Below are 246,293 nucleotides of genomic sequence, written 5' to 3' on the forward strand. Positions count from 1 at the left end.
TAATGGGACCAACACCACATCCACAGTGCACTTTGAGTCCAGTAACAATGACAAATCAATCACTGTGTACCTGGTATGTGCAGGGACAGGTGCAGCCACAGGGAGGCACTGCAATCAAAGGAAACGAGACCAGCACCACTACAGATTACTGCTCATGATGGAAACCAAATTACTGAGATAACTCTAATGGTCAGACTCTGGTCTCATTTAAATAAGAATGTCAGATAAACTTGGTGAATATGTTTTATTACTCAATGCTTTAGAGATTTAGATAATTTTCTAAAAATGGCAGAAAGTTACATGCCATACATTTGCACAAAATCATCAAAAAATAGGTAAAACATCATTACTACGATGGTACGACGGAGTGTTAAACAATACCCTGGATATGTGTGGGTCTTTATTCTGGCTTGGATTTATTATATAAAACGGACCAGGAGGATTTAACTGTGACATAAACAAAAGGGCCCATGGATGGAAACCCTTCCTAATAAGAGCTACAAATTAATACTTCTAATAAGAATAACTTTTAAATATGTCACACATGTTCTCCAAGGGGTGTGTTTAGATGTTTTCAGTAAAAGGCTAATCGGAGACTCTAGAACCATCCATTATATATGGAATACCTACTTATTTACATATATTACATCATATCCTTCACGGTGCACAGGGAGGGAGTGAATCATCTTGATGCACTAAAATCTTTGTTTATGTACTTTTTGACATTAAGCCCATAAAGCTGGAATATAATTACAGATTATATTCAAATCTTTAATAAATATTACAAAGACCATGAGAAGACACTGTATTTCTCAGTAATAGCTCAGATCAGGGCCATGAATATCTGCTACAGGTCACACGTGACAACAATATGAGGGAATGGTGGTTCCACTGTTGCCTTGTGAAAACTATTGTGCTTGTTATGAATGCTCACATAAGTTTCCCACTAGACAGATGATTCATAATACTCACTGGGGTGTTCTATAATTATTGTTTTTATGTTTCAATAGCAGCTATGTTTTTGTCCACTATCGTTTATGCTTGTGTTGTGAAATATGGTGCATGTTCTTTTCCTATTCATTTCCATCTGTCTTATCTACCATACCTCCATTTGAGTCTGGTCCTGTTCAAAGGTTCTTCAAGGTTAGACTTGAGCCTCTGTGAAGGCTCAAGAGACAAGTTGTAATGATATAATAAAGCATTTTTGCAGACATCACTGCAGTCAAGTTAAGTTAAAAGTCCCCTGAATGCATTGTGTGAAATTTGGTCTTAATTAGCATTGGGGTCAAATGTGTAGTTGTCACAGTGACCTTTGAGATTTCACTACCAAAACGTAATCACTTCATCCAAGTAATGTTAAGACTATGTCTGACTACTCACTGCATAGCGCTATATAAAGTGTGTAGCCCTGTACATACACCCCTAAAAGGAACTCCCGATGGAGTGAGTGGGTGACTTCGGTCGTAGCCTGTATGAATATTTATGCAAAATTTGTTGCACTCGTGGTGATGTTCCCTTCAAGCTCTCTTAACTAATGGAATATGTTTACAAGAATCTAACAAATGTGAGGCCACAGTGACCCTCAACCCGCTCAGTGATTGGATAAACCATCAGTCTATCAAAAGGTAAATTCAACAAATCAGACAAGAAAACGCAACAATCTGAGGAGTAGGAGTACGAGTAGGAGCTAGTAGCATTTAGCATGTCAGTATAGGAAAATATGGAAGTTAATTATCAAAGGAAGAGGCAGGTTGTAGCATAACACAGTAAAAAGTGAAGCTCTGTGGTCAGAATGTTTGTTCGCTGCCCTGCTGTTAGAGGGCATTTAGTCCGTCGGTTTTGTTCAGGGGAAATGGATAACAAGGCAGCCATTGTCTCATTGTTGGTTTAGTAGAAGTGTAAAAATAAACTCCAGCATCAGTTGTTGAGATTTGAACCACAAACCTTCAACCGGCACGGCAGGGCTCATTGTGAAACCAAATCCAGAGATGCAGCCTTCAATTAGCCCGGCCATATTCATCATCATGAACCCAGACCCACTTCTAACAGGGCCACACTCAAATCACAGGCCTAACCTCAAATAATGGCACCTTGTAAAGACAGACACAAGAGAGCAGATGTGGGTGGCGGAGAAGCCGCTGAGTTCTTAAAATAGCTGCGTGGACCTGGATCAATAAAGACATCATTAGAGAGATGCTGCCATTAGCTGCTGCAAAACCTGCTATTACTGTAAGATCCCTGATGATGAGACGCTGTCATGTGGCCTGAGGCAAGACCCCTGGGGGCCTGCTGGTACCACATAGTAACACTCTCTCTCACACACACACACACATACACAAACACACACACACAAGGTGGTGGTTCTGAGTGAGGGGAACACATCTGTAATTCTTGGAACATTGCAGCACCAGTACTGGAAGAACACTATATAGTTTTGAGGTGAGCTGTCCCTTTAACATACAGATATTGCAGGCTGCCTTCTAGAGAGTACATACAGAGTAAATCTGCATTGTTTGTAATATCTAAATAACATCATAATTTCCCCAGGGAAATCAGTAGCAGTGACAGAGAAAGGCTGTCAGGTTCTCATTCTGGATTTATGTCCCAGTCGAAGAACCATATTTCCCACAGTTGAAAATCACCCCCTTCATATGGAATTGATAAAAATATCAGCAATATTTATGTGCTGTGCTGTGGGAGGACATTTATGCCCAGTGTCATCCCTCTACTGCTTCCTGCTTCCATGATTTAAGATGCCATTCTTCTTCCTGTCCTCTGTCTGTCTTGTCTCTGAACATGTCCTCTTATCCGTGTCAGCTGTATTGCCTTCGGTGTAAGTGGCGATGTTTCATTGTGTGGAAGCTCTGACTGTGGTCTCCATTTCCTGATGTCTGCTCTGGATTCAGCTCTGTGATGGTTCTTCATTGTGAGTCCTTTCCTCTCTGTCACCACTTCATTCATGTTCCATGGTTTTGTCATTGTTGATGTTTTGATGGTGTTTGGCACTGAGGCCTGGATGTGGTTTCAATCAGCACCCACATGCTCTGGGTTCCTCACCACCAGAGTTTTAGCATGAGGAAAAACTGTGTCATTATTCAGTCACCTGTTGCTATACCAACTAATATCAATTACAGCATGTTCAGGAAGAGTCAGAAGGATGTGTTGCTTGTGGTGGTTTATCCATTTTTGTGAGATTTTTCAGTGATTCTTCACGTTAACTTTGTCTCTATTTGCAGTTTACGTTGGCACAAACAACAGAACACATTATACTAATTAAATCTTATCAAATAAAGAGGGATATAGTGATTATTATGGTTCATTGCAGGCAGTGCTCCACTGTGTCCTGACGTCCATCACATGTGTTTTATTCTTGCTGATAAGAATAGGAGCAGGTGGCTGTGCACTGACAAGGCGAGGCTGAAGCTAGCAGGCTGACAGGAGCTAACCTGGCCTCATTATAATATGGGTTCATGCTGAAAACAACTCTAACTCTCCGTGTCTTTGTTGGGAATCTCCTCATGTCCATTGTGTGTGGGGAGGGAGCAGAAAAGACAACAACATGTCGCCAGACAAATAAAACCGTCTACTGTAACTGAAAGTAAACAGCAGCTTCCTCCCAACTTTTCTAAGTTGATTTAACATCATGGATTTCAGCGGTGAGGTTATTCTCTTATGAACTGTAGGCTTTGTTAAATCGGAAGGTTTAAAAATGAATCTTAAAGGTACAGGCTCCTCATGAGCCCAAACCGGAAGCTGGGTCTACAGGAGAGGTGCTTAAAAGCTAAAGGCCTGTCCTGCTTTTTTATTTTGAGAGATTCAGAGAACCACAAGCAAACATGCTGAGACTAGAGCGTTCTATTAGAACATATGGCACTATAAGGTCCTGCAGACGGAGCTGGGCCTCTTAACGCCTTAAACTTTACATCTTTGGGTTAGTATTGCTTTGTAGGACCCCTATTTATTCTCCTGAGCACCCTCTGCCAGTGTCAATGACCTTATTGGGTCGACTGTAGGGGATGTGCTACCTTTGTATGTGAGCAATAGCAGTAAAGTATTTTTTTCTGGACAAGACACCAAATACATCCAGTTACACACTACGGCCTGGTAACTTTTAGTTGCAGATTTTTATTTCTGTGAAACTCCCAGTGTCACTGCAGTTAGCTTGTGGTTTGCATGCTTGTTCCCAACATGTAGCATGTTTGTTGTGCAACAGTACCTTATCAGATTACAGATTGAAAGTAGCTGAAAATTCACATATCTCATACTCCTTTCTGCTTTACCACATCTGTCTAACACCTGCACGGTGGTGTAACTTTTATATGTAAACATGTAGTCACTTCATAAAACTCGTGCATTTTTCAGCCAGCTTTAAGCAATTACAGATTGCTAGATGGACCACTGACAACTCCAGCTGAGTCCAAAGAGGTTAATATGTTTGTAAGAGCCTCGCAGCAGAACGTTGTAAACAGAAACATGAGGCAGAATGAGCTGTAATTGAGCTGCTGGCCCTGACCCTCCTCTTTCTCATTGCCTCTGTACAGGCCTGCTACCTGAATATCACTAAGAACAGCAGCCATCAGGTCTTACACCTTGGGGCAGATGTATTACTCAGAACAGAGCCAGATGGTACACAGCACCGTATGGGAAGTCACCCTTGGAATGTCTATCATGGGCTAATTTCAGCCAATGAGTTCACTTCTCACTGTCATCACCAGACTTTAAAACACACATGCAACTGCAAGGAGCTGGGAGTCTTACTGTCCTTACAGGTTTTTTCCATTCAGCAATGAGGGATGCATGTGTAGGCTGCAGGGTGTGTTGATAGACTGTTTGGCGTGTTGTGACATTGTGGCAAAATCAGCTTTGCCAGTTCTTGGGCAATTGCATGTATCATCTGAATGACACAAGAGCAGGTTGCTGTCATGAAGCAACACCTCTTCGATGACGCATCATCCCGTCGCCTTGAATGTCCTTTGGGGTTTCTTCTGCAAATATTTGATAATACCACTGTGCCAAATTTTATCCATATTTCTGAAATGTCTCCAGTGAAAAGGCCAAACACAAAGCTCCTGCACTGTCAGACCCCTGCACAGAGTCTCAGGTTCCCCCGTCTCACCTCCTCCAGTTCCTACAACAATATACACACATTTTGCACATTTTGTGTGCCACCTTACTTTAATCAGCTCATTTCTGTGGTTCTGTCAGTTCTGTACATTTTTTTTCATTAAAATATAGGTTTTAATTCTAGTAGGTTTAGAATAAGCAGCAATTGCAAGTAGCAATGCTCTAAGCCGGACAACTGACATCCACACAAACAGCATATACAGCACATATCACGTCAAGTATGCTCACACATGTACAGTACGGTTAAAGACGACACACACAATACCCCACTTTTTGTGTGGAATGTGAGTCAGCAAGAGAAAAGGATGTCATCAGTCTGAGGCACTGAGGCCAGCTGTGTTTGAGGCTGTGAGGACACCACAGTGGACACGCTGCAGGCCACAGTGTAGGCTAAAGGTGAGGGGTCACTGTTATAGATAACCAGGAATAATAACACCTAAAGTAAACATTTCAAATGCAGTCATGTTTCAGTTCACATCAAAGCCTACAGTGAGACGCCAACAATAGCATGGATTACTGAACTCATTGCCAGACCTGCTGGTGTGAACAGATGCTTTCTGAAGTTGCACAAGTCATATTAGAGAGCTCATATGAAGAAACGTCAGGAGCTTGTCAAACATGTCAGATTGTCTGCTCTGTTTAATTCCCTCTGCAAGAAAGAAGCAACATCTGTTCACTGTATCACTGATGATTGCTGAGGTCTGGTGTCCAAAAACTTGGTCATGGAGTTTCTTGCATTACTTTTGAAATAATTTGGATATGGTCATAAGTATTTGTGCAGCACAACGGTTTTCAACTATTTGCACAGAGAACAGAGGCACAGCCTGCAGCACACTGAGGACTTAGATTCAGTCATTTTGTCACAGTCGCCTCGCTGCAACAATTATTGCACCTGATATGGCCTTTCAGCTAGGAAGTGTGTGGGCTGGTCTGCCATCAGAGGACCATACATAATCAGACAGTAGGACAGTGACAGAGCCTCTAAGGCTCTCTTTCAGACACTGCTCTGTGCTGCTAAACAAACAAAACATGCAGTATTGCTGCTGGCTAAATAATTACTTAGAACAATGCATGATGGTTTATAATGCTCCTGTGGTGACCATTGGTTGCACACTACTTCACATTGAAATGCATTGCATTGTGGGTTACACAACGTGGAGTCCACTATATAGGGTTAAGTAATCATTACACTACACATTTGAACAGCAAAGCACACTGTGAAGTGCACTATAAAGGGAGGAGGACATGTTACATGGACAGCTGCGAGTGCTACCAATAGGTACGTTTGTTTGAACTTCATTGTGACATTATCAGGTGTTTTCTTACTGCTGAATGACACACGAGGAATCACTGACTGTATCTGATTAGTATAACTGAGAACATTCTGTTTGTGTGTGCATGCACGTTTCTGTACACAGGTGTCTCTTTGGAAGTTTTCCTGAGGGGAGAGGTGCTTGGACCAAGCCCTGAGGAGATGCATCTTTCAAACCATGCTGACTTTCCAGATTTACCAACCCTGGCTTTAAAGGGGCCAGACAGAGAGATGTTGAGGCAGCACGGGCACTGTGGCTGTCAAAACAAATCAAACCAAATCTGTAACTTTACTAAGAATACACACTTAAATGAGAATTACAAAAGCATTTCAGCATGGACTGCAGCGACATGTTACTGCATGTTGTTTCAACATCTGCTGAGTCACCTGCAGGCTCAGCACTGTTTAATCTTCACTACAGAAAATAGTCATCAGCCTGTACCACACACTCATACCTCTCGGTAAAAATACTTATCTAAAAAATATTATTTATTCAAGTCCGAAATATAAATATATAGATGTTTTATAAATATAAATGTTTGTAATAATGGTAATAGTAATGAAAATTGCTCTTAATAAACAAAGTAGATTTTGAAAATATGGTAAAAGAGAGCTTAACAACTATTAATAATAATAGTTATATTAATTCATATATATATATTAATCATATTTTTTTAAAAGAAGGAAAAAGAGTGATAAATTCTGACGAGCCTCTGGCTCATGTTTCAGTGAGTGACGAGGTAACAAAGCCCTCTGAGAGCCCACGTGCTTAAGACTGGACTGCCTTTGTAAATGTTTATGTTTGCTCTGGTGTCTGGGCTGCTGCCAAAGGCCACAGCCCCGGAATGATTAAGGAATGCTCACACAGTAGAAAGAGAATTCTGCTTCTAGGGATGAAAAGGCTCATTTTAATCGTCAGTAATCAATATTTAAAAAATCAGTGTGTACAGTAGGACATGCACTCTGCACTTTTATGTTAAGTGGACACCTGCATTCTAAATACAGTGATAAAAATGTTTAGGGAGGGCTGAGCAATTTCTAAGACACGGACAACATGGACAGTTGTTGACAAATCAGCTGGACATCATATAAAAATGTATGTGTGCTTTTGAGGTATCACAATCACCATTGTATTAAGTATTCATCTGGCTGGGGCCTTACTGTGTTGCACCTTTTTTTCCGGGTACTTCAACTTTCTCCTACATATCAAGATGTGCATGATCGGTCCCTCTAAATTGGTTGTAGGTTGTATGGTTGTTTGTTTTGTCTATGTTAGCCCAGCATTAGACTAGCGACCTGTCCAAGGTGTACCCCACCTCTCGCCCACTGATGGTTGGAAAGGGCTCCAGCCCCATGTGACCCCGTAGCGTAAGACAACACAGGTTAAGACATAGATGGATGGATAATGCTGTGTTTCTTAAGAGCTTTGTGTTATTTTGTAGCACTTATTAGTCAAAAGACACAAACCTCAGTCCCCTTCTGTGGATTTGTGGCAGCCTTGTGTACGTCACTCCCATGGCCAGACTACGTCAGCCGTGCGGCCAGATGTTTCATCCAGGACATCCACTAAAAACCTGACTGACTGACATGAATGTGTGTTATCATGCAGTGACCCCTAGTGATCTACTGATGTTAGTGTTTCATTATGTTAGTGAGTCCGACTTTACGTGTGTACCTGCACTGCCCCTTTAAGACTGTCCTCTAATGTGGTTAGACTACTTAATGGGCCGTATTGCTGCTGATGGCACGTGGCAGACGATGTATGTGTGTCCACATCTGTGTGTATGAAGTGTGACATGTTGGCGCCACTCCAGTATACTTGTGGTTTCACCCCTGCACTGTTGAGTGTGTGTTTTGCACACAGATTGAAGTGTGTCTGTGTGTTTAGCTGTGAGACAATACAGCAGCTTGAGTCAGCAAAGGGCCCGTGGAACTGTGGAACATGTACTTACGGTGCATGTGCAGAACACACACAGATATATAAAAGAATACATAAACGTCTGCTCTGCATGCATTCTCACTTGGAGAGGAGGGGAGAGGGGCGTATTTAGTAGCTCAAATTAAAGACCTCCCATGAGGTTTTTCAGTTGAAGGACCCCTCTTTAAACAGTAAGCTACCAATTACCAGCAGCCGCCAGCCCTACCCATCTATTACCACATCCAGAGGAGAAGTGGGGACCTCAGCTGTCTTCCTTTCCTTCCTTTCATGTTCCCTCGCTCCAAAGCCATGTAGGAAACCAGTGGCGGTGTTTGATGGTCACAGGACAGGCAGTTAAAGACGTGGTTTGGGGAGGGGGAGAGCACAGTCCATTCATTGTCTGCCACTATGCTACAATTAGGAATACACTACCAGACTGCTGCTATAGACCAGTTGGCTACATTGTGGCAGCAGCAGGTACATCAAGCAGTTCCAGGTTGTGCTTTGCATTTGCAGCACAGTCTACTGAAGAATGGCCGTCTGACTTTGCCTTTAGAGAGACATAGAACCCCACAGAAAGATGGAATGGCCCAGTTCTTTTCAGTAGAGAGACTCCAGCACATCCCCTATTCTTCATAAGGGCCCCTTTAACATAGCCTGCTGTGTAGAGAAGGGGCAGACATAATAACAATGTGGCACTGGAGTGTGTATTTTGTTGCTTCCCTGAGCCAAAAGGGAGGTAGTCATGTAGTCAGAGCATTATACTAGTTTGTTTGTTTTACGTGAATGATTAAAGGTGAGTATAGTTTTTTTTTACAATTTACCAGAAACTGACAACTAGCTGGTTTAAAATGGATCTGCTGCCTAAATGTTAGTGCTGTATGTGGTGATTGATTGACTGGTGGTTGAACGTTTGTGAAACTTTACTATATATATATATATATATATATATATATATATATATATATATATATATATATATATATATATATATATATATATATATATATATATATATATATATATATATATATATATACTGTTAGAAAACCACTGCAACCACAGTGCAAGGAGAAAGAACTCTTCTACCTGTATGCACTTCGCTAAAGATCTTGAGGACAAACCAGAGGGGCTGCTGGGAAAACATTTATTATAAATGACCAGAATAGAATTGTTTGGTTTAAATACGTTGTGTTATGTTTGGAGAAAGAATAACACAGCATTCCAGCACAGACATGTGAAACATCATGGTGGTAGTAGTGTCATGGTTTGACCGTGTTTTGCTGCACCCAGGCATTCCACAGGTTAGAGACATATAAATGATGATGATATAAACAATCTTCCAAACCTCTGTACTGCACAGCACCATAGTATTTGCTACAAGCTGCTGTTTATGCCCACTGTGAAGACTACTAATCTATATTACCTGCATTAATGTCAGGTAGAAACTATTGTATTTAGAGGTCTGTGGTGGCTCCAAAAGCATCATGTACTGTAGAAAGGTTTTACAGTTTGCATCTCAGCCTAACTGTATTATTCCTTGTTTTCACTTAACAATCATGAAGGGATGTGCAGTGTGCATCTTGTACTGTAACATCAGTCCAGCAGGGGAACTTCCTGTGGTGCCCCGGTTGTGGATCCCATTGGGATAGGATGGCATAGGATGTTACTTAGAGGGCAATCCTATCCTCTGTGTGCTGACGGGTCCTGCTCAAGACCTACCAGCACCTGAGGACTACTACAGCAGATGTCTGTCTGAAGACGCCGTAAAGCAAACATGACAGCAAGATGCAACTTGCTGTCATGTTTGCTCTGTACTGTATCATGTTTGTATCATGTTTGCTCCGCTCTCTCTCTCTCTCTCTCTCTCTCCTTCATCCTCTCTCTCTCCTCTCTCTCTCTCTCTCCCTCATCCTCTCTGACTAGCAGCAGGACTGGTTCCCCCTTAAGTTGACGGGTCCTGCTCAAGGTTTCTTCCTCTTAAAGGGAGTTTTTCCTTGCCACGTTGCTCTTAGGGGGGTTCCTGTGAAGCGCTTTGAGACAATGTCTGATTGTAATATGCGCTATATAAATAAAACTGAACTGAATTGAATTTTGTGTGTGTGTGTGTGTGTGATTCTGTATTTCTAACATTAATGTGATGATCACACTCTTTGACATTGCATAACATTTGTATAACAAACTTTCTCTTTGGAAGCTGTGGAACAGTAAACTAAACTTGTGTAGCAGTTGTTTTGTGTGTAAAAGCCAAGTCCATTATGTGGTTTTTATTTTTTCTTTCCTCAAGCTTTTTAGTCTCTCTGTAGGTTTTTTCTTTCTTTTTTTCTCCTGTGTGTGTGTGTGTGTGTGTGTGTGTGTGTGCATGTGTAGCAACAACATGTGGTATCTGGCATTAAACATCCCACGCTTAACAGAATTTGGCAGGTAATTTCTGTAAACTCACTTTCACATGTTTGCAGAATTAGAGATAGGCCAGCACATTTTACTACAGCTGTGCTATTGTTTCCAGAGGACCCCTGGTTGGCCCTAGCAACCCTCAGAAACATGGGGCTGCGATGGGCTTTGGCTCTAATTGCTCTTAAAACAGATCTGATTTAAGGCAAATGAAATCCAGATATGCTGGCCTTACAGAGCGAACAGTTTCACCACTCCCGTGCCTAACCTTAAGCACACACAACAGTGTTTCCATAACAAAAGCCATGTGTGAGTGTGTGTGTGTGTGTGTGTGTGTTATCATTACAGAAATCATAGCTTGTGTTCTTAAGACGGCTGAGAGCAGCTTTAGAAATGTTTCCATGAGGAGGCCATTCTGATCTAAAGCCTGGAAACCTATATCTGTATTGTGAACACCTGTGTGTGTGTGTGTCTGTGTGTGTGTGTGTGTGAAGACTGGATATCAAGATGGCCATTAATTAAATAGCCAGTCAGGTGGTGACCAAGGTAACAAAGCCACACACACCACAAGAATACAGAGAAACACACATAATGTGTTTGTGTGTACATGCCTGTGTGTGTTGTTGTTTAATTGTTTGTTCAATTCAAAGAGCTTGGCAAGGCTGAACAATGTAACACTTGAAATATTGTATATATACATTTATTTATATATCTTAATCAATCAATAAATACTGTCTTCAGGCTTTAAATAATTTGTTCAGTTGTCTCCCAGTAAAGGACAGGTTTAACTTAGCTCATTGTCTCTATATGACATCATAAAGAAAGTGACAAATGAATGAACCAATCACATTTTGGACTAAACATTATTATTGTAGGCCCTTCTGGAGGCTAGTGCTATTGACAATAGCTAAAGCTCTCTCTCTCTTGCTGCAGGTCTCTCTCTCTGTCCGTCCAGATCAGCATGCTGAACTACATCCGGCCCTCTGACAAACCCAGTGTCTACTGTCAACACCTGCCTATGTCATTTTCCATGCAGTGCTAGTATAATGAAGTTGAATAACATATCAGCAGATGATGGAGATTATCATATGTCTGTTCTTGTTATTCTACTTCATAACAAATCTTACTTTATCATCATTTTTTACGTTATCTCTTAGTGTGGTGTTTGTTGTCCTTTACGGGATCCAACATTTACAAACTCAAACCCTACAGGGGCTGTGGATGAAAGTGGATCTTATACCGAGAAGTCCAAAGATACTGCAGCTAAAACACATTCAAACAAGATTGAAATAGTTTTTATTCCCAGTTCTTATCTCTTCCTTTGATTTACAAGAAGAAACACTAACATGCTTTGATGTTCCTTGGTGGCTTCTCATTGGCTGCTGCTGCTTACTTGTGGTGGCCACATACATCTCCTCAAGAGTCATTTCTAAAAGTAGAAAATATTGTGTTAAGAGTTCCTCGAGGTCAGCTTTGCTATTAGAAGTGACATTGTTTCCCAGAATGAATGGATTTAGCCACAATGTCATTCAGATACAATCACATCCCCATGGGTCCTTCTATTAGTAACACAACAATGATTCCACCTGCTCCAGTGTTTACGTTTGAAATAACAAACCCGGGAGGATGCAGCATTTTACTGCTTTACCGCATCTGTTGATTGTATGATCACAGGTTTAAACTACAGCCGAGTGGGATTGTGTAAATGTGTGCTACCAGACATAACACAGGAAAATGACAGCAGTGTTGCAGGGGGCTTACATACTGACCACTCTCTTTTGGTCGTGTGAATAGCGCTTGTAAAATCTGCTGGTCCTAGCAAAAGGAATGCAGCCAAGCAAATGGCCCTAGAAACACAAATTTGCCTCATAAAATGTGTTTAATGATGTGAAAGAGTGTTTTAATCCCAAGACTGTTTGGCTGCTCTTTGGTCAGATTTGAGATTTACTATGATTGTTTAAATGCCTTCTAAGTAAATAAGTTAGAGCTCCTTGAGTTTTGAGTCATAAGTGTTTGATATTGATTGCAGCCCTTGACGTAATTCCTGCAACAGCCATGGACAGGACACGCACCTTTACAGCTCACAGAACACAACACAACCTGAGCCAGATTGAGATACAGAATTATTGATACAATATAAATGCATTTGTAATATCTCATGCAAGATATAGGAAGGAAATGGGCGGGCAGATGTTGTGGCAACAGTGGCACTGCCACAGGTGAGGCAATGGGCTGATGCTAACAAAGTAGCAGCATGTAATAACCTCCAGGTTGCTCTGCAGAGTGTATTAATCTGTGTATCTCATGTATATGCATTTTTTCCTCTCTTATTGTTTTGTATGTGATAACTGAAGGCACTGCTAGGACAGCCAGCTGATGATGCTGGAGGCCCTACATATTCACACATGACCCATGTCACGTTTGAAATGAAGCTGTCACCTGCAGTAGGCTGTCTGATGTTGTCTAGTGTGTGCACCCAGGGGATTATAAGTCTCTTGTGTGTGGTGTACCACATTATTCTGATCATTCTGATAGCACTTAAAGGTAGGGTAGGAGATTTTGAAAACTCAGTGAGAGTCAGCCAGATTTTGAAGTAAACACACGCCCCTTTCTCTTGGAGCTCACCCCAAAGCCACGCCTCCCAACCAGTCTGTGACTTCGGCCATCATGCACGTACCTCTCTGGTGCGCACAGAGCAGGAAGAGAGTGACAACCAGCCAATCCTCCGTGCATGGGCGCCTCATAGGATTGGCTGATGTTTTTAGAGTTTTATAGCTTCCACAGATGATTCATATTCTTCTTTTTAATGCAAAACTGCCGAACTAATCAGTTGCTATCAGATTGTAAAGAGAAGTTACACTAATTTAACAAAAAGTGCATCAGAATGAAATCTCCTACCCTACCTTTAAGTGCACTGGCAACCTGTGGTTCTGAAGCCCTCCAATCACCCTGCTAAGGTTCAGTAATACATGCAAAGTTTTAATAATTTTGTTTTCTCCCTTTGTTTCCTGACATTTGACTATTGAATAAAAGCTTATTTTATAGGTCCTTCTGTTGTTTTACTGCATTTTCCCCTATTAACCTACATAATCAAAGTCCAAAGACAAACAAACAGATTCCTTCTAGAAAAAAAAAAACAACAACAGTCATTATCTCTAGATAACAGAAGATCATGATTTTTGGTAAGATAAATTAAAACTTTCTCATTCTTGGTTTCTACAATAAGGAAGTTACAGACAGGAACAATAGTGTGCCTGACCTCCTTGTTAACACAGATGTATGCTGAAGGCTGCTGTTTGTACTGTGTTTCATAAGGAACAATTTAATGATGTGTTTCTCCATTTCAGAAACATAAATGATTAACTAAACCTAGAAAACATTTGCACACATCAGCTCATCCTAAGTTCACTCTCTTGTACAAGTCTGTGTGTTTACCTGAACTAAAACCATTTTACTAGCAGCTATAACATCCAAACAGTCTGTCTGTCTGTCTGTCTGTGTCCTTCAATCCATTCTCAATTTTCACATCACAGCAGCAACACAATTATCTTAATCCTCTGAAAAATGTTCCATCACGCTATTATACACCTAATAGCAGAAAGCAGATGGCGTGTGAGCGTTAAAGATTCTGTCCTTGTTCTTAGTTGTGACTGTACTGTGAGGACATGTCAGGGCTCATCAGCCGGCAGCCGGTACACCATGCAGTCTTCACGGTGACAGCTTAATTGCTGATGCCTTTATGTGGTTTCATTACGCACAGGTAACACTGTTACTGTCACTGCTATGGCAGCTGACACTCTACATGACTTTTGTTCAACAAGTGTAGGTTACCTAGCAACACACACACACACACACACATGCATGCATGCACGTGCTCACACACACACACAGAGGAAACCGTTTACACGTGGGAGCTAACGCAGTGACTTCCAATAGTACATACCTTTACACACCTACTTTTTTATTCCTCCTTGTTCTGGTACATGCAGACCGAACAGGGCAGGGCCATCATCTATTAATACTCACATGTACTATGAAGACTAGATTTGTATCAGCTAGATGAATCAAAACTGACATTCATACGCACATAAATTTAAATACTCACACACAGACTTCTTCCTTCTGTATCGATTTACCCATCATTTATGTATTTGCCAAACAATTTCCTTATTTATGTTTTTTTCCATTGACCTTATACATTATATTTATTATACATTTATTATTATTTCCATTTGATTTGATTTTTTCTGTTTCATTAAGCTAATCATGGGACTTTAAAGTGACAATGATCCTGTGGCTTGCCTCCCCCAAACATGACAATTAACCTAGAATAAATGTATTGGATTATGGGGGTGTTACTGCATTATTAATATATATATATATATTATTACTTTTAGCACAAAACATATGATCCAGTGTTGGCATATTTACCACTTATTAATGTACTGATGTTCTTCCCATTGGATTTTGCATCCCTAAAAGCATCATAAATAGTAGAAAATCTGTCTTCCATCTAATCAGCAGTCATCTCTCTCTTTATCTCTTTCTTGTCAGTAGGGAATTAGAAGCATATGTTCTGTATTTCAGGGTTTTGGGCATGACAAGGGGAGGTGGGTTTGGTTGGAAGGGGGAGTACTTGTGATCTGTTACCATTCATTAACCACATGATGGAGGGGGAAGAGAGTCAATCTATTTACACTGAGTTGTTATGATTAGGCAAAAGCCAACATGCGACATACAGATGATTCCCCCCTTCCAAAATAAGAGGGTAGGCCTGCTGCTGGAGACAAGTCTTCAGAGGCCTCAGTGGGAGAGAGAGAGGGGCATAAAAGAGGGCTTTGGTGGAACAGAGAAAGTAAAAATAGAAAGCCCGCACCACATAATGATGGCTGCAAAATGACGAAAATACACTGAAACACACACAGTCCTAGAAGGAGACGAGGACCCCACATGTGGCGCAAAAAGTACAAATTTTTCAGTTATTTACTTAGTGGTGTGTAGTCAAAAACCCCACTCGAAACCCTCATATGATTCTTATTCTTATTCAATGCCACGGGTAAGACAGGATGACTGAAACTGAAGTATTTAGTTAAATAATCAAAGCTAAGTTTTGACAAGATACACACTTTATCCATCACTTTATGAAAAGAGGTAAAACATATTTTATTCCAACTTTATGAGCAACAGTGTGTTTTGCTCGTAAATGTCCTGATCATGACTGAAAAATAAAAGAATCAAGGTTTTGGAATGGTCCAGTCAACGTCCAGACTTTAGCACAATTGAAGTGTGAATTGAAGTGGTGGGACTTTAAGAGGTTTGTGCATAAGTGAATGTCCAAAGACCTCAATGAACTAAATCAAAGTTAAAGAAGAATGGACCAAAATTTCCTTCACAATGTTGTGAGGAAACCATTACTTCATTTTATTCATAGTTATTGCTGCTAAAGGTGGATCTAAAAGCTATTGAACATGGGGGGTACTTAGTCATTTCTAGGTTTTTTTACCTCTTTTTTTGCTAAATAGAAAACAATGACAGTGAATGACAGAAAAAGTTACATGTTGTTGTTTACCTGAGGTTGTATGAGACCCACTATGATCAGATGATTTGTAGTATAAAGAACGTAAAACTAGAGGGGGTACTAACTTTTAAACATGGCTGGATCCAATGTACCAGGTGCGTTTGTGTCCCTCAGGCTAACTTTTAATTCCTATCACAGCTCTTCACTCTTCATGCATCTGCTTCTGAGATGGTGCTTTATCGGCCTTTTTGTCAGCTCACAATACTTAAAACAATATTGTCATTACTCAAACATATTCTAAAAGAAAAACTCAAGCTGCTTCAATAGAGAGAGAGAACTGTTCTCTTTCATTTACATTGTTTGCCTTGATAATAAACCTGGGATAACCTCCTCCTCCTCCTGTCATTCAGAAGTACACTGCCCCGCCCACCTGGAATGTGACTGCTCCACCTGACACACAAAGCAGGTATTTGTTTGGGTGTGCAGTTGGAATGAAAATCTGTCTGTGTCCAATTTACAGTGGATCAAAAACATCAAAGTGAACAAGAGATCATCTGCCATTAAGTGAGTTGTCATAATTACACCACTCAAAAGGCTAGAAGCAATGCACATCCAACAACAACAGAAACAGGTCAGGACACTTTCCAGGGTCCCCTCTAACACATGCAGCTCACATCAGAGACTAATACTTGCACTGTCGTAAGGCCCTAGCCCTTGATTTTGAACTTGATGTGTATCCAGTTCAAGCTGACATAAAGGCTGATGTTAAAGTACCATCTCAGAAGCAGATGCATGAAGAGTGAAGAGCTGTGATAGGAATTGAACCTACTAAGAGAAGTTAGCCTGAGGGACACAAACGCACCTGGTACATTGGATCCAGCCATGTTTAAGAGTTAGTACCCCCTCTAGTTTTACGTTCTTTATACTACAAATCATCTGACCTCAGGTAAACAACAACATGTAACTTTCTCTGTCATTCACTGTCATTTTTTTTCTATTTAGCAAAAAAGAAGTAAAAAAAAACCCCCTGCAGAGCAGCAAACTGCCAAAGCGTCTGTTGTTATAGAGGTCTATACACCTGCTGATGATCAGTTCATCAGGGACTGATCATCAGCAGCACCTGCTGCAGCTCAACTAATTAAATCCTATGCAAGCTGTAAGGAGGTACATTGTATTACCCACGTTTGTTTGTTTGTTTGTTTGTTTTTTTGGCTTCATTTTTGCAGATAAAAAAAATAAAAACATTACATGTTCTGTTTGTCTGAGGTTGTATTTACCTAATACTAAGACATAAATGTCAAAAAAGGGGTACAAAGTTTAGAACATAACTGTACATCTTGCAGTGAGTATTGACACAGCATATAAAGATAAACATGGTGGTGATTACCATGGATGCAATGCAAACCTAAGAAGTACCAAAGAAGTTTAGTTAAGAAATGCAGGAAGTTATCTCTGAACAGGAGACCGGGACAAGGTGCATCAGAGAGCCTAAAACATACAGACATTTATTAGTGGAAACAACTTATACTTATATATATATATATAAGTATTTATTCATATTTCTTATGCTGCCTATGAATTGATGAACTGCAGGTGTGTTCAAGCAAGTATCAAGTATTTGGTGCATTTAAAGGCCCAAAGCTTTGTGGGACAACATTATGCCATCACCCTGCTACTGGAACCTGATTCCCACTACTGCTACTACTACTACTGTTCCTAAATAATTCTTAGAATTGGAACATTTTCATTATCCTAGTAAAAATAAATGATTCACTTCTTTAATTATCTTTAGAGCGAAAACCACCTAAACAGAGGGAAAAATGGGGGAAGGACAAATACGTTGGAGAATTTATCTCAAACACTAAAAATATGTGTTCATTAAAGTTTATATTTGTTTCTGTTTTAGTTTGAATTTTCTCTGGATTTGTTTGTTTCTGTTTAGTTTTTGCCTTTTTAAAGTGTTGAGTTTCAGTTTTAATTAGTTTTTAATATGACAAATATGTGCATGGTGTATTTGTTTAATCCAAGTTCACAAATGAATCAATGTGGGCTCCCAGGTAAAAATACATGTCTTTGTGCTAATGCTAACCCTGAGAAATGAAGCCCATGTTGAAGTTTCTAAAACTGCAGTTCCCCTTGTGGCCACTGGGGTGGGAGGGCTTCCTGTAAACTCCCAAGTTAAAAAGTTTTTATTTTTAGTGAAAATTTTACAGCAGAAACAATAAAGCAGCCTCAAAATCTTTCAAAAACTTAAAACAGCTCGTGTGTAACTATAGGTCGTGTAGATACTTCATCCATAGTTGCATACAGTCTGTGGAGAAATGAAACCCTTGAGGAAATGTCCAAAACCTGCAGTTTTCTCTGTGGCCTCTAGAGGGCTGTGTCCAAAAATGAGTTGATCCCCTTAGATAATCATGTTTACATCCTGATACCAAAAAACTGCTTTGGTCTCTTTTGATAAGTCCTCTTATTGTGATAACTTTTCTGTCATTTTAGTTTTTTTTATTGAGCCTAATATTTCACATAATGATGAGTGAGACTGGTTTGATTGACAGTTGGGGTTTGACTCACAGCGCATGTGACCTCATATGATGACGATGATACTAAAAGCATAAACAAACTAGTCTTTAGTGAGGACTTGTCATTCTTGAGACAGATATGGTGCATTTGTGGTTCATGTTAATACCTTTTAGCTCAAACTCTAGCAGAAGTAAGCACCTATTTAACATCAATATTATTTCACTGGTTGTCTGACTGTCATATTAATTTGCGTGTGTGTGTGCGCGCAAATGATTGATTGAGTATTTGTGTGTGTTATGAGTCATGCCACACACCAGACAGCAAGAGTGGGCTGGTAGTTGGCAATAATGCCAAAGCAGACATACACAAAGAGAGAAGTCAGACACACACATATCCTGTAATGGGAGTTTAAGCTCTTCCACACCACAGAGTGGGCAGTGTTTAGACCGGTGGCACCCGCGTACATTCCTCAGCAGTGATGCTGTAATATACACGTCTGGGTGAGACGTGCAGTGCACAAGCTAAGCAAATAATCCTTCTGTTATTCTGGGGCTGAGGATGCAACAGAGTGATGAGAATTAACTCTTGCTGTTACCTTTAAATAGAAATCACAGAGCAATGGGAGGATCTGTGGGAGTGTACTAAACTGACAACATATTAATTGTGTTCACCTTTTTGTTTAAAAAAGCTTCAGGCATTTCAAAATAAAGGCCCGTAGCATCCATCCATCCATCCATCCATCCATCATCTGAACCTGCTTTGTCCTGCAGTGCAGGGTCATTCATGGCTGGACCCTATCCCAGCTCTCTATGGGTGAGAGGCGGGGTACACCCTGGACAGATCGAAATGCACATCATATGTAACATAGTGTTACAGCTAACAGGGTTTATTTTTATATATATATATATATATATATATATATATATATATATATATATATATATATATATATATATATATATATATATATATATATATATATATATGTCAAACCTATTTGAAAACAGATCAACCAATCAACTTGTTCATGATGTGCAAAGTGCAAGTTTGCAGAAATGGTTTAGGTATGTAAATTATTTGATTATGGTTGTTTTTTGTTTGTTTATTTATTTTGAGTTCTTTTTCCACTTAGATATAATGGATATAATTAATAATGTGGTTCACAGCACAGAAAAAAACTATATTGTAACTATATTATAATAATATTGTGTCAGCATTTCGACGTATGTTTTTAAATTTCTCCAACAACAGAAAACATTGTAATTATAGCATAAAAGCCATTTTCTATTTCAATTGTATATGAATGGTGCCTTTCACACACCCACAGCCTGATCCTGAGCAAGCACTAGTGGCAAGGAAAAGTTCCCCTTCAACCAGAAACAAACCAGGAGCAGGGTCCAACTCATATGAAGGGATCGTCCTGCTGATGGCTGGCAGTTAAAAGGAGAAGAGGAGGGAGATAGCATACATATGTCACACATTGCTGGGGATAAAAACATAGCAGGGTTCAGGACATTGTTGTGAATCAGTGAGCTGAAAGTTAGTTAAGTGGATGAGCAGATAAACAGCATAGAGATGCCAGCAGAAATATACTGAGAGAGCAACATGCACAAAAGTACAAGAATACACACTTAATGACATGAAGTACTAGATTAGAAATGTTAGAGTTGGCGTTCAGTGGATAGGAAGAGAAAGAGCTGGAAACAAAGGCCAATGGACTCATCAGAGTTACTTTAAGATGTTTGCTTACATACCTTAAGGAGCAGAGAAAGCTGAACAGCTACAAATCAAACATTAAAAACTTCAATGTCACTCTGAAGGCACTCCATCACCAGCTCCCAAGGTGTGCACATCTGTGTGTAAATCACAGCTTACATAATAATTCTGTCTTATTGTGTCAAAGTTGTAAACCACATGACTCAAACTGAAATGTTTTGCAGGTTTATGGCCCATTTAGGACGAGGATTCTGTGAACATCATGTTGACTGATCACTGAGAGGTGGGATGGCGCTGGGATCAAAGAGCTGATGTCTCCTGTTCGGTCACAGTCTGATGGAAAATACACAAGCTGCTGGTTTGTAGGTTGTAGTACTGCTGTGGAACCTCTGGCCTTTCTACCAAGCTACCAGTAGATGCACACACCTGTTACAACTGCACAGGAATGTGTTTGTTTTCACTGCACTTCAAGTGGCTGCCCACTGAGCAGTAGAACAATGTTGAGAAAGCATCACTGACTGGAGTGTTCCCCCATTACCTGTGTCTGTGGTGTCTTCAAAATCACACTGAAGCTAATTTTTAGAACATTATTTAACCTTATACAACACTTTCCAATCACATACTACATATACCCTAGGTACACACAGTGGAAAAAAACATGTGATCCATTCTGGGTGCCCAGAACCAGGACCTGACAAAAGATACATGCCTGAGAGACACTAAGCTCTGGACTGTCCTTTGCTGTCCATATTCTACTGTTTTGTGCAGTGTCTACATTATCTCTTTCTGTCTTGTGGGCTATGCAATGAAGTGTTTTGTCTGATGGTAATGTTTTTCAATCCCTCCACTCATGCACAAGGTGATTCCCCAAAACACTTGTTTTGTGTGGTCCCAGGTGAGCTGCATGTTTAGGATTCTTGAGTCCTTCCTCATAACCACATTCCATCAGACGTAGATTCCCACGAGCTGGAGCATATTTTTGTCACAGGGCATTACAAATCATCTGCTGTCCACATAGCAGACGTACCTGTGGCTTAACCAGTAATGCTCTCATAATGTCTGCCACTGAGACCACGTAAATGTCATCAGCTCATTGTGTGCACTCCCATAATGCCACAGGACCATGTAAACAACAAGAACCTGCTCCTGCAGCAGGGTTATGTAAGGGTGTGATCAGGGTGTTGTGATATTGCACACATCTTTTAATGGTTAAATCAAAGCTCAGTGCTTGTCAGTAATTTATTATAAAAATTGGCTGCTGGTATACAGTATATTACACCAAGAGAAATGAATGGACCTGATGACTTCAAATGGGCATACTGAGTCTACATCACAGTCCACACCTTGTGCATCATTGTCAGACTGCTGACCACAGGCAGTCGCAGAAGCAGGTGATGTGATTGCTGCTCTGTTTGATAGTATCAGTTTATCAGTTGTAGGACCAATATAGGACCAATATCTCTTGCTGGCTGGCTTTTACCGACCTGCAGTCAACCATGTGTGGTGTCAGCTGATACACTTGATTGCGTAAGACAGGTTAAACAAGCTGTCTGAATATGAAAGAGAAATTGTTACTAGCTCGGTGTCAGATATTCATCAAACCGTATCTGGCATGAAGCAAACTCACTTTTCCCTCCTCGTCCTGCAAAGCCTGGAGAGGTAATGCAACAGTACAGACACACTGTAATACCTAATCTATACTGATGCTTTCTGAAATATGAAACACAGTACTCAGGACAGGCGTGGGGCAAGTTACTTTAAAACAGTAACTAGGTAAGTTACTAGTTACTTCTACCAAAAAGTACCTGAATTAGTGAGTTAATTAATGTTAATTGACTCATAGTTACATCATTCTTAAAGTAACTATGTTTGTCAGCAGAGTTATCACCTTGTTGAAGCTGTGACGATGAGAGGTCTTCATGAGATTCGAACTGCTTGCTGAGGTGAAAACGCATGCTGTTCCTGGACATAATGCACACATTATACATCTCAATGAGGGAAAAGTAATGTTTGATGTACCTTCAGTTTATATACAAATAAATAAAATAATAAAATATATTTGACTTCTTAAAACTTTATGGCATTCAGTGTGAGCATGTCATTTTACAGGGAAACCTGTTTCTGTACTGTGCATATGACAATAAATGCTTTTAATCTTGGTGTGTGCGACTGTATGTGTGTGTCCCACTCTGCTTCTGATTGGTTTACCATGAAATTGTCCTCTACCACAGTCATCCATTACTTCATCAAAAAACTAATGATATGACCTCTCATCAAAGAAACAACTTCACAGCTCCAACACATCTTGCTCTGATGAGCTCAGTGAGCTCAATAGTAATGCTGCTATTTATTGTCAGTAACTGGAACGCCTTTGTAACGTTGGAAACAGTAATTCATTTGATTACTCATTACTGAAAAAAGTAACGCTGTTTTAATGCAGTTTATAACTCGATATTCCCATCACTGCTCAAGACATACAGCATATACAGCACATGTCAGTAAATTATTCTATTGTGTGGTACCTTAAACCTTTATGGTATTCAGTATGAGCAGCAAAGTAAGAATTTCATTGTACAAATAAAAGTTTCCTTACATATGACAATAAACGCTTTGAATCTTGCGGGATAACTGGAAAGTGTTTTGTGCATTTGTGTGACTTTTAAAACCATGTCCCTGCAACCAGAACACAAAGTATTTATGTCCTCAAGCTTATACATCTATGATCGAGACATAAAATAGAGAAAACTATAGACAATATCCAAACATGCAAGATGAGACCTTTGTCTTACAAAACAGGGTCTCATCCAGCCATCTACCACTGCTTCTCAGAACAGCTCCTCAGCATCTGGAATCACTGCTACAGAGCAAATGTTTTGTTACCTTTCCACAGTGCTCCCTGGGGCTTAGAACTCTGGGAATGATCCATCGTCACCAGAGACAAATAGGATTTTTTAACAGAACCGGGCTGGAGGAAACCCTGAGAGAACACAGAGCAATAATAAATATCTGGTTGTTGAATATCTGCTGGACACTGAGGCAAACACTGGGAGTAATACGAAAGTAATTGAGCACGGTGCAGCATTTGCTAAAACAGCCATCATGGTCCAGTTCCAGCCAACGAATAACTGTGACCTGGGTTGTGGAAGTCCCCCCATTAAGACATTCTTTCTGTCCTCATCTATCTCTAGAATGTGATCATCTCAACTGTGGGGAAGTGCTGCAATAAAACTTCTTCAAAAGTATGGAAATCTCAGCCATATGTGGATAGGCACTACTCCTTTGGATGTTGGCAGTGTGTTCAATAAGTTCAGCAATGATACCCCATAAACAAAGAGCCGAGGAAGATAGAAACAAGCTTGCATTTTAGACTGAATTATCTTTCTGCATGCAACCAGTTCATCCTGGTCAGATTGGCGGCCTTTTCAGCCAACCTGGGTGTGATGGGGATGATAGGAGCCTATTGTGCACTGTACAACAGCTGCTACTTGCAACTGGTAGGCTAATAGTACTAGCACTGTCCGAGTGACTGTAACACAAAGAGAAATGTATTTATATTTTTGATGTATTCACTACTTGTATTATTATTATTTAATGCATCAAATATGATGCGCCTGCATTCTCACTGATAAAGCCACGTGCTTGTACAGAATGTTGTGGCATGTTCTGCTGATAATAATCAATACAGGGTAAAGTTTTGCAAAAAATTTCATTCACTTTGCAGAGTGATAGAGTTGCTGTAAAATGTTTCACTGCTCACAGACTTTAGAATTCCTTTAGAATACTCTAGTATGATTCAGAATTCTTTGTTTTATCTCTGCAGGACATCCATCTACGTAAAACTGCAAATTATAGCCAAGTCCCGAACTGACGCCGGTCCCATTTACAGGCCCGGTCCGATTATGGATTTGGACATATAAATGCCGGCCTCAATTATAAGCCTGGTCTGATTTTTTAGATTTTAGCTGTATAAACTCTCCTAAAGCCCAACCGATCGCCTGTTTAAGCCAGCTCTACCCTGCACAAAAAGGTACTGCTTGCTTGACATCCCTTCAGAATTCATTTGTTTTTTTCTATTAATATATTCTTTTGTTACGCTGTCGGCAACAACAGACGAAAAGTTCATGACCGGTTCATCTGCCCTGGATTCAAAAAGGTCCATGTCCTTACTGATGTCCACAATCACATTTATGTCTCTGAAGATTCTTGGAACACTGTGAAAACTAAAGACAGACGAACAGCGAGCAACTGTGTTTTTAATTGATCCAACTGCTGAATACACAAATGGAAGCTTCTTTTGAAAAGCCTTTTGTTGCAATGTCCCCACAGCCTGCCAGGAGGTGCACAGTGCCTGATAAGGTCCAGTTTGGGCGTGGGGCTAGGCGCTTTGTTGAAAACCCTGACGTACCTACTGAGTTTGAAATGGACATTTCCTCAGAACCCAAGAGCACGGAGCTAAAGGTTCAACCATGGCCTGCTGTGGACCCCGCCCTACTGAAACTTGTACCACGGCCTGTTGCCATGCGTCAAACCATCTCGAAACACAAGCAGATGGACCAGAAGCCTGCTGTCAAGCCCAGTGTGGTCCCTTCCAACCAACCCAAACAGATGGACCAAATATCAGCACTGGAGACTGAAAAAGAAGCTTTAATCCCAGAGATACAACAGGTCAAAACAATGTTGGAGACTGAAAAACTAGAGGCAGAGAAATGAACAGCTACAGAAAGCTCTCACAGATGAAGAAGACAGGAGGAAAAAGGCAGACAGAGGGAGGAAGCTACCAAAGTTAAAGCTGTGCTGGCCCAGGAACAGAAGCAGCTTGAAGAGCAAAGATGCCAGTGGGAAGAGGAGAGGTCTCGTCTTCTTGCTTCTTGTTACATTGCCTTTTGAATTTCTCATCACTTAAGTTGTGCGGCTACAGGTCTCTCAAAGCCTCACCCATTCAGAGTGAGAGAGAGCATTTCAACAATTTCTAACGTGGAGAAATGTTCAACTTCACTGCACAGAAATGCCTACAGTGGGTAAGGAAATTATCCAGACCCCCCCTAAATTTGTCACTCTTTGTTATATTGCAGCCATTTGCTGAAATCATTTAAGTTCATTTTTTCCTTATTATTTTTCCTCCTCATTTGTACAGACAGCACCCCATATTAAGAAAAACACAGAATTTATGACATTTTTGCGGATTTATTAAAAAAGAAAAAGTGCTTCACTGTTGGGACTGTATTGGACAGGTGAGGAGCAGTGCCTGGTTTTCTCCAAACATACCTCTTAGAATTAAGGCCAAAAAGTTCTATCTTGGGCTCATCAGACCATCTTATTTCTCACCATCTTGGAGTCCTTCAGGGTTTTTTTTTTTTTTTTTTTAGCAAACACCATGCAGGCTTTTATGTGCCTTGCACTGAGGAGAGGCTTCCGTCGGGCCACTCTGCCATAAATCCCTGACTAGTGGAGGGCTTCCATAATGGTTGACTCTCTACAACTTTCTCCCATTTCCTGACTGCATCTCTGGAGCTCAGCCACAGTGATCTTTGGGTTCTTCTTTACCTCTCTCACCAAGGCTCTTGTCCCCCGATTTGGCTGGACGGCCAGCTCTAGGAAGGGTTCCGATCGTCCCAAACATCTTCCATTTAAGAATTATGGAGGCCACTCTGCTCTTAGGAACCTTAAGTGCAGCAGAAATTTTTTGTAATCTTGGCCAGATCTGTGCCACAATTCTGTTGCTCAGCTCTTCAGGCAGGTCCTTTGACCTGATCATTCTCATTGGCTCTAACATGCACTGTGAGCTGTAAAATCTTATACAGACTATACTAATAATAATATAATAATATAATCTTATATATCCTAATCAAGTCCAATCAAAGACAGCTGGACTCAAATGAAGGTGTAGAACCATCAAGGATGATCAGAAGAAATGGACGCACCTGAGTTCAATATATGAGAGTCACAGCAAAGGCTCTGAATACTTAGGACCATTTCACTGCTTGCCGCTCTCCACTTCTGAAAAACATGATTTAAAGATAAGCATGGTATGTTGATGAAGATTCATCAGTCATCCAGGTCAGAATTCATAGAGCAATCTGCAATCTGAAACAAAGCGCTTTGCTTCAATCTTCTCTACGATAAGCACGGTATCTTGTGAAGAGAGGACCTTATGTTGTACTTGTGCAGAATTAATAATTCTGCGGAGGTATATCTATATGTATCTATATGCATAAATCTTGACCCAGGTGGGACTTGAACCCACAATCCCCAGCTCCGGAGGCTGATGCCTTATCCATTAGGCCACTGGGCCTCTCTGCTACCAACCAATCTATTAATCTGAATGCAAAATGTGAATATGTGTCTTTATGATAATGCTTTAAAAGAGTACCTGGCTAACAGCAGTTAGCTGTTAGCTCCTCTGACATATAGTCAGCCAGGGGGTCCTGACATTTACATACTTTGTGCCAATATTATGTATTTTATACATTTTGTAATATATAACCCCCACCCTCACCCCGTCGTGACGTCTGTGTTGCAGGAATCCCCCCTTGGCTCTCATTTATGTCTTTAGCCAGCCGTTAGCTGTGGTCTGGCAGCAGAGCCCTGTGACATTTCTTCCTTGTCAGAGCTGTTGCACCATAACAAGCTGAGCAGTGGATTTACTGCCAGAACCTCTTTGTAGGCCAGCCAGGCTAATGGAGAGGAGGCAAGTTCTGGAAAATACCCCGAGTTCTGCTGGAAAAGCCTCCTTGGACACGCCTTCATCTCTCCAGGGACCAGAGAAGCCGAGAGGGCGCCCGGCCTGGCTGGCGTTATGCACTGGTGTATGTGTAGAATGTGTGGTTGAGTGTATGCATCCTATGAATGTGTGTGTGGTTGCTGAGGAAAGGATGTGAGTTTGGGAGAGAAATTAAGTGTGTGTCAAACTCCCCTCACTGTGTTTGGGCTTTGTTCCCCTTGGCAACAGTGAAAACATGCATACTTTTTTTTAGTCTTGAAGCACATTGGGCAGGAGAACTGTGAGTGAGTGGATAGGTGCAGTGGGTTTATAGTATGATAGTCCGTGCTGCGTTTCACGTGTAGGCACAGCCGTGAGCTCATGTGGAGTTGATTTGATGGTTCTCCCTCAGGAATGCTGACAGGAATGGCGATGACGAAGAGAATGAAATGATGATGGCTTAACAGTCCCACGGTCAGTGAAGTCATTTAGTGCCTCGGCTGAAGTGATGAGCAGCAGTGGTTAACACCCTTCAGCTGTGACTCTGTCCTCCTGGCTGGGTGTCCACAGGATGTCCTGCCTGTGCCTTTGCACCACACAGAAGACACATGCTGGTACTGTTCCCCTCATTCATTGTGATTGGAGAAACTGAAATAAACAAATGAAACAACTTTCCATTAAAGCTTCCAAAACCACTAAAGGCCTGTAGCTGCTCATTATGATGTATTGTGAAGATTAATGGCAGACTGAGAGTGATAGTGGCAGTTTTGTAAAAACAAACAAACAAAAAAACGGCAATGTTATTGTATGAAAACACACAATACACATTTATGTTATGTCATTCATCATACAATGACTCCAACAAAGACGCCAATAAAGTACTGCATCGTTTCACTACCTTCTCTGGTCCTAGTGCATCAATTCTTCACCTTTCTGGCTTTCTGTGAGGATTTTTATACGATGATTTTGGGCTTTTTTTGTTCATTACTGTACCATCCCACCAGCTTCATCTGCTCCATGATCTTGGAGTTCCATAGATGAGCACAGACACTCTAGTCATCAGATGCGCTGAAGCAATTCAAGCAGGCAGGAAGTAAGACACAATAGAATAGAAATATTTACAATATAATCATAGGAGTAGGTGCACAGTCCTGAAGATATAAATATGGTGTATATACAGTATTCAAGTATGAAAAATATTGCACATATATGTTGTGAAGTATAAATATATTATATATATATATTGCACATATCGTATATTGTCCATCTGGATATAGAATATTGCAGATTACATGATCTTCTGAATAAAACACCATGGACCACCTCCAGCTTGAACATCACATTGCTACATTAAACTTACATCACAAGCAGTGGAGGAAGGACACAGGTAAACCATGAGATGAGATGAGCAGCGGTTGGAACCAAACTCAGGCTGCACCAAACCTGTAGACCCCCTTGTAGTTACATAAAGATTAGATGCATCTGCAAGTGCTCCTTTTATCACAGACGATAAAGTACCAATCATGAGTAGAAAAAGTTACATGTTAAGAGTCACAGCCCCCACTATCTATTTATTGTTGCTGTGTTCTAAAGACATTCTCTTCTGTATCCACAGCTTAATATCAAGTGCATTACTAAGAACTAAGTCACTAACTGCACCATCACTTGCAGCTGACAGCTCTGTGAAAACATGTGAAACACCATGCTGTTGCACTGTAACAGTACCGTGTTCCTATCACTGTAGGTCTGCATGTGCACTGACCATCTACAACATTCTGAGCACTACAAGTGAATCACAGTGATTTTCTTGTTACCATGGCACCTGTCCAAAGAAGTTCCAGGGAAGAGCCATGAACCAGTGACATGGTCAGATGCAACAGGTGAGTTACTGTGACTGAAAACATTTATGCTGCTTCTTATAGAAAGGTCTATCAAGCAGTGCAGCAGGTCAGGGTCAGGGCCTCAGCTCTTCTGAGGAAGTGAAGCAAAAAACCGGGTCCTCAGAACAGTTAAGGCCTGTATTTTGCCCTATAAATATAAAATGTCAACATATGTATGGATAAAGAAGTAACTGGATGAATTTAGATTAGGATAAATGGATAGATGGATGGATGGAATAACATACGTCCACTTCTAATATTCAGACAATACTTTGTGATTAGTGGACAAAACCTCCTCCACCACCTGAGCTACAGCCACCCATGTACTACAGCAGTGTGTTTTCTCCAGCTGCTATAATGACTGACCTGGTGACTTAGTGGGAAATTCAAACCCTGAGTATAAAAACATTCTGCATTCAGTTCACTAATGTGATTTAAGAGCTCTGCCCAGCTCTGCAGTCTCAAACGGGCTTGCATGCATTCCTTTGCGGCTCTGTGGCACTCTTCCTGCTCTTTTAAAGTTCTTTAGGCGCCCTGGTCTATTACCTTCAAACTCACAGTCACGCTACAGCAGACCACCTCCATGATAAATACCTCAACCTAATCCCAAAATCCTCCACACAATACTTAGGTCCAGTTTTTTATGGTCCCTGTATCGCATTTCGAGTTGGACCTGAACTATTGGCATGCATCAGAAGTTTTGGATTTGTCTGGGAGGCTGTGCTGTTGGATGGTGTGTCAAACAAACTGAACAAACTGGAATGTGGAGTCTTGTGTGGCTAATTTTAATAACCTTATATGTGTTTTGGCAAAAACTGTATCTCAGTCACTCAGTCTCAACATTTGATTTTGAAATTACCCATCATAGTAATTCTGCAACCAGCCTCACATTTGAATGGCAAATCATCTGGTCACTCACTGCATACTTTTCTCTTTTCTGGGAAATTGTGTGCAGGTTTTTAGGCCTGAGTAAAAAAACACAAACCTGACAAAAGTCTAATCAAATGATATGCTATAAATTGTGGTACTGATGTGAAAAATACTGCACTGCTTTGGCCCTGACTGAGCAAAACCTGAGCATGAACTCAGATCAAAAGGTTCACTCTTTGACAAACAATGTGTTTGAGCCCAACCCAAACCCAACTAATTATGTGTAAAATGTATCTTCCCTAATCCTGGACCATCTAATCCATTCAGGTATTATCAAGTTGGGGCTAAATATTAGCGTCTTGCTCAGGCAGCCTGCTGCTTGCCCTGAGGCTGCTCCCTTTCTCTCCCATCTTAACTTGGACCAGGTCTGAGGTTGGTTGATTTCTCCTGCTCTGTCTTCCAGGCCTCTAAGCCAAATATTTTCCTCTCCACGGGTTTCCACTGACAGGCTGTGGGAACCAGGTGAACTAGCAGCAGCAGCAGCAGTTGGACTGTTAGTGAACGTGTGCATGTCCATAGCCATGTTTCACATGTAGATTTTCTGTTGACTCACACACACACAACCGTGTGCAGCTATTTTGGAGAGGACATGCATTGACATAATGCATTAGCCCCTTATTCAACAACAAAGTCCCTCAGATAACTCTAATTCTAAACCCTCAAATAGCCATTTGAAACTGTTAAAAAAGAGAGGACCAGCCAAAATGTCCTTACACTGGTCTAACACTCGAACTGGTTCTCACAAAGATAGCTGTATGAGAGCACACACACAGCAGCAGCAGGAGCGGCATGAAAGGCTCTTTCAAGCTGTTCCCCTGTTGGTCTTTCAATGTGCGGTAATAAAAACACAAACAAAAAAGACTACTGAAAGGACTGTTCACATGCCTTTTAACCTGGCTGGATGGATGCTGTCAGACGTTCTCCGGGCTTCAAAAAGCATCTCTACAGTAAACAAAGATGATGTAGTGATGTGGAACACTGAGATGAATATTCGCCTTCTTTTTTGTTCCCGATGAGCACAGTGAGAAACATGAAAACTGAACTAGCAGTTAAAGAAACAAGCCAAACACCATGCCACAATTGTACAGTGCTGGAGTCGATGCATGATTTAGCACAAGTAATGTGTGCGGTTGCATGCATTGTAGCACATTTTTTCCTGACACTGGATGACATGTCATTGGCAGCCCTCCGTCTGCGTATTTAGATGCCTGCAGCTGTTCTACCTGCTTGTACTGTGTTTTTTATTATCTAGGACAAAATAATTGACATGGCACCTTGACAAGATCACTGTGTTCTTCCTGCACTGGATTCTTCCTCAGGTGCAAATAGGTGCGTGATTACTTATCACACAATCACTTTTTTGTAGGTCAAAGATGTGAGACAATTTACCCGACAGCAGTGACTCAGTGTTAAGAATGTTTCCCTGCTAAGGCTGCTCGGTGATCACGCACGTGTAGCAAAAAGCATTGCTCACTGTTGGGATGGTACTGTGAGTTGTACCTGTTGTTCATGCTTGTACATTGTTAATTTTTTTGTAATAGCGGGGCTAAGAATATTTGCTCTAATGTTGCAGTTAGAATAGAATAGAATATACTTTATTATTTTATTCTCAGTTTGATCCATTACTCAAAAGTATGTGGACAGTTTTTGGATTTTAGTTTAAACTCCTGACACACAATGTGAACCTGGGATCTTTCTAACCCATCCAATCCAAACCTTTCAGCCTGCCGTTTGGGTTAAATTCTGGGCACTTAAACCAACCATGATGTGTTTGACCACACATTGCCAGTCAGTTTTTATTAAGACTTTTTATTTTTTCTATTTAGATTATTTCACCTCAAACGCCTGCTTTTTCTGTTTAGGTTGGTTTCTGTGTAACCGACCTGTATCCTTTTTCTGTTGTGATTAGACTAGCATATAATATGGACAAAGCCATGTAAGCAGGGAGCTTGTTAAGTGAGTCAGTCATGCTAAGTTTTAAGTTTAAGAAATAATCACATCATGGGCTTCTTTTCATATGCAAATATGCAATTTCCCCATTGTGGGACTAATAAAGGTTTCTTAATCTTCTTAATTTTCAGCTCGGGAGGTTGCCACTCGGCTTATGTTCATCTGTACAGGATTGGCTTTTTTCCTTTGCAGAAATTACAGGATGAAAAAAGAACGGTCCCCTAATTCTTGTCTCTGTCATTATACTGGTTGTTGTAGTATGCACAGCCTAGCCTGCCATTATCAGGAAAATGTAACATGGGCAGCAACATAAGGTAACACAAAACATAACACCTACCAACACATAACCTTCACAGGTAGTTAATATCTAACCCCAACTGTGAGTGTAAATGAAACAGAAGTAACGTCACAGTGTTCACATAAAGTAACGGTGCCAGTGGAAACACAAACCCCACACTGCTGGGTGAAAGTCCACTGCAGGGTGGGTGCCATCAACTACCCCTCCAACCTCCTTGCACAGACTTCTGGGGCTAAATTGGTCGAGTGATCAGATGATGTCACTCCTTATTCAGTTCAATTCAATTTTATTTATACAGCGCATTTTTCAATCAGAATGGTCTCAAAGCGCTTCACAGAGACCCAGAGCCTGAACTAGACTATGTCTATATGTTCCCTGTCATGTATGATGTAATGTATGATGTAATGATGTAATGTATGATGTGTGTTCCCCTCTCTCTCTCTCTCTCTCTCTCTCTCTCTCTCTCTCTCTCCTTCATCCTCTCTGTCCTGTCTCCCTCTTCTTCTCCTCCTCTACCCGGCCGACTGTCAGCAGGAAGGTTCTCCTTATGAGTTGGGTCCTGTTCAAGGTTTCTTCCTGTTAAAGGGAGTTTTTACTTGCTACTGTCTGCTTGTTCAGGGGTTTAGGCTCTGGGTCTCTGTGAAGCACCTAGAGACAATGTTGATTATAAAAGGTGCTAAATAAATAAAATAGAATATGTTCTATACAGCCATCCAGCATAAACATAACCATGTGCCAGTTCTGGGAGGTGTAATTGTGGGTCAAATGTGATGTTTAAATATGAGGATGAGTTGAGTTTGAAAGTCACTAAAAACAAAATCACATTTTATGAGAAATCCTTTGACAACCATGTGGGAAAGAAGTGCATCTACAGACAGACTACCAAAGCCTAAAATTCTTCTGATGTTACAACGAGTATTTTTAAAATATGAATGTGACATTCACTTTAAACCACTCAGTCTAAACTAGTATCAGCAAAGGTGCATAAAAGTCATGCATCTGTACTGACCCTGCGACACAGCCTCCTAACCATGGCACATCCTTTAATTATTCTAAATACCCCTGTTTCAGTGGCCTGCATATAAACACACAAACTAACCATGACCTCTGCTTCCCCTTCCTGTAGATATTCAAGAGGTTTACCTCAGACTGTCAGTGTCTGGAATCTGGAATCCCTGTAGCGCCTGCAGCAGTAGAGAGAGAGAAAGAAAGAAAGAGAACACGACTAGCTGACAGCGCTAAAACATCATTTAGACCAGAGCCTGGAAAATACCTACAAATCCATCTTACACAGACAAAAACACAGAGAGACCCACTACTCTGCTTCTGTCTGAGCGCAGCGTCTGAGAGGCTGCCCCGAGTTAACTACCTCTTTCTCACAACGACAGCAGAGTCCCTCTGCATCAGCACTTTGCTGAGGCCTAACACACACAGCAACACACATGCAAAGTTAAGGAGACTTTTAAAATGTTTAAAAAGCTGCAGAGTAGAAATATGTTCTTATAGTTTTAAGCCTGGGAATCTTAATGCTGTATGTTTGATGCACTATGTTTCAGAAATATTGAAGAAGTCAGTGCTGTAAGCTTAGTAGAAAGGACACCTTCAAAGCATGGTGGCAGGTGATTGGATTATTAATTACTGTCTATCTACTATGCCTGTATTACTACAGACCAGCAGTGTTGTACGGTGCACCTCCTCTTCTGCACCTTTGGCTGCCTATGAAGACCAATCTACAACCTCCAAGGCTGAGAAATGACTCCTGTGACAGTGTCAATAACTGCAATTCCCCACAAAGCCTCTAGGGACTGTCTCAAAAAATGAGTCAATCCCCACAGACCTCCATGGTAAAATGTCCAACTACAGCCTGGTACAAAATTATTATTAATAATTGAATGATTGAGTCATTAGTGTGCTATGAACAGAGATGATCTATAAAACAATAAAGGTAACTTCTGAGGTGAGAGTGTGTCCTTGGGCAAGGCACTTTACCCACACTGCCTCCTTGCTGGCCATTGTATGACACTGCTTGGCAGCAACCTTAAGCAATTTCCCTCTGGGATTATGAAATTATCTAAAATAAAAAAAAATAATGATGTGAAGCTGGAATACTGACAGAACACACATCTGAAAATGTTCTGCTGATTCTGTCTTTGCCTGTTAGGACCTCACCTGGCTAACAGCTAATATACACTGTGTGTTTCTACACATGGCTTCAGGCTTCAGAACTGTCTGACGTTACAGGGAGCTGGTCCTGACTCCCTCTTCCTCTCTTTCTGTGTGTGTGTGTGTGTTGTTTCCACTTCTCTTTCATCTGCTTTTATTGTTATTTAGAAGGAAGAAGAAGCATACTTTACTTTCAGCCTCTGGAAGCTAACCTCCCCCTCCTCACACACACGCATGCACACACACACATCACATGCGTTACTCCAGACACAATTGTCTATATGTTGGCACACACACACACACACACACACACACACAGCGCAAACAAACATTTGGTCACACTTAAAAGGTAGCACATTAGGGGAGGCCGACGAGCTCATGCAGCAATTATCTGTCTACACCTGAAATAGGAAGAAAGGAAAGGAGGAGGAGGAGGAAGAAAGACAAGCAGGGGTAAAGCACAGTTTCCACAGCCCACCTAGGTTGAAGCAGAAAGCGGGTTCCAAACAGGAAAAAGAGAGAGAGAGACAGGGAGAGAGAGCACAAAGGTGAGCAGCGAGATTATGAAAGACTTGAAAAAGCCCCTTCAGATTAAACCAACCTGACAGCGTCTTTACTTATTTTACTTACAGACAGGTCTGTGGGAAAATGTTTTGTTTCAGCTGTCAGCTCCAACCATAACAGCTCCTTGTAATACATCACCATAATCACCCTGCATGCAGCCATCACATTCACTTACTGCAGCACACAGCAACCTGCAGGAAGGGCTGCACTCATTTATTTACGGTCTGTAGACGTTCCCATAATTCAGTATAGCAGAATAACAGTCATGTCATAGACAAGTGATCACACAGACTCAGCAGTCACCAGGTGAGCATCCAATCCGCCACCGACTGCAGCTTTATACATTCTGTCGCAGCCCTCTCTTTGCACTGAGTATCTGCTGTCAGGCCTTTGGTAATGTGTGTGGGCTGATCTGTGCTGGATAGTATGGGCTGACTGGCTTTTGGAGGCAGCCTCCAGTACACTGGACACTGGAGGAACTGCATTTAAAAACTGCAAATTTCAGAATCATTTCACATTTAGTTTATGCTCTATAACTATACAACAAAAACTGTCCTCACAAATGTGAACATAACAGAACATATGATTGTATTGCCTGTGTCATCCTGGACCAAAAGTTCATGTTGGAAGGTATGTTAGGGATGGAGAGGGCACATGAAGTGTTGGACCTTTATCTAGGAGTCCGGGGTTCCAGTCCCTCTGACACTGTGAGCTGTTGTGTTTTCACCAGCTGTTAAGTGCTGTCCACTGTTTCCTTTTTAATCATAGTTGGATTTTGCATTGAGGTTAAGCATTAAGACAGGGTAAGGGTAAAGGTAAGGATCATTAATACACATGAAATGATAACTTTAGACACCAGGACCTGTTACCTGAGAAATATCGACCACATGGTGCCTTTCTCTGATGAGGACAGGCTAAATAATATGAGATGTATTCAAAAAGAATAGTGGTGGTTTGAATCCATGTATATTCACTTGAATGTGTATTATTCATTGTGAGGCTGCTTCAAGTCAACAAACAGTGTTGCTTCTTTAGACTGTATCAGTCTAAACACCTTAAATTACTGCTCCTAATTCCAGACTTTTGTAACTTTTTCCAAGAAAAGTACATTTCAAGGGTCATTAAGAGGTTGTGTAGTTTGGAGTGTTGGTTTGGATATATTTAGTTGCTTGTGCATTATGTATTGTGTGTGAGCTTTAAAAGTCCGTGCAGAATTACTCAGGCTGTGTCAGTACAGTGCTTGAGTAAATGGATAATGCCTACAAACACACTGGGTCTAAGGTGAAGAAGATGGGTTACACAAATGTTTGCTAAAGCTCAATGAATCATGTTACAGTCATTTAGCATACATCACACACACATTCACACTCTACACCATCTTATCTCACATTCTTTACAGTTATTAATGCTTGGTGCCTTGGCTCTGTATTTATAGTGGATTTAAAGCATGTAGAGTGAAAAGTGAACACATTCACCTGTGATTAGGCAGCATAGTATTATTTAAACAACTCATTGCAGCTTTACTAAGCTCTTATAAACTGTTGTGTGCTGATTTTTAGAGTGCCAGACATTATAAAAGAGAGTCACCTACCTTTATAATGTTAAGTTGATGCATAGACTGTACTTACGGGATTGTTTCTCATGTGCACAGGATAGCATTGCGTGAGAAACGGAGATGGCGGTGTACCAGAAATGTCTCTCACACATGGAACAAGAACGTCACGTTAGAACATGTTAGGTGTTTTATCTTAAAATGTGATAACATAAGAAAAGTATGTTAAAATATCTCATTACAACTTGCAAAAAGAATCTTTTCACATTATAACGTAAAATGAACCCATGTTTTTCACTCCAGTGTGGCAGCTCAATCAACTGGTCTGTCTGTTTTATAGAAATCTATTGGAATACAAATATCAAATAGATCTTGTCATACAATATAATTTTGTATAATATATTTCAATTAAATATATTAAAATATTTTAAAAAGTATGCTATATTGAACTTTGAATGTTTTCCTAAAACGATTGCACTTTTCAATTAACCTCATTTTCTCTTTGTTATTGCTGAGGTGAGGCTGTCCTTCAATTAACTGTAAGAGCTTTTAAGAGAGGCTCCACTCTTCCCCTGTTAAAGTGAGAGATGAATGGCCAAGAGGATGAATGAATAAACTCACTTCAGTTCGCAACACTGCAGGTTCCTCAAAATTGGTGTGTTGGTGGTAGACAGAGCAGCAGCTAAACTGTAATTTCAGCCCTTAAAATAATGTTTAGGGCCATGTCTGACGTTGGCCTGCAGACTCGCTGTTTGCATTTGCAATCTTTTACACTCCATTAAAGGCAATTTAGCCTCTCATCTGAGTGATTTGGCCTGTTTTGGGCTTTGTTGTTTATGACACTTAAACACTTAAATACACCACAGTCACACAGTGCATGTAAACTGACCCTCTCTGCCTGTCTGTGAGCGTGTGTGTCTGCGTGTGTGTCTCTGTGTGTGTGTAGCAATGATGCATCATCATGCTTGTGGTCCTGTCATTAAGGTACTGTAAATAAGGCTTAGGAGGGTAAATGATGCCACCAGGCAAAAACACTCGCAGACAGAGAGAGATGCACACACACACACACACACACAGTGAATCTTTTACCCCCTGTCTGTCTGGAGACTTGCTGTGTCAGACAACAAAATCCAGGCTGTAGTGATCCAGTAAATCCTGTCACCCACTCAAACCACCAGACCTGAAAAATCCAACCCACATTAAAATATCTGCTGATTGGTTGCCCAACTTCTCAGCCACTGCGTGGGACTGTCATTCCAGTTGCAACACATGCCATTCCTGTTTTTCATTACACTTTAATACTTTGCAAAACACAAACAGATGGATAATGACGGCAAAAAGAGGAGTAAAATTAAATGAGGAAAAATGAGTGATACAGGGATCATTTCTGATATCAGCATGACAGAAGGATATATAGAACTGAGCTGGAGATTGTAGGGAGAGTAAAACATGGAGGAAGATAATGATGGGAGACAAAGAGGAAATACACAACAGTCCAAGTTAAAGAGAGCCTGCTTTAATAGAGGAAAAGATTGTAAACATTCATATATCATGTCTTCCTCCAAATGTTTTGATGGGAACAGATGGATTATGACATCCTTAGTCAATTATGTCTCCATGGATACACTTTTGGCTTTGGGAATGCTGCAAACTGCTGGAAAACACATGGGACACACACACACACACACACACACACACACGGTGACGTTATGTAATGCACGAGCATGGAGTTTCAGACCACAGTCAGACAGCCATAACACAGACACGAGGAGCCAGGGAGACACACGACGCTCTCCTCATGATAAGAAACAGAAGGAGTGCTACAATACATCCCCGACATGGGAAACGACTCTCTCTGTTCGTTTTAGCAGTGGACTAGCAGGAGAAAAGGTTCAGTTTAAAGACACAATTAACCAGAAGAAATATTTGATGAAGAAATGTCGAGGTTTTAGGGTTTTTCTGAGGAGACTCCGTGGCCTCCATCTGCTGATGGTGAGCCCATAGGGTGGTATGGTTAAGCTGTGACATATCTGGTGTCTGATGATTCTATGAAACTGTGAAAGGAAAGGGATTCCAGACCCATTTCACTGACAGCTTTTGTAGAGTGAATGGGTATGGCTGGCCAGGCTTGGTTCAAAAAAATGCAATTATAATTTGTAGTTTAAGTCAGATGATACATTTTCCATCATACATTTTACATCATCCAGATTTTTTAGCTGGTAAATAACATTGTTCTCTTACTTACTTAAAAAAAACTTTCTTGGAAGGTTCCTTTTAAATGACACAGTTACAGACACATTTATTCAGCATACTTCTCACCTGCTTTATCTCATATAACTATGATTCACTGTGCTGATTCTTAATGTTATGTCTGATACTGTAATTCAAGCCCTGGAAGTTTGCTTTCATTTATAAAGTCTGTGACAAGCATACAGAAATACAAAGGTGCAATTAATAGGCAGCAGCTAAACACCAGACACATATTTAATAATAAAATCTCCTCTTGCAGTATATAAAGGCAAGCTTTTACCTCGACTCTTCATTCCTGTGTGACAGCTATATGCTTTAGGGCAGGGGAGGGCAACTATTAGGGGCCACATCAACTTTCATAAACAAAGGATGGTACCAAAATGGCAGGAGGATGGGTCTCACCTGCATCTAGGAACAGTCTGATGCGTTCCGGTCTGCCTGCCACACACAAATCACACTTGTGTGATCAGTATCAGGTGAGTTGGGCCATTACAATGAGACTGCAAAGGGGTTATGTCTATATATATATATATATATATATATATATATATATATATATAAGGGGTGAGGACCCCAGTGGGTTTGCCACAGCAGTGACAATGACAAACAGCCTGCTGGTTATCTGTTGTTTTTTAAGCAGCTGGCAGGAGATCTCTTCAGAGAATCATCCAAACTGCTCTCTTTCCTTGCACTGTGTCCTCTGCAGAGACATAGACATCTGTTTGACCTGCTGACCTCTAGCAGGTGTCCTACTCCCACCAGAATCAAAGACTCTCTCTGGACCACTTGCACATTGAATTCCAACAGACGGTAACTGACTCATAGGTTTAGACCAGTGAAATAGTTGCATTAATTCCAGTGCAATAATTTACTATACAGAATTTATGGTGAAACCATTTTTTTATTTGACTAACAAGGAGTAGTGCGCCTAGAGTCCTAGCCAAAGGTTTATCTGTTTCCTTTGCTGTGCCCAGGCAGCTCTTATCTTCCTAGTAAAATGTTGCTCAACACTGACAGAGAGGCCTCAGTCAGATTTTTCATCATGCATGATGCAACACAGAAAGCTACTTTGTGTTATTTCTCATGCAGATTATCATCTCTGACTCTAATATGGATGGTGCGAAGTGGTGAGGATTGTTTAGAGAAGCAGTTTCCATCAAGCCCAGATATATAAGCAGACCGAGGAGCTGTGTGTGTACATTCCTGGGGAACCTCGCTGCAGACGGAGGAAGCTGTGTTGTTACAGGATGCAAATAACCTGTGTGAGCATTACTGTGGCCTGAGATCACAGTTCCCTTCCAAACACAATGACACCGACTCACACCGTCACACTGAACCAGTGTGAGAACTGTGAGTTTGTATGTGTGTGTGTGCGTTTTTGGTGTTTCTATGAATGGTGCGTTCCTGTATTGTTGGCCCAGTTTTATGAGAGTGTGAACAATAAGAAATAGCTGACAGGAAGTCTGGTCATCACCATGAGACAACAGCACATGCACATGATATCATTAGGCATCATTCAGTGCTGCATATACAAATGTTACACTATGGTAATTTTCCAAATAGTAACACCTATTAACATTGTGAGTGTGAGCATAGTGCACAGAAGGTGAACTCCTGCATTACGTGTTGGGGAGCAACAGAACATACAGTACTTTCAGGGACCTTCAGGAGGAGGCTGGCAAAACCAGACAGTCAAGCCCTGCCAGCCAGAATACACTGTAATATATTTTAATGTTTCATTTTCTTACCTGTTGGCGCACACGGCACAGAGTGGCAGTGAGTTATCTTGAGGCAGTGAAATCTTTGTTGTCACTTTGAATGAAGCCTAAACCTGCATGTCCATGTGATATGCAGGTTACATGATTCACAACTCATCAGTAGAGTAGATTAAGAGCTTTAATCTATCAAATCAGCATCAGTGTTGAAAGTCGTGTATTCTTGCTGCTGCAGTCTTTGCCAGTTGTGGTGAAGATGGTGAATGTTTGAAGACCAATACAGGTGTTCTCCATGAGTGTATGTTTTTCTTGGTGCATCTCTGTGTTTTCCCGGGGACCTGTCATCACTGGCAGTCAACGATGGCAACCGTGGAAAGGAACAGTTTTCTCTGTAAATTGGATTTTGGATTATTGTGGAATTTAAGCTCTGTTAGACAAATGTATGTGATACTTTTTACATTTTGTTCAGCTGGATGATGTTCACCAGTCTCCACCACTTATTGATTTGAAGCCAATAAAAAAGATCATTTCAGACTATAAAAAACCACCATGATCACATGTCTAAGGTTACCAGTCTGCACTCCTTGACAGTTGTCATGCTTTAATTCATAGTTTCATTAGTTCACTTGTTAGCAACGGATATTTTTAAGAAACATAAAAAGTGTTAAAACAGTTTACCACTGTTGACTTCAAGTCAACATGTGCTCTGTTTTGTTTGAAAGTGTTTTGGTTTAAATAATTTACCTGATTTTAATAGCTTAAATCCGACAAAATGGTGGTTCAATATCTAGCTATCTAAAGTTACCTTTCTCCAACCAGATATCTGTGTAGATGTGCAGATAATCTGTGCAGATTATTTGTTGTAATGTTTTTACCTTTTTACCCATTTTAATCCCTGTATTTAATAATGAATCTGATTATGTACTGCTTTTCCTGTAGGTGGTTTGAGTGCAGGTAGCTGTTCTGCATCCTGATTACATATCCCCTTTCCATGTATTCTGTTTAGTCCTCAAAGCTGTATGAAGAATGTGTGTGTGTCCGAGTCATTATTTCCCATCCTGCTGATGTCAGAAAGTTCAGGAAAGACAATGGTTCAAGGCTTCCTGAACTGTGTGTGTGTGCACACGTGCTGCTGAGTGACGCTCATGAAGTTGTTTTGGTTTGGAGGAGAGAGTTGAGTATAAGTACAGTGAAACCACAAGAGGCCAAGAAGAGTTCACTATGACCTGCGTGAAATACAGTCTGTGCTTTATACTGTGTGATGAAAAGAGACAAAGAGAGCGAGTGTGTGTGTTAAATCTGACTGTTTGTGAATAATTGTTTATTTACTTATCGTGTGCATACTGGTCCTCTGCAGGGCTGTGTTGTGGGACACATTTAGTACAAAGAGTGACAAATGTAAGGAAGCTGTTACCAAGGTAAAGCAATGAAGCATCTAACACCTCTCACCTGTCTCATTTACATGTTGCATCTTGCACAGTTTAGTGCTTTGAGCATTTGTTCGCACCAGTGCAGTGCCACTGATTGATGTTTCCTGTGCAGACACTGTGCTTTGATTACACAAAAAGTAAAGACCTGGTCTGAATGACTTCTAGTGATAATACTCCAAAGGGTCCAGTCATATATACAGAGTTATCAGTCAGTGAACTACTGAATGCTTATGTTTCAGCATATTATTTGATATCTATCAGCTAAATTAGGTATAATACAGCAAATACAGCTCACCACATCTCTTATAATCTTTGTTATCACTAATCATCAAAAGTCCACATATTATATAACTCACAGTATGCTAATCCCTAGTATGTACTGTGTGATCACTGACTATTAACTCCAGCTAAAGGCATTGAGATAATCTGGGTGCATTCAGATTAAGCCATCCTTTATAGCATGATGGCAGTGGTCCAGTGAACAAATTGTCTTTTTTTGGCTTTTTATTTACACAGAGGCCAGCGTCAGAGTCACTATGGGACAGTGAGACGTGCTGGACTACCCATTACTTCTCTGTTTACTTTCTGACAACACACACACACCAGCGCGGCGACACTGCTACTACCGTCAGCACTTCCCAAGTTGTACACCGCACAACATAGCCAACACACCACAGTCACACTTGTACTTCAGGGACATGCACACATGACACTGACAATCAGCCGCTCAGCCTCCCTACTTTTATACCTGCCCCTAAAATAAGAGCTTTCTGATTGGAGGAGACACGGTCTTCACTGAATCACACCCACCCAATTAGAGTAGCTCTTCCTGTTCTGTAAAAGATGTTTCCTGTTGATAGTCGTGTTGTACTCTGTGTGTGTGTGTACTTTTGAAAAAATGATTTATTTATTCCATTCAATGTCACATGTGGTCCAAAAAAAAAAAAAAAAAAACTTATTGGGACAGTATGTTGTTTTTCTGTCTTAGCAGGTGCCACTGCTGGTACACACAAACCATTCCAACAGCTCCATTTAATGTTGTACTATGTGTGTGCACAGTATATATAATATATAACTGCACATTAGATCTTTTACAGTTGGGAACATATATTAGTGTACTCTGTGTACAATACAAAGTGACATCAAAGTGAATTAATGTGGCCTGATATACAGAAATGATTCCTAAACATGAGGTCTTCAGTGTTTCTCTTAAAGAGGCAGACCTTTAAATCGTTTATCTGTATGGTGCTGTATGTAAAGTTATAACAGAATCGAAGGCAAACAATAATATAAAATTCAGATTTAAAAAAAAATATATATATAAAATGTACATGTTGCCAAATACATTTTTAAAGGATTATTATTATATTTCTTGAGTCATGGACTCAAATAGATGGACAAAGTATTCAAATCACAGTAAAAATTTATATTTAGATATATTTAGATTTCTGTGTATTTTTATATTAGATATAGTTATTGTCATAACCACCACTTTTCAAAAAACATTTGTTTTCTGTTTTTCAGAGAGGATGGAAATAGATTCTGACACAGGCTTATCAGTGAACAGCCTGGATATTAAAGACAGAGTTAGCAGCTGGCAACTAGTGGCTAACAGGTAACCACATTCACAAATGACAAGCGAAGCCAGCATATTTCCACCTCAGTGTGTGATTTCAGGTGTGCTGGTGTTGTAATAAATTAACGTGTACATGTTTCATAAAAAGATGCTTTGAGCCTCTTGTGTATTTGCTGTGAGACTCAGACGGGCTGGCAACCCTGCAGTTATTGTTATGTATGAGGACCATAAATGCAGGGCTTAGCATTCAAAGTGGTCACAGCAGCTGTTTGTTTGTTTACTGTTATAGACTGGACCATGTATCTGTGCCACCTAATGGATGCTGGTGTGGACTGCAGCTTCACCACCACAGTGCGTCAGTATCAAGTTATGATATCTTGCTAAATCTGACAATGCGACTTTTAGGACTAGCTGCCTGTGTTACACGGTAAGAAATGTCTGACTGTAAACAAGCTGTGTTCTCTGTGAAAAAGAAACCCTTTGTAACTTTTTAAATGAAATAAAAATCAATAAAGAAATAAAATCCAAATTATATATATGATAAGGTCTCTTAAATGAGCAACACTTTATCTTTCAGCACAACCGTTCAGCAGCTTTTACACTGGTGTCCTGGAAATCACACAATGACAACAAAGCTCAAGGAAGTCTGTGACCCTGCCAAGACAAATTTCCAGCACATACCTCCCCATGAAACCACTTTTTTTCTTGCCTGTGTACAGATTCAACAAATCATAAATGGTTCGCCGCATATATGTACTTTGTAAACTTTGTAAAGATTGAGCTTGCAGTATTGTATCCAGATTTATATCACTACTTTTCACAGTAGAAATGGTCCCTGTGAAAATAGCTTTTAAGAATAAGTGGCCTCTGGAAGGAGACCTTTCCATTCAATATGTTCATTCTGAATACACAAATGTTCTCCAGTGTGAACATAGAAGCAGTGCATCTGAGAAAACAAGTACTTACAGTGCAGATGTCTTAGGTTGCTCTGCTGACTGTCTGTTGTGCTTTCACTCAGTGCATCTTTATCTTCAGTAATATATATATATGACTATACGCCAGTTGTGAATGTTATTTGTGGTCTCTATTACATGTTGCGCTGTGTTCTGCCAAAGCAACCACCTCATAAAGTGAAAATAAAGTGATAACTGAACTGCACACCCCGTCATAACCAGCTAAAGAGAGGAGAGACCTCTGCAAATCCACCATCTCCTTGGTCAACATGTGGCTGTTTTTATGGCTACAGTCACAGAAGGCCTCGCTCTCCTCTCCATCCCTGATACATCACAATAGTAGCATCATGAGTATTTCCGGATGTAACATGGCTTAGTGTTAGGTCAGAAGTCTTCCGTGTCTTCAACATAAACATGATTTTAACTAGAAGATTCTTCACCATATGACATTAAAATGAAGATTTATTCACATGTTTTTGGCGCAGCCTCCGTAAACAGTGTGACCGAGGCTGTGCAGATCCCGGCAGAGCGCTCTACAGGACAGCATCAGAGGCTGGTGAGAAGTCTTGAGTCTGGTGGAAGGTGTAGTTGGGGTGGCGGTGTCTGTCTGAGGAAAGCAAGAGAGACAATGAGGAAGAGCACAGATTTTTCAATGGGAGGTGACAAAACGAGTCGTCAGAAGGCATGCTGTGATTGAATGAATGAATGATAGACAGTGAAAGAGAGGAGAGGCAGGGTCAGGAAGGGGTGTGAGAGAAAAAGGCTCAGTCTCCTTGTTGAACTACGGCTAACTTTCAATAGAGCTAAAACAGGGACTCAACACTAAAAGATGCTATATTTGGTCAATACATCTTCCAGATATAACACATAGTTACACAAATCCAAGATGGGTGTAGAGGCAGCATGGCAGACCTTCACTAAGTCTCTGTTTCTGTGGTCTCTCTGTTAGGTAGCCAATCCAGAACCCAAAGGAGGATGCACATGAAAAAAACACATAATTCTCACATAACCCCTATTACTCTTACCTAGATCATGCTGATTCAAGTAAGTATAGGCCTTACACAGTGGGGAAATTGCTTAAGGCAGCCCAGCAAAGAGCACCATACACCCGTGTCAACTGAGTCATTAACATATTGGGGTCCCCTTCTTTTGTGTACTTTAAAGAGGCAGGATGTGTTCTACACAAAGGTATATGTTTGTGTTTGCTGCCGTCACCATTCAGATTGCACACGAGTAAATACAACTACATTAAGCTGCAAATTTATCCAAGCCAATCCCCATACACCTTCATGTTAAAATGACCAACTTTACAGCAGAAATAGACACGTTTACACTCTGGTACAAAACCTGCTCATAAATATAGGTGTGAGCGCTCCACCTTTGCCTGTATTTGGATTAACCCCATATTTAGTTGGACTCTGGATGCTGCCAACATTGCACTGGAGCCTTCCACACACACTCAAAACAGCTCTTCAGATGGTCCATCCAGTCTATGATTTAAACATCAAATGTTATACAAATTCCAGCTTTATTGTCCAAACAAACATATTGTGGACACTCACTGCACTTATCCGGCTGTTATGGGATCGAGATGTCTGTGAAATATTTATTCTAAACTTAATCATCAAATATGACAGCAGTTTTTGTTTGCGCAACTTTTAATGACCAATGTTTACACTGAGTGCCAAAGCAGGAAGTATAGTGATGTGGAGTCAGAGGGTGGAGGTCAGGGTGTTGGATGGGCAGACTGTCCCAATGGGTGTGCAAATAGTGAGGTCACACAGTGCTTCATTCAGCAACAGCCCAGCAGCAGGTAGTTTGATGCAAAAATAAGTCTCAGAGAATGTTCCTTTCTATATGTCAAGTGTCAGTTACTCCCATCCTCCACAGGCTGGCATGTGTATCAACCATGATCAGAAAACTTGACTTGTAGATTTTTCTTAAAGAAAGAAGAAAACTCTGTAAGTCCAGATGCCTTCGCTTCAACCTTCTAAAATGACCTGGATGACTGAGAATCTTTATCAACATAATTATAATACAGTTACATTGTTGAAACAGTGGATTACACAACAGTACTTTTACATGTTTATTCACCCTGGTGGATGAAACATGTAAAAACCATTGTCTTCATTGCAACAAAGATCTTGTTGACAGCAGATGTCTGACTCTCCTGATCGCTTGTCTCATTGTGTGGTTATGTACGTGTGTATGACGGTGAATAGTCATTGGAGTGAGAACTCTTACCATCAATACAACATCTTTGATCAAAGCTAAAGTTTTTGGGCCATGTCAGGGACAGAGAGGACAGTGGACAGTGCAGGTTGGGTTAGGTTTAAAAACATGATTTAAAATAAATTAAAATGATGAAGAGGTCTGATGGAAAACTGGTCGCACATGTAATATTAATTCATTTTTACATGTAAAATAGGATCTAACATGTGACATGTGATGATGATGAATGATGATGGAAGCTAACAGTGACCGACTGGCCACTGGTATGTCTCCTTTTTTCCTAAGATATTCTCATGAAACATGATTTGCTGTAATTTTGTAATTCTCTTCCACCAGGATTTACTAACTCTGATCCCATGTGTTGATGACATTATGAATATTTAACATTACCCTTAGGTGAGTTATGGTTTTCATTCTCTTTTGGATGTGTGTTTGTGTGTGTGTGGTTGTTGAATGTTGGCCGGCCTGATGTAATCTAGCAAATACAATGAGAGCTGATGGGATGGGATGGAATCCAGCCATGCTTGGCTCTGTTTCAGGAGCGTTAAAAGCTACAGGCGTCACAGTGGAGCGTCGCTCCACACACGTCTCTCATCAGCCAACTCCACTGTGATTACTCGTCTGCTTGCAGTCAGTGGGTGATGCTCAGAAATCACTGCAGGTCCCAGGCAAACACAATTATAGACGGGGGAAATCCAGAAACTCTGGTGCCAGCAGTGCATGCAATACTCACTGTGTGTGTGTGTGTGTGTGTGTGTGTGTGTGTGTGCTTAAAATTTATTACATAGTTTCTGCCAGTCTGCTTCCTTTTTGTGCAATCTAGGTTCTAAGTTAGAAAAAGCACCTCTGGGTGCTGCCAGAAGTACCAGGGAGTTTAAGGGTGTTATAGAACGCTGTGACGCACATCATGTAGTAAAAACTTAAAACACACACAAACACACCAATGCAGAAAGAGACAGATGGTTCTCACTACTCACTAACTACATTAAATTGACAAAAAGTCAAACAATGCTAGAAGGAAAAGTGTGTGTGCGTTTTTAGAAAATAAATGTCTTTCTGACAAGAACGAAGAAGAGGAGTGAAGACAGGACAGCAGAGGACAGAGGAAGAGGAGAGGCAGCGTCTGAGCCAAAACAAAGATAAAACCATCCAATGGGAGAATGATAAACAGTGTTAAAAAAGAGGGGCCTAGGTCTAATTTGTGTAATTAGACACTGTTTGATTTATTGTGTATGTTCGAGCCTTGACTGTTTGGCTTTGTTGGGGTATGTTTTCACAGATGACTGATGACTTATGGGCGGAGGGCTTTGCAGGATTTTTTCCATGTTTGTTACAGCCTGGACCAGGCTGTTGTCTGTCAAAAAAAGAACTGGCGTTTGGAAAATGAAATTCTCTACAGGAGTTCCTTCTCTCACACATATCTCTCTCCCTTCTTATCTCCCACTGTTGTTTCTAAAAACTCAGGGAATATTCACAAATTGCTATTAAAGGATCTTTAGTGTAATATCATAGTGTTAAGATGTTTATGAGCAGTGCCAAAATCCTCCACATGATGTGTTTACAGGCACCATGCACCACCATAAAACCTTGTGAGATTAAAATGAATGTATTTTTTCACATGGAGGAAATGCCAAAGATAACGTGAAGGTGAGGCCTTACAGTCCTACAATGGACCAATTTCCTGCTATTTCAATCATGTTTTTTGGCTCAAATCTTGAAAAACCTGCTCTGTATAAAATCCAGTTATATGGGCACACAGGGAGATGTTCTTATTGTATGGCATGGGACCAGCAATGTGTAGGAGAGCTGAGGAATGTGTGTGTGTGTGTGTGTGTGTGTGTGTGTGTGTGTGCTGGCTTGGCCAGTGGAAAGCATTGCAGATCATCAGGTGTCTGTGTGACACTTTATAGAGCTCCACCTGGCCAGCAGGAATTTTAACAGTTTGACTAATTCTTACCAACTTTGCTCTCCCCTTTTGTGGTCCTGACACGTGCAACATTCAACAGACACTGTGTGTGTGTGTGTCGGGGGGGGGGGGGGGGGGGGGGGGCACATATGTACACTAATGCTTTAATTTCCCACATATATATGACATGAGCAGGTTTCTTACACAAGTCCTATAAGAAGACAGAGAGAACTACAAGTATTATTACTTTATGATCATTTTTTATTTAGGAAAATGGTCCAAAATTACATATAAGTAGAAGTTCATTTAACCGAGCAGCTAAAGAGGTATTAACAAGGTGGTGGTGTCATGGTTTGGGTCTGTATCGCTGCATCTGTTTCTGAGTTGGTTCTTCTAGCTGTATAAGCTGCTGTTTTGGGTCATATTTATCCAGAAATATTTAAAAGTGTAACATATCTAGCACCACTGTACATTATTGTGATGAAATCTCCATCTGTGTGTATTTGTGACACTGTCTTCTTCTGAAAATGTATTTACACTACCCAAAACTACCTGCATCCACATACAGACACGTTGATATCTCTAGTATGAGCTATTATTATTAAAGGATGTGTGATTTGTGGTCACATACTGTGGTTTAGTCTTTGTTAATATATAAAATTGTTTGTGGTACTGTCTGTATCCACAACAAAACATGAGGCATTTACTACAAGAAACATGCGTCACCATGAGGCAAAGATGAGTTCACAGACCCATCATACCACTGCTCTTTGTGCTCTATGTATGATGTAATGTTAAAGACTTACAGGAGGTTCAATGGGATCCATGGATGTAATATTGATCATTGTAAGGAACTAATGTTTTTAAAAGATCAGTACAATGTCAAAATAAAGTAAGCTGCCTTCTCATGGTCATTTTTCCATGCTGTACAGTATATACTGTTCTATCCAGTGTGGTTTCAGTGCATGTTCACTCATGTGGACATTTAGGCTCTGCTCCATGAAACAGACCTGCCAGCTCTTCCAGCAACAATCCTCTCCACCATCACCCGTCATCACAGGCAGGACGCCACGGTGTGTCTGACAGAGTGTGCAGAGGTAATGGGGCGGGGGTGGAGAGTCTTTGGTATGTTCCATGAGGCTTTATATGGCACCTGTTGGAGCAGCAAAGGTGGGAGTTTGGAAAAACAAAAAAGTAAAGGAGTAGGAGGAGGGAGGTCAATAACATTGGACTTCATGTGGAAAATGTTACACAGTAAAAGTAAAAACATATATTTAAAAACAAAATCTGCTCCTCATATGGAGATACAAATATGACTGTGTATTTGGTATATTCTTTTTTTTTGTATGTCACCCTTTTAAAAATGTCAAGCCAAAGACATAATTTGCCATATATTCCAATTGATTAAACTCTAAAACAGCCATGTAAATGAAGAGAGAGTTTGTCTTCTCCTCAGCACACCTGACTGATAGAGGGCTGCTTCAAATTAGAAGTCTTGTGTTTGTGAAACATGGTGGTATCATGTTTTGGTTGTTTGTTTTTTCTGTTGCAAGTATGGTTTGCCATTATTATTTAATTGAATATAGTGTCTCATTTTAACACATTATTTGTATTGCAAAGGTCAAAGATCATTTTTACTGTGACAGCATTGTGCAAAAACACTGTTTCACAAATATAACTCTGTACAATTATTCATGTAGTGTGTATCTGGATAGTGGAGCCCTGCTAGGTGGTAACTGTAGTTTTCAGCAAGAACTCATTGTGTCACTTCCCTTATCCCTTACCCTCAGTTGGTTCATTCATTCATGATATTTATATATATATATATATATATATATATATATATATATATATATATATATATATATATACTTTGTCTTATAGCATAGGAGCAACATGTCTTGGTTTATATGCACTTCATTTTCCATGTGAGCAAATAAGTAAGGGATAATGTGCCACTGACTGATAACTGAGTTTAGGGTTAAGCAATGAAACCTACATGGGGGGTACCTTGTTAAAACTTCCCTTTGTCTCAGAATCACTTATTAATTGAGACAAAAAGGGAGGAAGACAGAGGTAATGATTGTGGACCTTGTTAACTTCATGCGTCATATATCTCAAAGCTTCCATATAGATTTTAAGAGCAGCATATGCCTTCATTTTCATGCTTGAGCATTTTGGGTTACAGTTACATTCCTTCACCTTTTGGTCAGTGGAAACACATGATCAAAACAAAGAGCTTCACTTCATGTGTTGCTGATTAGTCATCATCTGCACACTGTAAACACACTCTATGAGTGCATTACCATTTTATGCAACATTTGCTTTTGAGTCTGTGTTGGAATTGGATGACTGTATTTCCATGACTGCTTATAGCCATAGCACATTTAAAGCTGTCCCTGTCCAGCTGTACTTAATGCTTGTTGCAATAGCTAATTAATGCCATAAAGCCAACACGGTTTTCAAATTAAAACCAAGGCTTAATCTTAGCTGTTGCCATCCATCACATCATTAGCACGCCTTCTTGCTTGTTATTATAGGATCATGCACCTAGCATGGAGCCCTGCAGCTTCAACAGTGACGTCACACCTATCGTATACATATGGTATATGGTCAACTATGTTACACACATATACTGTGCTGCCAAAAATGCTTTTATAGTCTTGGTTGTACTCTTTAAATTAAGTGAACACATATTTCCTTAAATACAAAACAGTAGTCAAAAAAGACAGAACGTAAAAGCCATCCACATACACACTGTGGAGACAACACAGCATGTACAGAGGGCGTCTCTGTCACTGAAAGCTTGGCCTGGAGTTCAAGCAGCTGCCTGATTTGCCTGTTGTCTTCTATGCATGTATATGTCTAATCAGGCACTGCAGCACTATCATCTGTGACCTTTGACCTATATACACTACATCATTTTATCCAGTGTCACATTTTGTCAGAATCTATTTTATATAATATATTCTGTGTTTTGTGAAGTCAATGTGACCTTTGACCTTTGTACAGCAACATTTAGTCATCTCATCCTTGGCTATGTTGGCGGCATCTGAATCAGTGTACTATTGGTCAACCACAAGCACAGACTCAAGCTTCAGTGTGAGTGGATGCTGTACACTGAGAATGGACACCTGCCTGTCACTCAAAGTTATGACAAGCTTGAAATGAGTGACAAAACACACACCAGTAGAGTTTAAAAAACGAACTTATCAACACATTTGCACCATACTGTTTATTTCTGCTGTAAGGTGGGACATCTTAACATTGTCTTTTGGAGTCAACTCCCAAAGGCTGTTTTGAACTTCTGCATTGGTTTCAGTTCTCAGCCCTGGAGGTTGCAGCTGTGGTTGACAAGTCAAAACCAGGACCTGTAGACTTTTTCATCATTGTTATGGTATCTAACAATGGATCTACAACAGCAGGAATTGATGTGCCATAGCATAAAAACTGCACTTTTTCAACTTTGATATTCAACTGGACCGTCCTGTTCAGCACTACAGCACATTTATTTTGTTATTCAGTCCTGAACAGAGAGTAACACCATGAGGAGGAAGTGGTGTTATCTTGCCCACAGTTTTATGTGAAAACTCTGTACCATCATAACCAAAACTCGTGCCACTGAGAGGTGACTGTGTGTGCGCTGTTTGTGTGATTAGGGTGCAATTTGAGGTCATCTTCGTTTTTAGCAGGAAGACTGTACCACAAGTGATTTGAAAAACAACACAGTGTTACATTTAAATGAATAGTTGCACTTTCCAAGTAATTCAGTTTCATCTTTGTTTTAAAGTCTTTCAAAGGTCATTCGAGTTTTGCAGGTGTGACCCATTTATGCATTTTACAAAATCTACCTATACTTTTTATTTCCAGCACATTTTCCATAAAATGAAAGTTTATTGTTGAATTTATAGTGTAACGCTTTTCATGTCGTCTCACTATGTGTGTTTTTAAATAAATGATTTGTAACCACTGCTTTATAGCACATGTTTTATTGCAGCATCTTTATCTGTAGATTTTAGCTCCAGATGCATGCATTTATCACTGCCATGCACAGGTTCATGACCCCATTTCTAGACCACAGGAAGACTTCAATACAAGGGCACCAGGCTTGTCACAGCCATGTAGCAGGTGTGGCCTACCATTGTGGTCACATGCAGCTGGGGCTTGAGCGTACGCCACATTCAAAACACATAAATATGTACAATACAAATACATGCAGACCTCTAAAGTGAAGTTGCTCTATTAGTGTTCACTGCTGGCTTTGGTTGTTATCTCAGTACTTGCACATTACTACTCCTACCATTCTTGCTGTGAATATCTGTGCAGAGTGAGTTTGTGGTGACAGGTTTGTGGTCAAACGTTTGAAGAAGTGAATTGACCAGCTGTCTTTACATGCATGTGCAGTTGTGTCAGAGAAACTCCTAAAACTGATGAAATCATCAACATGGGCATTTGTACAAAACATGACATTATTCATGTATCATAAATAAAATCTTATTAGAAGGCGTGCACACAGCCTGGCTTTGTCAAAGGTACCAAGGTTTGATCATCTCCAGTAGGGATGCCAGTGAAGGTAGGAGCAGTTAATATGTTTTTTTGTTTCTATTTGTACAAGGAGAGAACATGCACTTTGGCCCTTAGACCACATCGTGATGTCATCATGTCTGGGCACAGTGGGCAGAGGGAGGTGAGGCAGTGCAAAGAACAGGAAACCACCCGCAGTCTAGATTGATTTTGAGGAGGAGCTTGGCCTTGGAGTTGATGAAGCCTGGTGAAACTGAAATTTAGGCAGGATCTGAGAAGATAAACAGGAAGTTCCACAGTCAGCTGATTAGAAGATCAGGAAAAGAGAGAGAGAATGGTGAGAGTGAAACATGTTGTATACTGTGCAGTCTGTCCTCACCAGGAGTACAGAACATGAGGTTGATATTTCAGTTCATGTGTGGAGCTCCATGTGTTCTTACATCCATAGCAGGATGTGTCAAATGTGTCTAATTACAAGTTTGTGTGTTTTAAGATGATCTCTACCTAACCCCTTACCCTGTTTGAATGCCAAATCCAACCACATTAAAAGCAAAACTGCAAGTGAAAACAAAAAAAAGCTTGTGATATTAGGAGTCAAACCATTTGTTGCATATACCTCCACCACCCCCAAGCTAAATGTCATTTTATTATGAGGACCAGCTGATAATGTTACTGAAAGATAATCAGAATCAGAATCAGAAATACTTTATTGATCCCAGGGGGAAATTGCTTTCATTCCAGGTGCTCCATGTATACTAAAAAACAGGTTAGAAATATAAAGTAAAGTAGTAAGAGTAAAATAAAAATAAAACCTAATAAATTCTAAACATTAATAAACATTCAGTAAAATCCAGGCAAGTGAAGACTGAAGTCATATATAATACAACTTGTATTTTGTGCAGTAAAATCTTGTCTACAATAAATCCAATATGGATATAATTACAAGACAGTGTGTGAGATTGTCTGATCTCAGAGGGAGGAGTTGTACAGTTTGATGGCCACAGGAAGGAATGACCTCCTGTGGCGCTCAGTGGTGCATTTAGGAGGGATCAGTCTAGCACTGAAAGTACTCCTGCACCTCAGCAGCACGTTGTAGAGAGGATGGAAGCAGTTCTCCAGGATCCCCTGCAGCTTAGACATCCTTCTGTCTGACACTGCTGTCAGGGAGTCCAGCTCCACCCCCACAACATCACCGGCCCTTCTGATCAGTTTTTTGAGTCTGTTTGTGTCCGCTCCTTTCAGTCTGCTGCCCCAGCACATGACAGCAAACAACAACAAAATGGCACTGGCAACCACAGACTCATAAAAAATCCTCAGCATAGTCCGACAGATGTTAAAGGACCAGAGCCTCCTCAGAAAATAGGGCTCTGGTCCTTCCTGTAGAGGGCTTCAGTGTTTTTAGTCCAGTCAAGTTTATTGTCCAACACCACTCCCAGGTATTTGTAATCCTCAAATAATCTTACAGCTTGAACTTTTGCTGTCTTAATCTATTTTACTCATGACTTACAAGTCCTTCAGGGTTTTTGCATCACTGTAAATGACTACAATCATGCATTTTTAACATTTATTCAGAAGCTTGAAGAGAGGCATCTGGACATGAGGAAACCTCTTCAATCTTCTGAAAGAAAATGATCTAGATGACTGAGAACATTCATCAACAGCACAGAACATTATACTCACTTTTTATATAATTTTATCCTGATGAACATTAGATATCCTAACACAGGTACTTTAGTCAAAAAAGAAAGCTAGTCAGGGCTGACTGTTGCTGTTATCAAGGACTTGACAGTAAAGTGGCTTGAGAACATATACGGTAACATAAAATGATGTGTGTAACTGGGGGTGCTACACTACTCATAACCCCAACTTTCCTATTGCCATTATTTGCAGTGTCTTCACACTTCTATCAAGCAGCTGTCACTGAGCAGAAATACATATTTTTTTGCTGTACTAAATTACACTTCATTAACGACAGTGACCAAATGTGGTCCAGAGAGAGAATGAGCTAAGACCCAGCTGTGTGAATGTAATGATAAAATTGCGATTGCACTGACCTCAGTGAGAGCGTCAGACTGAAGGCAGAAATGATGTAACACAGCACACAAAGAGTGCAAGACACAGGCAGAGCCAGGCAACACAGAGTGTGGGAAAGAAGGACTGAGAGGAAAAGGTAATGAAAGCTGAGCTAATAAGATGAATAGGACACAGCCACATGTCTGTATTACATTCCAGTAAACGCAAAACTTCTTGACAATTCTGTCGTACAGATGTAGCTAATTTAATATATAGTATAGTAAAAAAATAAGGTACAACACAAAATATTTTAATTAGAAAAGGAGAAAAAGAGAAAATGAGGCTCACAGAAATCTAGGATGAGGAGCTCAGGACATGTGTGTGAAGTCGCTACTGCTTTACTTTAGAGGAACCTGTTAAGTTAGGACGCCCCTGGGCGCTTTCTGAGTGAAGTGTTCAACCTGGAGGAGACCTGCCCAGGATGCAGTGGAGGGATTATATCTCTTGGCGAGCCTGGGAATGTCTCCATATCTTATGGATGAGCTGGAAAAAGACTAGGTTTTCCTGCCCCCATGACCCTGCCCCAGATAAGCAGAACAACATCGATGGATGGAGGTTAGACTTGGGTTTGTTAGAGTTAGGGTTGAGATGAGGGTTAGGGTGAGGGAGTTGTAATGGTCAAGGTTGGGGTCATAGGTCGTAGGTGTGCCAGCCTACATTTGTCATTGATTTGCTAAGACCACTCCCCCGCTACCTATCAACCCATTGCATTGTGATGTCAGATAAACTGCCAACATGGCTGGATGGCAACCTGCTGATAAAATTAGCATAGTGGTTGATTTAGCCAACAAAATGGACACCAACAGTGTGTAGACTGTGTGTGAAGTCGAGTGTGTGTGTGTGTGATCGTTGTCAGTGGAGCGACAGGAGAACCAAGGCCGCTGCAGTGAGGATCACATCTCTTCCAGATGAGCTATCAGGACATCTGAAGAGTGATTTTGGTCAATATGAGACACCCTTGCGATCACCATGTTGGTAGCACCTGAAATGATGTTAATTACAGTTTAAAAACTGCATAATTAAGGCTGTAGCCTCAAAATCACTCCTCAGTAAACCTATGAGTGATGTCATAGAAAGTTTTTATTGATTTGTGTTGCAATAAAACAGTTTGACATCCTACTAGCACACCAAAGCATGACTTTATGACTACTGATGCATGTCTTGTTAGCATTTACTTTGCCTGGGGAACTACCTGGGATCATTAACAACTGTATACACCTTAGCAACAAATTACAACAACAAGTATTGAATGATATAAGGGCAATCGTTCCTTTTGAAAACCTTTAATAAAGTTTGAGGGCCATGCAAATTAGAAACATTCCTGAAAGAAAAACAAAATAGGAGTCCTCCAGGAGAAGGCCTTCAAATCATGAAAAAAGTGTTGGCAAGTTTACTTTAACAATCTGTATTCATTTATTCATGAAGTGCATAAGGAATGAGATGTGAAGCAGACACAGAGAGAGGGAGAGGGAACTAGTCAGGGGTGGGCAGCGAGTGTGGGGGTGGGCTGTATTCTGTGCAGTGAGACTTTAGGTGTGACGCAAGATCCAGCAGAGGGAAAACAAGAAAGAAAAAAGTGAACCAGTTTGTTATTGTGAAGGGCTCTGGTTGCCAAGGCGATAGAGGGGGAAACCCACACAGCTGTTGTCTAGCTAATGCTGCTTTTACGTCATGTACAATATGAGCTGTATAAGCTGTTCAAGACTGTGCATTTAAAAACATGCTTCAAGTCAGCACATCTTGCTTCTATTACACTGTTTAGAATTCTTTGCGATTTTTTTAAAGGGATTTTCATGGTTTCTTGAACAGATTAAGTTCCACTGTGTTCACTGCAGAAAAAGATGAACCAAAAATCCCAGAAGATCCTCAGTATCACTCTGTGTCATGAATCCTGTTTTATTAAGATGTAGATCTAGACATAAAGGTAAACCGAGGTATGGACGGCCGGAGGAGGGTGGTTTGCAGAGTTAGTGTAGCGTCTCCACAGCGTCTGCTGCCTCCTGATTGGCTAGACGGGAGGAGGAGGAGAGACCAATGACAGTATCTTCCTGTGCTGTGGAGAGCCAGGCTGGATTTCATCATGTGAGAGGCCCACTGTACTCTAACACAAAGCAGATGTCCTCATGCTCACCGGTGCCACTTACACTCACACTGTACTGATAGCAATCCACCATTGCATCTACCTCATCCTCCACTATGTCTCCCTTTACTTCAACACAGTGGAAATATATATTTTAAGCTTTCTACAAGCATCAAAAACAAACCTTTACTAGTGTAGAGCACGATTTCCTAAGCACAGAAGGCAGACCACTGAGCACATCAGCTGTGTGGATTCCAATTCACCCACTATTTGTGTGTGCACAGAGTCCTCACTGTTTTAATGTGATGTGCATGTGTGATGAAGATCTATCCATTCTTAACCCACATGTCCTGTCAATAGACAAGAGGCAGATACACCATGGACAGGTTGCCAGTCAATCACAGAGCTAGTCACAGTAACACTTGTACCTTTGGTCTATAGAGTCTCCAGTTAACCCTGTCCTAAAGCTTACGTCTTTGTGATGTTGGAGGAAGCTGGGGTACCAGGGAAAAACACAGGCATAGGGAGAAGCGGGGTTTGAACCAGGAACCCTCAGCAGATCACACTGCAAAAGGCCACATCTGCTATGTTCAGGGACCGTAGTCTTGCTACTTGGTCCTACCAGCCACCTTTGCACCATGATCCAGTTGTTGTAGTTGATCAGGAAATGGTCGTAGTAAGTCAGTTTACTACTGTAACTTTGTAGGATTAAAGAGGATCTGGTAGGAATGTGTACTCTTTAAAATCAAAAGAAAATGAAATGACAGCCTGGAATCTATTAAAGCTTGGAAAAATAATGACATCAGAGGGTTCATCATTCTGTCTCCATGCTTGATATAAATGAAAAAAACATGAAAAATTAAATGACCTGGATGACTGAGAATCTTTAATTTTATTTAAAATTAAATCCAATTACCACCTCAGTGTGAAGTCTGTATAGTTCATGTGTGCCATGACTCTCTCTCTCTCACACACACACACACACACACACACCCTCTCCCCCTCTTGCTTTCAGATGTTTAGCTCCAGATGCTTTTCCTCTCATATCTAAACATGTTTCTGGGTTTCATGCGGCCATGAAGGTTTGAGCTTGTATGTTTACACAATAAACAGACTGATATACTCACATAGCACATACACTCCGAGGGCTTATGTGTCTAATGGATAAGAAACACCTGTGGTGGTACTGTGAAGTGGTTCACATCGTGTGTTTGAACATACAGCCTCCACAAAAACACACAGACAAAGTTACTTCACTGTACTGAAATGGGTACTTCTTTGTCTCAGCCTAACGTTACAACTTCACAGAGGCAGTGATTCTATACAATCAGAATCACACATAACAGAAATATTTCACTTTGGCATTTATTTATTCAGCAAAATAATCCATTGCATATATGTGAGCAATTAACTAAAGTATGCAACTAAAAAAACAAAATTCCCTTTTAGACAGTGGTTCCCAAACAGCAGGTGTTAAAGTTCCAACACAAACCAAAGTCCACAACAAAAGCAGAGAAATGATTTTGTGTAGCAACATGGTTGAGGGTCAGTCAGACAGAAATTGTTTTCCTGCGTGTCTGTGGACAGATGCTTGGCCACATGGCTTGCTGTCTCTCCTTTTCTGAGTCAGGGCATTTGAGGCTACACCGACTGCATTCCTCTGCACTGCAAACAACCTCAGCAGAGGCCTAAAGGACCTGAACCTGAAAGATACACCAACCTTTTCTGATCCATGTAGCCCTAGTCATTTTATGGTACATGCTAATGGTGCTAAACAGCTCTTTCATGCAAATTCTTGCCGTCTTGTGTGTGGAGGGATTATCTCTTCCTCTGTGAAACACTGCTGTTTTGTTTGTCTTCCTGTCATCATAGGCATTTCAAATAAAAATACGAATTGATATTCACTGTTCACTCAAGCTGCAGTGGTGAAAAGTTGTGCGGGTTTAGAGCATCAGCAGCTATTCATCATGCAGCGATGTCACTGCAGCTCATGAGGTTTTTTGGGTTTTGCTGGTGAGAGGTTTGGTTGGCCTAAGCAACTAACACAATACATTCAGCAAAACAGATTCACACACACACACACACACACACACACCTTGAGCACATTCTCGCTGGTAGGCACAGCTTGTGTGCATGCACAGTTGAGTAAGTGCAGTTTGAAGGATGTGGTTTTACGAGCTGTGTAGAGGAAAACACCTCTGATGTTTGTTATTCACCTCGAGGAGTTTGAAAGAAAACAGCAGTTGAGCATCATAGAGCTGCCGCCTTACGCTGCATCAACCATGTAGGTGAGAAGTTACTACATGTGACAAAATAAAGAGTGACACAAAAATCCATGTTTGGGAAGCACTGTGCTCCCAGTGTGGGGCGTAATCTCACATGGTCTCCCTTGAACAATTTAGAAGTTGTAATACTGTCATATCATCTATTACCACTGAGCAGGCTGAGCTCCTGTCCTCTAAGGTGTTTGGCTGTTGCTTCACTATAACATGGCTGGCATCTTCCTATTACTGTCTTTATATCACATCATTGTTCTACAAACTATATTTTTGCATGCATGAATACATTGTATAGATCAGGGGTCTCAAACTCAACTTACCTGGGGGGCCGCTGGGGGTAGAGTCTGGGTGAGGCTTCAAGTATTCCCCAAGAAAGGGTTTCAAATATTCCAAAAAAAAAGTACATCTTCTCAATCTTTATTAATAACAGGTCAGAACATGAACAGTTCTTCAGAACACAGAACCTCAGAACCTCTTAGCTGATCACGTTCCAACCACGTGACCAAGTTGGCTAACTTGTCAACAAACGCCACCAGAAGCTGTCATGTGCCTCAGCTATGGTAGCCATATTTGCCATATTTTACGTTTTTGGTTGTTATGAGCATCAAAGGAATCCCCAAAGCCTTCACCTTTTCTATGGAAGCATATTTATACATGTATGTCTAAAATATACAGCATCAAATGAAAAAAAGTTCATGCTTTATACAGTAGAAGGATCCATACAGTGTAAGTCCTCAAAAAGAGAGAATCATTAACAAATATCTAGAAACATACATAAAATGCAAAGCAATGGTCTTATAATGCGGTTGAGTCATGTTACATTTAGCTCATGTTTTAAAATGATGGCTGACATAATTATTTAACAATGATTTATTTATCAGCACTTGTTACTTTATCTGGTACAGTGTATTTGTGTTTCTCATCATAATGGCTGTGTAGTTCAAAGACTGCATCAGTACCCTTTCAACAGACATCGAGTCAGAACTGTGGTTTCAATCACACAGACACCTTAATTTCTTTCAGTGTACTCTATGCCTACAATAGCAGGGAGCTGATGTTAGAGGCAGACAGAAGTCAGGAAATGGAAGAAACCGTTGATGATGATGATGATGATGATGATGATGATGGCAATGGGATGCAAATAAAAGAGCCTCCTGAACATTGTTTGATGTGTAAGCGTCAAGCTGATCTTGTGATGAGTGGGTTAATATGAGGCTGGAGCTTTCTTCCTCTGTAGTTCAGAGGGTGCTGCCATGTGCCAACCCCCATGTAGACAACACTGCCTAATTACAAGCACTATCAAAGTGTGCCTGTGTGCGTCTGTACATGACAATTCTTTCTGTGTGTGTGTGGCGTGTGCTGGTAATTACCCCCCCAATAAAACAGCTCGTCTACAACCTTTATGAAAGGAGAGGAGCAGCCTAATGGAGTGCTGTGAGGAACACCCACCACTTTAAACAAGGGCTGCTGTTGTAGCCTCCACACTGTGTCTGCATCTCATGGCATCCTAAGTCTGATCACATTTATTATCTATTTCTAGTTTCACAAAGATGTTAAGACAGTACAAGAATGTATGTTATGAAAACTAAAATGCTGTGCGCAAAAATAATAAGCTCTGTGTATAGGTGGACCATGCAGGATCGACTTTTTTATGTAGCCTAGAAGTTAGCATCTGTTGGGATTTTTATATATATATACATTTCTTTGTCTTTATAATCCACCATGTTTTCAAAGCCTAGCATCCAACTATGGGTGAGAGGCAGGATACACCCTGGACAGGTCACCAGCCCATCACAGGACAACAGACAAACAACCATTCACACTCACACCTACGGGAAATTGACAGTGACCAATTAACCTTTAGAATGGAGGAAGCCAGAGTACCCAGACAAAACCCACTGCAGGCACAGGGAGAATGTGCACACAGAAAGGTCTAGTCAGAATCGATGCTGTGAAGTGCTCACCACTGCACCACCAAGCCTAAACATGATCACCACAAGTAAAACGGCTAATGTTGGGTTTTAAAGGAACAACAGCACAGTTGCATGGCTGCAATGTTAACACCAATTTTACTGCTTATTTCTGGGATGTAGGACTTATTCCAGCAGCACTCCATCATGTATAACTTTACTCTCACGCTGCTTAAACTCCAAACCTGTATTCACTATGTTGTTGTGTACTTCACAGCTAAATGTGAAACTTGAGGCTTAAGGCTTCATGTACAGAAGTACAGAGTAAGTAAGGCGGAAGCCAAGAGTCATGTACTGCCGGCTATTGACAGTAATAAATATGGTTTAACCATCTGTGACGTCACTCATTGGTTTCTGATGAGCTGTTTGTGTCTGTGTCACCATGTTGGTCACAATCCATCTCCCTGTTCTTCTAAATACATGCAAGAAGGTTAAAACGCAAGTTGAGCTGAGGTGGGTGGGAAGCCCGTGGTCTGAGTCAACACCCACCTGTCAATCAAAGTGATCACACCCTTAATTATGTGAAATGTTAAGTCTCAATGTCATTAAAAGGAGGGGGTCGAGTTTGACATTTTAACATGAAGGTCTAAGGGGATTGACTCACAGAACCCAGGCCTTCATTTCTCAGTCTGGAAGGCTGCTGCTTGTTGTAGATGGCCCACTGAAGTAGGTGGAGACCATTAAATGTGGAACCTAATGTAAGATGCACATTAGGTTCCACATTTAATGAACTAAAATATATATTTTTTGAAATATATTTCAATATATAATAATATATTAAAATATGGTGGGGTTTTCTGTACAGCAGTTAAAGGTTAACAGTGTTAGAAAGTACCTTGCTTAGTAGGAGGTTAAAATGTATTATAGCATATTTCCAGGTTTGGTCACCCAGTAGATTTCCAGATATCATGCCACAATGTGCCCTGCAATCATAAATCCCAGAATAAAAACACCACCACAAACACACTAGTCAGTTTGTATATATGCAGACAGTTACATGGAGGCTGCAAGACACCGAGGCACCATAAAACCACAGTATTCCCTCACCTTCCTTTTCTTATTTCTCTGCAAATCAAACAAACACAGACATACAGCCACCTCATGCCACTAAGACACAATCATGTGTTGCTTCTGAGACACACAAACATCGCAGCCCTCCATGCTTTCCTTTTTGTCCCAGCTTAGACAAACAAAGATGGACCCAACTGGTATTTTCCAGCGTCTGGAGACTTACCATGCAGCAGTGGCCTGCTACCCACCATTATGCCCCTCAGAAGGTCTAAATGTTCCGAAAATATACACTTACTGTAATGCGCAAGGGCCAAATGTATATACTTTGTGTATGTGCAACATTAGCATATGTGTGTGCATGCTCAGAGCCAACCAGCTGCAGTTGGTATGATTTTAACCGATTCCTTCTTATGTGTTTGGACTGTAGGGGAGAAGACCACCCTGGAAAAATACATATTGAAGCCCCCCCCCCCTCCTAACCACTATAATATTGGAGGTTTCCTAACCTGTGCCCTTGAGTTACACTTTTGGATCCATCAAACACTCAATTACATTTTAATTATCTGTTAGAGGAATGTCGGAGCTCACAGTGTGTATTTCTTTCAGCATGCTGAATGAGAAGCAGATCTTGTTCTGGTTTTACTGCGGCTTCCAGCTGCTCCACAGACACTGCAATGATTCATTCAACGCAGAGAAATATCTCAAAAAAGATTCACCTCAATTTAGTGACACGCAAAAAAGGGTATTGTAGTATATGCATTCAAATGGAGTCAGCAATGGAGGGCCAGTTGGGCCACAGCCATTCTTGAAACCTCGTTTGCCATGACCAATATGACTTTCACACAAGTCCTGAAAGTAAACAGAGAGAACTCAATCAAACAAATGAACTCACATGAACTGATAGTCTCAGGCTATTCTACAACATTGTAGTTGGATCTTCTTTAAACATTACTTTATAGACACAGGGGTCTGTTGCTTCTTGCTGTACTTTCACTTGAGATCCATCTGACAGACAGATATCCTGACATTTTTCTTTATAATTCACTGGTATTATTCAGAATATATTGTATTATTATTGTATCAATGATGGCAGTCCTGGTCCAGGTGCAGCAAAACAGGCTTAAACCATGGTACTACCACCACCATACTGCACAGATGGGATCAGGTTCATAAACTGGAACGCACTGGTTATCTTTTTCCAAACACAACACTCCTCCTTTAAAATATATATTTCTATTTTGAAATCTCATATGCCACACTAGATATGATATGATAGTGCTGCTCCACACAAAGTGTAATTTTAACCCCATATAAAGTTGTTGTAAGAAAAATATTAATAATACCTTAAAAGACATTCAATCATAGAGGAATGAAAATACATTTAAATGTACTGCCTCTGTGGGCGGCATGGCGGTGCAGTGGTTGGCACTGCTGCCTCAAGAAGGTTTCTGGTTCTAACCTTGAGGGAGTTTTGCAGTTTTCCCCCACGCTTACATGGGGTTTTCTCTAGGTACTTCTTCTGCTTCCTCTCACAGACCATGTGAGAGGTTAGTATCTTAGGTTAAGTGAGGACTCTAAATTAGACCCTAGCTGGTAGATAGGTTTGGATAGACACCTAATGTGTCTATGTAGTATGGTTGCAAAGCTGAAACTTAAAGGAATTGACCAAAGGGCACCACCAGAAGTGGAGCCTGTGGCTTAATTTGACTGAACACGGGAAACCTCACCCAGCTCTTTCTCGATTCTGTGGGTGGTGGTGCCTGGCAGTTCTTAGTTAGTGGAGCGATTTGTCTGGTTAATTCCGATAATGAACGATGCATGCTAACTAGTTACGTGGCCCCGTGCAGTCGACGTCCAACATCTTAGAGGGACAAGTGGCGTTCAGCCACACGAGATTCAGCAATAACAGGTCTGTGATGCCCTTAGATATCCGGGGCTGCACGCGTGCCGCACTGAGTGGGTCATAAGCGCAGGTCATAAGCTTGCATTGATTAGGTCCCTGCCCTTTGTACACACTGCCTGTCGTTACTACCGATTGGATGGTTTAGTGAGGTCCTCGGATCGAAGAGGGAAGAGCTCCCCTGTCCGGTGGGCGGACGTGGGAAATGTGGCGTATGGAAGACCGCTTGCACAGTGTCGAGCCTGAGTCCTTCTGATCGAGGCTCAGCCCGTGGACGGTGTGAGGCCAGTAACGGGCCCCGTCACGCCGGGTCCGGTCTTCTTGGAGTTGGGTTGTTTGTGAATGCAGCCCAAGGACGGAAACAACATACACACACAGGAAGAAACAGGAGGGAGGGAGACGCAAATAAACGAGAAAGAGAGAATGACATCAGATCTTTTTCTCAATTGATTTGAGTATTGGTTTTGTACTTCAAAATGTATTTTTTGTAGTACTGTTTTTAGTAATAAGCCATACAAATAATACACTTTGATACTTGTTTTGTACACTACTAATTTGTCATCTTAGGAGATTAATTAATTAAGGTGTTTTGTGCTTCCACAGCTCATACGTTTCTTAAAACAGCACCAGCATTATGCCTTCTGGATTATTATCTCTCTGTCCTCATTTTTCCTTGAAGTAAACTTTTGTACATCTTTGGCTCTGTATAGGCACAAAAACTACTTGCTTATAATCAACAGTTAATTCATCTTTACACTATGGTGGATATTACCTCTGCACACATACATTTAAATGCTGTATGATGTCAGATAGTAAAGGCTCCTATCTGCTTGAGAGTTATGTGACCAGCATGTATGCACGGTGTGTTGCAGAGCATAGGTGTCAACCAGAATTAACTGAGCAAAGCGAAGTGTGTGATAAACCTCCTCTGTGGTTTGTAGACCACACATCCTGCTGCAGCTATGCTAATTAAACCTACCATGGTCTCACACACACACACACCGCACTCATACACTCTGATTCTCTGAAATGTGTGCAGAAATGTGCACTGTAATAACCGAGCCCGTATGTGCACCAAGTCATGGCCTTCCTCTGTTTCTCCTAAAACAAAATCATAACCAGCCATACCGAGAAGCTTGAGACTTGGGTGTGATCCACCACAAACTCACCACCAGTCAAAGTGAAAAACACAGCTTAGAGCTGGAAACTAATCAACATCGACATCTGCCATATAACAGACAGCAACACGTTCTGATAAAAAGATGGGTTTCCTACTTTAAGTATGAATTAGAGTGGGCTAAAATCCACTCCACCCTTTATTTTTCTGGTTAAATAGTAAAAATGATCACTATAGATAACATCCTGCAAACAGAAGACACAAATGTTCTGATAACAAACAGTAAACAGTAAACATGTAAGAAGACAGTGCACACATTTCCACCACCATGCTTCACAGTCACTTCTGTATCACCACTATGGCTGCAAAACACATTTGACCACCAATAGACCTGCTTATGGGCAACATTTCTCTCTGATGCTGTTTTTGGACAGCTTGGGAAGTTTTCCTGCCACTCCCCCCATGCAGTGTTTTCTTTGAATGTACAGGTGCATGCTCCAGATGGTTGGTTACACAGAACCATCTGGGAAGTCACTAGTATGGGCACTTTCAAAAGCAAACTTCAGAATAAGAATGTATGGCTGAAGAGGATGCCACTGAGTTTCTTTAAAAGCTAGCAAGTAGTGGTTGTGTGTCTGTCTTACATTTTTGGCATTGTTATACAAAGACACACATAATTGTAATTTAGATAATTTACTCCTTTATTTATATATTCATAGAAAGTTTAAATAAAGGCCACGCTATTGGGACAAAGACTATAAACCATCAACTATAAATCACTAAATGTTCCTACTACACAGAAATTTGTAATTATACAGATACAAAAGCACAAATGCAAATTCTATAAAACCACTTGTACTTGAAAACCACTGAGGCATGTGTTTAACAGAAGCGGTGGTGGCTTTTAAAAGTTTATATGGGGAAAAAAGAGCGCACCTTGTGAGTGTACTGTGTGTGGCCTTTAAAACTGTTTAACACAGGAAAACACAGGAAAAAAGAACACACTGATGATCCCAGAAAGATAACGTTTGCAAAACAGACAGATTTTTCCTTTCAGGAAACTTTGACTGTGGTCTGACAACACACAAACACCGATGACTGGACTCACTTTTTAAGTCAGCGGAACATATCACCCAAAAATCACAAAATCCCTGCTACAGTGAAACGACATACTGACTATTATGTTTATACATATACAAAGAGAGTATATATATATATTCGGAACAGAATGGTTTTTACAGTTATAGCCTTTTCAGATTAATACATTAGGATAGGCTGATATCAGTCTGGACTAAGGAGCACGCAGTCAACACAGCAGTCAAAGATTATGACAACATTGAACCTGTTCAGACTTGTGTAATCGATTAATTTTTTCCAATCTGAACAGCACAAAATCCTGTTAAAACCAGATTAGAAGCAATCTGGCTAGAAGAAGAAACACAGCCCTGCTTTTAAACACTATGGACGTAAATGGATGATACTATTGTTGATATGTTTCTCACTATTCGTATTGGTGGGGACTCCAGTGTTACCATGTGTTTCCTGTGGGTTAGGGTGTTGGAAAACAAAATACTATCTACAGGTAAAAGTACCCAGAACCTAAACTGTGCATTACCAATTGCAAAATGGTAATAATAGTGGAAAATCCATTTTCACTAGTGAGATGGTCAGATTAGTCCATGCCTACAGATTGACAGATGGGCAAGGACTAATCTGACCTACACACTATGTGTCCAGAACTAGACCTAGAAATAATCTGGGACAGTGGTGGCAGTGTTCAGAGATTTTGCACACAAAGAAATCTTTTTGACTCTTGCACCTTGTATGTTCTTAAATGCAGCAGATTGCATTGCCTGATATGTCTGGGGAGTCATTTGCATACTGATCTTTTGGTAGCAATCAAGATAAGAACATTTATGATGTTAATATCTGGATTGCAGATCTACATGGAAAACTGCACATGTATACCATTTGAATTAATGAGCTGATGTCAAATGTATCTACATTATAAGTCAGGTCCAGTAAAACTGGCAGCTTTCTTAAAATAATCATGAAAAATGGAAACATCTCAGAGTCATAAATGTTGCCATGTCTGACCTTCTATAGGGCCCTGGCTGAACAGGAATGTTTCAGTAATTTGTGGTTGGGGAACCTTGGTATTCTGGGTCTGAAAATGCTGCTGAGCAGTAAGAGTAGTGTCGGTACAACAGGGAGTTCAGAGTCAGATTACAGTGGAGAACCTGTTCTGCAGCCAGGGCAGACTATTTGGACAGCTGACACAGTTTAAGGAGATGTTATGGGGAGATGTTAGTGTGACTGAGTTTGTGGTTAAGAGTTGCGCATGAAAATCCTGTGGGCCTCACAATCTCTGCCTGTCTCTGTCTTGATCTGTCTGATAGCTCCTCGTTCTGTCTCCGCTCCCTGCTCTCTCTGTCTCCCTCTCTTTTGTCTTCTTTTCCCTGCACTTTTTTTCCTCTCTTTGCCAAAAAGTCTGCCCTACATTGTAAGCATTCACTCTGCAATTCTTATCCTTCAGTAAAGAGGGAGCCTGGGTTTCTGGCAGGCCATTTTAACAGCAATCCTGTGGCTTTGGCATCCTCAGAAAGACAGAGGGAAAGGACGTGGTGGGAGAAAGGAAGAGAGGGAGAAAGACAGAGAGAGAGACAAAGAGGCAGAGAGGGTGTCTAGGATGTCAGAGTTTACCTAAATGCTTCCAACTGAGTTTCAGCTCCAGAACATTTCAACTCAGCCTTATAATCTCCTCTTACTAACAGCCTCTGGACACTCTGACCTGCTGCTCTCCAACTCCCCTGCTCCTCCTGGTACAATTAAAACCAGGCTCACAGACTCTGTGTATACAGCTCTGTATGTGTGTATACTGCCTGCCAGCCTCCAGCTTTCTGTAGCATCCGTCTTAATGATGGTGAAACAACGTACAGACAGAACTATAGCATCATAGCACCTTGTATTGTTTTTAGGTTGGGAAGGACTGTATAGAACCCTACACAGAGGGTTTAACAGTGTCAGTGTGCTTCTAGGAAATATTGGACTTTTAATGTTTTTCCACTGCAGGAACTAACAGGCTGGTTTGGGGTATATTGATGTGTAACTAGACACTGCAGGAGTTTCCTCTGTAGCACTGCTGCTACAGGATAGGTACCTCACAACCACCATGAAAACCTGAAAAGTGACACTGATTGGTCAAATTTACTATTGTGATTATCCAAACATTATCAAACACACACAGCCACAAAAGTCCATGTTGGGAGGTAGGTTGGGGATGCTTCACTCATGAGCCTGAAATCCAAGTCCCCTTAACACCGTGAGCTGTTTTGTTTTCACCTGCTGTTAAGTTCTGTTGTTGCCCATGGTAACATCTTAAAAACAGGCTAAGGGGTTAGGTAAAGATCATAGTTTGCCTTAAAACACACACATTCATAACATTTAACACATTACCACTCACTTCTGCAGTTAACATTTTGGGCTACCCCTGCGATAATTCCCCACCCACATTAACACAAACATATGTGGCCAGAGAAATTCGCACACATGGTAATGGTTGGATCCAAATAAAATAAGTAGCATTTAAAAACAATTAACAATAACTCACCTAGTTTATATATATTAAACTTACATTTTGGCATAGGTAAAGGTGTGACCATTTACTGTTTACTTTACATTAACTCTTTATGACAACTGTGTTGATAACTCACGTTATATTAAGACTCAATTAAGAGTGACAGAAAAAACCTGCCTTCTTCCATGACTGCTATGGCCGGCTGTGACATTGACCACATGGCCAGTTGGAGCTGCTCACAGAGACTCAAAACAGCTCTTCAGAAACCTATGGGTGACATCAGGGAAGCTTTGTCCATAGCTGTACACTGTCTATGGATAAAAGCCAGATCTTGGTACAATGTAACCTGATGTACCAGATGGTTTGTTCCACAAAGGGACCAACACTTTTGAAAGAATAATTAATGTGTCAAAGGAACATTTGATGATTTTTGCCATCCTAGTAGGGAAAACATGCACAAACAAGGCACTATATTTTCCGTCATCAAATACCAAGTACTACCATATATCCTGACAAGATGCTGATTGGTCCAAACAAAGTATGTAGGTTTATATATAGGTTTAAATCTGGGAAAAAGGATATCAGTTACAAATCTCACTACCTTGCAAATTAATGCATGATGTGCACTGAATATGGTCTCTAGTGTCCATAACACAATCCTGCTCTGTCCAGCTGTTTCATCAGAGAACATCCTTTGTTCTGTTTTTTTGTCCACCAACTGGGTGTCAGCAGCTACTGGCTAATGGGCTAATGGGAGAAGCTCTTACCTGCACAGTATGTACTAAGTAAACCGCATGGACCTTAGTGCTGACAAATGTATGCCCACACACAGATGTCCACTATATCCCAGTCTGTCAGTGTCCACATTTCTCATGGTAATCATGTGTGTCGCAGCACGCTAACAGCAAACCAAACAAACAGACCTTTTCAGCATTTTCCCAAGTTAGGGGTGACTCTGCCATTGATTAATGGACATACATGATGCAAAAATAGATTTTAATGTTCAAAACTGAACTTGATTAACTCAGGTCATTATCCATTTAGTGTGTAACTTACACAAGCCACCTAGTCAAGGTGTGCTGTGATGTGGGGTTAGAGATAACTGTGACCATTTCCTCCACAGTGTGGTCCAGCTCTGTTTTAGTTGCAACCACTGTTGACAGGCAACTAAAAACACAGGAGGAAACAAGACAAAGAGTGAAAAGGACTCCAAGTTAGATGAAGCCAGAAGAAAGTTGTTACTCCTCACCTTTAACTAAAGAATGAAAACAGTCCGTTTTTTTGAGCGTGTGTCTGTGAGTGTGTGTTTGGGGTTTGTGAGCATGTATGTGGCTGTGTAATGTTACTGTGGGAGTGTTAACAGCTAATAAATTGCTCTTTTTCTCTCCGGTGTATAACTCACCCAATAGGATCCACATGCAGCTATTAAAATCTGCCAGTCAACACACATGTATGCATGTACTGTATGCGCATGTGCACGTTAGCAGGGTTCTGGGCTGTGTGTGTAGAGAAAAGAGTTATATGGTATATGAACTATGTTTTATAGTGGACATACTTGGGGTCTTTGGGGGCTTGAGAGGCCAGCTGTACATGCATGTGCACACACACACACAAATATACATATAGTTAAAACAGCAGTGATGAAGATAGCCAGAAACTCCCCTGCTGCTTACACACACACACACACACACACACACGCACACACACACATATGAAGCATCCACTTGCTGAGTAGCAGTGACCTCATAGCTCTTCCCTGCCCTGAACGCTTTACTTAATTCCCTTGTAAAAAAAAAACTTTTAACTGAATAATATTGTAAAACTCCCCTTTGACATGACCACCAACTGCTACAAGTGATGTTTTATGTATTTTCTTTTCTTAATGACGTCAAATACAAAAAAACAAAACATAGACCAGAGTGGTCAGATGTTCCAAAACAACAAATAGCACAACAAAAACTTAAGCATATTACTACTTTGAACCTGTGGTCACTATCAGGTATCCTTCTTCTTACTCCATCCATTACCATATAGTGATTATATACCTCAGGTACCTTCAGTTTTGCTTTAACTACACCAGCACTAGGAGTGAAGTACTAAACAATGGTAAAGCCAGGTATTGTCATCATGGCAGGACTGTGTTTGTAAATCATGTACATGCTCTGCCCATACCAAGATGTGTCCCTTGTAAACCTCAAAGGTTGCATCACTTGTATCTTGTGATCCGTGGAAAACTCCATGGTTATCACAATGGGTTACTCCTGTCACCTAGCAACACGCTGCTGATTTTAACATTCAAAAGTGTTTTTCTTTAGCCGCTAGAGATCAATTTGTGGAGTCTGCTGTACTTGTCAACACGGTCCACATGTGGTATCCTTTACTAGCCTTCCAAATGGAATGGATTTGTCATGAAGCTGTGATGCAATCAGTTTGCAAATGTTAAAGGATGCAGCTCTTGAACTGGGACCATTAGGCGAGTTACCATGGTAACACGTGGTAACATGGATTCATTTACAGTTACAGCACATTTCAGAACTTATAACCTGTTGGCATGTTGAATTATTGAACTACAGTTCCATCAAAAACCCACTTAAAGTTGACAGAGTTAAGTGTAAAACTCAGAGTTTCCCATCACAGTGTTCATCGCCTCAGAGAAAATCAGGGTTACAGTTGGTGTCTGTGTAATGGAGTAAATGTTCAGGACCCATGATGCATGTTATTGCAGTAGATGTTGCTAAGATGAGTAGATAATAGGATCCAAAAGCTCAGACTCTGATCCTGATTTATAGAGGTGCAGAGGCCTCGTCTATTGTCTGACTAACACTAATGTTTACATGCATCTCTTTGCAAAATGCAAATGACATCACATAAAGTTGTATGAGTAACAGCATAGGTAAATAATACAGCCTCAACCCAGAACCTGTATATAGTCCATATATATTATAGTGGAAAAATCTGGTCATTTCAAACTCCAGCATGTCTCCTTCCCTCTTTGTTTTTACCTAAAGTGTACTGTACTTTCCAGTGTCCGTATGAGCTCCAGCTCTCCGCTGTAACACAAGTGTGGCTTGGTCCAACTCGGCCCACAGCTATGCATGGAATCCTCCCCCTCCTTTTCGTACCAAGTTTTCTCTGATTTCTGTTTTCTTCTTCTTTCCCATTTCAACTGTGGAGTTCCCACTCACACATTCACTACAGTCTGCTCACAGACTGTGGTGCAGTCCTGTCTATGAGCATATTGTACATACTGTATATTAAATGCTCATGCATCTGTGGTGTATTCAGGTCTTTTGGATTCAAGTACGTTCAAGTATAAGTAGATGTGATATAGCACTTTCTCTATTCTGTTTGTAAAAACTGTAGTGACACCTTGTTTCGCACTAAGGAAACAGACATATCCTGTACAGTGCAGTCAGAGGGTTGGAAAGACAGACATGTAGCAATAAAGAGAAACTATGAAGCAGCGCTGCAAGTCTGAGCACAGGGTTTGGTGATCCCATGCAACCTAAGACCATTGTTTGACTGGGCAGCTATCTCAGTTGCCCATGTTATTGTATGAGTATGCATGCTTAAAACAGAAGCTATGTCATTACATTCCAGAGATAATCAATACACCCTCATAAGTAAACAACACATGTAATTGTTAATTGTATTTCCAAGATATGGCATTGGACTTATGTCAATCATGATTCCATGATTATGGAACCAACATAGACAAAGTTAAGATTGCATGGGTGTTTCTTCTTTGCCACTGTCTCCTCAACTGCTTGCTTGGTGGTCAGGCTCTGGGTATCTGTAAAGCACCTTGGGACAATTGTAAAATAAACTTGAGTGGAATTATTTTACAGGGCAAAACATTCCCTGCCTTTAGGTCCCGCCCCCAACCACACATGTGAAAGCAAATACGTACACAGAGGCCTCATATTTCATTTTCCCTGTGTGTAACTATACTGTACATTTCAAACACACTGTGACTTATGAACCACTTTGATCCATATTCTGTGTTAATCAAAGTACACACAGAAAAGGTGCAGTTAGTGTGCAGGACTGAGTCAACCACATGGCATTAAAGGTATATATCATGTTTATGCAGTGATGTGGTCGATCATTGTGTTTTAATAGGTCTGTGATACAGAGGAATAGGACATGTTCTATTTATGGGATGAATGATAACGATCATCCTGGTGTTAATCATAATATACTGTCATGTTTAAGGTATGTTAACTGTGCTATAAATCAGTTGTGTTTCATTTATGTGCCTGCTTCACATCTCTCTCAGACCTGACTAATGTCTGTCTCATTGTCTTTATGTCCAGTGCGCTCTCTCTCTCTCGCTGTCTCTCTTCAGAGGGACACTATAACAAGTGCTGGAAGAGGCCCAGGCCTTCGCATGTCAAGCTCTGAACAAGTGCCAGCTCCCCCCACCCCCCTTCCCTCTCTATCCTTCTCCCCCCTACCCCTCTCTCTCTTTCTATGGCTCTCACCCCAGAGCCTGGCTCTCTCAGCGCTATCGCTCCCTCGATTCCCTCGGAGTCGGCACGGCGTGCCGGCAGGAAACTTGGCCAAGTGGGCTTCCTGAGAGAGCGGGAGAGGAAGTGCAGTAATAAGGAATAAGGAAGGGGGTGTTGGTTTAAAAATAACCCGCCTATATAAGCTGAGGCAGGAGCCCACTCTCAGTCTCAAACTCTCACTCTCTGCTCCAACAGCGCTCTGCCTCGGCCAGAGGCTTGCACACACACACACACACACACACACACAGGACAGCAAGGCTTTCCTGCCGTGCAGAGGAAAGTGGAGAAGTCAAAGCAGGTGTTTCCAAGAAGTTTAACAAAGACATAAAGTATGTGTGCTGAGGAGAGCCACTTTATCCCCAAACAGGCCGCGATGACTTTGACAGAGAAACGGTCCCCTCTGTTTCTAATAACAAATCAAATCATGTAGGATTTCACTGATACGCCTCAGACAACTGATACTTTCCCTCAGCTCATCGTAAGCCGGGCTCAGCTGCCTGACTTTTAGGGGTTTGTGTCAAGCTAGAGCACACAGATTTCAGAATGTTGTGCAGTCCTTGAATGAGCCTACGTGAATGAATTTGTCTGTTTTAGACATAAACGCACCATTTCCTTTCAGTTGATATAATTGTTTTGAGTTTTATGGTTTAAAATGACTGAACTGTTGAACCATATATCTGTACAAGCTCTCAAAAATCATTAAAGTAAGCCAGGTGCAGGAGTGAACGAGTGAACTTTAAAGTGTTAGTCGTGCAGGCTTTGTGAGGGAGTTAAGGTTTAGATAGCTCTAAAGGTCATGTGTTTGCAGTCAGGCCCATCAGCCTTGTTGCAGCATGATGTAAGTCTGTCTAAATGATGACACAGAGCCAGATGAGCACATGTGAAAACCTCTGAGACTTTCACAGAGAAAATATCCAGCCAGCCTGCCAGGACTCACTTCCACATGGAAATCATACGCTGCTCCGTCAAGGTGAGACAGCAGGCCAACACGGACACACCGCACGCACAAGAAGGACAAATGTAATATTTACAGCATGCTGAATGCAGCTGGCAAACACACAAACAAACTGTTAATGTGTCGATTAAAGAATCAGATAGCACACAATGCAGTGTGGAAAAAGTAACTGGGAGCGACAGAATAAACAGTGCAGCCGTGCTGTGTGTGTGTGTTCGTTACAGTTAGAGCTTCATCAATATGGAGGCAGGTGAGCAGTGTGTGGAGACAGGAGGACAAGAGGGGAAATACAGAATGACTAAAGAATTGGAAACATCAGATAAGACAACAACACAAACGATCAGCTGAGACTTTCAGATTGGTTGTGGTACGAACTCATACCAACTGTCAGCTTTGCATGATGTCAAAATTGCTTCAGGATAATGTGAGTTGAAGTGAAAGCAGTTGTGTTTATCTGTTGGGAAGCAAACAATTCAAGGGATGCACTTTGTACTCTTGTTGAAGGTGGACGAACCTGCTGTGCCGTCTCTCACAGGTTCCTCCAGTACACTGTGTGCTCATACAGGTTAGTGTGGTCTCAAATCATCGCAAATCAAAGATGTGCACTCAATTTGACATGAAGTGAAGATAGCAGCAGGCTACTCTGCTAAGCTAACACTAGTTGCCACATTTTGTGGAAGTAAATCATTTAAAAACAAAATGATTCCAACAACTCTACATGATTACAAACACAAACATAGTTTCACACACATCAATTAAATGCACAAGAAAGAAAGACGTGTAATTACATAATCTGAGAACACAGTGACGCCACCGGCTGTCTTTCTTACTCCAAGTTAATCCAAGTATGTGCATAGAGGTGGAGTTGGAGTGGACTTGAGGTTATGTAAGGAGGAGGCTGAGATCTGAGGTAATCTGTCACTCAAAGCAGCCACACCCTTATTAGCATCAGGAACAAAAAAGCTGTAAAGATGGACATTTAAGGGGATTGACTCACTTTTGGAGCCACCCTCAAGTGGCCACTGGAGGAACTGCAATTTTTTGGCTTATGATTTCTCACCTCTGTAGATGGCCTGTTTGACTCCACATTCATAAGCCACTGGAGTTTTATGTTTCCATGGAGACACACTGTTATGACTGAATGAGGCAGGAGGTGGTTTTTCCAACGTTCTGGGAAAATATGACAGTGATGTTTGCTGAAAGCTTATCACACGGATATCAGAACATGAACAACTGTTACCGGAATGTTTGACTGTAAAGGTCCTTCTTCAGATAACACATACTGGGTCACTGAATCCTCTGAATCATCCTGCGCATTGATCAATGATTATTACTGTACTGGAAATCTAACCTCTGTCTCTGTGACTTGTATGGGGGAGTACTTCATTCACTCAGTTCCCATATAGTGAAGGGTGGCTTGCAGCGCGGTCTGATCACAGCCACCTGAAAATGAAACCACAGAACAAGGAGTCTCACACTGACTGCATTTAGCGGTTATTAGCACACATCAGAAGTATTCAGAAACCTCACACAGTATCATCCTGGAGAACAATACTACTCAGTCAGCATGAGGAAGCTGGCTGAGAGTTGTCAGTTTTTGTGTGCTTTACATTCACATTTACACAGCTTTAGAAGACATGTTACAGATTAACATAACTGTAATGTAGAGAGATGATTTAGATTAAATATAAAAACAGAGCAGAGAGAGGTGAGTTCTACAGCTAACATTAAATATGCAAGCTGTTGACTCTGCAAGTCAACACTGGCTGAGAAAATGGACTGGATCCATGCTGTTGGCTGTTACATGCTGTTCATCCACTCTGACTAACTACAGTGGAATGTCACCAAAACACCAATGGTTGTCAGGCCTCCAAAAATACCTTCAGTATTAAGACAAACCAGCCTTTAAATCAAATCAGTGTTCACCTGAGAGTGAAGCACTGTTAGAGTGTGAAACACGACGCACCCCTTGTCTCTGTGCCTGCTATAAAACACACAAACACAGAGTTAGATTTGATTTGTTTCCTCATGAGTCATTAAAGTGTTTGATGAGGAGACATGCTGCATGTCAGCAGGAAGAAAAGATTATGTTTACTTCTGAAGGAAAGAGACATAACGATCCGCAGGTTAGCTGAGGTGAAAGTTGTAGCGCCTGCAGCATTATTTCTGGTATGTAAACTGGAATGATGATCAATGAGTCAGTGGCGCCCATGATAAGCACATAAAAGCATGGCAGCAGTGTTCCTCCCTTTGTAAACCTCATGAAACAGAAAGCAGACAGGTCTGATTGAGTGCAAATTTTAAAGGGTAGCAGAGTGTGCTGCAATGTTGTGATCTAAGCCTTCAGTACAGCACAATATGTGTTATTTCTGTGTTTACATGTTACCCATGCAAAGGAAATGTCAGCTGGATAGGTCCAGCCCTCCACACCCCTGACAGCACGAAACAGATTATGAGAATAGATGGATAGAATGGATGTGTGGAAGGATGAATAACTCTACGTACTTCGCTTTTTATCATCTAAATGGAGAAACTTTTAAAGAGTTGTAAAGGCTGAGGCTGAAACCTGCAGCCGAAAATACAGCCACAGAGCTGCTGCCCAGGCTCAGCATGACGCAGTCATGAGCTCACTGTATCTGCTCATGCTCTGACAGACACGAAACACCCCTCTCTGACAGGCATTTTTATTTAATAAAAATATTTGGAAGTTACATTCACAGCCAAATACGCATCAGAACGCAGTAATTTTGCGTGCGTAAAAGCGCACCATGCCCAAACGCACAGTGGCACCTGCAGCCTCGCTTGGTACCGTTTTCGTCTCTCGTTTTTCAACAACGTGTTAATTGCTTGTTGTGTATTTTAGAACTGTTGAAGGGGCGGTCTTTCTCTTTCTCTCACTGAACTGCCAGTTGTTGGACAGGTTTGATAGAAGGGGCGGGCTCTTTTCCTCACTGCGAAGGTTAAGTAGCTGCCCGCAGCGGAGCGGAGAGAGCATTCCTCACCAGTTCTCCTCCGACTCTCTCACCGCCTCTTTGTGTCTTTCTCGCAAGAAAACCCGAGCTTTTATACCGAGGCTAAATTTAGGGGGCTGGTCGGTGCGCAGCGTCCCCATCCTGGACGCGCTTCCTTCCCCCAGCCTCGCATTGGTCTGATTTGTGCGGCGATATTTATAAGAAAAGCGGTTCCTTCCAGACACACAGCGCACATGAGTGCAGAGCTCACCGGACAGGCAGAAGAAGCGACTCGCTCTGTAGCTTTTTCTGGAAACTCAGCGGACTTTTGTGACTTTCTTTAATCCATAAGAAAAACTTTATTCTTCTCAACGATTAAGGATTTTTTCTATTTTTTATAAAAAGGCATTGAAATGGCCTTGAGCGGGACCATTTTACCATCAATCTCTACCTTTGCTAACCAGAAAGAAAAATGCTGGGAAGATGTAAGTTGCTCTTTGTTTACTCTTGCTCTGAGTACAGATGTGCGCTGTGGTAACTTCAACGCACAGCTTCATGCACTTGCTTCTCCTGTGTCAGTCTGATTTACCAGAACCTGTAGGATTTGGACTATAGTTCATGAAATGTTTTTTAAACCTTTAAGCATGTTTCATAATGTTATTGGCAATGTGCCTGTGTATTTTTGTACCATTTCATTTCTATGAAATATCTTGCTTGTCTGGCACAAAATAATTGCGCTCTCTCATCCGTGCTCCAGAGGTGGAAGGGCGACATGGACAGCAGCTGCCTGGGCAGAAAAGACGAAGAGGACCTGGATAAGTTCTTGGATCTTGAGTTTATTCTCGCGAACACCGCCGACTCCGACAGTGCGTCAACAGCCGGGACAGTAGCAGAGTCCTACCGGCTTCAGGAGTCCGATGCGTCCGTCTATCACCAGCAGCAGCAGCAGCACAACGGGATCCCCCCGGTTAATTACACCTCTGTCCCAGACATGAACAGCCCTCCACCGCCCTACAACAGCCTGATGGCGGAGCTCCTTCGCTCCGATGTGGATACCTTCCTTCCCGGGACCAGTGTCCAGGGGAGATTCTTGATCAGCTCCACACCTTTCCAGACCACTCAGGATGCATTCCCCGAGCACCCGAGCATTAAAGTTGAGCCCGCTACAATGGACACGTACGGACCTGTCATGGGTCTGGTGCCTCAGAGCTGCACAAAGATCAAACACGAAGGCAACGTGTCCTGCATGATGTCGTACGAGCAGCAGCCGCGGCTGGCCAACTCTCCGCAGGCCGCGATGGGCAGCATGACTCCGCCACTCAGTCCGAACGACCTGATGACCTCTGACTGCCAGCAGCCACAGATGTGCAACTCCACTTCGCTGACGTTCCCACAGAGCTTCCACCAGCAGCGCAGCGCGCGCGGGGAGTTTCCCCACCAGCACGCCGGGATGCGACTCCCTTTCCCCGCCACACACCACCATCACCAGTTCCCAGGCATGTTCGGAGAGGACGTGTCCATGGCCATGCAGCAGCACCCTGCGGCCGGCCAGCGAGTGCTGCTCACCCCGCCGTCCTCGCCACTGGAGATGATGGACACGAAGCCGAAGAGGGGTCGTCGCTCCTGGCCGAGAAAACGGACAGCGACACACACCTGCACTTTTACGGGCTGTGGGAAGATGTACACAAAGAGCTCCCACCTGAAGGCGCATCTCAGGACGCACACAGGTAAGACCTGCACGTGGGTTTATTTATCCACCTGTTCACCCCGCCTTCAAACAATGACGTCACTCATGCTTTTCTTATTTTATTTTTAGGAGAGAAACCATACCACTGCAGCTGGGAGGGTTGCGGTTGGAAGTTCGCTCGTTCTGACGAGCTCACACGTCACTTCCGGAAGCACACCGGCCACCGGCCGTTCCAGTGTCACCTGTGTGAACGCGCCTTCTCCAGGTCTGACCACCTCGCACTTCACATGAAGAGGCACATGTGAGGAAGGACAAAAAAAATGGAACCGACAAGGACATTTATGCACCGCATCGACCTGATAAAAAGAGCTATAATAATCCTGTGATCAGCTATGCACATATTTACATACAAATTCCTATATAGTGGTACCATGCAGGGTTAACTGCCACATAGTATGATGAGGGCCACTATTGACTACACTGTAATATCTGTATGTATATTATAGGAATATTCTAGTGATTTTTCATTGGGGATAAATTAGGCTTCATTTTGTTTTTGTTCTAAAAAAAAGAGAAGAAAAATATATTTAAATGTTATTTTTGACAAGCAATCCACAAGCAAACAGCCATACGTGACAGAAAGTTTCTTCTTTTCGAACTATGTAGCTGGTACTACGTTTTTGTATAGAACATTCCACCTCAGGCACACGCCACCGAAGTAAACTGGACGCAGACAATCTCTCTGAAAAGTGATGTTCCTCTTTGTATTTGTCACCATTAGTGCCTTTTATATATAGCATTATTACACAATCTACGAGCGCCATATTTTCTACTGGCTAAAAAGACAAAGTTTTATTCTGTATGTTATAATGTAAAGAGGGAACAGCACATGAGATAAGCTTTCAGACAATGTTTTGCTCTAAAAACTGCCTTTCAGCCTGTCCTCCTCCTCCTCCTCTCATCCTGTCCTCCTCCAAGGCTTGAAGTGTATGTCTGTGTGTCTGTTCAGAAATCAGGGTCTTACAGTCTCACGGAAGTGCTCGCCATCTCACCTGATTGACAAAGGGCTATGCAGTCTTTGGCAATAAAATGTTGTTTGTGACATGAAGAAATGTACTGCCTTTGTAAATAGAATCTTTTTATATAATGTAAATAGTTTATTTTAATGTACATATTAAACTAAATGGACAACATGATTTCTGAGTCTTGAGTCTGCCTTTCTAGACAACCTTTCTAGTCTAAAATTTGACACACACACACGTGCAAACAATCTGATGGGCAAACACAATACTGATTGAACTGCTAAGACGCAGAGTAATTTGTAAGAATTCCTTACCACTACTTAATAACATCTTGCCTGACCACACATATTTTTATGTTATGTCCAGAACAACGTATTCTACTGTTAGACAGTGAGAGCTGAATGATTTTGGTCCAATCCCATTTTGCCCCTTGCACCTGCTGGGGGCTGAATGACAGTGTAAAATGAGACACCTCAAATGTGGTCTCAGTTAATAACAGTAAATTATAGTCCAGCAAATCAATGCGGGTTGGTCAACATGATCTAAGCCTGATCGCATCACATAAACTGATGGTTGCACTTTGTGGACAACAAAGCAATAGCCTCCTTTTATGTATCTAGCTGTGTAAAGCTACTTTTAACCTTATCATCCTTTGTTCCCTTCCCTTAAAGTTCATTTTTTCTGTGGATGAAGTGGTAAAGTAGCCTAGTAGATAACTGTTTATTCAAACTAATAAACTGAGGTTTGCCTATCTTTATTTCCCATGATTACATGGTTTTCCATGATGATGCCTGTTGGCAAGTAACAGACACACAGAACTGTATAAACCTGATATTTAAAAAAAAAAACTTGGGATCTAATGTTAAGTGTATCCAGTATATTTTCCAGTGACGGGCTTTATTGCAATCACACACAATTAGAAAAAAAAAACCTTTTCCTGTCTACACTTAAACACCATATTACTCTTAAATCTGGTGTTACTGGTACTGGCACTATGTCCTTATCATCAGTTGTGTTGTCTGAAAAACAAGTGATTCTCAGCAGATGACCACAAAAGCTAAAAGCTAAAGTCAACCTTTCAAATTCTTGAAGGATAGGTGAGAAGTGGGACTGGGGCTTACATGTCCAAGGATGTAAAAGTAGTTTTACAGAATTATAATGCATAATACAATGTTAGCTGTGGGTCATGTCATCTGCAGCGATATATAAAATGTGTTCATATATTTTAGAAAATGTACATGTGCCACATGCAGGTGAATATTTCAGCTTTCACTCTGGTTTAGCAGCAGGTGAGACATCCACCAAAGTCAGACGTGTGCAGGGCAAAGCCCTGTGTGCCTTTCCTGCAGCATCAGAGTGATGCTTCCCAGCTGGGATGCAGCGGCTGCCAGAGTGCTGTGGCAGCTGCCTATAAATACAAACATTACATTGACATAATTATAGAGGCTGGATATAGATGGAGGCTGCGTCGGGGCATGGGGGCAAACCACAACGAGTGGGAGGGAGGGATGGTGGTGAAAAGACAGACAAACACTGTCTCAAATAAACTCAAAAAGACCCACTGGGATAAAAGAAAGTTCAGGAGGAATGTGGAGAAAAACCTGCTTGATGGACAAGCAGGGTGCTGGGATAAGGGACCGTGGAGTCCTTAATTCTTGTACCTTAAACAGTCACGGTCCAATAAGTTGTTTGTGGTTTGAACCATTAGTGTGTTACAACAGGAGTTAGCGATAAGACGACACTGTATTTATATGAAAATGACAGTTACCTCAAGATCCAGCGAAGCATGACGGAGCAGACTGAGGGTGGGGGGACGTCAGAGTGCAAAGGCAGCACAATCTGTTGTATGTCGCCCTGCATTTTGTGTAAGAAAGACTGAGCACACACACACACAAACCCACATCAATCACTTTTCAGTGGTTGAATTTCTATAGAAATATCTATTTTTACATTTAATTACAAGCAGAAAAGATAAAATCTTCGAGCGTAGTGTGATCAGAGGTGCCCCTAAGGGAAATCAGCAGGGATGATGTATTCTTGTACGCTAATGCGGAAGTGAGCATCTCTTGTTTCAACAAAATGGGAATGGGATTTTTCCATTAAAAAGGTTTATTATACTTACACTTTTGAGCAGATCATCTTTAAAAATGATGCACCCTTCAACTTTGAATCCAAAATGTTCTTCCATCTTTGACAACAAATGCAACACATGCTCTTGAAAAGAAAAAAACACCATAAACCCACTGATATGACACATACGGTAGTTACATTCATGCTAACGGAACAAAGACATATGACATCATGCTACAGTAATAAAACATATGATTGTATTGGAAGACGTCATCTGATCATGGGACAGACACAGCTAAAGTCCAAGTAAGGAGGCAGGTTCAGGGCAGTTGGGGTACATGCAACGTGGCAGACTTTCACTCTGGAGTCTGAGGTTCAAGCCCCCCTGACACTACTAGTTGTTTTCTTTTCACCTACTATCAAGTTTCTTTTTTGCTCACAGTTAAGTTTACTGAATATTTGCGGAATAGTTCAGTGTGGACTGAACTGGTGTTTCAGGAGTGCGAAACCAATCGTTTGTAAACTCATACAACTACTTACACTTACTACTTACACCCAATACTCAACTTTTTTTGAAACAATGACACCACAGCTCCACCTCCCTCTTACCCCGCATGCCAAAATCTTCAGGCTATAAAAATAGTCCCATTTAGCCACTTGTTAACAGTTTTTTGAAGAAATGTAGGAACATAAGAATTGTTTAGTGAAGAACTTGGTGTACTGTGTTTTGTGTCAAAGAATAAAATGTGAAAATCTTGTGAAATCACATATCTTGGTTTTAAAACTCTCCAGTAGAGAAGTAGATTCCAGATTTTGGTTTTATATATGGGTGTTTTGTACGTGTTTCTGCCACCTTATTTCAGGTTGAGCTGAATCTTACTGTACTTTGTATACATGAACAGCCATGGCTCTTTCAGGCGTCTCTATTTCACACTTACACTGGTACAGTAGTGAGAAAGCCTGTGTCTGTTGTGAAGGCCACGTGTCCTTTCTGTGCCATCACCGAGGACAAAAAAGGAACCCCTGTCTCTAATATTAGAGCATTTACTCATGTGAAAAATCAACCATTTTCATTTCACTTTTTCAGCTGGGTGCTGGAGGGTGTGGAGTGTGGGAACCTCTGGCTTAAGGGGGTCAGCTGCTTTACATGTTGGTTTCTGTGTGTGCTCACATATGCAGCCATGTGTGTATGAAACAACTGAGCTGATGGATCCGAGGAGGTCAGAGGAGGGTACAGAAGTGAGAGAGAACAAGCTCCTGGTGCCTGTACTGAAGCCTGCTAAAGTCTCTCAGATATCTACCACCGCTCTGTTAGCTTTACCTGTGCAGAGTTCCTACAGACTCTGTGTATGGCACTATGTATGTACCAGGAATACATAACATCAGGTTGATGTTTTAGTCATTAAAAATGGAATGTGTGCATATTTCTCTTTGTGGTAATGGGGCGGGGACTTGTGATGGCAACAGAAAATGGCGACTGCAGAAGGAAACGATTTTTCTTTGTAAGTGAATTTATGTACTCTTGAAAAAACATGTTTAATAATACACACGCCAGATACAACATGTGGCTATGTTTATGCTAACAGAACAAATGATTGTACTGCTCAGCATCATCTGATTATGGGTCCGATACAGCTACAACAGTTCAAGAGATGATGGTTGGGGATGGTGGGGGTGCAGGCAGGTCACTGGACATTCACTCAGAAGTCTGAGGTTTGAAATCCCCACACACACCACAAGCTCACAAGCTCTTTTGTTTTTTACCCTGTGTTAAATTTGGCCACAAAGATTTTTTTAGTGTGTTTTACAAATACAGTAAGAATTTAGCTGAAGACTGAAGTTCAGTCACCATCAGGATGAGTCCCCGCCCACATGAACACGTAGAGATGTGGCCAGAAAAAATGTACATGCTCCATTTTCCAGGACTGAAATATCGACTTTGTGTTATGTTTTCCTGGTGAAGACAGAAGAAAAGCCATTCTAATACTGATGAGAAAGACTCCAGCACACCTCCTGCTTCCGATAGTGGACATTATGGTGATCTTTCAGCGACCTTTCTTAGGTATTAATCACACACAAGTGTTGCGTCCAGTTTAAGGATATTGTCACTCTCTTTGTATTGGTTGAATCCTATAATACTTAACGCATTCTGATTCTGCCTAGACATAGACATACAATGGACTCCAAGGCCATCAGGTGATAGCTGATTGGTCCCCAGACTGCACAGCTGAGGTCCCCTCTTTCCCTCGTCTCCGCTCATCCTCTGTTTTACAGCTGAATTCACTTGAGGTAGAATAAAGAGGGTTTCTATTTAGTTCCTTGATGGCACATGATCCACAGACCCACACTGCTGCTCAGCTCATCACCTCCTCCAGCCCGTATCTATAAATCTGAGCAGTAAAACATACATTTGTGACATTCCTGCACTGCTGCATTCTTCCCTGTTCTGATGCAAGAAATGATTTTCACTTTTCCCTGATTTAGTCCACGGCTGTGTTCCAGCACAAGGCTGTAAACATGCTCACAGCCTCTTGCACAACAGTTTATCTCAGAGGAACTCCCCTCAGAGTGTTTTAACAGCAAACTCTCGTCCAATTCCAACAAAACGCACTCATAAAATGATACAGAGCTGATACAGGAGACAGAAATGTTCCTCCTGAGAGTCATCCCGTCAGAGGGTTCAACAAGCCACCAGAGATTAACACATTCCAACATTTACATTTTTAAACCTGAAGTATAATAGCCTAAGTCTGTCTTCTTTTACTTTGTGTTACATTAAATTGCTTGTTTGTGTAATGCTGAAAGACTGAGGTCATACTGAAACATGTTTCTGCTGAAATTCAAGTGAAGCAATTTTATCAACTGTTTGGGAAACATTAGACTTAAGTGGAAAAGTCTTATCTTAAAAACAATCCCAGAGCCACAGGTGCTTTCTAAGAAAAAAACAGGAATTCCATTAATGGGAAAATGTTGCCCTCTACTGGGACAGCAGCACCGCTGTGGAGACTTGTGCTGGAATCCAGTCCCTGAAGCCGCATCACATGTTTACAGATACATCTGTTAGCTCAGCTGTATGAAGCACATCCTCAGATCACGTCCTTCTGCTTCTCTCAAGGCTGAAAAATAAAGATGACCATGATTTTGCCATCAGGGCCCGTTTACTTTGGAATGTCCTGCCCAAGGAGACTCACTGTCTCCTTTGAAATCACTTCATATAAGTAATTTCATCCTTTCATCCATTTATTTTTCCTTTAATCTGACCACTTTTGTCAAAGTATTCTCCTTTGATGTTAATTATATTAATTAACAAAATTAATTAAAGCTATTAAGTCATTATTAACATTATTATCATGGTATTGAAATTAAATTGTATTAAAATTGTTTAGTGTTGTATTTGTGAACATGATCTTGCATTTTAAATCTCTTTCTAAAACAATCTACAAGTCAGGCAGGGTGCTGATAATCACTGTGGAACCAGCTTCCAGTCTGGGTTCATGAGGCGGACACCACCAGACGTAAAACCTCTCTGTTTAACAAAGCCTGATATAATCTATGCTGCATTCTGTAGGTATGACTACAGCCAGAGCCGGAGTAGGTCTGACTAACACTTAGCATCATAGCTATGCTGCTATATGTGATTGAGCATTGCATGTTATTAACTGTGTGTCCTGTCTTCCCCTCTCTCTCTCTGCATGCTGACCTGCAGTCCGGCCCAATATTTATTGTCCATGTTGGTCACTTTGTTGTACCAGTAAGCTTAACAAAATATCAGATTTATCATAAATATACACTTAGTTTTACAGCTTGTCTTATAACAATAGCCTGCCATGTCTGTCCTCTGTGATGAGGTATGCTCCATGCTCTCCTCTCTCTCTTCTTTCAGGTCTTTCCTTATTGCCACTGTTTTCCTTCCAGTGCTTGCTCAGAGGTCAGGCTCTGTAAAGCCCCTTGAGACAATTCTGATTGTATAAGACACTATACCAATAAGATGGAATTGAATGAAGGAAGATGATGGGAGTGGATAGTAAAGTTGGCTGGGAGAGAAACATAACCTGGTGAAGAGGGCACAGAGAGGACACAAAGGTCAAACGCACTTCTTCTGGCCCTACCTAACCAACAAAACAGCCCAGAAGAAGCTTGCAGGGTTTTCCTTTAGCACAGCATGAAGGCGCACACTCACATTCATGTCCCTCTGGCTGTAAAGGATATTTTAAATATTCACCCTCTTCAAAATATGTGTGTTTTCAGCACAGATGAGGCTGAAAGTGAAAGCACGTGTTCACCAGAGGAGACACACTGAAATGGGAGAACACCAACCCATAATTCTCTCTGACCCACATTTCCAGGTAGAGGCATTTCATTTCCTCTTCTCCATTACCATAGGCTAACACAAACCTAGCAAGGAATTTCCTGTTATTTCATATGGAGACGGTTAGCATTTAGCTAACATAGCAGATTGCTTGGGTTTCAGCTAATACAGCCACAGTATTCATTTCACACTACGAGCTGTATCCTTGAAATGTCTGAGCGTAATTCACTGCACATTGTGTGTGTCTGGGGTTACAGCAGGTTGTGTAAGGCCTCCTGTTCAGGCACCAGCGCTGAGGTACACAGATTGTTTCTGGCTTTGTTCTTTTTGTCAGCACCTGTGACAATGCGGCAACGGACTGTGACTGCATGTGTGTTTCTGAAAACCTTTCACACAAGTCCTGTGAAAAACAAACAAAAACATACTTTCTATTTATTTAGTCAGGAAATCCAATATTTAATAGCTGTTAATGGTAAAAATACAAGAAACCATCTCTGACCTCTTGCACAGCAATAACAACAACTAAAGGCTTCCAGTAGCTGTTGATCTTTGGGGGAATTTGGTGGAATTTTAGCCCATTCCTCACTACAGAACAGTTTGGGGGTTTCCCTGTGTCTGTTTGCCACTGGTCCATATGGCGTCCATGTCTTGCTGCACTTTGTCTGGACATTAAGCACACAGACAGCTATATTTCAGAATCCATTGTTGTACTATGAAGTCAACACACCCTGGCCCAGATGCAGCAAAAGAAGTCCCCAACCATCATACCACCACGTTTCAGAGGCGGGATAAGGTTCTTATACTGGAATGCAGTGCGCTCCTTTCTCTAAACATGCACATATCTGTGCAGAAATATAACTACAAGGGTCACTAAACTTACAAGCACCACTGTATTTTTAAATACAAACATCAAAATTTCATAACATTTTTCCCCTATAATAAAAGAGTAAACACATCATATTGCATTAAATTGAAATGTTTATTCTAGTAAACAGTACAGATCACTGTTCAAAGTAAAACATCTGTCCTCTCCTCAGCTCTTAGTGTATCTGTAGCCAATGGGTTTCTTTACAAGTTTACTTTTTCTTCTTCATCTTCACTCTTTATAGGACAAATATAACAGACATTATACTATATAGACACTGTATACACGTTGTATGCATCCTAATAGAGACAGCTTAGGTCATTTTCGTCTACATGGGAGGAAGGGCAGTTGAAGGCAGTAAAACAAGAGTCCAATTTAGTTATGGCTGCTCACTATAAGCATCAGGCTGTCAGTGAAGACTGGGTTCAAAGGCTTCATACCAAAATGAAATGATTTAAATGTTTATTAAACGTAAATTTAAACGTTAAAACAAAGTGATTATTAATGTGTATAAATGACACCTGTCATCTTAGTCTATCTATAAATATTTAACTGTTAACTGTTTCCTTTTACTTCCCCAAAATTAAAAAAAAAATCTTTGAAAGGTTTGTAGATTCTGCAGGTAGTGGAAGTCAAAACTTTACAAAGTCAGGACAGAGGAGAGACTGGCTGTAGACGCGTTAAATAATCATATTAAAAACATAATTCTACATATAAAAAAACACATCAGACAAAATGATACATAAAACAACAACAAAAATAAACTCTATCTATTGCACAGTGGAGGTATCAAATGAATACAGTATGAGCAACAGTGCCGGTCTGTAAGCAGTACACAGCAGACAGGCTGATCTCATATGGGGTCAAAGGTCAGAGCAGGGCTGAGTAAGCACACATGTGGTTTTAACCCTGAAGAAAAATGGTTAGAGTCAGTATCAAATGTGCAGTTAGATGCAATACTGTCCCTGGCTGGGGCTCTTCCTTTCTGTTCTATTAATAGTTGCCTTCTAATAGTGACAAAACCACGTCTGAACTATGGAGTATATGATAAGATCCGAAGATTGTTGGCATGCTGCAGGCTGGTTGGATGGTAGCATGTAGACACTCTTCTACAGTGTGAGACTCAGGCGTCACTGTCAGCTGTGTACAGCTTAGAGGGAGAAGATCACTATGTACCAATGACACTGCTCTCATACAGGAAAACACTTTGTAACAGCTACAGCACATAATCTTGATATGTAAACACAAAAAAATGGCAGTTCACATTTCCATCTGACAGAATCCAAGTTTCACTCAAGCATCTTTGTTCAGTTTGGGTGAATTCACATTAGGAGGATTGTAGAGTCCCCACTCTACATTTCAGTCATGCTGTGAATTCTCTTCAGTACCATCATCAGTGAGGCGACTGGAGAGACAAACGTAACACTAAATAATATCCTGTATTTACCCGGTGCGAAGGTGGTAACGGATTACTTCAAGAGACCAAGCTCTAATTGAGAACCATCATGTTACAATGCGGGTTGGCTGACAGATTAATTTCACACAGAAATATTTGTGCTCCATCCAGAATTGTGTTGCCAAGTTTGCTTTTGAGTGTGCCAACTTGTAAGCAGTTGTTCCTTAGAGATGACATATTCTCAGAGCAGGGTCCAACTGGACGGCGAAACACACGTCCGTGTGTGACCGTTTGGTCACACACGGAGTAAATCATCACATACTGTATATATATATAGAACACAACGTAACACCTGCAGCAGAGCGGGCTCGACAAAAAACAAAACGTTCAGCAGAATCTGTGAGGAAATCAGTCGCCCTCAAACCGCTTCAAGTAAAGGGACAACTTATTGTCAAATATGAGGTTAAGTCCACTTTTTCACATTTTCCCCAGTTTAACGCCAATTTCTCAAGCCTGAGCTCACTGATATCAGCAGGGCAGGAGGACTGACTAAAACTCTGCTACAAAGTTCAGAACGGAGTAACTACATCAATGAAACATGTAACAATATCCAGCTGATTAAAAAAACGTGTTAAAATGTTCACTTTATAAAAAAACAAAAAAACAAAAACAGGTGAAATGAAAAATAATCCCTCATCTTGCCTTCCATTTGTGGTCTGACATCACAGCATTGGGATCAAGAGGCATAGTCATTACCTCTGTCTATATACACTGCAGGTACAACCTCACACTCATGGACAAGCAAAAATATATAAATATAATGTGTACAATATGTCACTGCAAAGGTTATGCTGACATCTGATGACTGGTTTTCATTCAGCAGGTAGTTGTCACATTAAAGGGGAGACCAAGGTCACGTATCTTTAACTGTGTGTGTGTTTTAGGAGTGGTTTGCAGTTCCAGGAGTCAAAGGTGAACACACCAGATGTCTTTTAAAATCCATCCATGAGCTGAGCTTCCCTATTTATTAGTTAGTGGTTAGTTTGTGGTAATTAAGCACAGTTATTAAAGAATACACATGATGTAAACACAATGTAAGACATGTATCTATTTTACAAATAATGTTTTTTCACATTAAGGTCAGAGGTTCAGACCTCCAGAGACCCCTCCTGGTGATGTCATGGTGACCTTATTTCTGCTCAGAACAGAAATCCTGTGTTACTATTGTGGACTGGAATATAATCAGATAATAATACTGAGGGTCTTGGTTTAGATTGTGCTATAGTGGCATATTCCTAAAGGATGAATATGCAATGAAATAAATTACCACAAACTAAGTGTTTGTCCAAGTCAGGTGAATGTCTCTCATCTCACAGTAGACACTGGTGTAGTATAAAATTAAAATGAAACCTGATATTTGGGGAAACATGCTCACCCAGACACTATTGAGACCAGGACACATCCAATACAGCCTTCAGCAGAAGTGAAATAACTCAACTAATATCGTCTTTCTCACTTCTCATATGAGTCTGGGCGAGTGACAGTATTAAAATGAATTGAGAACTCTCAGTCCTGAGCCGTCCCAGTCTAACAAACACATGTGTAACACCGCATTTTGTAGCATTTTCCTACCTAGCCAAACAACTCCACACTGATTGCTGACACAGGCTGTAGCATCATACCCGTATCAGCACTAACTGTCACTACCATTCCCTTCTGTAGCACTCTGGCAGTTTGAATGCTCTGCTTTTCTCTGCTGCTCTCTTGCTACTGATGGCAAGATTTGTTAGCATGACGTTTTTCCCATATTGTGACTTTAGCTGCAGAATAAAAGCGGCATACTGAATGCAAACTGTCCAGGTGTCCTGCTAGTCTGTCCAGTGAATGGACCTGTCCAGCCACTATAGTGCATAAACACAGTGCATCCACTTGTTTGCATCAAGCATTCCTTCTTCTCCCGTCCTCCATTATACTTCAGCAGGAGAGTTTTGCAGTGATGAGTTTCAGGCCAGAGCTTCATGTAGTTTTTTTTAATGCAGACTTGTCTGAAAGTTAGTCCTGTTTCAGTACTATTCATTGAGTCTTTACATGTGTGGAGGGGCAGGTCCTACTGTGTGTGTGTGTGTGTTAGTCCAGTAATGTGCTTCATGTCTGATTATTTAGATGTCAGTCACATTTGTCTGCATGTTAGCCTGTCTATGGCTACGTATGTATTTTCTCAGAGGGGGAAGGGGGGTGTATGTGATCCAGGTCATGCGTTGGACATCTCCGCCTTGCTGAGGGCGATGGCCAGCTCTAGGTCCTCCTGCTCCTGCTGTCGGAGCCTCTTCAGGCGCTCACGCTCTGCTCGCTCACTTTCCCTCTTGGCCCACTCCAACTGCTGGGCCTCGTTGCCAAACTGGAGAGAAAGACACAGAAAGACAGAGAGACACTGAGTTTGTACCACTGATGGCTCATTCTATATCAAGAGTACCACAGTGTATTAGGGCCGTTTATCAACCCAGTCATCACAGCCACTGATAATGTGGAATGAGAGTGATGTTCAAAGGTTCCTCTTTTAATTCAGAGGTCAGAAGTCTGCACACCTGCTGAGCATCAACTCATCAGGGACTTTAGGGGTTTTTATTTTTGCCTTGAATGCATAATGGCACAATGAAAATAAATACAATTTTAACATACATTTTTGACATAGGGGGCTCTATTACATGCTTTTTTTTTCTTTTAGATACCACCTCATGAGAGGAAGTCTTCCCTTCTTCTGTCTGACAATGGTAACGATTCAGGAGCACAGCCCTATATGTTTCAATCATGCAGTTGTTTAAGCTGTCGATTATTCATTGTAACGCAAATCATCCACTATTTTTTTTTACAATTTAATGGTAGTTTGAAGTCCAAGAGTCACAAATCTGACTCCAAACTAGAACTCTAATAACGTCATTGTTCAAACCTGTGAGACAAAGCTCTCAACATTTAGGACCAAAAACTTGAAGGTGTCAGGAGTCACTGGACAGGTGCCATGTAAATGTCATGTGAGCTCAATCAAATAACACAATCCTTTTTGATTTCACATGCATCCAACTAACTTCTAAATGTTGAGCACTATGTTCAAATTTCAGTTTTGTTCTATGTGGACCAGAAATGTATTTTTTGGTGTCTTTAATTAGTTTATAAAGACATAAAAAGCAGAAGGAATAACTTTAAGATGTTTTTCTATACATTGTTAAAAAAGGCAGAGATCATCATTCGTCACAAAGTCAACATTGCATTTCACTGCTTAGTACATCTGTAAAGTACATATGAGACGTCCCAACTTGAAGGTCATTAACAGCATATTTAATAGCACTGTCAAATGGTGCAGGTATTCATTGTGTGTTGAGTCTCTTACCTTTACTTTGTCGGGTCCTGTCAGAGAAATGGATTACAGAACAGAGGCGTTATAAACCAAAACAACCTAAACCCAGTGGATCTAAGCTACTGTACATCACAGCGCAACACACTGATGCTGTAAAGGGACACCTGCAGTCCGACTAAACAACTGATGTTAGATCTACTTTTATTGATTTTCAACTAGCTTCACTTATAAGCTAGTTGTTGGGTCAATAAAAGAAATTCAGTTAAGGATAAAAATACACTGGGTGCTACAGTGAAGTTGGACAATGGACTGAGGTCAGTGAATCCCTTCAAGCAGAAACAAAAACACAAAACTAAAAGAAAGAGAATCTGCACATAACATCTACAAAAGGGGACGTGACATGCAGAGAGTCAGAGGAAAGTGTCGGAGTGATCTGAAATCGGGGATGAGTGCAGATGGTCTTGCCTACCTGCTTTATGACTTCATCACATAACTGATGAATGGCCTGTCTTTCTGAGAGCAACTGCAGTAGGATAGTTTGTGGGCTGTAGTGCTGGCAGTAAGTTATAAGAGGAAGGAAAATGTCTGAGAACTCACCTTGCCAGGCTTCATGCCCAGCAATTATCCTCCTCTGAGAATTATGGGTGTGTTCTAGGTGTAATAATGGATACTGGTGTTGCCTGTGAGAGGCACATTTGTGTTTTTACTCACGGTGCCTTTCGTGTGTATTTTTTTTTTGCTACATGCTGACTGCTACTTGACAGCAGTGTTCAGCTGTTGTGTCTGGTTGCAGACAGATAAGGGGATGGACACTTTGGAGAGAAAAGATGCCTGACAAGAGCAAACACACAAAGTGCTAATTAACTAACTACACAGTACACGGCGAAGATAACAGTACACACACACAAAGCGAGGTCATGCAGGGTAGACTCAGGAGCTGAGAGTTGAGTGGTGATACTGCTGTGCCCCATGTTAGATGGATAGCTCTGACAAATGTTAGAACTGAGTGGAAGCAGTCAGCCAATCATTCATAAGAATTTGTCCAGGCTAAGAACAAAAATGTGATTATTGTTATTGTCAGAGGAATTAGTTTTAGATTGAGTTAATCTGTGATGAGAACGTTGGAAAGCTTGTCTCTATTATCCTTCAATGGACTGGTGACCTGAGGGCTGTCCTCACAGTAAGGTTCTGATGAACTTGAAGAGTTCCGGCTCTTTTAACCCGACTCATTTTTCACTAACTTTAAACCACAAAGTTGTGCTTGAAGGTACACACAACTTTGAAATATTTTTGCGTTTGTCCTGATTTACTGACTTGGACGTGGAATATAATTTTTCAAAAATGGCAATATGCAGAGCCTTAAGCAAAAGCTGTTATGGTATATTATGTAGAGATACGTCTGACCTTCTGTCTACCCTGTTCACACACTGAAAGCTCCGTACAGCCTCCAGGCACATGACACATCTCTGCCTGTTTAGATGGTGAACATCCTGTAACACACTGCTAACAGCTGCCTTTATCAAACTCTGATAAATATAATACACTATTGGTGTCAAAACAAACCACAGAACCCTTTCCCGCACTATAAAAAGAGTCCCAGTGTAGCTCTATAACTTCTCACACAAAGGAGAAGCAGAAGACGCTTTTGCTGAAGGAGGCTTCGAGGTGACCATAATCAATCTACTTTAAATGATCGGCTCCTCTATGATATACTGAGTGATCAGGTTCTATTCATAATCGAAGTCATAAGCTCCTTTGACTAATCACAATCACCACATTTCCACCCGGTACAAAAATCAGGTAATAAATAATTGTTTTGGTTTAACAGTATCGCCCAACTCAACTTACAGAACTGCAGTCTGTAAAACCCGAGGGAGAGTCTTTAGGTGAATTACTTGATGCTGAGGATGGGGCGAAAGGGTCCTTGCCACTGAACGGGTCTCCCAGTCCCTTTTTGCTTTGAAAAGGGTCGATGATGTCGCTGCTGAATGGCTGGAAGGGGTCACATGGTTTGGAGGAGTCAGCTGTGCCACTCACTGGGGTAGTCTTACCTGAAGACACAGAAACATTTTTAAATCACCTCCATCACTCCAATAACAAGCATACACAACTGAACCACAGCCCTGACGTATAGAAAGTATTACTTATTAAATGCTAAGACACTGAGTCAGGAAAAAACCTTCAAAGGTCTATCTATGCATCTATCTGGTTTATCTAAGCCTACAACAGTCACACCTTCACACCCAGCAGTTCACATGAGAGGATTACTTTGTTTGTCAACCACACAGGTACAGGGCTCATAAAGTGACCGAATCCTCTGCTAAAGCTCTATACAGCTCTGCTTGTCAGTGAGGAGCTGCAGTGTGATCATGGTCTTCATGAAGACTCTTGCCTTCCTAAGCACTCTAAGACAAGTTTTAGATGAACGTCTTACCTTTACTTAAATCTAACAGTGGGAGGGGTCAGAATAAAAACTGTTTGTGTTGAATTCTAGCTAATTCTCTAGAAATTAGGGGGATGGGCTGTGTTTTACATCGTTTTCATAAACATTTGATTGAAGCATGAACATGATTTAGTAAATATAAAAAACAGATTCAGTATAAATACCAAATACTGGACTAACACACACACACAGACCTGCACCTCATGCACACATGTATTTGTTAATCAATTTCTATATTTCTAATATATCTAGATTTATTTCTGAACATGAAAACAAAGGATTTACTGTATGGGTTGTGGACAGACTCATAATGAAGGAAATAATAAATATAGCATGTAAAATTATATAAGTGCTGCAAATCTGATTTAATCTCTTATATTAATAATGAAACACACATTGATCTATCTTTGATGATCTCTAAATCCTCTTCACAGCAAGCCTGGGATCTCACATATCTCTCGAAGAAGGTGTAAATAAACCAGATACCATGACTCATGGCTGCTCAACAGCTCCGTTCCCACCATACTGAACTATGCTGACATGATCTGCATTAAAAATACGCAAACACTAATTTCTCTGCTATGCATACATGTGCCCACGCCCTGCTTCACCTCCATTATTACTTCAAAGATACCTACAAGCTTTTGAAAGCCGCACGAGTTTCACATCCACACACAGCACATGAAATAATTCAAATCAGGTCCCAACGCTGATCTCTTTAAATGTTATCATGCAAGTGCTACATCCTCCTGAGAAAAGAGACACACATAAACAGCTGGCAGAGGAAAAAACACGCAGCAAAAGGACAACACCCAAAAGACTAAAAGTGATACCCACACATACTAACCAAGACAGTTAGTTAGAGGTGTTCAACGGTTTCCTGGAAAATCACTCACTTGGGGTTTTTGCCACATTACCAAATGTTGGTACACCAGTTTTACCAGTTTAACCAGATCAACCAAACAATGTTGTTCATGTTTTTGCAGATTCATGTTCATGGCAAGACTAGAAAACCTGCATGAGAGACCTCAAAACAATAATCATATAGAAAACTATAAGCTCTCTGCAGGCTTTGGACTATTAAATATTATATATGTAAGCAAATAAATAAAGTCGAGCTTGTTAACTCCTACATAAGTTAAATACAAGCATATATAACCTTCTGTAAAGTCAATGGAAAAGTCGTATAGTTTGTAATAGAAGCCACACAGATGGTTGGAGACTACTTGTTACTAAAATATTTGTAGCATTATTTCAAGTTCTCTGAACTATACATTGCAGATACTGAGTCAACAACAGACAACATGTCACATTTCTTCTAAAAACCAACTGTCGCATTCTAAGAACTGAATGCTGTCAGCATAATTTATGACTTGAGAAAATATAAAACACTACTATCCCTTAAGGTTCAAAAAAACTGCCCAACTATTGAAACATAAAAATAACCGGTCTAAAGTTTTGTCTTCGTTTAAAATTGTTTGTGATATCAAACCAAATATTGCTTTTAACTACAGTTAGACATGAGCATGTATGAGCAGAAATGTGGCAGAACTAGCAGCATTTCTCATGGGGAGCAGAAGCTGTGCCTGGCAGAGGATCGTGGGAACGTTAAGACTACATTATTCTGCTTGTATAGGTGTTAAAACCACAGGATCAGTCAAGCTGTCATTCAACGTGCACATACGCTTTAAGTCCTGTTACCCAGATAACCAGACTGATTGGAGAGAGCTGTTAAGGTCACACTCCACGCTGAGCAAAACTGCATGCCTGGCAATCAGTTTTTTCCTCTTTCAGTGAACTGTGCAGATGAGTGCACACACACGAGCACCCACACCCATACACACACACACACACACTCAAACCCGAGAAACCACAATCATGAGCTCCACCCTGTCTTAAAATAATTCACTACACATTAGTGGCATCTAATTTTAATGTTGAACACAGGATTGTACATGCACTGTTAGATCTAATCTAAAGAAATAATACAGGTACAGCAGGAACACTCTGTTCACCCAATTCATACCTCATGAAGTGATGAGAAAAAAGTGACGGACAGGTGTGTGACCAAGTCAAAGCATTAGATGTTAAATTCAATTTCTGACAGCTGTAACGGTCGTAGTGAAAATACTAGCAAACATGTGCCCCCATGTGTACTCACATACACACACATTTCACACACACATAAAGGAAAGAGAGAGGAAGCAAGTCAGGGTGTGTCTGCAAACAACAGGCCAAGCAAACCACACAGCATCGCTCTTACAACATCACCTTCACATGTAAATGCATACAAACAACAGTGCAGCCGGTGGTACACAATGTGAAATGTTTTTTAAAAAACTCATGACAGCATTTATGGATGTCACGGCATAATTTATAAAGATGGATCTGACTGATGGCTACTTCAGTGCCATTTTGTTTTTCTAACATACAAACTAGCGACCCAGTTATAACAGACTAAGTTAAGTTCCCTTGCAGAGGCACTGAGTCAGCAAGCATGTGAGAAAGTTTAATAGTATGTGTGGCCACAGTAAGGCTGAACACAATGTTCTCACAATGCACACGTCCCAAGGGACAGCACTACACTTCGTCCTCATCTAAACATATTTTTTATATTTTTTGTTTGGTCATAACAACAATTCATAAGGACATTTTCAAACATTACATAAAAAGTGTATTTTAGTTATCTCTTATTATTTTTAAGAATTATTTCTTATATTTTAGCATTTGGCCGGTTGAAGTTACAGAAAGTCAGCTTACATCAAAGAGTGCATCACACTGATTTCTTGGAAGAGCAAAAAGTAAAATATGATAAAGTATATTGCACAAATTAAGCAATCTTTTACTAAATGAAATGTCTTCTGACCACAAGGGGGGCATACTGGTAGGTGTGAGGCATGTGCACAGCATGGTTTGTAAACCTGCATGGACACAGACTCGCTGTTGGAGTAAACATAATATAAGCAGTGGCACATTCTTCCCAGCACTGCTAAATAAGTGTTTGAAGTGAGAAAAAAAACCGTGTGTGATAGCAGGGCAAACATGAGATGGCTTTTATCTTCTCTTTACCCACAGTGACATTCTTTCCTGTTGACAGATCAGTGTAGATTAACACTGTACTTTCTACACTGGAGGGAAAAGAAACTCTTCTCCAGTGACAAATTAATAAATGTTAGACATCACAATATTTGAATCTATGTTTTTCAGTAATTGTTTCAAGTTATTTGCTTTAGTTTGTGAAACATGTTTTAGAACACTGCGTTCTGTAACTGCTGTATGCTGACAATACTTCTTCATGAAAGGGTCAAGTACTGGCTTGACCATGGTCTATGTAACTACTAGAACTACTGCACGAACTGTTGTTGAGTTTTTGGGATTTTTTTTATTTAAATGGGACAATGCACATTAATTAACATAGGCACTTTGTGTCCATCATGTAAACATGCTAGATTTAGTCATACAGGACTTTTTTTTAATTATTTTTTTAACATGCATGAGCACAGCTCAAAGTCTATGGTTGAGAGCATGTTTGGTCGGCCACTGTTTTCTAAATTTTGAAAGAGCACTGTCACCACAGTGCATCATTGTATGGTGTGTGAAAAAAGCACCAATCACAAGAAAAGTGACTGAACCTCTGTTAATGTAGTAAGAAGAAAAGATAATGTAGCATGAAGCAACTGATTTGTTTTCATTTCTCAGCAGAAGGATGGCGAGTATGGGCATAGTGGTGATGTGGTAAATCATACTAGAAAAACTATGTATCTTGGCTTTTGACATTCAAAAAGCTAAAGACTTCCTTTTTAAGTGGTTCCTCCAGCCTCGGCCAGTTCTTATACAGACTTTTTCCATCTGTCCTTTTTAAAAGATCAAATCATCCCATGTTTGGGTATCATTTCTACATCATCAATAATTAGGTATTTATAGTCGTAGTATACACCCCCACTCAAAATAATAAGCCCATTAAAGTCTAATAAGGCCGTTAATGAACAAATGGCGAGGGATGAACAAGAACGAAAGAGATGACTGTCTGTATGTGTGTACATAGTTATGGGAACTTATGTATTTACAGTGTATGCACAATGATTAGGCAAGTGAGTACTTTGACCATATCACATTTTAGGGGGATTCAGCACTCTTGAAATAGCAAAGATATTGGGAAATGATCAGAAAACCATTAAAAAATTTTTGCAAACAGTCACAAGAAACGTGTAGCCGCCCCAAAAAACAGACGCCAATTAACTGCGTAAGATTTGAGAAGAATCTGAAGCTACCAGGAACCCATTATACTCCAGTGCTGTCATGTTCCAGAACTGCCCCCAGAAATACAAGGTGTTCAGGGCTCTGAGACATGGCCAAGCTGAGGAAGGCTGAACTCTGACCACCACTGAGCAAGACATAAGTTGAAACATCAAGACCTATCCAAGAACTATCTGAAGACAGATTGTTTGAAGGTTGTATGGACTGATGAAATGAGGTTTGCTCTCGACCACAGATGGACCTATGGCTGGATCACCTGACCTAAACCCTATTGAGAACTTGAGGGTCCTTCTTAAATGGGAGATTTGAAGACCCAGACTTATTGAGAAACTGACTTATAACTGTTCTAATGGTCACTCATTGCTTTGGGTTAAAGTTAAAAATGTTTGATTTTTTTATTATTCTACACTTATATACACTTAGTGACATGGGCAAAAATTCATTTTTCATACAGTTACATGATAATTCTGCACACCAGTAGTTGCCCAATAATTGTGCAGACACAAGATATTCTACTAAGAAAGCCAAAAACATAACTTATACTTTCTTAAAAATTCAGGTTTGAGGTTTATTAATATTTTGGATTGACCAAGAGCACTGTGGGGGTTCAACTTTAACCTTAACCCCACCCGCTCCCCCACCTGGTTTGACACTTACCGCTGGGTGGTTTGGGTCTTGGGGGAATGCTTTTCTTGGGAGGCAGAGCTGGCGTGTCATTTTTCCTGCTGAATGGGTCGTCCACAAACACTGGCTGGATACAAAGCATGAGGCAGGTTTAATACTCGATAATCTGACTGGCTGTGAGACAATACAGAGTTCTCAAGCTGTGTATTTTTATAGGCACATAACATGAGCTCATCAGCAGGACTTCAGTACAGGAAAGAGACCTGGTCTTTACATTATTACTAACTTGGTCAAATGTACACTCTCTAAAAAGGTGAAATGTTCAGTTATATTCAGTTTTTCTTTTTTAACAAATCTGCAAAATATATCAACAATTCTGCATTTTTCTGTCAATATGGGGTGCTGTGTGTACATTAATGAGGACAAAAATGAACTTTAGCAAATGGCTGCAATATAACAAAGGGTGAAAAATGTAAGGGGGTCTGAATACGTTCCGTACGCACTGTAGGTACAGGTGAGCACTAAGCTGATATCTTCAAATGTGAAGAAGGTCAAGACAAATAATAAATAATAATACATAGAATAAAAATAAATAGATGTACATGCTCTCTATTAGTAATTGTTCCATACTGGCCAAAACATGATACAATATGTATCAGGATGAAGTTTAACCACCGATACCTTCTGGTAGTCTGGCAGCCAGCTGGCCCTTCCTTCAAAAGGGTCCCTGGGCTTGGACATGTGGCTGAAGTCTGCAAATCCAGCGGAGCTGTTACTGCTAGTGCTGAATGAACTGCTGCCAAAGGGATCCAACGTACCAAAGAGGTCTGAAAATGACAATCACAGTTCATTTACAACAAGGCTACATTAATAGCTCTTAAATTTGTCACTGCATTGAAACAGTCCATGGATGGATAAGGTCTGTAGTAGTAGGGCTGTCACTTGGGAAGCTAACTTAGAGCTCTGAGAAAACAAATATGAAACCTTTCCTGTCGGCCATTACTTTAATAGGCAAACCAACATGGTGATCTCAGTCTGAGCAAACAGTCCAAAGGCTCAGGTTTATCCAATCACTGAGGCATACACACTGACCTGCAGTGCGAGTTTGTTTTTATGGACTACTCTCATATCCTGGAGAAAAAATACAGGCCACAGAACAGCTAATTGGAAAAGGTTCAATGTATTGTGTAACAGAGTAATGGCACCTAAAACACAAACCATCACTGAGACAGAAAGAAGATTGTAATATGACCTATAAATAGGATTGGTAATCAGAATCAGCAAAACTTTTCAATCCCAGGGGGAAATTGTAAAACTGCAGGAAAAACAGATATTGACTTTGGTATACCCATTGGAACACAGACCGCCGGGGTGCTTTGAATTTTCATATTACAATTATTCAGGGCCTTGTGGAGGAATAAACAATTAATCATACCTGGTCCTTTGGGTTTCGAGTGGCTGGAGGAAAACGGGTCACTACTCGTGAAGTGACTGGCTTGCTGCAGGGAGCATAAAATATTCACTTAAACTGTCACATGTCTTGAGCCATTCTATCATAATATGGATTAAAACTCTGGAATGAAGAGGTACCTTGGAAGGTAAAGTGGCACTTTTACTGAAGGGGTCTGGTGTGGAGAAGGGATCCATCTTTGTCGTCTTCTTGAAGAAATCTTCTGATGATGCTTTGAATGGATCTGTTTCTTTGAAGGGGTCGCCTCCGAAAGGATCTGTAGCAGAAATGATGGCCAACTATATGTACTGCAGCTCTCAACACTTCATTACTCACACAACCTAACCAGGGGATGCTCAGTGAGATCAAACATGCATGAATACTTAGCTTTGTCTATGGCACTAACAGATAATAAAGGGAGGCACACTGCAGGTGAGGGTCTACGTGGGTGTGAGGTTTGCTGCTGTGTGAAAAGGTCGATTACAGTCACTGATCCAGTAGAGAACTGAAACTCCACAATATCATTTCAGAGGGAAGTGTAAAGAAAAGTCACAGCTCACACGAGGAGCAATGCATTGAGTGGAGGTTGCCACCACAAGCACAGGGCAGTTTTAGGTTCATGTATGACCGTTTTTTAGGGTTATGAAACTGCAGTTTGTTTGGTTTTTGCTTTGTTTTATTGGGTGGGGCAGGTTCTTTGTGTAAAATAAGAAGTCTGATGATTAGAGCTGTAATATTTTACCATATGTATTCCACTCATACACTTGAATTGAGATTTAAACACTTAACCCTCTAGAACTGAACATAAATGTGTCCAACATAATCCCAGTGTTGTGGGATTAGGGATGGGATGGGATCTGGTTCTGAGTTCTCACTATTTGTAGCCTTGACTGTGCCGTTTCCACAGAGGTGCATGTTTTTTTATGTTGCAGTGAACAATGAGCCACAGTTACTAAAAATGTCACGATACTGAAAAACGCCCAGAAACTGCTTGGGGTTCAGAAGGTTAGCAGACAGTATATTGCTGCACCTCCTGTGTTAAATTACGGTCAATCCCCTCTGAATAATGATAAACATTATTCGGCCTAGCCTTCTTTTAAAATCTACTGAATAACCCAGCCACCAACATGTCCCCACTAAATACCTGTGGATGCTGATGGCTGCTTTGCAAAAGGGTCATTTTGAAAAGGGTCACCTACAAGAGAGGAATCAGAGGGAAAAGCAGGAAGAAAACAAAGAGGACACAAACCAGAGTCAGAGAGCAACTCAAGCTACAAAATAGAAACTGCTTGGAGGAAGGAAACTGAACGCACAGTGTAGTGAAGAGAGAGGAGAGAACGTGCATATTGTGCAAAAATGAATGCAGAAGGAAAACTGCAAGGTTAGAAAAATGAATGACAGAAGAAACTTCAGAGAGAACAGAACAGAACACTGAGGAAAAGAAAGGGGATTATAACCTTTGAATGGATCGGTTTTGAAGGGGTCTTCAGAGTGGAAGGGGTCAGTGTGAAGCTCCTGAGGCTGACTGTTGAATACTGAGGGCTTCACTTTAAATGGATCCTCCTGTGGAAAGACAGGCATTTACAGTGTTATTATATTTTTTTTTCCAACTAACCAGCTGACTAACACACATCATCTCCTTTACATTACTTTACAATACATTAAGTGATTAGAGCTTTGGTCCTTTTTTGGTTTTATTTTTATTAGTAATGACAAAACTGTGTAAGCAAGCACCGAAACACATTCATACAACACTCCATGACTGATGGAGAGAGACAACAGCGACACTGGGAGGTAGAATTAAAGAGTTAATGCATATCCTGACCTGTGGTGCTCTCACCATGGCTGGGAATCCTCCGTTCTCTCTGTCGCTAAAACCCTCGCTCATGTCAGCCAGGTTGGTCATGCTGCCTCCATGGGTTCCATTCAGGGTGCTGTTGTACTGTTCGATGCTTTTAGACACTTCCTGTTGACTGTCCTGGATCTGGGACAGTTTACTACGAGCCTGCAGGAGGACAAGCCATGTACTGATGATTACTGGTGCAGTTTTGAAAGCAATGGCGCTTCTATGGAGACGATAGAAGGTAGGAATAGATGTGAACCAATAACACATCAATCATTTTTTCTTTGTGTAAAGAAGATACTCAGTCATTCAGGGCATGCTACATTAAAGCGTTAAAGGCAAGGCAACTTCAACTTTCTTGCAAAACATCATTAGGCTGGCTGGCTTTTCTGAGTTGTTTGTTAAAAGCCTGTAGATCCAAGATAAGGAACACAGTGAAATGTGCTTGTACTTTAATGTAACTTTCACTTGATTTTGTTTCTTAATTCTTTATCTAAAAGATTGCCCACTGTTTGTTCCCTCTGCACTACTCCTCTAGGTTAAAAACTGTAAAAAGTATATCACAAAATATTGCATTATAAACCAGTGCAAATGATTTCAAACTCATTACAAACATCATCATGTTTCTTTTAATGTGGTGAAAGCTAGGAAGATTAGAACAGTTTCTATTGATGTCCTCAAACAGATGTCACACCTGAAAGTAACAAATGTGTAATACAGATGCTGTAATATGGTAGTAGATCATACAGTGCAGTGGTGCCCCCTGCTGACAAGAAGCAGGACCTGTGACCTACCTGGTTGATCTCGTCCTGTGTGGCCTTCAGAGACTTGATGATGGTTTCTAGTTGGATCTTGCCAGCAGCTAGGCTCTGCTCCAGCTGATTCTCCTCCTGCTGCAACCGGTTGAGGTCAGCCTTTGCCCGGCTCAGCTCCTCTTCCTGGCTCTGCATGTCGGACTCCTGGGAGTGGATTTGACTTTGCAGGGTTGAAATCTGAAGACAGAGTAAAAGTATGAGGCAGCAATTCGCTGGTAGCTCTGTTTAACTCTTTGCTTCCAATCGGCATCATTTTTATCTTCCTCACCATGTGAGACTCTTCCTGGCACTTTATACGGACTTCATTTAGCATGTCCTCTAATTTATGTTTCTGCTGATCCATTTCCTCCAGGCGGTCCTGGGCATCTTGTTTCTGAGCCTCTAGCTCCTGGAGGCTGGACGTCTCTCTGTCCAAATCATTCTGCATCTCCTTGTAATGCAGAGAAAAAAAATATGTCATTCAAGGTGCTGCTGTAAGATAAAGCCAGGCTTTAAGTGCTTTACATACACACTGCACCTGGTTCCTGTATGGAGGTGTGCAGAAAACACCAGACGATGTATTAATGTTAGGGCTGAGTGACAAACAAAGGTCCTCACCTGCACCTCAGCACTCTTGTGCCTGATGGCCTCCTCTGTCTCTCTGATGTCCTGCTCAAGAGTGTACTTCTCCCTGACACACAAAGACAACCATTCAACACACACACAAGTGTACACAAACACACAAACACATCAAAAGAGAAAAGTTCAGTGTCTCACATCTTTCTATCAAAACCACACGTGAGATACAAATGTGTCAATGTAATTTATTTGATCCTTTTTTTATTGAATGAATTCATTATTAATTACAACTGCAATGCCCTTTAAAAGAGGAAGAAGTCCAGTTAGACAAGAGCAGCCTAATTATTTGCTGGCAAGACTCACTGAGGTGAGCTAAGCTCTCTCTATTCTAGGGGAGCCCTACACAGCATCCCAGAAGCTCCAAAGCTCAAACCCCCTTTTTATTCTGTTTTTGTGTTAAAACATAATAAAATGATCCGACTGCCGTGAGTCTCAGTATTAGTCAAATACGACCTCAGACAAGAACTTTACCATTAGATATTTGGTAAAAAATGGAGCCAATAAGAAAAAAAGGGATCTAGATGAAACGCTGTGCTTTGGATCATTGTTCTGTTGTATGACCCAGTTTCCACCAAGCTTCAACTGTCAGACAGATGGACTCACATTTGTCTCTAGAACACTCTGGTGGACAGAGGAGTTCATGGTCCACTCAGTGACTGCAAGGTGTCCAAATCTTGATCTTGGTCCTCTTGGTTAGCATGAAAGTGTTGTGGTTTGTTCAGATGAAGTTTTGTGAACCTCAGTCTTCTTGTGTTTTTAGACAGAAGAGTTCTCTCCTTCAAACTCTTTCAAGCAGTTTTTGCATGTTTTCATCAAGGACTGATGATCAGCAGCACCTGCTGCAGCTCCCCTAATTAAATCCTGTGGAAGATGTAAGGGGGGGGGGGCGTAGTATTATACACCTTTTTTTCCTTTTTGGCTTTATTTTTGATCAATAAATCAATGAGAAAAAAACATTTTGTCTGAGGTTGTATTTGGCTAATACATTGTTTTTTCTTTTTGGCTTCATTTTGACACAGTGGAAAATGTTGTTTGCCTGAGGTTGTATGTTCCTACCCACTAATACCCACTACAATTTTTATATTAAACTTAAGACTGCAAGTGTATGTGAAGTAAAGTCTGAGAAGCATCCCCCCAAAACAGTAGAAAGCAGACACACTGCTCACTTATTGTGTGTCTCAATAAATCTCACAGAATGCCAGTACATGGTTAGTCAGTGGCTGGTGTGTTTACCTGAGAGTATTCCACTGGGTAAAGGCAAGAGTGCTGACGCAGCATGGAGAATAAGTGGTGAACAAACAAAAATTGGATAAAATACATACATCAAAAGAAGCGTGGATGGCTGGCTGGGGGGTTGAATTGGTGGATACATACATGGATGGTAGAAGAACCGTGGGATGACACTGAACGACAATGTTCATCCACATCTGATAGTGTATCATCAAGCGTCCATTTTTTATGGGAGGTAACGTGCCTGTAATGCTGCAGCTTTTAAGGGAACTGCTGCTGCTCTGCCCCCTCCCGAACTAATTGTTTATTTATTTAGTTTGTCAGATGATCAGAGGCTGATGATGATGATCACGGCCTCTACAAACCAGCAAACCATCAACTACAGACAGTTTGCAGATCAGCCTAACGGTTGATCAGCTTACGTGACTGCTGGTCACAAGTGAATCATTTATAGCTCCCTAGCTGTTCTGCTCTACCAAAGAAATGAATTTGTGTTTTTATTGTAAGTAGTACATTTGGACTTAAACACACTTGTGGATGTGGATATGTGGTGATGTGGATGATGACGATGGATTTGTGACACAGCTTAATGCAAGTGTGATGGTTGGAAAACATTTGGCACATCACCAAGTACATTTATCAGAGTGAATTGCAACAAACGGTAACAAACTCCATGCTGGGTCTTGTAATTGACTGCATTTACTACTGGCAAAATAAGGTGTGTTGGTCTTTTAAAAAGGGAATGTAACAAGAAGCTCTGTTGTTACCTCTGTAATTGGGCTATCTCCTGGCTGATGTCATCCAACTCCTTGATGCCAGTGAACTCTCCTGAACCCACAGAACTGGAGCTGTCCTGTAAAGACATAATGGGGAAAAGGGAGAAAACACTGGTTAGTCAAGTACATTTAGTTTGTATGAAGTGGCACCAAATTAGCCACGGTAGACCAGGCCAACAGCAGGAGAAAGAGGTAAAGAGAGGATAGGAGAAAAACCAAGTAGAGGAGCAGCACAGAGGTTCAATAAGGAGGAAGGGGCTTGGGCAGTCACCAACATGTGGGGGAGTGTCATTACCACTGACAAACTGCCACAGATAGGAAAGATTCCGCTATTTTATGAGTAACATTCAGTCAGCATATAGTTAAAAAGTTTCCAGAACTCTGTTTGCTGGCATTTAAGGGTGGACACACACAGCATGATTCATCACACGGTCACAGAATACTGATACTATAAAGTTGCAGCTGCTTAATCAAAACAACCTGATTTGTTTTTGTCTATTGATCTTGAATCTTCCCTAGATCGGCTGACAGTTGACTGCGGCACTGTCACTGTACTGAAATGAAGAAAATCTTTAAAAATGCTTTCTCTGAAAGCATTTACAGGTTAATACACTGTAGGTCCATGTTACCTACCCACAGCTTGAACATTATAGCCTAAGAGAGAAGGAAGAGGGCAGAGGGAAAAATAAAATAAGCAGCACAACAGTTAGTATGCGATTTACCTCTGCTCAAATGTTCAATATCATGTGGCTGAAGGATATATCCGGATTATGCAGAAATAGGTAGAGACGGGTGAAAACAGAAGTGTGTACATCTGTCCAAAAAGTTACATGTTGTAGTTGGGCTGAGGTTGCATTTACCCAACACTAACCCATTAAGATCAGATTGTTTTTATTATGTTTTTATTAGAATTAACCAAGGGGTACTAACAACATGAATGCAGGTAGGAGCAGAGAAAAGAAGAGGAATTCACTAACCCGTCTCATTTCTGACAGAGCAGCCATCTCTGACCCCACTGGAGTCATGTATCCTGACATACCCTGTGGACAAAGAAATGACTTTATTACTTACCGGTACTTTTTTATTGTCTTGATGGGATGTACAAATGTGTACAAAATTACAGACCCAAATCCCACTGCTGAGAAGTACAGTGAAATGTGAGTTTTTAAAGATGGCCATGCCTTCAAATTAACACTTATTTCAGAACAAGAAAATGTGTAAAATAATAATAATAATAATAATAGCTTAAATTATAACTTAATAACTTAATTTGCCCTTTGTTCTCTATAATCACTGAGGGTCACTAGGTGCTCGACTCCAAGTGAAAAAAGTTCAATATAAGGTCATTAGTTGAAATGTGCTTGTTTTAAGTAGTGTTCTGGTGTTTCACACGACTTGTCTGGAATGACTGACGAGGCATTATTTGCACAGTTTGATATTCAGTAGCTTGTTTAACGCATGTAATTTATGAGTGTCCATGTCAAGTTACAGCTGAATAAATGTTTACATTTTCAATATATGCATTCTGCCCCAATTAGACACATTCTAAACAAATACAGCATTTACACATTTGTCTTTTGTTAAAGTTATATATAGAAATCAAGCTTTCTTTACTTCCACATGTTGGCAGGAAAAGCTGCACTGTGGTATCACTACACTCTAACAACAGTCTCTGTTTGTGTGTGAGACCTACTGGTACAGGAGTGCCTCTTTCAGAAGGAGGGATCATGTCAGCAGTCAGTGTTTGTGGAGGGTCAATGCCCTTGCTGACTTTCTGCTGGATGAGATGCATAGCAAGGGCAAACTGCTCTCTGGTCAGCTTGCCTATCTGCCTTGTGTCTGCCAGAGCCCTGGGGTAAGCAGCAGACAGTCATGTTCGGTTAATTCAATTTCACAGTAGTTACAGCAGTCAGGAAGCCTCCACAGTGTATCATTTCCACAACAATTAAGTTTGTAATCTATGGCTGTAATATTTTACAAAAGAATCAACATAGTCATTGGAATTTTGTAATTTAAAATGACATTAACAGATCAACAGATTGGACACAATTCTCCATGGTAATCAATACTGTGTCCATAGCAACATTCACCTTTGGGAGGAAACCATCTGTAACCCTAGCAAAGTCCATACCATATATGAGCGAGGACATTCTGAGAAAGCCCAGACTGCATGAAGATGTCCTTCACTTCATGTCCGCTGACAAAACCATCCATATCAGCATCTGTCTTCAGGAATATGTCATCATAGCGACCACGTTCTGACACTGGCACCACCCAGTTTACTGAATGCTGAGGCAGAGAGAGAGGGTTGCATTGTTTATACTTTTTTCTATAGTTAAAAGAAAACCGATTCATTTGTACAGTGTGCAGTGACCGTTACCTGTCCAGATTTGAGTGTGTGTTTTGGCGACAGGCTGCCGGTGCTGTTGAGTGAGTTCATGCTGCCGTGAGAAGGCGTGGAGCGCAGGGAGTCTTTTGGTGGTGGAGGGCTCGCGGGCAGTCCAGGCACAGCAACTGAGCCAAGACTCTTCTTCCTCTTAGATGGAGGAATGAGAGAAGAGGGGAGGAGTGCAGGGACAGGCTCCTTCTCCAAAGCCCGATAAACCAGGTGCATTGCCTGGAAAAAGCACAAGTCTCATGTTAAAGCACTGTACAGGGAGGTTTTTCTTTTTGCCTTCATTTTTACTAAATAAATGATGGCATGATGAAAAAAAGTTGCTGTTTGTCTTAAGTTGTATTTGCCTAAATTTAGGACCCACTGCAATTAGATGATTTTTATATTTTTACACAAAAACAAAGACTTAAAAGAGGGGGTACTAACTTGTAAACATCAGTGTCTACAGGGAACACTGAGGAGGTTTCATTTTTATATGTTTATTCAACAATCACATGCCATTTCTGTCCAGTGTAATATTGCCAAATGGGCTAGCTGGAAGCTCATGCTAATCTACCAGAAATTAGATCTTTTTTGTCGATCACTAAATACCATGGCAGCACAGTGCAACTTCCTGTACATGCTATTGCTTATTTCTTCCCAAAACAGCATGGGAGTCCATCAGGGTCAAGAAGGTTTTAGACTGGTCATTGTCAATCTCTGTACTTAAAACCTATAGAGCATGCATATCACCTGCTAGAGAGCACACTGAAGGGAGTAACCCCTGAAAATTAACAACAGAGGCTGAAAGTGAAAGCCTGGAAAAGCATCACAAAAGAAGAATGCAAACATTTGGGGGTCAGTGGGTCCCAGGCTGGATGCAGTTATTGCAAGCAAAGGATTTACAACTAAATATTATTTCTTATTCACCTTAATCTACTTTAAGTCTGTCTGGTCCAATACTTTTGCTCACATGTAAACTGGGGTGGGTGCAAAGTCCAGATGTAAATCTCTGGAAAAAAAGCTGAAATGATCATCTTTTGTCTCATATTCATCTTTTGATGTCAAACCCAAATGCATTCAGTCTATAGCAAAACTAAAGGAATCGGCCTCACTGTTCCAATACTTTTGGAGGGGACAATTTAGATCATAATGGAAGATTTATGTCGTTTAGTCTAAGTATCACATCCATACATAGAAGTAGACAGCTAGAACTATAATGCTTTTTACAAGCCCTGGTGTCAGATTGGCGGGAGCTTAGAAATCAGGTATCAGAATCAGTATCAGGAAAGACAACATGGTATCAGAACATCTCTACCCACCACTGCAAACTCGTCTCTGTCCAGGTGGCCATCCTTATCTATGTCGCTCAGGTCCCAAACCTAACACCAAGAGATAAGCATGATAAGGACCAATGATAACATTCAGCTCAATTCAAAGGCTCTCTGATCCATTACAGATTCAAATTCATTGGTATGAACTCACAATGGAACATACATGCTACAAATAATCAAGCTCTACTTGTGCTTTGGAAAGAGCACATATGTACGTTCTAAATGACAGAAACAACAAGCTCAATTGAAATAAACTGAATACCTTCCCAAGGACATCCAGAGGTAGTTTGGAGTTGATCAGGACCGGTTTGACCTTCTCACCAGACAGCAGACCATTCACAGGGACCAAGCTTTCAAATATTCCATCAAATTTATTCTTCTCCTCAGGCTACAAAGAAAAACATGCACTGTTCATCAAACAGTCCTGATCTGTTTGGTTCTACGGTGCAAAAAGCAAAATGCAGTTAAACTGCAATTTTAGATCTTAAACAACAACAGATACCAGAAAGAGGTAGACCCCTAGGACATTTGTGGGAAATCAAAATCAATGTATGCATTCCTTGCTTATGGCCAGAGACCTGTTGTCATAGTGACATTTATGCTCCCTGGACTTCAGGTGCATACATACATGGAGAGCATAAGGCTGGAGGAGACCATGACAGAGGCATAACGTATCCTCCAGAAATTAAAATAACTATCATTAAATAACAACTACCTGCTGTGTTTACTGATGGCTTCATTCTTACGGTAACTGTGTGTGGTGGTGTCTGAGTGTGTGTTTCAACGCACCCTGACAGCCCAGTGTGATTCGCCAGGGGCAGACGCTGTGCTGCTTAGTGAAGGACTGCTGGTGTCCTTCTGAAAGCAGATGTATTAAAAAATGTCACTTTTGTGATTCATTTCATTATAAGGTTTAGGCATATCATGAAAATGACAAATTACACAGTATATGAGGAGTAGAAGACACAGGGCTTGAATAGGAAGATTTAAGCTGCAAAGATTTCATACTCACAAATTTGGGAGGAGGGAATGTAAGGTTGAGGCTGGACAGACTGACTTCCTGACCGCTCTGAGCACAGGCCACCAGCCGCAGCGCTACATAAAAACCCTGCGTCACAAAGCACATCATTAATAAAGAATGATATTTTTATGCAAAGATGAACACTTGTCATCAACATTATTATTGTTTTGTGTAAATAAGTCACCTGTTTGTCCAGGTAACCTTTCCCATCAGGATCAGCTAAATCCCAGATCTGAAACACCATGAAAACACAACAGTAAAAAAAACGGAGGAAAACACTTCTAACCAGGCGGGCTTTCTCTATCATCATCATCATTTCTTTAGCGATCATTTGTTATAATTATATGTTAATATTATCTTGAAATTTTAGATCCTCGCTGCAATAATCGTTAACCTGTGTGTCGCTGGCAGGGAAGCATCACAATAAATAAACATGTCTGAGCTTCAGCAGTAACCGGGTAATACTTTACAGACTATACACTTTCCCACTCCAGACTAAAGGCAGAGTTTGGTGGATATTTTTTGTCCAGTGTGCAAAAGTCAACAGAAATCTTCTGCTCAGTGTTCTGTGCCACACTGGAGAGAAAAGATCTGATTCCCTTTACGCTTGGCGAGTAGAATGCAGTGTATTGTTTTCTGTTACACTTGTCAACAGCACATTTCTGTCCTGTGGTTCAGCTATCATATTTCTTCCAACAACTGAAAGGGGTCTGGGTGCAGGCCTCCACTGTGGGGACACTTTCAGGGCAGGCTGCAGTCTCATGACACATCCACTGTCAGTGAAGGAAATTACAAATGTCTGCCATAAAGTAAGAAGAAGAAAGAGAAGAGTACCGTATTTTCGCGACCATAAGGCGCACCGCATTATAAGGCGCAGTGTCAGTTACACGGTCTATTTCTGTCCTCAGCGCATACACAAGGCGCACCTACTACAAGGCGCAGGTTACGCTAAAACATACCAGTACGTAAATTCAGTAAAAACCGGCTGGATATCAGTGAGGAGCCGGTGCAGCCTCTCTCTCAACGGTGGCAGCGACAGAGAAACAGCGTGTGTGTTTCTATGGGCAGAGCAGTGGCTGCTGCTGAATGCTTGTTGTGATTCCAACTTTATCTTTACACTTTATTAACAAATAAAGACTATCTTTGGATATAAATTGCACCACAGTGATTCCTAATTCATTATTGCTCTGAAATTATGCCGGCTTTCACAAAAGCTCGGACAACAGTCACTGAGACGCTAAGACGCATGCTACGCTAAAACATACCAGTACGTAAATAAAAAGGTAACGGGACAAAAACATAGAGTTAAGTCGAACTTTATTACAGCTATGTACAATACACTCACATTTTAATCAATCCTCTCCCGCAAACCCATCAAAGTCCTCATCTTCAGCGTCAGAATAAAACAACTGTGCCAGTGCTTGCATACCAGCTTCCCTCTCATCGCTGTCAGAGTCACTGTCGTTGCCGGCTGGCTGTTCTGAAATTACGCTGGCTTTCACAAAAGCTCGAACAACAGTCAATGCAGAAACATGAGCCCATGTGTCCACAATCCACTCACATATGGTGGCGTAACTCGCCCGGCGCTGCCTCCCATTCTTGGTAAAACTGTGCTCGCCGTCTGCCATCCATCGCTCCCACACCGCTCGCAGCTTAGCTTTAAACGCCCTGTTTACTCCGATATCCAGCGGTTGAAGTTCTTTGGTTAACCCTCCCGGGATAACGGCAAGCTCCGAATTCGTCTGCTTCACCTGGTTTTTTACTCCAGCGGTGAGATGGGAGCGCATGGAGTCACAGATCAGCAGCGAGGGTGATACGTGGAAAAAAACCACCCGGTCTCTTTACGTAAACTTCCCTGAGCAACTCTCCTGCGATCGGACCCTCGCATCTCAGCTTTAAGACAGAGAGTTACGTTGCGCTGCAGAAGCGAAAACCCAGGAAACATCCTCCGCAAGCCGCTCACATCTCTATCAGCAGCGATTCAGAAAAAACCGGCTGGATATCAGCGAGGAGCCGGTGCAGCCGCTCTCTCAACGGTGGCAGCGACAGAGAAACAGCGTGTGTGTTTCTATGGGCAGAGCAGTGGCTGCCGCTGAATGCCTGTTGTGATTCCAACTTTATCTTTACACTTTATTAATAAATAAAGACCATCTTCGGATATACGTTGTCCCGCATTTTAATCAGATGCACCACAGTGATTCCTAATTCATCCTTACCAGTGGCTGACTGTACAGAACATTTATTACAACAATAAACAGGAAACAACTGCGCGAGTTCAAACCTGCCAGCTTCCCTCTCGTTGCTGTCAGAGTCACAGCCACACACGTTGCCGGCTGGCTGTTCGGAAATTATTATTATTATTGTTCGGAAATTATGCCAGCTTTCACAAAAGCTCGGGCAACAGTCACTGCAGAAACATGAGCCCATGTGTCCACAATCCATTCACATAACTGACGTAACTCGCCCGGCGCTGCCTCCCAGTAAAGCTGTGCTCGCTGTCCGCCATCCATCGCTCCCACACCGCTCGCAATTTTACTTTGAACGCCCTGTTTACGCCGATGTCCAGCGGTTGGAGTTCTTTGTTAACCCTCCCGGGATTACGGCAAGCTATGAGTTCATCTGCTTCGCCTGTATTTTTACACCAGCGGTGAGACGGGCGTACGCAGAGTCGCGGATCAGCAGCGAGGGTGATGCGTGGAAAAAAACCACCCGGTCTCTTTACATAAACTTCCCTGAGCCACTCCTCGTCTCCTCATTTCTCCTTAACAAAGACTCCTGCTGGAAACATTTCTTTAGGCAGAGTCTTTCTCTTCCATAGGCGGAAGTTTCTGTCCATTACCATCCAGTCCACCACTACAGTCCGTATTGATACCGTGCTGGTCCCCATTCTCTCCACAGTTTGGTTCACGGGGATGTCGAAAGTGAGGTGGACTTCATCCATGTTGGTGATGTGGCTGGGCTGGATGTTTTTGCTGGCAATGTTGTCACTGCATAACGCGGAAGCTGTAATCCGCTGGAAGTTGCTGCGCCAGTACCGTAGCATTCAGCTGATTGGTGAATTGCTGCCAGCCTAAGTAGTGTACGCTGGCAGCAATTCACCAATCAGCTGAACCGGTGTGTTATGTAGTATCCATCTGATTGGTTCATCGCTGCTAGTGTACGTAGTGTACGTATGACGTACTGTTCAGCTGATTGGTGAATTGCTGCCAGCGTACGTAGTTTACGTACCACGTCCCCGTGTCTGGTACTCAACCCATACACAAGGCGCACCGTATTATAAGGCGCAGGGCCGACTTTTGAAAAAAATTTAGACTTTTAGGTGCGCCTTATAGTCGTGAAAATACGGTACTTGTAGGAAACTGACTATTGTCCAAAAACAGCCCCTGTAAACACTGTGTCATATAGGAAATAGTTCTAACTCAATGTAAGATTAAGTCCTATAAAAATGTATAACATTCATGGCTTCTGATTGAAATGGATGCTCTCTTTGTGTAATCTGATTTCAGATAATAATGATGCTATTAAGACACATTTCCGTAGGTGGAGGTGATACTCCACTCCAAGATGGGGACAAGGAACTGCCACTCTGGACTAATAACATTTAATAATCTTATGACAAAACTAAAGACTCTATGTTGGAGTCATTTAAATTTGTATTTCAGAATCAAAAGAGAAGGTGTGGAGGTTCTGTGAAGAAATCATAGATGGCAGAGCAAACTGGCCTACTGTGAAGGTCATACAGACATTTAATCATACCTCACTTCTATTCTGTTGGTGATTAATGGGAAAAGAATGATTCTCAGTTTGTGTGTGTTTAAAATAAGCACAATATCAAACCACAGAGAACAAACTGGTTAAAAACGTCAAAATAAAAACATGGCAGCAAAACTGACAAAAGGGTCAAACTATATGAACATTTAGATAACTAAGTTTTTAATGAACAACTCAAAAATAATAAAGAAACAGCAAAGCATCTGAAAGACTTCAAGTGTACACGCCATAAAAATAAGACTAATAATCTGGAACTGGACTTGTCCGGAAACATCAGATTTCAGAGGTGTGTACATGACCTTTAGTTTGTAGTTTCTGTTTGCAAAATCATCACTAAGAACAACATAACTTTATGTTCTGGGGTTGTCTATGCTTCGCATGTATTTATTGCTGTCTATTATTTGCTTTGCAGCCAGACCGTCTAGCAACAACCTGCAATCAGCCAGGTCTAAGTGTCACTCTGAACAGACACTCCACTAACAAGTACAAATAAACTAGAACAATGAAGCCTCTTAGGATATCTCTTGTAATTCGGAGTTTCAATAATCTACATTTCCAAGAATAATCAATTGATCAAGTAAAACGATGTCTTTACAGTCATCCTCTCCACACATTGATTCTCTTTTTTAGTAATGTAAACAGCACCAATTAGCCACGCATTCAATACCACCTATAAACATAAATATTCATAGAAACGATCTTCTGTCAGCTTTAAACTAAACAGGCCATATGGACCTGAATCTGAAGGTACGCCACTCCTGACCAGCTGCATCCTTCAACAATAACGTCAGAGGACAAAATGTTGACCTGGACAGTGTATTATTTCAACCAGCATTATAATATGTGTGAAAGCTCTGCCAACCAACGTACTGTAACTCAATATGCAGACTAGAAAAGGGCATGTCCTGAAGAAATTGTAAGTTTGATTGCTGCAGCTGAAGCATTGCTCTGAATGCTGATGTGAAGGATTGATGCTCTGAATTGCTGGAGAATCAGAGCAATTCAGAGCTTTGTGTGCCTCTGTGTGTCAGCCTGTCACCATGGTAACAGCAGATGAGACCTCAAAAATCACTCCAACTTTGAGAGCCTGGCGTGCGGAAACGATTCAGAATTAGAAAATTCTGAATACAAGTTTGATAGAGCAGCATCTAATGAGTGTTTTAACACTAAAACGGAGTCTGTAGCTTGAAATGTGTAGGAGATACATTTGGCAGATGACCCTCGTTGAAGGGCTCTCTCATAGACTCCCATGTTAAAAATGACACCGAAATTGTCTAATATTTGAAAAACTATAATTTGTTGAAAAAACTTGAAGTTGACCCGGAATGTCCTCTGGGAGATGAACATTGCCTAGCAACGACAATCAAACTAACGAAGGGTGTGTAGAGCAACTTTAGCTACCTACCTTGCCCAATGTCATATCAGGGAGTCCGGATTTCTTTAAGAACAGCGCCGCTTCTGTGGGTCCTACTTTTCCTGTATTGCCAGGATCCACCTTGAAGCACAGGGAAAGTGTGTTTTCATTTTTCCATTCCACTGAGAATGCTCTCAGACAAGTTAATAACAGTCCTACCTGTCTGTAGAAGTTCTCATAAACAGGGTTCCCACTTGACAGCTGTGCCAGAGAGAATATCATTGTTTTATTAAAAAAGAAAAAGAAAAATAAGCAAACAGAAAACTACCAGTGACACAAATCACACATTTGTTGCAATCTGCACATCCATCGTATGACACAACTGAGGAAGGCAGAGGGGGGACGTTTTCCTTGACGGACAAACGTGCGATGTAACAGACGTACTTGATGGAAAATGCAATTGCTCATTCACATGCTAATTTAAAGCTAGTTTCAGTTCTCCTGGAAAGCTCACAAGCCACAACAACAATACCACACCAAACCGAGTACCACGTTACACAACTAATGTGCAACCACAGCAAGCAAAGACAGTCAACAAAACCCCATGAGCTCATCAGAAGCTAGTCACAGCAGCATCATGAATCAAACACGGTCCACTGTATAGTCAGCCTTTATACGCGCTATCATCATCCATACAGTCCGGCATCAAGGCTAGGCTAGCTAAGGTTTGCTAGCTTAAGGAGTGATCGCTATTAAAGTTTACTGTGCTTGCGTAAGTATACGTGCGCGTACACACACGCACTGCATCTATGTTTTTACACAGTGTGCAGTATGAACGTTATTTCTATGTTTGTAGTCAGCAGGTTAGTTATTTGGTATGTCGTAGGTGCATAGCTCGACGGCTAGTTAGTGCCAGCTGATGCTAACAAGCCCGCTACCTAACGGTACTGCAATAGGCCTTACTCGGCCAGCTGAGTGCTTGTTTTCTAGTTGTATTACAAACTGAGTTCGTGTTTCGTTCAAACGGAGTGGATGACACACACTGTCTCACACAACTAAATGCCTTGGCCCTTAGTTGAAGTATGTAGAAATAAATTGCTGCATCTTTACCTGGGTGAGAGATGTGAGGGCTGCCATCTTCCCTGTTGCTGCGGGAACGCACCCACCCTCCCTCCTTCTCCAAGGCAACACGCCCCCTAGTGGACAAAAATACCGCAGCCGAATTCCAATTGAACATCTGCTGATTTTAATTGCTGCAGGATTGTCTGCAAAATAATGAGCTTCTTTAAATTAAAATAAGATGTTTTACTTTTTTAAGGTAAACTCTTGAATTCGGCATATGTCTTAAAATTTGTTCACTCTTATTCATGTTGTACTGGAGGTATGTCATCTCATGTCTCTGTTCTACAAATCCTTTTTTTTAGAATTAAGAAAGATTAAGAAACCTTTATTAGTCCCACAATGGGGAAATTGCACAACAATGTACCTTTTGGTTACTTGTGACTGTGCTTACATGACTTTGCAACAAGTTTCAACAAGATAATTCATGATAAAAGTATCACACTGCTTTCCCAATTTTGTAAAAGCCATTTATTTTACACAATGTTTAAACAAAAAAAAACATCATAACTGCTCCTCAACCTGTGAATTTAGAGTTCTAAGTAATTCATATAAACCCAAAACTAAAACAAAACATTGACAATATGGATGAACTGAGATAAGATCATCACCACTGGTGGTTTCATCGTTCCTTAATCCACTGCCATGCTATAAATAACAATCTCATGCAACCAGCTTCTCATCACAGCTCAAAAGCAGCATTTTTCACAGTAAAGTACTTTTTTTCTTTAGTTTGCTTACCCCATTTATAACATAATACAAAAACTCCTAGTCTTTTCCAATTCAAAACACAATAAACGGAGAAACAGCAAAGCACATGCTGAAAAAATAGGTGTATTCTGTTTAGGATTTAGAATTGGTTCAAATTCCCTTTAGTCCAACCTTTGAAAGGATTCATTTTCCATATTTAAATAACTTCTGATCATCACCAATTACAGGATTATCAGCACTTTAAACCATATTATGATCTACAAGACGTTTTGTAAAATTGTTCAAGTCTTTAACCATAAGGCAAGAAGGAGCGTCACTTCGACCTCTTACAGTTATAAGATGCATAGAAGATGTGATATGAACAAACTGAACAGAAGATGATTGTCTTAGAGGAAGAATTATGGGTGACCAGTGCAGCTAAGGAAATATTGCAAAGGAACAGCACTTTTCCTTAAAAAGGCTTACAATACATGCATGTGGCACTTTATAATCAAGCTGCAAAATAACAACAGCCAAAAACCGATAACGAGTGATCATAACATCAATATACTGCAAAACCATTTTAGTTTTGTCACTCGTCTGGTAACTGCTTACTTATGTTTCCCAAACCTCTAAACAGCTACATTTAATGATGAAAAGGTAAGAATAATAACATAAAATCTAAACTTGAATAACCAAAATAAAAACCATACTGAAATTAATCACATGGTTAGTGGAAATATGATTTTTAAAGTCAAATAACATTTCATCTCTTTGGGTAACTTCATTTTGCAGCGTTTATTTTCCATGGACAGAATACCATCTGCATGGTCAATAAAAGCTCAAACAGCACCTGAAAATACATTTGTGCTATTTGAATGTAATTTGGGGAAAAAAAGGTGCAGAAAAAAAAAAGAATCAAACCTGAACTTTAATATAAAGCATTGTTAGCTCAGTGGAGTCGACAGCTTGCATCACTCTGCTCATCACAGTGGTGCAGACTGTTGCCATGACTTCTCTCAGTGTGATGACTCGGAACAAGCAGCAGCAATAGTGACATAGCAGCAGTGAGGCGACGTTCAGCGTGAGCTTCTATGATGATCATCACAGCTGAATGGAGAATAGGCAGCGCAGCAAACTTTGAACAGCATGTCATCATCAAGTCCATCCTCTCCTGCTCGGTGCTCCTCCCTGGTGGCCCGGTGCAGTGCTATCACACGCTCTGTGGCTCTGTGTCGGGTGGTATCGGGTTACTCGTCGTCCCATGTTTGCTGCAGCAGGAAGTTAGCAGCTAGATTCTCGTTTTTCTCACATGCAAAGTAGGCCTGGATTACTAGACCTTCAGGGAAGCCCAGCGCTTTTAACTGCAACATAACACACATTTGTTAGTTATACAAACACACACACACGAGTCTGCAGCATTGTTCATGCCACACAGGCTTATAAATATGTAGGAATTGAACATTACAGTTAAATCTTAGTTATGTTTAAAGGTTAGCACCTGTTTTTGTGTAAAAACAAAATAAAAATCCTCTGATTGTAGTGGGTCTAAGGACATTTAACTTTTCTCATTGTAACATTATTTATTTAGTAAAAATGAAGCCAAAAAGACAAAAAACTTTAGCAGCAATACCCTGATGTAATGGTATGCACAGATTTCTTAAAGCCCCACCACAGTATTTCAATTGTGTTGACTATGACTGCACCATGATTCTTGATTCTTTTATTTTTCAGTCATCCTGATGTAGATTAGCTGCTGTGCTTTGGATCATTGTCCTGTTGTATGACCCAGTTTCCACCAAGCTTTAACTGTCAGACAGATGGACTCACACTTGTCTCTAGAACACTCTGGTGGACAGAGGAGTTCATGGTCCACTCAGTGACTGCAAGGTGTCCAGGTCCTGTGACTACAAAACAAGCCCAAACCATCAGTCCTCCACCACCGTGCTGACAGTGTGTATGAGGAGTTTCTGCTGAAATGCTGTGTTTGGTTTTCAGCAGACATGGTGGTCAGCATTAAGACCAAACAGCTCCACTTTGGTCTCATGTGTCCAGAGGACATTGTTCCACAAGTGTTTTTCTTTGTTCAGATGCAGTTTAGTGAACCTCAGTCCTGTTATAGTGGTCTGTACACCTGCTGATGATCAATTCATCAAGGACTGAGGATCAGCAGCACATTCTGCAGCTCATCTACTCAAATCCTATGCGAGCAGTAAGTGGGGATGCAGCATTGAACTCATGTTTTTTTGTTCTTTTTGGCTTCATCGTATAAACATGTTGTCTGAGGTTGTATTTGGCTAACACTAAGAACAAAGAAACATAGAATTAAAAGAGCAAATACTAACGTTTGAACACGACTGTACTTTAACAGTTCAATGACACTTGTAATGTGAGAGAAATAAACTGACCCTCTCGATGGCCTCTTTCTCCTGTGGAGTGACCTGGATGTAGTTGGTATGTGGTGACCCCTGGGCCTCAGCTCCCTCTCCTTCTGTATCTCCGCTTCGTGGCTCATTCAGCATCTGCACAAAACTCTCCTGGTGCTGCGTGATTTGCTGCAGGTAACAAAATCAGTCTGAATATGACCAAACAGCAAGTCACAGTGGCTAATTCAAACACAATGCAACAGATATGGTGACTGACTGAATGACTGTCAGATATATTTGTGTACCGTACATCTTTGGAATCCAAATCACAAATTTTTGATACATTTAGAGCAAATTATTTGTTTTGTGTTTTAACATCCCTCTTGTTGCAGTGTCACAAAGCCCTCTGTAGCATGCTGTGGTACCTGCAGCAGCTGTGGGTTGTCTCTGCCCAGCTGTTGCAGCAGGGCTGGTAGGAGACCCGGGTTCTGCTGGATGATCTGTCTCATCTGTTGAAACTGAGGCTGGTTCCTCAGGAACTCCAGAGGGTTCCCTGTGGAGTCGGAGCCTCCTCCAGCAGGGGGCTGGCTGCCAGACACTGGTCCTGCTGAGGAAGGAACAGCGTGGTTTACTCAGAGTAAGAAAAATTATATTAAGACAACATAACCAGACCAGAAAGTCTATGTCTAGGAAGCTCAGTGACCTCATCAAGCAAGGTACTTTGTTATATTGATGCTACAATCGAATGAAGTACACTGGTGCCATGGCACATTTCAGCTCACATCATCATAGGCAATCCCTGGAATGATGTTATCTCCTCAACATCAGGAGGTCAAGGAAGGATGAGAGAGCGACATTATTATGTGGAGGATGTTCTTCACTTGGGTCTGTCAGGATAAAACTACAATGCTCTGAAAAAGGACTACAAAAACACACCCCACTACCATACTATCTTAATTTATTCTAATTGTATTGAATGAAGGATAGCCCCTCTCATTTTCAGGGGGGTCATTAATACTATGCCCTATGCTTGCTTAGCATCTTGATTCATGCAAGGCAAATATGAGCATTAAGGTATCCATAAAACAAACTCATCTTTGGTTAGTGTAGTTTAATTTCCTTTTTAGTGTCTATTGGTCCGTTTTGTAGCCTGTCATGTTCTTCCTGTTTATTCTGTTAGTCTTCTTTTCCTGTGTGTTGATTTTACATCCTATCCTTTGCAAGACACCCCAAGTTGCTCACAAGGTACACAGCTTTGAGTACGTTTGAATGGGTTGAAAAAGGCGCTATATACGTAAGTATACAAAATTGTGTTTTTTTTTCTTTGTACATGGCCGCACCACCCTTACTGTTTTCACCTGTGTCTTGTTACCTTTACCTGTGTATTTAATCCTTGTGTTGTTGTCATTTTGATTGTTTTACTATTTACTTATTACTTACTATTTCAGGGCCATTTTCAAGTACTTGATAAACTAAGGTGGGCCTGACTGAAAGATAAGCTGAGGCGAACAGAGGGGGCAGTTCCTGTAACATCTCACATGCCAGACCCTAGTTCTCCAGGACCTAATGTCACTAAGTTTTAAGGATCGACTGTGATTTTACATCATAGTTCCACCAGGTAAGACATGCCGTTAAAAAGGTTCCTAGAGACATTCCTATGGTGTAGGTGCTCTGTGGTGTGCTTGATACTTTGAGATAAACACAGGCATACGTAAAACATTTGTTACTTACTGCTGGCGGCTGCTGGGGGCTGTTGTTGTGTTGCAGGGGTAGAGGGGATGGGTGGAACACTGTGTCTAACAGGCTCTCGAGGGGGCAGATCACTGGCCTCAGCAGGAATACCCTGCAGTACACAAACATTTACTAGAACCCAGTAGTTAGTGGTGCCAAGAGCATAGCACAAAGGCTGGTTTAATCCTCACCATGAGGAGATACTCCACTGCTCGGTCTGGGTTGTTATAACTGGCTCTGAGTGCAGCAACAACCTGCTCCCGCTCGTAGCCCATAGACATAATCTCTGTCACCAGGTTTTCATAGGCTGGACCTGTCACTGTGGAAACACAAAAGGACAGCTTTGTTATTTCAAGTTTGGCTGATCAGAAAGCTCACACATCTTTGTGTGCCACAGGTATAAGACGGAGACTGCTATTCTTTTTATTTCAAACTACATTTCCAATCAAGATTTTGGATGCAAATTATTATCTCTACCTGAGCCCTGCTTGTTTAGCCTAATTAATCAAATATTTGTGACGTACCAATGAACACTCAAGTTGTTAGCAGACCTTACAGTCACCAGCGGCTTATCCTGTCTGAGCTAGGCAGACCACTTTTCTGTTTAGTAAAGCGTATAGTCAGCCTTAAAAATAGAGTGCAGGGCTGATAGGTATAGTTACAGGCACTTCGACACGTCGACATGGCCTCAGCCACAGGTATCATAGGGCCGATAAAACCTTAACTTTTAGCACAGCTATGCTGCTATAGGCCTACGCTGTCAGGGGACAAACATGATCCACTGAGCAGTTTCCCTCAAATCCCCCTCTCACCCTCTGACCTCTCCTCTACTCTCATTAGTCTGGTTCATACTGGTAATATCCTCTCATAATCTGTGTTCACTGTCTTCCTCATTTGCAGGTCTCCAGACCTGCATGCTGACCTGCAGTCCGGCCCCTGAATTCTCCAGTGCTCATTGACTTCACTAGTCCCTGCTGCTCATCTTTGTTTTGATTACTATCAAATTACTATCACTACTTATGGACTGACGATATATATAGATATCCATTATAATATAATCACTGTTTCATCCTGCTTGTCATGTATGATGTTTGCTGCATACTGTTCCTCTCTCTCTCTCTCTCTCTCTCTCTCTCCTGTCTAGTATTTCTCCTCCTCTACCCGGCTGAGGTTCTTCCTTATGAGCCGGGTCCTGCTCAAGGTTTCTTTCTGTTAAAAGGTTAAAAGGAGTTTTTCCTTGCCACAGTGCTCTTAAGGGGGTTCAGGCTCTGGGTCTCTCTCTGTGAAGCGCTTTGAGACAATTTCTAATTGTAAAATGCGCTGTATAAATACAACTGAATTGAAATGAATTGAATTGAACCTCAAAGGAAAAGAGCCCAGGAGGTATCAAGTGTCACAACAGGCTCCTCTTAATGTGAAGTAGCAGCAGATCCACCACTGCTGTCTTTGCCCTCTCTTCATTCAGTTATTACCTACAGTTAAGGACAATAGGTGAGGGTAAGGCTATGATATATATGCACCCAGCCTACTGTTTCCTCAGATCTCAGATCTGATCCAACTGCATCACACTTAACCAAAAACCTGGCTGCCCAGCAATGGCATTTGAAGGACAACATCATCTGCACAAAAGTGACCTTACAACCACTAATGCAAACATTATCACAATTCAATGTCCATAACCATGGGGTATGGACAAAGTGTCTGTGACATCCCCCATAGATCTGTCCTGAGTCTTTGTGGGAGTGTCCAACTGTCACCATATTGGCAGCACCACGGTCTGCTGAAACTCCAAATACAGGTGGAGCATGACTGGAGCTGAGGCAGGCGTGCAGCCACAAGTGTAGACCTCACCACCTTCCTGTCACTCAACATGGTCATGCCTTAAATGCTAAATAATTAACAAATAAAATAAATAAATCAACAAAATCCTTGATGCAAAGTGTATTACTGACATTAAAGTACAAAAGACTATATTCATTTTTTTCATTTGTGAATTTGTGAATGAATGAATGAATGAATTACCCAATATTGATGCTGCTTCTTCGAGGAGACCCAGTTCATCAACAAGGCTGGGAGAAATAAAGATACTGTTTAAAGAAACAAAACCAGAAGTATGGGCTAAGTATATAGGCTATACTGAGGTACTGTCAATGTTTGCGCTAATAACAATGTTATTGTTTTCATGTTTTATTTAATGTAAGATGTAACCAAACATATTTCAAGCAGATAATAAACAGTCAGAGTACATAATGGTTTCAAACCTGGAAGCAGAGGAGTGGACTGGTGCAGTGGCAGATGGCTCATTCTCAGGCTCTTCCCTTGGTTTATCCTCTGGCTGGGCACCAGGAGTTGGGGGGTCGCCCGGAGAAGAAGCTGGAGCTGCCTGAGCAGCATCAGCAACAGGAGCTGAGGCTGTGGCTTCGCTGGCAGAGCCAGAGGCTGAGTCCGAGTCTGTGACACAGTGTAAGTCCAGAGCTGCTGCTGCTGCTTCAACTGAAGCCGGCAGGGTGTTTTCTGAAACAGGAGGCGGAGGTTCAGAGGGAGGTACTGTCTGTGGGGCAGGTGCAGGAGCAGACGCCGCATGTGTTGGTGTAGAAAGCGCATGTGTTGGGCCAGAGGCTGGTGCTGGAGCTGCAGCTGGTTGGAGAGCTGGCTGAGATGCAGCTTGCGGAGGAGGGGCCGTTTTGGGCTAAAAGGAAATTTGAGAATCGATTGTTAGTAGTGAACCACTGCCCTTACAGAGGCCAGGTAAAAAAACACAGGGGAGCAACTTATTAAACTATCAACTTTATCAAAAACTAGACTTCCTTATCTTAAGCTCCTCCCCCTCCTCTACAGTTACAGCTACTTCAATATGTCCACATTGCTAGTAACAGGTTGCACTTTTGCTTCAGAAATGCCTTCATTCTTGGTGCCATAGATTAAACTAGATGCTTGAAACATTCTTCAAAGATACTGATGATTATTCATTTTGCTCCATTCTGACATGACAGCATCACACAGTTGCTGCAGATTTGTCAACTGCACATCTGTGAATTTCCCGTTCCACTGCACCCCCAAAGGATCTCTCTGTTGAATCTGCTGACTGTGGAGGCCACTGGAGTAAAATCAGAAATGGTCTGAACTTTGTGTGCACTATCCTGCAGGAAGTATTCATCAGGATATGCTACACTGTTCTCACAAAAGGATGGACACCACATGCACTGAGTTGCTGCCATCTGATTGGATAAATAGATTTGAATAGGCGGGCCCAGTAAAGTGGCCAGTACTGCAAAGATTTTGGCTGGCAGAGCTGTGAGTGTAAACATGCAATCTGAAGAGTGTCTTACCTTGGTAACCATGACCACCACGAAGTTTTTCTCATCAATGTTGTACTCCTTCAGTGGGGTGTCATCATGTAAGATTTTGCCTGTGACATTGATAGAGAAACAGCAAATAGAACTGCATTTAATTTATATACTACAGCCTAGGAACAACCTGGACACAATAATCAAAAATATCACTGACTTCACTGACTTTAGGTGATATTGTGACATACACATTACCATCTGAAATGTTTAACAACTTTTGCATGCAAGTGAGTCACACAAACCCTTCCTTCAGGGGGTATAGTTTCATTTTATACAGAGACTTTTGGGACTCATGGTGTTATATAAATGCTTGCTTGCTTGCTGATACGTGAGTGTGTACAGGGTTAACCAGTGTTGTGCATCACAACTTGTTGAATGTAAACTTTACAAATCATTTGCAGTTGATGAAGAGAGCCATGTGTGGATTAATGACACTCCCGCATGGTGCTGAGACACCAGAACGCTTCAATAAATGCCAAATCCAACAGCATGGCTAGTATCAAGAAGTGGTAATTAAACATTGTCTCTGAAATGTTGTCATTTTATGCCAGTTTTCAACCCTGGTGTTCCGAAGGCCTCCAAAAAAGATCATCACTTCATCACTGTGTACATAAAGAATTGTGCTAATGCAAATTAAATACATTTCCAGTTCCAGTCACTATACTGGGGAAACAATGTGGTGTGGAGGTCATAGTATAACACTCATACCATTATCATGACCTATCAGTGTTTTCTCAGGCATCTAATTAGCCAGCATATAATCCAGATTAGGGGGTTACCGCTAGATGTGCACACAAATAGACAAAAGAAACGCAAACCCCTGATTACACTGTGAATTATCACTTCTGTTGCTATGGTTACAATTAAACGTCTGGACAATGATTTACATGTGTAGAGTAGATTGAAAATACGACTTGCGTTTGCCTGTTGCACACAGACCAGAGATTTCATGTGTAACTCGGTCTCAGTGATCCTCGGGCTCACCTGCATAGATGAGCTTCTGTCCCACAGAAGGAAATGCATCTGTTCCTTTCTCCTCCTCTATTTTCTCCTTCAGGGCTTTCACCTGAAAACATCAACATCAGGACACTGACTGACATTACAACTGATAGTATGTTTACAGATTATTATTATCTTTTCTAAAATTTCGTAAAAAAATAAAAAACAAAAAAAACAACATATACTTGAAGTAAAGAACACATTTGTTTCAGATTAGACCAAAAACTAATTTTTAGTGTCACTAAAACCACTAAAATAATAATATCTCTATATTCACTTACCTTGTTTGTTTTTGTACATTTATTAGTATTTATTATTTATACTGTATTTCTTTATTTCAGTTTTACTTCCAACAGAACTATACTCTAATAGTTTAATGGTACTGTTATTTGCATACACGCGAAGGACACATTAACTTGATGTATCTCTGGAAGTAAATAAAAATATAAATAAAGGTTGGTCTAACAATGGTTTATTATCAGTTTTACGGACATGAGCGTTAAAATATTGCACAGTCATTCATGGTGCGATTCTGGAGTAAGTCAAAGACAATCGAGCTAGCAGCGCATCAAACATCACTTCCGGTCGGTGTTTTCAGTGTAAATCTGAGGCAGCTTATCTCACGGTAAAACGACCACTACTGAATCCAGACGACACGTTTCATGCTATACTTTAGCGAATGAAACCATTTGGTTGTAATAGCATGTTTACTGAGCGCAGGTGTGCTGAACTAAAATGTCGTTGATACGGTTTTAATTTGAAGAGGGGGTCCGGTCTTACATGTGCTAACCCCAGGCACATTGCCTCATTATGAACACAGTAAACTGAGTGATTCTGCAGAATTGCTAACTTGTCTGAGCCGCACAGTTGTCACATTTATGTAACGTTATTGTTAAGAATAACAAAAATAGCTAGCATATCGCCTTCAAACACGCAGCATCCACCGCGGCCACACACGGCCGAACATTCCCGTATGCTTCATGCCAGCCCTCCCGGCCTGACCATGTTTACTTCAGCCCCGTTAACTTCTACTTACCGTCAATTCTGGGTCTATTTCTACTTTGAAAGTCTGCTGTTGGAGGGTCTTCAGGGTTATCGTGAGCATCTTTCCACGCACTGTTACGAGCAGTTAGTTGAGACGAACCTCGCGGTCAGTGTAATTTGTCGCCTTTTTTCCTACAGTATTTATCTGGGTCTAGATGTATGTGTGACTCAGCTGTCTCAGTGCTGGAGAGCAGGCTGGACACGGGCGCCATCTACTGCTGGTGGCGATGTATAACACGCTGCTGCCTTCACGGCCTGCTGGAAATATCTAGTGCGCAGATGAATTGGCCAATAAAGCCCCGTTATCGCTTTATCCGACCGTTTCCTATCATTCTAATCGATAATGACCCAGTTCTATTAATCAATGTGGTAAGATGTTTTTTAAAGTACCTTAATTGGAGATTTTCACATTTTCTGACAACTAAAAATGATTTTTGGAAAATACTACCCCTATTTGCAACTAAGGGGGAAATATTTTTCAAGTGAGTATTTTTAGAGGTTACTTTGATTATACATGCAGAAAAAGCTTAAAAGATCTTGTCCTTGCATTAACCATTTACATTCAACACTGACGTGAAACGGACAAAACTGGTACCAAAGTGCGATGAGAGAAGCTTCAATTTATTGACTAACTCAAACAGTGTGTATCCTTAGCAGTCACTCATGAAGAACAATGAGAAAATGAGTTTGTATAAAAAAAAAAAAAAATCACAGTCTAACGCAGTCTCTCTCAGACACACATGATGGAAGAAGGACTTCTGAGCTTAACCTAAAGGATGGAGGGAGAAGGATGTTATGATTGAATAAATTATGAAGGGGTCGCTTCAGAAACAAACAGTACAACATAACATGAGAGGGAGAAAAGTGCATAAACCAGACATCACAAACCATCCTCTAACTGAATATTCAACCCAAAGGAAAATAATAAAAATCAATTGGCTCCGAGAAGCTGCACAACAATCAGGTGACCAGCAGCGTTTAGTAAATCACATTAAATTAGAAAAGTTGCATTCAAAGCGGAAACAAAGACAAACATGTAAACCCTTCTCCTTCTACTGAAGTTTAAAAAAAAAAAGCAACACGGGAATTGATAAAAAATAAATCTGACCTGAACCCACTTTCCACCCCTCCCCCACCCCCCACCTGAATAAAAGGCTGCTATATGAAAGGCCAGAGTCCATAGGGCTGTCATTTTGAACCTGAAGGGGAATGCACAGCAGTCCACTATCCAGCCCCACTCCTCTACAATTCGTCCTTTAGTTTGGCATCACTGTCCTCATCTGTTCCGGCGTCCTCGTCTGTCTCGTCGTCGTGCTCGCCCTCTGCCTCCTCATCCTCCTCTCCATCCTCCTCCTCCTCATCATCATCATCTTCAGTGTCCTTATTCTTGCTCTTCTCCTCCTCCTCCCTCAGTTTCCTCTCAATATCTTCTTGCTCATCCTTCATCTTCTTCTCTGGTCCCTGAGGTAGAAATGTTTTGAGTTAATGTTTTGAAAAACTAGTTACCACGTGATGTTCTCAATTACAGTGTCTGAGTTTATATTAAGTATTTCTATGTCCTACCTTAGTAGCTCCCCAGGTTTCATTGCCAAACTCCTCTGCTTCTTTGACATCGTCAGTTATCAAGAAGTTGTCAAAGATGGTTCCAGATTTAACCTGACAAAGACACCAAACATGTTCTTGAATGTATACTTTGTATCCTCCACAATAATAATAAAAGGGGCAGCAGTAATACTGACCTGCCACAGATCCAGACCAAGAACTCCGATGTTGTCGAACTTGTACATGGCAGCATCTTGAGTGTATTCTGGGTTGTCTATCTCAGGGTGCACCCAGGCTCCCTTGTAGTCAGGGTTGTCGATCTGCTTGGGTTTCCACTCGCCCTGCAGCGACAGCACAATACAGTTAGCAAGTGAATGCTATCACATTAACCTATTATCAAGACAGGGATAATACAGTACATACATTCCTTCCCTTTAAGATAAGTATTCATCATACAGCCTCAAATATGGAGTATGTACCTTATACTCTGGGTTAGTGATCATGGGGGGTTCCCATTCTCCGTCCATGTCCTCATCCCAGTCATCAGGCTTCTTAGCATCGGGGTCAGGGATGGTCTCTGGCTGGTCGAAGTCCTGAAAGACAGCAGCAGTGGAGTTATCAGTTGTGTCTTAGAAATACTACAGCATGGTGTAATATGTGGCCTGTGTCTAAGTTGTATTGCTATAACTGATGACTAAACGACAAGAGGCCCTGTCTGTATAAAATGTTATATTTAAAGACGTACATCCTGAAAATCAAACTGGCAAAAAACAAAAACTGTAAATAAACTGGAATCAGTATTAGAACACTTTTTTTCACTGGTGCAAATCATGTACGTTTGTCCAATTTTTGATTTAGACATCATGTGAAGTGGTAAAATAATCATTTTAATTTTGGATTTGCTTATAATGCTTTCAGAGAATGTTCCTGTTTTTACCGATTTAATGGTGTGTTTTTTTCTGTGGTGGTTTATGGTGTTTTTTAGAGTCAGATTAGACCCACGTTATGATATTTGAGTACTGAGGTCACTTGAGATTTTTATAAGAAGATTTCCATACAATGTACCCTGTAACTACAATCTAGCTAAACTGATTTCTACCTCTGGCTTGGTGTCATTGGGATCGTCAATCTTGGCCCTGTCGTCCCAATCACTAGGCTTCTTGGCCTCGGGGTCCTTGATCTTCTTAGGGGGCAGCATGTCCCAGTCTTCCTCCAAGGAGCCAGACTCCACCTTCTCATTGTTGATCTTTACCTCGTATGTCTGGTCTGGATTCAGGATGAGTGTGTACAGGTGGGTCAACTCATCATCCTGCAAAGAGGAGATGAAGAACATTTAGCCTGAAAACCTTTAAATTCATGTTCACAAAAAATACAACAGGGTTGATGCATACTATAGATACCTTGCATTTGATGTCTTTCTTGATGAGGTGGTTCTTGCCCTTGTAGTTGATGATGACGTGAACCTTCTTTGTGCTGTATCCACAAATGTCAGGCCCTGAAGACAAAGGTGATATTCTGTTATTTCCTTTACCATTACAGAAGAAACAACAACATCTGTCCCAGCTGCTCTGTCTTCATAGTGCTGCGTGCTGTGGTGAGGTCTATGTTCCTCTACAGGAAAAACAGGACTTACCGAACATTATGTAATACTGCGATTCTCCATGCATGTCACTCTGGTCAAGGTCAGCAGGGAAGACTTTGACATATCCGCCTCCGCAGTCGATCTTCTGCTCATGTTTGACAGTGAACTGGACGACCAGGGGCTTTCCCTCATTGCTAAAGGGCTCAAAGCGGGCAGACAGAGCGTAAAAGCGGGCGTCCTGGCTGGTCTGGAGACCTGATGTAGGTGTAGATGAAAAGGGAAATAAAGAGTGAACACTTGTTAGCAAGTGGTTTAAGTATTTGCATTTTACAGCTTTTTTTCGGGATCACCTGTAAAGACACTGCAGATCAAAAGCTCGCAGATTTTATGTGACTGCTGGCCATGCATGAGTTATTTATATATTCATATAATTTCTTTATATCACAATTTAGCTTATATTTTATCAGATTTTTTTATAGAAACCAAATTTCAAACACTAGGTTTTGGGGAATTGTTGCATCATAGGTCAAACCAAGGACTACAAGGAATGTAAACTCGTTTGTAGCAGGTTTTGCATCTATGTTAATCACAAATGTTTGCATATGCGCATTGGCAACTTTCTGTGTTCTCCCATAGGCTGCAAATGAAACGGTTTCAGAAATGAGAATTTAGTGTCTGAATTACCTTTATCAGCCTCAGCATCCCCATAGAACTTCCCAGCGCTCAGCTTCCACTGACCATAGTCTGACTTGTGCTTCGACTCCGTCCACCGGGTCTTCCATGCATCTGAAAACACAACAGAACAGCCGCTGACTCACTGACCTTCACCTTTAATGCAATATCACCAAACTACATGAAACAGCCATCATAACGACTTCTGCACAAAAATACCGTAATACACCTACGCAGAGAGCACTTACACTGTGCACCAGCTATTATGTTGTAGTTGGTCAGTAGGTCGAATCGTCTGATAGTTAACTAACAGATTAATAGCATATGTTGACTGCTTATGTGCATTAAGAACTTAAAGTACGTCGTTTTATTGACGGAAAACCTGGGCGGTGAGCTGGATTTTACAAGGAAAGTCCCATGATGTCCCTAACGCCGTTCAGCATATCAAAAGTGAAAGAACATATTTATTTTGAAATAATATCTATCCATTCACACGACAACATTCTGCTAAATTTGATTACACAATAACATCAGCTAACTCCTTTTAACGGCTCTATTGCCTTACTTTTTAGCTAACAGTCCTACCTTGACTAACAACGAGGCCTTGTGCTATAATAATTAAAACTGATGGTGAAAGGTTATTACGAAAGTTCTACTAAAAAGATCAAATAACCATAAAAGCACCGAATATTAGGCCGACTGTACATGCCAGTGAAGGCAGTGACTTGCACACAACCATTCATACAGGACAGGAAGACATTAAATAGGTTATACTGCACCTCCATCCAGAAACTGTTCTTTGAAGTAGACGCTAGCGTCAATAGTGACAGCTATCGATGCAAAAACTGTGAGAATGGCTGCTGGAAGCTTCATGGTGGCGGCTGCAGTCCGGTGCAGGAGAGGTAAAGGCGAATATTTGAGGTGGAAGCAGCTAATAAAGCTTGGAGGAAATGTAACCTGAGTGTTTCAACAGCGCCGAGACCTGCACAGATGGCCGCGGCTCATTGGACGAGCGTCCACCAATAAGATTAGACCACGAGTTACTTTTCGGAAACGATCGTGTCGCGTCGGGCTTAGATCGGAGGGGACAGAAACTGGTCTGTTTTCCTGATGAATTCAAGGAGGACGGGAAAGGAAAGCTCTGATTTTATCTGGGGAGAGGAACCTGCTGCTCCTGCCAATATCCGATAACATCAAAAAAAGTCAGTCAACATAGCGAAAAGTGAATGAGTTATGGATACCATGTTTATTTTATTATCCTATTTTTACTATATCCGTGCTGTTGCAATAACTCAATTTCCCCATTGTCGGACAAAGCAAGGTTTTATTAATCTTAATAACGCCAAAGAAGCACTTGCGTATTGCAAAAACGAATTTTTGCTTGTTTTTAATATTTAATGCCCTTCAGGTCTGTGATCACTTTATTTTTAGTTTGACCACGTATTATGGTTCATTCATGATTGGCTGTATTTAAAACGCCATTTTCTTTAACAGCTATTCTGTCTTTACTCAGGCAACGACTACACTGCGACTGTCAAACATCTCTGTTGTTTTCGTCTTGAGCACGTTTTCTTTATGACCTAAACGTTTTTTATAGACTGTTATACCACAATTTAAATTATTAAGTGTTAAGTGTTTTTTTTCACAGAAGATTTCAGAATGTCGTCTTGATTTTAGTTGATTCTGTTTGTCACACTTGGAATCGTTCACCGTCCCGCAGGACAGCTCGCCGTGATCGTATAGTGGTTAGTACTCTGCGTTGTGGCCGCAGCAACCCCGGTTCGAATCCGGGTCACGGCAGATTTTGAAAACTTTATTAGTGAGACCACAGCTTTACAGGAAAAAAAATCAATTGTTATTGTGCAAAAAGGAAAAATATACTTTACTGTGGCAGAGTAACACATGTACGCACAAAAGCCATCAAGCCAGATGTTACCGCTTATAACATTAAAATTACTGCCTGCTGACCTTATGACGTCTCTCTCAGGTTCTAGTGATGGGAATTTCAAGTCTTTCATGAGAGCCAGCTCTTATGGATCAGCTCCCAAGTGGCACCTCAGATGCTTAAATTAATTTATCAAAAATGATATAAAATATTTTAAGAAGTGAATTACTAGTGCAGACATGATGATGAGACAAACATACATGATTCTATGACTCTTCTTTTTATACGTAGAGAAGATTGAAGCAAGGCGTCTGGACTTGTAGAGTTTTCTTGAAGACGTTTCGCTGCTCATCCAAGCAGCTTCATCAGTTCTAACTGTTTGGTGGGGAAACATGGTTTATATGTGGTTACAGACCTATGTGGGTGGGTCTGGGTAAAACTTAAAAAAAAATAACACTAAATGTTTCCATACTTACCTGTGATGTTCTGGCTGACTGGGCCAGGTGTGACTAACGACTGGCTAACAACTATGAAACTGCTGGAGGGGGACTGGTTGACAGCCCTTTGTTCTTACTGTGAGTATGTGCAAACTTCCTGGGAATGGATGGAATCACTGCATTGTATGTGGTAGAAAGATGAGGTCTGAGGCCACCAGACATCTTTTTATACTCAACAGTGCTACAAAAAATACATCTTAAAGTACAAAAACAATTATCAAAGTCAATTTGACAAAACAATCCAAGTCTGATAGTATGTAGCCTGTTACCAATACAATTTAAACTATTCACCAACAGAGATGCTCAGAGATTCACTGCACTGATTAATTAAGATTAAGATTAAGAAACCTTTATTAGTCCCACAATGGGGAAATTGCATTTTTGCAACGGCATACAGACAGCAAGGGATAAGTTAGGAAAAAGATATATACAATATAAAATAGGCTACCAATAAAAGATATATACATTATAAACAGTTTACCTATTTAACAGTTATTGCACAGGTGAGTGGAGGTAGAAATGGTATATAAACTGTACATAGTGCAACTAAATAAATAACAGTAAAATAAAAGCACACTGTGGTGTGTAAGTATTGCTCCTATCAGAAGTGTTTATTATAGAGTCTGACAGCAGCAGGAAGGAAAGACCTTCTGTATCTCTCCTTCACACACCGAGGGTGGAGCAGTCTGCCACTGAAGCTGCTCTGCAGGGCTGACAGGGTGTCCTGCAGGGGGTGGGACTCATTGTCCAGCATGGATGTTAGTTTTGCCAGGACCCTCCTGTCACCCACCTCCTGCACTGAGTCCAGAGAGCAGCCCAGGACAGAGCTGGACTTCCTGATGACTCTGTCCAGCTTCTTCCTCTCCCTCTCAGTGATGCTGCTGTTCCAGCAGACCACACCGTACATGATGACTAATGCCACCACAGAGTCATAAAAGGTCTTCAGGAGTGCCCCTTTCACTCCAAAAGACCGCAGTCTCCTCAGCAGGTAGAGCCTGCTCTGGCCCTTCCTGTACAGTGCGTCTGTGTTGTGAGTCCAGTCCAGTTTGTTGTTGAGGTGAACACCCAGGTATTTGTAAGAGTCCACCTGCTCAATGTCCATTCCCTGGATGTTCACCGGTAAGGGGGGGGCTGAGTGTCGTCTGCGAAAGTCCACCACCATCTCCTTGGTTTTCCCTGCATTGATCAGGAGGTGGTTTCGCTGACACCACTGTCCACAAAGTTCTGCGTCAGTCCTCTGTACTCCGCGTCATCGTCATCTCTGATGAGACCAACAATCGCAGAGTCATCAGAGAACTTCTGCAGCACACAGCCGTCAGTGTTGTGTCTGAAGTCCGACGTGTAGAGGGTGAAGAGAAAGGGGGCCAGGACGGTCCCCTGAGGGGCACCCGTGTTACAGGTGAGCAGGTCAGACACACAGTTCTGGGCTCTCACAAACTGTGGTCGGTTTGTGAGGTAGTCCCTGATCCACTCTGACAGCAGGTGGTCCACCCCTGTCTGCTCCAGTTTGTCCTTCAGGATCGCCGGCTGGATGGTGTTGAAAGCACTGGAAAAATCAAAGAAGGTGATTCTCACAGTGCTGCCGGGCTTCTCCAGGTGAGAAAGAGCTCGGTGTAGCAAGAAGGTGACAGCGTCCTCCACTCCAACATTAGGCCTGTAGGCGAACTGCAGCGGATCCATGGAGGAGCCCACTGTGGAGCGGAGGTGTCTTCATGAGGTGAGGACCAGTCTCTCCAGTGTCTTCATGAGGTGAAAGTGTACAGCTCTAATGTGCCAGTGCTGCCTGATGAGATTTTAACCTTTCAAACGCCACAAACACACCAGAGGTGGGACATGGGACCAAGTCACTGTTTTGCAAGTCACAGGTCTTTGTCCTGAAGTCCCAAGTCAAGTCCCGAGTCCAGTCCTGTGTCAAGATTCAAGAGAGACCCAAGTCAATATTGACAAGTCCAAGTCAGGTGAATTTTGAATCATTTTAAGTCATTTTAACAGGGTAATAATATGTTGAATTTAAATGACAGATCATACTTTTTAAATCTGGACCTATGAGTCACACATTTGATAAAATGAAATGACAAATGAAGTCACCAAATGTACAAAACAGTGTAAAGGTCCAAATGAAATTGAAACTTGACATTTGTAAGAGATGTGCTGACATTTAATTTCTATAGCACTATAATGAGTGCCACACTATCAAGTTTGGTCAGGACACTTTTTAACATGAGATATTTAATCTTTATAAATAGTGTTATACATGTGTGCAGTGAGTGCCCTCTACAGGTAGAAAGGCAGCTACCACAGCAGCAGTTTGGCTGGTCTCACGGTCTGTTTGATCAGGTTGAGGCAGCAAAACTACTTGGGTCGGTTTAAAAAATTATCCTGGTTCATGTTTAATTCTTCTCTTTCACATCAATGTCCTCCATGTTTTTGGGTTAGCAGTGTGATCAGTCCTACCAGAGGTGACAATGTGCAGTGACAACACACATTAGCTGTTGTGTGTTGTCACTGCACACGTTTAACACTATTTATAAAGATTACGGTAAATATCTCATATTAAAAAGTGTCCCGATTGAGACCTGAATCAACATTTGTAAATGCTGTAAGTATATATAATATATATAATTGTGTATATATATATAATATATATATAGAAATGTCCTCTAACTTTATCTGTTTTAAAAATACATCAGATAAATATTTTTTTTACTTAACTTCAGCACTGATCAAAAGTAGATGGAAAAAAACACACAAAATGGCTCATTTTTAAGATAAGATAAGATAAAACTTTATTAATCCTGAAGGAAATTCTTGTGCCAGAGGTATCAAGTTATATTAAATGCAGTTAAGTACAGAGTATAAGTGTCACTATCATCCAAATCAGAGTACAGTACACAGTATGAGCACAATATATGATGCATGGATACAAATATGGAGATATAAGGTGCTAAGTAATATAAATATAGACCAGTGGAGGGAATGACAGTGATGCCTGATATGATTATCTAGCTCTTCTCCTACAGAAAAGGGAGGAGTTATACAGTCTGGTGGCCACTGGCAGGAAGGACCTCCTGTTCTGTGCTGCTCCTCGGTAGCCTCAGTCTACCGCTGAATGTGCTCCTGTAGGACAGCAGTGTGTCGTGCAGGGGGTGAGACGTGTTGTTACGAATACTGAGGAGTTTCCTCAGTACTCTTCTCTCCGTCACCTCCACCACAGACTCCAGCTCCACTCCCTGTACCGAGCCAGCCTTCCTAATGAGCTCGTTGAGTCTGTTGGTGTCGGCCGTCTTCATCCTGCTGCCCCAGCACACTACAGCGTAAAAGATGACGCTGGAGACCACCGAGTGGTAAAACATCTGCAGCATGGTCTGGCAGACATTAAGGACCTAAGTCTCCTTAGGAGATACAGGCGACTCTGTCCCTTCTTGTATATTGCCTCTGCGTTTGTGGACCAGTCCAGTTTGCGGTCAATGTGGACACCCAGGTATTTGTAGCTGTCCACAATGTCCACGTTGGTACCTTTGATGCTGACCGGGTCTGGGAGTGTCTGGTGCTTCCTGAAGTCCACCACCAGCTCTTTTGTCTTAGTGACATTCAGCTGCAGGTGGTTTTGTCCGCACCCCTCCACGAAGCTGTCCACCACACTGGTACAGCCCACAATGACGTCCGAGAACGTCTGCAGGTGGCAGGACTGTGAGCAGTGTCTGAAGTCCGATGTATAGAGTGTGAACAGGAATGGAGACAGTACTGTGCCCTGGGGTGCCCCCGTGCTGCTCACTATCGTGTCCGAGACAGTGTTCCTCAGCCGCACAAATTGTGGTCGACCTGTGAGATAGTTAGTGATCCAGGTGACCAGTGGGGTCTCCACCTGCATGTCCAGGAGCTTCCTATTCAAAAGGGTAGGCTGCACGGTGTTAAACGCACTGGAAAAATCAAAGAACATGATTCTAACAGTGTTGCCTGCTTCCTCCAAGTAGGTGTGTGCTCTGTGATGGCGTCCTCCACTCCAATACGGGGCTGGTAAGCAAACTGCAGGGGGTCCAGCAATGATTCCACAACAGCACGCAAGTGTTTCAGGACCAGCCTCTCCAGAGACTTCAACACATGTGAAGTCAGAGCAACTGGTCTGTAGTCGCTGTGTGTGCTTGGATGTTTGGTCTTGGGCACAGGAACAAGGCATGTTGTCTTCCACAGGGCAGGGACAGTCATCAGGCTCAGACTCAGGGAGAAGATGTGCTGGAAGACCCCACACAGCTGTGTGGCACAGTCCTTGATTAGTCTGGGGCTAAGTCCATCCGGTCCTGCAGCTTTTCCCGGTCGTAGACGACTGAACTCGCTCCTCACATCTTCTGTGGTGGTAACTGTGGACACAGAAGAGCAGAGAGAAAGATCTGATGGGGGAGGGGGGCAGGGAGGCTGGGGGGTTGTGAATGGAAGGTGGGGTAAGGCAGGGTGATGTTATTGATGGGGAGGTGAGACTGGTTAGTATGGTTAGGGGGAGGGGGAGGAGGTACATTGTTATTATAGACAGGTGTTAATGGTGCATCACAGGAGGGGTGAGGGGGAGGGTGGTCAGGGAGTGGACTATCAAACCTGTCAAACCTGTTGAAAACAGCTTCAGCTGGTTGGCCTCCTGCAGATCTCCATGCCCCCTCCGATCTTCTCCTTCACCTCTGCCTGGGCCCTCTTCATCTCCTCTCTTTCTCCACTCCTGAATGATGATGAACATATTCTGTGATACAGTCTGTGAGTGTGTCTACATCCTCACTGTGAGCGTCACAGAACACATCCCAGTCAGTCACCTCAAAACATCCCTGCAGGGTCTCCAGAGCTTCCGGTGTCCACCTCTGTACAGTTGATGTTTTGAGGTGACTGACTGGGATTTTTTTTAACCTTTATTACAGTCTTGGTCATGTCAAACATTAGTAACAACATTGACTCACACACAACAAGGTCAGTGTGCAAATGGCTCTCTTTCTCTCTACATACACACAGTTATGTGCTATAATACTCCCTATAACTCCATATACAAGCCAGAAACTACACTTCATAAGCACACAAATCACAAATTTTACCTCCTACCAACAGGGTAAACCACCAACAATCAGGAATGCATGATTATGTAGTGCCATGGCTGTGCAGTCAAAAATGTGGTTATAATGGAAGTCTATGGGACAAAAATGTCCATGAACAATAAAGGAGAAAAAAATGAAAATCCAGTGCTGTGCAAAAACTAATAATGCATTAAAGTCAATGTTGTTACTGATGTTTGACATGACCAAGACTGTGATAAAGGTTAAAGAAAATCCAGTCCACAGTCACCTTCTCAATGAAAAAAAGAGCAATTTTGTGTGTTTTTTTTCCATTTATCAGCACCACCCCTTATGAAATTGGTGATTAAAGGGTTGAAAACTTGGGGGAAAATTATTTTTTTACTACTTTTGATCAGAACTGAAATTAATTTAAAGGTCTATGCAAAAAAATATGATATATTGCTGATATATTTTTAAAACCGTTAGAGGACGTTTTTGTCCTGAACAACACGAAAGGGGGTAAAATTTGCCCACAGTGTATTATTGACTGATGAAAATTTTTTAAATCATAATAACAAAATGTATGTAAAATTAAGCTTATTGAGCAATTTGCTCACTTATAGACAAAGTTATGGCCAAATTAACAGAAAAAATTACTCTCAGAGGACAAAAATGTCCCAAACAGTGCATAAGGGATGTCTAAATAAATTCTCTCAAGACATCCTAAAACAGACAAAAATACAACATAATTCCCTCCACCACAGCTGTCAGCAGCACTTAAGTATAACAATTTAAATGCAGTAGAAATAATATTTTGTCTACAAACCAATCAGATAACAGATAAAAGAATTGTCATTCATATAGATGACAGCGTGATGCAGAATGAGAGAGAGTCTTGTTCTAAATGTGTTGTGTTGAATTGACACCTTTGTGAAAGGGCGTATTACAACTGTAATGTGCAGGCATTGGTAGGCCTGGATGACTGGTATGCATTGCACTGGACTGTAATGCTCAAAAATCAATGATCATGTCTTTAGTCTTCAATAGGTATCAATAGGTAGAAATCTTTGCACTAAACAGACTGTGATCAACCTCATCATTTTTAGAAGCCACTTTCATGAGAAGCCTCCGATCATAAGTACTCCTACAGTCACTAGTGTTTAAAAAAATTAAGGTAAGAGGACACAGCTCTGTGGGAAACCACTTAACATGCCGAGACCTGATGTGAAATCCAGCCAATCAGATTTTACTTCAAAATAAAAATGAAGATTCTCAGTTCATTTGTAGGGCTGAATGTGACAAGTCATTAAACAGAAGCCTACCATGCGTTTTTGAGGCCTCTACATTAGAGGTGGACGGATGAATCAAACAAGTTATTGGTAATTTTAAAAAAAATAATTTGCATTGGTCAACAAGCTGTGGTTGTCACAAAGAAAGGTTTTCAATGCCGTGACCCGGATTCGAACCGGGGTTGCTGCGGCCACAACGCAGAGTACTAACCACTATACGATCACGGCGAGCTGTCCTGCAAGACAATAAAAGGATCCTGCTGTAACAATCAGAAGGAGAAATAACAAGATGCTGCCATTCCAAAATGGTCTTTGTGACATAATTCATCCATACTAAACCAGTCTGTGGATGCTCTCGATAATCCAGGTCAAAAAAGCCTTGAGTCCAGTTGGTTCAATTTAAACTCTTGGACAAAGACACAGAGTGTCTGAGTAAATGTACTCAGATTGACCACTTAGGCCCCGTTCACACTGGGGAAAAAATGTGGCTTAAGCAGGATTTGGCCGCATCCAGATCAATCCAGATGTGTTTTTTTCCGAGTGTGAACACCTCCAATCCAGCTGAATCCAGTTTGATTTCAATCCTGCTAGATCCCCCCTCGAGAGGTGGATCTAGCAGGATTGGCTCAAATGTGGCTCAGGTGTGAACGCAAATGTGGCTAGCGAATCCGGCTTGCCACATTATTAGCCATATTACGAGGCGCCACCTAGTGGTTTGGAGAGCAGCAAACACACTGGATGAAGCCGGATTGAGTGCGGACACAACTGTGTGCTAGCCAGATTTGAAAATAGGTCTGAACGCATCCAGCTTAAAGGCTGTCTGGGCTCAATCCTACTCTAGCTGGAATGACTTTCTTCAGTGTGAACGGGGCCTTAGCTGCTGTGTGTTGTCACCTCTGGTGGCACTGATCACACCACTCTCATTGATCTTTCATTGTCCCACAGGACAGCTCGCCGTGATGCCGTCACGGCAGATTTTGAAAACCTTCATAGTGAAAATAAAGACTTTACAGGAAATAGCATGCTAGTGTGCAAATAAGTAAACTGTGTGTCACTGTATGTCTCTAGAGTTACAGTGCTGCACAATTGCTCACAAAAGCCAAAGTAAACGAAACCATTAAAGCTGCTCTTCTTCACCTCATGCAAGTGAGATGTTAATTACACAGTTAATTAGCTACTGTCCTTATGGAGTCTGGAGCTTTATCACAACTGATTGAGTAGTTATGTTCATTGTTTCAAAAACTCTAATCTGTACACAGCACACACACAACAGGTAAGTGGCTACAATCTCTGAGACACTGATCACACATAGTAGATTGTACATTTACTCAGACACTCAGTGTCTTTGTTACTTTGTCTTGAGCACATTTAGTCTCATGAGCTAAAACATTTGTTATGATGTTGTTTATAAAGTTATTATTAAATGGTTTACTAATGTGATGGATGAATTGTGTTTTAAAGTAAATTTTAGGATATCTTCATTTTAGCGTTCTGTTTGTTACACCAGGATTCCCTTTCTGTCCCACAAGACAGCTCGCTGTGATCGTATAGTGGTTAGTACTCTGCGTTGTGGCCGCAGCAACCCCGGTTCGAATCCGGGTCACGGCAGATTTTGAAAACCTTTCTTAGTGACACCACAACTTTACACTAGAATAAGCCAACATGTTAGCTGAGTTTGCAAAGACGTATAAAAGTAGTTTACTTTGGGACTCTAACTTTAAAGAGAAGCAGTGTTGCTCATTTAGTCATGAAAGCCAGACAGGTCAGATGTCACAGTCACAGTTTATTAGCTACATCACACACACATCCTAAAAACATATATATATATATATATATAATTATATATATATATTATATATACTTACAGCCTTTACAAATATTGATTCAGGTCTCAATCAGGACACTTTTTAATATGAGATATTTAATCTTTATACTGTAAATAGTATTATACATGTGTGCAGTGATTACCCTCTACAGGTTGAAAGGCAATGACAGCAGCAGCATTTTGGGTGGTCTCATGGTCTGTTTGATCAGGTTGAGGCAGCAAAACTTGGGTAGGTTTAAGAAATGATCCTGCTTTATGTTTAATTTTTCTCTTTCACATCAATGTCCTCCATGTTTTTGGGTTAGCAGTGTGATCAGTGCAGTGACAACACACAACAGGTAAGTGGCTACAATCTCAGACAATCTCAGTGTCTTTGTCCAAGAGTTTAAATTTAACCAACTGGACTCAAGGATGTTTTGACCTGGATTATTGAGAGCATCCACAGACTTATTACTGATTGGTTTAGTATGGATGAAATGTGTCACAAAGACCATTTTGGAATCTTGTTATTTCTCCTTCTGATTGTTACAGCAGGACTGTTTCATCATCTTGCAGGACAGCTCGCTGTGATCGTATAGTGGTTAGTACTCTGCGTTGTGGCCGCAGCAACCCCGGTTCGAATCCGGGTCACGGCAGATTTTGAAAACTTTATTAGTGACACCACAGCTTTACACTAGAATAAGCTAGCATTTCCAAGAGTTTAAATCGAGGCAACTGGACTCAAGGATTGTTTTTTGAAGATGTCTCTCCACTCCCCCAATTGGCTTCTTCAGTTCTGCTACTATTCTGGTTGGGAATCTGAGTTTTATGTGTTCAGGACCTCTGTGGGTGGATCTTGCAGGAGCTCACATGACTAAGATCCCTATAGTTGGTTGATGGCCAGTTAACGATCACAAACTGTGGGACGTAGGGACAGGGCTGTGAACGGGTGAGAGCTGTTGCCTCACTAGTTGCTAGTTGACGGCCCATCGTTAGAGTTTGAGTGGGAGTGAAGTCTGCTCGGAAGGGATGAAAGGACAGAGTTGTAAACAGGTGAGAGCTGATTCCTCGCCCTCCCCCTCTGTTTAGAGAGGGTTTTTTCAACTTAACATAGATGGCTTCCTTGACTCCTCTTTCATACCATCTGTCCTCCCTGTCTAGGATTTGGACATTATTATCCTCAAACGAATGACCACTGTCTTTGAGGTGGAGGTGAACTGCTGAGTCTTGGAGGTGGCTCTCCTGTGCTGTGCCATCCTTCTGTGTAGTGGTTGTTTGGTTTCACCAATATAGAGATCAGAGCATTCCTCACTGCACTGAACTGCATAGATTACACTGCTCTGTCTGTCCCTGGGAGTTTTGTCCTTGGGGTGGACCAGTTTTTGTCTCAGTGTAGAGCTGGGTTTAAAGTGTACTGGGATCTGATGTGCATTGAAAATCCTTCTGAGTTTCTCAGGAACTCCTGATATATATGGGATGACAATGTTTTTCCGGCGTGACTGGTCCTGTTCTGGTTGGGCTGTCTGCTGTTCTTTCCTTTTGCCAGCTTTCACCAGTTTGGGTAGCCACAAGTTCTGAGCGCTGTGTTTACTTGTTTTGCTCCTTAGTTCTACCTTCTGTCTTAGTGGGTATTGTTTGTGCCCGGTGATGTAGGGTCCTGATGACCCCCAGCTTATGCTCCAGTGGGTGGTGTGAGTCAAAAAGTTGATATTGGTCTGTGTGGGTTGGTTTCCTACACAGCTGTTTGGCCCATAGACCGAAACCACAGTGAGAGCCCTCTGCCCAACCTGAAGGCGCAGGGAGGCGACCCTATCACATACTGGGGAAAACTACAACACATGGCAGCTAAGTTGTGGGGCGATAAGCAAGCCCACAGCAGCCTGCCGCCTCTCACTGTGAGCAACTCCAGAATAGAAGAGAGTCCAGCCCCTTTCAGGGAGTTGGGTTCCGGAGCCCAAGCTGTGCGTGGAGGCGAGCCCGACTATATCTAGTCGGTACCGCTCGGCCTCCTGCACAAACTCAGGCTCCTTCCCCCCCAGCGAGGTGACATTCCATGTCCCCAGAGCCGGTTTCTGTGTCCAGTGATCAGGTCGCCGAGGCCCCCGCCTTCGACCGCCACCCAATCCACTATTCACCGTCCCCTTACTGTTCCTCCCGCAGGTGGTGAGCCCATGGGATATAAAAATGGGAAAATTGTAGGTCCTGTACCTTAACTCTGTGTTTTTGTCTGTAAGTGTGTGTGAGAGAGAGATTTGTGATTCTGCTCCTGTCATTCCCACACAAGTTTGTGACATTGCTGTCTGCTTTCACATTTGACCCTCTGTCTTGTGGGAACCAGTCTTTTTTTGCGCATTCTCTATCCCAGCTGCAAACACAATAACTATAGCTTTGCTACAATTGATCAAGATGGCCAAGATGGTGCCGTTCAGAGGGCCTTGCAATTAATTTTAGAAGTGAGAGAGACTTTTGATGATGAAGGGGCATAGGTGCATCTTGTTAATTTTTCCTTCTGATTGTTACAACAGGACCTTTTCATTGTCTTGCCAGGCAGCTCGCCGTGATCGTATAGTGGTTAGTACTCTGCGTTGTGGCCGCAGCAACCCCGGTTCGAATCCGGGTCACGGCAGCTTTTAAAATCCTTTCTTAGTGACACCACAACTTTACAGGAAAAAAACTAAAGTACTAGCATGTGAAAAGAAAAAATATACTTTACTGTGACCGTGCAACTTTAAAGAGACAGAGTGGTCAAGCCCAAGTCAAGACAGGTGAGTCTCAGGTCAATATTGAAAAGTCCAAGTCAAGTTTAAAGTCTTAAACTTTGAATTTTGAATCATTTCAAATCACTTTAACAGATAAATGAATGAATGAATTTAAATGACAGATCGTACTTTTAAATCTGGACCTATATGTCACACATTTCATAAAACAAAGACAAATGAAGTCACAAAATGTACAAAACAGTTGTCCTTCTGATTGTTACAGCAGTATTGATCCACTGTCCCACTGGGCAGCTCGCCGTGATCGTATAGTGGTTAGTACTCTGTGTTGTGGCCGCAGCAACCCCGGTTCGAATCCGGGTCACGGCAGATTTTGAAAACCTTTCTTAGTGACACCACAGCTTTACACTAGAATAAGCCAACATGTTAGCTGAGTGTGCAAAGACGTATAAAAATAGTTTACTATAGTAAACTATTTTTTTCTTACTATAGTAAACTATAGTAAGACTTTACAGGAAATAGCATGCTAGTGTGCAAATAAGTAAACTGTGTGTCACTGTATGTCTCTAGAGTTACAGTGCTGCACAATTGCTCACAAAAGCCAAAGTAAAGGAAACCATTAAAGCTGCTGTTCTTCACCTCATGCAAGTGAGATGTCACAGTCACAGTTTATTAGCTACTGTCCTTATGGAGTCTGGAGCTTTATCACAACTGATTGAGTAGTTATGTTCATTGTTTCAAAAACTCTAATCTGTACACAGCACATATTCATAGCACCTATAGCACTAAGTAGCCTTTAACACCATCTATATCATGTAATTAGAGCCTTGACAATGTAGCAATGTTGATTCAGGTCCCTGTCATACCAGGACCTTTTCATCATCTTGCAGGACAGCTCGCCGTGATCGTATAGTGGTTAGTACTCTGCGTTGTGGCCGCAGCAACCCAGGTTCAAATCCGGGTCACGGCAGATTTTGAAAACCTTTCTTAGTGACACCACAGATTTACACTAGAATATGAGTGTGCAAAAACATATAAAAATAGTTTAGCTTGGGACTCATATAGGCATAAAAGCCACAAAGGTCCGATGTCACAGTCACACTTTATTAGCACACAGCTAGAGTTAGAGTTATTATATATATATATATATATATATATGATTTCCATGATCATATAGTCATCATATATTTCAATATTATCAAAACAGTATATCTCCAGTGCCTCATATTTATGCATTAAAGCCATCACAGCAGTGAACAGACGGGAAGCGGTCACACAGTGTCAAAATACATGGAGGGCTCTAGTGGAAGTGATGTAATGTTAAACGGTTCCCTCATTGCAAAAACATGAAACAATTGCTAAACATGTGAATGCATTCCAGAGGACTCCACTAGATGGCACTCTTGCAGCAAAGTAATGTGTTGTGTGAACTAAAATCAGATAAAAAAAAACTCACATTATAGTTCATTGCATGTTTGAATGTGCACAATACTAATGTAAAAATCCTGACTACAAGTAAGTAAAAAAAAAACAGGCATCATCATTAATAATGCTGAACTCTGACAACAAATATTTCATTCTGATGGGCTTGGTGGGTGTTATGGAGGTTTTCCAACATTATATTGTAAAGAAAAGGTGCATACAGATGATTGTGGTGTAGCAGGGAGCTGCATCTTGATGGGGGAATAATCTTATTTAAAGATAATTTGTCAGAGGAAAACACTTTAGTGTGCAATGTCTTGGTGCAGTAATTGAATTATAGTTAAACAAGTTTAACTGTGTATGTGACCCTAAATCATAGTGTCTTTTCTTCTTATGCTTCTAGGCTTTTAATGAGAACAATATAAACTCATTTAAATACTGTATTATTACCAGGCACTGTAAACATTGTACTGTACGTGAGCAGCAGAGGGAGATGAGCACCAATCAAACAGTAGAAAATGAAGTATTTTACACTGCACATGACACTGCACAGGAGGTAGTATCATTGTTTTCTAAATATATATATGTGTGTATGCATGGTGTTCTGGAAGAAGCACCAATTTTAGAGTTATGCATCTATACAGTTGCTTTTATGGACAAGAAAAAATAGACACGAGGAGCTCCCCATTTGTGTAGTATTATGTGGGGATAAAGTCTGCTGTCCTCTTGGGTGTGCAAACAGAACACACACACAGATACTTATAAAAAAGCTCAACTTGTCAGGACACTAAATACACACACTCACACTCACAGGTTGAAAGGACTGCTCTTAAAAGCAATAAAATGTAATGATATTCATATTCATAGCATTTATATTCCTAACATGCTTAACTTGAAGTGCATTAAAAATATATTGTTCTGCACTTTAACCTAGGATAAATCATACATGCACATGCATGCTACCTTCTTTTTTTTTTTACTCAAAACATATTTATGTCACGTAGCCGACCATTTAGTTTTACTTTGTGTGCGTGCATGAATAATTCACATTTTTCTGGGCTAAAAATATGTACGTCATTTATGCTTTAATGTGGACTATAATGTATTTATGAATGATAATGAACATAAGCCTTAAATCAGAAAAGATGATGTTTGAAGCATATGTATTTTACATTTATATGTTAAATCAGCACAACTAATAAATAATATTTGAGTGAGTGTATTTGTTTTTGCAAATTCTATTTCCGACAATCTTTTCTCCATTATGTATTATTTAAGATCAAATATGATTAAAAAGCTATTTAATAATCAAAAGATGACACACCAGGTTAATGCTCAGAGGTTGTTTAGTGCATGGTCCAGTGTGACTGACAGCTTCATTCCCCAGTCTCACGGGTGGGTGTCTCCATCCTCAGGTAGGGTGTCAGCAGGCGGCTCTGTGATGCATTGGAGACCTGATCTACTATAACATCCAACCCACACCCTGATAAGAGAAATAAACATGTTAAGAAAAAAAAACCCTGTGGTGATCAGTAGCCTATATCACAAACAAGAATTTAACGCATCCCCATCAGAAGTGCTGGGTCCTCTTTGTGTAACGGCAGCGAAAATGACCTCTTACCGGAAGTTACTGAAAATGAAATTCTTCACGTGATGTATGTTTGCCGGTTAGTTCATTGGACTTTTCAATGCGCGTTTTTACGAGAACAATGCAGAATGCTTTATTGAGAACTTCTTTTACACACTTTAACGTATTATGTAAAAATCAATCATGTAAACGTGTGTTCTTTGCACGTGGAAAAATGTCAAGATAATCCATAAAATGCTCTAATGTATTTTTGAGATTCATATGAATCTTAATAGAACTGATTTTTTTTAATGATAGCCATTGTGATCGCGTGACATGAACCCAGTTTATCTGACGAAAGGCTTTTATTGTGAAAGTTCTAACCGGATATAGTGTTTGTATTCATGCTCACTTGACGCCAGTCTGGAAGGAGTGACTCGGTGACTGCGGCGACCATAATTTGGGCAACATGGGAGACGTTTTGGGATTTATTGGCAAGGGATTTTAAGAAGCGTTGGGAAAATGGCAGAGCGGTGAGTCTAACAACACACACGTGTTATTTTGTCCATATCGCTGCTTCATTCGGTCTAAAACAGGAGCTAAGGGAGGCAGCCAGCGCAGCGACGAGGCTAGCCGCGGTCCGTTCGCTCGCCGTGCTCCCGAGCTAACTCGCCACTTCTTCGCTCACACGATTCAACAATTTTCATACAGAAAAACATGTCAGTGAGTCCGGGCTTGCTCTGCGTGTCTGTCTGGGCTGGCGGTTGTCGGCCGGAGTCTTTTTTCTCTCAGTGTATGTGTCAAGGTGGAAGGAGCGGTGGATGGAGGCTGGGTATGGGCGGCGGAGGATGCTGTTGCACCTGTCGGTCCAAATTGCAGTCTCTTAGCTGGAATGCAGCTAACCTGCTTTTCTAGTTGGATGCTAGCAGCAAATCCACCTATGAAGCCCTCATCAGGTTTGGGATGAAGCTCGGTCAGCCAGATTATCCAAATCCTCCCTTGCAGCATCTCTCATCCTCATGATGGATGGAGGCGCCTCCCATGAGGAGGCACTGGGAATTTAACAGTGTACCACCATGCTGTTACCTTTCTAACACCATCTTATTCAGCCTTGTGCATGTCATGAAAATACCTTTCATTCAATTAGTGTCTGTCAAGAGGATGTATTAATGTAGTAAACCAGCAACTTCAAATCATCAAAGGATGAATAGATGTGGAGAGCCGACTTGGACAGGAGTATGAGCGGCTATTTGATCCTCTCTGCAATAATAGTTATTAATGATGCTTCATTTTGATCAAGAAACAAAACAGACTTAGGGCTGAAGTGTTGAGACTGTAGCAGAGGGATCAGAATAAACCCTGCAACCTTACATCGACGTCATGAGCCAAAAAATGGAAAGCTCCAAAGTTATCTGGACACAATTTCTTTGATGTACTATATGCTCAGTGGAAATATCAAGAAAGGGGAAACTGATAGTGGCATTGTATTTCTTAAACTAATTTAGAGCCATCACCTGCTCAGCAATGATAAAACATGTCCTCACAAATACACCATACATTAGTTTGATGATTACCAACCCAGCAAAGATACATTCATATAGGAGGAAGGTGGCTATAATTTGGATTTTAACATAGAGGTATATGGGGATTGAAACACATTGGGAGCCGGCTCCCCAGAGGGCAGCATGGATGAACTGCAGTTGTTGACATTTTCACATGGGCTTCATTTCTCAGCTGTGGATGGGTCGTTTTCACTGGTGGTCGGGGTTTGTAAAGTCTCCTGGTAAAGATCAGACATTCAAGAACTTAAGAATTAGGTTTAAGTAAGGATCAAGGTTTAAGTTGAAACATATGCGTTCATCACATTTAAAGCATTTTAGGACACTTTTCCATCTCTTGCTGCCTTTTTCAGGTGCTACGCTGAAAAGTACTGCAGCATGTATGACTTGGGCACCAGATATTTGTATAGAGGTAGTTTTCCAATGCTTGTCTTTTCCAAAAAAATGTATTGTTTTTTTAACTGAGGACATAGCCTGCATCTTGAAAATGAAACAATTGCAGCTTCCAACAACCTACAAACCCACCGTCCTGAGTTAATAATTGATAGTTGTTAAATGTATGCCACGGGGGTCACTTGGCCTCATGTAAATCAGGACTGCAGGTCTGCCCTGTGGGCTGTGGAGCTTTACTCTGATCCAGACATGTTGCTCAGCCCACACACTTATTGATTTTGTTCAAAATGCATCATCATTCCCGAGTGCGCTAATAATTGATGACTGATGAGATAACAGTTGATGTAGTGGGTCAAGGCAGCAGCAGCAGCTTAGAGATGAGATAATGTATGAGATGATGCATGTCTGGACTCGCAGCTGTGTTCAAGAGGAAAAACACACAACTTCACACCACCTGCTTCTTGCTGCCCTACATTTGTCATTTTGTTTGTGTGGTAATGTATCACTTGTTCTTAGACTCAAAAGGAAAAAAAGCCCACAGGAACATGAGCACCTAATTTCTTTCTGACACCTGGACATCGTTGTATTGACACGTGATGGCTTAGTTTAAGAGCCAAAGTCAAGAGACAGGTCTAAATGGTTTATAAAAAGAAATAAACAAAGAAGTTTGATAGATTAGATATTTTAGTAATATATCAGTCATCAGTCTTAAACATTTTCTAAGGTTTAGGTTCACCAATAGACAGTGGCTGACAGATGGTTCATCCAATCACTTGCCAGGTATTCTTTTGAAAGCTTTCTAGTTTTCTATCTGCCAACTTCCCAGGTGGTTCTGGGTAACAAACCATCTGCTTAATTGAGCCCTCTTCGTGGTCAGAAACATTGGCCATGCCTTCCTGGGAGAGTTTCAGCAGTGTAAAAGTAAAATAATACTTTGAGAAGTAGCGTTATATGCAACTTTTAGATTAGCCACAAATCTGTTTTTTTCGCTTTTGAACCAGCTATCACAGTGAGATTGTGTTTCCTCTGACAATTAATTGGTGCACTAACTGGTCAGTCTGATTCTTTGATGACATTTTGCAGGACTAAATTATGTTGTCCCATTTATTTCCATGCAGCAGTAATGAGCTTTTTACTGCCAGTGTTGTCAAGGTGACCACAGAATGCTTTGTTATCTTTTTCATTGGTCTTTAGGGACACTTGGTAGTTTTTTGAATTGATTGTTTAGATTTTGCGAAACAAGATATTTTTGAAGGATCTTGCACACAACTAAAAAAATAAGCAGCAGATATAATTGTTAGTTGCAGCCCTACACTCTGACATAAGCAGTGTAGGTTGACCAGTGCCTGACAGCAGCTGTCCAAACTCAAATCTCAGCATGTGTTTCATTGCTCTGCAGTCTGTTGAGAGAAATTCTGTGGACGTCTTCTGGTTTTGTCTCATGATTTAATGATGCATCTAATACATTGTCAAATGAACAGGAAGTTTTGGTTAGAGTAAAAAAAAGTGGTAAAAAACTAGGCAGTTCTAACGTCTACTGATCAGCGCTGAGAGCATCATAAAGAAACCTGTTGATAAAACACATATTAACCCTCACATAAGAGCTTCCCCTGCACACGCCCATATGTCTGGCAGCCAGCTTGACATTTGATCCAGCCGTTGGGTGGGGCATTGAGTGTATCTGCCAGCAGCATGTGGTTGAAATATTCATATTGCTGTGGTTGCACCGTGTACACTGCTGTCATATCCGTCACACACTCTTGTTGTCTCTGGCATCTCCTGACTGGAAACATAAAGACACCAGGTATTCCACATGATGAGGTGTGCCCTGGGGGTAGGATTGGTGAAATCTAGCTTGCATCAAGCCTCTGGCAGAAGATTGTTCTTCCTTTTGCCTGTAGTCTGTAAATCGCTGATTCACATCATTTCAGTGACTAATGCAATCTGCTGTAACTAAAGAGCCATTACTATCACATGGGCAGGGAGAAGGATGGATGAATGATTTATAATCCTCATATCTCTTGCAAAGAATGTATGTTTTATGGAACATACATCCTTTTAATAGGAAAGATGCAGCTCCTAAATTGAGATATTGCTTGCATCTGAATAAAGCGTTTGTTCTTAATGTCGCTAAAATGCAGTGATGTGCTGATATAAGCATAAATACAGTACATGTTTGTGCAAGTAACACTGCAGTATCTCCAACTTCATAGCAATTCCATTCATATGGTCACAGATTGATCCGAATCTTATGTACTTTTGGCAACTTTTGAATGATGCATAAATTTGTACTCTCATCTAATCTCATGGCTTAAACAAAAATCCATAATTGTGAACTCCAAGTTAACATGAAGAAAAACAATAGGCTGACACAGGCTGCCTCCTAATAAGTAAGGGATTCTATATTAACATGAGGTTATCAGCCTTATTTACCAACCCAGATTATCACTTAATGTTATTATGTTATCAGATTTGCTGTAGTGTACTGTCAATAGAGAAGTTTGAAGGGCATCTGTTCTGCTGTAAATGTATTGACTTGCAGACATTGACTTTTTGTTTTCGCGGGCAGAAGTGCAACACAACCGTGATAATAATGAATGGAAATCAATTCGGATACATTGTAAATTTTAAGAACAATGATGACAGCAGGACTATTGTTGTCCAGCCTGGTTCTGTGTGTGTGATTCACGGAGGAAAATACATTAACCAGAGGCCAACACTACGGAGCAGAATTTGTGGTTCATGAGGTAACTTCAGGTTACATCCAGCATTTTCAGTGCAATGAAGGTGTTTTTTTCACTCCAGGAGATCGCTGTGGTGAGTTTGCTGCTCATGGTGCTTGTGTTGTTGTCAGTGTTCACAGCTTAGTGAATAAGAGATCTTGGACTGCACAAGGAGCTGCAGCAGATCCCTCTCTATGTGGCTGTGACTAGCTTATTCTGGGTTTTGAGAGTGGAAGACAGTCGATCAAGTCAGTCAGCCTCTTCCACCTTCAGTTAGTCAGACCATTACCATTTTAGCAAAATCTCATTTCATAGGTTGATATGTTATAAAGGCAGGTGGTGCCTGAGCTATATAGACTTACTTTTAGGCACCCTGGGTGGGTGGGGCCCAGCTGGGAGTGCATCCACTAATGGCTCTTGATACCAGCTCTCACCAGTAGCAATCCATATGTGGCATCCTTTGCAGCTGCATTATATTTGTTTTTTAATGCTCCAAACGCTTCCTCTTGCTCTTCTGATTGATAGGTAATAAGACGAAAAGAGGAATTGAACTTACATGTCGATAAAAGTAAATATTAAGCAAAAGATCTGTGTAGGACTGGAACCTCCAGTGCATTTTTATCTTTGGAGAAACTTTGTACATTACTCTCAAACGTACTGTATATTGTTTATGGGCTAGTTATTCTTCTTCTATGAATTATCTATAAAATAAAAAAGGGGCTCAATTTTAATGTAACTATTTTAATTAAGTTGCGCTTGCTGAAATGTTGATCTATTTTGCTTTTACACATCCACCTCACAGGAAACTCCAGAATATGATGGAAAGATGATACGCAGCATGTGGCTTGGGATCCCTCAGGAGTGGAGTGATATCTCTGGACCCCTTTGCTTAGACTACCTCCACCACAACCCAACCTCAGACCATGTGGTTCTAAATTGCACATTTCTCTAAGCAATGGTCAGGCTTGGTTGTGCTAAAGAGGGCACTTAATGTAGGACAGAAGGACAGGTTTTACCACTGCCGCTCAACGACTGCTTCATTTCATTTATGGGTGATAGATGACCTTGAGTACCCGATGCCTATAAATGTTGATATAGTGAAACCCCTGCATTGGCAGGCTGTGTCATATGTAGAATTATTAGATGACGAGGCACAGCTCTAATCTGCAGCTCTTAGAGGGCTGAGAAGAGGGGGTGGGGCGGACAGGGGATGGAAAGAAGGATAGAGGGAGGAGCAGAGACAGTGAAACAGACAAAGGTATAAGGAAAATATTGACAGACTGCACAGTGGAAAAGTAGCCGCAGTGCCGAGTGAACAGGAGTGCAGTGAGAACAGCATGTCGCTTCCATCACTTTATGGTCCCAAGATGAATCTGACACATTGTTGAGCTATTGAGCTCTCTGCAGCTATTGTTGGACACTGATTGCTCATGGCTGCAGCTAAGCCTATTTGAATTCGAATTTGAAAGTGAGCAGAGATAGCACTGTATTGACTGACATTGACAGTGGATGGAGGAAGAAGGGTAGGGGCTGACAAGGTAGCGGGAGTATTGACGGATGAAGAGAGCACTTTCTCTCTCTAATAGGATTATTGTGTAAATGTGTTTGAAGGGCCGCCCCTAGAGGCTTCTAAAACTGTGTGTGTGTGTGTGCGCACGCCAGGCAAGTGCAGGTGCAACTGGGCTATTGAGATCATAAGTCAGAATATCATGTTTTCCTGAAATAATTAATAAAAGCAACCCTAACAATAGTCAGTAAAGGTTGACAGGTACAATTCATATGTGGAGTTGCAGTGATACCTACAGGGGGCAGATTTTATTATTGCTGCTTTAGCAGTGTCAGTGCATGCAGACATGGACATGGAGGCTGATTCAACAATTAGGACTTGGTATATTCTTTTGTTTTTAATCCAATCACTAATGGAACCAGCCAGGAAATCATAAATAAGCAGAAGACATCTAAGAAATATGTCGCTTTCCGTAGTACTCATTTTCTGCTCCAAGATACTGCACACACTGCTTTTGGCACATAAATACAGCAGCTTCTTGCACATGTTGTAAAGATTTGTTCTTTGCATGTATTGGTGCATTACTCTTGATCTTGTGCAGTACTCTAAAATCTGGCATCTAGTAGGAGCTATGCTAGCTGTTTAATGAATGTTATTAACCTGAACCTGAAACCTGAAACACTGGGCAATGCACTCTTGCCAACCTGAGACCTGGTTATGGCAGCCTATTACTGCAGCCCCTTGTTTCAATGGAACAGTGTTGGTTTTAAATTTGTGGGCTTTCTGTATCAGCAGAATAATCAGCAATTTTTTGACATTGTGGTAAACTGTTGTTCTACCAGGACGTTAGTTCATTTCCTAATGCTCTTTTATCATCCCAGGCCTCGTGTCAGTGCTGCTGCTCACAGAATGCTCTGCCTGTCAGCCTGTCTGTTCCCATTTGCCACTATCCACTCACACAGATGGAAAAACAAAAAGCACTGCAAATATGCCATCCCTCATATTCCAAGTGGAATTACTGCACTTTCTACCGATGACTGAGTCTTACATGTGCCTAGTGCTTGTTTACAGTACATGGTTGGGATGCAATGCCATTTTCACAGCAGACGTTCAGACTTCAGCAAGAGGAGTACATGAGAATAATGGTCCAATTCTAGAGCATGGCTAATTGGATTTTTTTGGACAGATATCTATATTTCAGTTGGGCCCTACCAGTTTCCGGTGACTTTGTATTAGCATGAACAGGGCCACCAGTGAATAGAATGTGGCACTCCAAAGATTTTGGGATCAGAGTCATGGCATCACATTTATGACTATAAGAAGTATGATTGACGCATTCTTGGATCTTGCAGTCTTTCAGGGTTTTTTTTTTCTGTTGTGTCGCATTTAACATCACAGATGACAGTCAAATGGAAGCCACAGACTATGGAACTTACACTGAAAATGACTTTCCATTGCCATTGATTGCAGCTTGAGCCAGGATTTGACCCAAGAATGAACACATCTCTACCCTTCACCGCTCAAGACAAAAGCGTTGGCAGTTTCTCCCACACATATTTTTCTGGTCTCAGTAAATATACATTAAGCAGTGATAAATGAGGTGTTGTAGGCTAAAGCTATTAGAGGCAGAAATGACACATTGACAAAGCTCAGTTTTTATTTTTTTTAACCACCGCAGGCGTCTCTTATTGACGTTGGATGGATATTGATCAGTTTTGTTGGTGGGGTGATGTGTGGCAGAATGGGTGAATGAATGTGACCTCAGCTGCAGCCATTATGATTACAAAGTGTGAGACATTGTTAAGTTGTTAAATACTTACCTGTGTGTATGACAGAAAAACAGAAAGAGAATAGAGATATTTCATGTTATGAGAGGTGTTAAAGCTTTCTTGGTGTATTATGAAATTGTGGTGGGATAAATTATACTGTTGTGGGGCAGCACAGTCAAGGTAAATAACAGAATCACGGCATACACACAATCAAAATGGGTTGCTGACACCCTGTGTTAATGAAACTTCCCTGTTAGGCAGTGTTGTTTTCGGATGTGTGGGTGGATGGATTGTGGAGAGCAGGGTAGCACTGGGGTTAAAGGCAACAGATAGGGACAGGAAGCTGGACTGACACTTTGATTTGTTACACAAAGATTTTCTATTTAGCTCTCAACCCCTCTGCATTATATTGCCCCCCCCTTTTCATAGGGCGCTGCGTGTAAACCAAACTCTGGCCAAAGTTACTTAATGGTGTAGCTGTGTGTGCATGTGAATGGATCAGCACAGCACCAGGATCTATGTATTGTGGTTTAGTCTAAATAAATAAAATCATAATTTGTTTCTGCTTGTCATTTACAACCTTACCGCTGCATTGCTTCCTGGTTTCCCAAACTACAGGGGGGCCTAGGGCCATAATTACAGAACATGCAGGCATTAATTATACGTCAAAAAAATAATAGTTTTAAAAAGAAACATGTGTGAACACACTAACATTGTGTTTACTTTGACAGGCCTACATAAATTAATTTCTTTTTTAAAAAGAAGAAAGCAAGACATAATCATTGTGATGTATTATACATTATATAAAAAAACATGCACAACTGATTATAGCATTTTTTATTAATGCCAAATTATGGATGGATACATTAAAATTAATATATGTATCACCACAGCTGCCTGGAGTGGACGCAAAGCTTTGTGCCACACATGGACAAGAGAGGGTTTTATACAAATGTCATGATCCCCAACTGGAAAAACAACTAAAGCTTGCCTGCTAGCCTTTGGCTCTTAACATCAAATATCTAAATGTTTTCACCTTTCTAGGCACAAGTTTTTTCTAAGCAAGGCCTCTTGGTGAGAACAACCTAAAAACTGACAGCAGTGACATCTCTCTGCAGGTATTTCCTCCTGCCTGGCCTTTAATGTCTAAGGTTTTGGTCCTATTTCCTCCCACTAATGACTGTGATTGGCCCACAGGATGTAGGCAGAGAGGTCACTAGGGTCAAACACACAGACACAAGTGTTCTGTTTAGTATTCAAGCAGTACAAAGCCACTTTACATCAACCCCCACAATCAATAGTGTGAAGAGGAAAAGTAGCTCATGATTACTGTGCAGTCACTGTGTGAGTTGCTTGCTGTATTTTGTTAGAGCTTCTCCATTAGGCTACATTACCTTAGAGAGTTCAAAATAAAATCATATTAAAAATATTATTAATGTAGCACTGGTTCCTGACCAAAGCTTCAGCATGCTTCTTTTGCTTACCACACACAACTTATCCATCAGGCCTTCAGAGTGCAGCTTGTCTTCGTGTTATGCCAGAATTTCCAAGCATGAAGAACAGCTGACTCTCAGGTATCAGCCCCCATTTCCATATGCACATAGATCAAGTTGTCCCTCCTCCAGACAGCCCTGTCTTCAGACAAATGTTGTTACTTCATGCCAAGCAGCTTGGTTAGTATTAGCTTAAAAAGAGTAGCCTTAACTAGCAGCTCTCTCATTTTCACATGCAGCTGTGTGTGCGTTGTGTGACTGACAGTTTGAACAGATACTGTTTATGGCAGGTATTCAATTACTAGTCACACATGTGCAACAACACCGAGGGTCATGGAATTGCGAAGGACGTGGTTGCTAGGAAACGCTCTCCCCACGCTTTTGTGCTCAAGGGCCTCCAGCACCACATCCCTGCTATGGATGCACACAGATCTTCAAATACCACAAATGCTAAATTTAATGTCTATTTTACTGACACAGAGAAACACAGCTGGGTGTGTGTCAACAGACACCAGATGATGGTAAATAAGCTAAGGTTATGATGTATGTATGAGACGCTTAATATTTAAACAATAAACAAGATACCTTTTTTAAAAAAAAATCGTTTTCCAATTTACATTTATATTTATATTTTTTGGAATATTGAATTAATTGTTGAGATGATTAAATGGCAAAAACGTCATGCATAAACCAATTAATGGAGTGTGTGTGTGGAGGACAACTACAGGGGTCACAGTTGTGTGACTGAAGACACGACAGAGTTTAGCATAACACATGCATACCTTGGAATGCTACAGGCTAAAATCTGTTTCCCAGAGCTGCTGCTGTTGGGAGGCTGTCTGTCTCCAGTATGTGAACACGCTGCTGTTCCTTCTGCCGCGTTGCTATTTTTAGTGTGTGGGTGTTGAGAGGTCCAGACCAGCCTACCAGATCATGGAAGCTCTGCTGAGACTCTACCACCACTGTTGGTGCAGGAGCGTACGCACACACACCACTGTATGGGTGGGGTTAGAGATGAAGAGTAGAATCAGATGAAATGAGACAGAGTAATGGAAAGTCCTCAACATGCAGAAGATATCTGGTCCTTTCATCAGTAAGAAGGGAGGTTGTGGAGCCCTGCAGAACATCAGGTCTGAATGGGTGAATGAGAAACATTGTAAAGTGGTTTCTAGAACTACACACTATAATTGTTGAAAACGTGCCATTATGGTGGCATTCAACAGACAGTGGTGGCGTCTAAAGATCTTTTCCAAGTCACCCTTCTGTTATTGCCTCACTCCTTACAAAGTACATTTGATAGCTCAAATCAGGTTGTGCATAAACCCTAACAAAACACTTCATAGTAATTTTACCCAGCCCCCAAATCTTTATTTGTCTATTTATTTGGCTACGGTTAAGTTTTGTTCTTTCTTGTGGTTGAAGTTAGGCAAGAAAATCTACTGGTTAAGGTTAGGCTTTAAAAAACAGGGTAAGGGTCACTCTGGTTTTTAAGGTGGTTTGTCTCAAAATACATGAATTCATGTCATTAAAACTTGCAGTCACCTACGAACACATACTGATGCGTCCGAAGAAATATGGACACATTTTCAAGGAGTGAAATATCAACCTCATATTATGTTGATGAAGATTCTCAGTCATCCAAGAGAAGTTTGAAGCGAGGCGTCTGGACTTGTAGAGTTTTCTTGAAGACGTTTCGCTACTCATTCAAGCAGCTCCATCATTTCAGTCCTCATATTATGTTTTCCTGGTGAGAATGGGCTGTATGTCTACAGCTAAATGTTTGTCACAAAGAGGAGACGTCATTTATTGATCTTTGAAGGAAGGAAATGGGACTGGGTGTGAAGGCACAGCCTCTGTGTGTGCAGGATGAGATAGATATATATATATACAAACATATTGCTGACTGGCTGAAGCAGACTGTTAATGAGAAAGACTAGTGCCACTGTTGTACAGACGGACCAGACTGAAATGAGCCTCTATAGCTGGACTTATGGAGTATCAAGTTGTTCTTGCTTCTAGCTACCACAGCCTCTGTGCCAATTTTGCAGATTTGATGAATATCATTACTGGCCTAGTATATCTAGCAGCAGAGGGTTGAATGTGTGCAGACTAGAGAGATCTCGTGCCATGACGTCTGGCAAAAAATGTAAAGATATTGCTTGTTAAGGTGGAAAGCTGAAAAATAAACAGTGACAGACAACACTTAAAAACATATGTAAGTACCGTACTTAAGAAAATAGTGCTGTTGTACCTTGTCCTCTCTTCTCTCTGCTTGGTGGTGAAACTACACTTTCACCACCTATAATTTTTGAATGCAACATTTTTGTACAGTATGGTACTAAAACGTGGTACATTTGGGTACCATCACAACTGTCTACTAAAATCAGCTATGATCCCTATTAATAGTAATGTAACCAGCCTTTTATAATGGGAAATCTTTCCATCTCTTGTAACTGATAAATCCTAGTCAGCGTTATGCACCATCCCATCCGTGAGTTAAATGAGTTGTCCTTGTGTCATGTTGAGATTTCTGGGTCATTTGTTATGCATGTGATGCAAATAAGCATATCCAATCAGGTTTTACTGTGTCTCTTCTGTGTGTCCTCTAAGGAGGACATTAGTGGTGGGCTACTTAATGATGTTGTCATGTGTGACCCGAAGTAATTACAGTGTCACAGTAACAGGAAGCCCCAGAGACATTCACACTCTTCACTGCCTGTCCTCCTGGGACTTGCCCACTGTGCTTGTTTTAATTCATTGGATTTTCACAGCTGGCAGCAACAGGGAGTACTTAGCAGGGTAATATGATGGGTAATATGATGATAAAGGGACAGAAGAGTTCACTTGACTTTAGAGAACAGATAGCCAGGCAAGCATGTGCTAGCATGCAACACATAGACACAGGATGTCTGCAAGCTGCTGGTGTCAGCAAGGACAGCTGCTAGCCTCAGCGTCACACATGTGAATGTAAGAGCTGAGCAATGTGTGTTCTTCATATCATCATCTTCATGTCAATAACCCAGGCTCCTCCATGTTAGAAGCAGGAACACAGACCTAACCCATTTTTTCAGACATGGTTTATGAATGGTGGCTTGGACTTTGTATTGACCATCTTAAATCGTATTTTGAACTGCAGCTGTTGACTCCTCACCACTCTCCATGCTCTGCTCCACCGCTCTGACTGCCAGTATCTGCCAGGTCTTTGACCACCTGCTCCTTCTCGAGACAAAATCAATCCAGCCAGTTCCCACTGGATTTATGTCAGGACCCGCAAATCTCGTGGAATCTACTTGCAGCAGCACCCCCTCCTGCAGGTGGCAGCCTAGGTGACAGCCTATGTCGCCTATGCCAAGAGCTGGCTCTGCACCTAAATAATATAATGGAAATTATGAGTTATTTTCAAAGCTGTTTATTAATTTTCACTCAGACAGAAATAGAGACATGACATCATTTCTTAAGCTGCTGAGTCACTGTCAGTGTTTAGAAAATTTAAAGGCAGCATGTGGTAGTACCTAATATTTGAGAATATTTGAGGATCAGAAGGAGATGGTGCATCTGGCTGATAATTCTACCCCAACAATTACATAGGTCAGTGTTAGGTCACTACATCAGCTGTGATTGCTAATATTATGATAAGTGACTGGGTGTGCGTGTGTGTGGAAAGTGAAAGCGCATGCCATGCATTTAACATGAGGCAGGTTTGAACTGGACAGAGTGGCCATGAATGATTTATTAGATCCACAGAGTTTATTAGCCTGTGTGTGTGTGGGAGAAAGGGAACTGTGGGGCGTGGTGGCAGCTTTACCAATGTAATGATAAAGTACTGTGATGTTGTAGCATGCCCTGTGATCACGTTACATTCTAGCATGCGCTATCCATGAGACTTTTATCTTCCTGTTCCCACGTCTCACTGACTGTGGTGGTGTTGACAAAGCTGAGGAAAACATGTCACTGACAGAAAACATGGCTGGTGTTGGAATAATATTCAGCACTAGTTCTAGCAAACATCTTTGCAGTCATGTCTGTAAGTTGCAAGCTTAGGGTGGTCCATGTAGTTTAGTTCAGTAATAGATTCATTACTTTGCCTCAGTATAATCACAAATATGTATTATTAGGTAGAGACAAACTTATCAGCCTCCCTATGAAGATGTAACAGTTTTTCAATTATTCCCCATGTTCTGTTAAATAGAACAACTGTTAATGTTTGAACATGGTATTTTTATAGCCTTATTTATTTTAATTTGCACAGAGTTTTTTTTAAATAGAAACCTAGTACATGTCACTGTTATGCAGTAATACGATGTAGTCTATGCTTTAACTGAGTGACTGAGTTTTGCTTTGATACTTGTGAAAGCATCATGGCATAATGATGCCTACAAAGCACTTAAAGGATGTGCAAGTTCAAAGTGCTTCCAAGTTTCAAGTGCTGGTGTGAGAGGTGTTATATAAGATGTTCAACAAAAGTAAAATGGTACAGAACAAGACTGGCAGAAGTAAGAAGAGAAAAACACAGTCAAGCATGGTGGTGGCAGTTTAATGCTGTGGGAATGCTTCAGTGCATCCTAGTCCTGCAGCCATCACAATCTGGACCCTGTCAAAGTTGCTCACATTCTAATACTGCTCATTCTTCCTGCTTCTAACATCACCTTGGAGAACAAAATGTTCACTTGATGCCTGCTGTTCCTCCCACATAGATGTACCATGGTGAGAAGATAATCAGTGTGTTTTACCTGTCAAAGCTTGTATCAATTCAGAATTTTCCAATTCAGCTAATTCCAGTCTGTTACTGGATATGTGTTTTGACAGGCTTCAAGCAACTTTTTAAATTAAATTCTAGTCATAATAACAACCATATTCTGAATAGGGCATTTTTGTTGAGATATACCAGTTTTAACCAAGTTTCATTTACATATCTTAGGAAGGAGTCTTTCAAAATGGATTTTAGACAGTGATTCTTTAGGCATGATCTTCTAGATAGAATGTTTTAAAACTGATGGGCCCTGATTGCAAAAAGGCGATCAGTCATCTTTATATTTGAGCCTCAGTGTTTGAACTAAGGCTACAGGCTGGTTCATAAAGGGTCAGCAGACTTTGTGCCTCCTCAGGACAAATGTAGGCTAGAAACTCCAAATTATGTTCTGCCACTCCATAGATGCAGAATTTCTGCATCTGTGCATCATAGAAATTTCCACACCTCCAGTGCCATGAGCACATCTGGACAAACATCCAAAACTGATGATCTGTTCATTTTATTCAGTGGGTTAATTTAACTGTATGATACAGAAGACACATCTGCCAACAGTCTTTAGTAAGACACATGGAATAATTGATTAACATAAAATGTTTCTGAGAGTATTCAGTGAATGTAAACAGTGTGTCAGACAGTGTGCTGTGTCTTCAGCTACGCTGCTTTCTACAGCGACCATCTGGTTGAATGAGGGAGCAGGTGGTCTTAAAGGAAGGGAATCACACTCCTAGAACCCTGGGGTGGTGTGGAAGGAGTGCTGACAGGCGACATTACAAATGTGAATTCTGGATTGTGTACTCATGCCTGTATACTTCTCACGGTTTCTGTTTTTTTTAGGGCACATTGCGGCAGTTGAGGAGGAGGGTACTTTCTGTTTCATATAATATTTATAACATCTCACTCATTCTGCTAATCATAGGCATGTCAGTTGTGTGACATTAGTGCTGAGCAGATGTTTCTCAAAAGTGTTGAGTAATCACTGTTTTGTGTGTCTTCTTGTACATTTGAATATGCTGCGTAATGCTTGTGAGTTTTGGAAGGTCCAATCATACTCACACACAATAGGGACACCTAACATACAACATTTAAACATTTCATAAGTCCATCATTATGTCAGACCACAAGGAGCTTAATGAGTGTAGTGTGTGTGTCTACACTTTACATTTCCATATTCAGAATCAGATTAAAAAAGATTTGACAAAAAACTACATATGTGCACATATCAGTGCACTCACAATCAGACTGAGCAGGATCTGTATGAACTGCCACAAAAGCAGGAATTTAAGGCATTCACTGGTGAAATTCCTCTGTTTGTCGATGGCAACAATGTGATGGGAATTCTGTTGTGTGTTGGAACAGAGCAGACTGAGGGGGAGGGATGTCTCATTGGAAATCTAGTTTCCAAGGCAGATCTCTTCTCCTCTCCTCTGCTCCTTTTTGTCTCCTCTCCCCTTCCTCCATCCAGCATCAGGCTACTGGCCCTCACAGGGACACAGATTAAGCCAGTTGAGGGTAGATAAAGCAAAATAAAAGACTGTGAGTGAAAAGAGAGGCTAGAGCCCTACTGGTGTGCGGCCAAGGGGGAATAATGACACCCGTGGAGTCTGGATGAGGCCTGCACCCAGTACTCCTGTTCCATGTGGCTGAAAGCTCCATCTGTTGAATTCCATCAAAGAGCCCGTTCTCGTTAATTTGGCTTCTCTTAACATGTGCACTTATCGGTGGAGTGGGTGCACAGTGGATGTTTAATGATTATGGTATTTCAGAGTCATTGCATGTTCCAATTTGTCAGCCTACTTATGGAACCCTAAAAAACCCCACCATCATAACACTGTTCATTCAGACGTTTTACTCTGGCCTCTGTTTTTGGGATGCATTGTGTGTGATGTATGTCTGGTAATAGTACCAAATTTTAGCTTTAGAAACAAGGAACGAGGAAGATTTTTTCAGACTTTTGGTAACATTTTATAACTTTATTAAGAAATTGTGTGAAATGTTTGTTTGAACTTTAACTTTTATCCATCCATAGTTGTCACAACTCTCACAGCACCTACACAACACACAAATGGTGCATATGGCTGCAGATGCCTGAGGCCCATAAACATTATTCTTTCTTTGCCTTTTGTTTACCTCTTGCCTTTCTTTCCATTATCCTGTTAACTCCTTCATTCAGCTGAAATCACCAGTTGCCTTCCCACCCCCATCCTCCATTCAAATCCTCTAATGCCCTCTTCTATCTGTCCCTTCCTTGTTGCCTCCATTTCTACCTGACTCTCTGTAGCAAAATCTCACCTATTTCCTCTATACACGGGCTGATTGGTCTGACTGTGCCACTTGCTCATATTCAGGCAAAAAATAAATTAATATTAATATGCAGGGCGAGACTCATTACTGAGGAACCCATGAATATTAAGGAGAAGTTTCCCTTCGAACATCTGGTTAATGTTGTGATGTAGCAGTGGAAAACAGTGCAAGCAAAGGACAGTAAATATAATTTAAGTCTAAAAAGTAAATAATGGTGTAGAATAGTGGCCCTGCAATAGACTGGTGACCTCCCAAGTATGCAACCCCCCCCCCCCTTTTGCCCATTGAGAGCTGAGATAGGCTTCAGCATCTTGTGAACCTGTAGCATAGGACAAAGTAGGTTAAGAAAATGGATTGATGGATGTTGTATCAAATTGTTGGTTCAGATGCACTCAGTGTAGGCATGCCACTGATAAAATTTTTTTCTAAATTGTGAAAAGCTGGTAATGCTGCTAACAAACAACACACCTGCACAAATAAACGACACATACATTCACTAATTCCATCCCCATTATGTTTATAATGGATGGCCTGGCATATAGACACATCAGCTGATCATGGAACTCATGTAGCCATAAAAGTCTGTATTCCAAGGTCAGAGGGCTGGTGGTTGGCACTAACCCTGCAGCGGTCTTCCCAACATGACTGTTAAGTTTGTAGTCCTCTTGTTGTTGCTTTACTTTTGTTAAGTGCTTCATAACTGGCGCTCATGGTTATATTTCCTCTTCACTCACAGTAAGAGTGAGACATTAAAAACAACTGGTTAATGTTAGGTGTTAGAAAACAGTGTTAGGTTTAGATAAAGGTTAAACACATGCATTCATAACATTAAAAACACAACACAAGGCATAATGTTCCCATTTGCCATGAGCAACATTTTTGTTCACCATGTTGACGAGTCCAACCCTTAACAAGCATTTGACATGGGAACAGCAAATAGTAGTTCATGTTACGTTTTCCTGTTGATGATGGGCTGCAAACAGAAGGGAGAGTCAGTTTTCAGTATATCGAAGAAAACTTCAATGACTGCCATGTTCAGCAGACAGTAGAGCTGATGTAGGTCAATAGTAATAGATACTTGTGGCTTACATCTGTAGAGGATGTTTGCTAAGCTGAAGGTGTGTCGTCCACAGAGTCAGGGGATCTGATCTGACAACAGATCCCATCAGGGTGATCTGTCTTCAGTCTTTGTGCTGCCAAGACGGAAATACCTTAAACTGTCCCTGAGAGAGGCAGAACTGTGCTGAAAGCTCCTGGCTGCTGATAAGCTGCAGAGTGGACAGGCAGCTGAAGGGCAGCACTGCTGCAGAGAGGGGAGCCGTTACCAGAGGGCCATTAAGATTTGGAGACAGAAAAAAAAGGAATTTTATTTCATGCTATGACTTTTCTCTGGCTTGACAGAAATTATTTAATTTATTTTTTGTATTTTATTTTATTTGAGCAAGTGTTGGAGAGAATGATGCAACCTTCATACAGACTACTGTTTGTTTTTTCACTCACACACATTAAATTGAAAAAGAGGATGTGGTGACCTCTGCGGGTCAGAGGAGGCGTTTCCGTCATTCTCCACAGAATAACCAGGACTCCCCACACCCCACTCCTAGTTACCACCTCCTCACAGGGGCAGCAGGGTCAGAGGCTGCTGCAGCCCCAGATTAAGAGATGAGTGTGTGAAAGAGAGAACAGCAAGTGTGACTGAAAGCCTTCTGAATGGAGAGAAGGTAGGGGAAACAGGACAGATGAGGAACAACAAAGGCAGAGACACGGAGGGGACATCTGATAGGGTAGCAGATGCTCGATCAGCCGTCTGCCTTGTAAAAGCATTGATTGTGGCTGGGTGTGTTGTAAAGGCCAGCAGTATGTCTGTCAGTGGAGCATCACTGTAGAGAGGAGGCTAAAGCAGCATCTCTCCAGTGTAGTTTTCAGAATCATTGGTGTGATACAAAATGGCATTTCTTCTGTCTCCTCATTAGGCCTTTTCCCCTTTCCACAGAAGCTCTCCAAAGACGTTTGTTTTTTACTCATTTTTGCTAGCTTGTGGGCTTAATTTTTGGGGTGCCGTATCACATGACCAAGATAAACATCTTGACAGGACGTGCTTAAAGGCACAAGCGGATGTATCTGTTCAATTTCAGACTCTGATAATTTATTGCATTTTTTTTGTTCAGTCTTTCCCTGTGGCCCAGAACCAAATGACCAACGGACTGGTACTGGTCCGCGGCCCGGTAGTTAGGGACCACTGCTCTAGAGGACCTGGTGTGAACAGAAACAGGGACTGAGGCCCCAACAAAGTTGAACTGGACCATAAAGAGAACCTCTTTGTAATAAACTCACAGTGAACACAAAAAGAACTGAGTTCTTTTTCTGTTGGTCCAATTTTTGGTCCACTTGAAGAGGACTGAGTTTTATTCTTTTTAACGATACCAAATGTGAGAACACCCTTAGGCCCTGTTCACACTGGAGAAAGTCAATCCAGCTAGAGTAGGGCTGAATCCGGATAGCCTTTAAGCTGGATACGTTCAGACCTATTTTCAAATCTGGCGTCCTCCAAACCGCTAGGTGGCACCTCGTAAAATACAGAATCAGTTCAGGCCGCTGTAGGGCCATGTGCGTGCATGCACCGTGCATTTTTTTTGTCCCATGTCATTCATTCTTTTGTTTTTTTTCAGTTCAACAAGCAGTTTATTCCTTTGTAGCCCTGTCGAAAAATAAACTCAGGGCAAATAGAAATCAATCTGGATATATCCAGATTCATGTTGTTAAGATGTATCCGGAGGCCCGAATCCAGCTCTAGCCGGATTGATTTCCCCAGTGTGAGCGAGGTCTTAGTCTAGCATCATAAAGCATATAGACATTGACTGAGCTCCTTCTTTGTCTTGGGGAGGAAATAGTTGTCTTAGGGGCCTATTGAAGTGAACAGGATAGGTGTTGGATGATGGCAGCAATGTGAATGTGGCAGGAGCATTTTCCTGGCTGCAGAGTGCATCCTCTTACTGATTGTCTCCCCAAGCTGTCTCAGAGGTAGGCGTAAACAGGCTCCTGTAATGTGTGACCTTTTTGTGGCAGTCCACCAGCAATACTCCCTTTGCAGGCCAGAAAATGGATGCCATCACCTTCTCTGCAGACATTAATTTGGCTTTTTGGGAGAAAGTGATTGATTGTTCGGGTCTGGTTTGAAAGTGGTGGACCCAAGTCTGGTCTATGCTTACAAACATGCATAAATATAGAATTATAAAGATCCACTGCAACAATGGCAGATTGTCTCGTGATGAGTGTTGAATTTGAGAACCGTTAGGGCCAAGCCAGTTGACACTTTGGTCATTTGGAGGTTGCTATGGATAATTGCTTTGACACATTTCAGGGAGAGACCCCGTTCTGTGCCAAAATGCTGTTGTGTTATTAGATCATGTTATAATTTGTTGTCGGTGGTGTCCCTTCCAGGGGTCATCTTCATCTTACTGTCAATTCATGTCTTCCTCTCTAAGGCCACAAACCTATCAATCACTTATTCCTCATTAATCCATTGTTTATATTAAAATATTGATTATAGCAGTTTCCCCCCAAAGATTAAGCCATCCGACGTGTTCAGGAAGACATTCCTCTACATGTGCAGTGATTGACTATAAAAAGGACACACAGGGGACATGTGTTCAGGTTAATCCAACCTCCCCTGTGCACATCTACTGTATAAGCTTTGCTCCTTTCTCTTCTTCACTGTGTGTGTCGCCTCTGAGGGCGCACACAGTCTCACACAGATTACACTATTTAATCTTGATTAGAATCACAGAGTCCTGCACTGCTGCATGCTGCTTAGCAGAGCAGAAAAGAGAAATGAAGAGAAGGGGAACAAGGGCAAAGAAGACAAACCCATCCAGCACAACAAAAAAGACTGCAGGGACTCAGATGGAACAGAGGGATTAATGTGGAGAAATCAAATATAAGTGTTTTAACAGGGGGAGAGAAACTCAGCAGTGTATTATTGTCATAATGTATTTGTTCTAAAGACTGAATATCATCCGAATCAGTGTCTTGTAAAACAGTGCTGGATTGTAACTTCCACAAAAGTCTTGTCTAAGACCCTCTGTGTTTAGTTACACAACTAAAGGCTTTTAACACCATGAGACTCACAAATGAAGGTATGAATAGTGGTGATGCTTCCTAAGGAGGAAGGTTAGGACTGCATTGTGGAAGTGGTTTTTCAGGGCACGCCCTCTGTTTAGAGATGGGTTTTTTCCCCTAAAGATGGCTTTATTCACCTCTGGTAATCCACCTGACTGTCTTCAAATGGTGTGCCTTGTCCTTTATGTCTAGATAAACTGCTTATTTCTATCTTCAGAAGCTGTTTATGTAGGCAATTGTAGCTGTTTTCTCCCAATGTAAAGTCTGTTATAGTGTGCAGATCAGGGTTTTTTAAATAACTGCACCCGTTGGCTAAATAGGACCACAGTAAAGGTAATTTTTACATCAAAAAGGAAGGGAAATGAGCTTGACATTTTTGTTACGTGACCATGCTGTAGTTTATATACGTTTTTAACTTATATTGACAAGCTGTGTTTGCTGAAGGGACACAATGAAACTGATCATATTGGCTGATTTAATCTGTTCCATAGATTGTAAAGAAAGATGAACAAACTTTATGACATCACCCATGGTTTCTAAATAGCAGTTTATTGGGAGGCAGCACCTAAGTCCACCATCCTGGTTAATCCAAATATAGCCAAAGAAGGGAAGCTGGGCTTTAAAATGAGTGAGTTCTATAAAAAGTAACCACCATAGTTGTCATGAATTGGGCAATTATCAACAGTCCAAAACAATAGGACAAAAAACAAACAAAAAACACGTTTGTTTCTGCTGTAAAATGTGACTTTTTAACACATGTATGAGGATTGATGCACTTGTTTAGGCAGCATCAAGTGGCCATACAGGGAACTGTTATTTTTCATTTTCTCTTTCCCTTTTATAAAAACCATGTTTACTGTTGAACATCTTCCTGTAAAATAATTTGATTGTGTAAGAGAATGGACAGCACATTGTTGAATTATATAAGGGCTTTGCTGACTGCGTCTATCTGGAAGTGTATTATCAGCAGCTGGGAATGCTGTGACATCCTTAATTTCTCTGTGTGCCAGATGCCAGATGTGTCAGTGTGTGAGACTACAGTATCTGTCCTGGCAGGAGATGAGATGAGGAACCGGAGCCTCCGGCACAGTCCACAGCTAATCAGATAGAGTTAGAGAAATCTTATCAGGGACACGGATTACTGTTAGACTCGTACTGTATTTGCTGTTACTGGCACTGGGATAGAATATGATTTAGCTTACGGTTTCAGTGGTCCAGTATAGTCCATATGTTCAGACTCCTTAAGGTTAGAAATGAGGAACCCTGATGTAGAATATTCAACAAATACAACCTACAAGCTGCCTTAAGATTTCAGAGGCGCCTGTAGACATGCCTGTGATATGTGATATGTGCATGATGCCGATCCACTCCCATCCATCATGTACAGTAGACCGACTCCACCGTCTGACAGGATCATCACTAACATAATCAGAGACTGGCAGAAGCAGGAGGCATCTAAAGAGACTGCTCTTTTTCAAAAAGGTCTCAGGTTGGCTGTAAGAGCACATGTGTACTGAACTGTACAGGCTGGGCAGCAACAACTAAATTACAAATGCCCCTTCCATCTAAAGAGAGGGAGTGCTTCTATAAGAGAAATGCAGTTCTTTTGTTCTTGTTTTTCCCCTCATATGATAGTCATAGGAAAGAAAAGCATATGTAGGATAAGTGTGTAAGTGTGTGTGTGTGTGTGTTGTCCCAGGGGACCTACTGTTGCTTATCTTCTTTGGTCTGAACAAGGTAGATGTGTTCCCCGGCTGATTATTCCTTCTCATTTGCATAATAAATGGTTATTCATTTCTTCCTTTGCAGCAGTGCTGTTGTTTATCTGGAATCTAAATGAGAGGTGAAGGTTGCCTGTATGAGTGCGGAACAGGGAGGTGAGCGTTGTCAGACAAGAGGCGCGCACACTGTTCAAAGAGGTCGTTTCGTGGGTGATGTTTTTTTTTTCTGTGACTTCTGTAGCATAATGACATTTTTTCCCTGCTTTGAGGGATAGCAATATATAAAATAATTGTATTAATTGGTCTTTAATGTGTCTTTAGTGAATCTGGACTTAAATCTGACAGAGGGGATGTGCATGCTTGCTCTGGAGTGCACTGCCTCAGTGACAGTCATATGTTGAATAACACAGATGTGCTGCACGCTACCTACCGTAATCTAGCACAATATATCCGAACTCACAAGGTCAAACTATGCTTCCTTGTTGTTTGCAGATTACTCTATCAAGTAATGTTACAAAATCATTAATGGTATATGAATGCTAGAATTACAGCTAACTGGATACAGGTTAGCTCATTTAGCAAACTTCTTTCTGAGCATAAAATGGCAGCTCCTGGAGCTGACCTTGCTGCTAAATTGTAAAGTTTATTCATTGTTTTATTGCTTAATGGTAAACAACAGCAAATTGATACAGCTAGTAAATTAATGTATCTTTATCACTCAGTAATTTTATTACTAGCAAAATGCTGTTTGAATAGATATGACATTACTTTTGGCTGATTTGACTAAGGTTCTTGTGATCATACATTTCTCCTCACACCTAGGTTTAAATTGAGATAAATGTTTACAAGCCTTCAAGGAGAGACAAAATATATATTGATTAATTTATTACCATTTTCCAAATTATTTCCTGTCTTCTCCCTTGTTTTGATTAGTTTTTTGCACCGTTTTGAGTCTTTTTTTCTTTACATTTTGAATAATTCTTTCCACATTTCATTAATTATACACTACAAAACCAAAAGTGTGAAAGTTGCTGCAAGTTTCTGTTCTCAATGAGTTTCTTAAAAAAAAAAGTATAAATTCTATGGATTTTGGGATGCATGTACTTCATGATCAGACTTTGCTTTTTAATGATATGCCCCATTTCCCGCCATTTAAAGGTAGGGTGGGAGATTTAGAAAGCTCAGTGAGTCAGCCAGATTTTGAAAGTAAACACACGCCCCTTTCTGTTGGAGCTCACCCTGAAGCCACGCCTCCCAACACATGGAAACACATCACCTGAAGATGAGCTGTGGTCTGTGATTTCGGCCATCATGCACGTACCTCTCTGGTGCGTAGAGCAGGAAGAGAGTGACAACCAGCCAATACTCTGCACAGGGTCCACCCGGAGGATTGGCTGATGTTTTTAGTGTTTTATAGCTTCCACAGATGATTCATATTCTTCGTTTTAAAGTGAAACTGCCGAATCAGATTGTAAAGAGAAGTTACACTAATTTAACAAAAAGTGCATCAGAGTGAAATCTCCTACCCTACCTTTAACCTTTAAATATGCATTGATGTTACCAGACCATTTAGCATCACAGTTTACAGTATTCACTTTAGCTCTTCGGCTTTTGAGAGTTTGCATATAAAAAAATCCCAAGAAATACATAAGTCCATACAGTATCTCTGACAAACTAACACAGAAACGGCTAGAAATAAACAGCTGAGTCAACATTGAGGAAGAGGTACATTGAGGAAATAAGGAAATAAGGATACACTGAAAGAGAAATTACAAAATGTCTTAACGTGTCCAACAAAGCAGTTCACCACACCCTGAAGAGACTGGAAGAAACTGGAAGTTACGATGATAGGAAAAAGTTCTGGAAGAAAGAAGCTTGCTAGCTGAGGATAAATGTCATTGTCACCAGTATGAGAGATTGGCAACAAAGGGAAGAATTTAACATGACAAGCATTTTTTTTAAATCTATCTGATTGTTATCACCAATTTAAATGATTGAAACATTTTTGTGAGCATAAAATAAATGCACAGGAAGCCAGCACAACATCGTAAGTCTCGGCCGTGCTCTTCTGTTGTCTTGATGACCATTGCGTGGCTCCATAAGTGAAAGAAAATCAAATTACCCTGACTTCAGATTTTCTTCAGGCATAGTGGGTAGTCCATCACTGTGAACTCTGCCCTCACTTCATTTTGTTGCACATACTGTATTGATTTGTCTGCTGTCTTGTGGCGCACTCAGATTCTACTGTGGAGCTGGAACATCTGGGTCAATCAGGCCACCCGTCAGTCAGCAGTGTGTGTTAATGAAGTGCACAATACAATAAACAAGCATGGAAAATGTTAGATTCTTAACATTTCTTTAAAAAAAAACATCCTGAATGCTTGGGAGAAAATGTATTCAATCCACTGAGAGTTGCTCAAGGCAGTGATACAGAGTGTAATATTATTACTGAATATATATATAACCTAAATGACATTCTGTTTAGTTTTACAGCACCTGTGGCAGTAATGTGACATATTGTATGTCATTAAAATAATAAATTAAGCAGCAGTTTTAACAGTGTTAGTGCAGCTTCTCTCAGCTTTTTGAATGTATACACCATTACAGCATATTTATATTGCATTAGTACCAAAAGCCTTCCTGCTAAAATACTGTAGGCAGAGGATTGGCCAGAATTAGATGATAGAATGGTCCAACTAAAAATAGATTTCACTGAGCTCATGCCAGAGACAGTTGTTTAACTGTGACAGTCTGTGTAGCATCATGTAAGTGATCATGTTGGCATGCACATGTGCACGATACTGTGTGTGCCTTGAAGTGTGTGACTTGTAGTGTGTAGATTTAATCACGCTAACAGCTGGTGTATCCTGCAAAACTAATTCATATCCCCACTATCAAAGGCTGCTTGCTGCAAACCCTGCTGAGCTGTGGTGAAGGAGTGTGTGAGTGTGGGGCTCTGCTTTTAGGGAGGAAAAGAAACAGGATATACGAGAGATGGACAGAAGGTGTCTTTAAATATATTGTGACTACTACTCCAATAGCTTAGTTCCATATCAAAACATGATCAAGGATAGAACTAAACTTTCTGAATTATTTTTTAATTAAGGATTGTTAATATAAATGCAAAACTAGGGATGCACCGATCTGATCTGTTTCAGTCCTAATAACCATGCTGGCACATTTCTTTGCTGTTATTAAAATATCTAAAACAAAGTATGTATTTGAATGCACTGAGCCCACACTATAACAGCTGTAATATTGACTAAATAGCTTGATCACATAACAGGACTCATCTATAAGGTCAAGCGTCAATCTGTTCACATTTTGTGCTACGTCATGCTTCAGTAGCAAGCACAGCATGCTGGTAGATTTCATTCACAACACACAGGGCAACAGCATGGAGCCAAAGAGCCAGCTACATGGATGAGACAGATGTTGATATCAGATCAATACTAGAGATTACTTGATACAGTGTCTAATAAAACGTATTTGCTGATATCGAAAACCTTTTTCCTTTTTGTCACTTCTTTGAATAGGTGAGTTGTTTCTAACCCTTTGTTTAACATGTTCAGCCAAAGAAATAATAAAGCAAATATTCTACTCTAATAAAATAAAAGTAAATATAGAGTTTTCTGAAGTGAGGTGCTGGAGCTGTAGCAGGGAAATAAGGCACTTTTTTTACAAAAAGTTGTTGAAATAACTAAATGTGATTTACCTTATAGAACCAGTATTATTTAAAAGAAAGCTAGACTAAAATGCTAATGAAGTAGAGAATATGACAAGAAACAGACTTTTAGAGAGAATAAACTTCAAAGCCGTCCATCACTGTCTGTCTCTTTCCTCCGCTGCTGCTGTTCAGCCTGCAGGTGACAGTTGTCTGTGGTCAGGATCGAGTTAAAATAATTGTAATGTGACAAACCTAACTGTTACGGAGAGCTTTTACTCCATTGTTAACTGTCTGCTGTAACACACCAGAGATGCTGCACCAGGACAACACCAAAACACAACATAAGAGCAGCACAGTTTCTTCTGTTCACATGTGTCATCTGATGCTAGATCAGCCTTACAGTGAAAATAAAGTGGCAAATAAAGTTAAAGTTCCTCAACATGCTTTGTGAAGTCTGTGCTTCTGCTGCTCGTGTGATGCTGTCAGCAGGTGTTCATTTTGGACTGTGACAGAATGATCAGAGCAGATGGATTATATTTTGGTTTTCCAATAATTTTGCTTAGTTATAGTAGTTATAGCCTGATACTGATACAGAGTATGAGATCAGCGCATCGCTAATCGATGTGGCCCAGGTATCATTTTTGGGACTGTATCTCCGGTCAGTGTACAGCTCACATTTAAATGCTAATTCATCGTTATGCAACTGAACGACCTTAATCCAGGCAGAATACTTTAGTTAGTTCATATTTTATAAAATACAGTATGTATACTGTATTTTATAAAATATGAACTAATAACACTTCAGGTTGTCTGATAGGACATGTTTAGCCTAGCTTTCAGAGGATATGCTAACAGTTGTACATAGGCGGTCTGCAGTGCGGGCAGAGGAGAGTAGCCACCTAAACTGGGTCATCTGGAACACCAACACATCAACCAATTATGGCCAATTAATCCTACTATCTCCGCTCTGGATCTCTCTATTTAACTGGGCTGTTCTGCTCCATTTGACAAGCATTCACTGTGACAGGGGATGTACCATTTCTTTCTCTATTCTCTCTCTCTCTCACACACACAAGCACACTTGGAAGCTAGCAATAACTGTGGCTGCTCCAATGCTCAACCATGCTCTGCCCAGAGAGCAGAGGTGATGCAGTCCGACAGAGAACTCCACGGGATGATGGAAACGTCTGGAATCATCATGCCTACAAATCTAACAAAACAATATGGTTGTCACATAAGGGATGCATCCTTCTTTATTATTTGGGTATTGCTTTAATTGTAGCAAAATAATAGTGTTATGGAAGCAGTTGCATCATGGGTAAACATAGGGACTTATTTGGCTGTGTTTGCACTGTAGTCCCTCTGTGATACATCAGCTGTCAGAACTGTGGTCGATGCAGGATCCCTCCCTCATCCAGAGGAAGAGGGGATGATGTAGCTGTTAAGCTACACTGTCAATACTGCTCAGGCTGCAGTGGATCATGAGATTCAGATGCACTTGAGCAGGACCTCCATCACTGATTTGCTCACTAAAATTAGGAGGATTTTTAGCAGTAATTCCTTTTGTGTTTTGTAGGTATGGTAGATGTCAAATATACTGCCTTCTCCCAGATTAGACCCAGGTCAGCCCCACACTCAGTAGCAGCCTGGTATTGATTTGAGTGGAGTCAGTCAGGGTGCTAGTAGGCTCGCAAAGATGGTAAAACATGGCTTTATTTTTGATGCTATGTAACATCACCTACTGAAATGCTACATAGCAGTTTTCCATTCGAAAAGTTGCCTAATTTTTGCCATTTGACCACAGCAACGTAATGTTATGGCTTCCAGATTGTGCTGCAGCATGTAGTTTTTGTTCTATTTTTTATTGAATGCTAATCATTGTTTTATGGCACTTTCTAATGTAACATGAATATTAAAATTGATTTTGATGAAATTTTAGCTTAGAATTTTCACCAGGAATTTAATTGCTTAACTTAATTGAATTTTCTAACGTCAGGTCAAGTTACACAGGAAGTTACACGTTGAAAAGCACAAAGTCTTTAGATTCATGCTGTTACAGTTTCTTTCCGTGGTGTTTTGGCAGTGTTGACCCTAACCCTGAATCTATCATGTATAGAGCGGAGAACATGTCAGTGTAAAGGTACATTCTAAAAAGAAAAAAAGCCAGTCTCACTGGGTCACAAGCACCTTCATCTGATAAACTGTATTTTGGTAGCTTATGACCCCAAACATGAAGACTGCCCTTACATCTCTAAGTTATTTTTTTTCAGACTGCAAAAATGTTATATTTAACTGCAGTTACTTTCCATAACAACAAAGCCTGAACCTGTCTCTGTTGCTTTAAATTACAGGGATATTTCACCATATGAACCCTGCACAGTGTTGTGTGAGTAAAACTCACTCTGGCTTTTTGTTTGATTTTTTTTGTGCACTGAGAAAATCCCCCAAGACCAGATTTGGATAGCATTTTGGAAGTCCCCTCATGGGTTCCCTGCACTTCTAGTATCAGCTTGCAGAGACTTGAAATCTGAGCTCAGTAATCCATCGCAGACAACATCAAGCTGTCCTGTTAAGTGGCATGGTGTCTTCATTTGCTAATGCATTACAGGATAATTATTGTTTTTAAAGGTTATTACAATACAAAACAACCTCCTCTGAGCCATTAACTGATTCATAATTTTGGGTTATTATTTGATTGTCTGATGACACAGCTTCTTAATGCGGGGTTTGTTGGTACCTGTCGCTGCCTTGGTGTGGCACAGTGACAGTGTGTTTTATTGGTTTTGGTATATACTGGTACTTCAGATTTATGGCACAGGCATAATATCTCTCTATTTGTTGTTGGTGCACTGAAAATAAAACCTGCTAATTGAGTTTGGATTCTGTTCTTTCTATATACGTTTGGGATCCCCTCCCCTCCTGCTAGTGTTATCGGTTCATTGGTGACCTTTGATCTGAACAACTTTGTCTAAAGGAGCACACAGCAACAAAATGCCAACAAGTATGTAGGTGGTGTGTTTGGAAAATGCTTTGAGAAGGGTCATTTACAAACTGTTTGTGTGCGTGTCTTCTATACTTGCCACATGGATGCGTCTATGTTTTGCTGTGTAGGTGTGTGTGAGTCATCGCTCTTCCTCTCCGCCTTCTTTATTACTAACAAATACATTAAAACTAAAGTGTGTGTGTGTGTGTGTGTGTGTGTGTAGGCATATGCAGGAGCAGACAGCTATGTGAGTGGCCTGCCATTTTCTTTTTCACAATATGCAATCTCTCTGTAAAGCTCTTTGCATTCCATATTAACTTTGAATAGCCTAATTTGCAGGACAATATTTTATTTGTTACGTGTTTGTAGTCATGAGGATGGATGGATGGATGGATGGATGGATGGATGTTCCTTTGGTATTCCCTGAGAGAAATTAGGCTATGAGAGTTCTGAGATTAAAAATAAACAAACAAAATCATAACAATTAGTCATAGCCTCGCCTCCCTCTCCTGACCTGATGTCCCACTTTTACCAGCATAGACCAGACCTCTGTTACAGCAACAAGCAAAATCCAGCCCTCTGCCTTGTAACACGTCAGTAGCTTGGACTTTGTATTGACCATCTTAATTCCCCATTGCAGCTGTTGACTCCTCACCTCTCTGCTTTGCTGCTCTGACTCAGGTTTAATTATGGGACCTGGTATTTTTTTACTTGACCACCTGCAGGATTTGCGTCAGGACCTGCAAATCTCGCGGGAACCGGCAGGATTGATTTGGCCTCAAACGGGAGCAGGTAGTCAAGGAAAAAAAATCTCTACTCTCTACCTGCAGCAGGAGGGAAAAATACAAGAAAATACAATAGGCTCTGCTTCAGAAATCAGCAGAATGTGTGCATGCCTTTAAATATGAGTCTCAGTTGTTGGTGTAGTGTAGATTATTTCACTTTGCTAATAGTCTCCTTGTGAACTGTGTCCATGCAGGTTGGAATGGGTGGAGATTATTGAGCCACGTACGCGGGAGCGCATGTACGCTAACCTGCTGACAGGCGAGTGCGTGTGGGATCCTCCGCAGGGTGTTCGCATCAAGCGCACCGGTGACAACCAGTGGTGGGAGCTGTTTGACCCCAACACCTCGCGCTTCTACTACTACAATGCCTCCACCCAGCGTACAGTTTGGCACCGGCCTCAGGGCTGTGACATCATCCCCCTGGCCAAACTGCAGACTCTGAAGCAGCACACAGATGCCACCAACCCTCGTCCTGCAAGCGGGGGAGGAGGAGGAGGAGGAGGGGGGAGAGCGTCTGCTGACAATAGCCCAGGACGCAACAGCGGGGTCAGTCGAGAGGGAAGCACATCCTCCTCACTCGACCAGGAGCTTTCTGAAAAACAGGGCAACAGAGAAGAGGCGGACAGGTAAGACTGCTGGCACCACAACATACCTCTGTAACAGGAGGCAGCACTTCATCCAAGTTTATGCTTAACCAATGTTTCACACTCACTGTGTTGTGATGTCAGAGCACTAGTTCAAGTACTTCTGTCTACAGGACGAGTGTACACACTTGACATTATTACACAAAGGTGGTGCGACTATGGGCATTGTGGAGTGATTTAAAGACATAGTGTCACTGTCACCCCAACAATTGGAAAATATACATTTATAAAAACCTCTGCTGATGTCATCAGGGAATGTTGATCCAGCAAAACACAAAAGGAATGGACTGGGTTATGGTGAAGTATGGGCAATTATTATCATAAACTTAAAAAGCAAAGGACAGCAGATTTTTTTATAAGATATATTTGAAACTAAATAACATGAGTAAACCTTTTTTTTTTCATTGTACGAGTCATTTGATGTCATTTACTCTTTACTCCTCTGTGCTCTCCTCTCCCTACCATGTGCGTAGGTTTGAAAACAACAAACCTAAAACTCTAGTAGTTTCAATAGCAGTAGTATGTGGGAGTATGTGTTTTTTGCAGTGTTGGACAGGGGTTCACACATTTTACTGTCTTACCTTCCTGCCCTTCCTCTCTGTTTCTGTCACTGATGGTTTATTTCATTTCTCTCTCACCTTCAGCACCTCTCACCTCTTTTTACTCTCAGTTTGTCTCCCGTCACACCCCCTCCTCTCCTCTGTCTAACCACTGTTGGTTTGCTGTAATCTGCTGCAGTCTGCAGTGATTGGTGGTTATAGCTGGCTGGCTGGGGTCACAGTGTCCTGTAAATGTCTCTACTTCAGAGGGCACACACGCACAGAGCGCAGCATGCGAGCATGGTAGCATTTGGGCCAGTTATTCACACTGTAGATACTGAAAGGAACAGCAAATCACTGCTCTTATGGACAATTACAGGCTCCACAGCTCAAGGAGAATCTGTACAGTTGCACGGATTTTTCAAGGCAGCCATTTTTTACTGTTCTCTGAATCACTAAGCAGGTTTTTCTATGCATTTTAATAATGCCACTGACCCTTCACGCCTTCTACAATCAGATATGATATGTTCATAATACATTTTTTTCTGTCATAGTGTTTCACCTATATGACGCTTTAGCAGTTGGGCAGTCTATTTAGAGTGGAGGCCCAGTGTGAGGCAGAAGATGGTCTCTGGAGAGAGTGAACGCTAAGAAGAGCAGGACAGGCAGTTTGTCATAGACCACACAGCTTCCTCCCTGACAGATGCGAGCTATTGACCTCTACACATCTCCACCTCTACACACACACAGGAAGGAAGCTATTAAAGGCGGGAGGGACCAATGGAGAGAAAAGGGCAGAGAGAGAGGAGGATGAGAGAAGGACAGTAAGCATGACAGTAACTGAACAGTGCCACATATTTGATTGATCACAGATGACGTTGCGTTACATTCCAGCTAAAGGTTAGGTAGGTTTTTTTTCCGTCAGAGCCTCCTGTGTCTTAGAGTAGTCCCATTCTAATAAATGATAGGCTGCGAGGGATGGCTGTCCATAAGATATGAAATATACTGTCCACTTTTCTTCTTAATGTTCAAGAGTACCTACTAGACAGTGGCTAAAATGTGCACAGAAAAAAAGCATAGAATATAAAAAGCCCTTGCTCTAAAAGAGAATTATTCATGGATAGTCCAAGAAAGTTGGCCTTGAACATGTTTGTGCTCAATTCTTTGATCCTGTGTGTCCATGCTTGTCTGTGTGCTTGTGTGTGGATGCACAGCTGCAGACTGTCAGCTCAGACAGCAAGGAGACCTGTTCTCCATCCTTTAGAAGATCTGGTTTTATGTCTGCTAACTCTACTACTGCTACTAGTAGCTGCTGCTATTTTTACTTTTAGCTACCATGATTTTTTTGTATCTTCCTTCTGTGATTGGTGGTTCGTGGTTAGACTCAGTCTCTGCTTGATATACAGTATATGACAGTGATGAGAATATGCACCACCAGCTGCTCGATGTATGTAAGGTTGACCGCAGGTCCAACAAGATAGGTTTGAGATTTCATTGGATGGTTATATTTGTTCTTCTATATTCTGGGGGGAAAACATAATATTAGTTTTCCTCATATTTACTGCCAGAGCTTTGGGATGACAGTGGTTTTCTGCCCAGTTGATGCTGTACTCTCTGTTCAGCTGGAGACAGTTGAACAAGGTCAGCATCATTATACAGAGACTTCACCTCCCAAAAACAGAGGGGCAGCACTTCTAGCTGAACAGCAAGTCCATTGATATACATGCAGAATAAATCAGGCTGTAATTGCAACCTTGATAAAAATCTCTCCTCTGACTGGAGAATATTGAACAATCACATGCATCCATTTAAATAAATGATACGCAGTACATTATGTATATATGTGTATATAAGTTTTATGAATGTATGTATGCATGTAGAAGAAGTGGGAGGAAGTACAAACTGCCCTTACAACTTATTTAGGTGTGTGCATATATGTTTTGTTTTTATTAATCAATTAAGGCTCATGTAATCAATGAACTGTGGTCATTGGACTCAGTTTGATAACCTCAGTAAAGTAATGTAAACCATCTCTCCGGTTGGAGACACACGAGAATAAACGTGAGGATTATACTGTGCATCTTGAATGTATAGTTGAATGTATACTGCAAAGACGACTCGGAGCAGCGACCACATCAGATAACCACAAGTGATTTATTGAGTATTAGATGGAGCTGATGTTGGTATTTATATTGTGGCTGCGCTGAGATGTGATATGTGGGTCCACAGCGGTTAAGACGTTTATTTTCGGTTCATTTCATTCCTACTCCTTGTCTTTTTTTTAGTTTAGCCTGAAAACAACATGCAACATGCTGAGGAAAACAAAATCTGTAAAACCATGTCAATATTTTATTTTAGAGATATTCTTAAATCACTAATATATCAAGTTCCTGCTTACTGATATACTGTTCATACGCACAACGTGTGATGCCATGGTCTCCACACCTGCCACATCCTATATCACTGACTTTGTTAAGACATCCTGGTGTGTGTGACCTCCAGCATCAAATATGTGATGAGGTGGGTCACACATCGTACATTGTGTATGTAAGCTATAATATACTGTACTATCCTTAAAACAACAATAAGAAGAATATTTTTAGAGTGCAGTTTGTGGTGTTTGTTTCAAATCTCTCTTCAAGAGACAGGAATATGGTCGGGAACTACTTCAGTATTCCTTTCTTTTTGCATTAAAAGGAAACGTTATCATATCAGCAAGCTGCTGTTATAAGCTGTCACTGTTCATGTCCTTACTAATTTATGAAAAAATAACTTGACAGTAATGGGACATTGGAAGCAGAAAAACTGACAAAATAGGCAGCGTTTCTTTAGAATTGAAATAGAATAGCATTGAAAGGAAAATGAAGCCTGATAAAGGAACTGGTGACATTAACGATGTCTATTCTGGGACAGCATCCATTGTCCTTCATAAACCTGAAGGTGTGTCTCCATAGATGGAGGTAGTCTTGTGTAAACCACTAGTGTCACGATGCACTGCTGCTGCTGTCGCCTGGCAACCTTTACTGCTGCAAAAATGTAGTGTTGTCGTTTGTGGAGTCTGCTGTTTCAACTGTCACGAATACACAATGAATCCTGGAATGGGTTGATCCAACCATTGCATCCTTCGTTACCAAGAAGGACACATTGCCATGCTTGTGTGACGGATGCAGCCCCTGAACCCATGAGACACAGCTGTAGCTTGTAGCTTTTAGTGCATTACTATTATGTCATTTACAAACACATGTTTCTACTGGAACAGGATGATTGTGAATTGTTTAGGATAGGGATCAAAAGGACAACATTTACTTTGCAGTAAGGAGCAAGGGATGGATGAGGGTATGGAAGAAGTGAAAGGAGAGCTCAGAGTATGCAAGAATACATGCTAGCACAGCTCTGTAATGCATAATTCTGCCCCCTTTGTTTCCCTTTCACACACACACACACACACAAAACACAAAACACACACACATGCATATTGACATAGACACACTGCCACTATTGAGCACAGGCCCTGGATCGGTGTGTGGAAGCATTTAAAACGGAGGGTGGCCAATGCTGAAATCAATTTCACACCTCCCTCCCTTTCACCCAGTTCACCTCTTCTTCCTCTTCATCCCACACTGCTCTCCCTCCTCCTCCTCCTCCTCCTCGTCTCTGTTGTTCAATAAGCAGAATGGGAGGGCCCTGCTCACTGAGAGGAATCACTGAGTGCATTTGAGCTGATGAAGTAAAGGTCTGTTGTTACCAGAGGCTGCTGTTTGCTGGATAATTGTCTCTAAAACCTCCTCCGGTACTTTTGATTCAGCTGAATCAAAACAGAATTTATCGCACACGTTTTTTTTTCAGTTTTGGTTCTCGAAACGCTTCACTGCTGACGTGCATTCTGAGTTTATGAGCTGTAGTTTATAATAGCACAGAGAAAGTAATTTGCCAAAAGATATTTACAAATGTCACAAAGTATTCAAGTGTATTCCCTGAAATCATATATTCATTTTCTCATCTATGTATTTGGCTGTTTTTGATGTGCCTCTGTGGCCTCTGGGGGGCTGGTTCCAAAAATGAGTCAATCCTCATAGACCTCTATGTAAAAATGTCCAAATTTACGGGAGAAATAAACACGTTTATACAATTAAGGGCATGACCACTTTGAGTTGCGGCAGACCCACAGCCTAAGCATCCTGCTTCTGTGCTGCACCTCAGCTCCACTTGGATAATCTTGACATTAAATGCATCATATTAACTCTGCAAGAGCCACAAAATCTACAAGCTTTGAAAAGCATTTTTTAATCAGCAGAATTACATCAATGAAATAACAGGCAGACTGTTCTGATCAATTGAATTGAATTGATCCTGCACCATGTGTGACATTGTTCCATAACAAAAACGTTTTTTATTCTACATGTTTCAAATCAACATCCACACATAGAAATGGTCGTGGTTTGTAGAACGTTTTTAAATTCCTGTGCAGCACTTGATCTATTTTACAAATTAATCTCATGCTCTCCTGCTCTCTCTCAGGACTTCTCCTTTTAGGTGGAACACTGGTACAAAGGAACGAATGCTGATCAAGGTGACAGACAGAGAGCCCAGCTTCTTGGCCCATCAGGGAAATGGGTACTCTCCCTGTGACCCCCCCACCCCTGGTGCACTTTCAGGAGGCGGCACCACCTCAAGAGCTCATCGTTCCTCCGGAGGGAACCAGCCATCGGAACCTGACGGCTCTCCCGTTCTCTACACCGACCGCCGGCAGTCTCCCTTCCTGAAACGGGCAGAGCTCGGAGGCACCGGCACTCATCGCAGGTCCTCAGCAGACTCTCAGCCACCCTCACCCCGCTACGCCTACGAACCCCCACTGTATGAGGAGCCGCCATCAGAATACCAGCCCCCTCCCATCTATGAAGAGCCTCCTACTGACATGCACCTCTCTGACTCCTCCTCCTTTTATGGTACTGGCAAGTCACCTGCCCGCAAGTCTTCAGCCCCCCTCTACCACTCCCCCAAGCAGGGCCAGTCTCCCTACGGCCAGCTGGTTCTGACCCGGCAGAAGTGTCCAGAAAAGACCCAAAGTCTGGAGTACAGTCCTGTAGGGAAGGAATATGTCAAGCAGCTGGTGTACGTTGAGCAGTCATCTTCCAGCCCTCGTTTCAAGACTGCTGACCGCCTGCTGCGTTATGGCACCACAGGGGGCTACGGTGCTTCGTATGGGGGGTCCTATACTCTGCAGCATAGCCAGTCTCTGATCAGGGACCCCCGCCTACTGCTGGACTACAGTGGGGAGGGGGGGGAGGGAGGCCAGAGGTTGCTATATGAGGACTCTATATCCTGGACATCAAGCCAAACCCACTCGCTCTCCTCCTCCTCCTCTACAGCCGGCCCTGGCACCTTTTCTCCCAGTGGTAACCGCAAACGTAAGAGCCGCAAGCCATCCCTCCCACAGGAGCTAGCACGCTGTGGGGAGGGGGAGCTGGCTGGCACGGCATCTGAAGCGATGCTGGCCCAGGCTAGACTGGCGTGGGAGGCGCAACAGGTGATGAAACAGAGGAGCAGTTGGGACTCTGGGCAAGGAGGGGTGGGCGCTCAGGGTGGCGGTTCTAAAGATGGCTACGAAAGCGACGGGGCGGTGCCAGCACCATTACCAGGACCAGTGGTGAGAGCGTTCAGTGAGGACGAGGCATTGGCGCAGAGCGACGGCCACCACTGGAAACGCAGTACCTTTGATCGATTGGGCTTCCCTCAGGCGCTGCTGGAGAAAAGCCTCTCTGTTCAGACCAATCTGGCGTCCCCCGAGCCTTACCTCCACCCTTCACAGGTACCGCTGCATGCTCTGTCAGCATCAAAGAGAATGAATGTATTTATTAGTATTAAGCCTTGTTTTTAGTCCAGTTTGCACCCAGGTTACACATGGTCCTTGACTTGGAGCAAGAGAAGAAACTATCTCTCATAAATGTGAACACTTGATCGTCTAGACCACCAGAGAGCTGAGATCTTGCGTAGAATTGGAGCCATCATTCACATGGAAGCACACCCCTACGCATGCGCACACACACACACACACACACACACACACTAATCAGCAAATCCATCAGGTCTGATATTGTCCTGTGTTACAGCCCCACCCTGATGGAAGCCATGGATGTTTGTGATAAGCCTGCTGAGCCTTAGATTGGTTTATATAACGGTCACGCTGCTGCCAGGTTCAGTTATCACTGCACCTACAGTAGCACCATGCTCAGGGGAACGCACACACACCTAAAATAGATAGAGCCAGAAAGGTGGGGTAGGTTAATCATAGAAAACACTCAGAATTTCTAAAATTGTAGTGTTGAAATTTTTAAGAAACTACTGAGATATATAAGTTTATATAGGTACTACATTCAATTTTTTTGAAGAAAAATAGTTAGAAAAGTTCATTTTTTCCCCCTGTATATAATAATTTCTCTGTTTTAATAGAGTGTTTTACTTTCAATCTCACCTAAGAGCCAAAATGGAAATTTGACACAACAAACTTCTTTAACTTCCTCCTCTATTATGTGATATGGTAACTAGTGTTTGTGAAGCTTAAACAGAAACTTTGCATGAACAGGAACTTTTATGGCTGTAAAGCAGTTAAAGCAGTTTACCCAAATTTCCCTGAGGGACCTTCCCAAAGGGATTAATAAAGTATATTCTATTGTATTCTCTAAAAGATAAAATTAGGCTGACATGTGTAGTACAAACTAGAGACCAGGAGAGAAACTAAGCTCCTAAGCACTAACTCTTGATGAAAGTTTAGGAGTGATAGAAAAAGGCAGACATGAAATGATGGCAACAGCACTGGTTGCTATGACATATGTCTCTACCCTCAGAGGCTGTGTGAAGATAAGAGCGCTGAAAGCACTTAGCTGAAAGGAAAATAGGCTGTGGCTCCCTTCTCTGCTCCCCACTGTTTTTCCTCTCACGTTCTCCCTCTTTTTAAATGCAGCAATGCAACGCTTCAGTTTAAAACCGAGAGCATGAAGAGAGGAATCTGCTGAGCAGACTTTGAATGGCACCTCAAAAAATGGCAGTGGATAAAGTGGATGGAGAAGAGGATGGAGGGAACAGAGGATGAAAGGAGCAGGGATAGAGGGGGTATTATTCAGCAGCAGAAAAGGATTCAGAATACCACAATACTAAAATGATGTAAACTATAAGCAAGTGCAGAGAAATGTGAAGTCACTCTTTTTCTAACACATCTTAAAAAGGAAAACAGCAATAAATAATTCACAAGTCAAATCACAATGAAGTTCACCTACCAGTCACAGGACAGTCCTGAATGCTGTGGTAGACTGGTGGTGGTGTTATATTCATTCACAAAAAGTACTGTCTGGACCATAATGTATTGGAAAATACATGCAAAAACACATGAATACACAGAAACACACTGCAGGTAGGTACCCTAGACAGTGACGGACCTGATGATTTAACGCTGTGTGACTTTGTAAGTTAAGTCATTGACATGTCGTGGTGTTTGTTTGCATGTGTTATCAACTGAATGATGTCCTCTGCATTTGCTGCTGTTTTATCTACTTACATGGGTTTTCCTCAGCTTCAGAGCACTGAGCCCACTTTTAATGATGATGATGTCCAGGGGACTGTCCATCAGTTCAAACATCAGTCTGACACTTTGTCCCAGAGCAACATCTGTCAGAACTGCTATTGGCCACAACATCATGGTATTTGTTAGCCTAGTTTTTTTGGACCCTGGTTTTATGGAGACATGTTGCCAGTATTCACACCAGCTAATAGTTTGCTTTCAGTGACCCTGTGTCCTTTGCTCCAGTCTGAAAAATGTAGCCATGACTAGGGTTGGGCGATATGGGAAAAAGTGTATCTCGATTTATTTTATTTTAATTTTACGGTAACAATAATCTGGCGATATCCTTTAAAATGTTTTTTTTTATTTTTTATTTTTTTATACAAAAACTGCTGTAAAACTTGCTTACCAGGACATTTATGGATAGACACATCATTTAAAAACAGCTCTTTTTTATTTTGCAGAGATATTTTCTGGCTAGTTTTGCCAGCCTGAGGAAATTCACCTCACATCACTGTCCACCTCAGGGATCATCAGGTAGCTCTTGAGCTCATTTTCAGTGGCATTGGCAACTGACTCGTCTTCTCTTGTGTCTTATTTTTTTAAGTAACATCCAAATGATTTTTTAGCCTTTTTGGGTGGCTCCCTGCTGTCATCGCCCCTTGCTGCACTTTCTGCTGTGGTGCCCTGAGCTGCTGTGGTTGAGGGGCCTGGGGAAAATGGCCTTCCTCTGTTGCCATAGCCAGCAGCTCAGTGGTGATAGCTGATAAAACTGCTTCAACCTGGTCATCATTATTGTAGCGGTTTTTAAAGCGGAGGTCCAGTGTGGATGGCAAACAAGAGGTCCATGTCATCTTTGTATTTTGTGTTAAGGTAGTCCAGAATGTTTTCTTTCATTGTTTGCATTGTCGAGGTAGGTCTTTAGTTCCTCCAGGGTTGCACGCTTCTTAGGATTTTTAGCCAGACACATGCTTAACAAATGTTTGCAGCCTGTAAAATAAGAGACAAAGAGGAGACCCGATGTTTAAGGAATCAGCTACCTAAAAAATGAACAGATTTGCTACCTTTCAGGAAAAAAATCATTGTAATGGAAAACTGTTTCATACTTGTTGACAGTTTAGGATCAATCCTGATCTTGTCAAGGGTGAAGTCCAGGGTACTAAAGATCTGATGTTCTTTGAACAAGGAGTAAAAAATGGCTCCTATCTGCCAGACGGTGGTGGGATGGGCCTGATACAATCCCTCTTCAAACCATTCTGGAGATGCGTATTGTGATGTTCCTGGTACACGCAGTAGTAGCAGAGAAAAGAGAGACAAATGATGGAGATAAAAGACAGAACAAAGATCAGGTGGAGGTTTGTTTACATGCGAAGACCCTTATCTTTAGAGTTCACAAATGCAGGCGGGTAACAAACCACAGAAGGTCTTGAAGGTGTTTTCATTTGAGAACGTTGCACAGCCGAAATCGATGATGAGCACTCTATTATGCTCAATGTCCATGAGCAGGTTTTCAGGCTTGAGGTCCCGGTGAAAGATCCCTTTTGAATGCATGTCGATGGATGCGTCCACCAGCTGCTTCAGGACCGACTGAGACACAGATAAACACAGACAAAGACACCATCTGATTAGGTGTCACAGGAAACATGAGCATTGTTTCCACATTAGAGCTATGTGGCACAGCTAGTGTGGCCTACATAGGTGGTTACATGTCCAGATGAGTTAAAGGTAATTCCATACTTGGTGTTCCAGAGTAAGATTCACCACTCTTCAGTTTTGTTTACCACTATTATTTAGCCAAATGGCTTAGAAAATATCAACACAGAATCATACACAGTATGTTTCATACCATTGCTTGGTGTTCCTGCAGGTATCCACCTTTTATAGTGTGAAGGTAGTCATAAAAGTCCATGGCAAACGGCGGTCGTTCCATCACAAGAACTAGTTTATTATCCAGATAGTACCAGTCCAGAAGGGACACCGTGGCTGACCTCCTGACTTCTCCTGGTACACCTCCTGTTTTCAACATGAAGGCCACCTCCAAGGCGATGCAGTAGGTTTTGCCGTTGCAGTGCTGCAGAAAATAAACACACTTTAAAAATGAGCTCCTACACACACAGCTGATGAATGGTTGTCAGGAAAGGAGCTTTTCCCTCACCACTCTTTCAAATCTGATCATCTCCAAAGGAATGTACTTGATTGCCACCTGCTCAAGACAAAAAAAATGCTTTGTTGTTCTCACTGTACATCAGTGTATATTGCAATGTGTGCGATGTGTCTTGAAGACTTACCTTTAGGTTGTCTTCATTACGGATGCCTGCAAACACGGAACCAAATCCTCCTTTGCCGATTAGTCTAAGCCGAGTGTAGGTGTTTTCAAAATGATCTGAAAACACACACAGAGATGTGTTTTGTTGAGATGTTTCTACTACTGCTCATCACAGAAATGCTTCTTTGTTTTTCAGATCTTTCATTTAGACGTGTGAACACGTCCCTGTGTTATTGTTTCGCACTTACCTCGCTGTGTGTTTGCTGCAGAAGACAGCTGGTAAATCTCTTCAGGAGACTGATTATCGACAACACAGTCGGATTCCCTGTTGTCCTCTTCCACCTCCTCATGCTCCTCAGCATTTGGAATTATATAGCAGGAAAGTGAACTAAGTCTGCTGCTGATAACAATGACCTCTTGTGCAGCTATGACAGGTTGTTCAGGGCTTCTGCTTCTTATTCTTTTTGCCGGGGTCTCCTCTTTGTGGCTTTCAGCCTTCCTTTTTTCAGAGTGCTGACAGTTGTTGGGGTTTGATTCTGGGCTGCGTCCCCGACTGTGTTTGGTGGTCTTGTTGGGGTCGCAACTTTTTCTCCTTTTGGGTTCAGGATCTTCAAAATCACCCTCTGCCTTTCTTTTTTTATTACGGGTGTTGTCTGGCTCATTGTTGTAGGCGCCTGAGGAGTGGCTCATGTGTCGTGTTGACATGTTTTTTCCTGCAATGAGGAAAACAATGTGCACTTAAATTCTATTTTTTGTAATGCATAACTACAGCTTTGATACCTTATCATTACGTTTCTGGCCCACACATGGTCTCACAACGGGAGGTGTGAAGGAAAGATGGATGCAGGCCATGTAACATGAACTACAAACATACACCTGTGACTGTCTCATCAATGAAATCAGTTGCTTTAAGTGCAGATTAAATCAAGTATTTACAATGTCGGTGTACATCATATCACCATATCATTTACAACAGGTGCACAGTACAGCTCTTTGAAGCCAGAAATTTCATTAGATTCAAAGCAGTAGACTATGAAGATATCCAATTCCTAAAGTCACAGCATAAATATAATATTTAAACACAAAAAATGGTAGAAATTACAGACATTGCAGATCAGTTGAAGAAAGTGTGTAAAAACATGCTTCTTTACGTTACTTACCTGCATGCAATTCAAAGGACGCTCCCATAAACTCTTCGAAAATGTAGAATTAGTAAATAAATAAATGTAAACTCTGCAAGCTCTGAGTGTAAAGTGCTGCTCTGACAGTGAAGACTGAAGGGTTTATAATGCACTGACAAGATCAAAGCAACGTTATACACAACATTCCGTTACTATAGTAACGGACCTAACATTATATGCATTTGTCCATATAACATTATATGCTGATGATACACTGATGATTATATGTTATTGAATTATTAGTTTGGTTGCCCAGCAACCAAACTCTTGTTTATTTTCATATCTTGACTATAAATATAACATTACAAATATTTAAAAAACATTTTGACTCAAAGTGCTCACAACATTGCAGAACAACATTGTGAAATGCATCTTTTAAGTGTTGTGCATAATCAGTGGTGAAAAGTATTTGTACTTTATTACTGTTTTAAGTTATTTGTATGTATTTCTACAGTACTTTACTTAAGTAAAAATAATAGTGCATACTTTATACTTTGACTCCATGCTGCAGCTGTTACCTGTACCTTCTCCTCCACTACATTTCTCCAGTGTCTGTAGTTCCTTGTTCCATGTGATGAACACAGTGCTGGACTGATGTGAGGTCAGACTCTGCATGGAGCTGGTGTCACGCTGCCAGCTGTGTTTCTATAATGAGCCTCAGTCATGATGCCGGTGCTCTGGCTCAGTTAGCTAACTAGTTAGCTGCTGTCTGCTAACACAGGTCCATCCATTAATGTCTGATTAACATGAATCATAACATAAATCTAAAGCAGGAATCTACACAGTAAAAATGGTGAATGCCTGTTTGTTATCAGCAGCCTCTCTGTTCACTTGATGCCCACAGCCTGCCTCATGACACACAGACCTGTCCATAGCTGCTTCTGGACTGAAAATGTACATTAACTACACATGGTCCATTTTAATTTGAAGATGATTTCTTTCTCCCTGTGCCTGTGTGGGTTCTCTCTGCGTACTCCGGCTTTCTCCCACATTCTAAAGACATGCTTGTGAGGTTAATTGATTACTCTAAATTGCCTGTAGGTGTGAGTGTGAATGGTTGTCTTGTCTCCCTGTGTGTTGCCCTGCAATGGACTGGTGACCTGTCCAGGGTGTACCCCGCCTCTCACCCAAAGCTAGTTGGGATAGGAATGTGAGCTTTATTAACTTTTTTAATTAAGGCTGATAAAAATGTAACCATTAGGGACCACTATCAGGACTGAAGACATTTGGCCCTTATTTAACACTTAACCCTCAGAGCCCCCAAGTGGTTTCTGGGTATTTTTTTCACTTTGGAACATTATTTATTATTCACACCAGCTAATAGTTTGCTTTCAGTGACCCTGTGTCCTTTGCTCCAGTCTGAAAAATGTAGCCATGACTAGGGTTGGGCGATATGGGAAAAAGTGTATCTCGATTTATTTTATTTTAATTTTACGGTAACAATAATCTGGCGATATCCTTTAAAATGTTTTTTTTTATTTTTTATTTTTTTATACAAAAACTGCTGTAAAACTTGCTTACCAGGACATTTATGGATAGACACATCATTTAAAAACAGCTCTTTTTTATTTTGCAGAGATATTTTCTGGCTAGTTTTGCCAGCCTGAGGAAATTCACCTCACATCACTGTCCACCTCAGGGATCATCAGGTAGCTCTTGAGCTCATTTTCAGTGGCATTGGCAACTGACTCGTCTTCTCTTGTGTCTTATTTTTTTAAGTAACATCCAAATGATTTTTTAGCCTTTTTGGGTGGCTCCCTGCTGTCATCGCCCCTTGCTGCACTTTCTGCTGTGGTGCCCTGAGCTGCTGTGGTTGAGGGGCCTGGGGAAAATGGCCTTCCTCTGTTGCCATAGCCAGCAGCTCAGTGGTGATAGCTGATAAAACTGCTTCAACCTGGTCATCATTATTGTAGCGGTTTTTAAAGCGGAGGTCCAGTGTGGATGGCAAACAAGAGGTCCATGTCATCTTTGTATTTTGTGTTAAGGTAGTCCAGAATGTTTTCTTTCATTGTTTGCATTGTCGAGGTAGGTCTTTAGTTCCTCCAGGGTTGCACGCTTCTTAGGATTTTTAGCCAGACACATGCTTAACAAATGTTTGCAGCCTGTAAAATAAGAGACAAAGAGGAGACCCGATGTTTAAGGAATCAGCTACCTAAAAAATGAACAGATTTGCTACCTTTCAGGAAAAAAATCATTGTAATGGAAAACTGTTTCATACTTGTTGACAGTTTAGGATCAATCCTGATCTTGTCAAGGGTGAAGTCCAGGGTACTAAAGATCTGATGTTCTTTGAACAAGGAGTAAAAAATGGCTCCTATCTGCCAGACGGTGGTGGGATGGGCCTGATACAATCCCTCTTCAAACCATTCTGGAGATGCGTATTGTGATGTTCCTGGTACACGCAGTAGTAGCAGAGAAAAGAGAGACAAATGATGGAGATAAAAGACAGAACAAAGATCAGGTGGAGGTTTGTTTACATGCGAAGACCCTTATCTTTAGAGTTCACAAATGCAGGCGGGTAACAAACCACAGAAGGTCTTGAAGGTGTTTTCATTTGAGAACGTTGCACAGCCGAAATCGATGATGAGCACTCTATTATGCTCAATGTCCATGAGCAGGTTTTCAGGCTTGAGGTCCCGGTGAAAGATCCCTTTTGAATGCATGTCGATGGATGCGTCCACCAGCTGCTTCAGGACCGACTGAGACACAGATAAACACAGACAAAGACACCATCTGATTAGGTGTCACAGGAAACATGAGCATTGTTTCCACATTAGAGCTATGTGGCACAGCTAGTGTGGCCTACATAGGTGGTTACATGTCCAGATGAGTTAAAGGTAATTCCATACTTGGTGTTCCAGAGTAAGATTCACCACTCTTCAGTTTTGTTTACCACTATTATTTAGCCAAATGGCTTAGAAAATATCAACACAGAATCATACACAGTATGTTTCATACCATTGCTTGGTGTTCCTGCAGGTATCCACCTTTTATAGTGTGAAGGTAGTCATAAAAGTCCATGGCAAACGGCGGTCGTTCCATCACAAGAACTAGTTTATTATCCAGATAGTACCAGTCCAGAAGGGACACCGTGGCTGACCTCCTGACTTCTCCTGGTACACCTCCTGTTTTCAACATGAAGGCCACCTCCAAGGCGATGCAGTAGGTTTTGCCTTTGCAGTGCTGCAGAAAATAAACACACTTTAAAAATGAGCTCCTACACACACAGCTGATGAATGGTTGTCAGGAAAGGAGCTTTTCCCTCACCACTCTTTCAAATCTGATCATCTCCAAAGGAATGTACTTGATTGCCACCTGCTCAAGACAAAAAAAATGCTTTGTTGTTCTCACTGTACATCAGTGTATATTGCAATGTGTGCGATGTGTCTTGAAGACTTACCTTTAGGTTGTCTTCATTACGGATGCCTGCAAACACGGAACCAAATCCTCCTTTGCCGATTAGTCTAAGCCGAGTGTAGGTGTTTTCAAAATGATCTGAAAACACACAGAGATGTGTTTTGTTGAGATGTTTCTACTACTGCTCATCACAGAAATGCTTCTTTGTTTTTCAGATCTTTCATTTAGACGTGTGAACACGTCCCTGTGTTATTGTTTCGCACTTACCTCGCTGTGTGTTTGCTGCAGAAGACAGCTGGTAAATCTCTTCAGGAGACTGATTATCGACAACACAGTCGGATTCCCTGTTGTCCTCTTCCACCTCCTCATGCTCCTCAGCATTTGGAATTATATAGCAGGAAAGTGAACTAAGTCTGCTGCTGATAACAATGACCTCTTGTGCAGCTATGACAGGTTGTTCAGGGCTTCTGCTTCTTATTCTTTTTGCCGGGGTCTCCTCTTTGTGGCTTTCAGCCTTCCTTTTTTCAGAGTGCTGACAGTTGTTGGGGTTTGATTCTGGGCTGCGTCCCCGACTGTGTTTGGTGGTCTTGTTGGGGTCGCAACTTTTTCTCCTTTTGGGTTCAGGATCTTCAAAATCACCCTCTGCCTTTCTTTTTTTATTACGGGTGTTGTCTGGCTCATTGTTGTAGGCGCCTGAGGAGTGGCTCATGTGTCGTGTTGACATGTTTTTTCCTGCAATGAGGAAAACAATGTGCACTTAAATTCTATTTTTTGTAATGCATAACTACAGCTTTGATACCTTATCATTACGTTTCTGGCCCACACATGGTCTCACAACGGGAGGTGTGAAGGAAAGATGGATGCAGGCCATGTAACATGAACTACAAACATACACCTGTGACTGTCTCATCAATGAAATCAGTTGCTTTAAGTGCAGATTAAATCAAGTATTTACAATGTCGGTGTACATCATATCACCATATCATTTACAACAGGTGCACAGTACAGCTCTTTGAAGCCAGAAATTTCATTAGATTCAAAGCAGTAGACTATGAAGATATCCAATTCCTAAAGTCACAGCATAAATATAATATTTAAACACAAAAAATGGTAGAAATTACAGACATTGCAGATCAGTTGAAGAAAGTGTGTAAAAACATGCTTCTTTACGTTACTTACCTGCATGCAATTCAAAGGACGCTCCCATAAACTCTTCGAAAATGTAGAATTAGTAAATAAATAAATGTAAACTCTGCAAGCTCTGAGTGTAAAGTGCTGCTCTGACAGTGAAGACTGAAGGGTTTATAATGCACTGACAAGATCAAAGCAACGTTATACACAACATTCCGTTACTATAGTAACGGACCTAACATTATATGCATTTGTCCATATAACATTATATGCTGATGATACACTGATGATTATATGTTATTGAATTATTAGTTTGGTTGCCCAGCAACCAAACTCTTGTTTATTTTCATATCTTGACTATAAATATAACATTACAAATATTTAAAAAACATTTTGACTCAAAGTGCTCACAACATTGCAGAACAACATTGTGAAATGCATCTTTTAAGTGTTGTGCATAATCAGTGGTGAAAAGTATTTGTACTTTATTACTGTTTTAAGTTATTTGTATGTATTTCTACAGTACTTTACTTAAGTAAAAATAATAGTGCATACTTTATACTTTGACTCCATGCTGCAGCTGTTACCTGTACTTTCTCCTCCACTACATTTCTCCAGTGTCCGTAGTTCCTTGTTCCATGTGATGAACACAGTGCTGGACTGATGTGAGGTCAGACTCTGCATGGAGCTGGTGTCACGCTGCCAGCTGTGTTTCTATAATGAGCCTCAGTCATGATGCCGGTGCTCTGGCTCAGTTAGCTAACTAGTTAGCTGCTGTCTGCTAACACAGGTCCATCCATTAATGTCTGATTAACATGAATCATAACATAAATCTAAAGCAGGAATCTACACAGTAAAAATGGTGAATGCCTGTTTGTTATCAGCAGCCTCTCTGTTCACTTGATGCCCACAGCCTGCCTCATGACACACAGACCTGTCCATAGCTGCTTCTGGACTGAAAATGTACATTAACTACACATGGTCCATTTTAATTTGAAGATGATTTCTTTCTCCCTGTGCCTGTGTGGGTTCTCTCTGCGTACTCCGGCTTTCTCCCACATTCTAAAGACATGCTTGTGAGGTTAATTGATTACTCTAAATTGCCTGTAGGTGTGAGTGTGAATGGTTGTCTTGTCTCCCTGTGTGTTGCCCTGCAATGGACTGGTGACCTGTCCAGGGTGTACCCCGCCTCTCACCCAAAGCTAGTTGGGATAGGAATGTGAGCTTTATTAACTTTTTTAATTAAGGCTGATAAAAATGTAACCATTAGGGACCACTATCAGGACTGAAGACATTTGGCCCTTATTTAACACTTAACCCTCAGAGCCCCCAAGTGGTTTCTGGGTATTTTTTTCACTTTGGAACATTATTTATTATTCACACCAGCTAATAGTTTGCTTTCAGTGACCCTGTGTCCTTTGCTCCAGTCTGAAAAATGTAGCCATGACTAGGGTTGGGCGATATGGGAAAAAGTGTATCTCGATTTATTTTATTTTAATTTTACGGTAACAATAATCTGGCGATATCCTTTAAAATGTTTTTTTTTATTTTTTATTTTTTTTACAAAAACTGCTGTAAAACTTGCTTACCAGGACATTTATGGATAGACACATCATTTAAAAACAGCTCTTTTTTATTTTGCAGAGATATTTTCTGGCAGCCTGAGGAAATTCACCTCACATCACTGTCCACCTCAGGGATCATCAGGTAGCTCTTGAGCTCATTTTCAGTGGCATTGGCAACTGACTCGTCTTCTCTTGTGTCTTATTTTTTTAAGTAACATCCAAATGATTTTTTAGCCTTTTTGGGTGGCTCCCTGCTGTCATCGCCCCTTGCTGCACTTTCTGCTGTGGTGCCCTGAGCTGCTGTGGTTGAGGGGCCTGGGGAAAATGGCCTTCCTCTGTTGCCATAGCCAGCAGCTCAGTGGTGATAGCTGATAAAACTGCTTCAACCTGGTCATCATTATTGTAGCGGTTTTTAAAGCGGAGGTCCAGTGTGGATGGCAAACAAGAGGTCCATGTCATCTTTGTATTTTGTGTTAAGGTAGTCCAGAATGTTTTCTTTCATTGTTTGCATTGTCGAGGTAGGTCTTTAGTTCCTCCAGGGTTGCACGCTTCTTAGGATTTTTAGCCAGACACATGCTTAACAAATGTTTGCAGCCTGTAAAATAAGAGACAAAGAGGAGACCCGATGTTTAAGGAATCAGCTACCTAAAAAATGAACAGATTTGCTACCTTTCAGGAAAAAAATCATTGTAATGGAAAACTGTTTCATACTTGTTGACAGTTTAGGATCAATCCTGATCTTGTCAAGGGTGAAGTCCAGGGTACTAAAGATCTGATGTTCTTTGAACAAGGAGTAAAAAATGGCTCCTATCTGCCAGACGGTGGTGGGATGGGCCTGATACAATCCCTCTTCAAACCATTCTGGAGATGCGTATTGTGATGTTCCTGGTACACGCAGTAGTAGCAGAGAAAAGAGAGACAAATGATGGAGATAAAAGACAGAACAAAGATCAGGTGGAGGTTTGTTTACATGCGAAGACCCTTATCTTTAGAGTTCACAAATGCAGGCGGGTAACAAACCACAGAAGGTCTTGAAGGTGTTTTCATTTGAGAACGTTGCACAGCCGAAATCGATGATGAGCACTCTATTATGCTCAATGTCCATGAGCAGGTTTTCAGGCTTGAGGTCCCGGTGAAAGATCCCTTTTGAATGCATGTCGATGGATGCGTCCACCAGCTGCTTCAGGACCGACTGAGACACAGATAAACACAGACAAAGACACCATCTGATTAGGTGTCACAGGAAACATGAGCATTGTTTCCACATTAGAGCTATGTGGCACAGCTAGTGTGGCCTACATAGGTGGTTACATGTCCAGATGAGTTAAAGGTAATTCCATACTTGGTGTTCCAGAGTAAGATTCACCACTCTTCAGTTTTGTTTACCACTATTATTTAGCCAAATGGCTTAGAAAATATCAACACAGAATCATACACAGTATGTTTCATACCATTGCTTGGTGTTCCTGCAGGTATCCACCTTTTATAGTGTGAAGGTAGTCATAAAAGTCCATGGCAAACGGCGGTCGTTCCATCACAAGAACTAGTTTATTATCCAGATAGTACCAGTCCAGAAGGGACACCGTGGCTGACCTCCTGACTTCTCCTGGTACACCTCCTGTTTTCAACATGAAGGCCACCTCCAAGGCGATGCAGTAGGTTTTGCCGTTGCAGTGCTGCAGAAAATAAACACACTTTAAAAATGAGCTCCTACACACACAGCTGATGAATGGTTGTCAGGAAAGGAGCTTTTCCCTCACCACTCTTTCAAATCTGATCATCTCCAAAGGAATGTACTTGATTGCCACCTGCTCAAGACAAAAAAAATGCTTTGTTGTTCTCACTGTACATCAGTGTATATTGCAATGTGTGCGATGTGTCTTGAAGACTTACCTTTAGGTTGTCTTCATTACGGATGCCTGCAAACACGGAACCAAATCCTCCTTTGCCGATTAGTCTAAGCCGAGTGTAGGTGTTTTCAAAATGATCTGAAAGCACACACAGAGATGTGTTTTGTTGAGATGTTTCTACTACTGCTCATCACAGAAATGCTTCTTTGTTTTTCAGATCTTTCATTTAGACGTGTGAACACGTCCCTGTGTTATTGTTTCGCACTTACCTCGCTGTGTGTTTGCTGCAGAAGACAGCTGGTAAATCTCTTCAGGAGACTGATTATCGACAACACAGTCGGATTCCCTGTTGTCCTCTTCCACCTCCTCATGCTCCTCAGCATTTGGAATTATATAGCAGGAAAGTGAACTAAGTCTGCTGCTGATAACAATGACCTCTTGTGCAGCTATGACAGGTTGTTCAGGGCTTCTGCTTCTTATTCTTTTTGCCGGGGTCTCCTCTTTGTGGCTTTCAGCCTTCCTTTTTTCAGAGTGCTGACAGTTGTTGGGGTTTGATTCTGGGCTGCGTCCCCGACTGTGTTTGGTGGTCTTGTTGGGGTCGCAACTTTTTCTCCTTTTGGGTTCAGGATCTTCAAAATCACCCTCTGCCTTTCTTTTTTTATTACGGGTGTTGTCTGGCTCATTGTTGTAGGCGCCTGAGGAGTGGCTCATGTGTCGTGTTGACATGTTTTTTCCTGCAATGAGGAAAACAATGTGCACTTAAATTCTATTTTTTGTAATGCATAACTACAGCTTTGATACCTTATCATTACGTTTCTGGCCCACACATGGTCTCACAACGGGAGGTGTGAAGGAAAGATGGATGCAGGCCATGTAACATGAACTACAAACATACACCTGTGACTGTCTCATCAATGAAATCAGTTGCTTTAAGTGCAGATTAAATCAAGTATTTACAATGTCGGTGTACATCATATCACCATATCATTTACAACAGGTGCACAGTACAGCTCTTTGAAGCCAGAAATTTCATTAGATTCAAAGCAGTAGACTATGAAGATATCCAATTCCTAAAGTCACAGCATAAATATAATATTTAAACACAAAAAATGGTAGAAATTACAGACATTGCAGATCAGTTGAAGAAAGTGTGTAAAAACATGCTTCTTTACGTTACTTACCTGCATGCAATTCAAAGGACGCTCCCATAAACTCTTCGAAAATGTAGAATTAGTAAATAAATAAATGTAAACTCTGCAAGCTCTGAGTGTAAAGTGCTGCTCTGACAGTGAAGACTGAAGGGTTTATAATGCACTGACAAGATCAAAGCAACGTTATACACAACATTCCGTTACTATAGTAACGGACCTAACATTATATGCATTTGTCCATATAACATTATATGCTGATGATACACTGATGATTATATGTTATTGAATTATTAGTTTGGTTGCCCAGCAACCAAACTCTTGTTTATTTTCATATCTTGACTATAAATATAACATTACAAATATTTAAAAAACATTTTGACTCAAAGTGCTCACAACATTGCAGAACAACATTGTGAAATGCATCTTTTAAGTGTTGTGCATAATCAGTGGTGAAAAGTATTTGTACTTTATTACTGTTTTAAGTTATTTGTATGTATTTCTACAGTACTTTACTTAAGTAAAAATAATAGTGCATACTTTATACTTTGACTCCATGCTGCAGCTGTTACCTGTACTTTCTCCTCCACTACATTTCTCCAGTGTCCGTAGTTCCTTGTTCCATGTGATGAACACAGTGCTGGACTGATGTGAGGTCAGACTCTGCATGGAGCTGGTGTCACGCTGCCAGCTGTGTTTCTATAATGAGCCTCAGTCATGATGCCGGTGCTCTGGCTCAGTTAGCTAACTAGTTAGCTGCTGTCTGCTAACACAGGTCCATCCATTAATGTCTGATTAACATGAATCATAACATAAATCTAAAGCAGGAATCTACACAGTAAAAATGGTGAATGCCTGTTTGTTATCAGCAGCCTCTCTGTTCACTTGATGCCCACAGCCTGCCTCATGACACACAGACCTGTCCATAGCTGCTTCTGGACTGAAAATGTACATTAACTACACATGGTCCATTTTAATTTGAAGATGATTTCTTTCTCCCTGTGCCTGTGTGGGTTCTCTCTGCGTACTCCGGCTTTCTCCCACATTCTAAAGACATGCTTGTGAGGTTAATTGATTACTCTAAATTGCCTGTAGGTGTGAGTGTGAATGGTTGTCTTGTCTCCCTGTGTGTTGCCCTGCAATGGACTGGTGACCTGTCCAGGGTGTACCCCGCCTCTCACCCAAAGCTAGTTGGGATAGGAATGTGAGCTTTATTAACTTTTTTAATTAAGGCTGATAAAAATGTAACCATTAGGGACCACTATCAGGACTGAAGACATTTGGCCCTTATTTAACACTTAACCCTCAGAGCCCCCAAGTGGTTTCTGGGTATTTTTTTCACTTTGGAACATTATTTATTATTCACACCAGCTAATAGTTTGCTTTCAGTGACCCTGTGTCCTTTGCTCCAGTCTGAAAAATGTAGCCATGACTAGGGTTGGGCGATATGGGAAAAAGTGTATCTCGATTTATTTTATTTTAATTTTACGGTAACAATAATCTGGCGATATCCTTTAAAATGTTTTTTTTTATTTTTTATTTTTTTTACAAAAACTGCTGTAAAACTTGCTTACCAGGACATTTATGGATAGACACATCATTTAAAAACAGCTCTTTTTTATTTTGCAGAGATATTTTCTGGCTAGTTTTGCCAGCCTGAGGAAATTCACCTCACATCACTGTCCACCTCAGGGATCATCAGGTAGCTCTTGAGCTCATTTTCAGTGGCATTGGCAACTGACTCGTCTTCTCTTGTGTCTTATTTTTTTAAGTAACATCCAAATGATTTTTTAGCCTTTTTGGGTGGCTCCCTGCTGTCATCGCCCCTTGCTGCACTTTCTGCTGTGGTGCCCTGAGCTGCTGTGGTTGAGGGGCCTGGGGAAAATGGCCTTCCTCTGTTGCCATAGCCAGCAGCTCAGTGGTGATAGCTGATAAAACTGCTTCAACCTGGTCATCATTATTGTAGCGGTTTTTAAAGCGGAGGTCCAGTGTGGATGGCAAACAAGAGGTCCATGTCATCTTTGTATTTTGTGTTAAGGTAGTCCAGAATGTTTTCTTTCATTGTTTGCATTGTCGAGGTAGGTCTTTAGTTCCTCCAGGGTTGCACGCTTCTTAGGATTTTTAGCCAGACACATGCTTAACAAATGTTTGCAGCCTGTAAAATAAGAGACAAAGAGGAGACCCGATGTTTAAGGAATCAGCTACCTAAAAAATGAACAGATTTGCTACCTTTCAGGAAAAAAATCATTGTAATGGAAAACTGTTTCATACTTGTTGACAGTTTAGGATCAATCCTGATCTTGTCAAGGGTGAAGTCCAGGGTACTAAAGATCTGATGTTCTTTGAACAAGGAGTAAAAAATGGCTCCTATCTGCCAGACGGTGGTGGGATGGGCCTGATACAATCCCTCTTCAAACCATTCTGGAGATGCGTATTGTGATGTTCCTGGTACACGCAGTAGTAGCAGAGAAAAGAGAGACAAATGATGGAGATAAAAGACAGAACAAAGATCAGGTGGAGGTTTGTTTACATGCGAAGACCCTTATCTTTAGAGTTCACAAATGCAGGCGGGTAACAAACCACAGAAGGTCTTGAAGGTGTTTTCATTTGAGAACGTTGCACAGCCGAAATCGATGATGAGCACTCTATTATGCTCAATGTCCATGAGCAGGTTTTCAGGCTTGAGGTCCCGGTGAAAGATCCCTTTTGAATGCATGTCGATGGATGCGTCCACCAGCTGCTTCAGGACCGACTGAGACACAGATAAACACAGACAAAGACACCATCTGATTAGGTGTCACAGGAAACATGAGCATTGTTTCCACATTAGAGCTATGTGGCACAGCTAGTGTGGCCTACATAGGTGGTTACATGTCCAGATGAGTTAAAGGTAATTCCATACTTGGTGTTCCAGAGTAAGATTCACCACTCTTCAGTTTTGTTTACCACTATTATTTAGCCAAATGGCTTAGAAAATATCAACACAGAATCATACACAGTATGTTTCATACCATTGCTTGGTGTTCCTGCAGGTATCCACCTTTTATAGTGTGAAGGTAGTCATAAAAGTCCATGGCAAACGGCGGTCGTTCCATCACAAGAACTAGTTTATTATCCAGATAGTACCAGTCCAGAAGGGACACCGTGGCTGACCTCCTGACTTCTCCTGGTACACCTCCTGTTTTCAACATGAAGGCCACCTCCAAGGCGATGCAGTAGGTTTTGCCGTTGCAGTGCTGCAGAAAATAAACACACTTTAAAAATGAGCTCCTACACACACAGCTGATGAATGGTTGTCAGGAAAGGAGCTTTTCCCTCACCACTCTTTCAAATCTGATCATCTCCAAAGGAATGTACTTGATTGCCACCTGCTCAAGACAAAAAAAATGCTTTGTTGTTCTCACTGTACATCAGTGTATATTGCAATGTGTGCGATGTGTCTTGAAGACTTACCTTTAGGTTGTCTTCATTACGGATGCCTGCAAACACGGAACCAAATCCTCCTTTGCCGATTAGTCTAAGCCGAGTGTAGGTGTTTTCAAAATGATCTGAAAGCACACACAGAGATGTGTTTTGTTGAGATGTTTCTACTACTGCTCATCACAGAAATGCTTCTTTGTTTTTCAGATCTTTCATTTAGACGTGTGAACACGTCCCTGTGTTATTGTTTCGCACTTACCTCGCTGTGTGTTTGCTGCAGAAGACAGCTGGTAAATCTCTTCAGGAGACTGATTATCGACAACACAGTCGGATTCCCTGTTGTCCTCTTCCACCTCCTCATGCTCCTCAGCATTTGGAATTATATAGCAGGAAAGTGAACTAAGTCTGCTGCTGATAACAATGACCTCTTGTGCAGCTATGACAGGTTGTTCAGGGCTTCTGCTTCTTATTCTTTTTGCCGGGGTCTCCTCTTTGTGGCTTTCAGCCTTCCTTTTTTCAGAGTGCTGACAGTTGTTGGGGTTTGATTCTGGGCTGCGTCCCCGACTGTGTTTGGTGGTCTTGTTGGGGTCGCAACTTTTTCTCCTTTTGGGTTCAGGATCTTCAAAATCACCCTCTGCCTTTCTTTTTTTATTACGGGTGTTGTCTGGCTCATTGTTGTAGGCGCCTGAGGAGTGGCTCATGTGTCGTGTTGACATGTTTTTTCCTGCAATGAGGAAAACAATGTGCACTTAAATTCTATTTTTTGTAATGCATAACTACAGCTTTGATACCTTATCATTACGTTTCTGGCCCACACATGGTCTCACAACGGGAGGTGTGAAGGAAAGATGGATGCAGGCCATGTAACATGAACTACAAACATACACCTGTGACTGTCTCATCAATGAAATCAGTTGCTTTAAGTGCAGATTAAATCAAGTATTTACAATGTCGGTGTACATCATATCACCATATCATTTACAACAGGTGCACAGTACAGCTCTTTGAAGCCAGAAATTTCATTAGATTCAAAGCAGTAGACTATGAAGATATCCAATTCCTAAAGTCACAGCATAAATATAATATTTAAACACAAAAAATGGTAGAAATTACAGACATTGCAGATCAGTTGAAGAAAGTGTGTAAAAACATGCTTCTTTACGTTACTTACCTGCATGCAATTCAAAGGACGCTCCCATAAACTCTTCGAAAATGTAGAATTAGTAAATAAATAAATGTAAACTCTGCAAGCTCTGAGTGTAAAGTGCTGCTCTGACAGTGAAGACTGAAGGGTTTATAATGCACTGACAAGATCAAAGCAACGTTATACACAACATTCCGTTACTATAGTAACGGACCTAACATTATATGCATTTGTCCATATAACATTATATGCTGATGATACACTGATGATTATATGTTATTGAATTATTAGTTTGGTTGCCCAGCAACCAAACTCTTGTTTATTTTCATATCTTGACTATAAATATAACATTACAAATATTTAAAAAACATTTTGACTCAAAGTGCTCACAACATTGCAGAACAACATTGTGAAATGCATCTTTTAAGTGTTGTGCATAATCAGTGGTGAAAAGTATTTGTACTTTATTACTGTTTTAAGTTATTTGTATGTATTTCTACAGTACTTTACTTAAGTAAAAATAATAGTGCATACTTTATACTTTGACTCCATGCTGCAGCTGTTACCTGTACTTTCTCCTCCACTACATTTCTCCAGTGTCTGTAGTTCCTTGTTCCATGTGATGAACACAGTGCTGGACTGATGTGAGGTCAGACTCTGCATGGAGCTGGTGTCACGCTGCCAGCTGTGTTTCTATAATGAGCCTCAGTCATGATGCCGGTGCTCTGGCTCAGTTAGCTAACTAGTTAGCTGCTGTCTGCTAACACAGGTCCATCCATTAATGTCTGATTAACATGAATCATAACATAAATCTAAAGCAGGAATCTACACAGTAAAAATGGTGAATGCCTGTTTGTTATCAGCAGCCTCTCTGTTCACTTGATGCCCACAGCCTGCCTCATGACACACAGACCTGTCCATAGCTGCTTCTGGACTGAAAATGTACATTAACTACACATGGTCCATTTTAATTTGAAGATGATTTCTTTCTCCCTGTGCCTGTGTGGGTTCTCTCTGCGTACTCCGGCTTTCTCCCACATTCTAAAGACATGCTTGTGAGGTTAATTGATTACTCTAAATTGCCTGTAGGTGTGAGTGTGAATGGTTGTCTTGTCTCCCTGTGTGTTGCCCTGCAATGGACTGGTGACCTGTCCAGGGTGTACCCCGCCTCTCACCCAAAGCTAGTTGGGATAGGAATGTGAGCTTTATTAACTTTTTTAATTAAGGCTGATAAAAATGTAACCATTAGGGACCACTATCAGGACTGAAGACATTTGGCCCTTATTTAACACTTAACCCTCAGAGCCCCCAAGTGGTTTCTGGGTATTTTTTTCACTTTGGAACATTTTTAGGCAGTGTGGGCTCAGTGTTCACTGCTGTTTGAAGTCCAACACCTTTATGGAACCAACACAATCATGGCTAGATTGTGTCAGTATAACAAATCATAAAGCCATAAATCATAAATGAATGGACTTCTGTTATTTATTTTTAAATCAATTAAAAAATACCATTACAGTGCTGCTCAGAAATGTACTACTACACTACGTACTGCTTGCTTCAGGTGCTTCATGTCTTCTATAACATTTTAGGTGGAATAATGTCCGAAGTTTGACTTTGGCCATTTCAGAACATTAACGTTGTTCTTCTACAACGACTTGTGTGGTTGTTGTTGTCTTGCTGCATGAGCCACTTTGTCTTGAGGACAGGTGTTCGACCTTGTTGAATTCATTGGTATAATTCAAAGTTCATTTTGCCATCAGTGCTGGCAATTCATCCTGTTTTACATGCAGCAAAACAAACCAAAACAATGATACTACCACCACCATGTTTCACATATTTTATAGCTTCATATACTGAAATGTATCATCATCGTTTTTTTCCATGTGAATCTTCATAAACATCTTGTGGAGGTTATCCTGAGTTCTGAGTAATCTTTGTTGAAAGAGCACCTCTGAACCTATGGATTTTAATTTGACTTGTAAATAAACAAAATTACAAACTGAAAATTCTTTTCTTGCTCAGCTGGTAAATATAAAATAAAATCTTAAACAGCTGCATAATGAAAACATTGAATAGTCAGACAGAACTGCTATCACTTAGGCAACAAACACAAGCTTTAACAGAAGGCTCCATTGTCAAAATGATATCTGAATTTAATGTTCATGTTATCCTCTCCTGTCTCTTGCAGTCACTGTTAAAGCTCCTGGTAATGTTCCTGGCTGTCTTCGAACACCTCTTATGCGTCACCTTTTGTTGATCCACAGCTGCTACTTTAAACTGTTATTTCAATCAACACTGAGAAATAAATGGGCTCTTTGTTGCTCTGAAATAACCTTGTGGGTATTGACGTATTAACGCGTCAGTATTAATCCTAGTCAGCTCCCTGAAGAAACTGCTGCTGAAGAAACTTTCTGCTCTCAAGCGGAAGGTTCTCCAGCAGCAGCAGCCACAGCAGCTCAGACATGAATGACGTTCTCTCCGTCTGTCCGTCTCTCTCTGCTTTTTCACTCATTAGTCGGAAGACCTTGGAGCCTGTGCGCAGTTTGAAGCCAGTCGAAATGCAAGGAATATGATGCCAAGCGCCAGCTGCGGCATTTTCCCAGAATTCACCCTGAGGAAGCCCTCCTCAGAGACCGACATCGAGAACTGGGCATCCAAGCACTTCAACAAACACACGCAGGTACTCAAACACCTTGTTTCAGTATGATTCTGTACCATCTATACAGACATGGTCTCTGTGTTCCTCCTATAGATTGTTCTCGAGTCATAAGACAGTCATAGCATCTTTCATGGCACAGGTCATGCCTCATACACTGTCATTTATCAGTCAGTGTAAGGAAAGACAAAAACACATGTGTGACCTCACCAATACTTTTCTGATGAAATGCTTTAAAGCTTAGTGTGGAGGAGCCTGTTCCATCTTAGCAATGCCTGAGTCCATTTTTCAGGACAGGTGGCTGAAAAATTGAGGCTGTGTACATTTAACACAGAGGTCTATGGGGATTGAGTGTGTGTACACCTCTGATTTGAAAGAAAAAGGAAGGGAAAGGCAATGAGATGAAAGGAGAAGGAAGGAGGAAACATAGAAAGGATGAATGAAGGGAAGGGGTTAAAAAGAAAAAGGAGGAATGAAGGAACAAACGGTGAGAAGGAGGAAAGAAAAAGATTTAAAACAAATGGAAAATCATGAAAAGTGAAAAAGATAAAGTCCATTTTTACTGACCACCTAAATACATGCCAGTGTTGATGTTTCCAGTGATTAGCTGCACTTTCACCAGGTTAAATTGTTTTAAAAGAAATTCATTGGTTGACCTTGAATTCTCATTCTTTGCTTCAGAAAAACATTCTCTACTCCAGGTTACACAGCAGGAAGGATGCACCAAAACACGCTTATGAATTATGCATTTACACACACACACAGAAAGTCTCAAGAAAGCCCAGTTCTGACAGGACTACCAGAAACGGCCAGGGTTAGCCTGTTTACTGCGTACATCGGTGTTGTCATTGCGTTGTCGTGGCATTTCAAAACATTCAATGGAATGAAGGAACTCAAACCTGTCTCCCCACCCAGGGTCTCTTTAGGAGAAAGGTGTCTATTGCTAACATGCTTGCCTGGAGCAGAGAGCCCATAAAGAAGCCCATGATCGTGACCTCAGACCGCTCTGTAAAGAAGGAGGCGGTGGACATCTTTAAGCTCATCCAGACCTACATGGGGGACCGTCGCTCCAAGACCGACCCCCTCGCTGTGGCTCTGGAGGTGTGTCAATCACCGCTCATTCAGCCATACACAGAAGCTATGCCTCATCTCAGTAGTGATTTCACCTCTCCCGTCTCCTTCAGGTGGTGGTGAGGGGGTGGAGTAACCAGGGTCTGCGTGATGAGCTCTACATCCAGCTGTGTCGTCAGACCACGGAGAACTTTCGCTATGACAGCTTGGAGCGAGGCTGGGAGCTGATGGCCATCTGTTTGGCCTTCTTTCCCCCAACACCTCGCTTCCACAACTACCTGGAGGGCTACATCTACCGACACATGGACCCCCTCAACGACACCAAGGGTGAGGGAGCACAAAATAAAATACAGCACCTTCTGCTCATTGTATTTAGTTAGTATATGGCGCTCTCTCTCTCTCTCTTGTCAATGGCACCGGCGTATTTCAATCCAACCAAACCAAGATTTTATCATTAATGGTGTCACAACAACTTCTTTAATTCATCACAACATCAAACATATTTCCATTTGTACTCATAAGCAAAGAAAATCCTATCAGAAGTTTGTTAGTTTGTTAGTTTGTTAGTTTGTTGCTATTTTTCCATGTAAGCTTGGGTCTTAGATTTGTTCGACCCTTGAAGCAGGAGCTGGACCTTTCATTTTTATAAGATTCTTAAATGGAGCCTTGCACAGGATCTCTCAGTACGCATGACACCCACATTTACTCTTAACATCCCACATAAATGATGCTTTTTGATCAAAAATGAGTCCTTGTATGTTTCCACATAACGACTCAGGTATTGTGTGTTTGAAATGAATGGGCTTGGGTTATTATAATGGATGATATTGCTCTGCACTGGGAGACTCTTTGGGGACCTCCAGGATGAAATAAGATAAGAGAGATATACAATCCAAGAAATATCTTCAGACTGGTTACTGCTCTTAGTCTAAAGAGAAAATCAATAACCTGCGAACCCAAATCCCACGTAGAGTATCACTTGCTACAGAAAGCTTTATATTGAAGGCCCGGTCAGCTGCAAAGGAACCATTGTTCGTGAGCAGCAGACACAGTGAGAGACATTAAATATAGTATCTTTATTCAATTTGCTGTGTGACAGTGGGTCTCTGCTCCCCCCTGCAGGAGGACAGGGGGAATTAACTCCCATCGTTTACCACCACTAAAAAGAATTGTTTTTAGTTTTTAGTTCCTGATGTTTGCACTAACTATAGCCGATAACAGAATCATGTTACCAGGCAGGATTTATGGACGCACCATGTTTTACTAAAGTAACCTGATGCTGGTCAGGCTGCTTTTCTTCATGTTCAGTCAGGAGGAAAACATTCACATGGTATTCAGTCATAAACATTTGTAAAGCTGCTTTGTGAAAATGAGTTTGTATTAACTAGTAATCTGTCTTAATCCTCTCTGAGTGATCAGCACAGCTCCTGTGCAGCATTTCACCCTTTCACTGTTGACCTGCAAAGTACTGTATGTGTCCACTAACAGTGTTAATATGTCATCCTTTTTCCTTGCTTCAGGAGTGGCCATTAGCAGCTATGCTAAATACTGCCACAGAAAGTTGACAAAGGCTGCTCTGACCGGAGCCAAGAAGGTAAGCAGCTCTGGCTCCGCCTGCCTTAATGTTGCTGCTGTGACTCAGACCCAGACCTCATTGTGCTCAGCGTGAAACAGCGCGCAGAGTGCTGTTTGTTTGTGTATAATGTGTTTCTGCTCTGATTGCTCAGCACCAGCAGCTTGAACAGAAACAGCGAAACTCCAGTGAATGGAGAGACAGGGGAATTAAAGTAAAGAGCGTTTAGATGGACCCAAAATGAGCGTAGAGACAAAGGTGTCCACCCACACAAGAGACATTCTGACGATTTATGGTTGATGTAAAACATATTTTTCATTTCAATCATCTTTACCTAGCTAGATATTTTCTAGCATTTTAGAGCTTCCGATGAGTTTATTATTCTCGTCTGTCACCACATGCCCCTGTTGTTGAGTCATCAACATTTTTATCCCTTTCCAGGAAATGAAATCTTCAAACGGGGAGCACATTTATGATTTCATGGGGACCTTGGGGTGGACTTGTTGTTTCATATACAAGGCTGTGATACCACTAAAAACATAGGGCTGTCTTATATTCAGGGTCTAGACAGAGTCCTTTCTGTCATGTGGCACAGTCAGAGGGGTTTGGGTTTAGTGGTCCACAGAGAAAAGTTTTCACAATGAGAGGTTTTAGCATCTGTTGGGACGCCCATCGTTGCCAATGACATTACATATGAGACATGACTGTGTGTGTGTGGTTGTGTTGGCAGCCGGCAGCTTGGCTCAGAGCCTGTGTGACATGTCTTGCCAGACCCTCAGCGGGTCATTAACAGAGATCATTTGTCACCTCAGGTCTCCACAGTGTTTGACTGCTGTTAACATGCTCATTAATGAGGCGCGCGGCTCCAAATGGATAAATGCTGTTCTCACAAGATGTTTGACTCCTCCCACCGTGTTCTGACCCACAGTTATTACAGGCTGCCCTTCATACTAACGTTTCTGTGTGTACATGTTCAGGGCTTACAGAAGCCATGTGTCGAAGAGATCAGGCACGCCCAGAACGCCATCTTCAGTCCCTCCATGTTTGGCTCCTCCCTGGAGGAGGTAATGGCGCACCAGAAGGAGAGGTATCCGGACCGCCAGCTGCCATGGACACAGACTCGCCTCTCTGAAGAGGTTCTGGGTCTCAACGGAGACCAGACGGAAGGCATCTTCAGGTGAGAGAGATATGTGGTTATGAAGCTAGTGGGAAAGACATGAGTGTGTCAATCCATAGGACAGAGGGAGTGTAACCGCTCTGTGACCTTTGACCTCCAGGGTACCAGGGGACATTGATGAAGTCAATGCCCTCAAGATTCAGGTGGATCAGTGGAAAATCCCCACAGGACTTGAGGACCCACATGTCCCAGGTAACACATACAAAAAGAAGTTATATGTGACTGCATCATGTGATTGTTAAACAGCCCTGCACTCTGTGTCCTCCTGTGTGTCCACAGCCTCTCTGCTGAAACTCTGGTACAGGGAGCTGGAAGAGCCGCTGATCCCTCATGAGTTTTATGAGGAGTGTATCAGTCACTATGACAACCCAGAGGCAGCTGTCAACGTGGTGCTGGGCCTGCCACACATCAACAAACTGGTGCTCTGCTACCTCATCCGCTTCCTACAGGTAACACACTGTCCGGCCAATTAAGCATTTGGGCTGATGAAGGGCGAGGAGACCATGCTTCTATGACAGGGACAGCTGTGACTGGAGGCCCTGCTTCCGTCTGATCAACCCGCTCATGTGAATGTATTTATGGAGGCCTTGATTTCTTATTATGACAAACCTCGCCATTAATGCTTTTAGAAAATAAAATGTGATTTAAAGGTGATGACATCTTATATCTAGAAGGTCAAAGGTTGGCTTCACTGTGATCACTCCAATACAAGGTCAATAGAACATTGTGGACTCAATGAAGTCACTCATGGATCACTGTTATTATTGTAGGAACAATGGGGTCCCTGGATACTGGTGCAGACATGCTCCCACTGTCCTGTATCACTCCACACAAAACCACAAAACCTGCTTCAGCTGCAGCATCAGGATTATCTTTGACGGAGACACTGGCCCCCTCTGGAGCCGTTTGGCTCTTTTTGTCTTTAGTGGCATGTTGTAGGTAGTATAAGTCTGTATGAAAAAGAGAAATCCTACATTTATAAATTTTTGTTTTGGACATCAGGTGTGGGACTAATAGAGGGGCAGTGGGCCGGATGTGACCCAGGGGCCTTGACTTTGACATCTGTGTATTCTAATAACTAGTATCCATAGATACTATCTATCTGTGTGTGCTTCTTTTTTTCCTGAAGGCGTTAAACAAAATGCTCTTTGTTGCCTGTTTAGATTTTTGCCCAGCCTGCCAACGTGGCCATCACCAAGATGGATGTAAACAACCTGGCCATGGTCATGGCTCCCAACTGTCTGCGCTGCCAGTCCGATGACCCCCGGGTGATCTTTGAGAACACCAGGAAGGAGATGTCCTTCATCCGGGTGCTCATCCAGAGGCTAGACACCAGCTTCATGGATGGAATCCTATAGCCCCTCCCCACCCCTCGTCTACTACCCACCGCACATACACAGCCCCCACCCCCGCCCCGCCGCGCTCGCTTTTACCTCCTCCATGCCAGCACCGGAACATCACACACACATCACATTACTGCTGCTGGCTGATACTCAACATGTTTACTAACAGAAACTGCCTTCATTTGAGTTGCCACTCTGCTGTTCTTTTGCTGTAATCCTTCAGCTAATATTAGACAGTACAGTGTGTGCCTTCACATACATGAATATACAGTATACACATATGAAGGAATTAGCAGGGATTTCATTGGATTCATGCATTCATTTCAGAGGCACACTCCAGACCTCAAAGGTTCATTTTAAATCCATGTATGGAATTATCTCCCCTGCTTAAACACACACGTATGCACTGCCACACACACCTTCCACCTTCTGCAGTGTACAGTACCATCTAACGCAAGGCAACACTGAGATGATGGAGCATACAGTATGTAGAAGAGTCTCACACATACTCACAGGCTAAGCAAAGCATCCCCACACAAGATAAAGCCTGCACCGTTCCATTAGTGTTTTTAATGTCAGACTGATCCCAGGCTGGGTGCAAATCTGTTCAACTGCCGTGACCTGACAGAGCTCCAACCAACTTCACCAGATAAAACATGGTCTCACCCTGTTAGCAGCAAGCTAACACTTTAAACTAGCTGGTAATGCTCTAAGGCGACAGCTCTGTCGGCTGCTTAGGTGTTAGGTGAGCAGAACGTGGACAGCAACTCCTAGCTCTGCTCCTTAAAGGGACAGTTCACCCAAAATATCAATCAGATGTGCTGTGCCAGCTCGTTTTGGAGTTCTCTACCATACCTGTAATGTAATGAAACTAAATGGCACTCTCTGATTGTAGTGCTCATACTGGACTACTGTCCGTTTAAGGTTAGAATCTTTAATTCTGTACATTCAAGTGAACACATTCTGAACCTGCTATATTGTTATATGACAGAGTATCTCGCAGTTGAAGGACCAGTGCTGCAGGGATGATACATTTCTGTAGGCTAACCAAATCATCACATAAGTTCTATATAATAGCTAACAGGATTTATTCCATTTTGTTCAGAAAGATGAGTCCTAAATCCTATAAATCACCAGAATCAATTAGAAAAGAGCAGCGATTTTCTGCATCACATGGGCTTTTTCCACTGCCACACCCCTTTAAGGGACAAGAGTGGGTCCTAAATCTATTGATTCCCACAGGGGAAGTGGACAAGATCTCTGATTCTGAGTGATTCTGTCGACAAACTAAAAACAAAATGCCTGGTGCTAACAAAGGAAGTGAAACCTGGTCCATCCTTCAGTATGTGGTGCTGTCCTGGCCCTCCTGAACCCATAAGAATCAGATGACAGCAGCACTGCCAATAAGGTCCTACACATGCACATTTACTTCCTGGAAGGGAATTGGGACAACCATTCCAGACATCCCACCCCAGTGCCATCCTCCCACCCAACTCATCCCACAGAGCTACAGTGCACCGCCAACATCTCCACCACAGAGCCCCAACAGGCCTTTCTGCTCACTAATGATTTGTGAATGTGTCTAGCTGTCTGCGTGCTCGTCCGTCTTCCTGTCCGTCATCGTTTACAAAATGTACCGTCCTCTTGCAGCCACGCCATCTTTGTCTATGAGCAAGCACTGTTGTTTATTGCATTCATTTGAGATTTTTTGCTATATTTAACAGAATTTCTATGTTTTTTAACCCATTCTTTTTATATGATTTAATTTATTTATATTTATTTGAGGAATCGTCCTTAATGCCTTCTCGAGATGTTGTATTGTAGGCTCCAGTGTGTGTTTTTGTTATTGCACGAGTGCGTGTATGACTGGATGAGAGGAGTGTGTAGTTTTTCAATATGCCAGGGCACATACGACTGTGTGAACCTCGCTGTACCAGGCTGACTCATCCTCCTGTGACACGGCTGAAAGGCTGATTGTGAAGTGCACACACTTCCTGGAAAACACTGAGGTCCGCCTTTTAAAGGTCTGGGCGGCCCTCAGGCTCACAGCGAACGGAGCTTCTCTGCCAAGAGGCTGGGACGAACGTCCATGTGTGTGTGTGTGTGTGTGATATGCACTCAGACATTCACCCTCCACATACATGTACATTGACACTGTACAGACTGTAAAAATAAGTATATATAGAAAGGAAATGGATGTGAAAGGAAAAAGGGTGGGAGGAGTGTTTTTTTTTAAGTCTTGGTGAAGTGTAAATTTTCCTCACACCGATGAAGTCATCTTCTAAAACGACCCATTTTAAATCCATTAAAGTACCACAAAGTCTTTTTGAAGCCTGTTACAGATCCGATTCATACTCCATACAGGAGTCAGATGTGAGGGGAAAATGTTGCTGGTATATCAATATGCAGTAGCTGCATTACTGTCTGTCACACATTCTGGGCTAAGAGACGCCTCGGTGGACTCAAGCACTCGTTGTAGTCATATTAGGATTTGCTCATAAAAGCAAGAATCACATCATGTTAGCATCCTACTGGTCACCTGATCTAGCTGTGACCTATCATAGCTGATTTATGCAGTATCAAAACTAAACTCTAAAGTAGACAGAAGTGTTCAAGTGGGGATGTACTGTGACTAGCTTACGACCTTAATATATTTAATCCACCACAGGAAAGGTTTAACATTCTTTTCAATAACATGGGAAAATAATATATACAAATAAATATATAGATGTATGCACACGTACGTGTACTGACAGTGGGTCGAAATGATATCAGGGATGTGTGAAAATTTAAGTGTTGTGCATCCCTGTGTTTCAGTCCATGCTGTCATTACCATATCTGGATCTGGACAGTAATGCCTGCCATTATATAGAGATGCACTACGTTACATTGTGTGATATATTAAGATTATTTAAAGGCACAGCTCACCTAAAATCAAACATTTGTCCTGTGCCCTGCAGTATGGTCTATCAGTTCTTTCCTATGGAACTACATTCTAAAAAGTGGCAGCTAGACTAGAAAAGTAGCCATCCTACCACAGTGAAACATTGGGTCCAAACCTATTTGTGTTGTGGGTATACCTTGGCTGCTGGCACCTTGGTCCACCTGACCCCTTCTTGTGGTAGGCTACAGTGTCTGGTTATATAGCCGCTGTAGCAACGTCAGTATCCAGGCCAAGGACCTGTGGTGTTGGAGCTACTGATAACACATGCTGCTTATCGTGTTGAGTTTTAATGACAACCATCTTTTTAAAGTCCAGCACAGAGGTGTCCGACAGCCAGTAAGGGGACCGTGCCACAGGCCAGATCTCTGCCCTAGATTTAGTGTCAAATTGACCAACCAGGGTGTCAAGAGATATAAAACGTCCCATCAGAACAAACGTGTTCCTCCTCTGACTTCTTTATACAGTATGAATATCTAAAATGACTTTATTTCATGTGAAACAGTAAATGAGATGCCTCTGAGAGGGCCAGGCTGAAAAGCTGTGGCAGTGTGTGTGTGTGTGTGTGCAGTGTGTTTGTGAGATTGTCTGTTTTATGTAAGAGATGGTTGTAGATAGACCCAGCAAATCAACAAATTAGCATGCAGAAATAGGGTCTTCACTATCTTCAACTTGAATTTACTAAAACATGAAAAACAAGCTGAATTTACAGTAAAGATGTGTTTCAGTATTTAGCTTTAAAAATCCACTAAGAAAAAAAGGAAAGCTGTTTTTAATCCATTTTTCTGATTGTTTTTTCTACTTGGTTCCTACTAATGATGAATTGGTAGTCGGTGTCGATGCTGTTCGTCTAATGTAAGAAAGTGGTGATAAAGGGAAGGTGAGGGACAGCTGCGGTCAAACTGCTCTTCACCTTCACGTCAATCTTCCAGTTTTTTCAGTTGTATGTATGTCCACTGTCACTCACACTCTGTCTGAGAGAAGACTCCGAAAGTGTAACAGACGTTGGTTTAATAAATTATTCAAATGTCAAACAAACACTGGATGCTCTTATTTTCCTGTGCCTGTCAGAAGGTCAAACCTTCTTGTTTTTATGTCAACAGTGAAAACAGTCAGTAATGTTAAATGTTGTACAGTTACTTGGAGGTGTGTCTGGTCCTCGGCTGCATTCACATGTTGCTCAGGTGGTCGACCATTGTGTCTGTGGATTTCCATCCTTCCACCAGTAGAACAGTGAACGGGCGCAGCATGTCCAGTGCAGCGCACCATGTGTCTGGGTCTCGGTCCCCTGGGTTTCTCCTGAGGTCGAGGGTCAGTCTGTGTTTTGGGGGATGTGTCTTTATTCTGGTAGCGAACTCCAGCAGCTCAGCGGGCTGAATGAAGTTGGAGCTGTTCAAGAAAACAGGCAGAGGCAGAAAAATAATACAAACGTTAAAAAACACCTCGAAATTTGCCTTAAAAAACGGGCCCAGCTGAACACACATGTGAAGCACAGTGGTTGTAGTATCATTGATTGAAATCTTAAACACTCATTTTCCTCACGGTGATTTAGATTATGGAGCAAGCCTTTGTTTGTCTCTTCTTCACATCTTTGCATGATGACACCACATGCAAAGCGTATGTAAAAGGACACCCCGCCCTACATCAGGTGGACACTGAAGTTATGGATGTTAGGCTGTGCTTACATTTTACATGCGATTCATTTTTGTTTAGTCAAATTACAAAGCGACTTACAAATTTTAACAAATGAATCATTTGTTTGAATCTGATTTATCTGTAGTTAAATGATAATTGGAAACTTGCTGAGGCTTGTGATTGGATCCTAGCTTGAACAGAAGTGGGCGGAGTTGAGCTCTCACCGGATGTCGAGGCATTTCACCGAGCTTGTAGAAGATCCTGTAAACAGGTCTGCCAGCACGCACACACTCCTGGCTGTGGACAGAGGAAGAGAGTTAAGATGCAAACTGTTCACTGCTGACACTGATAAGGACCCCACGATTTAAATTTATAGAGAAACATGCGACAAGGCCTGGACTCTTTTAAAGCTGGCATGGCAAACAGGTACCAAATCAGACACCATGCATTCATGGTGACAAAAGAAAAATCACCTTTCCTGTCATTAGCTGCATGCATCCCTGTCCTATTGAATGACTTCAATACAAAAACTTAAAAAAGAGAGTGGTGCATTAATGTTGCTTGGCTCCTGTGTGGCTGCTGTTAGAGGAAAAACGTGCTGATTGTGCATACCTATCCTATTCTGAGCCAGGCCGAGCGTGTGCAGAGAAGGCACTGTCTTCACAGCAGCCACCAGCAGCTGCAGATTCTCCTCTTTGTCCAAACATTTCTCAAGAAGACGGCAGTCATGAAACCGCAACTCTGACACAGAGAGAGAGAGAGAGAGAGCAAATTATTAAACATTTTCCCCAAATAAACATGTTTATCCAGTACATAAAGGTAGTAAACAGTATATCAATGTGGGAAGAAACAGTCCACATTCTTGTAGAACGGAAGCTTTGACTGTCAGATGGACTCACATCTGTCTACTCTGGTATAGACGAGTGCCAGAAAATGTTAATGCAGCTAAAAGCTATAATAAAGGGATAATCATGCTTGTAGATGCATATAGGAAAACCACAGAACCATAGATTACCTTCTAATCTGCTGTGCCTCAGCAATTTCAGGATGTCAGGAAAACAATCCGACAGCTTCGTGTCCTCCAAGAAGAGACTCCTCAAGCAGGGATTTGACTCTGAAAGGTAACATGTTAGTACTGATGCCACTGCAGAGTTAGACAGACAGGTGAGTCAGGCAAGTCTGTGCTCAACAGTGCAGCCATTACACAGAAAAGTAACTGTCAAACGGAGAAAAGAGTGTATGTACGTGACGTCACTGCAGTTCCACCCACTGAGTGGATGAAAGCTTGATCAGAAACACATCTCAACAGGTGGAGAGCTGTTGACGGACCACTTAAACTGAGGATACCCTCTAACACTGATGTAACACATTACCTGAGAGAGTGGTGAGGAGGTGGCTCTGAGAGGAGCTTGTGTGTAATCTCATCCCAGCTACATGAAATGAAGTGAGACGTGGAGAGCGTCTCAGCACAGATGTCACGATGAGCACGTCTGTCTGGAGCTCAGTGACTTTGACCGTCAGCTTTTCCAGGGCCAGCTGTACTGGTAGAAAGTCTGGCTCAGCAGCTCTGGAGTACGGCGGTAAGGGGCGCACCCCCCACATCAACTCCTGGATCTCTACTTGCAGGGATGTCACACTTGGGCATGAATCCAACAGGAACTCCATGGACATGATGTTCGGCAGGATACTGATCTTCAGATCGGCGAGGGAGCTGCGGGAGCTGTCCGACAGCTGCTTCAGGGCGCCAGCCAGGTCCATCACTTCTGGGTCCCGGAGGGTCACTGCACAGACACAGAAATGAATCATTCCTGCACAGCACAACAGAGCCCCAATCCAGTTTCCATCACGTCCTCATACATACATCAACTGATCTCAAGTCTTCAGACATATTAAGTATAATTAAATATTTGCCCGGTGACCATGAAACATGGACGCATCATACTTACTAATGCTGTGAAGCGTTAGAGAGTGAAGGCAGAAGAATGTCGGCAGAACGGAACTGAGGAGTCTGAATGACCCTGGCCCACACTCCCTGATCTCCAAACAATGGATTTGGCCCCATGGACAAGCCCCTGCTGAAGGACCCTCGAATGGAGTGAAAGCCCGGCACAGACACTGCGGGTCCACATTGATGTCTTCTTTCCCAGATTCTTCCTCCTCCTTAAAGTCCAGCTTTGAGCGTTTACATGGTGTGGCCTGATCATCCTGATCATCGGCTTGTAAAGTACAGGCTGCCTTTCCCTTGTCCAGTAGATCCTTCAGCTTCGGGTCTACATACTGAGACCCCCTTCCATGTAGGAGCCAGGCCAGTATCATGGGACACTGCATATGTATGGTAAGTTTTCTGGCCTTTCCGTGGTCAAAGAGGCGATGGAATACATACAGCCCGAGCTGCGTCTTCCTCTGTGACAGATCAAGGGAATGTGAAAGAGTAACACTCCTGATACGCTCCTCAAAGAGGTTCAGAAGAGGCCAATTCTCAGCGGTTAAACTTTGGAGGGGTTTTGGCAGGTTGGTGCTGATTAAAAAATGGTGGATGCATTTAGCTGCAGCCCACAGGAAGGAGGGAGTGTTTAAATTGGTGCTGTTTCTGGTGGTATAGTTATTCCTGAAGCCATAGAAAACCAGTGGAAAAAGACATTTCATAACTTCATGTTTGGCCTCTTCCTCAGTGTGGACGTCGATTACCTGTAATATAACAGAATACATATCAGAGCAGGGATCTATGTGATTATACTAATGAAACTAAAACAAGAATATGCCATCTACATGGTTAGGGCCCCAAATGTCTCGTATGATCCCAACCCATCCTGAGTAAGTGGATATTTCTGAAAGAACAAAACACATGACATTATAAGAGGAACTTTCAATCAAACAAAGGTGTGTCCCATATGAAGGAAAGATGTGCATACCTCTCTGGTTTAGAGCTGGCTGGAGCTGATCCAGCTGACATACAGTCAGATGAGGAAGTACATCTTTAATGAGAGCCACTGGGAGATCTACAGTATGACAGAGATTGGGACATTTTAACAGACGACAACAAAACCTTTAATACAACAGTTCTACTACTAATAAAATACAGGGGGGCAGGCCAGGCCAACACACAGCAGAGCTAGCCTCTATGTTGTTTTAAGGTGTATATAAGGTATTATGTAAAAATGAAACTTCCAATGAATATGTCACATCCATGGATTCACTGTGTCAATCTGTCACATAATAAAGAGAAACACATTTAACATTATAGAACAGTGTTTGATCACTGTGGTAGAGATTTCAAAACAAAAACCCAGATGAATTTAAATTAATATAATGTTGAAATAACAAGAAACCCCGTTTAGACTATATACATTTACTCTGTCACTCACTCTATAGGGGGTTAGGGTTTGATTATGAATTCCAAAGTAAAAGACTTTTGACCCCCAGGTATAACATGGCTATATAGCAGAAAGCATTATTAATTATACGTCTGTTTCTTGTTCTTTTCATTAATTCATTACTGCACTGACAAACTAACATGAGTGAGTGTGGTAAAGTCTTTTATTGTGGAATCAGTTGCACCCTCCTTCCGTAACTCCCAATACAGTAATAACAGGAGGGAAACATTATAAAACACGCAAGTTAATACAAGACAAAAGAAAGGCGTGTTTACCCTCAACCTTATACCTTGTAACCTGAGTGTGTGTCCGACAAGTATACAGTTGTGCGGCCATCAGCATTACAGAATCAAAACAAACACGTACTTACCGAGTATAGCCTTAATGCCCAGCGCGGTAAAATGCTTCCTGGCAGCTTGTAAACAGATTTCTTTTAGACTCCTGTCTTTGGAGTCGGTTGTTGTACTTCTATAGCGCTTAACTGAGAAGTTAAATTCACGAATATCCATTCTGTTAGCATCAGACCAACTGAACTTAACGTGCAATCAGGCTAGTTGTCTTCTTCGGTGGTTTTTCCTTGTTTTTCTTCTTCTTTTGTGTTTTTTAGCGTTTAATACAGTAGCTTATCGCCACCCACTGGACTGGCGGGTTTGAAGAAAAACACTTCCAAACTGGGGTCCACGTGTTTTGTTTCATTTAAAGTGAAAGTATATGACATTATAGTTTGATTTACTTTTAAAATCATGTTAAGCAAATGTTTGGGGATCAGATTAAGAACATTAGAACATTAGGACAGAGCTGTTGAGGTAATTTGTTCTGGCTTACATCTCTGCTAGTGTACTGAGCAGGGTGTAAGTTCCTGTTGCTACTATGGTACACCCAAGTAAGGAACAGGACTGATGATTTATGTGCATTATACTATTAAAACATGTGAACCAGCCCTTCAGATGGGTTAAATGTCTATAACATTATTTTCACATGACTGAGGGGTGAGGCTCTGCAACCAGCTGCCCCTGGACCACAGTACATGTAGTGTAGTGGTAAATCCAGCACTAGTTTTAATATATGGTGTAGGTGCAGTTAGATTATGAATGCATGATATAAACATCGTTCTCCTTTATTTTCTCCTGTTTTAATATAAAAATAACAGAAAGAAAGTCAAATACAAATAAATATAAGTATTTACAGCACTAAGCCTGTGTTACTCCTGCTATACTATGCCCCTCTGGTCTTCATGAGAGCGCTGGTGGAAGACAAAGGAGACGGCAGCATCCCATGAGGCTTTCAGCACCTGGTCCCTCAGACCCTTCTTGTCAAAGCAGTGGTTCCACTGAGAGAGGTCACTGGTGCAGTCGGCGTCATCAGCAGGAGGCCGAACCTCTCTGCCATTCACACAGCGACGACAGCGAAACCTACCCGCCACAAGACGGAGAAAGAATCAATACATGACTTGCAATACTAACACACCTAGTATGATAAAATCTGCTTCAGCAGCAGCTTCAGGTGTATGTGCAGCTATGCTATCAGCAACTCAGAAATGTGTTTAAAAATATTCCTGTGTAAGCACTGACTCAGCAGAGTCAGCAGCATAAATGGATTGTAAGAAAAGTCAGTGTCTTACCTGTCATGTGTGTCACTAGTGGTCTCCACATTAAGAGTAAAGAGTTCTCGGAGTTCTCCCAGAGAGAAATGTCGCTCCACATCCTGTTCCTCATCCACCACACAGCTGCTCAGGGCTTTTTTATGGGCCTGCCTCTGTAGGATTTTCTCCTCAATCGTCCCGGCCTGTCAGCAAATAAACAGTCGAATTTGAGACCTCTCCAGACCAGCTGTTTTGTTAGCCAGAAACACACTTCTATAAAAAAAACAAAATTAAACAGCAGAGATGACGTCTGTGAACTGACAGAGAGCAGTCTGTAGATGTAGCAGGTCTTCTTCTGGCCGTCTCTCCATACGCGAGCCATCGCTTGCTCGTCATTGGCCGGGTTCCAGTCAGGATCAAACATCACCAAGCGATTAGCCCCGATCAGATTGAGGCCACATCCGCCAGCCTTGCTGCTCAGCATGAAGATGAACTCTGGGTTCTGAACACAGACGGATTCAGAGCTGCTCACATGTTTGCCAAAGCTTTCAGTAGTGTGTAAAAAAGTTGAGTTTGTAACTAACTCACAGATGGATCATTGAATCTTTCCACAATCTTGGCCCTTTTTTTGATGGACATTGTTCCATCCAGTCGAACATACAGGTACCTGACAAAAACAAGAGAAAGAATGCTGCTGACTTTGACTTTATATATAGAAATAACACATTTGGACAGACTATAGTTTCCCACACCGCACCTTCTAGATCTGCAGAGCTTTTCAAAGAGGTCCAGGGTCTGAGTGTAGTTGGAGACAAGCACCACCTTGTCACTAGTTGTAGTCCTTGTCATTGCCAGAATGTAGTCCAGAACCAGCATCTTTCCTGCAACAAAGGACACAATAATTCAGTTGTATGTATTGAATTTATTGCAATTTAGTTTATGTAAACACTGAGAATGTTATGATAAGCTTGTGTGTCCATGGGGCTGGTGGTTTGTAGTCTTGGGGAAGCATGAAGATTCATTTGTGACAAGCTTGATTTATAGTCATTCATACACCTGAGTAAGTCCAGTTTGTGGATACCGTAGTGTAGCGAAGAATATAGGGGAGAAGCTTGCTCTGCTGAGCATGTTAACTTTCAGCAGTAGACTGACATTTTCTTAACCCACTTTATTCTACACAGGGTTGTGGAAGGGCTGCGGTATCTCCCTGCTGTCAGTGGTAAGAGGCTGGGTACAGTTTCCAGTCTACTGCAGGGCCAGAGAGACAAACAACCACACTGGTAGTCACACACATAGACCATTTAGAGTTTCCAATTAACCTTGCATGGACATGTGGGAAGAAGCCAGAGAAAACCCTTGCAGGCAGAGGGGGGCCATGCACCACCTGCTCCATCCTGCTGGCCAGCAGGTTTAAACCAGTGACCTCCTTGCTGCGAGGCTACAGTGGTAACTACTGCAGCACCTTTTTATTAGACAATAATGCTATACAGGCACACATTGTAACTCAGGGTCCCCAACAATACTAAAGAAAAAGGCTGACTGCTGATGTGTAAAATGAGAGTAATGGCATATATAAAGACAGCACTCTCACCTGCAAATGGCAAGAGATGAAATGCCAGTAAATTCAAGCACGTAAATTCCTTTGTCTGTCAGAGCCAGGATAGCTATAAGAGAAAGTGCCTCTAAATCAGCACACTGTAAGAGCTCAAAAGCTCTGAGTGACACTAAAAGATGATTTGTCCCAGTTCAGCTCTGCGTATGGGTATTTACACACACAATGGAATAAACACCTTTAAATCATTCTGACAGAATGAACAGTGTAGAGTACTGTCACTGTGATTAGTCATTTTTTAATATCATATAGAGTGCACTGACATGTATTGTACATGTTCTTACCAGAAAGCTGAGGTTCCACAGCTTTAGTGCTGTAGCCAGGAGGGAACAGTTCCAGTGCCCCTTCAAAGCCCTCCTCTCCCTCCACACACTTCTCATAGATGAGAGCTGGATCTGGGACAAAGGACAGTGGACAGTATTTATACCATGCAGGAGATCATTAAAAAAAACGAGAGCAATCATAGGTCTGATCCTATAAAAACATCCTCAGCATTGGATTGGAAGTAACAAATACTTCAGTAAACTGTGCTAACAAGTGGGAAAGGACAGTCATTCTGCACTTACGATTACACAGTTTCTTAAGTGAAGTGATGGAGGACAGGGAGGAGACACTTATTTTGCCCTCCTGTAGAGTCTCAATGGGTTTGGCCTGCTTCAGGAAGCGCTTGTAGAGCTCTGTCTGCAGAGGAGTCAGCCTGCAGAGGAACAAATCATAGCCAGGTCATGCCAAAGCTATTTCAGATATCGTTTTAAAAATGTGCATCTTTGGCATTATATGCCCAGACTTAATTTAAATACTTCTTTGCATGTTTCATTATGGGAGAATATGATGAACACCACGTGACCCAACCTACCTGCAACACACAACCTGCTCAATTTTCACAGGAAGATACTTGGACAAGATATCAGATGTTCTTCTTATTAAACACCTGTTGAAGCAGAACATGGTCAGTATAACAGGGGGATATTAAACATACAGCACATTTTAAATGTCTGAAGAAACATATGCTATGCAACAGATGTACTCAAGAATGTAATGGTATTTCAATGGCTATATCTGTGTGTTGTTTGTTGTTGTTGTTGGGAGAGACATCACGCGTTATTTTTATTATTTTTAGAACACTGCATGGTCATGCCCTTTTACTACTTAATGAATGAACAGCAATGCACTATTACAGTTGTGACAAGTGATCAGTAAACAAGAACTTCACATCACTGTGCACAAAGCTTAATTTGGAACTGGTGTAAGGAAGTGAAAATGCAACACAATTCGAACAACTCATCATAAGTTCTAATATCTTAGGTGTTAAATCATGGCTACAAGAGAAACAACACTGCTGCCCAGCCTTTAGAGCACCACTCTAAATACACCTCTATTTTTCATAGATTGCATTTTAAGACCTGTCTCATATTTGCACCTGTATTATTTTTTTACAGTATGTTGCAGTTGCAACCAGCTGATGATGATAACAAATTATAAAAACATAAAATAGTATTTTAAAAGTAAAACAGAATAAAACAAAGAGTATGTGTTGTATGACTTCACCTGTTGACAATGCTGATCAGCTCTTTGAGTTTTTCTTCTCCAGTCCCTCTGTCTTTATCATTGGCATCTGCGTCCCGGCCCTTGAGGATGGGAAGTTCAAATCTCTTTTTAAACTCCTGGGCTGTGCCTGCCATCAAGGTAGGAAAAAGAAAATCAGAAATGAGGCCAATGAGTTACAGCTAGGTTGTATATGTGTGGCATGTGCGTGTGTGCTTACCAAGGATTCCAGCATTAACAAAGTGAACCAGGCTGAAATACTCCAGCAGGTCATTTTGAATGGGAGTGCCTGATATTAGCACTCTCCTCCGGGCACTCATGGCATTTAAAGCCTGGTATGTCTGGTTGTCGGAGTTCTTCAGTCGATGGCCCTAAAGCAAAAACAACTATTAATTTTACATCATTACTTGAACAGTCCTTGATTTTTCAGGTTGAGGTTGAGTGAAATACCTCATCACAGATGACAAGTCCAACTTTACCCTTGTGCAGAACTTCAGCATGCAGGCGAAACGTCTCATATGAAATGATCAGGATCGGCGTCGGTACTCTCAAACCGTGCTGAGAGGTGAAATTCACTAATAAACACAAAACAAAGTACGTAAATATTTTGATTTCCATCCATCATCCATTAACCTGCTTTTTCACATGTGGTTCCAAAACTTTGGAACCACATGTGTCAACAGGTATGGCAGCTTTTCAGAGACACAAAAGGCAAGCAAGGGCACTATTAGGGCAGGTATTATACATGTAGATCAGAATCCATTTTTTCTGTGGCATTTAAATTGTGGAGCGTTGAGATTTTTTTCTATTGTCAGTTTCCAATTTGCAACAATTAAGTCAAATATCCTGTCAAGCAACACATGTGCATGACAGTGTGTTCTGCAGAGACAGAAGGGGAGGGTTAGCTACCTAGCTTCCTATCGATTTCATCCTTTGAACCTCCGTCGATGGCCACTGGTGTAATGCGTCCTCCAAGCCACTTTCCTACTTCATTATACCAGTTACGAACCAGACTGGATGGTGACACCACAATGGCCTTGTCTATCTCTGGCTTAGCATCAGGGCTTTGGCGTAGCAGAGTCCACATGAGGGTGATACACTGTAAAGTCTTCCCCAGGCCCATCTCATCTGCCATGATGCAACCGTATGAGCCTGGGATGCGTCGGCCCGTCACACAGTCCCAAAGGAACTTCACCCCCTTTAAGATAAAAAACAGCAACCATTTAAAATATAAATTTAAAAAAAACAACAACAAAAAAAACGATAAATTAACAAAAAAGAAAATGTGGTATTTTTGGATTTCAACTTATTAAGTGCAGGGCAGGGACAGAAATATCTGTGTTACCTCTCTCTGATGAGGTCTGAGAATTTTTCCCAGTACTGGATCCACTACAACATGGACAGGTAGTTTTTCTCTGGACAAAATAAAGCACACCTTTGTCACACATTCTGCTTACAGTTGCAAAACAGGTTGTGTCTGCAAGTGCATCTGGTCATAAATCATTTGCCATGCACCCACACAGGAAGTGAGCTACCAAAAAGATGACACATAAAAGATTATAGCAATGGAAAAATCCAAATGTTTTGAACCTACTTGTCAGCTTTGATGAGGTCATGAGCGCCCAGAGTTGGGGGCTCATAAAGAACCAAAGCATCTTCTGCAAAGGGATCATGAAGGGCCTTCCTCACTCCTGCACGCTTCAGACCAAGTGCTCTGATTCCCATCGAGCCTGTAGGACATTAATCATAACAGCACTGAAGGAATTTCTAACCACACGTGAAAGATCCATGGTGACAAGAAGAATGTTACCTGTGTAATTTGGAATAGGGATTTTAAAAGGCTTGGAGAGGATACTTCGAATAAACGCCTCCTGTAGAAGGAAACATATAAATTACAGGAATGATCACATTTACTACATATCAGGATGGACAATATATATATATATATATATATATATATATATATATATATATAATTATATCTAAATAATAATAATACTAATAATAATAATAATATAATACATACTATATTTATAATTCACATGTAACATGTGCAATATTTTTTTCTTCCATACATGAAATTTATTTATATTATTATATTTATATTCTCAGGACTGTGCACTAACTTCTATGTTTATATTGTAAATATTTTTCTTAATATCTTTTTTATATTGCTTGTTTTTTGCACTGAAACTGGATGAAAGCTGGATCAATAAAAGGCATTCTGTTCTATTTACACACCAGAATTATGCAAAGATATGACCTAAGAGTTGCTCACATGTTTGTCTCCATCCATACATGTAGGCCGGTTGTTGAGCTGGGTGAGGGGCTTCCTGAAGGGAGAGATGTGGCTTTCTCTCACTTCAGTTTCACTTTTTCTTCTTTTTTCCTGTAACAAAGCATTAAGCACATTTCACTTCTAACCACATGTTTACCAACACTGATTATCTGATTATTATCATATTTTTGCTTTCTCTTTTTGTTTCCAAATAACTGGCATAAGAGAGGAGGGCCTGGTTTATATAACTAACGCTGTGAGTAGCAGGTGATATGGCTATGGCCTATGGCTCTGTAGCTGTCATGCAGGTGTACTTACAGTTCTACATGTCCACTCATCGTCCTCACAGGAATCTCCTTGCTTCCGTTTAGCAACCTGACTCGGAGCAAGACTCCTTCTCTAAGGTTAGAGTTTGGATATTAGCATTAGCTTAAATTGTTCGTCAGCACCTAAATAGTATGAGTATTACCATGATAATACAAAAACATGTCAATAATTAGGCTAGCTTACCATTTTCCCGGTTTAGTTACGTGGCTGTTGGTACCCGGGGTTGCTAGTGTTTACTCCTGGTTACCTCGAACCACATAATAGCTCTGTCCGTCTTTAACAGAAGTCGTACTCATGTCTGTGTGCTGTACTGCTGCTTTATAAAACACTAGCTACACACATTGCATAAGTTCTGAGCGGCACTGGCTGTATTAAACCGTACATTTGCATTAAATGCGGCAGTACTTACCACTATGTTTATCAAATATTCGCGCTAAATATCGCACAACACTACGGCAAGCGAGAAGGGTAAAATTAGTGTGGCCGCCCCTTGGAACAGATTACGGAAGCCGTGAAAGTCAGTCCGTTTCTTAACGCCGTTATTCCGAAATTGTAAGTAGGTTTTCTGCCTTCACGCGATTCAACTTTTCAAAAAAACAAGAGAAAATACGACATGTCTGCAGGCTTAGGTTTGCTTAATTTCATTACGCTTCTAAAATGAGCAAATACCTACAATTCATTAATATCTGCCTCTTTTTTGTTCTATTTTTCAGCTGTATTTTGATTTTAATACTCACAGAATTTCATGATTGTCTGGATTAGTGCTTAGAGTTTTTCATCTATTGGGGAAAAAGTATATTTCATGTTTTTTTACTATACATTGATAGCTATAGTTCAGTGATCCTGCAAGGGGAAATTGTTACATTGATCCTGAAGTTGCTGATCTCATTTCAAAGACACACACACACACACACACACACTGTGATGGAAATTTTAATATCTGTATATGCAGTCACTCCTTAATATTTGTTATATTATGATATATTATCCTAAACTGTATCCCACACTCCAGGGGGTCAGCCTCAAGGTGTGATCAGGAGACAAATGGCTCCGTGACCTACGGGACTCCAGGAAAATATCATTAAGGTGTGAATTAGCATCTCACACTCCAGGAAGCCAACTTAAAACTTCAAAGTATAACCAGGAGACAGATGGGTCTGTGACCAGCTAGAAGAGGGTGTGACTTGATTAGGGGGGGGGGGGCGGCTGCAGGTATAACTGTGAGATGTTCCCCATGTTCGGGGTCTTTCATTCATTCTGACCGCTAGAGTGTTTTTGATTGACCTTCTTTGCAAAGAATAAATCCTTGTCGGCCGGCAGAAGTCTCTATTTCATTTTTCACCAGAGCAGAAAAGTTTCACAACAATTTGGGGGCTTGTCTAGTCGTGCAGCCGTCTGGGACGGAACGCGGACAGTGATAGGCTATCCTGGAAGGAAAAAGTTTCCAGCCTCCAACCTCAAAATCTTTTCTGAGAAGGGAGGACTGACCGCAGACGCCCCAGACCTCTGCCGCTGGGATTGAAAGGACGCAATTCAGCGAGACGCAATTCAGAGAAACTCATCTGGTGAGCACTGAACTATTGACATTTACATCGTGTCCTTAAAAATTTGGGTTTTAATTGGGTATAAAATTATTTTCCTTTCTCATATTATCCACAGTTGATATAGCTTTTGTTCAGTTGTGCTATAGAAACGAACTGAATCGGGCTTTGATTCCGATTGTGCCAAAACAAAGGAAGTATCTCTTGCCATTTGTAGTGTAAACAAGTGGTCCTTACAGAGACGTCTGTATTATATTGTAGTCGTGCACGGCCTCCACATTGGGAATGGGGAGTAAGGTTTCGGTTGAGGTTGGACCTCCGGAAGGACCGATTGTGGATATTATGAGCAGGAAATATGGGGATAAAAGCTTAAAATATTTAAATGTCTGGACAGCTGAGTTTGGATTTCCAGTAGGGGGGTCTCTCAGTTCAAAAAATATATCAATGTTAGAGGGTAAACTGAAACAAAAAGAAGAAGAAATGAAAAGGAAAAAGAAAATTTCTGTTAAAAAATTAGAAATTGTGGAAAGTCAAAAAGAATGTTTATTGATGTGGAAAGGAGAATCTGAAATGCGCAATAGGAAAATAATGCAGAAACAACTACCCTTTTCAAGTGAAAAGACTGAAACCAATGAAAATCTGACTTCACAAACACAAAGAACACCAGACTCGCAGGTTTCGTCTTCTTTGTTTCCACAGTTGGCTGCTTTGAAGCTGGATCCAGACCTTGACGGCAACCCACCTCTCCACCTTTCAGCTCCTCCACCATACAACTCTGCAATACCTGAGAGACAAAGAGGCCCCACCGCTCCACAGCAACACACAAATCCAGGAGCTCACCCTGATGTGCCTGTCTCACCACAACCTTTTGCAACCACTCCATCTCCTCCAATTGCACACAGGCTGCGCCACCCTAATCAAAATGCAGCCTTCAACATACCCATGGTGGAAGTATCTCTACCAGAAGGGGCAACTTTAGTTTTTCGTCCATGGACTTCTGCTGATATCACAGCAGCCTCACAACACCTACCCAACCCTACAATATCAGGTAAAATGTTTGCTGAACAATTTCTCACATTTTGCCAAGAGTTCAAGCCCACCATGAATGAACTAAAAAGACTTCTGATCACCAAGATGAAACCCACAGACTGGCAAAAGATAGCTGGCAAATTTCCAACTGCTGACCTCCGTTGCAAACACATCGACTGGGAGGATGAGTCTAATGCCCAGTATAGAGATGCTGTCCGCCATCTATGTAATGCTTTCACCCAAGTTTTTCCTGTAAAGGTTAACATGGAGAAAATCACTGCCTGTAGACAAAAGGATGATGAAAACCCTGATGAGTATCTCACTCGCCTGACAGAAACATTCAATGCCCACAGTGGACTTCAACCACCTCAAGAGTTAGGCAACACCCCAGATGTATGGGAAATTCACCTCTGTAATTGTTTCTTAAGTGGATTACAACCGGACATTGCCTCAGCTGTTAAGAGCTCCTGCATTGGCTGGAATGATGCACGCCTCTCTGAACTTCGCAGACACGCCACACATGCCCATAACCAAACAGCCTCAAAAAAGAAGAAAAAAGAAGAGACAACACAAAAAGAGCTCCACATGGCAGCAATGACCATGTATAACACAATCAGAGATCAGGAACGATCACATCATGCACATAGAGAGAAAAGACGCAACAAAGGAATCGTGACAGAAGAACCTCATCTGACATCTGTTACCGCTGTGGCCAACATGGACATTGGAGCCGTGATTGTCGCAAAAAGGCCCCAATAAACCCAGAAGACACAGAATACATCCCATGAACAAATGCTCTCTTCAAAAAAAAAAAAAAAAAAAGAGAGAGGAAAGAGACAATACAGAAGGAGCTTCAGGGGGTTGTTGGAGAGGGATGGACTCCTGCTGACAAGCCAAACCAACTTGTGAGGCCAGAAGAAGGTACTGCATCACACACACAGACACACACACACACACACACTGAGCAGATGAATACACAATCCTTTGAGAGCTCAGACAATAGATATATGTCCAGTACACATCTGATCATTCAGAAGTTTTGACCATTACAGAGCAAATGTTGTTGACTCAGGAGTCACACATTCTGTGATAGAAGTTTTAGAATTCACAAGAGCATGAACTAAGTGAAGTTTATGTGTACTCTGTTGGCGCATTAGGTCAAACAATGAAAACATGCATTCTTGCTCTTTAAAGTCTGCCGCATTGATCCTGGGCAGGGACTTTATGTGCAAATTAGGCCTTTGTTTGAACTCAAACCCAGAAGGTGTCAAAGCTCACTGACTACCAGGGACCAAATTTCTTTCACACTCCTTTGTCCATCACACCTCAAACCTGAGGGATACACCAATGGAAATTGCAATCATCAAAAACCCAATCTGAGCTTATCACAGCAGCTAGAAAATTAATTCCAACAGCTGCAACAGATTTCTTGGCACCAGAGGATCTGCATTGTACCTCTCATGTGTCAATAGGACCTGATGTGCCATATGAGGAAGGTTGGCTGAAAGAGAGATCTGACAGGCTCACATTGACACGTGCCATATCAGTCTCTCTCACACCAGCTCAATGTAACATGTACACCATGGACCATTCGGTCCTACACATCGCACTCACCAAACACACATCATATAATTGGGAAGATTTGGGCCCATTTATGAATTCATGTCAGCGCGCAACAAATTGGCAAGAAACATCTGATCGATCAAGTCTATTTTTTACCAACACTCCAGTGCTATTCTAGATGCTTAACATCTGCTGTGTACACTCAAAGAGAAATCCAGCTGGTACCTCAAAGCACTTCTAAATCCTTTTTGTTTTTGTTGTCTGATATAACTAGATGTACCCATCACAGCCCTACAGGAGGTCCCTAAGACAATGGGCTGTCAGTAAATATGATGAAGGCCACATCAAAGATTGAACCTGTTGTCATTACTCCAAAATCTGACTACAGACCTTGCAAGACTCAATATCCACCTAACAAGAAGCCATTGATGGTATAACACCAGTCTTTGAGTCTTAAAGCAGCAGGGGCAATTGCTCCCTGTGATGACTCACCAGTGCGAACACCTTTGTTCCCTAGTAAGAAAATCAGAGATACAGCTCAACCAACAGAATGGTGATTTGCTCAAAATCTGCAAGCACAAAATGCAGCAGTTCTTTTCAGCGATGGACCTCAAATGCTTTCTTTTTAGTCCTCCAGTTCGTCCAGAGAGCCAACTCTGGCTTTCCTTTTCATTTTTTCTTCCAGTGCCAAGGACACTGTAAGAGCTCCACCACTTACAATAGGTCTCTCAGATAAGGTCTTGAATCATCTCTGTTCTGGCTCCCGGCACCTCTTTGTTGCAGCATGCTGATGACATTATTATGACCTGCAGCCCGGCCAGGGAGCAGTGTGAAACCAACACAGACAAACTCTTGCAACATCTGGCTCATGGTGGTCACAAAGCCATCTTTTCCAGACTTCACTTTGCCCAGGAAAAGATTGTTTTCCTGGGTCATGTCATTTACTTCTGAAGGAAACACTCTTTCACCACAAAGAGTAGCTGCAATTCAGAATCTCCCAAAACCAAACACAAAAACCAGGTGCTGTCCTTTCTAGAAATGTGCTTTTCTTGTAGACAACTCATCTCCAACTATGCCATTCTTGAGGCTCCACTCGCCTCCTTCATTCATGACAAGGGTCTACAAACACACAAAAGACCACATGGAATCCTGAAGCAGAACACTGCTTCCCTGCACTAAAGCTTGCCTTACAGGCCGCTCCAATCTTGGGCCTACCTGACCCTACCAGGCCTTACACTCAGATTACAGATGAGAAGAATGAGTGTATGACTTCTGTTTTGTGTTGCAGGCTTATGGGAAAAGATGTCTCAGTGCTGTGGGTGCTGCTGAAACAGCAGTTATGGCCTTCAGAGACATTGTGGACTACTCAGATGGTTCCATGTGCTAGATCCATGATTTCACAGAATGAAAATCTTCTTACCTCTCCACAGCACAGTGGCTGAAATGCAACATCCTACTTTTAGAAATGTTTAACATCACTAACACTAACTAACATCATCTAACATCACTGTCAAATTATGCAATGTTTTAAACTCTGCTACCCTTTTCCCACACCAGATGACAGACAAGCACATAACTGTGTGTTGCTGTCCTCCAACAGGTTTACCCCCCAACACTGGATATACAAGAACCCCCATTTACTAACCCTGATTTGGTTCTTTTGCAGATGGCTCCGCTTCCTGTGACCCACAAACTGGTCACAAAAGTGTTAGATTTGATGTTGTCACTAATGACAACACTCATGAATCATTTGTTTCAGATTCACTCCCCTCTCATTCTGCACAAGCAGCAGAACTGATGGCATTGAGAGCTGAACACTGAAGAGCAGCAAGCTCTCTAGAACATGCAAGAGCAACCCACTATCCTTAATCTCTTGTTTGTTTCACCTCCAGTCTCTATTCCCAACATGTTACAGCTATACAGTCCCTACAGACCACACCACGACACAAGACGCTGCCGAGATGCTGTGATGCCACACCTGAGAAGCAGCATGGCAGGGACCTGATAACAAATGTTCCCCACTTTGCTAAATTGACACATGGGTCGGACCATGTGTCAAAAAGGGGGGAGTCCAAAGGATTTTCAGTTCATGCGCGGAAGTTTTATGAATCTTGTATGGTTTGTTTATGCAACACAATGCAGGTAATACCAAAACAGTCACACACACCGCTCACCACCACCAGACACTACCAGGACAGACCATTTTAACATTAACCTCGGATGACATTGTGCATATCACTCTGTCAGTGGAAGTGCTGTCGAAAGAGAAAATGCCACCAGCAACAGTTGCGTGAAGCAAAGAACACAAACACCTTGACCAATGACAGCTAACGTTACATTAATTAAGGCAACTTTGGAAAATATAATATTGTAGTTGTTTAAAATTAACAAGATGAAAATCAGAGGAAATACTACTGATGTTATAACCAGCTGCCTTGAATTAACTTAAACGGCAAAGAAAATTTTGACACTCAAAATCAAAACTGGTCTTTTTGAAATCCTCTTTGACAGACTTCCATCCCTTTGAGTGGAGCCTGTAACCAGGCAACTCCCCTCACTGGCCTATGTGAGGATGATACATTACAAATTGCAAAACTTATCTTCCACTCTCTCTCAAATCTCAGACAGAAAGAGATGAAGCCAGCCCCTCCACCGCCGCTTCCACATCACCCCATGATTTCCAACCTGGCGAGATGATAAGAGGCCTGAGAAGGAAACCACTGGCACTCCAAACTCTGGCAAGGTCCATTCCAGATGCACTCCTGCAGGTCGCAGAGAGAACTACGTGGATTCACGCCACCACTAAGCCAACAGAGGAACTCAGATGCAAGGACAGATGACACGAGGACGATCGATGAAAATACAAGGAATAACCCCTACACTTGTTTTTACACCCCTGATGATAGTGATAACGTCACTGACATCATCAAACATATGCAAGATACTGTTGGGACTCTGCTTGCAGCAAATTCGTGGTTGTGGCTAAAGTCTTGGGATAGTCAACAGTGACTATCCCAGTCGTTATTTTCCTTTTTACTCAGCATCCTGATTCCATGCATATTGAGATGGCTAACTAATGTGCTCACTAGTAAGATAATCCACTCCTCCACGTATGTCCATGTGAATATTGACAAGGCCGAGCAAACGCTTGCTCCATTTCATGTTCCTGATCTCAACCAGTACCCCAGTTCAGATTCTGACTCTGATGATGATATCTGGTAGATGATCTTTATTTTCTTTATTTTTATTATTTTCTTCCCCTAGACAAAAGCTGTGATGATATATTTTACTCTGTGAATGAATGTGCTTAGTTGAGATTCTTTTTTTTTGTTGTTGTTTCTTTATTCACATTTCTACTTTTGTTACTAATGTTTAGTGATTATTGAATAATCAAAAGGGAGGGATTGTGATGGAAATTTTAATATCTGTATATGCAGTCACGCCTTAATATTTGTTATATTATGATATATTATCCTAAACTGTATCCCACACTCCAGGGGGTCAGCCTCAAGGTGTGATCAGGAGACAAATGGCTCCGTGACCTACGGGACTCCAGGAAAATATCATTAAGGTGTGAATTAGCATCCCACACTCTAGGAAGTCAACTTAAAACTTCAAAGTATAACCAGGAGACAGATGGGTCTGTGACCAGCTAGAAGAGGGTGTGACTTGATTAGGGGGGGGGGGGGGGCTGCAGGTATAACTGTGAGATGTTCCCCATGTTTGGGGTCTTTCATTCATTCTGACCGCTAGAGTGCTTTTGATTGACCTTCTTTGCAAAGAATAAATCCTTGTCGGCCGGCAGAAGTCTCTATTTTCACCAGAGCAGAAAAGTTTCACAACACACACACACACCGAAAAAAATCTGGTTGGAGTATTGTATGGGGAAACTTTGATCAGTCTGTAAAAAACTCTCTCCTCCAACAGGTGGCAGCTTCCACCATCTTTCCAGCGCCCAGCTCTGACTGTTTGATACAACCACTGTGACACTTTTTTACAGTGCAGCCACTGGCCACCTAATACAATATGCACTGAAAATTGTATTTTCTTTCTTAATAAAATATATCACATAAATTGAAACAATACCTTACTATGATAATGTTTTAAGACATGTTTACAGTTTGTTTCTGTTGCCAACACAAGGGCTCTGAATCATGTAAGTCTTCTGTAACCAGTCAGTGATTATTAAAAGATGGGCAGAAATACTTTAGTTCAAAGAAAAACAAAGTATTCAGACTCCAGCAATACAAATGATGTGTTTATAATGTTTATTATTTGCCATTTACAAAAATAGTGGAGCAATTTCATAATACATTGAGCACAGTTCTGAATATACAGTATATATAGGTAGATAATACAGTACAATGAAAAACAGTATATGCAAACATTGAATGTTACATTGATTTTCTTCAACTACAGACCTTTGTGTGACACCTTGACCCTTCAGTACAGGTTAGAGGCCTGGTTTGTGAGTCATATAGGAGAGCACTGCAGGCTGTGGGGGCAGAGGGGTGGCTTCTTGATAGCAGGGGCACCAAGCACTCATCAGCTGGCAGTGATCCCTGGTAGTACACAGAGCTGACAGACTGGGTGTTTCACACCCATTCAGATCTAGTTGTAGCCATGCCATGTAGATGAACCCCCTCTCAGTGATTAAGGCCTTATTTATAAGGTATCATAAGCATGTTTTAGAAGTAAGTCCCTAAAAATGAAAATTAGCCCTATTTTGCAAAGGGATACAAGCTGTACAGTGCTGCCATTGAGGAGCCCTGTGTACATAGAGGGTATTTTGGAGGGGAAAAGTGAACAAATAAACATTAGGGTTAGGGTTAGGAGATGGAAGTGTGCTAACAATACAGAATCTTATATTCTAAATAGATTTTATTCATGTTGGATTCATAATAATAAAATGCATTTTCAATGTTTTATTTAATCCCTGATGAAGTGAAAAATTATCCAACATAAGGAAAAAAGTGTAAATATCTGACATTTGGTTTTCTATAAATTGCATTGTTACATTCTCCACAACAGAGCCACATTTCATGTTTGACAAAAAGCTTAAACCGTTTTATGCATTTTTTACATTTTCAAAACTGTTAATTTCTTTGTTTTTAGAGATAAAATGAGCTGTTTCAAACACTCAGTCCTGGCTGGTCAGTTATTGTTGGAGAATAGGCTGTTGCTATGTAGAACAACCAATATGCTGAAAACAAATTATACTTCTTAAATTAACATTTTGTGTAAAAACCAGTATATTTCTTTAGTAAATATTTGAGTAATAAGTGGAATAATACACAGCCAGTATTTAATCACAACAGGGTGATGTAGGTTTTTATCAAGAATGACCAAATCACGTCACATCCATAACATAATGCAGTATAGTATAAATATGGTTCTGATAAGACAGATGCTTTATAATACACATGCTTTGGGAGATGAAAACATTTTTCAATATAGACATACTGTTACAGTCCTTAGGATGCCTCTGAATGTATTATATGTATGTATGTACTCTCTTCCTGATATGATAAGTGACAAACACAGTTAAGGAAAACAGAAACACACATGGCTACTTCATGATTAATGAAACATTCCCCCAGAACAAGCGTAATGTAAATACAGAATAAATAAAATAATTTAAATAATAAATATTCCTATGTACAATAAGGCAAAATGATGCATAGCATCAAACAGAGTTAAGTGACAGAAGGCCTCAAATGATTGTAAGATGCATACAAACTGAAAGCATAGGAAGATCCAACTCTTTCATTTCTGCAAGTAATAAACTTGTACTGTACTTAGAACTAACATATTTCCACAAAGTCCGAACAGGACCTGGACATTGTTCTGGCCTGGGTACAAATGAAACACTACAAGTCCACACCAGGTCAAATCAGTATCTCTTTTTTATCTATGCTGTGAATGACAGTTTAATTGAGATTATTATTCCCATGGTAACTGTGGCTCTGACAAGCATGAACAAATATAAATGAAAGAGTCTTTTGTCAGTAAAACATTTCAATTAAAAGACTAAACGTGACACTCTCCCTATTGAGCATGCTGAAAGTTACTCTTACTTAGGTTTGACCAGAAATGATCATACTCTCGTTATAATATAGTACATTTGCAATAGACCCAAACGCACAGTGTGCTGACGGCTCTGTAAAAGTCTCCTATTACACTCTTTATGAGGTGGCTCAATAGAAATCATTTTCTTGTTAAGAGGACAGAGTGATCACTCTCCATGGGCTAATTTCTGGAACAACAGGACTGACCTTTGTGATCATTTTGTTTGCAAATTTCCTTCAGGGTTCCTGTTTTGCTTCCAAACAGCATAATCTGTGTTTTCCGCCATAAAAACAGTTGATGTAATTGAAAACAAATGTGAGATCCTGTGCGAGCTTGGCTGAAAACATTCATCCTCAGTAACCGAAAACACAATGTTGGCAGACTGTCAGTGAGCTGGTGTAAGGCAGAAACTACAGGGGATGTAATAATATTTCAATGAAATTATGTGGAGGTGAATAGAGTCTATAAATATCCATGTGTGCTTCACAATATTTACAGACTACAACTGTCTATACCACATTACAGCAAATGATATGTGATACATGTGCACCTTCTGTGTCCAAGTTATTCTCGCTATAAGTTCATATTTTTCTGCTTTATAATTGTCCTGATGAAAGCATGTACTGTATGTAGCATCTGTGATGGTCAGATTCTTCAGATCAAGACAAACAGCCACACATGATGTGTGGTTCACCACTGCTGACAAATGACAGCAACACATGAGAACGGAAATCTAACAAACTTCAATGAAAGTGCTTTAGTGTCAGGGCTAGACACATGAGGTTTGACAGTCACTCCTTTTCTGACAGGAAAGCCCCCATTGCAGGTGGTGCAGGAGTTGTAACCATGGTAACTAAAGTAAAAAAATCTGTAATATTTTTTGTAAACCTAACCAAGTAACTTTTTTCTAACACCTAACCATGTGGCCTGGACAGGTCACACCATCCTCCCTCCCTCTAATACCCAGCAGGCACTGGTGTCTTAATCTGGACCTTGGCTGAGCCCAGCTTGGTTTTGTGGGCAACCCAACCACCAGAAATGGCTACTGTTAAGTTCCTGGTTTTCCTGTTTCGAGTACTGATACTCTCTATTGTTCCCTTTTACATTAAGCATCCAGTGAAAGGAATAGATAAGCAGGCTTGGAAGGACGAGCTGGAGGAAGCTGTGAAGACAGAGAAGTCTGAGCATCCCTGTAGGATGGCTGTTTAAAAACTGCAACTGCACGTGAGTTGAGCTTGAGTGTGCCCCCTATATTCCCCTCCTGCTTCTTACCATTGACTATGACCTTTTGGGAAACATGAGTGCCAGTAACTTATATATTGTTTTTCTTTGTGTAAATGCCTCCAGCTTTATAGTCTTATTTTTGTCTCTGTGTTTATTGTGTACCTAGCCTGGCCAGTCATACCCATTCACTTTAAGAAATGTCTCTATGCATCCAGAGACGGTTTATTCTGCATCTGTTGGTACTGTCCCCTTGAAAGACTAATTCTTTGAATTGAATGGAAAACAATAATAGCATAGCGGCCAGGCTAGTATGTACCAAACACCAAGACAAATTGCACGTGTACACATACATACAAGTCCTATTCTGACTTGTATGTATGTGTATGTGCGCTACATTTCACATCGTGTGTAGTTAAGGGTGATACATGTCCAGCCTGATTCCACTCTGTAGTAAGATGACAGTATACTACATGTCATTAGTTCAAGCTGATTCTCCACCCTTGTTTTTTAAACTACAGGTCGGGTGTTTGTGAGAGGTATCATGTCCAACCTGATCTGAAAATAAACCCTGTGGTGAAAAGCTGTCACTCTGACTGATGGTTGGCTCATGACTATATTTGTGATGGCATCCTACAAAAGACTGTTGACAGAGATGTAAACAAGCTGTGTTCAAACAACTGCTCCAGAGCCACTGTGGCATTTACAATTAGCATAGTTTGGCTAGAAGAATTGATTTACTCTGAATTTAGAAAGCTGCTGTGGTCATAGAAGACATTGTAGATGTCATATACTAAAATAAATAATGTGCTTATGTTTGTAACCTAATGTTTGTAGTCTGTCCCTTTCTGTAGTTATCTGTTCATGTCTATATATATATATGTGTGTGTGTGTGTGAGAGAAGCTTTTGATGACATTGTAAAACTGTGTACCAGATTGTGTGCTATGCAGCTGCCCAGGAAGGAGAAGGTAGAGCTGTATCACATAGTGAATGCATATTGTGGTCTTATGAAGACCATTGTATTTATAAAAAAAAAGAAAATCCCATAAAGTCCTATTCAGCATGTTGTAACATTTGGTCTTTAATCTGGTTAAACTAAGTTTGTGGTTGATCTGAGGTTGTTAATGTCATGCTGTTTTGGCAAAAGTATTTTAAATCAAGCAAGAAATAGAAATATTTAAACAATACTGCACCTGGGTTTACAATAAGTCAGTATTGTTCAAATGAAATAAATTAAGCAAATTAGAGAGGCATGTTTTTTTGTTTTTTAGCCCTAAACAAACTCTTTTTTGGCTTATAGCTAGCTAACAACATCAACTGTTGTTATTTGTCAGGTTGTGTTGTAGATAGTTGCACTGCAATGACACAAGAAAAAAGAAAAAGAAAGTCGTCCCAGCCTCAAGCACTCATTCAAACAAAAGAGACTTGCCAAAATAACCCATGTGCCAAGTTTTAGTGAAGTTCAGCATGCAGTATATTAAAGGTAAAGCTGCATTCATACCTAATGCTTTCCTTACAATACAAATGTGTGTCCTAGTTAGCACTGTTCCATCAAATGTGTAGACAAGTACCATGCTGGTGATCTTAAGGATCATGAACTGAGAGTTCAATCTTTTAGTAATTTGTGTCATCAAGTTAATATTTTGCCCTGCAGTAGACTTGCAACCTGTCCAAGGTGCGCCCCTCCTCTCGCCTGTTGACAGATGGGATAAACTCCAGCCCCCACATGACCTTGTACTACAGGACAAAGCAGGAAGAAAATGGACAGATGGATGTTAATATTTTGGTTGCTTGACCGGTAGTGTAGCTCAACCGATGTAACTTTGAGTGTTTTGGAACACCATGAGATTCACTGAGATACAATGACAGACTTTGTGTTTTGGCTTGTATATGGTCTGCTGGAAGACCCTTAAAAATGTAGGATAATGTGATCAAATATAATGTTCCATTCTGCTTATTGATTGGCACAAATTAACAGTATGCGAACACACATTAAGTTACTCTTCATACCTGCTGGAGTCTGTGTGTTTCAGTCGTATCTGTACGTCTGCACTAATTGTAGGCCTCCACTTGCTAACACACTGTTTACTGTTGAAATCAACAGCTCCCACTCAAAAATAACAACTGACCATAATGAATTTTGGTAAGTTTGCCAAGTTACACAGTTGGAAATGTAATCAGCTACTTTTGTTGCCAAAAGAGTTGAAGACCTCCGACGTTGCTGATCTACGGTTGCAGTACCTGAATGAAAGGCACAGAGTCTAAACCACCAAGAGAGAAACTGTACCGGTAGTCTCCTCTGTGCTCAGTGCTGGTGGCAATTATAGAAACCTTCCACTGCCCCAGACTGCTGGCAGATATCCAGATGGCCTGTTGGTGCCTCCAGGCTCTCTGTAAGGACATCTTGAGCCTCCATTAACAACAGCCAAGCTATTGTTGAAGGGAAAGCCCTGGCCACTGCGCTGTGGGTCATCCCAGGCCCCTGCCTAAGACCACACAGACCTGGGTTAAGTCCCCTAGAGAGCAGGTCCTCCAGCTTCCTGCTCTTTTTAGAGCGTATTTGCCCATGGCCAATCTTCTTTACAGTCATCCCACACAGCTACAGTTGGCTGCCGAGAGCCACTTTATAGTCTGCCAGGTGGTCTGGGTGTCCATGAAGGACACAGTTTCATAGCGAGTAGGCCGACAGCAGGGCTGGCTGCTGATCTTCTTGCCAGAGATGCTCCCATTGTCCATCAGAGCCTTGAGGGCCAAGTCATAATTCTTCCGTGAACTGTGACACGTGCCAACACAGTATTTAAAGAGGATTATCTCATCTGAATCATAGCCAAGGCCAAGATCCCGTACCCGCATTTGCCTCCTTTCCACGTGGCAGTCACGGCTGCTCTTGGCTTTCTTGCGATTCCTCCTTGAAGTTCTCGGAGAGTTTGGGTCCCGAGAGGATCGCCTCCATCTGCCCTGCTGGATTTCCTCTCCTGGGAGCCACTCTTCTACAAAAAGAGAGTATACAAGAGACACTTGGGTAGTGAGTTACTTGTTTTACGACACAAACTGTCTAGTGTTTATGTAGTTATTGTCTTTCCAGGCTGAATGTAAAGCATGTGCAATCGCAAGGAACGGTCACCATGGTAGCAAAAGCTGAAAACCTTTGTGTCAGACAGGTTGCAGAGTTTTGTGTAAGAACACCTAGTAAAGGCATGTTCTACCTCTTGTAGGAAGATTCATACAGTTGTGTAATAGTCTACAAAGGAACCCAGGTAGGAACCCAAAGGTACCTTCTAGTTAGCTAAAGGCCATTCTTACATTGGATCCAGCATCAGGAGAACACTGAACAACCATGGTGTGCATGGCAGAGGACAACACTGCATTCCAGCAGAACCTTATCCTATCTTTGAAGCATGGTGGTGGTAGAATACTGGTGTTTGGGCCTGTTTCTGCACCTAGGCAATGGTGGCATGGTGAAGAGTTCACCACTCACAGATACTGTATGTGTGGGTCCTCTTTGTCTACTTGTGTCAAAATGTGCTGATGGTGTAGGTCAAAATTATGCAGACATACAAAATCTAAAAGACTCACAAGGTTTGCAAATGTTCACATCTGCAACTGCATGTTTTCTGCCATGTTCATGACTATCATGGACACAAAGTTTGCCCCGAGCCTTAGATTCTACACGCATTACATCCACCACTGGAAGACACATGGCTACATCAAACCACAACTGTCCCCCTGGTAAGGTCAGACTATTATTTACAGATGAAATGTAAAAATAATACTAAACAACACTAAAATCAGAACCACAGCTCTGCAGAAGAAATAAACATGTCTGTTCTGAGAACTCAAGCACCGGGTTTATGAAAACATCTTGTATCACTTCAATTCAATTAGCCATGTGTTACAGATCTCTGATCTGACCTCTGCTCACGTCACCACACAAATGTCTGCTGTATGTAACCATATTTGGCATGTTGGCGAGTGTTAGTTAGACAGTATGATAATTGGAGCTGCTGGAATCAGCGATTTCATTTTCAATATCGGATGAGTGGGAAGGAATCCTCAAGACAAAGAGATCCAGTTCCAGTGCGTTGTGTAGACAAAAGAAAGCAAAAGAAACAAATGTTTTGTGTTGAGAGTTGTTGACTGGGTTAGGGTTCTTTAGAATGATGGCTTCTTCAGGCTCTGGACTTTAAAAAGTTAAAGGTGAAAAACGTCTCACACTTTAGTTTGGATTAGAAAGAATTTTTACAGCTTATCGAGGGGGTGCCATGTGTGGCTAAATTGAAAGCAGATATGGGTAATAAAACAGGGAGATTATCAGCAGAGGTGTGTACTGTCACTGTTAGGGCTCCTTAGCTGGCTGAAGCTGCCAGAAACGCTTCCAACAAGATCCACGGCCCCGCCTAGGAGACCTGGCCCAGGTGTTAGGCTGATTTCTGCTTCCTGACCCTGCCCTGTACTTTCTCCGAATGCCTCCACGCAGTACCTTCCCCGAGGAATGGTTATTACCACTGCAGCGTATGTGCTTGTCAGTTCATGCCTTGATGTTTACGAAATGAAAAGTTGTAATCATTAACTGGGAAGCAAAAAAAAAAAAAAGCAGAAAAATGCGTAGAAATATTCCCCAGGCGTGGAGCACAGGGTCCTCTCAGTCAAAGTCTGCTCAGGTATATTCAGCCAGGTTGAAACACGCCACATGGGGCTGCATTATATCATGTAATTATACAACTATTTCATATTACACATGGATAGGAAATGTTCACACAATAAATGCAGTTTTCATACAGGACATGATAGCAAAACATCAACACAGATGGACCAGAAGAGTGCTAAGTAGGTTTTAGCTTACCGTAAGTCCTCTTATAGTGTACTCTCTGATAATTATTAATCATACAAGTCTGGTTTGGCTACATACCAAACTGACTGCTATAATAAACAGACTCACAAACCACAGTCATTCATTCTATTCCACTGTGATGAACAGGACTATGATGTATAACAGAAACCTTCACACTGGATTGATTATTTTTACCTTGCTGTACACGGGGGCCTCCGCTCAGTTGACCAAGGCCATGTTCAGTGTTGAAAAGTAACAGGCAAATTTCCAGAGGCTATATTAGTCATTCAGGAGGGCCGAGCTTCTTTACTGCTTTTAATGGCTTTACTATACAAATACCTATGAATGATGCTGCATACTACAATAAAACAGCTGATGGAACATGATACATTGTTCTATAGAGATGTTTATATATGATTTTAATTGTGTTATGCAAATGTTACAATTGGTGCAGTTATATTTTCTATAATCTTGATCTGACAATGCCCGTATCTACGCTATTTGTTTTTTCAATTGTTCTGTATGTGTTTTATTTTGTATATGATTGGCCCTGTTTGTTATTGTTAACAGTAGATTAGGCCACATCCACGTAATAACAAGCGACTGCTTCTTACCCAAAGCTTTAGGCCAGGGTGTGTGGACCCTGCTGTCCTCTTCTCCATGCTCCGTATGAGACCAGGAGGACTGCCTGAGGACATGCTGGAGCTCTGACTGAGCCTCTTTACTGTCCTCCTCAGAAAACACATCTTCAACCAGAGTCAGCAACGTTGCCACAACCCACAGCATCACCTGAGAATATGAAGAGACCGCTGAGGTAAGAATTTGTATTTATAAAAACACATGATTACATTTTTTTTCATCAAAGAATATTTGAGCAAAATGCAGAGAGGAGGAAAAATACTAATCCACAGTGCTTACAGTAAATACAAAGAAGTAATACAATCAAAATATACACAGATGGGGCTGTGCTTTGAATGCTGATAGCATAAATATGCCTTTGAACATAACAAAGGCACTGCTGCCACCATGGTGCACTATAATTTACAAAACAATTATGAAACATTTGTATCGATTTTTGGGAAACAAGGTAGGATTATACAGTACTCAGCATGAGCAGTTATGATAATGATAAACATTGTTGTCATATTTATTGCAAAATAAAATTAAAATAAATCGATGAATGTGCTGAGCCGACATCATCTAACTCTTGATTGACACATGTTGCACTGTAATGTAAACATTTCCTTTTTTGACATTGTTCATTCTAAAACAGCAGGGCACCATCAGACTCTGTTTATTTAGACATTTTGTACGAGAAATTATTAATAATACAAACATTCTAAATGCTAAAGTTCCTTTTTATAGAACCTGCTAGACGTCAGGGAATCATTTTTAATACTAGCTGAGCACACCACAAATCTGTTGATGTATGTGGTCACAGAATGAAGAGGAATGATCATAGAGCTACGTGTATGACCATGCGTTACCATTCTAACAGGAATGTGAGAAATTACTGAAATATTTTGCAAGAACTTCTATCACATGATTGATCATCATTTATTTATTATTCAGAACAACCTTAAATGCAATCATATGTGCACTTTGTGATGCTAAATGTGGAATTTAGCATCATATATAGCTTCATATTATGCCACATGTAAAATCAGAAATTGTCTACTAGCCACTTGTATAGTCTCCATATCAGATTGTGTGTGAGGGAGGTGTTTATCATATTACGTTGAGAGACGTTAATGGGTTAATTTCAAGTAGTATTTTAATTTATTTCCATGGGAATTCTTGTTGATATATTTCAGATGGACCAAAGTGCTGACAGACATGTATTTGCATTTAGATTGTGATACAGTGTTCCATACATTCTGGAAACTGAAAGCTGCCCTCCTGGGTAAACTGATCCCGTCTGATCCATCAACACTTTGACATGGAAATTGTGTCTGGCTTTGAGTCTATAACGTTCCTGTCTCCACAGCCTGGTGGTATATCTGCAGCCAACAGCAGCACCTCTTTAATTACTTAACCGACACGTGACACCTCCCCACCGTGCAGGTTAAGTTAATATTTTAACATCACTTATAAAATGAGTTTCTCTGCAGTGTCTGGCAGGAACCTAAGGCCCAGATCAAATGGGCAGCGCCGTGGAAACTGGCTCACGGTTGAAACACATATCCCACTGTCTGACAGCAAATCCTACTGGCCTACTTTTCCTTCTGATTCTAATGCGAGTGTAAAGCCTGAAGTGAGGAGCAGCTGGAGTTATTACCTCTGTACATGGATGACTGAAAACCTGACAGATGGTCTTTATTGTTCCGAGACCTCCCGGTGAAGCTTCAGTTACAGATGAATGTTTACCTGCTGATTCCTTTATTTGTATAGACGTGACATTTGATGTATTAAAAGGGGAAGGGGCCCTTTGAGGTAATACAGGTTTGGGGCCCAGACTATTGTGCCCTACAACTGAAGGCTGCATCCGACAATTTCTGAGGATGTAAATGATTCTCAATTCAGGTCTGCATCCCCAGGAAGTATACACCAAACAATGGTACACTTACGCTTTAAGGTATGGAGCACTGAACTGTAACCACAGCAGTTAGGTTCATAAATACTGTAACAATTGAATGTGAAATGAAACACTTCACTGAGATGAGGGTGAGGTCCAGGCTTTCTGCTTTAAGAGTGCGACATCAACCCTTCAGAAATGATTTTTTACACACACATATATTTTTGGTAGCTCATATGTAATGGAACAAACTTACATCGTTACAAAGGATTGCCTTTAACAGCCCTGGATGTGACTAAATGCTAAATGAGTTTCCTTCTTTGAGCTGATTTGCAGGCGTGATTACACTTGTGTAATGAAAATGGCAATAATTCCTGAATGGTTAATGCCACACATTTGTTAAAAAACCCTTGATTTAAATTTCATCACTTGAAATTACATGTGTTCCAATATTTGTGAACCCTATGTCAGGATTGCATGCAGGACCACAGACCACTGTGTTAACAAAACAGAGTGCTGCTGTGACGCAACACACTCACCTTCCAGTTCCTCAGGTGATGCTGGGCAGCCGAAGAATCCTGCCGCCACCAAGTTTTTCCATCTGAAAATAATAACAAGGTTTAAGTGAAGCACTCTTCATTCAGTCGGTGTTTTAATTAAACGTTTTTTTAATGAATTGTTTCCAGGAAATGCGGCTTCAGTTCTCTCACCTCTAATAACAAGGTGCATTTGTTTACATTCTGTCTTTTCTGATCACAGTCCCACTTATGATTCATGCAGTCTTTGCTAAAGAGCAATGGGAACATTCCATTCCCTCACACAGGATGACACACTGCATTCATTTTGTGCAAAAGCCATCTGCTCGGACAAACGCTTATTATCAGCTATCATGTTCATAATAAGAAGTAAAAAATGATTAAAAGCAACAAATGAATTACTGTGGGATTAGTAACTTCTTTCTTGTTGTTAAACACGTAACGCTTGCTAAATAAAGCTAAAGCTAAACACAGTAGATGCTTTAATGATGAACACAGTGTATATGTGTGTGTGTGTGTGCAGTGTGTTTAAATAGCACAGTGCAAAAGAACTCCTAAATCATTTTATCTCCATCAGCTTTGTCCCAATTTGTTGCCATGGCGACAGCAGCTGCAGTCAGTATTGTTAGGATTTAACGATTGGTGGCATCCTAAAACTTTGCTCCACAAGCTGTGTTGTTTTTGTGTTACTGGTGTATGCAGGTGGAAGGTTCCGTTGTGTTTCTTTTTCTGATTTCTGTTTGTATTGGAATAAATGAGGTGGTTTGGTTGTCCATCCAAAACAATGGTTTAAATAGATACACTGAAGCTGGCTACAGAGGCTAATGTTACCAGTCC

General features: G+C 41.3%; 7 protein-coding genes and 8 non-coding genes across 25 annotated transcripts; 8 read left to right on the forward strand and 7 right to left on the reverse strand.

Moving 5' to 3' along the window:
• Positions 1-26,721: 26,721 nt before the first annotated feature.
• Positions 26,722-26,794, reverse strand: trnar-ccg (transfer RNA arginine (anticodon CCG)). The gene has a single exon. It is a non-coding gene; the product is annotated as a tRNA-Arg (tRNA).
• A 50,774-nt stretch (positions 26,795-77,568) lies between these two features.
• On the forward strand, positions 77,569-80,432 carry LOC114435083 (Krueppel-like factor 2). The gene is made up of 3 exons (XM_028404622.1): positions 77,569-78,034; positions 78,307-79,276; positions 79,366-80,432. The coding sequence occupies exons 1-3, from the start codon at positions 77,963-77,965 to the stop codon at positions 79,539-79,541; spliced, it is 1,218 nt and encodes a 405-aa protein (XP_028260423.1). The 5' UTR covers positions 77,569-77,962; the 3' UTR covers positions 79,542-80,432.
• A 7,170-nt stretch (positions 80,433-87,602) lies between these two features.
• Positions 87,603-117,341, reverse strand: eps15l1a (epidermal growth factor receptor pathway substrate 15-like 1a). 7 transcript variants are annotated; one of them, XM_028402907.1, is made up of 26 exons: positions 117,271-117,341; positions 116,380-116,421; positions 116,212-116,301; positions 111,220-111,267; positions 111,027-111,122; positions 110,804-110,872; positions 110,277-110,402; positions 110,003-110,062; positions 108,687-108,923; positions 108,438-108,595; positions 108,000-108,156; positions 107,284-107,346; positions 106,298-106,383; positions 104,280-104,352; positions 103,951-104,112; positions 103,662-103,859; positions 102,850-103,029; positions 102,482-102,587; positions 102,169-102,219; positions 101,165-101,301; positions 101,010-101,073; positions 100,256-100,401; positions 99,608-99,701; positions 94,146-94,301; positions 92,284-92,300; positions 87,603-91,296 (listed from the first exon to the last, which is right to left on the reverse strand). In XM_028402907.1, the coding sequence occupies exons 1-26, from the start codon at positions 117,295-117,297 to the stop codon at positions 91,150-91,152; spliced, it is 2,790 nt and encodes a 929-aa protein (XP_028258708.1). In that variant the 5' UTR covers positions 117,298-117,341; the 3' UTR covers positions 87,603-91,149. The 7 variants fall into 7 exon arrangements, with proteins under 7 accessions (XP_028258708.1, XP_028258707.1, XP_028258713.1 ...); XM_028402906.1 differs by lacking the exon at positions 92,284-92,300 and having other exon boundaries at positions 94,099-94,301; positions 102,865-103,029; XM_028402912.1 differs by lacking the exon at positions 92,284-92,300.
• Positions 117,342-118,748: 1,407 nt separating this feature from the next.
• rad23ab (RAD23 homolog A, nucleotide excision repair protein b) lies at positions 118,749-127,693 on the reverse strand. 3 transcript variants are annotated; one of them, XM_028402915.1, is made up of 10 exons: positions 127,452-127,693; positions 126,401-126,482; positions 125,396-125,475; positions 124,328-124,755; positions 124,089-124,135; positions 122,258-122,385; positions 122,067-122,178; positions 120,761-120,942; positions 120,378-120,524; positions 118,749-119,333 (listed from the first exon to the last, which is right to left on the reverse strand). In XM_028402915.1, the coding sequence occupies exons 1-10, from the start codon at positions 127,518-127,520 to the stop codon at positions 119,220-119,222; spliced, it is 1,389 nt and encodes a 462-aa protein (XP_028258716.1). In that variant the 5' UTR covers positions 127,521-127,693; the 3' UTR covers positions 118,749-119,219. The 3 variants fall into 3 exon arrangements, with proteins under 3 accessions (XP_028258716.1, XP_028258715.1, XP_028258714.1); XM_028402914.1 differs by having other exon boundaries at positions 120,761-120,939; positions 124,089-124,153; XM_028402913.1 differs by having other exon boundaries at positions 124,089-124,153.
• Positions 127,694-128,054: 361 nt separating this feature from the next.
• LOC114435006 (calreticulin-like) lies at positions 128,055-132,220 on the reverse strand. Its single transcript, XM_028404501.1, has 9 exons — positions 132,035-132,220; positions 131,268-131,369; positions 130,635-130,838; positions 130,402-130,496; positions 130,101-130,310; positions 129,481-129,594; positions 129,199-129,342; positions 129,023-129,115; positions 128,055-128,920 (listed from the first exon to the last, which is right to left on the reverse strand). The coding sequence occupies exons 1-9, from the start codon at positions 132,126-132,128 to the stop codon at positions 128,702-128,704; spliced, it is 1,275 nt and encodes a 424-aa protein (XP_028260302.1). The 5' UTR covers positions 132,129-132,220; the 3' UTR covers positions 128,055-128,701.
• A 763-nt stretch (positions 132,221-132,983) lies between these two features.
• On the forward strand, positions 132,984-133,055 carry trnah-gug (transfer RNA histidin (anticodon GUG)). The gene has a single exon. It is a non-coding gene; the product is annotated as a tRNA-His (tRNA).
• Positions 133,056-140,112: 7,057 nt separating this feature from the next.
• trnah-gug (transfer RNA histidin (anticodon GUG)) lies at positions 140,113-140,184 on the reverse strand. Its single transcript has one exon. It is a non-coding gene; the product is annotated as a tRNA-His (tRNA).
• Positions 140,185-141,492: 1,308 nt separating this feature from the next.
• trnah-gug (transfer RNA histidin (anticodon GUG)) lies at positions 141,493-141,564 on the forward strand. Its single transcript has one exon. It is a non-coding gene; the product is annotated as a tRNA-His (tRNA).
• A 780-nt stretch (positions 141,565-142,344) lies between these two features.
• trnah-gug (transfer RNA histidin (anticodon GUG)) lies at positions 142,345-142,416 on the forward strand. Its single transcript has one exon. It is a non-coding gene; the product is annotated as a tRNA-His (tRNA).
• A 1,898-nt stretch (positions 142,417-144,314) lies between these two features.
• trnah-gug (transfer RNA histidin (anticodon GUG)) lies at positions 144,315-144,386 on the forward strand. The gene has a single exon. It is a non-coding gene; the product is annotated as a tRNA-His (tRNA).
• Positions 144,387-144,774: 388 nt separating this feature from the next.
• trnah-gug (transfer RNA histidin (anticodon GUG)) lies at positions 144,775-144,846 on the forward strand. The gene has a single exon. It is a non-coding gene; the product is annotated as a tRNA-His (tRNA).
• Positions 144,847-145,375: 529 nt separating this feature from the next.
• trnah-gug (transfer RNA histidin (anticodon GUG)) lies at positions 145,376-145,447 on the forward strand. The gene has a single exon. It is a non-coding gene; the product is annotated as a tRNA-His (tRNA).
• Positions 145,448-147,877: 2,430 nt separating this feature from the next.
• arhgap39 (Rho GTPase activating protein 39) lies at positions 147,878-214,434 on the forward strand. Its single transcript, XM_028404350.1, has 11 exons — positions 147,878-147,999; positions 177,431-177,862; positions 182,938-184,228; positions 205,552-205,716; positions 206,608-206,793; positions 206,877-207,090; positions 208,284-208,357; positions 209,314-209,513; positions 209,614-209,705; positions 209,793-209,962; positions 210,677-214,434. The coding sequence occupies exons 1-11, from the start codon at positions 147,989-147,991 to the stop codon at positions 210,869-210,871; spliced, it is 3,030 nt and encodes a 1,009-aa protein (XP_028260151.1). The 5' UTR covers positions 147,878-147,988; the 3' UTR covers positions 210,872-214,434.
• A 357-nt stretch (positions 214,435-214,791) lies between these two features.
• lrrc41 (leucine rich repeat containing 41) lies at positions 214,792-219,377 on the reverse strand. Its single transcript, XM_028404351.1, has 9 exons — positions 219,177-219,377; positions 218,345-218,431; positions 218,202-218,260; positions 217,379-218,120; positions 216,806-217,213; positions 216,448-216,546; positions 216,045-216,173; positions 215,657-215,729; positions 214,792-215,186 (listed from the first exon to the last, which is right to left on the reverse strand). The coding sequence occupies exons 1-9, from the start codon at positions 219,313-219,315 to the stop codon at positions 214,967-214,969; spliced, it is 1,956 nt and encodes a 651-aa protein (XP_028260152.1). The 5' UTR covers positions 219,316-219,377; the 3' UTR covers positions 214,792-214,966.
• A 629-nt stretch (positions 219,378-220,006) lies between these two features.
• Positions 220,007-226,592, reverse strand: rad54l (RAD54 like). 3 transcript variants are annotated; one of them, XM_028404045.1, is made up of 19 exons: positions 226,560-226,592; positions 226,334-226,482; positions 226,142-226,222; positions 225,824-225,934; positions 225,356-225,416; positions 225,140-225,275; positions 224,891-224,960; positions 224,455-224,743; positions 223,996-224,120; positions 223,766-223,916; positions 223,549-223,675; positions 222,857-222,931; positions 222,567-222,697; positions 222,285-222,395; positions 221,146-221,269; positions 220,977-221,055; positions 220,711-220,890; positions 220,428-220,591; positions 220,007-220,218 (listed from the first exon to the last, which is right to left on the reverse strand). In XM_028404045.1, the coding sequence occupies exons 2-19, from the start codon at positions 226,334-226,336 to the stop codon at positions 220,017-220,019; spliced, it is 2,220 nt and encodes a 739-aa protein (XP_028259846.1). In that variant the 5' UTR covers positions 226,337-226,482; positions 226,560-226,592; the 3' UTR covers positions 220,007-220,016. The 3 variants fall into 3 exon arrangements, with proteins under 3 accessions (XP_028259846.1, XP_028259847.1, XP_028259848.1); XM_028404046.1 differs by having other exon boundaries at positions 226,334-226,424; positions 226,560-226,575; XM_028404047.1 differs by having other exon boundaries at positions 226,142-226,217; positions 226,334-226,582.
• Between the last annotated feature and the right edge of the window lie 19,701 nt (positions 226,593-246,293).

Source organism: Parambassis ranga, chromosome 4, assembly GCF_900634625.1.
Source record: "Parambassis ranga chromosome 4, fParRan2.1, whole genome shotgun sequence".
NCBI classification, from domain to species: domain Eukaryota; kingdom Metazoa; phylum Chordata; class Actinopteri; family Ambassidae; genus Parambassis; species Parambassis ranga.

Coding starts and splice junctions, on each gene's coding strand:
- LOC114435083 (XM_028404622.1), top strand. CDS start 77,963: ATGGCCTTGAGCGGGACCATTTTACCATCAATCTCTACCTTTGCTAAC. Junction 78,035..78,306: donor AAGAAAAATGCTGGGAAGAT/GTAAGTTGCTCT, acceptor TCCGTGCTCCAG/AGGTGGAAGGGCGACATGGA. Junction 79,277..79,365: donor GCATCTCAGGACGCACACAG/GTAAGACCTGCA, acceptor TTTTATTTTTAG/GAGAGAAACCATACCACTGC.
- eps15l1a (XM_028402905.1), bottom strand. CDS start 117,297: ATGGCAGCCCTCACATCTCTCACCCAG. Junction 116,422..117,270: donor CCCTCACATCTCTCACCCAG/GTAAAGATGCAG, acceptor TCTCTGGCACAG/CTGTCAAGTGGGAACCCTGT. Junction 94,302..99,607: donor AAGACCCAAACCACCCAGCG/GTAAGTGTCAAA, acceptor CTGTGTCTTCAG/GTAAGACTACCCCAGTGAGT.
- rad23ab (XM_028402913.1), bottom strand. CDS start 127,520: ATGCTCACGATAACCCTGAAGACCCTCCAACAGCAGACTTTCAAAGTA. Junction 126,483..127,451: donor AAATAGACCCAGAATTGACG/GTAAGTAGAAGT, acceptor TGATGTTTTCAG/GTGAAAGCCCTGAAGGAGAA. Junction 124,756..125,395: donor TGGTGGTCATGGTTACCAAG/GTAAGACACTCT, acceptor ATTTCCTTTTAG/CCCAAAACGGCCCCTCCTCC.
- LOC114435006 (XM_028404501.1), bottom strand. CDS start 132,128: ATGAAGCTTCCAGCAGCCATTCTCACAGTTTTTGCATCGATAGCTGTC. Junction 130,311..130,401: donor AGAAAGACATCAAATGCAAG/GTATCTATAGTA, acceptor TCCTCTTTGCAG/GATGATGAGTTGACCCACCT. Junction 128,921..129,022: donor AAACCTGGGGAGCTACTAAG/GTAGGACATAGA, acceptor TTTCTACCTCAG/GGACCAGAGAAGAAGATGAA.
- arhgap39 (XM_028404350.1), top strand. Junction 184,229..205,551: donor CTTACCTCCACCCTTCACAG/GTACCGCTGCAT, acceptor TTCACTCATTAG/TCGGAAGACCTTGGAGCCTG. Junction 205,717..206,607: donor ACTTCAACAAACACACGCAG/GTACTCAAACAC, acceptor CTCCCCACCCAG/GGTCTCTTTAGGAGAAAGGT.
- lrrc41 (XM_028404351.1), bottom strand. CDS start 219,315: ATGGATATTCGTGAATTTAACTTCTCAGTTAAGCGCTATAGAAGTACA. Junction 218,261..218,344: donor GCCAGCTCTAAACCAGAGAG/GTATGCACATCT, acceptor TTGTTCTTTCAG/AAATATCCACTTACTCAGGA. Junction 215,730..216,044: donor CCTGGCTCAGAATAGGATAG/GTATGCACAATC, acceptor CTCTGTCCACAG/CCAGGAGTGTGTGCGTGCTG.
- rad54l (XM_028404045.1), bottom strand. Junction 221,270..222,284: donor TGTGGAACCTCAGCTTTCTG/GTAAGAACATGT, acceptor CCTTTGTTGCAG/GAAAGATGCTGGTTCTGGAC. Junction 220,592..220,710: donor ACATCTACAGACTGCTCTCT/GTCAGTTCACAG, acceptor ATTTGCTGACAG/GCCGGGACGATTGAGGAGAA.